General features: G+C 43.3%; 2 protein-coding genes and 2 long non-coding RNA genes across 13 annotated transcripts in view; 2 read left to right on the forward strand and 2 right to left on the reverse strand.

Annotated features, from left to right (window-relative positions):
* Positions 1-33,905: 33,905 nt before the first annotated feature.
* PLCL2 (phospholipase C like 2) lies at positions 33,906-218,509 on the forward strand. Its single transcript, XM_026496951.4, has 6 exons — positions 33,906-34,283; positions 146,385-148,871; positions 151,578-151,781; positions 178,710-178,785; positions 200,584-200,693; positions 217,653-218,509. The coding sequence occupies exons 1-6, from the start codon at positions 33,927-33,929 to the stop codon at positions 217,830-217,832; spliced, it is 3,414 nt and encodes a 1,137-aa protein (XP_026352736.3). The 5' UTR covers positions 33,906-33,926; the 3' UTR covers positions 217,833-218,509.
* On the reverse strand, positions 88,180-112,188 carry LOC130544376 (uncharacterized). 2 transcript variants are annotated; one of them, XR_008960609.1, is made up of 3 exons: positions 112,017-112,188; positions 108,129-108,238; positions 88,180-88,510 (listed from the first exon to the last, which is right to left on the reverse strand). It is a non-coding gene; the product is annotated as an uncharacterized LOC130544376 (long non-coding RNA). The 2 variants fall into 2 exon arrangements; XR_008960610.1 differs by lacking the exon at positions 88,180-88,510 and adding an exon at positions 95,136-101,517.
* A 32,467-nt stretch (positions 218,510-250,976) lies between the features above and the next one.
* Positions 250,977-255,766, forward strand: LOC125282031 (uncharacterized). The gene is made up of 3 exons (XR_007189124.2): positions 250,977-251,260; positions 252,061-252,392; positions 254,880-255,766. It is a non-coding gene; the product is annotated as an uncharacterized LOC125282031 (long non-coding RNA).
* Positions 255,767-271,036: 15,270 nt separating this feature from the next.
* TBC1D5 (TBC1 domain family member 5) overlaps positions 271,037-288,358 on the reverse strand; it is a 560,456-nt gene continuing 543,134 nt past the window's right edge. For all 9 annotated transcript variants that reach the window (XM_048215962.2, XM_048215961.2, XM_044383370.3 and 6 more), the window contains 3 exons: positions 281,352-281,431; positions 280,392-280,541; positions 271,037-275,032 (listed from right to left, as the gene is read on the reverse strand). In XM_048215962.2, the coding sequence (XP_048071919.1) occupies positions 274,730-275,032; positions 280,392-280,541; positions 281,352-281,431 (533 nt within the window). In that variant the 3' untranslated portion in view covers positions 271,037-274,729. The remainder of the gene's footprint in view (positions 275,033-280,391; positions 280,542-281,351; positions 281,432-288,358) is intronic.

Raw genomic sequence — 288,358 nt, forward strand, 5'->3', positions numbered from 1 at the left:
TAAATACAGGTATAGTTAAGCACTGGTATATTTAAGTATTGATATATTTTTGTATTTTTTTAACCTAAATTTATAGCAACATCAAAAACTACATCATGATCTGTTATTTTACTAGCCACAAGAAATTGAAGTGAAAACCTTGGAGGTGACTCATCTCCGATTTGACAGGCTGATCATGAATATTTGTGAGCTTTGTGCCTCTGTTAGGAAGACAATAGATATAACCCGTGACATTTGTATTGTTTTATTGAATTATTTTATATTATTAATTTATGTACTTACATATGAATTTTAAGGATTTTTATTGAATAATACCTTTTTAAATTGAATCAGAGTATGCATTTTTAAATTTCAGCTATTTTATTTTCCTTAAAATTTAAATTTAGCCAAGCTTTCAGAAAAATTGTAGACTGGGATTGTTTTGGTGTTTTGGCTTATGTCTTGAACGTATTCAGGCTTCAGTTGGTGACTGGAACGGACATAGAAAATAATCAAGTAGGGTGTATTGCAGCACATTTCATACTAAACCCCTCCTTCTGTGATACTCTTTACTGCTTCCACATAGAGATTCCACAACAGCACATATTCCCTGAGTCCAGCCTAAGAGTGGATCCTGAAATCACGTGGTTCTATTCCTTTTCCCCTCACCCAGTTCTGCCCCTCCTCCAAATCCTGAAGGCACTGAGGATCAAACCCATCATGCTTTGCCACAGAACCCACCATGCTGATGATAAAGGTCTGGAAGAAACCTTCCCGTTGGACCTGCAGACTTCCCCTTGAACCAGTGGCCCTTTTTGTGGAGCCAAAGGGGCCCAAAGAGTGTAGGAGAGTGTAGGGGAGCATCTGATCTCTGCTCTATAGCAAAACACCGTTGGTAAGGTTGTTTAAGTCATGGTTAAATGCTATTACTGTCCTCGTTTTTAAAATACCCACTGACTTCATTCTCAAGGAAGAAATGGTCCAAAGAAAGAAAGAACTCAGCAGTTGGAGGCAAAAGACTTGGGTTGGAGTACTAGTTCTTTCGCTAGACTCATTGTGTACCCATGAATAATAGGAATGATACCAAATGACACACAGGGTTGTTGTGAGTATCAAGTAGGAGCACTCTGCAAACTGTGGTATTTATATTTAAAGCATCTTTCCTTCAGTAGCTCCCAAAGTTGCTGATATTCAAATCTGAGTCATTACTCAAATAGGCTCTGTTGAAATCAAGTGCATAATGACTTCTAGTTGTTTGCTGGATTCACTCTCTTTAAAAGCTCATCAGCAAACATTTGCCTGCTGAATGATTCCCCTGCAACCTTGAAATACATTAGAGTTGTTTCTATAGAAGGATAGTTGCTAGGAGCCTAAGCCATAGTAAACTTGTCTTTTGTTAAGGATTAATACTTTTGCTGCAGAAGCATTGAAAATACTGGCAAAACCAAGGGCTGGTTATAGTGTATCTTTGTGGCATAAAAACAAAAACAAAACCTTCCCCAAAAGGCTACATAAATACCTTACTTCAAGTATTATGAAATAGGCAGTCCTAACATCTTTTCCCTGATATGAGCTAATTTCAATAAATACTTTATTGTTAACCATTTTTCCATAACTATAATAGCAGTACAAACTCATAATGGAAAACTTGGAAATTACAGATATGTATAAAATTGAAACTAAAAATCCCCTACAATTTATGCACCTGGAAATAACCATAAAACAGATTAATGAATATTTTCTAGTCATTTATACTCACGTATGTATGTGTTTTTAGAAAATTTATAAGCTATTCCTTTTTAAATTTTTAAAAATATTTTGTTTATTTATTTGAGAGATAAAGACAGAGTGGGAAAGAGCAGGATTGGGAAGGAGAGGGAGAAGCAGGCTCCGATGTGGGGCTCCATTCCAGGACCCCAGGATCATGACCTGAGCAGAAGGCAGCTGCTTAACTGACTGAGCCACCTAGGCGGCCCTAAACTATTCTTGATATAGTCTTGCATATTGCCTTTTTCCCCACTGAATAACATACAGAAATTCCAATGTCAAAGATTATTCTCAGAAAAAATCATTTTGAAGGCTGCCTGATACTTAATCTGAACTTAGAATACCTAAAATTATTTACATAAATTTTTCCCAAATTATTTTTATTAAGTTAAATTTATAAACATTAATTTTTACCTACTTAAATTTGTAAATGTTAAATTTGAGTTGTTGAAGGAATTACAAATGCTGTTTAAAGAAAATAAAATATGTATGCTTAAATACACACATGAGTTTTCAAAGTAGGCCACACATTCCCAGTGGGGGTAATATCCCTCCAAAGGGAGCAAATATTGGTTTGGGGGGATGAAAAAAGGGATCTACCCTTAAAATTAAAATTTCATGAAGGAGAGGGACAATTAGGAAAAAAGTCTAAAAAAGTTTCTTTTAGGGGGGTGATCATGAAAAATAGTTTCAGAAACACTGAGATAATCTGGTAGGGAATTGCAATCCTGCAGGGCAATTTACTTGCTTTAAACCTAAGCTCATATCACATAAATTTCCTTTCTAACATGTACAGCCTTCTAAAGTAATACTATAAGTTCCTCCTGATATTAGCTTGTTATTTCTTTCTGAGTACCCTATGCAGAGGAAAAAAAATCATGCAAATTAAATTAAGGTTCGATTTAAGTTTCCAAATGTTAAAATTATGTTAAGTAGTATCACTGTATTATAAAACTGCTCTATCAAAGGGAAAACCTAGAATAATACCTTAATGCATGGAACCCATAATTAATTATTTACTTCTACCTTAAAAACTCAGAATGAATTATTTACCTCCTAAAAGAAGATATCAGTGATTTTCTTTGTATTTTAATTTGACACACTTCAGCGATTTTCCTGAAGCATGAATTCTCATTTCATACACAAGTCTAAAAATTGAAAAGACACCATCACCACAAGAACAAAAATGGTAGCAAGATGCATTGACTTAGATTTAAAAAAAAAAAAAACAGCTTTGTTGAAATATAATTCACACACCATAAAATTTATGCTTTTAGAGAGTATATCCTTTTAAAGGTACAGCGGGTTCCAGTACATTTACAGAGTTGTTCAATCATCACCGCTATCTAATTTCAGAACTGATTCATCACCCCAAAAAGAAACCCCTTACCCATTGGCTGTCATTCCCCACTCCCCTTTCCCCACAGCCTCTGCAACCACTAATCCACTACCCATGTCTACAGATTTTCCTGTTCTGGTTGTTTCCTATAAATGGAATCATACAGGATACTGCCCTTTGTGAGTGACTTCTTCCATTCAGCATAATGTTTTCAAGGTTCATTTGCGTTGTAGCATGTGTCGGTACTTTATTCGTTTTTATGGCTGAATAATATTCCAGTTCATGGACATACCACTTTTGTTTATCTATTCATCAGTTGGATATTTGGATTAGTTCCATGTTTTGATTATTGTGAATAATGTTGCCATGAACATTTGTGTATAACTTTTCATGTAGACATATTTTCAGTTCCTTTGGGTACATACTTAAGAGTGGAATTGTTAGGTTATATGGTAACTCTGTGATTAACATTTTGAGGAACTATCAAACTGTTTTCAAAAATGACTGCACTGTTTAATAAATCCCATTAGCAGTGTGTGAGGGTTGTAATTTTTCCACATCCCCACAAATGCTTGTTATTGTCTGTCTTTTTTTTAGTCATCCTGTTGGGGATGAAATGGTATCGTATTGTGGTTTTGATTTGCATTTCACTAACGAATAATGATGTGGAGCATCTTTTCACGTGCTTATTGGCCTTTTATATGTCTTCTTTGGAGAAGTGTCTATTCAAATCCTTTTCCCATTTCTAAATTGGGTTATTTGCCCTTTGATTTTTGAGTTGTGAGAGTACTTTATATATTCTCGATACAAGTTCCTTATCAGATATACAGTTGGCAAATATTGTCTCCCATTCCCTGAATTGTCTTTTCTTGGCAGTGTCCTTTAAAGTAACAAACTTTTAAATTTTGACCAAATCCTATTTACCTGTTTTTTTTCCTTTTATCATTTGTGCTTTTAATGTCATATCTAAGAAAACAGTGCCAAATCCAGGGTCCAAAGATTTACTCCTGTGTTTCTAATAGTTTTATAGTTTTGCTCCTACATTAAGGTCTTTGATCTTTTTTTTTTAAAAACGATTTTATTTATTATTTATTTGAGAGAGAGAGAGTGAGTGAGCACAAGCGGGTAGACTGAGAGGGAGAAACAGGATCCTGGCTGAGCAGGGAGCCACATGCGGAGCTTGATTCCAGGGCCCTGTGAACATGACCTAAGCTGAAGGCAGACGCTTAATTGACTGAGCCACCCAGGCACACCGGTCTTTGATCCATTTTTGAGGGAATTTTTGTATACGGTGGAAGTTAAGGTCTGACTTTATTTTTTGCTTGTGGATATCCAGTTATCACGGCACCATTTGCTGAATGATGGGTTTTGAATAAAGATACAATAATGTATCCTATTCCTTAAGTAGGAATAAGATAGTCTGTGTTCTGGTGAGGGAGGATCTCTAAAAGGAGAGGTAGTTAGTAATCCTGTCAAGTGAAACAGAGAATGAGCTCCCATAAAGAGGCTCTAGATTCAGCAGTCAGGTTATTATTGGCAAGTTTTGAGGTAAATCTCAATAATTGTTCAATGTAATGGTTAGTTTTATGCATCAATTTGGCTAAGTTACGGTATCCAGTTATTCAATTAAACATGTATCTAAGTGTTGCTCTGAACATATTTTGTACTTATACACTCAGTTGATTTTAAGTAAAGGAGAATATCTTTGATAATCTGGGTGGTCCTCATATCAATCAGTTGAAAGACCTCAGGAAAAAACTAAGGTTTCCCTAAAGAAGAAATCCAGCCTGCCAGTTTACTCTATGTGTTTTGGACTCACCAGCCCTATAGCTACAGAAGTCAATGTCTTGAAATCTCTCTCTTTGTCTTCATATATACATATTATATAATATTTTATATCATATTTATATAACACCTGCCTCTGTATGTGTTGCATATTATGTATATTGTATTATTATATATCCTACTATATAATAAGATACATGTTATTTAATATAATTATACATTAATATAATATATTATGAATATATAATTCATATATTACTAATCCTATAATTTGTATATTAATATATATGTATTTAATTTGCATATATTAGCATATATTACATTATATATATTCTCTCTGTATGTATCACCTACTGGTTCTATTTCTCTGCTAGAACCCTAGACTGATATGGTAGGAGAGCCCAGGGGGAATTGAGTGAGGGAAATGAGGCTGATGTACAGAAACTCCATTAAGAAGTTTGCAAATAAAATAGAGGGGAGAACAGAGGACAGAAAATAAAGTATTTTTGAGAAAGATGAATATTTGAGAGAGAGAAGTGTTCTCAACCAGTTGAATCTATAATGTAATTCTTTTTTATATTTATTAAGGTTTTTTTTTTTTACCATAAATAGCTCTAACATTTTAATCTCTCTCTCTTCTTTTTGTAATATTGCACTCAACCAGTTTAACTGTATAATCTGATGGCATAATTTTTAAGGTTATCCCATTAAAAAGCTATTTATTTCATTGAATGCCAGCCACTGTAGTTGCATGCTTAATAACAAATAATTATTGGGGTGCCTGGGTAGCTCAGTCATAGGTATTCAGCTGTTAATCTCAGCAGGTCTTAATCTCAGGGTCATGAGTTCAGGCCCTGTGTTGGGCTCCATGCTGGCTGTGGAGCCTACAAAAACAAACAAATAGACAACAACAACAACAATGAAAACCCAAGTAATTATCAATCAGCTCTATAACATTTTCCTTATAAATTCCTTCTTTTTTCATGTTGGCTGACATCATAGAGCAAAATCATGAAACAGTCTTCATAGGGGAGAATTATGAAAACAAAAACTAAAAATTATAACTTGGTAGCCATGAAGTCATGGCTATCATGGAATCAATCATAGACATGATTATGAAGGTCACTGGAAAAAAGTGGAATGTATTTTTTATAAAATTTAAGAAAAAAACAATTGATCTTATTTGATAAATGCCAGAGATATAGAGATTTTAATGTCCTATCTAAATCAACAAAATGATATAGTCTTTTAACTTACACATTACAAGTATAAATTCACATTCTAAAATTCATTCTTTAAAGAAAAAAAATAAAAGACTTGGTTTACTTTGGTGCAGAGCTGGACATAGTATTTTACAAACAAGCTGGCATATGTTGACATCATTTGACTATATACCTTCTAGCTCCTATTACACTCCTACTGATTGCATCCTAGGACCACGCTGGCTTTGAAAAAAAAAACACTATTTTGATAAGTGTCAGGTTTACTGGGCTACTAGAAACATGTAGTTAATAAACCATGGAAACTGCTGAGTATTGTCATATAGTTTTGTTCCAGAAGAACTCCATGAAGTTAATATACGAGCATACAATCTTTGTTTTCTTGAGCCCAGTGACTTCCAACATTTTTGATAGCTTACATATTATTATGTCATGCTCAATTGTTAATATGATAACATTTGTCAGAGAACACTATTGTAACTGGTTACTTAGGGTATATCTAAAGTGTACTTTTCTTAATGATTTTCAGTAGTTATCCTTGGGGAGAATAGGAAAAACAGAGGTTACCTATGGAAGAAGCTTTTTAGAAGGGCTGACTTCCATTGTCATGGTTAGATTAAATGAATTTAGCAGACTTAAATCTTGTTACTGCTTGATATGTTTTAATTGTGACAATTTCTATGAAAATAACTAATACAAGCTAAGCCACAAAATTATATTGAAATATAATTTTTAAAATTTTTCAACAGAAAAGGTAGAGATTATGAAGTTCTTCATGGCAGGGACTCTAGTCTATGTATCTTTTTATTGCCACCAGTAGTATAGGAATTGGTACAGAGTAGGCATTCAAAAATGTTTGATGAATAGAATAACAAATAAATTAATTAGTTGAAATAATTGGCCAAAGAATATCCTTATGATCTAACAGTGGCTCTAATAAATAGTTTTTAATCAGGTGATAGGTTGATATGAAGTCTGGCTTTCAAGTATATAACTGAATGCTTGACTCAGAGGCTGGATTAAAATTAAATCTGATGGAAAATTAGAGACCTGTTCTGAAATAGTAACTCATTTGTGGAGGTATTTGAGAGTTGAGTGACTAAAGGAAAGAAAGCTCAATGGCTCCATCTAGTCATCTTCCTTACAGCAAAATATAGGGAGATTTAATAAATGTGTGTGCTGTTTTCTCATGAGAAAAATCGTATTTCTGTTGTTTGACAGACCGAACATTGTGGTCAACTCTTTCTGACTTTGCAGGGAGTAGATTTGTTATGGATATATTCTGGTTTCCTATAAAAACATCTTACTTTCATCAATCACCCTTTCTGCCACTATTACCTGTGTCTTCAATTCCAGCTCCAGAAATGGGTAGTCCACTGTAGGTTTTACTAGATTTTACAGAAGACATTAAAGACTTGGAGAGCTAATCTTGTCAGTGTTTCATTTGGCACCTTTATTTAAGCAAAGTATTGCATGCAGTTTTCTAATGGTTAGTCACAGCAGGTCTAACATTACAAAACCTTCTTGAGATGTGTTGTTCCCTTTCAATTGTCAGCCTCCATCAGTAATATCTGCACAATAATCATGATGCATTTCTAGTGCATCAAAACTAATCTGTAGTAAAACTGACTCCACTTCTAGAAAAAAATACTTTTTATTTGCTCATTTCACTCAAGATGTAGGAATAGCAAACATGCATGGGTGAATACAAAAGGAAATACAAAGTATAAGAAATTGTTCCTACCTCTTAAAAAATAAAGATTTATTTATTTATTTATTTATTTTAGAGGGAGGGAGAGAGAGGGAGAAAGCACGAGTGGAAGGGGCAGAGGGAGAGAGACTCTCACGCAGATTCTACACTGAGCAGAGCCCAATGCAGAACTTGATCTCACGACCCTGAGATCACGACTTGAACCAAAACCAAGAGTTGTATGCTTAACCAACTGTACCACCCAGGTGCCCCCAAATTGTTCCTGCCTTTAAGGAATTAAAAATTCAATAGGTTGTTTTCTCTTACCTGTAGAGAAATTAGGCTAACCTCTTTACTGAGTTTATTTTGAAAAAGACCATCAAAAGAAGTATAATTTAAATCTGAGACTATGATTATAAAAGAGAAGAATCAGGAATAATTTAAGGATATTTGTTATCATTGCTAATTTACACTGTTCCAGAGGCCTAAACCTATGTAATAAGATAAGAAAAAATATATAATAATACAATTTTTAAAAAATTATTAGAAATATAAATGTACCTGTATCTTTGAATGTGGATAGAAAATTATCTGAGAGGATACACTGTAAACTATTAAAGTGGTTGTTTTGAGAGGTGGGACTATGAAGTGGAGAGTAAATTGACTTTTACTTGTTTTTTTCTCTACATTTTAGTGTAGCCTGAATTTTATATTTTACAACAAATATGCATTATTTTATTGCATCTTTAAGTTAAGACAAATTAAGGAATTAAGGCAATCATGGAACAAGATCTCAACAAGTCAGAAAGAGAAACTAAATGGGTTATCAAGACAGAAGTTATGTCAGAAGCAAATTTTTAAGAGCTGGAGGATGGAGTTATAAGATTGGAGAGCTGGTGATGTGAGAGCATGAAATGATGAATAAAACAGACAAGTGGAAAGATTGGGGAACCATCTGTGACAGTAAGTTTTTATGTGTACCATGAAATGTGGTGTCTCCATGTATTAAACAGTCATTTTCATAAGACTGAAAACATGAAAGTGCATAAGTAACTTCTTTTTAGTGTCTAAACCAGAAAGTGGTATAGCCTAATTTACATTTTCCTCTTATATTTTTTGGTAAAAAATTCAAATCTATGGAATAAAACTTTTTTAAAAATGCACGATGAACATCTGTATATTCTTCATCTAATATCACCAGTTAACATTTTGTTCTTTCTTTGTATTTTTTTCTTTCCTTGAACCATTTGAAAGTAAGTTGCAAATATCATGACATGTCACTTCCAAATATTTCTGCAGGTACATGACACATCTAACTATCAAATCATAATAATAGCTGTTGGTTTTATACTTCTGCCTGGCCCTTTGCTAAATGCTTTACATACATTAGTTCATTAGTCCTTACAACAACCCTTTGTGTGAGATACGATTGCTCCATTTTATTGATGAAGACCAAGATGGGATTCAAGCCTATCTCTGACTGACTCCGAAATCCATGCTTATAAATATAAATATCCACTGATATTTATAATCTATTTTCCCTTTTTATTTTCAACAGTAAAATTAACTTGTAATTTTAAAAGTAAAAGTAAAATTAACTTGTAAAAGTGAAATTAACTGTATAAACATTTACTTCTCATCAACTTTTCCGTATGCATGACTGCAATGTCATACTTTCCAATAAAGGGTTTTTACAATATATATTATATGAAATTTATTTATTTTGGTGGCATTAAGTATTTTCATGGTGGTAAGTAATAGATTACTATAAAAGAAATTTCTGTGAGTAGCTGTTTGGAGAATTTTTAAATCATAAAACTGTCATAGCAGGTCTATTTCTAATGTATATAGAGATGTTATGTGTACAAATATATCATCAAGAATGCACAAGATCAAAAGTGTGAAACTAAATACAGTTCATAACTCAACAAAACAAGAGTGAAATTGTGCCAAAACAACTTTGATCTTCATATCTCCCATTGCAGTAACATTTAAGGGATTATTTCCGAAAATGTTCATGAGTCAGAAGTGGGGAATGAGTAATACTGTGCTTTGGACTTTATGAACGTTTTACTTACTGCCAAAGGGACATTATCTAGTTTTTTCAATAAGGCGACAAGTTGCTGCTTCATCCTCAGATTCCTAACTGGCTTATTTGGAAAAACTTGAATATAATTTGAACAACCAAGTTACTGGAGTCTTCTGAACTTAGCACTGAGTTTTCTTAAACTGTTCTAATTTGGTGAACAATATTTTAATCTCATTTGTACCTGGGTAGACATAACTACTGGTGGCTGAGGGTTACAATAACCTAGAATAGGTCAAGATTCTTTAGCAAATAGAAAAGCAAGGTTTGATTGATTCATTCAAAGTCAGAATATGCATGGAAGTATATTAAATAGTGAGTTGACATTTCAATTTTCTTTGTGGGTTTTTAAACTTTATCATGATGAAAAGGTCAATGAAAAATATTTATGAGGCCCATGATGAATTTTATGTCTTTTAATTTGTACATTCCACTGGAATTTGGAAATCTTTAAATTTTATTCCTCTGTGTATTTCTTATCCTCATTTTTAGATTTCTCCCATAGAGTATAACATTTTGACTCTCATTATGAATGAATCAAGAAATTTTTATGAAGGGACCAGGACTGAGTTGAGGTTCCATATCTTAAACCAGTTGAGTCATGCTATTTTAATTCCTCAATTAGCCACTTTTTACTGAGCATGAACTGTGGTTCCAACACTGGAGTTGGAAAAGTGAGCACAAATCATCTATTTTTTCCCTCTTTTCACTGTTAGATTTTGCAGATAAACCTTGTTTTCCCATTTGACACACCCAGACAGTGTGTGTCTTAGTGATCCTGACATACACTTAGCAATGGAGAGAATAATCAGGATCTTTTCAGAGGGACCACACTTTTAACCTGCTAAAGGGAACAAGGTTTTTCAAGTTATAGTAAAACACATCCCCTAAATTCCCTAAGGAGGAAAGATTTAATCTAAACCTAACTGTGCCATTTTGTTATAGGGAGGGTCTAAATAACACAAACACCTATTTTTTTTTAAAAGATTTTATTTATTTATTTGACAGAGACAGCCAGCAAGAGAGGGAATACAAGCAGGGGGAGTGGGAGAGGAAGAAGCAGGCTCCAAGTGGAGGAGCCTGATGGGGGGCTCGATCCCAGAACGCTGGGATCACGCCCTGAGCTGAAGGCAGACGCTTAACGACTGCGCCACCCAGGCGCCCCGACAAACATCTATTTTTAAAAATGTTTACAGCAAAATGTTTTCTCTCCAAATATGTAGCTTGTGAAAGCTAAAGTGGGACAGGGGCTGCATTCTGCCTTTAGGAAAGAATCAGTAATACATTAATGAATCATATTTTTTCTTTTCCTCATTAGTTCCAGATATGACTCATGTCACCTTTGTGGACTAAGCATGAGTGGGCTCAAGAATAAAAATAAGATTTTGGAAATATATTTTTCGAAAATCCAAGAAAATCATCACTAATTTATATCATTGATCACATTAGGACCTCTTCTTTAAAACAAATACAGACTTTTAATGATAGACTTACTGTTTTATCATGAAGAAGGAATGCATGGGTTGGCTAGTGTTTGATGATGCCAAGAGGAGGAGATGACTGGACTTACTATAGCAGCATCATAGGAATGTAGCTTGTTTTGGTATCTGAAAGGAGGCTGGCAGAGGAAAGTTATGAATTGTGGGCCCAATTCTGATCATCAATTTTGTCAGTAATTTATTTGAAGACACAAAATTATCCCTTTTTTGGTATGAAAGTGGTATCAACAGTATAAAATCAAAACAGGACCAGCTAACATAATAGGTAACAGAATTGAGATTGGACTTTATTATGACAGATAAAAAATCTATAGATAGAATTTTCTAGGGATAAATGCAAATTTCTGTTCTCAGGTTCAAAAACTTAATTGCACACTCAAAGAGTAGGGATGTCCTGGGTTGGTTAAGAGAAATATTAACAATTTAGTGGGGGATTATTATGCTGATGGAGGTTTTGAGAAATGTTTTATATTCATTCATTCATTCATTCATTCACTCATGTACTTAATTACAGTATGCCGAAAATAGCTCAGAATTCCTTGCTCTTAAAGGCTTACATTTTAATTGGGAAAGATAGACTCATAACTGATAATTGCTGAACAATGTGATAAATGGTAAAAAAGAGTGTTGAGTAGTTTTGCAGAAGCACAGAGAAGGGAACAACTTCTTTGGGGTTACCTTCAAAAAAGCGTTGACTTTTGAGCTGGAATTTGAGGATTAAGTAGGAGTTTGCTAGAAAGAGAAAAGAAAATGAAGGGAGGAGAACGTATGCAAAGAAAAGAGGGTGTTTTGATCATAGAGTGCACATTGGAGTTGGTGGGAGTTGAGGCCCAAATCATAGGCAGGAGCCATCTTGAAGGGCCTTCTGTGCTTGTGTTAGAGATTGAGATCTTGGATTCAAATATGTTGTAGTGTACGTGGGAGTGGGGAGTAACTAGCAGATTTATGTTTTAAAAAGATGACTCTGGTTTGTAATATAATGGACTCTGGGAGGACAGTTTAGAATCTTCTGGGATCAACCATGTAAGGTTAAGGCATGAACTCAGTCAAGCAGTGATAGGGAAAGGGACACAGGAAGAAAAAGTAGGAAGATACCTAAGAGGTAGAATTCACTGAGATACAGTCAGAGGACTCAGGTGTATTTAACCTGGAGTAGAGAAGATTAAGATGAATGGGTGTCTTCCAGTACCTGAAGCACTACTGATATTTGGTAGTATTCAAGACAGCAGAACTAGGATCAGTAGGTGGAGGTCATTAGTAACAATTGTAGTTACCTAACAATGGAATGGGCTTCCTCTCTGGGTAATGAGTTCTTTATCCTTGGAGGCTTGCAGGTAAAGCCGAATAACCATATTATTGAGCTGTAGAGATGCCGTAGAAAGGAAGTCTTCAGCTTCAGGACACAAGCTACACAAGATGATCTCTAATGCCTCTTCCAGGCTTTCTTTGATTTTTTGGTTCCAGTAAAAAGTCAAGCCATTCAAATGAGCCTTAAGAGATACAGACTAGTATCCTTTCTAAAATAACTCTTAAGATTCCACTCCAAAATGGGGAAAGGAAAACAAATTGATTTTGATGTCAAACAAAAGCAGACTGGCTTTTAGAGCTTTTTAAGGTTTTCAACTCGCCCTTATTACAGAATGAAGATTTCTTATTTTGGACATTGAAAAATCCTCAAGGAAGGGAATCATACATATCTTGTTCCTGGTTATGTCCCCAGCAATCCAAGCCTAACACCTGATATATAGTTTGTGCTCAAGAAATACCTGCCAAACAAATGTAGTGAATACTTCATACATCATCCACATCTATTTTCAGGACATAAGGACCCATTTCCCCAGCTGGTGGGAGTGCTGTCAGCAGATGGCCCTTAAACCTCTTCAAAATTACCCTTGACTGCAAAGAACTGTTTCACCCAAGGTCAGACAACTGTCTCTAGGGCAACTTGCATCTAATAACTGGTCACTGGAAAGGTATAAAGCTTGCCCCAACCTGGGACAACTGTGAAGGGTCATCCCAGCTCCAGAGCTCCCTATGGGGCTGGCTGAGGCTTCTGTTGTGACTACAGGACAACCCAATCTCTCCCTCAGCCAATCCTGCTTCTTTCCCTTCCTTTTTTGCAGAATTTGATCCTGACAATACTCCTAATAGACCTACTACACATTATCTCCATCTCAGAGTCAGTTTCACAGGGAATCAACCCCAGGGAATTAACCACATGAAGGAGAATCCATTCAATTTTTGATAGAATTTTATAGAACACAATTTTATAGAAATGAGGGGTTCTTGGCTATCAACAGTTTTGATAAATACTTCTGTACTCAACTGCTTCTCCATGGGCCTTTCCTTTTTATTTAAGTTATGTGAATGAAACCCTTTCATGAAGTGTTGCTGTGAAGCCCCCACCCCACCCCCCACCTCCGGTTTTCCTATGTTCTTCAAAACATTGACTGCTGTTTGATGTAAGATCCAAGGCTGAACTTTCAGAGTGTGTGTTCATTTGGGGCTTGATTTACTGCTCTTTGGCCTTGGTTTGTTTCCATTTGATTTCAAATGATCATTAATCTTCCTGGGAAAGCCTCCAGGGATTGATGGTGCCCTGGTCTGTTCACTGATACAAGCGAAATTATTCAGAAGTTCATGTATCATCCCCTTATCTGACAACCTTTGTCCTTCTGTTAAAGTCCCCAGATGTGCAGTATTTAGGTGGAGAAAAATAATATAGAGGGCAAAGATGGACTTGTTTGAGCTTTACGAAAGGGAAGTAACAGGGACTACGACTGGTTGGTGAAATGACAGAGAGTGTCAAGCTCTGGTTTATCAGCAGCTCATGACCTAGGGCTGAAGAAAGACACTTAACAGAAGGCTTTGGAATTGCTCATTGCTCAACATTGAGCAAATCCCTCACAACCTATGGGCCCACCAATCTATTGATATATGAACCCTAGAAACTCGTAGGTACCTCTGCCATCCCAAGGCTTCTCCCACCTAGACAGGACGTCAGATATAGAGTCACACTTGAAATCTGGAAGAGATTAGTGGGACCCCCACACACTGAATGGTGGCAAACAACATAACATAATGGTTAGGTGGACATACTCTGGAGCCAGGTTCAAATCCTGGCTCTGCCACTTGCTAGCTGTGATCTTGACAAATTACTTAACCTCTGTGTGCCTCAATTTCCTCATTTGTAAAATGAGAATGATAATAATAGTGTCCAATTCACAAGATTGCTGTGGGGATTAAATGAGTTCATATATGTCTGGTACTTAGAAAAGTACCTACAATGTATTAAGCACTGTATGTGCTTTAAAAATTAATAAAAGTCTGTAAGAGTCACAAAATAATGCATCAAGAGGAATATTTGACATGGAGATGGGGCCATAGGACTGGCTCTACTAACAAGTCTAGAAGTTTCCACTAACAAATTCTGACAACAGAATATACAGCCACAAAATAGAAGATGGACCTAAATACTCAGAACCTCCTCTTCTAGTTTTGTTTTGGTTTGTTGTTGTTTTTTTTTTTTTTTTTGGTAACAGAATATGAATCAAATAAATCTAGTGGAATGGTGGATGCATGGAACATACTAATATCCACAAATGGCCAAATTAATGTAGTATTAAAGCCAGACTTTAAGAACTAAGAAATATAGTGACAGCCAAAGGAAACACAAATTTTCACAGCCACCTGAAAGACAAATAAACAATGATTAATTTTAGTGTATCTGAAACTGGCTTATAGTGTGACTGTAATGGCGCAAACCACTTACCTATGAAGTAAATGAATTTCAGCTGACAAACATGATGTAGACAGTTGTAAGAATATATTTAATACAGATCTTCCTTGACTCAGGAACATTATATATTGTTTTATTTGGCTTTTGTTCACTTCCTGCAATTTTAGACTTTCATTTCTTGTGCATTGCCAGTATCTATAGACCTTGTTACACAGATCTTCCTCGACTCATGATGGGTTATATACCAATAAACTCATCGTAAGTTGAAAATATCTTATGTAAAAAATACACCTAACTTACTGAACATCGTGTGCTCAGAACACGTAGTAGCCCACAGTTGGGCAAAACCATCTAACACAAAGCCTACTTGATGATAGAGTGTTGAATAATTCATATAATTTATTGACTACTGTATTGAAACTGGAAAAGAGAATGGTGGTAGGGGTACAGAATGGTTCCAAGTGTATCGGTTGTTTACCCCTGGGATCGTGTGGCTGACTGGAAGCTATGGCTCAGGGCAGCTGCTCAGCACCACGAGAGGCTCTTCTTGCGGCATGTCAGTCGCATGGGAGAAGATCAAAATTTGAAACTGCAACATTTCTACTGAATGCGCATTGCCTTCGCACCATTGTAAAGTAAAATCGTTGAGTCGAGGACTGTCTGTATATGTAGCCCCATTGTGTTTTCAGACAAGGGAAGAACAGGAAGTACAATTTCCCCCCATATTAAGGCAGTATTTAAGCAGAAAACCAGAATACTCACAACGTTCAGGCTTATAATATGTAAATAAGGCAAGAAGTGTCAGACAATTTACGTTTCCAAAAATGGATCACAGAAAGAACGGATCTTTTGTGTTTCCCCTCTTGCTTAGTGAGAGACCTGCAGTTTACATTGTAAAAATAGCAGGTACAATAAATACTGCCACTAATTGTGTAATCATTGAAGGAATGTGGGTGCTGGCCACTGGTAGAATTAAAAATGTGCTCGGGATTGTTTTGATATCTGTATTTATAAACAAAAGATAGAGGGGAGTTGAATTTCTGTTAAAATCGGCTCTTGTGTTTACGTGTTCTAGATGGATTAAATATTTGTTTCCAGTCTTTCTTTACCATGCATTTAAGTGGTACTAACACAAAAGAAATAGGTGAATGAATATATGACTTCGATATATTTTTTCATTTTTATTTATTTTTTAAAGATTTTATTTATTTATTTATTTATTTATTTGAGAGAGAAAGAGAGAGAGAGCATGAGCAGGGGGAGGAGTAGGGGAATGGGGAGAAGCAGACTGCCCACTGAGCTGGCAGCCCTACCTGGGGCTCCATCCCAGAACCCTGAGATCATGACCTGAGCCGAAGGTAGACACTCAACTGACTGAGGCACCCAGGCGCCCCATGAGATTAAAGTTAGTATTAAAATGTAAATCAAATGAGGAAAGTGTCTTAAAGAGAATAACAACAAGCTGAAAGGCCTCTTAGGTTAAATCATGGGACCTCCAAATACCCTAGATCATAATGGTGGTGACCTCGTTCCTCATATCCCAGTAATGACAACCTTTTTCCTGTTGGAAGCTAAGAAGATTTTAACAATTTTACCATGAAAATTATCATCTGAAGCACAAAACACACATCTTCCAAGGATGGTACATAGCTAACACAATTTCAGGTGGAAGTGAATCTATTATATACTGCGAATGGCTGTTTTGGGACATTGGGGCTTAGTTCTCTCCTGGAACCCCAGGTGAGAAAGACAAAACATAATTTGGCAACATTTTAAATTACATCAAAGAGACATGTAAGTAAGTGTAGCTGAATGTCCCTAGGTCAAAGATATGGTGCAATTGTACTGTATAACCAAAATTTGGCAACTATTGTGGTCGTGTTGCAATATAACATCGCATTTCCTTTCCTTTCTTCATAAACAGAAGTATCTTCATAAGAAAAGAGACCTTACCTCCACTGAAACATAATGAATGTAAAATTGTTTTGAATATGGTCACACACTATGCTGTTACGATAATATTAGTATTGCATTCCTTCCAATTTTAGATATTTTCTTTGTCATTGCACAAAAATGCTTTTTAAGGGGCACCTGGGTGGCTCAGTCATTAAGCGTCTGCCTTCGGCTCAGGGCATGATCCCAGCGTTCTGGGATCAAGCCCCGCATCAGGCTCCTCCACTGGGAGCCTGCTTCTTCCTCTCCCACTCCCCCTGCTTGTGTTCCCTCTCTCGCTGGCTGTCTCTCTCTCTGTCAAATAAATAAATAAAATCTTAAAAAAAATGCTTTTTAATGTAGTTGTGAGGAACATTATATATTGTTTTATTTGGCTTTTGTTCACTTCCTGCAATTTTAGACTTTCATTTCTTGTGCATTGCCAGTATCTATAGACCTTGTTACACAGCATTTTATTTTGCTGATTAAACAATATTTTCTTAGCATGCCCATGAGGATGCCATGAGGATGTTTCCAGTGTGCTGATACAATAAATAATGCTATGGTGATAATATTTGTTACTGAGGTCTGAATGTTTGTGTCCCTCCAGAAGTCACATGTGGTAATCCTAAACCCACCATGACAGTGCCAGAAGACAGGGCCTTTGGGAAGTGATTAAGTTATGAAGGTGGAGCCTTCATGAATGGGATTAGTGCTCTTACAAAAGAGACCCCATGAGAGCTCCGTAGCCCCTTCCACCATGTGAGAGGACACAGTGAGAAGGCATTGGCTATGACCCAGGAAGAGTGTTCTCACCAGAAAGGCACTGTGCCGGCACCTTGATCTTGACTTCCCAGCCTCCAGAACTGGAAGAAATAAATTTCTGTTGCTTATAAGCCACCCAATCTGTAGTATTTTTGTTATAGCAGCCTGAAGAGACTAAGAAACTTGTATTCTACTTATTCTACTTTTCTTTAGACTACACACACACACACACACACACACACACACACACACGATTCGTCAAATAGTTTCATTATCCGTGTCGTCTAATAAGGTAGCCACTAATAGCATGAAATGTGAATAATATGGACTGATATGTGCTGCAGGTGTAAAATACAGACTGGATCTCAAAGATTAATATGAACAAAAGAATATAAAATATATCAATAATTTTTATATTGATTACATGTTGAAATGATGCTTTTGATGTATTGGATTAAATAACATTATTAAAGTTAATTTTACCCATCTCTTTGTATTTTTAAAAATATGGCTATTAGAAAACTTAAATTACATGTATGGTTCACATAATATATGGTTGACCCTTGAACAATGGGGGGTTAAGGGCGCCAATACCTGTACAGTAGAAGATCTACAAATAACTTTTTACCCCCCCCCAAATTTAACTACTAATAGCCTACTGTTGACCAGAAGCCTATGGTATCATAAATAGTCAATTAACAAATATTTTTATGTTTTGTGTATTATATACCATATTCTTAAAATAAAGTAAGCTAAAGAAAAGAAAATGTTAAGAAAATCATGAGAGGGGGCGCCTGGGTGGCACAGCGGTTGAGAGTCTGCCTTCGGCTCAGGGCGTGATCCCGGCGTTATGGGATCGAGCCCCACATCAGGCTCCTCCGCTGTGAGGCTGCTTCTTCCTCTCCCACTCCCCCTGCTTGTGTTCCCTCTCTCGCTGGCTGTCTCTATCTCTGTCAAATAAATAAATAAAATCTTTAAAAAAAAAAATCATGAGAGGGTGGTGCCTGGGTGGCTCAGTTGGTTAAGTATCTGCCTTTGGCTCAGATCATGATCTCAAGATCCTGGGATTGAGCCCCACATCAGCTCCCAGTTCAGTGGGAAGTCTGCTTCTCCCTCTCCCTCTACCCCTCCCCCCTGCTTGTGCACCCGAGTGTGCACTCTCTCTCTTTCTCAAATAAATAAATAAATAAATAAATAAATAAATAAATAAATAAAATCTTTTAAGAAAAAAGAAAATCGTAAGGAAGAGAAAATACATGTACAGTACTGTAGTGTATTTATAAAAAAAGAATCTCCATGTATATGGACCTGCACAATTGAAACCCCTGCTGTTCAAGGGTCAACTGTATTTCCTTTGGACGGCACTGACTTAATCTATTTCTGGATTTTCTATTTGATTAACTTTTTAAACTGTTTATACCGAATTTCTGTGGCTTTGACAATAGTTTTAATAATTTAAAATATACTTGAAATATAACATGAGGATGATCACATCTTTAAATTAGTATTTGGTATTATTGGTTTCTTACGTATTAGTTGACATGTATCATCAATTTTATAAAGTTAACGTATATTATATCATGGGATCCTTGACATTGTAGCGCATTAAACCTTTTTTTTTCTTTTTATTAAACCTTTTTTTAACCTAAAATATTGTCATCTTTTCTAATTTGAGGCTTCCAAAATGCTGATTTCTGCTTCATTTATTATATATATTCCTGTATTTTCCCATTTGGGTTTTACAATGGTTTTTTTATCAACTTATTTTAAGTTGACTTCATTATTTTTTCATTGTTTAATGGGAACTCTTTTTGTATTTTCTACTGGTGTGTCATCCCTATAATAAAGGAATGCCATTGAATTTTGTTACTCTCTTCTTAATTCCTCTGATCTTTTCCTAATGATCTTTAATACTTTTGCGGCTTATTTATTTCTAATTCCTAAATATAGCTGTATTAACTTATAAAAATAGGATTTTAAATATCATCCTTTCCTTGTATTTATATATCATGTTTTTTCTTCTTGAATACATTGTGCTGGCATTTATATTTGGATTTTACTATTAAAGTAACTATGCTTTATTATAATAAGGCAGTAATCCACTGTGCTTATTTGGCTTATTTTTTATGATTAATTTTATTAGATATTTTGCTGTAATACACCAACTTTACATTCTTGGAGCAAATCTTGTTTTTTTCCATATTGGGCAATTTTTTAAACTTAATATATATATAATATATATTTTTTAATTAATTAATTTATTTTTTTCCCCTGAGACTTGGTTAAGGTTGTGCATCTTTGTTTCATTAATGAGATTTCCTGGCCCTGACAAAGCTCAACAAATTCATTCAAGAAATATTGTTTCCGGGGCGCCTGGGTGGCACAGCAGTTAAGCGTCTGCCTTCGGCTCAGGGCGTGATCCCGGCGTTATGGGATCGAGCCCGACATCAGGCTCTTCCGCTATGAGCCTGCTTCTTCCTCTCCCACTCCCCCTGCTTGTGTTCCCTCTCTCGCTGGTTGTTTCTATCTCTGTCGAATAAATAATAAATAAAATCTTAAAAAAAAAAAAAAGAAATATTGTTTCCTAGGGAAATATACCATACTTTAAAAATACATAATGGGAGCAATTTAAATAATATAAAGGTTTATTTATTCTTTAAAACTTAGAAAATTCTCCAGTTAAGGTGTCAGGGTCATAATATCTAACTTTTCCTATTCATATGTCATGAATTAATAATGTTTTCTATTTCTTGTTGCATATGTTTTTATTACTTGTGTGTGAGAAATTACATAAACATAATTATTAAATCAGTAGCCATACCCTTATAGCTAAAAACAATGCTCTTTAAAACTTAACAAAATATATGCCATTTTAATTATATTTTCCCTTGATTACATTAATTTGTAATTTCTCCTCATTGGTCCAAAGCTTTATCAATTTTGTCCATTTTGTCAAAATGCAAACTACTGTTCTGTTGGTTTATTTCTATTATTCCTTCTTTATTTTTAAAATTTGTGTTGCATTTTTATTTTCTTACTTTGTTTTGGTTCATTACATTATTCCATTTTAAAGTTCTTTAGGCACAGAATTGATGATGTTTCTGTTCTCATTTATTGTTCATATACATTTAGAGAGATAAATTTTTGGGTGCCCGGGTGGCTCAATTGGTTAAGCATCTCATTCTTGATTTTGGCTCAGGTCGTGATCTCAGGGTTATGAGGTTGAGCTCTGCTCCACACTGGGCTCCATGCTGAGCAAAAAGCCTGCTTGGAATTCTCTTTCTCCCTCTGCTCCTCTCCCCCACTTGCACACTCTCTCTCTCAAAAATAAATAAATAAATAAACAAACAAACAAGACAAATTAGAAAAAAATAGATATAAATTTTCTTTGTACATTTCTGCCACATCTCATTAATTATGATTTCTTGTATTTACATGCTTGCTATTTTAAAAAATATTTTTGCTATAATAGCTTTCCTCTATGTAAGTTAATATGGTATTTCAGATTTTAATTTCCATGTCATTTGTTTCTGTAGAATTCTATTTGTCCTATTTAATTGTAATTGTATTGTTATGTTGTGGTGTGAGAATGGTTTCATAGATTTCATGCTATTGTTTTTTGCATTAGCTAAGTGCATTTTTCTGTCCCACTGTGTAATTAATTTGTAAAACTAGAAAGAATCTTTATAATCCTTTGCCCTAGGATCCAATATTTTCCATATGTCTGTTAGCTCTACTTTACTCCTTATATTTTTTAGCTATACTGTTTCTCTTCTATTTGTCCACAGACTCTGCCATACTCCTTTAGTCCTGAGATCTACAGTTACATTTCTGTAGATTTCTCCTTGCGTTTGGCCAGCTCTTCCTATATACGTCTTGATCAAGGACTGGCTTCAGGGGCATTTCAGCCCATGCAGTAGCACAGGGTCCTGCTTGCAGAGGGGCCCTGGACTTGGTCGAATGCTCTGCTGTCACAGCCTTGAATTCTTAACAATTTCTGAAAAAAAGGCCCTGAGTTTTCATTTTGCAATGGGATGCTGAAAATTATGTCGCTGCTCCTGCTTGTTCCTTATATTCTGCGACTTTGCTGAACTCATCTTTTTAATCACGAACTGATTGAGATGATTTGTTGGATTTTCTAGATAAGCCATTGCATCATCTAAATGAGATCCTCTTGTAGCCAGGCAGCTTCGGCAGCAAAGTCCCCTGCTTAGCTCTTCCCCACCCCCAGGGTGAAGTCGCTGCTCAGAGTTCGCTCCTCAAGTCTCCTTCACTTAATATCAAGGGTTCTTTTATTACTAACAGAGGAGCTTGTGGTCAGGTGTCCAACAGATGAGACTCAGCTTAGGCCCCATCAGGGGTTCGGGCTGCAGCAGCAGCGGGAGCGCAAGCACGCTGTGCTCCTAATCGCTCTCCCTCCCACACAACCCAAGAGTCCTCATCTTCCCCAGCCTCTTAACATAGGAAGGATGGGGCCTGCTCCCTTGCATTTGGGCTTTTAGGCCCGCCGTCTTTCCCTGCCATACTCCTCTCTGTCTTAACCACACACGCTCATCATCCTGGAGATGCAAAACTCACTTTCCTTCAAACACAGACCTTCTCTTGAGTGAAAGAAGTCACTGGACGCTTCCTGGGAAATAGAGCTGTCACATGGCAGAACAGGTTTAAAACCCACTGGAGCATCCTTGAAGCTTTGAACTTGAGGTTGGCTTCTCTCTCACCTGTGGTCTAGACTGAGACAAGTCCCTTCACCTTTCTGAGCCTTCTCAGTTCTACCATCTGTAAAATGGGGACGATAACTGTGGCTACGTATCAGAGTCTCTGTGAGGGCTATGTGAGATGAGGCAGGAGAAGGCCTTGAAGTAGTGCCGGCTGCATGACTAATGCTCACTGATTCTCCACTGAGCCTCGTGCTCAATCCTTGACTGGTTGAACACCCTGAGGTCTTCTTTGTCTCTTTGTATGGTCACATCAGGAAGGAATGCAGAGGGAATCCTCCAGGTCTATGTGCGCCTGGAAAAGGAATAGCCAACCAGGACGACTCATGGGTCTCCATCTGCTGAAAATAATAGAGATATAAATGTGTCCCCACAGCTACTCATTCCCCTTGGGCTGGACTTTCAAAGAGGGCATTTTGGCTCTTTTCCACCCCTCAAAATTGCATGAAGGTTAAGTTCATGGACTTTGGAACCATACTTGGCCCTGGGCATGTTACCTAACTTTGGATGTGTCTCTATACCTTCACCTGTAAAGTGGGAATAAATATGTCCAACCTGCCCCTCTTTCTGGTCTCACGATGACATTCCTCCTTCCCTCTTGCTCCCGGAAGGAGGTGATTGACTCAGAAGGAGATAAGCAGGCTTTCTATCGCCTGTGGACCCTGATTCCCTTTATCTCTCTCCTCTCATTCCTCAAATTGAGCTCCATTTTTCTCTTTTGGGGGGGTAGCTGCTGCTGCAGGCTGAAATTACACTCACAGAAATCTCACCTCTAGATTCTGGAGACAGAGTCTTGATGAAATAAATCCATAAAGCTTGAACCTTTAAGCAGGCCCACCCCAGGGCTCCTGTTTACTTACCCCTGAAGGGATGTGTTCAGGGCTAGACAGCAAGTGAGGCTACTTCTCAGACGTCCAGCTCATCCCAAGATGCCCGTATGCCCTGCCGCCAGGTCTGAAGTGATATGGACTTGCCCAAGGAAATTAACTGATAAGTACTTGGCTCCTGCCCCCTAATCCACTCATTCCAGAAACAAGTAGGGCTCTTCAGCCAGCTGCACAAGGAACACTAATTCGACTAATGCTTTCTTTCATTTTGATACATAGGAATCATTCCATTCCCAACCCATGAGCCCCATTACTCATCTACCCTTCTGGATTGATGAATGGTCTTCCCCATTACAGTGTCTCGTTGCTGGACTGGCCTCCCTCTTTCTTCTTGGTGAGATCACAATTTAGAAGGACACAATTTCTGTCCTCTTATTGTTTTATGTTTCTTTCTTTTCAGAATTATTAGCTTGTGAGATGCACTTCGAGAAACTAAAAAGTGTGTATAACACACTGTGTGCTGACGGGTGAGTTAGTGGGCAGACATACAATCCCCAAGTCGACATAATGTACAGGAATCAGTTGTCAATAACACTATAAAGGGAATGTAGTTGATTATGTTCCAACAAATACCCGTATTCTGTGAGTGAGCAGACATTATATTCAAAATAAAAATAAGGGAGCCCCTGACTGGGACTCTGGAATTTGGAGGCATGGAAATTTTTACTGTGAAAGATTTATTACACCCCAAACTCACCTTTATGGGGACCAGTGAGGAGGGAAGTACATTAAATATAAATGAGGCTGACACTTGCTGTGTGTGCCAGAGAAATCTTGTGGGTCTCATTGACCTTTTGGGGAAATTATTTGTGAGCTCAAATCACTACCTTTTCAATCGGCATTTAAAGCATTCTTCAGTGCTTGCATTTGCTGGTCTGCGGGTCAGGAGGCGGGTCAAACGGTAGGTCAGCGTGTTTATCCCCCTGTGACCTTGGAGGAAAATGAAATCCCCAAGGTTTAAAGGATTATCTTATGTCAAGTAGTGACCAAATGGCAAGGATTCTGATAGGAGCTCCTAACCAGAGCATCTCAGGTCTGGGGGCTGAGTCACAGCCAGGCAGCTTCCTAACATCCGAAATTAAACAGAAGGTTTGAATTTCCCTGCAAGTAAGAGAACAGTAGATTGTTGGGATGAAGTGTTTACACACCACTGTAGAGAAAAGGGCTTATGAAAGACTTAAGATTTAAGCTGTGTGTTTAAAAGGAAAAGAGAAGGCAGAGCAGCGATGGTTGTGATCATTTTTACAGCTGAAATGTCAGTGTCGACTAATGCAATCTTTGTAGGGAGACGGATGGATTGGAGAACATGAAATGGTTCAATGTGTGAAGCGTTTATGGAGGCAGTAGGCTGAATTTGACACTGGAAAATATGGTGATAAGAAATTTTATTTTGGATACAACATAGAGTCAAAACCAAAGTAACCCATTATCAAAACTGGAGATCGAGGGTGATTTAAAATTACTCGCATTGAAAATTAATACCATTAACATTGTACTCTACCAGACACTTTAATTGCCCCCAGCTGTTACAAATATAGCATGTCCTCAGCATCAAAGAAGTTAGTTACCACGTTAGGAAAAGGGCCATTTTCTAATTCACCAAATGAAGAATCTACCCAGAGGACAGTGTCCTGGGATCTTGGGTTCAGTGATAAAGAGAAATCAGGGAACCTAATTTAAAAGGTAGGAAAAATGGACCAATTATGTGAAACACTTAAACTCAGAGTATTGGAATATATGATTACAAAGGTATTTGATTTCAAGACAGCAAATGAGAGGCAATTGGACACTCCAGTGAGAAATACACGGGATTGGAAGAAAGCTGAAACATTTCATTACAGCACACCAAAGAGTAATTCCACTAAAATGAATACTGAGAACTGAAAACAAAAACAAAAGCCAACCAACCAACCAAACAAACAAAACCCCCAACATCTAATTTGACTTTAAAAAAGCTCTGTGGTTGTACACCCAGAATCAGCAGGTCAAAGGAGCCATTCATTATGACCTTTTGCCTTCAGGCTGGGGCAGCCCAGACCATCCTGGTGGATAATTGCCTACCCTATGCTTAAGGTTCTTGTGGAAAGGAAATTCCAAGCCCCCCTTGGTAATGCATACCAGGGCCCAAAGGCCTGCATAAGGAAGGTTTCCTCTCAATGGAGCCTAAAATCCCTGTGGCCACAGCTTATTCACTTCCTCGTGCTCCTGTGCTAGTCCCAGTTGAGCTCAGGATCCTCTATTTATATGATCATTTAAGGCTCGCTCCACATTGTGTCTTAACTACGGTTAAAGAATGCAAGAAGTATTTGCACAGGAACTGGTGAACAGCGGAGGAACTTGGATGTGTCTTGGTTTGTGCTGGCTGGCTTCCCCAGAAGGACCTTCTGACCCCACGCCGGCTCCCCACGCCGGCTCCGTCACTTCCTGCAAGGCCCAGGTTCACTCAAGTCTTGCTGCCTCGCAAGCCCTCTCTTAGGAGTTGCTTTGTACAGGGCAGGCACGGAGTCACATTATAAAGCTGCAGCACAGTACTCAGTCTCTCTTCACTTGCCCAAGCCCCCTGTCTATGATTTTTTGTTTGTTTTGTTTGTTTTGGTTTTTTGGTGGTGGGGGTGGGAGTGGCTAGTGTTCTCAGCCTTGTCCTCCACCTTCTGGGTAACAGGATTAACCTGTCTTTTCTCTCTCATGTGGCCTCCATATGTGTATGCTAGAAAGGACAAGGTGACATTTGGCTAATTTTTTGCTAATGTGCATAAGTGGGAGCTGTCTAGGGAAGCTTCCTTTTGCCAGGTAATTTGTACATCTTAACAACAGCCTTCTGGAGGTTTTGTCCTCTCTTGTGCTGTGTACTGTTAGCGGTGGGAATTTCTAACTAATTAAGAAAGGAGTTGGGCAGCGTGCCAAGCTGGAGGGGTAAAGTTTTTGATCTGGTCAGGTTTTGCTACACCCTACCTCTCAGAGCTAGGTCAGAATTTTTCCTGACCCATGACAGGCCTGGGACTGCTCCTTTAATATATTATTTTTAACTGCTTTTGAAACGGAGACTGTAATGCCCGCGCAAGGGAAAATCAAACTCCCTCCTACCCCAAACTCCTAGCCGCCTTCCCTGGTAGCATCAAATATAGCTCTTCACACAATGTACATATATGCTTAACAGACGCTAGCTACATGAATGGATTTATTGGTATCAGATAATTAGGAAAGATAGGGAGAAAAATTGGAAGGCAGAGACTAAAACACTCAGCATACCCAAAGAAAGAGGCCTTATGAAATAAAAAAGGATTTTATAGGTGTATGAGGGACAAAGATGGATTTTTATAAAAGGCTTATTGAAATCAAATTGACTGAGGATCTGTTCTATGTCAGGTCCTGGGCCGGCACAGAGTTGGAAGGTGAACTTCATGTACTGTCAAACTCTGATAAGCTCAGTTAGCGCGGAGAAATTCGTTCTAAGTTGTACTCTGTTGAGCTTAAACTCATGGGAAAAAGACTCATAAATAATTACAGTAGTATAATGAGGACTGTAGTAGAGGTATGTACTAAGTGCTTTAAGAGCCTAGAGGAGTAACTCCTTATGTCTTCTGGAGTCAGGAACATCTTCTCAATGGGAGAAACATTTGTGCTTTCTTAAAGGATGCCTTTAAATTCTCCCAGTGGAGAGAGGGAAACAGGAATTCTAAACCTAGCAAACATACAGAGGATGAGAATGTAGACAGTAATGCTAGAGAGGAATCAGGGGACCAGGTTATGATGGGCCATGTTTGTCGGCTAAGGAGAATGATGTTTGTCTTGAAATGGAACTGTTGGAGACTTTAGGTTGACAAGTGATCCCCTCAGGGCAATTTTGATGGTGGCTTGAGAAATAGATTGAAGCTGGGGTGGGGGTGGGGTGAGGGAGGGGGACTAGAGTCAGCCAGGGTTAGGAGGCTATTGCAATAGTCCAAGCCATGTGTGGGTACAGTACCACAAAAAGAAATATGGAGAACAGGAGAATAGAGGTTTGGAGTAAAGACTCAGTGAATTAAGCCTAAGGCATGTTGAGTTTGAGAATCCTGTGGCACAACCAGGCCAAAAATCTCAGCAGGGGAAGAGAGAGTTTCAACGATATAAGGAGAATTAGCAATATCAAATGTTCCACAAAGGTCAAAAAAGATAAAGATTAAAAAGTAACCATCGGGTTTGTTAATTAGGATGTCAACCATGACCTTTGGGAGGGCAGTTTCAGTAGAAGAGGAAGGAAACCAGTTACAATACGTTGGTAACTGAAAAATTACTAGGAAAGTAGATCTAGAATATATATATGTAGGAGGAAAGTAGTGAGATAGTACAGTGGAGAAGAGCTTTAATATCTAACCTCTCCTTAGTTACAACATGCAGGAATTTATACCACAAAGAGCAACTTGAAATTGGCCACACAATGTCCCTATGCTTAGAGTCCACAGGCCCAGCCTTGTGGGGTTTCTGATGAAGGCAGCCTCCTCCTGGCTCCTGGAGGCCTTATTCTCCTCCTTACTTCTCTGGAGGACCCATGAAGACTTGACACACCAGGTCCATGAGGAGAAGGTGGCCCAGGAGGAGGAAATTTCCTCTCTCTTTGATGTAAGGCTGCCTTTCAAACCCTTGATTCTCATCCTTGCATGATTGACTTTGAGATTGAAGACCCCACTCCCCCTTCACCCAAAGAAGGGTTATGAAACCCTTTGGTCCTAAAAGAAAAAGATAATCACATCAGAACAGAAGAATCCAATGATCAAAAAAGACAGTCATACATGGTTTCTGATTTGGGGTTAGCTTAAGATGCAGGGGTGATGGGTGAGGTAAGGATAAATAGCATGGAGGGGAAGTTAAAGCAACTTAATTTCTGATGCATTTTATCATGTGTGAGAGTAGAATTCTAGGACTGTTGCTGACATGGTGTGGGGGACAGTGGGCCAGCTGGGAGACTTTGGAGAATGGAAATTGGAGTCAATTAGGAAACGGTAAAATATTGCCTCAGAGCACCAAGGGCCCCACTGAACACAGAAATCATACGCTCATCCAGTCAGCATGGCTATAGGATTTTTTTATCTCTCCAGCAGAGTGGCAGTGTGGGGACATGTCTGGTTGGATGTATGAAAAGCTGTAGATTGGCAAGATGGGCACAATAGAAGGACAGTGATATGAAGGGCCTAGGGTGCTGATGGGAGTGTGGTTGAAAGTCTTGGTCTTGAGGTCCAGGGAAGGGAAGAAAAACATAGACAAGAGTGCGGATGGACCAAGAGTGTGGGAGGGGGTGGAGGAAGCCCATGTTTTTCTAAGGCTGGCAGGTGGGGAAGTAAAGGCAAGTGACCAATAGAAGGGCAGAGTTTTTGGCTAGACAATGGGTTTCTGAGTTTCGGAGTTCAGAGATGAAATAGTTCTGGGGTTGGGATGTGGGCATAGGTTGATGAAGAGAAGTAAGTTGGGAGCCATACATCATACATTGGGATGTGGAAAATGATATGGTCATCAGATTTCTTAAACTCATTAAAATCAGTTCTTGAATATCATTTTGACAAAACCCCAAAATAGGCAAAATATGGAAGGCATTGGCTACACTTTGCTCATCATGCCGTTAGCAGGTAGGGTAGGAAAAAATAGGCCACTCTGTAGACTTATAAAGAACAATACAGGAAGACCTCACTTCGTGTGTGTCCTTCTCTTAAGAGAATGAACTAACACAATAGCTAATTTTATATTCCAGATTTTTGGCTTCTCTGGAAAAGTAAGATGATCCCGGCAGCATTGGGCGAGGACCCCCTTGAGGCAGCAGTAAGACTGCTTACCAGGTTATCTGAGTCCCCATCACTCCATATTGCTGCCCCACACCTGGCTGAGTGTCAGTTGCTATTTATCATTATGTTCACACTATCTTTCTTAGAGTTAGGGGGAAAGAGAAATATCTCTTATATCCAAGGCTCTTTTAAGAGTAGAAAAACAAAGATGAATCAAGAAGAATATTCCTCTGTTTTCGATATGCAAACATGTCCCTGCTGAAAACCTATAAATTATGATGCTATTATGAAACAAATCCTTCCAGCTTTACTCATTACATTATCCACCTGGCTCCTTATGGGCATTTGAGTTTGCAGTGATTCCTGTAATAAAATAAGAGTAGAGATACATTCAAATACATGCAAGCTGACAAAAGGAGCATGAAAAGCAATGGCAATTTTTAGAGCAAATAATATTGTTACTTTTGTTGATGGGATAACCTTATCAAGTCCTCAGTAATTAATAGATTCCCTCAAAGTGCTACCTACCTCAATAGCCACTGAGGATGATTTAATGAATTGTTCCTCAGTGGTTCCTCCGTGGCTAGAAAGTGTTGATGTAATTCCCTGAGTGCCCCGCTTCTTGGCAGCCATATATACTTGTAGAAGATGGAGCCAAGGAAAATGGGTGAAGGATCGTTAGTGTCAGAGGAGAGAAAGAGTGTGAAAATGAAAGCTCTTGGCAGGTCTAACTTGCCTCTTTGGTGCTCAGAAAGAAAGGCAATTGCTACGTATCTCTTGTTAAGGATCATGATAAAATAAACAGAATCCAAGCCTTGGGAGCACACTAGATTAAAATCAACACCTTGGATGAACTCAGGAGGCAAATGGGTAGCCAGTGTGGACCAGTACATTGATATAATCTAGGATTTCCTTGAGGCATTTTGCTCTTCTACTTTTCTGCTCTACTTAAGCTCTCTCGGTAAGCATATGGGGAACAGTCGAATATGAAGGCTCAGAGGTTGAACTGTGTCTTTGGAGAAATACAGAAATAAATGAGATTGAGATTTGGGAAATGAAAATTGTTATAATACATGGAGGGGAAAAAATAATCTGAAGGCCAAGTGCTCAGTGAGTCAGAAAAATTTAGAGAGTCGTAATGTTAGAGCCTGCGAACTGGAAACTAGATATGAATTCATAACCTAGAAGGGTATAAATGACGGCAAGAAGTCAGTAAACAGCGTCAGTGTTATTTTGGGAGGCTGAAGGAAGGTTATTATGGACCAGGGAGCCTGAATAGCTTCTGTTCTAGGCATCGAATTAAAGAGACAAACAAATAGAAGACAGTTTGAGAAGGGTGATGACAATGATTAAAAGCTGAGATGGAGTGAAACATGAAGAAAACATAAAAATAAAGCAATGTATTGCACAAGAGGATAACGAGAGTTTAAAGGTATCTGTTGGCTTTAAATGTTACGGACAAATTACTTGTGAACATCTAACCAAGTGTATATTGATATAATAAATTGGCATGAGCACCAGGAAGTTATCCAGAATGAGCATTTTATTCATATCTTGCCTGTCTCTTATTGTCCCACTCTGAAAATTTGTCTGAAGGAATCATTAGGATTTGCTGAGGAATGACTATGATATTTTGGCTCTTATTTCTAACTCTAACTTCTATGAATGTTACAATGCCATGAAAACACTTCCCCAAGATTTTGGCAAAATATTTACAATTTCTTCAATAACACTGCTCATGGAATAGGAGAAATGGAAAGCAATCACTTAGTAACTGCAGAGAGACAAGCAGGAAGGAGGAGAAATGATTGCTTACTATGCTGTTTGTGATGAGAAAAAATCTGGGTTTAGCTATTAAAAAGCCTGTTGGGAGCCGAGAAGCGCACGTGTCAGAGGGACATGGTGCTTCCCATCACCATATAGAAGAAATGGTACCTTCAGCCTGGCTGTTGGCGTGAAGAAGTACAGCTATAACATCAGCAGGCGTGTGACCAGCAGCTTGTGGGAGACAAGCACTTAGGGGGATAAAAAGGAACCTGGCAGAGGCCTTGGGCTTCTGGCATCTCTAGTTACAGGTCTGCCAAGATGCTTTGGGAAGCGTTTTAATTTAAATGCCAAGTCTATTTCAACGAAGTCTCCCTGGTTTGACCTGCTGGGAGTCCAGAGTGAGATGGATAGGTGCTCATTTTGCAGAGCATTAGGTGAATTAGAGGGTGGTTTTATAAAAAACATCCTGGACGTTTAAATCTGTATTTGTCCCCCCACTCACCAGGGGAAACTCATGGTACAAGTTGCAAGATATGCGACTCTCAGAGCATGTTACTAGTGATTGGTAAGTGTAGGAAAGGGCAAAGACACCTTTAGGCAATTACTCAAAATATCAAATTTAGAGAATGTGAAGGATAAAGTCCCAGGATTTTTCCTTTCCTCCCCCTCAGCATATTCGTTCACTGGCTACTATGACTATAAATTCTATATAAAGCAGATGAAGAACCTGATTTGAATTATTTGAATAATATTTCCTTGCAAAACTATCATGACAGAAAAAAAAATTTTTTTTTGAACCAAAACTAGGAAAAAAAAAAGGACGGGACTGAATAAAATATTAAAACATTGTGGTCCATCGATGTGAAAATATTTCTGTTAGTGTGTAGGCCCAGATTGGCTAGAGATGAATAAAAGCTTTTCTGATGGGTTACAAAAACATGAATCCAGAAGATCAGAAGAATTAAAACGCCCCCAAGAATAACACGAAGGTATTTGAAGTTGCTTCAGAGGCAGGGGCGGGTATGTATATATACACGTAAAGCCCTGTTTCCTCAGAGGCTACTTGGCAGTTTGCTACAACATCTTGCTAATGAAAGCAAAGGCTTTAAGTTCACCCCCCCCCCAGGGGACTACCCTTTGCGCCCTTCGGGAAGTGCATTCTCGGAAAAGGAAACACACTAGTTGGACTAGAACTGGGGTCCACTGGAGAAGCTCTGGAGGCTGGAGCCAGGGAACCTGGGATGGGGAGATGGGAGGGGCCAGGCTGGGTGGGGCCTCGGGTACCACCCTGCGGAGTTGGAGCCCATCTGGCCGGGGCGAGATCCTGGGGAGATATTTATGCTGGGGAGCGGCAAGATCAGGGTTGATTTTTAGGCAGGTCACTCTACCAGAAACATAGGGGAGGGGAAGAAGGGGAAAGGACCACAGAGAAGAGGGACTGGCTGCTGTGATCCTGGTAGGATCCTGCCCCCAAAGATGAGCCTGACCTAAGGCGGGGACCCGCAGCGGGCTACAGGATCCCGCGTCCCTGGCGGCGGGATCAGGAAGGACACTGGGAAGGAGGCACGACGGTGATAAATCCCTGTAGGGCGACTCGGAGGGCACAGAACAGGTTCTGCTGAGGTCCGCTACTCTTCACCTCTCGCCCCCCACCCCGCCCCGCCCAGCCCTCACTCCAGCGTCGTTGCAACCAGTTGAGTGAATTCACAGTTCAGGAGCCCGGGGAAAGGAATTGGTTTCTGTATGTGAAATAGGTCTGACCCACTGGGGAAGCCCAGAGGGGAACGTCCGGAGGGCCTTTTCCCGAGCTGGGTGGTAGGCGAACGAGTCCCGCGCGCGGGCGGGGGGCAGCAGAAAGGCGCAGAGGCCGAGCCCCCGAGCCCCAGACCTTCGCTCCCGGCCCCGCGGCCTGCGCGGTCGTTGCCCCTTGGGCGCCGGGCGGGTGATTGGCAGTTGCCGCAGCTTTAGGGGAACCGGGGTATCCAGGACCCGCGGCCGCCGCCGGTTGTCGTCCGCTCGCTCGCAGCGAGGTTCCCGCGGCCCGGTGACCTGGCCTCGGCGGGAGCAGCCACGACGGCGGCGACCTCGGGTGGGAGCCCGGGCAGCTCGCGGTGGGTCGGGGGCGGTCCCCGCGGCCTACAGCCGGCAACGCCGAGCCCGGAGGAGACAGCCGCGGGCTGGGGCGGGGGTTCTGGGCTGCCCCCTTCAGGCGCTGCCCCGGCCCGCGCCGCCACTCTCACGGCCAGGCGGCCCCTGCCCGCTGTGCGCTTCCTCTCGGTGCCGCAGGCCTCAGCCGGGACCCGGGGGGGCGCGGCGGGGCTCGGCACGCGACGGCCTCTGGGGAGTTGGGGTACGGAGAGACCCGGCTTCACCTCCCGCCCGCCTAGGGCCGCGAGACCCTCGGGAGGCGCCTCCGCGAGGCCAGAGAGGGCGGGCGTCCGCCGCTTCCCTTCTTGAGCCCTAGGTGGGCAACCCAGCCCGGGGCTGGGCGCCGGGTTCCCGCGTGATGTGCGCTCCGATCCCGGGGCCGGGGGGCGGGGGTGCCCTAAGTCTCCGGGGAGAGCGCCCCGAGGCCCTGAGGCGGCCGCCGCGTTACCTCGGGGGGGTGCCCCGTGGCCTGGTGGGCGCCCGGCCCGCGCGGGTTATTTTTGGCGCCCGCGGCGGCGCGTGTGCCGGGGCGTGTTTTCCTTCCCCAGGTACTGGGAGCCCGGGCCCCGCCGCCGCCGCGGGAGCTGACTTGTGTCTCTCTCTCCTCTCCCCTGCAGGAATCTTCCGATAATTCTGCCGCCACGACTTGAACCGTGTGCGAGGAGAGCTCGAAACAAACATCACATCTAAATTAAAAAAAAAAAAAAAAAAAAAAAAAAAGCGGAAGAAGCGGCCGAGGAGGCGGCGGCGGGAGGAGGAGAGGAGGAGGGGCCGCGCGCGGCGGCCCGAGGCGGCGGCGGGGACGCGGGGACGCGGGGACGCGGCTTTGTGCTGGCGGGTCGTGGGGCGCCCATGGCGGAGTGCGGCCGGGGGGGCGCCGCCGGCGGGGCCCTGCCCACCTCCCCGGGCCCGACCCTCGGCTCCAAGGGCGTCCTGAAAGCTGGAGCCGGGGAAGGCGGCGGCGGCGGCGGCGGCAGCGGCGGCAGCGGCGGCGGGGGAGGTCGCCTCGGCCACGGGCGGGCGCGCTATGACAGCGGCGGGGTTTCCAACGGAGACTGCAGCCTCGGCGTGTCCGGGGACGAAGCCCGAGCCAGCCCCGCCAGGGGACCCCGCGGCGCTGCGCTCGCCCCGACCCCCAGCCCGGCCGCCTGCCCCCTCCCCCGGGAGAGCAAACCCAGCGGCCTGCCCCGCCGGAGCAGCATCATAAAGGTAGGTGGGAGAAGGGGGCTCATCGCCCACCCCCAGCCACCCCTGGGGTCAGTTCCCAAGAGGGGAGTGGTGGTGGAAGGAGGGGGCTGTAAGAGGAGTCCCCTGCTAACGGGAACCACTGGAGCACCGGTACTTGAGTTGCTGGAGCAGGCATTGGATGCAAATGGCATTTGGAAAGAATGGAGAGGTGATCCCTAATGTGCAGGGGGATCTGTGCTCAAACATTCCCCAGTTGAACTTGGGGCTGTCATCTCTCCCAGGACTAGCCTGGCATTACGGCCTGTACGTGGTTGGGCAGGACATGCTTTTCTGTGGTAGCCTTGGCTGGTAACAGACTCCCTGTAAGGTGTCTATTGTATGTTAAAGACACTGGTTTTGTGAAAACATTTTCTTAAAAATCCCAGATGGTGAACAGAGCTTATTTAATAGGCTTCTTCTGATCTGTATCTAGTTGCCTCTAGCAAATGGTTTTACTTGTAGGGTGCAGAAATCTCCGGTCACTCAGTCACACAGGGGAATGGAGTTTCTGAACATAAATGAAGATTTCCGCTTTCTTAGGCTCAAAAGCACTGAGACATTACAGTTCTGCACAATTTAATCTTTTCCTTGCTGCAGTAGGCAGGCCTCCAGTTCTGTGGAAGTACTTTTGAGCAGTTTGCTTGGTTTTGATATTTTTTGCATAGTGTTACTTAGCAGAAGAAAGCCAGCAATTGTTTTGTGCATTTTAAACTCAAAAAGTAATATTAGGAACTCCTCTGAGTTTGCGGTGGTTTCATTCTAATATTACATTTTGGTCTGCAATGTAAAAATATTTCTCGTGACATGAAGTGAAAAAAAATAGTTGATGAGCTAAGAAGAGCAGAGCCTGAGGCAAGAGTAGCTCATTCTGCTTACGTTCAGAGCAAATATGAAAACATTGCTCTCTGAAAATCAAGGGGTTACCAGGACAGTGAGCAGTAAAGCACATTGACAGGGCTGCACCCACCCTTCCTGTGGTTGATAACCCATGGGAGAGAGGGCAAAACACGCCACAGTAAAGAGAGTTGGCACTGGTGGTATTTGAAATTTAATTGGACCTTCAGAAGTCTTCTAAGTACTCTGTAGCGTCTCATGGTGTTATCAGCTTCTGCAGTAATCTGGTGAAATATACCACCTTCCTACTCTCTGTAACAGGCAGTTGTGAAACTGCTTTTCGCTTTGTCATCTGTTTGTACAGTTTATGTCTGGGCAAGGGCACAAGTGAAGGACTTAAAGATCAAGTGTATTAACTACCTGCAGTAGGCATTGAGAGTTTAAGGAAAGTAACCTATTTTTGCTGCATACCTGGCTTTTAAAAGGTGACTTTATATTTTCTTTTACTCTGTAGCTTATGTTTCCATGGAAGTTGCTTTCAACTATGCGTGATAATCAATCCTGTTAGCAGGGTTATGTGTCATGTCTGTTTTTATTGGCTATCAGATACTTGTAGTGATATCGCATTGTGGTGTTAATGACATTTGAGGTGAAAATTCCAGAGAAGATACCAGCCTACCTAATTTTAATTTTATCCCCCAATTTTATGGAGGGCCTTTTTTTTTTTAAATCAAGCTTTATTGGTGTCCATAGCGGGATCCACAGTGTAACTTATTTAATTAAAACAGCTGTTTTAGTTTTATGTTCAGAATGGGAAGAAGGATGATTTGCCAATATTTCTGATATGTGGAATTGAGACTTTGTTGGTAGATATCATTTCTTCATTGAAGATTCTAGAAGCACATAGGGAAATCATTAATTATTCAGCAATCACTGGTTTTTGAAGTTTGAAACTTTGAAAGATATCTTTGTCATTTTTCTTTTTTCTAATGAAGGCAGGTGGTTTCTTGTTCAGAGTTGTATCCCTGGATACACATTGCCAGGAACATAGTAGGGGCTCAATAGATTGCTTCCTGAATGAATGGAGGCATGATAAGGAAGTACATGTTTTCTCTAAGTTCTGTTAATTTCTAAAATTGGTGGTTTGGTACTTACCCCTAGTCTTATATCTTGTTCATTTTCTTATACCTCCCAAGATGACTTGATTTACGCCTTTTTCTTTCCTTTGTGTCAATGTGCATTTTCTTAAACACCCTTTGAAACTATGGAAATAGCTTTGAAAGTTGATCAAGCCTGGGTTATAGAAAGGGGTATGCTATATTTGAGTAGGTAACTAACTTGGTGTATTTCCCCTTGAATTGGTAGGATCAAGATTTAGAAACTCAGCGTGGTATTTTCTACAGACATAACAGTATGAAGACGATATTCTGATAGAATAAAGAAATCTTTAACGTCAAATTTCATAAAGCAATGAATAGGGCACAGACATTTTTGTCACATGAATGGCAGAAATTATTTCACTTTTGTTAAAAAACAACAACAAACTTAACAGAAGCTCAGGTAAAAAAGCACTAGTGACATCTTTCCCAGGTTTCCTTATGTTCTTTTTGAATATAAGGGATGAATTCAGTCAGGTGATGGAAAGATAGAGGTGGGAATAGATGGGTAAGCAAGGTGATAATTGGGGGGATGAGGGCATGGCAGGGAGTTGCAAGCCAGTATTGATGGGGTTGCTTTGGTTGAAATGTTGGGCTTATGAGCTATGCCTGTTTCCTAGCTTCCATTTTCATTACCATCTTGACATTCCTCTTAGGTGGGGATCCCCAAGTGAGAGGGAGAAATAACAGCCCATATGTGATGAGCAGTGGGCACAGAAAGGGGATTATTGCTGAGATGCAGGACATATGCAGAAATACACTGTGGGCTGACCAGAATTATATTTCTCATTTAAAATGATTTCTTTGGAACTCCATCTGTTTTGTAAATATGGTGTTGAGTAAGAAATTGTTGTAAAACTACATTTTCTGCCAAAATAGATGTACAGATCTGTACAAAAAAGAGCTCCTTGGTTATGGTAACAGTGTTGATGAAAAATTCAGAGTGAGCAGCCCTATAGAATCTTTTACAAATACATCGAGAACATAAATAAATCATGGAATTCATCACCAGCCTTCTCTGCTTTTCCTTAGCTTATTGGAAATCATGCTACACTTTTTAGATTATTTACAAAGGCCCACTACCAAATTTTGAGGGAAGCGGCCATTGTGTTTGTCATCTTAAGTAATCTAGTAAACGAAAACACCACTTTCATTTTCTCTTTCCATATTTCATTTCATCACACCATTTGGTATAATCCACGCTTTCTTTTGAAACAGTCAATTTGCTTAATTGTTCAGGCGACTTCCATTTTTTACAAATAGCTCAAGCCTTTAATTCAAAGACCTGGTCTAAAAATGTGAAGTAGCATTTTAGGCCTTAGATTTCCTTTTAATTTTAGAAATAAATGAAGTTAAAATGCCCATTAAAGTGGTTTATTTTCGGGGAGCCTGGGTGGCACAGTCGTTAAGCGTCTGCCTTCGGCTCAGGGCGTGATCCTGGCGTTCTGGGATCGAGCCCCACATCAGGCTCCTCTGCTAGGAGCCTGCTTCTTCCTCTCCCACTCCCCCTGCTTGTGTTCCCTCTCTCGCTGGCTGTCTTTGTCAACTAAATAAATAAAATCTTTAAAAAAAAAATAAAGTGGTTTATTTTAATTAAAACTGAGTATTATCAGTACTTTTAAAAAGGTGATATAATTTGCATAAAGTAAAATTTGCTCTTGTTGGTATCCAGTTCTATGAGACTTGACAAACACCCACATTCATGTAAACACCATTACAGTCAAAATATTAGAACAGTCTCATCACTCTCAAAAAATTCTCCCAGTCCCCCTGTGGCAATCATTGATCTTAGGTACTTTTTTGATAAGTAGGAACTACAGCCATTGCATTATTTTGGTAGTTAAGAGTAATAACAATAGGCCCTATTTATTAAACACTATGCGCAAAACACATGAAGAGTGCTTAACATAATTCTGTGACTTGGTCCTGCCACAGAGAGGTGAACCACTCTCTGAAGGGGCCAGAGCTGGCTTTTGTACCCCATTTTGGTATGGCGTCACTCCACTGCCCCCCAGATTACTCTGGCAGTTTTAAATTTTCTCTATCATTAAGGCAGCACTGGTGGTTTGGATTGCCAGATTTAATTTTTCCCTTTAAACTTAGGGGTTACTGGAGGGAACCAAAGACTCTGAGGCAGAAGTCGAGAGCTCTTAGAGCCAGGCAGCTGTGGTTACTTGTTTGGGCTGCTTGATCAGAGCCTCCAGCTTCATTGGGACAGTGGCTTGATCTTGCCCAAGGTAGCAGCCCTTACTTTCCTTAACACCATTATCGTTACTATCACAGTATCAGGGTGTGTAGGGGAAGCACTTTTACTGCCTTTACATCCGGGTATGTCCTTATGTCTCGATGCTGAGCGTCCCAAGGTGGGAAGAAGCAGATGTTTGCATCTATTATACATTTAAACAAAATTAAATTATATTTAAATAAAATAATAAAAAGTACATATGGATATTATATTGGCTTATGGTTTAAATAAATTAGACTCCTTGCGGGCAAAACCTGGGCTATATTTATCAGTTCTGCATGGATAACAGGCACTCAATAACCATTTCTTGAAATGGATCTTAATATAATATCTGCATTTGGCTTTAGATTTTTTTTTTTTCAAATGGCGGAGAAGGGGCGACAACCACATGCCCCGCAAACTTGTGGGCATATCACAAATATTAAACAAACAGTAACTGGTTCACAAAGTGAGTTTGTCCGGATAGCTAGGCAGTCTGGATCATTTAGGTCAGAAAACTCTAATGCCCAGTCGGTAACTCGCCACTTCACTTTGTCCTAATGCATTTTAGGCCACATAAGATAACTATTGGAAGGCCGGGGCATGGTTGCTTGTCTCAGCCTACTCAAAGAGCTTTTGTCACAATTCAGAGTTCAGTTTTCAGGAGTAATCAGGGGGTATTAATTTTCATACCCTAAAAATTACTTGCCCCCCTTCTTGTTTTCCAGCCTCTCCTCAAAACAGTTGTTTGATCTCTGTTGTTTTTTTCACCAAATCCAAATAGACAACTGACAGGAAATTGTTAATTTTTTTTAATTGATGATCTTGGTCACTCAAGTTATTTTCTTAGAATGCTCTCTCCCAGAATCTTTTCAGTTCCTTTTATAGTTCTGTGTGCTCTGCAAAGGGTGCTAAACTAGACTGTTCTTCTTTTTTCCTTTTTAAAAATACTTTAGTTACCCATTCCTCATTATTCAACAAAATAGGGCAGTGTTATTTACAGCCTAAAATGCAGACATAAATGAAGTATGAACATTCATATCTTCTCTCCAGACTTTATTCTATACATATATGTTCAAGAATAGATGCTTTAGGGGGCTTGGGTGGCTCAGTCGGTGAAGCATCCAGCTCTTGATCTCAGCTCAGGTCTTGATCTCAGGGTTGTGAGCAGATTGGGCTCCATGCCCAGCTACTTAAAAAAAAAAAAAAAAAAAAAAAAAAAGAATAGATGCTCTATTTCTTATTAATACTAAGTTTTGGCTGTCATTAGTCATCTACCAGGCCTCTAGATTAGTTTAGCTTTTTTAGTTTATATTTTTTATTTTATATTATATTATTTTTATTTTATATTAATGGGATTCTGTAGTGCAAGGGATATTCAAATTTTTTTTTTTTTTTTTTTTTTTTTTTTTACCAGTTTACCAGACACTGTGTTTGCAAGCTGTCTGACTGGCTTTTTTCTACTGGTAATAGTGGTAGATCAAGAGGGTTGTGCTTGGCGTAAGAGTATCAGTAGTGACTCAAGTCAGAACCACCGGGGAAGTTTCAGTAGTACCTATTTTCCTTGTGTCAGAATAATTGCATAGCTTTAGAGCACTCAAAGTATGTAATTAATCACACTGAGGTTTCATGACAATTATGTGAACGGTCCAGGCTGCTGGCAGGACACTTGATACCTGCCTAGTTCCAAGGTGTAGAGGAGGGCAGGTGGCTAGGCACTGCTGGCCACCAGTGCTTGGTCACTTGGCAGGGGTACTTGGGTAAAGCATGTTCTAGCTAATACTTTCAGCTGGGCTGGACTCCGGGGTCTTGGGGTGCACTCTGGGGTCTTGGGCTGCATTCAGGCCACATGTTGCATGTCTGGATTATTCAGGAGGCAGAATAGTGGTGAGAAAAATAGAGGGTGTGGAGTTAAGTGCTTGGATCAGATTCTAGCTCCCCCTCTTCCTTTCTGTGTGGCCTTGGGGAAGATATTTAAGTCTGTGTGTCTAGTTACATAGTCTCTAAAATGGAAAGAATAACACTCTCCCCCCCATATCATTGTGGTGAAGATTAAGTGAGATGATGTGTGCATGAAATACTCAGAGCAGTGCATGGTGTCTAAGAGGCACTCAATAAGCACTACCTAGTATGTTTGTTTTTCTGATTTTTAGTTTCTCTTAGAGTTTACCCTGAGAGGAGCAAACTCACTTAGCTCCATTTGAGTTGGAGATCTGCCATGCCCATTTTGGAAGTTTTGTCTTTTGAAATATGCAGAATGTACCCAGAGAGATTTCTCAGACATATTCTAAAGATGGTTTCAAAAAAGATTTGTTTTGGTGCCTTTCTAAATCTGATTCCTCAGTACAACAGTGCGCATGCGTCAGTCGCTCCCGCTAAGTGATCAGAGGGTCCTGAACATCGGTTTCATTGAGCCGAGCACCCGTATGTCTTGATCTGCCCAGGACAGTCCAGGTTTACACCTTTTGTCCTGAAAAAATTATTAGTAGTGCCTCCTTTCACTCTCAAAGGCATCCTGGTTTGGGTGATAAATAATGCGGTCACCGTGCCGATCTGCTATGCTGGAGCCCCGTGCACCTGCTCTCCCTGCCTTTACATTGACAACTCTCTTTTCTCAGCCTGGGTGCTTTCCTCCTCGGTGCTGTCTTCAAGGGCTTCTGCAGGTAATCACTTCTTAGAATGAATTGTTCTTTTCTCTGTCTTCCAGCCACCACCTTGTCTGTATCTCTATACAGCCGCGTTTCCTTCTGCCTCTTAGGTAACTTCATCTTACTCACCTTGAGTTTACAAAGACACCTAGTTTAATGTCTTGTGAAAAGCATGTTTTTAGGTATATACTTGTTGAATAAATGTGTGAATGGATGAATAAATAGGCATGGATGTTGTACCTTAGGGTTTCAAACAAGATATTATTTAAACTTCAACTATTTTTTTAAATTGAGGTAAAATTGATATAAACATTTTATTAGTGTCAGGTGTACATCATAGTAATTTGATGTTTGTATGTATTACAAAGTGATCTTCACAATAAGTCTAGTTGCCATCACCATATAGTGGGTCCCCTTCCCCATCGCATCCACCCCCAAGACTGTTCCCTTTTGATAACCAACAATCTGTTCTCCATATCTACAAGCTTTGTTTTATAATGTTTGTTCCTTTGCTTTTTGAATTCCACGTGAAATCATATGATAGGTTTTGCCTTTCTCTGTCTGATTTATTTCCCTTAGCATAATAACTAAACATAACTCAAGGTCCATCCATGTTGTCACAAATGGCAAGATTTCATTCTTTTTATGACTGCATAGTGTTCCATTGTATAACCCGTGTCTTCTTTATCCATTCATCCATCAGTGGACACTTAGGTTGTTTCCATGTCTTAGCTATTGTAAATAATGCTGCAATGAACATAGGGGTACCTATATATTTCAAGGTAGTATTTTTGTTTTCTTTGAATAAGTGCCCAGAAGTGGAATTGCTAGATCATATGGTAGTTGTGTTTTTAATTTTTTGAGGAGCCTCCATATTTTCCATAGTGGCTGCACCAATTTGTATTCCCACCAATGGTGTACAAGGGTTCCCTTTTCTCCACATCCTATATAAGACCTGTTATTTCTTATCTTTTTAATAATAACCATTCTAACAGGTATGAGGTGATATCTCATTGTGGTTTTGATTTGCATTTCCCTGATAATTATATTTACCATCCTTTCATGTGTCTGTTGGCTACCTGTATGTATGTCTCCTTTGGAAAAATTGTCTATTTATATCTTAGGCCTATTTTTTATTTGGATTTTTTTTTTTTACTATTGATTATATGAAGTTTTTTAAAAAAATGTATTTTAGATGTTAATCCCTTATCAGATCTATCATTTGGAAATACTTTCTACTATTTACTAGTTTGCCTTTTCATTTTGTTGGTAGTTTTCTTGGCTGTGTACAAGTGTTTGAGTTTGATATAGGCCCACTTATTTTTGTTTTTGTTGTCTTCGCTTTTAGAGTCAGATAAAAACAATTTAATGCCAAGACCAATGTCAAAGAGTTTATTGCCTATGTTTTCTTCTAGGAGTTTCATGGTTTTAGATCTTACATTCAAGTCTTCAGTCCCTTTTGGATTAATTTTTATGTATGGTCTAAGATAGTGGTCTAGTTTCATTCTTTTGCATGTGACTGTCCAGTTTTCCCAGCACTATTTATTGAAAAGACTGTACTTTCCCCATTATATGTTCTTGGCTCCTTTTTTATGTGTTAATTGACCATATATGTGTGGCTTTTCTTTGGGGCTCTCTATTCTGTTCCTTTGATCTGTGTGTCCGTTTTTGTGCCAATACCACCATACCGTTTTGATTATTATAGCTTTGTAGTATAGTTTGAAATCAGTATGATACCTCTGGCTTTGTTCTTTCTCAAGATTGCCTTGGCCATTTGGGGTCTTTTGTGGTTCCATACAAATTTTAGAATTATTTGTTCTAGTTCTGTGAAAAATGCCGTTGGAATTTTGATAGGGATAACACTGAATCTGTAGAATGCTTTGGGTACTATGGACATTTTAATAATATTAATTCTTCCAATCCATGAGCCTGGAATATTTTTCCATTTATTTGTGTCTTTTTCATTTCTTTCTTCAGGGCCTTATAGTTTTCAGTGTACAGAATTTCTACCACCTTGATTAAATTTATTTTTAGGTATTTTATTCTTTTTGTTGCAATTGTAAATGGGATCTAAAAAAACTCCTTCTGATAGTTCATTATTAGTGTATAGAAATGTAACAGATTTCTGTATATTGATTTTGTATCCTGCAACTTTACTGAATTAATTAACAGTTTTTCATTGAAGTCTTTAGGGTCATGTTATCTGCAAATGGTGACAGTTTTACTTCTTCCTTTTTAATTTGAATGCTCTTTATTTCTTTTTCTTGTCTAATTGCTCTGGCTAGAATTTTTAATACCGTGTTGAATAAAAGTGGCAAGACAAGGGCATCCTTGTCTTGTTCCTGATCTTAAGAGAAAAACTTTCAGCTTTTCACTGTTGAGTATGAGGTTAGCTGTGGGTTTGTCATATATGGCCTTTATTATGTTGAGGTACATGCCATCTATACCAACATTGTTGAGATTTTTTTTCATAAATGGATATTGAATTTTGTCAAATCCTTTTTCTGCATTTATTAAGATGACCACATAATTTTTCTCCTTCATTTTTTAAATGTGGAGTATCTTGTTGATTGATTTGTGGATATTGAATTATCCTTGCATCCCTAGAATAAATCCCATTTGATCATGGTGTATGATCCTTTTAATGTGTTCTCGAATTTGGTTTGCTAATATTTTGTTGAGCAGTTTTGCATCTATGTTCATCAGGGATATTGGCCTGTAATTTTCTTATGGTGTTCTTGTTAGGTTTTGGTATCAGGATAATGCTGGCCTCGTAAAATGAGTTTGGAAGCATTCCCTTCTCTTCAGTGTTTTGGAAGAGTTGAGAAGGATAGTTATTGAATCTTTTTTTTTTTTTTTAAGATTTTATTTATTTATTTGACTGAGATAGAGACAGCCAGCGAGAGAGGGAACACAAGCAGGGAGAGTGGGAGAGGAAGAAGCAGGTTCATAGCAGAGGAGCCTGATGTGGGGCTCGATCGCATAACGCCGGGATCACGCCCTGAGCCAAAGGCAGACGCTTAACCGCTGTGCCACCCAGGCGCCCCTAGTTATTGAATCTTAATTGAATATTTGGTAGAATTCATCAGTAAAGCCATCTGGTCCTGGACTTTTGTTTTTGAGTATTGATTCAGTCTCCTTACTGGTCATTGGTCTGTTCAGATTTTCTATTTTTTCATGATTCAGTCTTGAAAGATTGAATGTTTCTACAAATTTATCCATTTCTTCTAGGTCGTCAACAGTCAATGACTTTTTGGTGTGTAATTATTCATGGTAGTCTCTTATGATGCTTTGTATTTCTGTGGTATTCATTGTAACTTTCTCATTTCTGATTTATTTGTGTCTTCTTTTTTTTTCTTTGTGAGTCTAGTTAAAGGATTGTCAATTTTGCTTATCTTTTTAAAGAACCACCTCTTAGTTTCATTGATCATTTCTAATTTTTGTTCTATTTCATTTATTTTTGCTCTGGTCTTCATTATTTCCTTCTTTCTGCTAACTCTGGGCTTTGTTTTCTTCTTTTTCTAGTTCCTTTAGGTGTTAAGTTGGATTATTTATTTGAGATTTTTTGTATTTCTTGAGGTGGGCTTTTATCACTATGGACTTCCCTCTTAGAACTGTTTTTTTGTTGCATCCCATAGATTTTGGACTATTGTATTTCCATTTTCATTTGTTTTAAGGTATGTTTTGATTTCCCCTTTGATGTCTTCATTGACCCATTGGTTGTTCAATAGCATGTTGTTTAATCTCCACATGTTTGTGATTTTTCGTTTTTTTCTTGTAATTGATTTCTAGTTTCATACCATTGTGGTCAGAGCAGAAGCTTGATATGATTTCAGTCTTCTTAAATTTACTGTGATGTTTTGTGGCCTAACACATGATCTGTCCTGGAGAATGTAACATATAAATTTGAGAAGAATGTGTATCCTGCTGCTTTTGGATGGAATGTTTTATATATACCAATTAATATATCTCTATATCCATCTGGTCTATCCATGTCAATATATCTGTTGTCCATCTGGTCTAAAGTGTTATTTAAGGTCAGTATCTACTTATTGATTTTCTGTCTGGATGATCTATCCATTGATCTAAGTAGTTACTAAAGTCCCCTACTATTTTTGTATTGCTGTCAATTTCTCCTCTTAGGTCTGTTAATATTTGCTTTACATATTTAGGTGCTCCTATTTTGGTTGCATCAATATTTACAAATGTTACATTCTTTTTGTTGGATTGATACCTTTATCATTATGTACTGCCCTTTATTTTGTCTTCTATGATACTCTTTGTTTTAAAGTCTATTTTGTCTGATATAAGTATAGCTGCACCAGCTTTCTGTTTCCATTTGCATGGAATATCTTTTTCCATCTCTTTACTTTTAGTGTGTGTGTTTTTAGATCTGAAGTGAGTCTTTTGTAGGCAACATATGGCTGAATCTTCTTTTTTTAAAAAAATCCATTCAGCCACTCTGCCTTTTGATAGGAGAATTTGGTCCAGTTACATTTGAAATAATTATTGATAGGTATTTAATTATTGCCACTTTGATAATTGTTTTCCGGCTGTTTTCATAGATCCTTTCTGTTTCTTCTTTTTTTCTCTTCCTTTGTGATTTGATGCCTTTCCTTAGTTTTGTTTAGATTGTTTTCTCATTATCTTTTATATATCTGCTATAGGTTTTTGTTTTCTGATGACCGTGGGGTTCACTTATAATAACCTATAAAACAACCTATAAAGCAAGCAAGTTGATTGCAACTTAAATTTTAACACATTCTAAACTCTATATTTTTATTCCTACTTCCCACATTTTAAGTTTTTGATATCATATTTTACATTTTTAAATTTTGTGTATCCTTTAACTAATTATAGCTAATTTTTCTACTTTTGTCTTTTATCCTTCATACTAGTTTTATTAAATGGTTAATCCACTACTTTTACTGTATATTTATCTTTACCCCTGAGATTTTTACTTTTATGTTTTTGTGTTATTAGTTGTTGGCTTTTCCCTGCACGCTAAAGAAGTCTCTTTAACATTTCTTGTAAGGCCAGTTTAATGGTGATGGACTCCTTTAGTTTTTGCTTGTCTGGGAAACTCTTTATCATCCCTTTAATTCTGAATGATAATCTTGCTGGGTAAGGGTATTCCTGGTTGAAATTTTTTTCCTTTTAGCATTTTGAATATATAGTGTTACTTCCTTCTGGCCTGAAAAGTTTCTGTTGAAAACTCAGTGGATAGTCTTATGGAGATTACATTGTATGTAAAAGTTGTTTTTCTCTTGCTGCTTTTAAGCTTCTCTCTTTATCTTTCACTTTTGACATTTTAATTATGTTTCTTGGTATGGATGTCTTTGGGCTCATCTTTCTTGGAACTCTCTGTGCTTCCTGAACCTGGATGTCTGTTTCCTTTCCCAGGTTATGGAAGTTTCCAACCTTAATTTTTTCAAATAAGTTTCTGCAGCTTTTTCTCTCCCTTCTCCTGTGGCCCCTGTAATATGAATGTTGTTCTGCTTGATGCTGTTCCATGGATCCTTTAAGCTGTCTTCACTTTTTATTTATTTATTTTTAAGATTTTATTTATTTGTTTATTTATTTAGAGAGAGCGCACAAGTCAGGGGAGGGATAGAGGGAGAGAGATTCTCAAGTAGAATCCCTGTTGAGCACAGAGGCCCATGCAGGGCTTGATCTCACCATCCTGAGATCATGACCTGAGCTGAAATCAAAAGTCAGATGCTTAACCCACTGAACCACCCGGGTGCCCCTATCTTCACTTTTTAGAATTCTTTTCTTTTTCTTTTTTGCAGCTTTGTTTTGGTGAGTTCCATGGCCCTGTTTTCCAGGTTGCTGATCCGCTTCATCTAGTCTGCTGTTAAACCCATCTAGTATATTTTTCAGTTCCGTTATTGCATTCTTCAGCTCTGTGACTTCTGTTTGGTACTTTCATATATTTTCTGTTTCTTTGTGGTAGTTCTCACTGTGTTCATTCATTCTTCTCTTGAGTTTGGTGAGCATTTTTATGACCATTACTTTGAACTCTTTCACAGGTTGTGGGAGAGTGCTGAAGGTACAGCCTGTCTGTGGCGTTCGTGATGCTGGGGAAGAGCACTGGGGGCACAGCATGCCCATAGCTTTAGAGATACAGGAGAAGGGCATAGGGATGGGGCATACTGGCAGCTTTAGCCAGGCTGTATCCACGTGCACCCACCTGAGCTAGTGAGGTGGAGGGAGAGTGCAAAAATGATGCTCACCAGTGCCCCTGTCCCCAAAGAACCCCACCTGGTCCCTGTCCCTCTGGCAGTTTTATGAATAGCAAATCAATCTCCATTTATTATCCAGTCACCTTTCAAACTGCTGCCTTTGTGCTCGTCCTAGGATGAGCGAGTCCACACACATGTCTCTCAAGAGGAGTAGCTCAGATTCCCGTAGACCTCTAGGTCCCCTGGACATAAGCCTTGTTTATTTTCAGAGGCAGACATTTTGGGGGCCTCGTCTCTCCAGTGCAGGTCCCAGGGTTTGGTGTGCCTCATGTGGGGAACAATACTCTCACTCCTCAGGGAGAAGCTCTGGACCTGTGAAATCCCTCTCTATTGTGGGTTGCTGTGCTGGGGTGGAGTTTTTGGCAAGACCCTGTCTCTCTGCATCTTTTACCCATCTTGATGTGGCCCTTTTATCCCTTGTTGTGGAGGGGGTTGTTCAACTCGTTTTCAGTTCTTTTTCAGCAGTACTTACTCCGTATGTCGCTGTAGATTTGGTGTGGCTGTGGGAGGAGGTGAGTTCAGAATCTTCCTATGCTGCCATTTTGGACGTCCTCCAACTCCAGTTGGTTTTGATTGGAATATAAAACTCAGTGGGCTCTGTACTTCAAAGAAGAAATTTATTTCACATATATAATTTTAGAAACAATCAAATGGAAGGAAATACCTTCATTGAATTTAGATCCAGGAATTTGGTTGGTTTAAGAATTGTTCTGCAAGATGTTAATATAAATGACCTGTCCCTTTTATGCCCCTGAAATAAGAGCAGACATTTCAAAATTTCTTTTGATTTATGCTATCAAAGTTTAAAAAGCATGGCAAAAGATCTTACTGTTTGTTAAAGCATTTAATCTCTTTTCTGGTATTTGATTTCTTTAAGTGATACCTGTAGTTTCTGCTTACTTTTAGTTTATTTTTAAGAAATTTAATTCCTTTTTATTGTCATTATTATTGGATTGTCAAAAGATATTAATTGGGAATGCTACAGAATTAATAATAAAAAAGAAAATACAGGGGTGCCTGAGTGGTTAAGTGGACTGCCTTCGGCTCAGGTCGTGATTTCAGAGTCCTGGGATTGAGGATCATGTTGGGCTCTGTGCTCAGTAGGAAGTCTGCTTCTCCCTCTCCCTCTGCCTCTCCCCCTGCTTGTGCTCTCTCTGTCTCTCAAATAAATAAAGAAAATCTTAAAAAAAAAAAAAAGAAAATACATAAAAGAATATAGAGTACTAATAGAATTGAAGATGTAGGATCTCTAATCCCTCAGCATATTTTGTCATAGTGTTAGAAATTCTACCTTTCTGGCAACTCAAGGATTGGTGTAGAAGAGATACTAAGAAATGTTTTGTATGCATCATTTCATGCAAGTCTCCCCACAGCCCGCAAGGAGACCTTATCATTCCTTTTTAGCTGACAAGGAAACTCATTCTTCAAGGTTTGGGAATTTCCAGGCAAGGTCACAGAACTTGTAAGAGGCAAAGCCCACACGAGACCAGGTTTGATTGACTTGAAAGCCCACACTTTGAACTGCTCGTCACCCACTTTCTATTTCATCTTCTGAAATGTATCTTTGGCTCTTTCCTTTTTTCTCCTACTTACCTAAGGCATTCTGACTCCTTGATCATAGCAGTTTCTACCAGTCCTAAAATAGATGACTGAATTTTAGGAAATTTTGGCCTTCTGTGGCTGAATCTTGGGATGAAGCCAACATGTACCTAATTAACAAAAAGCCATAGCGATCGTCCTCTCCAGCATGCACAGGTTTCTGTCTGATCCACAAAACTAGGATTTTGTCCTTTTCCTCTCTGCTTTCCTTTGATGGATTTGAAAACTTCTTAGGAGGGAGGTCATTTTCCATTTTTGTTTCTTTTTTTAACAAAATGTTGATTTATAGTTACTCACTTTTTAGGTTACCAGTAGGTAAAGCAGATAGTAATGAGTAACAATTTGTTTTTAGGTGAGCTGCTGCTGATAGTATCTATCCCTGTTATTGTTTTGGAATTGTCAAATTGTTATGAAGTTATAGAACTTTTTAATACTTACAACACATTACTAGGTAATTGGTATTCAGGTATTTTCATGGAGCATGCTGAATATACTGATTTGCAGTTATTAATATCCCAGAAACCAAGCAGCTGGGTTTAAAAGTAATTAATAATGTAGATTCATGGGATTTTTAGAACAGAAAGAGATCATGTAAAATTCTTTTGTAGTTAGAGATACACAAGGCCATACTGATTAGTACATTTAGCTCCTGGCTATGGTTGAGTTCATTTATTTGCATATTAGCATAACAGAATTGGAAAAAATTTGTTATGTAATACTGCAGTATGTGAGTATTAATAGAACAAGATATGGTCTTCCAAACAGCTATTTTTGAGAAATTGTTTTTTGCTATATATAGCTGCACGTGTACACATGCTATCCTTGTGCATGGGTATACTCTGAGGACTATAAATAGTAACGATTAGGAGCAAATCAAATAATGTAGTGGTAGGTTGACACGAGTCCTGTCTTGTGAGAGACTGGTGGGTAGCAGGTGTCTGCTCTCTACGTTGAAAATGCCCAGGAAGGGGTAGGCTGTTTTTGTGAGCATTGCTGATGAAGCCTCTGTTGCCCTTGACCAATTCGTGTGGCCACAGAGGGATAAGTGACCTCATCTGCAGCTACCATTAGAATCACAAGCCATATGACTCTGTCCATATGGTTTCCTGCTACCTTTTACTTCTCATCTCCCATCTGAGTGCTGGTATCCTGTGGGCATAGTAGATGGAATTTTTCAAATAGTTAATATGGTTTAATGTTTATTATTGAAGGAAATACAGCGAATAACATAGATTTTTGTTTCTACCAATCCATGCTAATAGTCCATATTAAGTACCAAAAGAATTATTCGGATGTTTCATATCGGAACTAATAGAATTCCTGATGTAATGCCAGTTTTAAGGATGTGTTTCTCTCTGGGGTTTTTGATGGTTTGTTGAAAGAAATCTGTTCAGGGCTTTCTCTGGTTTGTATGTATTCCCATAAATGTTTTTTTATGTATTAAAAATAATATTAAAAGTAGAATTGCTATGACGGATATGTGCATGTTTAGCTTTAGTAGGTATTATCATGTGATTTTTCTAATTAGTTAAACCAGTTTGCACACCCACCAGGTTCTAGTTGCTCTAACTGCTTCCTAACACTTGGTATGGTTATGTAATGGTACCTTATTGTGGCTTTTAGGTTGCCTGATAACTAATGATATTGAACACCTTTTCATATGTTTTCTCAGCCATTTGGATGTTCTCCTTTGTTAAATGCCCATTTAAAAAATTGGGCTTTGGGGCACCTGGGTGGCTCAGTCAGTTAAGCATCTGACTCTTGATTTTGGCCTCAGGTCATGATCTCAGGGTTGTGAGATAGAGCCCTGCATAGGGCTCAGCGCTCAGCATGGAGTCTGCTTAGGATTCTCTCTTTGTCTCTCCCTCTTCTCCCCCTCCCCCCTGCTCGTGCTCTCTCTCCCTCTTAAAAAAATTGGGCTTTTATTTTTCAAAACACTGTAGGACTTCTTTATATTTTCTACATAAGTCTGTGTATGATACATACGTTGAAAATGTCTTCTAGTATGTGACTTGTATTTTCCCTGACTTAAAGGGTGTGTTTTATTGACTAGCAGTTCTTAATTTTAGTGATCCAGTTTATCAGTATTTCCCTTTATGGCTATTATTTTTGTGTCGTGTTTAAGAAACCTTTACTTAGCTTAAGACCATGAAGATATTAATTTATTTAACTTCTAGAACCTTTATTTTTCACAGTTACTTCTACAGTCTATCTGAAATTTATTTTTGTGTATGGTGTGAGATAGGGGTCAAGATTTTCTTTCCACATAAATATCAAATTAATTAATTCAGCACCCCTTAGTTGAAAAAATCATTTTTCCCCACTGCAGTGCATTGGCCTTTTGTCGTAAATCAAGTGACTGTGTATGTGTGGGTCTGTTTCTGGAGTCTGTTTTGTTATGTCAGTTTGTCTATCCTTCTGTTCATACCACACTGTCTTTCTTACTAGGTATATTGCAAAGTATATACCCAAATGTATAGATTGAAAGATACGTACAAAAATGCTCATAGTGACATTAACTGTAGCAGCCCCAAACTGGAAACAGCTCAGATGCCCATCTCGTAAAATAGTATATCATGCAATGGAATACTGTAAAGAAAAAAGACCCCCCCCCAAAAAAAGAACAAAATGAACAGATGACTGCTACTTGTAGCACAACAGTATCTCAAGCATAATGTTGAGGGAAGGAGACCAGACAGAAAACAATGCATATTGTATGATTCCGTTTATATAAAGTGCCAAAACAGGCAAACTAGGTTGTGGTGATAAAAGTCAGAATCGTGGTTACATTTGAAGCTAAATGAACATTTGAAGTGGAACCAAGGAGGCTTCTGAGTGCCATTAATTTTTGGTTCCTGGCTCTGGGGGTGGTTTTGAGAAGTAGGCGCTTTGTAAAAATCCATTGAGTTGTAGACACTCATGATTTTTCTGCAGTTATATCATACTTCAGTAAATAAGTTGGTTTAAACAATTCCATTGTGAAAATTAATCAAATGCAGGTGCTTATTGGCTACTTCACTCTGCAGGATGTGAAGGACAGGACCTTTTGCAGTTTGCTGCCGTTCGTGGATGGACACGTGAAACGTCTTGTAGCTGCCGCAGAGCACTTGGGCCGCGGGGGGACCTGGCAGCGTCCTGAGCCCAGTGACGGGGTGGAGGCAGGTGGGGAGAGAGGCAGCTGGCCGGAGCAGTGGGAAGACTGTGTCTTTCCTGGGCGGTATTGAGCGCACATAGGCAGCTGAGCCGGGGTGGGAAGTTGACCCAGTAGTGAAGGCTGTCTTGGTCATTGGAATCATTTTACACTGCTGTGGTTGCTGGGAGTTTTCATGACTTGTTTGGTGTCATGTTGAGCGTTTCAGTCGCTTCAGGTGTGCTCAGACGGTTTCATGTTCGAAAGCATGCTACTCATACAAAACTTCGAGAACCACTCATTTGTGGAGCACCTGTTCTCTGCATGACAGTTTTCTAGATTGCGCTTTTTCGTCTCAAAGCAGTTAACTAACAAACAGAAACCAGGTATCCAGGTCTTCAAGAAAAAGGCGAGAGTTGTTTGATCAGCACTGAGTGGTCAGCATAGAGGTTTAACTCTACTGACACCTACCTTGTCCCGTCTAAATATTTTTCCAGGTGGGGGAAACACCAGATCTCAGCTAGGTCATTTTAGGACACCAGAATTAAATCTGGGTTCTAAAACTGCTAAAGTGTAGATCCATTTGAGTCCAATTACATCAGAATTTCTGGGGCTTTCCTAAAGTGCCCTGGGAGATTTTAAGCTGTAGCTAGGGTTAAGAACAGCTGCGAAGCCTTTGTCATATGTTATGTCTTTGCCGCATTTAGCTCTGCGAGATAGGAGAGAGCGAGCAGCTCCAGGATTCCGCAGGCGACAGACAGTTGGCGATCCTGTGGCTGGTGGGGAACAGGGGATAGGACTCGACCTTCAGCTCCCTCATGGAGCTGCCCTTTTTCTGAGGGGAGAAAAATACTGAGTAAGGGGAACAATTCCATAGTCGAATCTGGACAGACAGATTTGAAATACGAAAATGGCGGTCTACACTGTGTACTCATCATTGGACTGTAAGAATGTAGTTTTGATCCAAATAAAGGAGTGTGTTGAGTCAGTTCCCAAAAAGGCCCGGGGTTGGTCGTCTGGAGCCTTCATCTACCTGGAGTAATTATTACTGCGCAGCACCGCTTCCTGGTCCATCTCTTGGCCCTTTTCTCTCCCTGAAAGAGAAAAGACATCTGTGTGCCTATGGCATTCTGGACATGGAGGAAGAACTGCCCCAGGGGAAGTATTTTTAGGAAGAACTAATTTGACTGAGGCATGAGCACTATTTCTAGAGATCAGTGATTGTACATTGCGAACTTCGCCGAAAGGAGTCTCCCCGTGTCCTTTAACCACCTCATCTTGTGTACAGGTGGCAATGCATGGTAAAAACCCTTTTTACTCAGAGAACATTCTAAAGCGACACTTGTCAGACAGGTATCTGTTTGCACGTGTAATTTATGCTGGGAGGAAGAGGACCATCTGGTGATGCTTCAGTGCACCCCATTGTGGTGGGCTGACAGTCTGGGCTGGTAAGTCATGACCTTTGGGTGAACGTCTACTTTCTGACTGCTGTGGCATTTTCTTCTCGCCACACAGCCCCTTGTGGTCAGGAGGAATGGCCGTTGAACTCCTAGAGTGTCTGTAAAATATATTTTATGGGCTGCAAAGCAGTAACATGAAAATACGCCGTGTTGCAAGGTCATGGTCTTAGTTACGTGATGTGTACTTCTTCTCCTCAGCTGCGTCGCTCTGTTAGCCCATCATCATGTGTCATGTTTATTCTTTTAGGTCAATTTTTTTCTCTTTCACATTAGTGTGGGTGGATCTTTCAGCAGAGAAGCTTATGTCCACTTATCCTGGGTAGGCCCTGAATGATCTGGTGGGAGGGCCGAGTCTTTGGGGACTCCCGTCTCTAGAGGCTGGAGGAGTACCCATAGCTTGGCAGAAGAGTGCCCTGGTGCCTTCCTGATCGTGAGTAGGGCCCGTTTATTAATACATACATCTTTAATAAGTAGTTTATTTCTTTATAAATGGGAAGAACAGTAGAAATGGACTTTAACATTCTTTGAGGGAGAGAGACCCTACAATCTTTTTGTGAAAATTCAGTACTCTGGGGTATTTACCAAGCAGAGAATCTGTGAGGAAAGAATTTTCTTTCCTCCAGCATAATTAGCCAGATCTTCTTCCCCATCTTCTTTGTTAGGGAAGAAAGTATTGTTGAAGAATATTTTTAAATAGTTAAATAGCCCTTTTGTCCCAAAGAATAGCTGCCACTGATGAATGCTACCCTGAGGGGCCTAGAAAATAAGAGAGTGAAATAGAGGGAGAGAAACAGGGTACATGGGCCTCTGCTGGGCTCTGTACTTAAAAGTAGATGAGAAGTGTCCTCTCTGGGGCAGAGCCCTGACCCACTGCATTTATCCTGCTGTCATTGTCATTACCAGACAGCGAGGTAAAAAACAAAGAAGATGTCACCATATAACAGGGTGTGAGAAAGCTCCGTCCCCAGAGAGGATTCAGCAGCTCCCAGGCCCACCCTTCCTAGGAACACCAGTGGCCACTGGATCCATCAATCATGCTCCAAAAGAGTGCTTTCAACCAGTTACATACCTGACTATAGATAGGAAGAGGTGTCATCGCACAGCAAGTTGTGAGAGATTGCTTGTGGCTAGGGGTGCCACCCAGCTATGCGAGGATAGGGACTGGGGGTGGGATAGGTTGGGTGCTGGAATCAATAGCTCCGCAGGCCTGCTTTCCACTGGTGGCACACTGTGGGGTGCCAGGGACACTCAGGCACATTCATCAGGAGGCTGTGCTTTAAAGGTGATGGAGAGGAGAAGAGAGGTCTAAGGAAAGGTACGGCCAGCTCTGGGGTGCTCAGGCTCTCACGCGGATGCCCTCCATAAACAGCTCCACGAGCTGATTCACTTGATGCTGGATTGAAGCTTGGCTCCATGGCATGCCATGGAGCTGTGGCCACTGTGCAAACAAGGGCAGCAGACAGGTGAGACTGGCTTGCGGACATGGCAGCCGAACAGGAGCGGAGCATCTCAAGAGTGAGAGCAACAGTCAAGCAACTACATTTATGGGAGGGCTCGTTTCATTCGTAGAGAGCCTCACGTAGGTAAAGAGGCTGGCGTCCCCTAGTTTCTCTCGGAGAGGCTCCAGCCTGAGCCATGGCCTTCAGCTCCGGTGGGCAGGGAGCTGGCCGTGGAGACTGGGAGCTGCAGGTCCAGAGTTAAGGGTTCTGATTTAGGGTCTGTGCCTCTGTGTGATTGAAAGGACTCTGGTTGTCTCCTCTTTTTTTGCTGTAAGAAATATGAGATTTCTTGTCTGCCAGATTTCTTACACATAGTTGGAGCACCTGGGTAAGTATTTGTTGCATGACTGATGTGGTAAGTAAAACCTGTAGAGATCTTGGGAGGATCTGTTGTCTGAATGATTCAGTTTCTGCCATTTTACTGTTGATTTGATACTTGTGTGAGAAAGTTCTGTGCTGTTCCTGTAAGTTTGCTCATAAATCCATTCAACTACTTGCTCTCTTCCCCCCCAAAACCCCAGCAAAACCTCTATCCTATTTTAAATGTCACATTTAATTTTTCCCCTTCTCTTAACATCCATAACTTAAAATGTTGTTTTCAATACACCCTGTTCCACCTTATTTGAATATCATGTTTTGGTTTCATATTTTTAATTTCGTTCACTCTGACTCTGGTTTGCTTACTGTTTTAAATGGAAACACTTAACCCCAGGCCTTCTGTATTGTCCCCAGTCCATCATTTTTATTATTTCTCAGCTCTTTGAGCTGGTGGGTTGGCATGATTATTTTAGTCATTACCAGGAGAGCAATGTTGAGGTCTTCATCTCAGAGTCTTGAAAGGGTCTGTTAGAAGGTAGCAGTGACTATGATACTAAAGAAAATCACCTTCTTCTTCTTCTTCTTTTTTTTTTTTTTTTTTTTGGATAGTGGTAAAAATTCAGAGAGAAGAATTCGGGAAGTCTCAAGGCAATAATGACTTAAATATGGTTATTTCTGTATTTTTCAGTGGACTTGAAATGAATACTTTTAGTTAACAAAATTACAAACTACACTTTATTTTTTTTCCACATAGAGAGTATCAAATTGAAGACAGAAGATCTGAACTTTATACCTAGCTTGTATTTTGACTTTTAAGAAAATCAGTTAAACTCTTTATATCTTTTTTAAAATTTTCTGTACATTGAAATAAAGCTGAATGTTGATCTGCTCATTTCCTCAGGATAATCTTCCTGATGATTTGAAAGACGTTTAAAACTCCTAAAGCAAGATGTTTTGAAAACATAAAATGGTGGTAAAAACAAACAAAAACACAAACTTCAAAGCCAAAAAAATCTGGGCAAATTCATTTGTGTGTTAATAACACTTCATATTTGCATAGTTCTTTGACCTCTAGTAGGCACTTCTAATATCAGTGGGGTTAGCAACTGTCTTGTGCTGTAGACATCATTGGTGGCCCCCATTTTATAGGCAAAAGTGTGGAGGCCCATGTGTGCAAAGTCACACACAGTCGCACAAAATGTCAGCAAGCCTGAGCTTTGGCTCCGGTTCCCCTGACCTGCTGTCCAGTCCTCCCCTCACTCTCCGTGCTACGCAAGGACCTTCACACACATCTTACGTAAACTGGGGAGGTGGCACTTGATTCCTCTCCCACTTAACTAACAAGACACAAAAATAGAAACCCAGTATCATCGACGAGTAATCTTGGGGCAGCACCTGTCTGAGGTGCTGAACCCTACTGCTGATGGAGAACCAGAGTTGTTTTTCTGTTGTGAAAGACCCTGAAGTTTAATGCCTCGCACATTTGTCTCTGGCCTACTCTTATTTAGAAAAATTAACTGCTTCACTGCTTCTTCTGATAAGGCAGAACATCTGTGCGTCCTTGAAGCTAAAAAAATCACGTTTTCTCACGAAATTTATTTAGCAAGTCGTACCTGTTTGTCATTCCAAGAGAGCAACAGGTTATCACGCCAGGCCCTTCTGGAGGCCACCTGTTGCTTTCAAGAGCTCCATGGAAGGTGCGGCTCCTGGGTGACTGGAGACCCTTCAGAACGTGAGGGCTGCGTCCTGCCAGATGTGCTGGGGCAGTCCTGTTCCCACGGTCATGTGACCCGGGTGGCACTGGTGCTGATGAGGGTCACAGACGAGCGTCTCTGAGGGCAAGGCTCCACTCTCTGGGCCAAGTCTGCATCCCTGACTCTCGGCCTACACAGCTGGTCGACTGTCAGTCTGTGGCTGTCCATCCTGTCACCTCCTCCCCACCATCTTTCGCATACGGTCTCATCTCTTGCTTGGGAGACAAATCCCTCAGCCTTTGCCTTGAGCCCTTCCGCAGCCCTCACTTGGTTACTGTGGGGGCTGCCTCCCTTCCCCGCTGCCCCGCACCCCCGCTCCTATCCTCTCCCGCCCGTGTCTTTAGCTTTGACTGTGCTCCTGTCTGCTCCATTAGCGTATAAACACGCTCAGGTTCTTAAGGAAGGTCGCAGTAACTTTCCCTCGTCCCTCGTCAGCTCTCTCTTCAGCGACGTCTTGACAGAGCGAGGGTCTGTGACCTTCTGCGCCGTTTCCTTCCCTTGCGTCTGCTCCTCCACCTTCCGCCACCAGTGAAGGTCATCGGGGCTCACTGTGCCATACCGTGAATAGCCTCCTTCCCTTACCCCAGGCCTCACCCTGGACGGCTTTTCCACACCCGTGGCTGCGGTTAACCGGGCGCTCACTGCTGAGCTGATGTCTCTAGCTCAGGTTTGCCCTCGGAGCCCCAGATACAGCTGTCTAGTCAGCGCACTCGGCGCATCTCACTGCCGCGTGTTCAAACCTAGACTTCCCTTTCTTGTCCTGCCCCCACCCTCCTCTCTGGGCCTTGTCCGGAGCTATTTAGTTTGGCAGATGGTACCACCGCCCATCTACCTTTCTTTGTGGTCAGAGAATTAGTATGGATGAAAGAGTATTTTTTTTAAAGGGGTTGGAAAGCTTAAGAAATTATATCAAGCTCTTCTTTCACAAGAAAAATGCTTGCATTTACCTTTTTTTTTTTTTTTAAAGAAATGATCAGTTCTGGTACATGTTGCTATTAAAATTTAAGTAAGTGCATGGTTTCTTTGGCAAGAACATGGGCTGAATTGAATTAAAATGATATAACTTGTAAGTATAATTTTCTAATTTTCATTCTAAAACGGTTTGGTAGAAATCACACAGCAATCTAGGTATTCATCTGCCTCTACCCTCAACCTCCATTAATTTGTGAGTCTCCTCCTCTTTGCCATGATTGGTTTACTTAAAGTCACAAAGGAGAATTTAAGCATCTGGCTCAGAACCATTTGTTTCTGATAGGAAAGGTGTTATAAGTTAGGAGTGTGCATCTTTGTGAGTCAGAGAGGGGCAGTTTTTAAGCATTCTGAAGCAAGGTATCCAGATGAAGAACTGATTTTCTTTTAAGGTTTCAGTTTGGAGTCTAATCATCTTTAGCCTGGGGAAGCATTTCTTATTCTGGGGTACATGATTTGTAATTTTCTCCCATTAATTTCCTTCCTGTTGCTTGCAGATTTGTTTCTGTGAAGAATTTGTGTGTGTGTGTGTGTGTGTGTGTGTGTGTGTGCATGTGTGTGCGCCAAAGATATTACCAAGTGTTTTTGCTGCAGGTGAGTATCAGTGGGATGGAATGATACTATGCATGGTCTGGAAGTCACCAATGCAGTGACCTTTATGTCACAGAACCAGTTTTGTTCCCCGTTGATAGGCACTAAAGCAGGCCTGTCCTGCCACATGACCATGGACATCTGTCTCTCCTTATACTGGAAAATGCTAAAGACAGCAAAGTACAGTGGCACTCCAGCACTTTAATTTTACTTTCATTGCTGAATTCGGTGAGACGCAAAACCCCTGTGTCAGTGGTACAGCAAAGGCCTTGTTCATGGAAGTGCAGCACCATGAACAGCTCTGGTGTGCCCAGCAGCAGGTGTGCAGCTGCAGGACACAGCTCCACAGGCTCAGCGAGGTTGTGTAGCATATGGCCAGGCCGGAGAAGCCACGGCCCAGTGGCAGGCTGGTGGGGAAGTTTTATTTCTGGGAAGTGGTCAGGTTGGTTTTGTGGCTGGGTATAGAAGAAAAGAACTAAAGCAGTGTCGTCAACATGGCACGAGACGCTCAAGGTGGCTGACGTTCCTTCTAATATTTGAAAGCAGATTTTGGCAGGACAAGTCCCTTCAGCCTGCAGCTGGGTGAGCCCATTGGCATTTTCATTACAAGCACCTGATGCTTTTCATTCCGTGTGTGTATGTAATTGCAAAGAACTCGTCTTTTGTGATCTCTTTTTGAAAAGTACAGTGGCCATGAATATCTTTGAAATGTAGAATTGTGATCGTAAACAAAAAACAGCTCTTGATCCCCTGAAAGATCAGGGGGGCAGTGAATTTGGCTTTGCTGCTTTGGTGAAAAGCCCCCTGTGTCATGTGCACCTGTAGCTTCTGTGTCCCTCCCCTGTTTGTCAGGCCTGCCAGCCAGTAATCCCCAAAAACCATTTGATGCACTGACGGCATGCAAAGGTGTCGGTTTGGCCAGGCCCAGGACCACGACTTTTACTCCTTTACCTTTTTAAGAGATCTTGACCAAAAAAAAAAAAAAAATGGAGCAGACTGTGGAAAGCATTCGGTTAGCACTGAGGACAAATGTGAGAGGAGTGTGTGTGAGAACACGTGTGTGCGTTTTCAGCAAGGGAACATCCTGTTTTCGTGGGGAGGAGCTTACCGCCGGGTTGGCTTAGTTGCTAGTCCGTCACCTGGCCCTTCGAGTGAGCGAGGTCCGTCTTTCAGTTCACGGCTTTGCTGTCCCCGTGACGGATGCTGCTGAGAAAGCAGCAGCGCCTTTGCCCGCTGGCCGTCCTGGACGCGCTGCCGGGCCCCGCTCGCCAAGGGCAGCGGGCGGCCGGCGGCCGTGATGCAGCCGTGGCAGCCTCTGTGCGCGCAGAAGCCGGTAGGCTCCAGGGAGACCTCAGAACACTTTGGAAGGTGTTTTTGGTTCTGACAGCCTTCTGTTGACATGTGTGCTGGATGTCTCCTTCACGACACAGCGTCGCTGGTGCTGTCCTTGCCACAGGAGGCCCAGGGTGTGTGGGCACAGGGAGTGATGTAGAGTGAATGGAACTAGAAGAGGTTTGGGGGATTTGCACACTCATCACTCACGCCTGTTCCAGTCTGCTGGCAGAGCGGGCTGTGATTCCACTTGGCACTACGTGCCTTTTATCATTAAAACAAACGCTAGCAGTTGAAGCTCATTGAGTGTTGAGGACCAGACCCAGTTTCAACTTCTGTATCAAGCTGGAGCCGCCCTCTCACTGCAGCTTTCTTGTAGTAGACAGTACACTTTCTGTTTTATCTGTACAATTTAGATTTCTTTCATTTTTTTTTTTTGCAGAAGCAGCCAGTTCTTTTTTTGCATTTAAAATGCGTATTAGTATTTTCAAAATGTTTAAATCTTCTGTGTGCAAGAAATGAATTGCCAAGGATGAAATTAATTGCGTACAAAATTTTGTGGCCATGTGCATATGTTTTTGAGAAGTTTTTGTCAGATTTCCAAAGGCATCTGAAATTTAAAAAACAACCAGACAATTGATTCAGAGCAAAACTGTGCTGTGCTAGCAGCCCCAGCTTACTGTTTGAGCCTCCTCAGAATATGGACAGTATACAGGGAGACTTTTGGTTCTGTGTCCCGTCTTTGGGGGCAACTGGAGGAAGAAGCTGATGGGAATGGGTTCCCACAAATGGAGGAGTAGTTGCTGACAGGTGCCCATCGCTCTCCAGGCCCAGCAAAGGCACCACTAACCATCCTGTGCTTTGATAAGCATCATCTGACCTCTAGAGAGAGGCTTCTGGGACAGGAAGGACTTACAGTTGACCCTTGAACAGGCAGGGGTTAGGGGTGCCGAGTCCAGTGCAGTCAAAAATCCATGTCTAACTTTTGACTCTCCCCAAAACTTAACTACTCATAGCCTATTGTTGATGAGAAGCCTTACTGATACCATAGTTGATTAACACATATTTTGTGTATTATATGTATTCTATACTTTAATCTTGTAATAAAGTAAGCTAGAGAAAAGAAAATGTTAAGAAAATCATAAGGAGGGGCGCCTGGGTGACTCAGTCGTTAAGCGTCTAACTTCGGCTCAGGTCATGATCCCAGTGTTCTGGGATGGAGCCCCGCATCGGGCTCCCTGCTCTGCGGGAAGCCTGCTTCTCCCTTTCCCAAGTCCCCCTGCTTGTGTTCCTTCTCTAGCTGCCTCTCTCTCTGTCAAATAAATAAGTAAAATCTTAAAAAAAAAAAAAAAAAAGAAAATCATAAGGAAGAGAAAATACATTTTCAGTACTGTACTGCATTTCTTGGGGGAAAAAAAAATCTTCTAAGGGACCCGTGCGGTTCAAACCCATGTTGCTCAAGGGTTAAGTGTATATGCAGCAGGCCAGATTGACTTTCATGGTCCTAGGCCCTTTGCTCTTTGTGGTCTCCTTACTCCATTAAAAAAAAAAAAAAAATTAAATTATTGCAACTATGCTGGCATCAAGACAAATTTATTAATATTATATAGTAAAATATTGAGTCTGATGGTTATTTTTTTCTTCTGATTTTAAAAGAAATTCAAACATTTTTGTGGGCCTTCAGCGTCGTGTCTATTGTCCAATGGATAACTCGGCTTTGCCTGATGTGTATAGATGATCCCCTGATTTTCTTTCTAAAATGTGTGAAGTAGAATATACAAATAGCTATGTTCTTTTCTATTTCCAATCTATTATTCTTGAGTAAAGTTGAATTTTTGAGCATATTGTGAATTTAAATTTTGGAGAGAATTTTGCATTGATTAATATGTAAATTGTCTCTTCAATTTCGATTTTATTGTATTGTCAATTTTTGCAAAGAAGTTCATTTTCAAAATTCTAACAAAATTTGAGTTTTAAAATGAAAAATTTACCCTCTTAACACCAATAATTTGTATTCTACGGTTGAGAAGATGTACTCTTCTGAGTATATACAATGGAAATATTTTAGGCATTCTTTCTAGTGTGTTTATGTGAATATGTCATAGTTTTTGCATAATAAATTATATTCTAAAATAAATTAGTTTTACATAGGAACTTATATAGTCATTTCCTGACCTGAGAAGTTTTTTTATGAATTCTTTGACTAAAAATCTACTTTAAGAGATAACAGGCAATAATTTGTGACTTGGAAATTTCAGAGCGGCCAGGGAGGCATGCTAAAAATAGAAACTGTGTTTGTTTACTCTCTGTTCCACCCAGGCAAAAACACAGCCATGTGGTTGCAGGCTTGGGGACTGCTGATGGTGACTTGAAGGGTGTTTTCTTATTTTTTTTCCCCTGTCACTGAGTTGAAGAAAGAGATCATCCTTTTAACTTCTGATTCCTGTTTCCTTTCTTTGGCAGCTCAGATAAATTATTTTCACATGCTGTTATCTGAAAATGAGTCTGGCCATGTTAGTTTAGTTTTTGGTTTCTTATCATCTTCCTTCTTATTTATATCTTTAAGCTCTGTTTCATGAAAGGAAATTTTGAAATTGTAGGTTTTAGTAATGATTATGCTTTAGAGATTTGTTAGTTTTAACGAAATTTTCCCATGTCTTTCATGCTAGTCTGAAAAAGAGCTACTTATTTGGTCATTTTATTTAAAAGGGCCTGGAGTATGAGTTTAGTTCTTGAGTTGATTTATCACCTAGGAAAGACACAACTTCATAGGACTGAGTAGTAACCCAGAGCCTGTTATTTGTGTGATGGATTATGAGAATCCTGGAGCAGTGCACGCTTAATGCAAAGCCATGAGTTTTAATGCTGCCGGAACGGCAGCCCAGTGATAGCGGCGGTGGATCAGCCACAGGTTTTATTAGTCAGGTGCTTGAAGCATATACTACTATTGCGATGTTTTGCCCAAATGATGTTGCTTTATTAATTCCACAGCAAGACCTTAGGGCACTGATGATGTCAGTCCTACAGAGCACTGCTTTGGAAGGATTAGTACGTTGCTTATGCTTCGGAGTCAGCTGGTTTGCTATGAATCTAGGATAGGATCACCTACTAGCATTAGTTTCCTCATCTCTAAAATAGGTGTAATAATGGGATCTACCTCACTGGTTTTTGTGAGAATTAATTGAGGCCATATATGTAAAACACAACCTTCGTAAGAATGAGTGACTGCTTTTGTACTGACCTAACAGAATAGCAGGAGTCTAAACTTAATATTTTGAGTCATGCCCTTCAGGTGGGTTTTGGCTGTTTTCTTTACCTACTTTCTGAATGACTGCATGAAAGAAAGATCGATTCACTTTATTTCAGTTCAGTTTATTTCAAAACACATTTAATGAATCTTCACTACATTTTTTATTCTAGTGCTTTCTATTCATTCCAGTATTTTATTCCAAATGATCTTTAAGCAAATAGAAGTGAAACTTAATTTTCTGGGTACTATCGTATTGTCATAGATATAATTTGTTTAATTTAGGGTCCAGATCAGGTCTCATATGTTGCAGTTCTTTCGATGTGTCTCTTAAGTTTAAATTTTCCCCGTGTCCATCAGTCATTGCCTGGGGACATAACACCGCATGGTTAGTGGGAGCTGTTAGCAACCATACTCAGAGCAATTGGGGGATTTGGGTAGGGCACCAATGGCATCCACTACTTGGTGGAGAACTTCCAGGCAAAGGAAACAGCATGAGCAACGACCCAAGAATGGCATAGCACAGCTTGTTGGTGGAGTGATCAACGTGGCTGTCTTGGAGGCAGACAGCCTTGGGGAGGAGATGGCGGGGACTGAGGCTGCATCCCAGTTGTGGTTTATTATTCATTTTTGAGCCTGGCTTTAAAATTCCTTGTTTTTTCAGATGAAGATGAAATTAATAAAAACGTGATGGTAGCAGAGGCTATTAGAAATATATAGTGTATCAGTTTATTATCTGATAATGCCTAAATTGGAAAATTATGGTAATGTGTGATAAGCGTTGTGGCATCTAAGTTAACTAGATAATTTGGAACAAAGTATGTGTCAGCCTTCTTTATACTTTTCCTTTTATCATAAAAGTAATGTTAGTAATTATATAAGTAATGTTAGTACATAAAATGACATCCCAGAGGGTAGACTGTCATTATCACTGGGTCCCAGGAGTAATCTAGAAGAGCTTGGGTTATCCACCTACTGAATTTGGGTAAAGGTAGAAATAGTTTACTAATTGAGATCTTTTCATATTTTTGTCTTAATAAATTTAAACAATTGTTATCCAGATTGACGCTCATGAGCTGAGTTCTTGAGGTGATAATTTACACAGAGATCAGTACGGACCTGGGTTTAAATTCTAGCTCAGCCGCTTACTGTTGGGTAAGTTACATAACTTCTCTCTGCTATAGCTTCCTCATCTATGAAAGGGAGTAATAGTAGTGCTTCCTTCAGAGGCCTCCTCTACTGATTTGTTGAGAATAGGTATATTACAGCATTTAGTGCAGGGTTTGGTCCACCAAAGCTCACAATAGTTCTATATGTCATTCTTCCTATTCTTACTGTTACTGTTTTATTCAATGTCTTTTGGGATCATTGAGCTAAGGTTCACTAAGCAGACAAGGACTAATGAAGAGGATTAAGAACAAGGATATTTTATGTGTCCTGGGGTTGAAATTTGCATGCCATAACTCTTCTTTATAACGCTTCTTTTCTATTCTGTAATTTCCTTTATATTCTATAACCTATTTAATATTGCTTTGGAGTCCCTACTCCTATTCATCAAAAGGCAGGAATGTATCAGAAATAACTGCCTTTTCTGGCTTAACACAGCCTACATTGGATTAGTAGCTGTTTCTTTAAGATAATTATGAAATTTAAAATTTAGGGTGAAAAAAATAAAATTTAGGGTGGTTTCTTCCTCTTTACGGGGTCTTCCCTTCCCACCCGTAAGAAACAATAGAATTGGTCTGAATGATTACCATTATTGCTATTTGGTCATGGCCCCCTACCTGTGCACCCATTTATCAGCACTGCTTCCACACATTCTGGTTTCCCTAGTGTTACCGAGGTGAACTAGTCTAGGTCCTCCCCAAACCAGTCTCCAGTTCACATGCCGGATCTCCACTGCCCCCAACCCTTACCCACGCAGCTCATTCATACAGCATTTTCCTCCTCTCTCCCGTAGTTTTTACTTTCTATTGGGTCATTCCCATCCGCAGACAACGTTCTGATATTTCTTCCATGTTCTCTTGATGCCACTTCCCTGCTGGCCCAACTTCTTTGTCTCCCTTTTCAGCAAAACAACTTGAAGAGTTGTCTGTGCTCGTGGTCTTCAATTCCTTGCTCTTATTTTTTCTTAAACCCACTCCATTCATGTTCTTCACCTCACTGTTGAAGAGAAGAGCTGCTCCTGTCAAGGTCCCCAAGTCCTTAAATCCATCAGTCAGTTCTCAGTTCTCCCTTCCCTGTCCCCATCAGCAGCATAGGGCATGGCTGATCGTCTCTCATCTTGACATACTTACACTTCACAGGTCTTCCTGGCTCCCTCCTCTCCCTCCTTCCTCCTATCTCACTCATCTGTCTTCTCTTTGACCTCAAAATATGGTAGTGATCTCTTTCCTTTTCTATCTGTTCTTTTCTAGCTGTTTATATTCCTTGGGTGATCTCATCCTGTCTCATGGCTTTACGTGCCCATCTATATGTCAGCCACTCCCAAATTTATATCTCCAGCCCGGTATTTCTTCTGCATTCTAGGCTCCTATATACACCTGCCTCCTGGGCCTCTCCACTTCCCATGTCTCAAATGCAATTCTCCTTTTCCCTCTCTATCTGAGGTCTTTCTTATCTCTGTTGGCTGGCAGCCTTCCTAGTTGTTCAGGCCTCACAGTCTCTTTGACTCTTCTCTTTCTCTCACACACCATCCAACCTATCAACAAGTCCTTCGGGTCTTGTCTTCAAAATATAGGTAGAACCTGAGAGTGTGTTGGAGATATTATCCCCGTTAGAGAGTTAGTAATTGGTGAAGCTCTGATTTGAATAGTTCTGTCGGTTCCAAAGTCTTCACTATTCTTTTGCATTAATACATTTTTAATTTCATATTTACATGTTTAAAAATAGCTTAATGGAAGAATAGGGAGACCATTCAAAACTGAGGAACAGAAAAAGAATATTCCAGGGTATCTTTAGAATTCATTTATTTTGTCTCCCTAGTTCCAAGAAATTAAAATCTAATTCACAAAGTAGACTATGTTCTCTTTTGAACAAACCCAGGTCTTGAGGAAACAGTTCAGAACCTTTTCCCCGACTAGCCAATAATATATAAGCTCCACTTTTGTTATTTATAGGTGCTGGGTTCTCGGAGTTCATGCACTCGCAGCCTGTATGGACAAGGGGAAGTTGGAACTATCTCCGTTGACTGTTAGGTGTTCCTTACAATCAACTTTCATGCAAAATGAAAATTATCATTTCTTTGTCTCTTCGTTTTCATGGGTAGTATCTGGATGCCTTGCCTCATAGACAACCTGCTAAGTGTTTTAGTGCAACTGTTATATTATTTTCTTTTAAATATTTGATTTGGATTTGAATTTATGGAAATACTTTGCTTGTCAATTTTTGAAAATAGTCATATGGTGCTTCAAAATTGTATCACAATTGTGATTGATCTTCAACCCTAGAAGCAAAAAACAGTTACAGAAGGATGATCACAGGTAGGTAAAGTGGTGAATTTTGGTATTAATGTGTTCAGACATCAGTGCTCTCATTAAAACACAACATGCAACCAGTTTGGTAAAATTGCAGGTCATCTGGCATCATTCAGAAAATGCTGCTTGCTGCTGGTGGTTTCACGTTTATGTAGCAGTTTTATTCCCAGGCATTTTGTTGCAGAGATTCGAGTTTGTCCCCCCCGCCACGCCCCCCACCAAGACTTCATGAGTTCTAACAGTTTGCTCTACCATTTTTCTTTGAAGGGAACTGAGACCTATTTGGTTGTATAAGGTGATGAGCAACATTACTCAAAAAGCCAAAAATAGATTTGTGGGCTCCTAACTGTGAAACCAGGTGCTCCCTGCTGAGTTATTCTGCTTTTTGCTTAACAAGTATTAACATACAATACTGAATAACTAATGACTGTGACATTAGATGCATAAAGATGTGCTTCTTCACCAAACCAAATCAACCATCCAAACAAACCAAAAACCCTTCTTGGGATATTGGTATTGAAGACGGCCTCCTCCTACCAGCTGACTGTTTTCTCATTGTTCCCCACATCTGTCCTGTTATGTCTGATGTTGGCACCAGTCTCTTGTCACCATACAATTGAGGGAACACTAATAATTAATCTCCTTTCCCCTGTCGTCTTCCTTTCCCTCCAATCTTTTTCAGATAGTTTTCAGATTAATACCCTTATAACAGTACTTTGAAAATTTTTTTCATTCAGCAGTTCTATGCTGCTCTTTGCTTTTAGGCTGGAGCCCTGACCTTCATCTTGGTTTTCAGACTATATCCCATCTCTCCTTGGTATCTCTCCAGAATCCTTTCCTGCTTCTCGTCAACCCCCTGTTCTAGCCAGCTTGGGCCTCTCAGACTGCAGTCACTTTACCATCCCTCTCCTCCCTGTGGTTTTTATGCTGTGTCCTAACCCAGAAATTCTCTTCCTCCCCTTTGCTTAGCATGCCCAGCCCTTCTCGGGGGTCACTTCTCACTCATTAATTAAAATTTTGATTGTAGGGGTATGCTATATACTTTAGCTTCTAAGATTATTCTGTGGGGTTACTAAATGTCTTCACTGAGCAAATAGGATGCCTGCCTAGTATGGGATGTGATGTAAAATTTTTCTTAATCATATTATCAGATTTGGGGTGCCTGGGTGGCAGCATACGGTTCTTGGTTTTGGCTCCGTTGTGATCTCAGTGTCGTGAGATAGAGCCCCATATTTAGCTCCATACCCAGCATGCAGTCTGCTTGAAATTCTCTCTCCCTCGCCTTCTGCCCCTCCTGCTCATGCTTTCTCTCTCTCTCTCTCTGAAATAAATAAATAGGGGTACCTGGGTGGCTCAGTCAGTTAAGCCTCCGACTCTTGATTTTGACTCAGGTCATGATCTCAGCGTCCTGGGATCAATCCTTCCATTGGGCTCCCTGCTCAGCACGGAGTCTGCTTGAGATTCTCTCTCTCCCTCTGTCCCTCACGCTGTGTGCTCTCTCTCTAAGATAAATAAATAATAAATCTTTAAGAAATCATATTATCAGATTATTGCTGAAATTCTGTTATGATTAGTAAACTAATTAATATTTTAATGGTTTATTGCTTTCTGCTATATTTAATATCATTTTGATTTGGTTGTAAGGAAAATAAATGTTTAAATTTAGTCAAAGGTTTTGAGAAATGTAAAGTGACTTTGCTTTGAGAACATGGAATTAAATCCAATTACTTACAGAATAGGAATATTATAAATATATTTGTACATATGTAATTAAGCTTTCATGAAGGCATTTTCATGATTACATTGCTAAAAAACAACAAAACTCATAATCATTTTGAATAGAATGCCTGAATTTTAATGTGGAATTTTTAAATTTATCTATCTATTCATTTATTTATTTTTAAAGTAAGCTCTACTAGAACCCAACATGGGACTTGAACTCATGACCCTGAGATCAAGAGTCAACATGCTCTACTGACTGAGCCAGCTAGGTGCCCCTTAATGTGGAACTTTTGGTGTACACATTATTTATGAAAAGTTTTTTGTTTTAGTTTTGAGTTTGGGAGAAAGTAGTTGGAGAGAAAATTAAGGTAACTATAACATAGATCTTAATATAGCCTATAAAGTTTTCATGAGGATAATAAAGTGCATTTTGTGTATGTGTCTGGAGAAATATATATAACAGTGAGGGGAGAGACTAGGGGAAGCATAGTAGTTCAATTAAATTTTCTTAAACACTAATATTATATAGGAGAAAGATGGGTTTTCAAAGGATATATTCCTTAAGTTCACCCATCATTAATTTTAGTATGTTGAATTTAATTGTGAGCCTATTAATTAGTGTATTAGTGTATTTCCAAGATAAATTAAATTAGATTTTTCAAGTTTTTTTCTCTTGGTGGTCCAAGTTTTACTGGTCTAGAATTTGTGGTATTAAAAATAAAATACTTTTTAAAAAATATAGGTTGGTAAATCTTAGTTTTTATAAAATTACATTGTAATAGAAGTGAATGATTAAAAATTTAAAATACATTTAAAGATAGATTCGTAAACTATCACTTAAAATTTTAAGCAATACTTTAAATTTAAAAAACAAAGATTTCATCTGTATACAAAGCTGTATTACTAGATGTTAGAATGAATCAATGAAAACATCTTTTATAATGTGGTAAAGGAAAATTGACATAAACGAAACAATGCATAATACTAGTGAAAATTCTTCTATGAGGTTAATGCTTTTGATTTAAGACCTAGAAGTTGCTTAAGACTTCATTGAAATCTTCATATTTATTCTTACCTTGCCTTTTTTAGTTTGAAGATGAGAGTTCTCAGTATTAACATCCACACATTTACTTTATGCTAATATTTAGCCAGAACCTAACATAGAGAAAGTCAGCATGTATTTGCTGTTAGCATCTCTGAAACTTTCAGTACATATTTCATTATTTTTAATTAATTAAATCAAAGCATGCTTAGTAAGGGGCTCTAATCTTGAAAAGTATTTGTGTTGTGATCTGACTGAAAGGGTTTTTGTTACTGTTGTGGTTGCTGCTTTGTGCTTTCATTCCATATTCCATGTCCTTCCTCAGATGTGTCTAGGCCCGCCATACTAGGGAATAGACAGATTGGAGGAAGGATGTGGAATATGGAAGGAAAGATTACTCAGCTTTTTAAAACAACAGCCAAATACTTTGCTTTTGAGCTCGTTGTTTCTCACTTATTTTGATTAAGAAAACATAATAGCCCTTGCTTTTATAGGTTTTGCTGAAGCTAATGGGTTCCATAGTGAACAAATTCATATATCCGCTGTAAAGATCTTTCCTAAAGCACTGAGGAAGGGAAACAAAATGGTTTGTGGGGTGGAGAAATGGTCAAGAGGGACAGAGTCTCTCCCGGCACTATTTCTGGTGGAAAAATATATTTGAAGCTTGGCATTCAAATTTGTTACTATTAAAACTCCAGGAATAATTTACCACCAAGAGTATCCGGTCTAAAAGAAGAAAATTAATACCATCTATATAAAGAGTCAGTGATATTATGGCATCAAATGAATGCGCTTCCTGTAACTCTATCGTCTTTGTAGTTAAAGTCCTAATTGTTAATGATGAATGTTGGAGCTATTTTGACGCCAAGTGCTTGAAGAGACTTAGAATATAAATATATTATCAAAAGTATTTTGAAGGATAAAAGGTAAAGATAGTTAACACACTTGATTTTCCGTCGTTGGTGTTCAGGTCTGTATGGTAAATCATATCTTAGGCTCTCGTCTGTCTTTTGTGGTCATACATTAGCCGTGTGTCATCCTGTACCTCAAAGGGTAAAGGAGCCACATGTGTGTTCTTTATCTCCCCTCTCCCCTTGCCCGTGTGCTTTGTCTTAGGAGCCCCTTGGAGACTCCTAGTTTCCTTAGCAGGTTGCCTGGCAGTGACTGGAGAATGAGATAGCTATGCTATAAAAGGCTCTTCCTTCCCTGCCTGAGCCTTTTCCTGGTACTTAGCCCTTTTCAGTCCTTCACAATCCGGATGTGCATAGGCTACAGTCCCATTTTGTTAAGGACATACATCCTCTGTGGGCAAGTACATTGATCTTCCTTTCTGTCTGAAGGGCCTTTTTAACCTTCTGGTTTATCTGGCTACCTAGTTAATAAATACAAGAATTAGTCCTAAAGTTACACTCAATGATATTGTAGATTTTTTCGTATTTTTGGTTTTGTTTTTGGCCCAAACATGCCCTTCTGGTCATCTGCAGCTGTATCTGTATCACAGACCGCCTTAAACTTAGCGTCGTGAACAATAACCATTTTATTGAGATCATGGATTCTTTGGGTCCGCACTTTGGACAAGACACATCCAGAGTGTCTGTCTTTGCTCTCCAGCGTCCGGGCCTCAGTCGGGAAGGCTTGAGTGACCGGGTGACTTAAACAGCCGGGGCTCCACTTGGGAGTTGGCTTACTCCCATATTGAGCATTTTGGTGTGGGTAATGGGAAGGTTGGGCTCAGCTGAGTGCCTGTGCGTGGCCCTCCCAATGTGATGGTCTCAGGTAGGTGAATGTTCCCCAGAGCAAGCTGCCTAAGAGAACCAGGTGGAACCTTCATGGTCTCTTGACCTAGCTCTGAGGCCACGCCAAATCACCTCTGCTGCATTGTTTTAGTGAGTCATGGGCCGGCCCAGATACAGGAGAGGGGAATGAGACCCCCGCTTTTTGACGGGGCAGTACAAGGCCACATGGAAAAAGACCATCCAGCAGGAGGGACATAGTAGCAGTCATCTTGAGAATTCATGCAGAGGAGGAAACTGCATCTTGATATTTTGATTCTACAGGGCCAAATTCCGATTTTCTTATGTGAATCATTTAAATGTCTCATGATTTGAAAATTTAGTACTATGTAGAAAAAGCTTTAGGATGATTGCCTGATTATGCTCCTTTTAACCTATTTGTGTTACTGACTTTTTATATAACTTTTGTGTAACTGCAGAATCAAAGAGCACTGTTCAACACAGTCTCCTACCCTTGATCCGAGAAGCTAAAGTAAGACTATAAGATTGTGCTAGGTTATTACGAGGAAGAGCAAATTGTCACCAGGAACTTTACAGTCAACAAGGCATTTAAACCAGGAAGATAAAAGGAGAAAAGTGTTAAAATAATGGAAATTATTTTGTGCAGAAAACAGTCTTTTAGATAACGTATGAAAACTCCCCGTAATGGTAATGACTGGGCTGATTCTGCCTGGTGCTCCACAGAGAGATGTGCGTGGGGCGGGGGAGGGGGGCAATAGCTTCCTATTACGTTACTAGTGAAGGTAATGGGGCAGAATTATGTTCCACTGAGTACAGAATTATCCATGACTTTCTGTGTTGGAGGAAAAAGACATAGTTAATATGACAACCTGGGCAAGTTACTTCGTTTCATTGGGTCTCAGTTTTCTATCTGTAAAGTAAGGGGTGAAATGCCTTCTAGCTCTGTAATGCTTTGACTTTATTGTTCTAGCACTTACCTAGGCCCGGATTAAGGCAGTTATATGGCAGCTCAAAGTTAATATTAAATATGGAAGTACAAGGGTCATTGAGCTGTTTTAGAAAGTTATCAAATTATAATCATTTACACTTGGCAACATCTAGAAACTTTTATTAATTAATCCCAAAAGTTAAACAGAGATACTGGAGGAAAACTCTGGATTAGGTAAATAACTTAAGAAGACGTAGACATCATTCTTAAATTCAGAACATTTACAAATCACAATACCTAGTATGAGATATTGTAGATAAAATTTTCAGTTTTATTTCTTTGAATCCCAAACCTGAATTTACTCATTTGGAGCCAGAATTTAAATTACTAAGTAACATTTTAATAAGACATTGTGCAGTAAAGGTGCTGGGGCTTTTCCCCCTAAGTTTTCAATTTTATTGAAATAATGTTCATCATATTCTCCCACCTTTTTGTAATCCACTGCATATGTAGTTATGTCCTTCTTTTCATTACTAGTATTTTTTATTTGTTCTTTCTTTTTTCTCAGGCTTGCCATGGTTTATCAGTTTCATAATCTTTTCGAAAAATATTTGCTGATCTCTGTTGCTGTTTTGTATCCCTTTTCTGTGAAATTAGTTTCTGCTTTTCTCTTTACTTCCTTTATCCTTATTATTTCTTTTTCTTTTCTTCTTTGAGTTTATTTATTTATTATTTATTTTTGCTATTTTTCTGACTTTTAAAGTTATATGCTTTAATATTTAGTCTTCCTTTAGAGTATTCATTCTGTGGCTTGCAGATTTGGATTATAAAAAATACATGCCTTTTTCTGACTAACCTGTTTTGGAGTTGGTTGAGTGGGCATCTTTTCCTGGAGAGGTTTCCCCCAGAGTGAGGAAGAGTTACCTCAGGTAGCAGTGCAGGAATAAATGTTCTTTCCTGGGAATCCTCAATCCAAAGATTCTGTGAATATGGACTTCAGAATGGTATTTTCTGGAAGTGTGGCATAAATATAGACAAAACAATTGGAAATTCATTCAGGCAAATTAGGAAATAAATAATACCACATGTGCCATGTATATGGTATCAGTCTAAAACTTTATCACCAGAACCCAGTTTATTTCCTTCACTGTCTCTGAGGGTGAAAAGTCAGTGAGACAAAGCGCCTGTGTGTTTTTAAACAAACTAAAATAATTTGTCCATAATGCTTTGTTAATGGTACTCTTTGTAGTTTATTACCTGAAAAAAACATCTTCCATACAATAGCATGTAAATGTGACAATGGATCTTTGAGTCACCTAATAATGGATTCCAGATTCTGGAAAGGCTTGTTATTTAGAAGGCCAATGAGGATGTTACTTCATGGCATTAGAATATTGTTTAACTTTTTAGGGGCGCCTGGGTGGCTCAGTTGTTAAGCTTCTGCCTTCGGCTCAGGGCATGATCCCGGTGTTCTGGGATCAAGCCCCACATCAGGCCCCTCTGCTGGAAGCCTGCTTCTTCCTCTCCCACTCCCCCTGCTTGTCTCTCTCTCACTGGCTGTCTCTCTCACTGGCTGTCTCTATGTCAAATAAATAAATAAAATCTTAAAAAAAAAAAGAATATTGTTTAACTTTTTAAAACTGCGTTTATTAGATATAATGTTAATGCTTGTATGTTCTTTTATCGATGAATAAGAGACAGCATTGTATTAACTCCTAGGGTATTCTACATAAATATAAGTTAATTTTATTTTTTAATATGATTATACAATAAACTTATGTTTATTGAGAAAATGAACAACTGGAAAGATCAACCAGAAGTTTAAGAAACAGATATGTAGATTAGAGAGTGCGCGCACGCAAGAGAGCAAGAGACATGTGCTGTGAGCTTTGTAAGTGGCTCTTGCCCACAGGCTTGGCCATTGGTGGGGTATAGAGGGCCAGCCTTATAGGGAGAATGTGTTCACAGAATGCAGGAGTGCTGATGCTTGTGTGGTGTTTTTATTTATAATTAAAATAGATTTACTTATTTAACTGGAGGCCACCCAGTTCCTCAACTACTGTGAATAAATAAGAGTTTACTGTATTGATAACCACTGTGTTATAATCACCACATGAGAATACAATAGAATGTTTTGAATATCAGTTCCTCAGCATCAGATTATAATCTATAAATATATTTTGTTATCCTGTTTGGAGTTTTCCTTTATCCTTGCCATGTGGAAGAAATTTAGTGTGGTAATTGTCATTAAAATTATATCTCACTTTCAATTAAAGTTTGAACTAGAAATTTCATTGAGAAGAACAAAATGGGTCAGAGCCATTAAAAAAAGAAGGTGCTTAACATTTTTACTTAAAAGCATTTTTAAGCATTACATGTTTTATTGTATTTGTGAATCTAGCCCATATGATGAGTTTTTCCAAGGGCAGGGGGCCAGGTCCTCTGCTTCTTATATCTGTGTATATAACAACAAATACTGGCTACCTTGTAGGTAGCTATTTTAATCATACACATATATTTGTTTGTTTGTTTGTTTATGTATTTTGTAGAGAGAGAGAGACATCACATACAAGTGGGGGGAGGGGCAGAGGGAGAGGAGAGAGAATCTCACACAGATTCCACACTAAGCTCGTGGGGCTGGATGCAGGGATCGATACCATGACCCCAAGATCAGGACCTGAGCTGAAATCAAGAGTTAGATGCTTAATTGACTGAGCCATATCATATCTTTAAAAATGGATAATTCCACAATGAATTTGCCTTGGTAGAGAATCTTTCTTGTGCTAAGTAGATTGTTTTATTTGTAATCATCTGTCTTTATCATATAAGAAAGCTTTAAATGTAGTGACCAAGGGGTCAAGGGACTGGTATATTGGAAATGTGATTTACCTGCTTACGGAGGACTGTAAGTTGGTGACTGTCATAGCCATTCTTGGCAAGCTGATGAAATATCTAGTAAATGGTAAAATCATTGAACACATGAGCTAAAAACAATCTTTTGAGGAAAACAGCATCCAATTTCCCTAAGAGGAGATCCTATTTCACCATGCTCTCAGAATTACTCAAAGGCTGGGTGAGGATGTGGATGAGGAAAATAGGCGGTGCACTGCTGCCTGTATTTTAGGAAAAAAATGTGAAATAGGAACATGACAATCTTTGAAAGAATAAAGTTCTAAATTCCCAGAATATCACTGTTCATTTTCATATGCAAGTGCAAAAATGTTCTCTAAAGACAGGTGCAGATCATTTTAGCATGATCTTTACACTGCCTCTATTAATTAGGCAGTCATCAAGAGAGATTTTTGATTATGAAGAGTCCAAATAGAACTATTTTCTATTTATGTAGGGACACAGGAAATACTAAGATAGCTGTGTGGAAGAATCTCATCCAGGAAACTGGTAGCTATGGGGGGAAAAAGTTGAAGTTGCTTTGATTTTAGTAGGTTGGTTAAGTTGTACATATTTTTAGCAGGACAAAAAAAGAGAGAGTTGCATGCAACTATTTGAAAAGAATGTGATACAACAAAAGCTATTTTTAATCTGTGGTGGGGAAGAGGAAAATTCATGCTTTTTAATGGTTATGAATGTATAAAATTAATTCCTGCAAAGCAGAATCTTTACTGCTAGAATAGAATTTGGCTGTGCAGTTTTTGTTATGTTAAAACTTAGGCAGAATTTTAGTATTCAGAATTCAACACTGCAGTTTTTGAGTTTGTAATAGAAATGCTAAATTGAAACCTATTTTAAGTGTATAACTCCCCTCAAAATTTTAAAAGAATTCTGAAATTTTGAAATGGTCTAAAAATGGTAACTTTAAAGATTTGAAATCTCTTCATGCTTCTCTAACCAGATAGAACTGTCTTAGATAATGCATTGTGTCTCAACTCTCATAAGAGATTCTTTCCTTGGTCAAAAGAAATCATTCTTAAGATTTTCTAATTCCACCAAAGATGGCTATGGAGGAGGCTGGTATTTGGGTAATCTTCCCATGTATGTATTTGTTAATGGTGTAATATGTGTAAGAGAGGGCTTAGAAACTTTGGTAATAGACGCTATTGAAATGTATCCTGACAGTATATTTCTGTCAATAGGAAAATCATAATTGGCAATGGGCAAATGAAACATTCTATCTATAAATGAGTGTAGATTCCTTTCTTAGCCCACGATAATTGAAATGAACATATTATGTTTTAGGGGAAAAAAAATCTTTGTAGAGACAGCTAAATATGCTACCTCAAAAGAAGTAATCAAATTTTGGGATTTAATTAAAGACCGTCTCTTTCATCCCTCCTCCATCAAAGCATCCATTAATACTTTGGACAAACAAAAAGCTTCTGGAGGTAAAATTTGCATATGGAGCCCTGATTTCCCTATTGATACCTGCTATAAAAGTAGAAAAGGGTTTATTGGAGGAAATAGTAACCCTATTATATTTAAAATATAACTGCCTCTAAGAATGGATTTAAAAGATTACTAAGTATAATAAAATGTTTTAGACACTTAAATTCAGCTCACCTCCTGCCCCTTGTCCAGCCGGTGATTGAAATGTGACTTGTGTGGGACGCCCCCACTGGCCAGGGCGGGTCAGACTCCCTGCAGCATGTAGAAGGGCATCTCAGCCCTTTGTCCCTTGCTGGAGGGATCAGCTGAACCTCGGCCCCCAACAGTGGCCGCTCACCACTCTGGTGATTTGGAAGTAGGTGTGGGGGCAGGGAGCTGGCCTGTGAGGGTGCGTGTGTGACATCAGGAAACCTGGTTGTGAGGAGCAGGGAGGACAAGGCGGCTCACGGCTGTGAAGGGAGCGGGAGCACTCCAGGACAGCAGAAGCCCAGAGGCCGGTGAGTGAGGGGGGCCGAGGGTGCGTGGATGGAGGCCTGGATTTCTCTGTGCTGCCTCCTATTATCCGAAGGATCTTCAGCATAGAGTGCTGTTAGACTCATCACAGCACTAACCTCTCATTGGACTTCTGTTCCCAAGTAATTCTGTTTTCTTAAATGCTCTCACTCTCCCTATGTCAGAAGTACCCAGTGGCATGGGGCTAGTTGAGTTGCCTCACGCAACCACTTATGTTAGTTTTGGCCTTAAGTAAACATCAGTTCTTATTTTTCATTGCATTTGAGGAGTTTTCAGCCATTATTTCTTAAAACCTTACTGCTCTTTCTTCTCTTTCCTGTCCTTCCAGGATTCCCATTATGTGTATGTTGGTGGGACTGGTGATAGCTAGGGGTTTCTTAGTGTCCATTTTTCTTCATTCTCTTTTCCTTTCTGCTCCTCAGACTGGGTGGTATCAACTGACCTATCTTTAGGCTTGCTGATTCTTTCTTCTGCTTGCTCAGTGAAAATTTCATTTAGTTATTGTGCTTTACAAACCCAGAATTTCTGCTTGGTTCCTTTAAAAAACATCATTCCTAGCTACTTACTGATAATCTCTATTGGGTGAGACATCATTTTTGTGATTTCCTTTAGTTCTTTGTACATGGTTCCCTTTAGCTCTTGGAGCATATTTAAAATAGTTGATTTAAAGTCTTCATCTAATAAGGCCAATGTGTGTGCTTCCTTAGGGACAGTTTCTGTTAGTGACTTTTCCCCTCCTTGTATATGAGCCATATTTTCTTATTTCTTTACATGCTGTGAAATCTTTTTGTGGAAAATGGGACATTTTTAATATACTAATGTGGCAAGTCTGAAAATCAGATTCTTCTTAGTCCCCAGGGTTTGTTGCTGCTTCTTGTAGCTGCTGTTGCTTGTTTTGTGACTTTTCTGTACTAATTTTGTTATGTCTGTATTCTTTGTCATGTGTGGCCGTCACTATCTCCGTTCTGTTAGCTTAGTGTTTAGCTGGTGTTTGGATTGACATTGACAGCTCTGCCTTAGCCTTCACCTCCTGTATGCACAGAAGGTGCCAGCCAGAGGCGAGTCAGCCAGAGGTGAGAGTTTGCAGTTATCTCAGGGCTTTCTTGAGCATGTACTTAGGCCCATGCATGCACATGACTGTCTAGATTCCCAGGAATCTGTCTGATCTTTTTGGTCAAGTGCTCTACCACTCAGCTATAATAACCCCTCTATGTCTGGTCTTTTTAAAGCATTTGTTGGACAAAGCATCTCATTCCCCAAATTTTCCTCCCAAGCTATTTGGCCAGTTTCTTGTTTACCTCAACAGTTGCTTATTGCCTCAGGCACCAGCTATTAATATATTTGCTTTCAAGTGCTTTTGACAACCCCCTGGGGCAGCCAGCTCAGTGTTGGTAGAGTTCCACGTTAGGAGAGATGTGGTTGGTGATGCCCTTCAAGCTAACGTCATGAGGCAGATCAAAACAAACAACCCAGTTCTTTCAGAACAAACTCCATTCTGCTTCTTCTGGTGATGGTGTCCATACAGGGAATATGGGCTTTTGTCTTCAAGGCCCTTCACTGAGCTGGGGAGCAAGGGACCGGGCCAGGGTAAGTTATAATACTGTGAGGTGGCTGGCTTTTCCTACTGAGATGTAGCTGTTTTTTTATTAAATGTTCCTCTGGTTGCTGCAATGTTTTGGTTGTTTCCACAATTCCAAAAAAGTTGATTTTGACGGCTGTGCCAGTTTATTTGGTGCTTTCATGGAGCAGTGAACTTTTGGAATTTCCTACTCTGCCATTTTCACTATGTCCCTGACAATCTCGCTTTGGTTTTATAGGCTGCTATCGACTTGAAACAGAAACTGCTTAATTTAAACTCTGTCTCGCACTGAACCTTTCTTGATGAATCTTTTTCACTGAAATTTATGAATGGATATACCCTTTATTGCTTATACATTTGCTATCGCAACATTTGGTTTTCTTACATGTTTTCCATGTTCCTCTAGAGTCTATAGGCGTATCTGGAGCAATTTTATTGATTTTCCAAGTTAATGTAATAAAAATAAAAATTAATGTAAAAAATTTTCCAAGTTAATGTAATAAAAATGTAATGTAAGATCTAGTGTCTTCTTTTAGTAAGATTCCCTTGCATGGCAATAAATAAGATAAAACTTAGCAAGTCCTAACCATTGCTGCAAGGTGCAACTTTTCTAGAACTTATCTAACTTCTAAATAGTGTTCATTGTACACTTTTATGTGTGTTATTACTTGATTGGTGACTGTCTTACCCACCAGTCTAAGAACGCTTTAATGCAAAGACAACTTCTGTTTTTATTCACCTTTGTACCCCTAGCACTAGGCATGGTGCCTGGCACACAGTAGGTGCTCAAGGAACAGTAGTATGAATGAATAAACATAGGGGCTGTTAGATGAAGACTATGGAGTGAAGACCTATATGACTTGAATTATCTAGACCTTTAAAATAGTGGAGTTACAGGAAAGCTTCCTGGGTCAAATAATGCATTTTCAAGTTTCATCCTTAGTTTTTGTGGCTTACTCAGAAAGGACTAGAAACCATATTCTGTGTACCCCTCTCTTTTAATCACTTTCTATTAGACCTTCAGGACAATCTTTTTCTTTGTATTCAAAAGAACACAAAAGGCTCTTAGGTCATAGAATATCTTTAACAAGAAGCGTGGGCTCTAAATCAGAAGTCTACGATTTTAGCATTCCAGGCATTGGAACCATCAGCTGTGTGAACAAGTTAACTTTTCCATAACCTTCAGTCACCCTCTGATTGTTGCCGGTTCAGGGGCTTTGGCACAAAGAGTGAAGGACGATAGATTTCCACCTCGGCTCTGTAATTACGGGCCATTGCTGTTTCCCGGTGGGATAGAAGGTGCTTTACCCGTGCTGTCAGTGTACGTCAGTGCTTCGCTGGAAGCAATGGTTCTTACTAGGTATTAGAAGATACCTAGTAAGGTATCCGAACTTCAGATTTTGTTCAGCTTTACTTCACGTATATGGAATTTAAATCTACAGAGTATAGATTTTTGTTCTTGTCTTTGTTATTTAGTTTGAGTGACCTAAGTCGTACAGTTGATCAGTATGTCTTGTTGGCACACCTGTTTATCTTAACCGATTCAAGTTATAAACATGAGCTGCATTGTTCATTTTGTTTCTTGCAGTTAGCCACTGTGCCTTTTTTGTTTTTTTATTGAGATGTAATTCCCCTACCAGAAAATGTACCCTTTTAAAGTGTACATTTCATGGGTTTTTAGTATATTCACAGTTGTACAACTGTCACCGGTATCTAGAACATTTTTATCTCGCTCAAAAGAAACACCCTGCCCATTAGCAGTCACTCCCAGCGCCTGGTGACCACAAATTTACTTTCTATCTCTTTAAATTGCCTATTTTGGACAGCTCATATAAATGGAATCAGAGGCTATGTGGTCTTTTGCAACCGGCACGTTTCACTTAACATACTGTTTTGCAGGTACTTGCATGCAGTAGCAGGTAGTATCAGCACTTCGTTCTTTATTATGGCTCAGTCCTTGTTCGTCCTATGGCTCTACCCCATTTTGTGTGTCTGTTTATCACCTGATGGCCGTGTGGGTTACTTCCACCTTTTGGCTATTATGAATAATGCCACTGTGAACATTTGTATATTTGTGTAGGCATGTGTTTTCATTTCTCTTTGGCCGTATACTTAGAAGTGGAATTAATGGGTCATATGTGGTAACTCTGTGTTTAATTTTTTGAGGAATCGACAAATGCTTTCTGAAGTGGCCCAGGTCATTGTTTTAGGTCCACAAAACAAACAAGTGACCTATTGGCTCACACTTCTATAAACTGAATGTTTCAAGTGCTGTAATAGTTTGCAGGAAGAGTATCTGGATGAAAACAGTTAAAATTATTTTCTTTTGATTACCCTCTCCAGGGCTTCTAAATCTTACTGCCATGCTTATCAGAATTAAGAAATGCTGGTGTTTCTACTTAGCTTGCTTCAGATTGCTCACAAATTTTGAAAAAACCCATTATTTATAGCATCAAATACTTTAGAATCAGACAGATGTGATTTCTGGCTCTGACGCTAGGTTCCTAGCAGTGTCACTTTGGGAGAATAACTTCCTTTCTCGAACCTCAGTTTCCTCCTCTGTAGAATACTTCTAGGTGTAATTTACTTACATCTGTAAGTATTAGAATGAGGTCATGTATGGAGAGCACTTCTCAGGCACTCAATAAATGTTAATCATTGTTAACCTTATTATTACTGCTATATTGTTACTTAACTGCAGAGATTTTTCTTTGGAAGAATAAATAATATTTTAAAGATACTCTCTGAAACTGCTTGGAGATGAAACTTGTTTTACTGTAATGATCAGATTTTCATGCTAGCAAAGAAAATAATGTATAATCAAAACTTTTAAGGTGAGGGGAGAATGGGAGAATAGTTGAAAAAAATCAATTCGAAACTGCATTTTGGTAGTTTTTATTCATTTTATCCTTGGTCTATTAAAAATTAAAGCAATTTGTTCTTTTTTTCCTTCTTTCCTGAAGTAAAAAAAATTGGACACAGAAATTTTTTAAAAAAATATTTATTATTTTAGAGAGAGAGAGTGCATGTGAGTGGGGGGAGAGCAGAGGGAAAGGGAGAGAGAGAGAGAGGGAGAGAGTATCTGAAGCAGACTCCACACTGAGCATGGAGCCTGCGGGGCTTGACCTCATGACCCTGATACCATGACCTGAGCCAAAACCAAGAGTCAGATGCTTAACGGTCTGTGCCAGGCAGGCACCCCCAGAGAAAGTTTTTTCTTTGAGTTGAGATGAAATGTTAAAGCCACCATCCCTTTTAGCACCACTTTAAAGGTACTCTGTAAGAAAGAATAGGGTTAACCCTTCACAGAATGTTTGCAAGACATTTGATTGTACAATAAGGTGTCTCCTGTCACGTTTCCCTTTAATTTTGCTTTGTGATAATAAGTAACCAAACAAAATGAATTCTTCCAGTAATTGTCCCATCATGTAATGCTGTCAACACATGCAAATAAAATATTATAAAATGCAAAACATATGAAATAAACAACTGAAATCAAGAATGAAAATGGGCAAGAACGGTTAGTGAACATTCTATCAAACCCTCTTTAGTTGTTGAAAAGGAATGCATCTTGGCTCAGCCTTTGTTCTTTTTTTTTTTTTTTATTTATTCATTTGACAGAGAGAGAGAGTAGAAGCAAGGGGAGCGGAAGGCAGAGGGAGAGGGAGAGGGAGAAGCAGGCTCTCCACTGAGCAGGGAGCCCAACGCGGGCCTCGATCCCAGGACCCCGGGATCACGACCCGAGCCAAAGGCAGATGCCCAACTGACTGAGCCACCCAGGTGCCCCGCAGCCTTTGTTCTAAATGGGATGTCCCATTCTCTACATCTGGAACATTTTACTAAGTCTTTGTGGCTTGGTAGCATCAGCAACTTTAGAGTTGGAGGGGACCTTGGGAGTAAAGATCAGTCTAGCTTAGGGTTTCTCAGCCTGGGCACTCTTGACATTTTAGGCTCGTAATTCTTTGTTGAGGGGGCTATCTTGTATATTGTAGGGTGTTGAATCCTGATCAACATCCCTGATCGGTTGCATTTCCCTTCCTTTTCCCTCACCTTCCTCACTTAGCTAAAAGTGTTTCCAGACTTTGCCATATGTCCTCTGGGAGAAAAATTGTTCCCTGTTGAGAATCACCAGTCTAGTGTTTGCCAAAGCATGCACCCCTTGGAGCACCACTCACTCTGGAGGGCCTGGGATACTCCAGGAAGAGGGAATTCTGTGCTCAGATAGGTTGGAGAGACCCTTATTAAACAACAGTAAAAGACTGACAGAGCTTTTAATATGCTATCTAATGTGAATTGCCAAGAAGAGAACATGCTGCATGTCTCCACTTATTTGACTACAGACCTTTTCTCAAAGGGAAGCTTACAGGATGTAACACACTTCCATTCCCTGATCCAAGTCTGTTTTCCAAGTGAAGAAACCGAGGTCTAGGGAGGCAGCCAAAGGCTCCACATTAATGAATTTCATAATTGCTGAGGGAGCACCTCCTACCCACTGGCCTCAGTGTTAGGGCCGGGGAGACAGTGACAGCACACAGGATAGGCAGATAGAGGCCTGGCGACTACAACACTGGGTGGGTGACGCGAGCACAGTGCATCGAACCTGAGGCACCTGCGGAGGTGACGGTAGACCAGTTGGAGAGACCAACCAATAGACTGGCTCTAGACAGATTTTGACTCTGCGTAATAATTGAAGCCGGGGACTGAATGAGAGCACCCTAGGGATGAGGAGGCAAGGCCAGACCCCTGGGGACATCAGTGTTTAAGGGCACACAAAGAGCAGCCCCAGTGGAGACCAAGGAGGAAGTGGGAGGAAGCGTGCGGCCAGGTGAAGGGCTGCGTTCTGGTGCGGCAGAGAAGCGGCAGGCTGGAGCGGCCGAGGGCTTAGTTAGACTCCGGGGCTGAGCCTAACTGCCTTGCTCGCAGGCTGTGGGACACTGGGTGCATGGTACTCTGCTTCTCAAAGGTTTGATTTATAGAAGGGGTGTGATCGTCAAACCCACTTCATCAGCTGGCAGTGAAGGCTAGAAGTCTGCACAGTTGGGAGCCTTGTACTTGGCCCCAAGAGGCGCTCAGTGAGCCCAGGACGATAGCATCATTAGTATTATCAAATAAGCCGAGGACTCAGACACTGCACTCGGCGCGACGGAGGTTGTGGGTGACCTTGACGAAAAGCCACTTGCATGGAGTGACAGTCTGAGGAGCGAGTAGGAGGTGGGAGAGTAGAGGCTGTGCCTGTAGACATTTTCCCAAGGTTAGCTGTGAATGGTTTGAGCGAGGGCTGCTGCTGGAGACAGTCGGCTTTGGGGGACAGGTTTGGAAGAAATAGATGGGAGGCTTTGGAGCGAGAGGCCGGGGGCCGGCTGTGGTGAAGCCCGGCAAGGGCTGGCGGGAACTGGGGACGGTGCCGGCGGCGGGGACCCCGAGCCAAACTGCCCTTCACCAGGACTTGCCTCGGAGGGTCCAGATCCCGCCGGCGGGTTCCTGAAGACCGGGGCTTAGTGCACCATTGTGGCGTTGTCTGCACGAAGAGTACGGATTTCACATCCCGAAAGGGCTTCTGACGAGCAGGCAAGAGTCGGAGCACCTCAGTACAGTTGTCACACACTCTGGGATGTGCCTTGGAATACAGACTCGCTCTGCAGTCGTTAACTTAAAAAAAAAAACAAGCCTCCCAAACCCCACTCTGAACTCAGCCGTCGGCGCTTGTCCTGATTTCCCTGCACGCAGATGCGTCTGCCAACATCCCTTCGTCCTCTGGTAGCCGCGGATGCGGTGTTTCTCTGACGAAGGAGAGCAGGCGGGGAGCAATTCCCACTGTCCCCCAGTCTTGGAGGATTGGGGGAACCTAGGCTTCCCGAAGCGTAAAGAGAGGGGAATGCTGTCTGTCTCCTGACACGGGAACTGGATGAGTCTCAGGGCTCCATGCTTGAATCCAGAGGGGCCAGTGGGTAACTGGTGCACGTCTTGACTGGCCTGTAGGGCCTGGCCTGTAACCCCAGTGCTGACTTTGTTTCCACACTTGTCTCTGGACTCCCCGAGGAAGGCCTGCAGGTTACCTCCCGTAGGGCCTCAGGGACTGTCAGGAAGGTGGAGGCCTCTCTCTGCAGATGGAGAAATACCGTGGGGGGGAACCAGCACAAGGACGCGGAAGGGTCCCATGACTGAATTTAGAGGTGGGCTCTTCCAGCCAGACTTTGCCTGGCGTGTGTTCTCCCTCAGGACCTGGAACGGGGCTCCTCGGTGGCACCTGCTCCTTGTTTATTCCCTTTTCTTTCTGCCTAAAAAACATTGGATGTGGTCAGAGGATGCTTTTGATTATTTGTCCAGTTAACTTGAGGAAGTAACCTCGTGGGTTCCTGTATTTATGTCCCTCAGTCTGAAGACAAGCAAGACTTCCTGAGTAGATGGAAGAACCCCCAAATTTGAGGGAGTGTTCCGGGCGCACGGATACTTGCGGTGGAGAGAAAGCAGTGGCCCTCCCTCGACGACTGCAGGGAAGAGCCAGTGCTGGGAACAGCTGTGTTGAGCTGTCTCCTAATTGTTATTTATTCTATCTGTAGATCTGCGGTCCAACAAATGTATGAATAGGACCTTTGCTGATCATATCTCCTTGTTTTGATCAGAACTGCTGTAAATAAGAGCGTTGTAATGTGCTGTTTGCTTAAACTCCTAGGGCTTTACCATAGTTCCGTGTTTTTTTCTTTTGATGCAGGCTTCGTCAGCCTCTGTTCATTTCTAAGAAGTTGAACCTAGAGTCGTAAACCTAGAGTTCTGGAAACTCCCCGAGCGACTGCTTCTCTGATCTGTGAACCCCGTCATCTCTCCTAACCTTGATTCACTTGTTTTCTTATGCCACGTGGAAGGCTCCTGAAACTCAGCATGTCCCATATGTGAAGACTGGCTCCTTAAGTCTCCTCCTCCCCCAGTAGTTCTGTGTCGTGAATGGCATTGTTTATGACCCAAGCAAGAAATCTCGGAGCCATCTTTATCTCCTTTTTCTCTCAGCTCCAGTGTGCATTTGATGATTCCATTTTCTGAGGTGTCCATTCTGGTCAAGGAAGCCTGCGCTCTTTCATGTCTGCAGAGGGTGGTGTAGGGCCTGTATCCCTACATTAATGCATCTGTGTGGAATTCTCTTCCTCTTGGCTAGTTCCCAGTCCCCCACCCAGTGTCACATCCTCAGCAGAGCCTTCCTCTCTGAGCCCCCTTCCCCGGGAGATGCACTCCCTTCTTCCTCCGGATTGCCATTTCTTTTTTCACTCTAACGTGCATGAAATTATTGGGTGATTTTGTATTTGTATTGGCTCTTCGGCTGGCGCGCGAGGTCTCTGAGGGTAGGAGTCTAGTTTGTACTTAGATCCATTCTAGCACCTATGTCAGTGCAGAAACAGGTGACTACACTTACCTGACTTAAAGTTAGAAAAAGATATGTACAATCAAAGACAAACAATTAAATGATGCTTATTATTTTTTGGTTGATCTCTTTTTAGTTCTTTTTTTGTCTTCCTTTACTCATTTGCTTCTCTCACTTAGAAAGAAGTACATGAAAGTTCTTTTTCTATAAAAACAATTTAAATACAGTCTTTCTGTGTCAACAGACAGAATAACCTGGTTGCATTCTCACTGTTCCACCAAAATGCAGTTTAATTAACATCTGCTGACGTTATAGAGGCAAGGCATGGTCTTAGAGGCTGAGTGTCCAGGTTCTAGGCCTGGTACTGCCACTTTTTCCCTGACTGACCCTAGCCAAGTCTCCAGTGTTTTCAGGCTCTGTGTTCTCCTTTGCAACAGGAGACTTATAATACCTACCTGATAAGGTTATTTTAAGGATTAGATGAGATCTGGATATGAAAGCATCTTGTATAGTGTAAGACCTAGAGTAAATTCTGATATAGAAAAACCTCTCATGGGGCGCCTGGGTGGCTCAGTCAGTTGAGTGTCTAGCTCTTGATTTCAGCTCAGGTCATGATCTCGAGGTCGTGAGATGGAGCCCTGCCTCTGCCTCCATGCTCAACAGCATGGAGTGTGCTTGAGGGTTTCTCTCTCCTTCTGCCACTCTCCCCACTTGTGTGTGCTCTCTCTTTCTCTTCAAATAAATAAATAAATAAATAAAATCTTAAAAAAAAAAAAAGAACAACGTTTCTTGTAATTTGTAAGTTGCATCTGAATGCATATATATTTGTTAGATCTGGATTTGACACTCATTCTACTAGTTGGTTTATGTAGGATCAGCTGTGAATATATGTGATGTCTTGAAGACTGCGTTTTCCAGATCTGTCTTCATTTCATGTTAGTAGCATCCTTTTGTGTTATTCACAACTTATGAATATTACTTCAGCTGATGGTTTTATAAGACAACTAGACTGAATTTTTCTCTTCTCACTTAAGAATTTTTGGAATTCTCATTATTTCTCTCCCATTTTTGGATAATATTAAATTAATGGTATCTTCTTAAAAAAACTTGGTAATTTAGCAATTTTATTTTTGAGGTATTTATTTTCATCTTTGCATGAAGACGAGAGTAAGGTGTTTCATGGTTATCATCACTTTGGAGTTTCTACTGAATTTTCTCTCTGTCCATTGCCGTTCTCCTTTGGAAAAGGGCCTTCTCTCCATAGGCATATGCTGGTTTAGTTGGGGTGAGCGTGATACTTGGTTGGCACCAGGATATATAGGAGATCTGGAGCATAGTATTTCCTTGCACATATCTTTAAGTTGTAGGAAAAACAACTCTGAGGCATGGACTTACAACTTAATAGTTGTAGACACAATCTATAACCTAGTACTGATTTCCAGGGGAAATCAGCCCACCCTGTTTGTCCTGCCATGTTGGCTGTGCCAAGTCAAAGGAAAAGCCCATTGGAATGAAGGGTTTTATTCCTCCCTCTTTGTTTCTTCCTTTCCTTGTTTTCCTTGGTCTGTCCATTTTTTTATGGTAATATGGGCTGCAAAAGCAGAATTTGTAGTTAGTGCTATTTGGCTGTACAAATTCATACTTCTGCTTTTCCTTTAAGGTTGATTTCAGCACTACTTTCTGGGAAGAAACCATACTAGTTTCATGTTGCCTCCAAGAAAATGGAATGTACTTAAGTATTGTTAGACAGGGGGAGTATTTAATAATGGCTGCTGCTCAGGACATTGTGGGATGAAGGACTGAGAAAGAGGAGCAGAACAGACCCAAGAGAGAAGGCCATAGCCCTCCTCTGAGACATACTTTAATTACCTGGCAGGGATGATGGTGCTTCTGCTGCCACTTGACAGCCTTGGTCCAGAGCACTGGAAATTGTCAGGATTCTTTGTATGTGGGAGGGGGGGTATGTTAAAATTAGCCTTTGTGCTTCTCATATGAGGAATTTTGACAAACATTCATACCTACTTCGTTAAATAGGACTCCATAGTAAGCCCTCACTGAAATATGTAGCATACTAACAAGGCTGAACGGTAAGGTTATCCAGGGCCAAGTCTCTCTCCACACAGCCCCTCAGTTTCCCTCCTCTCCAGTGTGTTCTCCCAGAGATAATTGATACCTATGCCTGCCTTTTTCAGACACAGAGCAGTGAATTATAATAGTGTTCATCACTTTGCTTTATTCACCTCACACTCCTTCCTGATAGTGTCCGAGTCAGTATAGGAAGAGATTCTCACGCTCATGGCCGCACAGTACTGCGCTGTGTTGATGTATAATTTATTTAACTCGCTTCCTCTTGAGGGACATTTAGGTCGCTTTTCATCTTTGATTATTACCAAAGGATCAGGAATGAAGCAACTGGTTTTTAAATTCTCTTCTTGGTTTGAGAAAGTGTCCTCATATGCTGCTGTGCTCTATTCATATGATGAAGAATTTATCCTAGAAAAAAGAATAAAAGAAACTACGTAAGAGCTCAGTTTCCCAAACAACTACCATCACATCTGATAATGCTTACAGGGGAACTAATAAGGGCCCAAGAACCACAAAAACGGTCTGAAACTGCAGCTTCAGTCCTTCTGTCTCAGGCAGCTGTGCCTAGGGGTACGTGTTGCAAAAGAGTTGAGCGGGTGTCAGAGAGATGTTGGTGTTGAGGTCCGCGAATACAGGAGGGAGCTGCTGCACATGCAGACCTTTGTGTCCTCAGAAAAGGCCAAGCGGTGATAAAGGTGCCCCGGGATATCAGTGAGCTAAGTGACCCAGTGTTCCAATATGGTGCGTTCAGGGCTGTCACTGGATCAGCACAGGGCGCTGCACAGCGTGTGCTTAGGGACTACACCCGACTCGAATGGGGGGGAGGCAGGGGAAGTTTGCCCTGGGGAGGGGCCTGCTAAGCTGAGCCCTGAAGAGTGTGCTTCAGGTATGTAAGTTAGCTATGGGGTGGGATAGTGTAGGGCCCTTGTTCTAGGGGAGGGCACAGCAGCAAGCCCAGAGACCATCTGGTCCACTGGAGGAACTTGAGCGTGTCTGAGGGAGATGGGGAGAGGAGGCCAGCAAGGTGATAGGGGCCAGGACATCCACAACTCTTTGCAAGCGGTAAGGACCTGGGACTTCGCAGTGGGAGGCCACTGGAGGCTTTTATGAGGGCTGTGAAGTAGCCTCATTTGTGTTTTTAAAGTCTCATTTTGACTGCTAGGTGGAGAATAACTGGAAAGTGATGGGATGCTCTTTAGGGAGCTGTTGCAGTAATCCAAGCGAGGGGTGATTGCTGGACCTAGGTGTGGAGGCAGTGACACGGCCCTCTGGGTGTTCAGTTAAAAAAGAACTGTAAACAATGCATTTAATACATACGTCTTTATGAACCTTGCGTATTGTTTCTTTTTCTTTTTTTAAGTTTTATTTATTTAAAACTTAATTGTAGGGCTCGAACTCACGACCCATTGTAGGGCTCGAACTCACGACCCCGACATCAAGAGTCGCTTGCTTTTCTGACCCAGCCAGCCAGGTGCCCCTGTGTTATTTCTTTTGAATAAACCCTGGAAATGGAATTGCTGAGTCAAAGGAAATGAGATTTTTGAATCTTTTAATAATGTAGTCAAATCGCTTCCCTAGAGGCTTTACCAATTTACAGGTCTGCTGGTAATTAGGATGCTGCCGGTTCCCCACGGCATCGCCTTCACTGGGTGTCACCGGCACCGCGAATGGACACCAATCTAGTAAGCAGACAATACCTATCTGTCCTCTGTTTTAATTTGTTTCTGTGAGTACCAGTGAGCTAGAAATTTTTTCATGTGTATGTGTGAATTATATTCCCACAAATTGCAATATTCATTTTTTTTGTTTATTTTTCTCTTCAACCGTTTGTCTCTTTGATTTCTAGGAGCTCCATAAATATTTAACCCTTTGTCTTTTATATATGTTGCCCTATTTGTTGTAATGTTCCTCTGATTTATTATTTTGCTTACTTTTGTTTATGTTGTTTCATGGAGCAGAAAGATTGTGTTTAAATGTCTTAAAATGTTTTGTTCATGCTTTCTGCCTTTAGTGTCCAGAAAGTCCTTCCTCAACCCTGGGTTATATAAATATTGGAATTTGTAGAAGTATTCACATTTGCTTTCATTTTCTACCTTTAAATACTCAATCAGGATTTTTGTGTTGTAAGACGTGTTATGGAAATCTACCTTTTTAGTTTCCGATGATTAAAGAAAAAAGTAAAAAAAAAAATTTTTTTTCTGAAAGCAAAAATCAGGATCCTGCCCCGCCCCCCCATGCAGCAAAGAATTTTTATGCAGCTTGTGCGGGGAGGCAGTCGCAGAGATTTGGTTTAGAAATATTGGAATCTCTGAGGATGTGGATATTATTATACATGGTTAAAAGCATCCAATGTATGGGAAAATTAAGGTCATAAGATAGTGCCTTTGGTTTATGTGGTTGCAGTTTGCATTTCATCAACTCAGAGTTATCCTTTCTTCTTTGAAACATTAATTCATGTTGAAATGATTTTTCAGGTGGAGGATGGCTCTAATCTTTGTATATTCATAGGTCCTTTCGATACAGAACGTCCAAGATAACCCATTTTCTTGACTACGGTAGAGGAAATCAGAACAAGACCAAAGATAATGGAGTGTTGACCCACAGTACTAAAGCAAAGCCTCAGAATGACTCAAGAAATCTTAGACAATAAAGTGCTGCATCCCTGACATTCATCATTTTGGCAGCAAGATAAACATTTCTAAACTTTTAGAAGTAATTTAGGTGCTCAATGGAAGTGTGTGTGTGTGTGTGTGTGTGTGTGTGTGTGTGTATGTATATATGAAACACTCTGGAAGTATATATATATATACACAAGTATATATATATATAAAACACTCTGCAGCTTGATTTGTTTTGCCTGAGAAAAAGCGCTGCCCGGTCCTGCCTGTTTAGGAGAAAATCAGAGAGGCGTCGGTAGCGGGACTGTCTGTACGCGCGCGGCCCAGAAGGGCTGTGTTGTCCCCATTAGTGTGTGTCACTGGCTCTCCGGTGAAGCCATGTTTCCCAAGAAATGCTGTTTGCAGGAGTCTGAGGTGCAGTTTGGTGGCTTTCAGGCCACCCAGAATGCCATGTGTATCTGTTTGATAAATTCTGTGGTTTGTCTGTTCTGTGTTTTTGTCAACTTGTTGGAAAAAAAAAAAAAAAACAAGCAAACAATGATATGTTAAATGTTTATAATTTTACATGAATTTACGGAGAATCTAAGTGTAATTGCATTCCTGAAAGAACAAAAAGTTTTCCTGGGGAGTTTTTTTGAGGTGATTTGAGGGTTTGTTTTTTGTTTTTTGTTTTTTAAGTAGGCTCCATGCCCAGCGTGGAGCTCAGTGCGGGGCTTGAACTCAAAACCGTGAGCTCAAGACCTGAGCTGAGACCAAGAACTGGACATTCAACTGACTGAGCCACCCAGGAGCTCAACTGATGAGCCATCCTTTTTTTTTTTTAAGGATATAAATATTAACTATGAAAATGAACATAAGACTCTGTAAATGTATTTTTTTTCAGCAGGGTAAGCAATCGTTTTTCAAAAAGCAAGGCTATATATACTTGGCTATTCTGCATATCAGAGATGAATACAAGAAGGAGTATTGGAAGTCACCTTTTTATAATTCTGGCACAGATTTTCTGATATTGTCCACATATAGGTATTAACTCTTAAATCTTTATAGTTCAGGCTTTCCAGCTTCAGCTGGATTTAGGGCTGGATAGGTCTTTGTTGCAGAGGGCTGGCCTTCCTGCAGCTGGGTGTTCAGCCACATTCCTGGTTTCTACTCCCTAGATGAAAGTAGTACTCCCCCCTACAACCATGACAACCAAAAAATGTCCCCGTAAGCATTGTAAAATATCCCCGTGGGGGCATATAATGCCTGATGGAGAACCGCTGGTGTCATCAATGCAGAGAAGGTAAGATTGGTCAGGTCAGGATTTATGTTTGACTCTTCTGTGGTCTACTTTCAAGTCAGGTAGTTGTCTTCAGGGCAATAATAGGCTACGGGAAGAAACCCTTTACCTGGACTGCAGTGGAAATACAATTTAATTTCACAGCACTGAAAGTCACTAACTAAATTTGTTAGATTGAAAATAAGATCAGTGAACTGAAATCTGAGGATAGGCTTGAAAATTTGGGAGGTTATTTTCTAGAAAGACTGATCTAGAAGACTGTTGTAGGTCTCAGTTGATTCCAGGCAAAGGGCAGGAATCATATGGTACTTCTATGGTAAATCAGTTATGCTCGTTAAATTTAGTTATTTGCTGCGCTAATGGCATAAATCAAAGAACAGGATGCTTCTTTCCTAAAATAGCCTCCTGCCCTTCTAGGCTGTGCTGGCTGTGCAAGATTTGCTGGCCTTCTGCGGACAGTTGACCTATTCAGATGAAACACCCACCTGCTGTGGAAAATCTGGAAAATCAACCAAAGCCTGTAACAAAACCCTTACCTGACTACATATTTTAATGACTACAAGTTATACACTTGACTAGAAATTAGTGGTGTGTATTTTCCTCTCATAGGGTTGAATTTTCACTGTTGCTGATTTTTAAAGTTGTGTCCTTTTTATTAACACTGGCAGCACAGGTCCAACAAAAGACAGACAGCCACAGACTAAGTCTCTAGCAGAGAATGTCATAGTTGCATTAATTTGGGGTAATGGGTTACAGTTTTATTTCGGATTATTTTTTTTAAGATTTTATTTATTTATTCGACAGAGATAGAGACAGCCAGCGAGAGAGGGAACACAAGCAGGGGGAGTGGGAGAGGAAGAAGCAGGCTCATAGCAGAGGAGCCTGATGTGGGGCTCGATCCCATAACGCCGGGATCACGCCCTGAGCTGAAGGCAGACACTTAACCGCTGTGCCACCCAGGCGCCCCTATTTTGGATTTTTTTATAGTGCAATAGAAATTACTTTATGAAAAATAGGTCTGAAAGGTGGCAATTGATGTATAATTTGAAGTTCCATATTAAAATTTAGTTGTCTTACATAATTTTTAGTACTGCTTTCAACCATAACTCCCTATATAAAGCACTTGTATTAATTCATTGTTAAATATATATTTTACTAATTACTTAACTGCAGTGAATTATAAATCCCCTGCCAAAAACATTGCTTTGCTTATATTGGACAAGTAATTAGTCGTATTTGGATCTGTTTTTTAAAGAAGATTGTGATGATTTTAAAAAGCTTTCAGATAATTAGATTAGGATGAACCGTTTTGACACTGTATAAAATGCCCTGTAATGCATTTTTAAAGGACTATAAAATAATAATTAGAACTTAGAATTATAATCAACTTTCAGTGATCATTGCTAATAGAGGAAAGAAGAGGTATTATAGAAAACAAACAAACAAACAAACAAACAAACAAAAAAGGCATTTGGAAAGAAATACAAGAAGCCTAGCCATCCCCAGTCTCTCTCTGTCCAGCCTGCACGGTTCATCTACAGTAGAAGTTGGCCAGTGGTGGGGGGAAGCCATGACTCAGAAGACTATCCACTTGTGGAAGACGGTGCATTCGTGGGTTGGTTGGTTTGTTTCTAGCAGATTTTCATTGGCCCTTGTCCTAATACATTTCCATATGAAAGTAGGAAATAGGAACCCATTTTTTTATTGTGTATATAGTACAAAGGTAGTAATTTGATGAAACTAATGTCAGAATCTGTCATAACTGGATGCTTCCTGGCAACAACCGGGGACAGATGTCATCAGAGCCTCTCTTCCCTGTACCTCTTCTCCTTTTGTTAATGCCCCACCCAGGCATGAATGCTTTATATCAAGGATTTACATCCTGTTTCCTGCTTCCATATTTGTGCGTGAAAAAAGAGAGAGACGGCTAATGCTGTCTAAAACTCAGAGCACAAGAATTCAGCAGTATGAAGAAGATTGACACAAGTGTTTCAGGGAGGATAGTAGTCCTGTCTCTAACTTTCATTCAACTTAAAAAGCTTATTAATAGCTAGCTATAGAGTTTGCTCAAATCTTCTGACCTCGTCTCTGTCTAAATATAGACATTTCTAGGAACACTGCAGATCCATGCTTTATGTTCTGGCTTCCTGCAAATCAGCTAAGGCACATACGTGCTTGTGCAAATGTTGGCCATCTAATTCTCACTGTGAATAGCACCGACGGTGAACGGGTAATCACATGCTCTTTCTCGTCATGTTTTCTTTCAGGGCCATAGTCTCGGAGCTGTTGGAATTTGGATAGTTCCAAACTACTAGTGTTTAGTCTTCTAGAGCTTCTAGGTCCATTGATTTAGAAACAAATATAAATCTTTAGTCTGTGGATTTTTCTTTTTAAATGCTTATTTTAGAAAAGTCTGTTGGTTACATTTATTGGGATGTGGTAATAATGAGGCCGAAGTCATGGGACTAATCTCTGCTTGTAGCACTTAGCTTGTCAGATTCTGTTACTATATGATACTGCCTGTGAAGAGGTGGTCTTCAGGGGCCGGGGCCAAAGAGAGCATCCCTGCATTCCACAGATGTTTGTGAATGTCTGTGGTGCTGGGCACATACCAGCAAACAAGACGACCACAAACACATAAATGGGAAAACTATCAGATAAGTGCATGCCGATTATTAAAATTAGGTGAGGTAATCAAAAGGTGGTTGTTTCTGGAATAAAATCGATAAGGATGGATTAGTCCTCAGTGGAACAAAAATGATTGATAGGAGTTATAGAGCCTCTGAATACAGAAGTCCAGGGTCTTGTATTTACGTTGCACAGAATATTGGGGACAGCTTTCATTGGGGTGATACTTTGTTATTTTCACTCCATCTGTTTCTCTGCAAAGTAACATATTTTAGAAAACCTCAGAAAAATGTTTGCTTCCAGACACTGTAGAAGGAGAAGAAACCGAGAGACTGTTTGCCTTGTGTAGGGCAGTCGGGGAGCACAGAGAATACCCAAGCATGTGGGTGGTGGGTGTTACCTGGGGCCTTCAGATCTACAAGCAAAAATAATTCATACTGTAAAAACAAAGCTCTGTAACTGAAACAGTGGTGCTCAAAACCCTGTTCGAAATGAGAGGGCTTTGAGGGAAACCATGGAGAGTAAGAAAAAGACTCCTTAAATGGTAGTTTAGTGCAGAGCGTCTTGGCAGCAGCTCCCTTCCTCCCTGGCCCCCTCCAGCCTCCAGCGTGACATGTCTCTCGGGCCCCTTGCCTCACCTCCAGATGCTTTCTCTAGACCAGCTTTCCTCCCTCATGTCCCGAGGGCCACAACTAAGTTCTGTGTTATAAAATTTAGTCCTTTTGAAACACGCCTTGGTGTCAGGTAGATGGGGGTTTGGAGCTTGGCTCTGCTACAAACTAATCACGTGACATTAGATGGGTTCCTTAAGCTCCCTGAGCCTTGCATCATAGGGATGCTAACAGCTGCTTTTGTTATGAAGACTGAATACGAGGAGGTATAAATGTGCGTCGTAAGCATCTCCTGAAGCGTGCGGCGCATGGTGCCAGCCCACAGGAAATGCCTCCCGAGGGCTGGTGCTGCTCCTGCGTCTGCACAGAGCCGGGGCCCTAACCACTGCTGCCGTCCGAGGCCCGCGGTCCTCCTGCCGCCCCCGCCTCCAGCCTGCCACGCTTGCGCTCTAGGTTTGCTTCTGACCCTGCCTGCACCTGGTACTCTCGCTGCTCAGAGGAGGCTGCCAGGGTCAGCCCTCGGCCCCCTGCTCTTCTCCCCACGTGGCTCCCCGCGTGTGCTCATTGTTCGCGAGCTCATCTCTGTCGCCTGTCGACGTTGTCACTGGGATGCTCTACGTCTCTCCCCTCAGAGCGCATGAAAAACTCCATCAATTCTCAGTTCTGCTATCGCATTAGCCTCCTGTTCTTTCTTCTGTATTTGCTTTCCCTAAATGCAGTTGTCACATAAGCAGAGTGATTTCTGGAAGGTAAATCCATTATTCCCTGTTAAAAACCCTTCAGCCGAGGCCCTGGCCCAGCAGCGTGAGCCATAACACCTCACATGACACTCAAGACCCGTCTTCTCCTGGTGCCTGCCTCCTGGGCACCCCGGCCGCATCACTCCCCGAGTCACGGCAGTGCTCTGATAATATCCAGCGCCGGCAGGGCCGCTCACGCATCGCACATGCTTTGCCTCAAGCTTTGCGATGTTCGCTCGGCCTGGCATGCCTTTCCTCCTTTCTTTGCTTAGCCCACTTTGCTTAACCTCAGCACAGACTTTGTTCTGCACAAGGCCCTCTGAGTTGTGGGCCGAGGCCTCGCCTTGTCCCCCACAGCACCCCGCCTACTGCTCAGGCTGTCGTTGTGACCCATTTTTAAATGATTCAATAAAACTGGACAGAATGGACCAGAAGACGAAATGCTATTTCGCATGTTGCTGTGTAAATGTACGTAGGGTTGCTGTGTAGGGGCACAACAAAAAAGTTTGAAAAGCACAGATTTGCCACCCTCCACTGAAATTATGTTTGTCTTTCTCCGTGGGTAGTAAACCCCTCAAGAGTAAGGACTGTTCTTACCCCCTTAGCCCTAATTTTTAACGAAGTATGCAGTCGAATAAAAAGCTTGTTAAGTGGAATCAGCTACTTCTCAAAGAAGCAAGGGTGAGGGGAGATAGTGGAGCACGTGAATTCCCAGGAAGATGTACGTGACCGTGTGACAGGCGGCTTCCCTGAGACCACGTGCGTCACTCACTCTGGGCCCCCACACTGAAGCTCCGTGTCCCGTGGACCAGTTGAGTCCTGTCTTGGACAGCTCAGGGGAGGATCTGCGGAGGGGAATAGCTGCGCTCCTGGGCAAGCGTGTGTGAGAGATTCTGCGATTGTCAGTGGGGGCAGGCAGCTCTCTATCGCTTTCGGGGCCCTGAGCCCCACCACGTGAGACTGTGAAATGGCTTTGATGCAGCCAGGATAGCAGAGGAAGAGAAGGGCGCTCAGCTGAAATGTTCCATATAGACTCTCCTGTGCATTTTCCCCAGCAGGCCGGAAAACACCCCCCTCGGGGCAGAGGTGTGCGTCCTTCCCTCTCAGGGGCCACTGATGCCATTCTCAGAAGTAGCCGCAGGGCTGGAGCCTCGGGGTGCTCACGCCGGGCACCCCCACACTTCCCCCCTAGTCTTCCCTTGCTGCCCTGCTCGTGGACAACTCAGTAACACGTGCCACTTTTCCCTTCTTCTGGGTTGTTCTGTCCTCTTTCCAGGCTCCTTGTCTTTCCAGCTCAGCATTTGTCCTCTCATTTGTGCCGCTGTCTTCTCACTCCTATTCCATCCCTCCCCTCCACTGCCTCTGAAGCAAAGAATAAACAAAGCTTGTTGTCAGAGGGCGTCCACTTCTTTGGGCACCCCCACTTCATAAAGGGAAAGGAATCTGTTATTGTGTTATAGACCACATATTAAAAAACGATCATGGCCTTCAGGGGCCATGCCTTGCTGTCCTTTATCTTTGTAGGGCGTAGCATGGTGCCATGCATAGAGTAGTGAACTCAGTAGTAGCTTGCCGTCCAGCGAGGGTGAATTACTAAGTAGTAAGTATGGCGCTGCGATGGCTTTTTGGCGGGCTTGCCCCTAGCATCTCCCCACTCTCTCTTCCGTGCCCTGATCTGCCTCCTTCTTTTAAATGTTATTATCGGTACTTCATTTTATAATCCTGACATAAATGACTTTGACGCCAATGACAATCTTGACAGATTTGATATTATTAAAAATACCAGCTGAATAATACACTTGCACTTCTTAGGTCAGACACTTCATTTGTGAAAAGTTGATTCTCTGAGTCTAAATGAGTGATTAACTGGGAGTACAGTTATGCTCTGTACCAGCTCTGAAATGCTTCCACTGACAGATCACCTCCCGAGGGCTGCTTCGCGTGGAGTCTGAGCCACCAGAGAGAAGTAACTCCTGGAAGGCTTGAATGCCAGCCTGTCCGGAGAGCCCCGAAGCTCGAGGGGAGCTTGGGCGGCGAAGTATAAAGGAAATAGCTTTAAGAATATCTTTCTGAATTGGCATTACTGTTTTTCTACTTTTACGAATAATGCATATTTACTATAGAAAAAAATCAGACATAGAAAGGTTTTAAAAAGAAAGTGAAAATGGCCCACTTTCTTATTGTCTCCTTTTTATGGTTATATTCATCTGGGCTTTTGCAAATACCTATGATGTATGGAATATTTTTTAAGGGTTATTCTGAAATGTGATTGTATCACCTGCTTTTTTTAAAAAAGCTTCATATAACACAGATATCTATTCCCGTAATCAGTGTAGCTCGACAGCATTGTTTTAATTCAAGGTTTTTATTACAGGGTTTTATTACAGGGTGTTTTATTACAGGGTTATTCTGTAATTTTCAAACCAACTACATTTAAGTTGTTTCCATTTTTTTAGTATTATAAAATAAAGGATATTCTAATTAAAGCCTGTTCTAGAAGCTTGAGTTGAACAAATAATTTGATCACCTTTTTAATCCATGCCTATTCCCATAAACCATGGCGTTGAGCTCGATGATCTCTTACGTATCGTATTTCAGGTTAGTTTTGGTTTGGTCTACGGTTTCGTGCCTTCAGCTCACAGCTTTTGGTGGCAGAGGCAGTGCCGATAGTGGTTAAAGGCATGCCTGCTGCAATCTGAGGGCTTAGATCCAAATCCCTTTTATTCCACTTACTGCCTGTGTGACTTTGGGCAAGTTGTGTAACTGTGTTAAGCCTCGGCTTCCTGATTTGTAAATGGAGATGATAATCCCAACATTCTAGTGTTGTTGTAAGGATTAAATGGGAGGAATGCCCCTGAAGTGCTGGGTGTGGTGTCTTACATGTAATAAACCCTCCATACATGTTCATTGATTGTTCAACAGTGAGCTCAGATGGCTTTCTACCTTTCCCCTTGGTTGTGCTAAAAACTTTGGAGTTGTCCTTGACCTGTTAAGGGATGAATTGTGTCTCCCCAGAATTCGTACGTGGAGGTCTTAACCCCCTCAGTGCCTCAGAATGTGACTGTATTCGGAGAAAGTGTTTTTAAAGAGGTCATTAAGGTTCAGTGAGGCCGTTGGGATGGGCCCTAATCCAACAGAACTGGTGTCCTTATAAGAAGAGGACACAGAGATACGCAGCTTGCAGAGGAGACCCTGTGAAGACAAAGGCAGAAGATGGCCATCTACAAGACCAGGAGAGAAGCCTGAGAAGAAACAGCCCTGTCCACACCTCCATCTCAGCTATTCCGGTTTCCAGGGCTGTGAGAAAAGGAATTCCTGTTGATAAGCCATCTAGTTAGCAGAATGTTTGATATTTGTTATATTTGCAGGCTAATACAACACATCTTTTCCTCTTGTACCTTACCTTGAATCTGTTAGGAAATCCTCTCAGCTCTCCCTTGGGAGTATATCCAGCATCAGATTATTTCTTAGTAATTTCTTCCACTGCTATCACTTTGGTCCAAGCCAACATCATCTTTAGGCTGGATGATTACAGCACCCAGATGGTGTGGCATAAGTCTTGTCATGTTACTCTTTTTCCTAAAACCCAGCTCCTGTAGAATCAAGGCTTATATCCATCCTGCGGACCACGAGTCAGCATGTGATCTGGCCACTTGTCACCTTTAACCTTTTCTCCCACTATCTCTTGCACCGCTGCCTCCTTGCTCCTCCTGTACCGGGCACACTGCTGTGCTCGTCCCTTCCTTCCACCTGGAACACTGTTCCTGCGGGTGTCTGTAGTGCGCAGGCTCACGTCCTTCAGGTCTGTACTCAGATGTCTTCTCAGTGAGCTCCCTCTCATGGTCTCTGTCTCTCTCAAACAGGACCCTCATCTTCCCTTTGTTTGGCTCTATTTATTTTTCTTCGTGATACTCATCATCTTACATGTGATATACTGTGCTTGTATTTTTAAGTAGTATGTTTTTGTTGTTTTTATTAAACCATGATGGGGGCGCCTGCGTGGCTTAGTCATTAAGCGTCTGCCTTCAGCTCAGGGCGTGATCCCGGTGTTCTGGGATCGATCCCCGCATTAGGCTCCTCCTCTGGGAGCCTGCTTCTTCCTCTTGCACTCCCCCTGCTTGTGTTCCCTCTCTCGCTGGCTGTCTCTCTCTCTGTCAAATAAATAAATAAAATATTTAAAAAATAAAAAAATAAAATAAACCTTGAGGGCTGAAGTTTTTGTCCATTTTATTTGCAGTATATCCACAGCACTTAGAACATTGTCTGGTATGTATTAGGTATTCCATAAATATTTTTTTAATGAATAAATTTTTTTTTTTTGGTTCTTTTCCAGTCTCCTACTTTTCCTCTGTGCTCCTATAGCTCTGTATTTCTTGTGGTCCTTAATATATTCTAGATTTACTATAGTTTGTGTGCTGTCTCTCCCCTCGTAGACTCTAAACTCCTTGAGCAGAGAAAATGCCTCAATTATGGATTAGAGTATCTGGTGGTACTCTGTATATATTAGGTGCTCAATAAACAGTGAATGACGATGCATGGCTACTAACAGCAGCAGCGTTCCCATTCTCTCCCCGCTTGTCCCAGAGCAAACTAGCAGACCTGAGCTCATGCTCCATTTAATAAATGGTGTGGGGGCCTTGGCTAATAGCTGGCCCGTCGCTGTTTACCCAACACTGCCCTCCATCCCTTGCCGGCTAATGATACACACCCTTTCTACCTTTCCCTCCTTTCTCCTTCTCTTCTCTCAGCAGCATTTCATTCCTTGTCTTTCTCCGCCGCTCACTTCAGATCCCTTGTTGGCCAACAGATAACCGGCCCTGACTAATGAGAATAGGGGCAAGAGCAGGGCTGGCGTGGAGATGTTAATTGCAGGAGGAACAGCAGAAACGTGCGGAAGCAGCAGCCTTCTAGTCTAGGTCAAGCTCCTTCTCAGGCCTTTGTGGACATAGATTTAAACTGAAGATTGCAAGTTGGCAGAGTCTGGATAGAAGAGCAGAAAGAGAAGGGTGGTTGAAGCAGAGAGCCCCCTGTCCGCCAGCTCTCCCAGCTCCCCAGCGAGCCTGGAGGATCCTTCCGCAGTCCCGCCGGGGAGTGTGTCTAGTCTTCATCCAGTTCACACACTTTCCTTCATGTGCTAGGTTGAATAGGGGCATCAAAAGAAAGGTTTAAACATTTTTTTTTGAATTTAAATTATTTTCTGTTTGGTTTAATTACTAGTATTCCAACAGTAGTTTCCTATTTTTAAATGTTGTCCACGCTCATCATCTCAGCTACATCATGGATTAAATAGGCTCTCCTGGGTTGCTCTGAGATGATAAGCACTATTTACATTGCAGTTTTTGTGGAAGAATGAATTTAGAGTTGCAAACAAGTGACTTACATAGAAATGTTTGGAATACAACGTAATGGTGGACTGATTTGTTATAACCGACTTTATTTTTTATTTTGCTTTAGATTTGGTTTCACATTTTGGTTTTTTGGTCTGTAAGTGGGATCCGCTGTGGCCTTTTCCCTTTGATTCTGTAGTTACTCCATGCAGCTAATCAAAAAGTAAAAACGGGTTATAAGTCCTATCATAAATAATTTTATTTCAAATTTCTTATTATAATATCTTAAAAATGATTGGTAGTTCTTTTTCCTCTGCCTTTAATCAGATAATAATCACGTAGAGCCTTTCTTTTATATTCATTTTCCCCCTTAAGATGGATAAGTGAATAAATATAAGATTAAATGAATATAACATTATGAATCATTATTTTGTACAGGAGTTCAAAATTGTTGAAAGAACAGTAAGTAAAGATTTTCTTTAACTCTCATCTTTGTGGGATTGGACCACTTACAGGGTGAGCTCCTCAGGAGAAGGGACCATGCCTTTGTCCCTGGAACCACACTCCATAAATGGGGCTGAGGAATAACAATTTATTTTGAGACAGTCAGAAAGCAGGGGCCGTCTGCGGAGTCTTAGGGTGGATACATCTTATCTGTCTGGTACTTTGGCACTTTTGAAGGGCAGTTCATTACATCCACAGGAAAGAAGTGGTTTAAAAACAGAGTATCCTTCTTTTCAATAACTTTGTCTCCAGTTATTTTATTATTCCAAATAATTATAAAGATTCACTCTGAGTCAGAGTGCAAAGTATCTTTGCCACCAAAGTATTCAGTTGCCTCAGAGATTGGCAAGATTTAACCATCCTCCCTGCTCCCACCGCTTTCCAGAAAGCCCTTTGATTTCTTTCTCTTTATAAAATTCTAATCAGTAAAATAATTGCTGGTCAAGGGTATTTCTCCAGTTACAAACACTAATTTCTTAAAACTTAGCATTTAAAATAAGGTTAATTTGCAAGTTAATTATGGTTAGTATGATATCAATACTTGCAAGTTAATTATGGTTAGTATGATATCAATACTGTTCATTATTTTTATAAAATGGTTCATTCGATTCATTAAGGGTTTCTTATTAGGATGAATAAAGAAAAACATGTATTATAATTGTCCTACTTTCTAAATCTTCCAGGATACCTTTACATAGAATTGGTCAGCTTTAAAAAAAAAAAAATTGAGGGGTGCCTGGGTGGCTCAGGTTAAGGGTCTGCCTTCGGCTCAGGTCATGATCCCAGCGTCCTGGGAGCTCCCTGCTCAGCAGGGAGTCTGCTTCTTCCTCTCCCTCTGCGCCCCCCACTCATGCTCTCTCTCTCTCTCAAATAAAAAAAATTCAACTTATACATGAATGTTCATAGCAGCATTATTCATAATACCCAAAAAATAGAAACAACCCAAATATCCATTAACTGATGAATGGATAAATAAAATATGATACGTCCATACCATGGAGTATTGTTTGGCAATAAAAGAAATGAAATTCTGATACATGCTGCAACATGGATGAACCTTGAAAGCATTATGCTAAAGTGAGAGAAGCCAGTCACAAAAGGCCACATATTTATTATTCCATTCATAGGAAATGTCCAGAGGGGCAAATGTGTGGTAACAGAAGGTAGATGAGTGGTTGCCTAGGGCTGGGCTGGGGGGTTGGAGGGCAAGGGGGGTGACTGTCAGTGGGTACAGGATTTCTTTTCAGGGCGATGAAAATGTTCTAAAATTGATTGTGGTAATGGTTGCACACCTCTCTGAATATCCTAAAAGTTACTGAAATTGTACATTTTACATAGATGAATCATATGGCATATAAATTATATCTCAATAAAGCTGTTATTAAAGATTTTGTTAGTGATTCGTCCACTGATTTAATATAATCAGGGAAAGACTTCAGAGGTATACAGAGTGGTCAGTTAGATAAGTATCATGTATAGTGAGCACATGAATTTACTGAGGAAAATCCTCAACATCTCTTTGAGACACTGTTCAGTGAGGATGAATAAAGAACAAATTTCTTCTTCCATAAATTTGAAAATATTATTGTACTTGTGTACTGGGGAGCAGACCTCAGAGTTTACATGTACTTAGATTTTTATTTACGGTCTGGAAGACTGTTAGAAATAATCTTCTACGTTTCATGCAGGAACTTAGACAGTTGGTGCTGTTTGCTTTAGAGATGGCCTTGGTCTGCGCTCTCTCCAGGCCAATCGTAATATTGTGGTTTGCATGAACTGTAAGAGGCAGTTCAGGTAATGTAGTTGTTGTGTGGATTTGGGAAATTAAAGTCACTTAATAATTAATTCTGCTCGTATGAAGGGGCAGTGAGACATCATCGTGCTGCAAAGAGGTCTCAAGAAAATATTTGGGGGAAAAATATTTGGGCTTCCTTTCTTCCTCTCTGAGATGGAAGACATTTTTTTTTGGCATGGGAGATTCGAAACTGTTTAGTGCTGCCCGGTTGAAGTATATAAGAATAAAATCCATCTTCAAATAGGTAATATTTATTCTGACACATTTTAAAAGTTCTTTTTAATTCTTAAATAATTTGTGAGTATGTCTCATTTGAAAATAAAAAAACAAACGTCACAGATTTTGCTAAAATTCTTTTGACCACCATCCAATCCCATTTCTTTCCGGAGAGTAAACTACTGTTACTGATTTGGTAGGTATTGTCCATGGGCTTTTAGGTCTTTTTCTCTGTATTTCATATGTACACAGACGATCCTCTAGAAATATATAATTTCGATATGTGGTTTCTTTTGAAAAATTCAGCAACATAATAGTAGCATCCTGTGTTTATTTTTTTGCAACTCAGTTTTTTTCCTTTAAAAATAGGTCTTGGAGTGCCTTTTATGCCTGTATAAGGTTCTATACTTTTCCTTTTAATTGTTGCAGAATACTTATTATATGCGTGTATGATAAATAACAGGACTATAGCATAATTTATTTAACCATTCCCATCCCCTATTGATGGTCATTTAAGTTTTTTTCCTAATTTTTACTATTAGGATCTGTTCAGCAGTGAAGTCCCCATATAGGACTCCTTGTGAGCGTGCACGTGGGAAGCTTTTCTCTAGGATAGGAAGCAAGAGGCAGAATGGCTAGGTAGAAGAAATGCCTGTTTACTATTCTGTAACTGCCCAGCTGCCCCTCGAAGGTGCCAGCATACTCTCCCACCAGCAGTTTCCCTGCACACTTGCCCACACTTGACATCATCAGACTTTATCTGTGGTTAAAAAAAAAAAAAAAATCTCCTTGTTTTAATTTGTGTTCGCATTTGCAGAAGTATTCTTGAGGTTGAACAGACTTTCATGTTTAATGTCACTTTAATTTACACTTTTGCAAATTATTCTTACACTCTTGTATATCCTTTATCCATTTAAAAAAGTATTGGATTGCTTATCTTTTCTTTATCGATTGACAGACATCCTTTATATATTCAGATATTAATCTTCCGTCTTATATCTGTTGTAAACGTTTTCTTCTTCTGTGGCTTGTCTTTACACTTTGCTGATTGGTCTCTGTCGTCAGGCGGAAATTTTGAATGTAGATGTAGTCCAGTGTGACCTTCCTTGTGGCCAGGAGCCCTCCCATCTCCTTCCCCACTTTATTTAATTCTCTGCTGTTGCCACCTGGAATGTCTCGCCTTTTATTTTGCACTCAGCCCCACAAATTATTTCGTTGGTCCTGCTTATATGTTATTTTAGGTTTTCGGTCTTTAATTACGCTGGGATATATTTGTGTGTGACTTGTGTGAAGAAGAGATTTTATTGCTTTTAATTTTGTGCTTTTTGCAAACAGCCAGCTAGTTATTTCAACATTACTTGTTGAGTAGTTAATCCTCTTCCTGTGATTTGGAATGCTATTTTTACATTTTGAATTTCCTTGCGTTCATTGGGCTGTCTCTGGTGTGTGTTCGGTGAATCTGGTCATCTATGCATGCACTAGAATCATGCTGTTTTAATTACTGTATCTTCACAGTGTTTTGTTGACATCTGGTAGGGCAAGACCTTTGTTCTTTTTAAGATTTCCTCAACTCTCTTGTATGTTTATTCATTTACTTCAATTTTTTTGTGTCAGCGTGTCAGATTTCTTGCAAAATCCATTTGGTATCCTGTTAGAGATTACATTAAATTTATACATTGATTTGTGGAAAAATTAAATCTTTTTAATACTGAGATTTCCTGTCTAGGGACAAGATATATCTCTTCTTTACTTTATGGTTTTCAGCAAAGTTTTATATATTTTTTCTTAACGGTCTTGTATGTCAGGCCTTTTCGAATCGTTATTTTGAATGGGATTTATTTCTAAGTTTTTCTAATTCATCATTGCTAATGTATATAAAAGCTAATAGTTTTTCTGTTTTTGATCTTGTATTTGACCTCCTTGCTGATATCCTCATATATCTAATAGTTTGCCAGTTGGTTCTCTTGGCTCTTCACGCAATTTAAAAATCTACAAATAATGACATTTTTGTGTCTTTCTTACTAATGTATATGTCTTATATTGTTTTTTTCTTGAGATACTGACTGGGCTAGTACAAGTCTTATTCCTCAATTGGGATGATTCTAGCATTTAATCATTAAATAAAAAGCTTACTATTGGTTTCTCATAGGTTCCCTTTTTCAGATTAAGGACAATTCTATTTTTGGTCTATTAAGAGTCTTATCAGGAATGTGTTTTTCATTTTATCAAATAATTTTCTCTGCAATAATAAATGCAATCATATGATTTTTCTCTTTTAATTTAATGTAGTAACTGCCTTCATAGAATTTTTTCTTATAAAAACCACCATTGTATTTCTGGAATAAACTCTGCCTGTTCTTGATAAATTGATTAGCAGGTATTTTTATTAAGGGCTTTTTAAAAAAAATTTTTTTATTTTAATGTTTTTTTATTATATTATGTTAGTCACCATACAGTACATCCCCGGTTTCCGATGTAAAGTTCGATGATTCATTAGTTGTGTATAACACCAGTGCACCATGCAATACGTGCCCTCCTTACTACCCATCACCAGTTATTAAGGGCTTTTGAATCTTTGTTCATAAGTGTGAATGATCTGTGTTTTTTCTTTTATGATGTTGTCATTTTCTGGTTTGAGTATCAGGTTTATGCTAAACCATATAGTCTACGAGACCACTTTCGCCCATCCCCTAAATTAATGATTCCGTCCAGATTGTCAAGAGTGCTGAATTTGAGAAACTTTATGCTAGACTCTAACATAAGCTGATTAGCTTTCTATTTTTTTTTCTCTAAGTTCCTGAATAGTTTATATAACATAGCATTGACCGACTCTTTGAAAGTTTGGTATAATTTACCTAAAATGATCTGAGCCTGTTTAAAGGGCTTTTGCTTTGACTACCTTTTCAGTTTTTTTCTAGAATATAGATCGCAGTAGTTTTCTCCTTCTTGAGCTAATTTTGATAATTATATTTTCCTGGGGAATTGTCCATTTTGTTTATTTTTTTCTAATTTATTCATATTAAATTGATTATATATATTATCTAAATTTTAAAAGTAATAATTTTATTCTTTTTCTTTTTATAATTCATTTTGCCAGAGATTTATCCGTTTTATTTGTCCTTGAAAATTAACAGATTTTGGTTTTATTGATCAACTCTACCATTTTCACGGTTTCTTTTGTTTCTTGGTTTTTTTCATTAATCAGTCTCTTCTTATATCTTTATAAACTGCTCTGTTCCGTATGTTTATTTTTCTCTTTTTCTAGCTTTCCAAATCAAAAGTTTAGCTACTTAGTTTTTATTGTTCTTATTTTCTAAACAGGCACTTAGGGTTGTAAGTTTACCTCAGTGCTACTTTTCCAGCCGCACAAAGGCTGTGGCATACAGCGCTCCTATATGATTTATTTATTTTTTTTACAATTGGTGATTTCCATTTTGTTTTCCCTTTAACCTACAAGTTTTTTTTTGAAATGTGTTTAAAATTTCTACATGTATAGGGTACTTTTGATCATGCAAATCTGTCAGATTATTTCACCTGTATGTTTCCTGTTTGGGGAGTGTTTTTGAGTGCTCTTTTGTGGCCTAAAGTAAGATTACTTTTTGTGAATATACTAAAGACTAATGATTATTTAATTTTTGTTCAGACGCTCTCCTCTCTAGTTTTCTGTCCTTGATTTGATCATTCTGAGAAAAGTATGATAAAAGTGTCTCCATGATTACTGCTTTGTCAGTCAAATATGCTGACATTCAAAGTCATGAGCAATTTTACAAAAAAAAAAGAAAGGACACATTTCTGGTTTATTTATAAAGTTCAGTTCAGCCATGGTACCTGTCATATCCTAAGGAAGTAAGGAGTCACCTATTTGGATGGGGCTGTAAAAACCTAAGGACTTGCTATTGTAAAGATATTGCTTATTATTTTAAAATACAAAGTGAGTCATGGGAATAAAAGGTACAGCACAGAGAATATAGTCAGTGGTACTGTAATAGCATGGTATGGTGAGCGATGGTAGCTACGCTTGTGGTGAGCATAAAGGATAGAGTTGTCCAACACTATGTTGTGTACCTGAAACTAGTGTAACATTGTGGGTCAGCTGTACTCACATAAAAAAACTTTAAAAATAAATAAAATACAGAACCTGCTCCAAGTGCTTTTAAGAATCTCTCTAACGTAACGGAATACTCAGAGACGCAAAGATGCTTTTCTACATTATTTGTAATAATAAAAAATCAGAGGTAAATGTCTAGTAGTAACAGTTAAATGAAGAGATATTTTGTGATCTTTAAAAATCATGTATTATAGGGGCACCTGGTTGGCTCAGTTGGTCAGGCGTCCGACTCTTTATCTCAGCTCAGGTTTTGATCTCAGGGTCGCGAGTTCAAGCCCTGCGTTGGGTTCCATGCTGGGCGTGGGGCCTACTTAAAAAAGAAAAAAAAGGTATTTAAAAATCATGTTTTTTAAAAAAATATTTAATATTAAGGCGGGGAATTATTGTTGATGTCTATTTAGCAAAGCAGGATATCGAATAGGATATAGTATGATTGCAATAATCATGATTGAGGAAAACAGTATATGTACATTAAATATATGCATAGGATAAAAGGTTTTTTTAACAGTTAGCTCTTGAATTATGGTATAGGTAATTTCATTTTGTTCTTTATATTTGGCTATGTTCTCAAAATTTTTACAGTGATGATTTATTTAATAATGAAATATGTTTTTAGAGACATCTTTTATGAAATAATTTCTTTTTTTTAGGATGTATGTGTTCTAAAATCAGGGGCGCACTGACATTTAATATCGGAATATCTAACTATATAAAGGTAGAAGTGCTTTAACTGATTATGACAGATTCAATGTAGAATATGTTCAGTGATGTTTAAAGTAAAATAGTACCACAGGGACAAAGAGTAAAAAGATGATACGTTTTGTGTTGGAGAGTGCAAAGGGAAATTGGTGTTCGTATCTGCTGTTGGTAGTAGTGCTAGGCAGCATGTGATGGGCAGGTTGTCAATAGCTGTTAAAATTTTGAATATTTATATCTTTTGACCCAGAAAGTTCTCTGCTAGGAATTAACCTACAGTATTTCTTATAAAAGTACAAAGGATTTCACTTGTGAATTTTTATTCTCAAAAAATTCTAATATCCATCAGTAGGGAACTGGTCAAATATCTAAACAAGGGAATATTATACAACTTTAAAAAGAAAGGGGAGTTTAATGGATAATCACATGAAAAAATGTCCAAGATGCATTGTTGAGTGAAACAAGTCATGTACAGTAGGATTCCATTTTTGTAAAATAGGATTATGTGTACACATTCACACATAACTATGTACATGCATTCAAAATATTTCGGAGAAATGTGTTTAAAATAGTTAACAGTACTTACCGGAGAGCAAAGGGCAGAACCATAGCGACCTAGTCACTATATTTTTGAATTCACTATAATTTTGAATTTTTACAATAAACGAGAATTACTTTAAACAAATTTTGATAAAATAAATTTTTAGGTAAAAAAGGGTAAAAAATAGCATTGCAGTCGGATACTATTATGTATGTCCGTCCTATGTGTGGTAGTATCCTAGTGGTGTAATAAGCATGTAAAATAGAATCACTGCTCCTGAGAAGCTTGCCCTCTGAAGTTCTTTTTTTCACAGGTATACAACATTCATGTAATTATTTTTAAGTGGTAGTAACATGATAATTAATTTGCTAGAAGTCAAACAATTACAATTGAGTAATTCCTTTTATAATTAAAAAACTGAGGTTTAATTGACATATAATGTTATGTTAGTTTCAGGTGTACAAGGTGATGACTTGGTATCTTGTAGACATTGCAAAATGATCTCACGATAGCAGGTCTCGTTAACATTTCTCAACATAAGAACAATTTAGTAATTTCTCCCTCAGTGAACTAGGGCTAATTTAGTGGATGTTTATCCTGTGCAGGTCAGATAATCCCAAGATGGATATGTAACTTGTCTGAGAAAGGAATTAAATGGGTAGAATTCGTAACATGAGTGCAAACTTTTAAAAAGTTCCTATGAAACAATAAAACTTGTAATGTTTGCACCTCTGTGTCTTTAATGGTAGATATAGAGGTAAGGCTTAGGAGAATTTATTATTTACCATGGGTCATAAGTATCATATAGAGTTAAAAAGATGCATGCAAATATTTAAGTTTTGAGTTGATTTCTCATTTTCATGTAATGCACCTGATGAACTTTAAAATACCTGTTAATTCATACAGTATTAAGCTATAATTTCCACTCAGTGGCATTTATATTTCTTGAGCAGTTCTGTTATCCCTTCTTTGAATGCCTAGCTACCATAAACCCTTAACTGAAAGCCAAGCTTAGAAAAGGATGAGCAATAAACCATTAATTGTAGGTAATTAGGAAGCTAGATTTTTAAACAGTGTTTATAGAAATGTCACATCACTACAGCTCACATACTCCGTGTTTTCATTCTTCTGTGTTTTATTTCTGGTGTCTGAAAATGTACTTTGTGTACTGTAAATGTGAGTGCAGTGGTCAAATAAAAGTGTAATAAAGCAAATTAAAAGTGCCAGCAACAGAAGCAAAAATAATTCCATGCGCAGTTTATTCCCTGACACCTTGTAGATAGGTGAGGCCATTTTTTTCCTTAGAATCATTGGCAGATACTTGAAATGAGTGGTGTCTTGAACGACTGAGCTAAACTCCTGGTAAGAAGATTACAAAGTGGGAAAATGAAAGCATTGGCCGAAAATAGCGATGTCAAATTCTTTTGTATGAAAAGTAAAGTCACTGTGGGTAACTGCAAGACTTCCACTTTGAAGCACTTTGTAAAACTCCTTCGTTTATTTTCACCTTCCTCTATTCTGTACCTCTAAGCTCTAACCAAGCTGACAATTTATTTTCAGTAAGTATTTGTTTAAAACACTGTTTGAATGCCCACCGGTCTCGGGAGCAATGCTGAAAGCTACATCTCTGGAACCGCCAGAGGAAGGTTCTGGTTCCCTTCAGCTTTGCTCCCCGTTGGCTGGATACCGTGACTCCTTAGTAGGCCTTGCCCCTAATGCCTGTACTCCTTTATTGGGATCAGATCTCTTTGCATTCCCTTCTCCACGACCAGAATTTAACTTCTACAGTTAGCCTTGTCAGCACCTTAGACCATCTGCAGCTTTACATATATCTTTTCAGCTTCCCATCCAAATGCAGAGGGAGGGGGTCCCAGCTTTGCTCCTGTGCTAGCCGCTGAGCCTGTCCCTGATGGGGTATCCCTTTCCCAGCTCAGCGCTTTCTTCCACGTTCATCCTCACTCTCTCCAGTGTCTTCTGCCTTTCGCTCTGAATTCAACCCCACACTTAAGCCTCGCTATCATAATACTATGTGCCTTTGCACTCCTGTTCTCTTTTGCTCTTTTTTACCACGAAACACTTTGAAGAAGTGGTTCATGGCCACCATCTCCCGGCTTCTCCAAATGGACTTTCATTTCCACCAGTCTGCAGAACAACTTCTTTCTTCAGTGCTGCCCTTGATCTTTCTGTTGCAAAACCCAAAGTCTCTTGTTCACTATTTCTCACTTTCGCCTTTCCACTACCCTAATGTTGCTGACTATGCCTTCTGTGAGAATTTTTTCTTCTTCTGGTTTTTCTCATATTATTCATCGTGATTCTTCTCCTACTTGTGTAGTAGTTCTTCCCAGCTTCCTTTGCTGGTTACTTACCCTCCTGCTGTCTGACAGTAGGCATCCATCATGGCTCTGCCTGTGGTCCACACTCTCCTCGATCAATAAGTATTTTCTCCCTTGGAGAGCTCTCACAAGCAGCAGATAGCACCCCTACACTGACAGCTTCTTCAGCTGTTACCTCGAAGACTTACCTGGCTCTCCATACTGTATCCCACCCACATTCAGCACTTTTTCGATCAGTTGTCCAACTATACGGTCCTTTCCAACCTGAAAACTTGTGATTCTTTGGGAGAAAAGAAAGTCATTTTCTCTTTAAAACTAGCTAATGCATAGAAATTATTTGTTTCAACAAAGCACCATCATTATTCTGATCTCTGCAAGTGGCGCCACCTTTTCTAGTGATTTAGCTGAGAAATCTAGAAGTCTCTCTTAAGTCAACCCACCCTGTTTCCTCTGTGGCGTCATGTGCTGATTTAGGTCAGTTCACCCCCGCTCAGCGCCACCACCCCGGTCCTGCTCACCTTGCCTCGCCTCTGACTTCTGGACCATCGCTGCCTAAGACTGCTCTGTGCACAGCACTGTAGCAAGCCACCAGTCTTCCAGCCGTTCCTTACTTGTTTTGACATTGGTTTTAGCTTCTGGACCTGACTCTCAGGACCCTCGGGAGTTTGCCTTTCCGTCTGTGTCTCGCTTCCTTCCTCCCGCCCACATGCCACTGAGTCAGTACATTCCCCCGGCTGTGCCTTCAGTCACGTGTCTCCTCGTGGGGATTGCCTGCTTCACTCCGTTCCAGGTCCCGCCTAGCTTTCAAGGACCGCCGACATGTCTCCGAATCGACATCTCAAGTTAGTACCTTCAACTGAAATACTGCTCCTTCCTGTCTTGTTTGTGGATAAGTAAGCGTTCCCCTGGACAGAAACCTCACCTTCCCTCAGAAGCCCTTCTTGAATCCCTTCCATTTTCTATCATTTCTTCAAACATATTTTGGTCTTACTTTCCTGACTGTACCTGAGGCTTCTTAAGGGTGGCAGTATATTTCATCTCCTTCTTTGTCCCCTCTGGTGACCGTTGTTACACAGAGGATAATTTCAGTAACTACTTACTTATTGATTAAATGCTGGGCACTACAGTGTGAATACTTAACAGGTTAAGGAAACTTAAAAAAGATTTCCGGGGCGCCTGGTGGCTCAGTCGTTTAGCGTCTGCCTTCGGCTCAGGGCGTGATCCCAGCGTTGTGGGATCGAGCCCCACATCAGGCTCCTCCGCTATGAGCCTGCTTCTTCCTCTCCCACTCCCCCTGCTTGTGTTCCCTCTCTCGCTGGCTGTCTCTCTCTCTGTCAAATAAGTAAATAAAATCTTAAAAAAAAATTTTTCAAATAATGCAAGTGTCTGTGTTCCACAAAATACCAGAAGTTCCTGTAAGTAACATGCCGGGGCCTAACATTCTTGGAAGTAAAAAAACAAAAATGTTTCGTAGCTGAAATACTTGCAATTAAAGTGTGTCTTCTTGTTTCAGTGGAGATGGAGAGTCTGCCGCTTTGCTTAGGATAGCCTTCTAACCTGCAGAACATAAAGCCCCCTCATGCTGGAGTCACAGAAGTCAGTGCTAGGATGGCCTTTCAGATAGTCTTGGCAGAACTTTCTCTTTGCACAGCTGAAGCCAACTGAAATTGGGGACCGGATTTATACCACTGCAGATGTTGAGGCTGCGACATCAAATCCATAGACCTTTCCACTGCACACTTGCATATATTTTATTCACACATTTTTTTCATTCAGCACACACTTAGTGAGCACCTATTGTGTGTCAGGCCATGCTCGGCAATGATATATAATAAAAAATAAGATACAGTCCCCACTCTCAACGAGCATAATCTATTAGAGGAGACAGACAAGTCCATGTAAAGTGGAAACACAGTGGAACGAGAGGTGAAGAAAATTTTTTGGTTTATGTTGTTTTGGTATGGAAAGGATTTGAGGAAGTCTAATGCTGAGGGAAAGTGCCAGTAGCAGGGAAAAGGCTGAAGGTTTGGCTGAAGGTTAACTGATGCAGTGATAACCCTTTGAAGGCTGTGTAAAGGAAATAGGGTCCAGAGCACAGGTAGGGGAATTAGCTTCAGATCAGAGAGAGAGAGAGAGAGTGTCTTTAACCAGAATGGAGTTGAAAAAGTGGACCTGGAAGCTGAGGAAGCATTCCCATCTAATGCCGTCTATTTTCTGGAGGAAGGAGGACCCAAGGTCACCCTCCTGTAGGAAATGCAAGAGTCTTGACCTTCCGAGCAATGTAGGCTGCAAAGTCCTCTGTCACCCATGAAGGATAAAGATGGCGAAGAGAAAAGGCCCGAGGCAGCCTTCATAAATACCCAAAAGAGACCACCACTGACACCACTGGGTGACTAAGGGATTTGCATGGCAGGAGTCAAGCCCTCTGATGTTTGTGGTGGTGCAGAGTGCCCGGGGTCTCAGCTCCTATTGGGAGGAAGCTGGGACTGATGAGGAAAGTGAATAGCAGTTATGCGGGAGGGATCCGAGATCCGAGTGGGTTACAGACAAGCTCAGGGAGCGTGGAAGCCTGGGCCTAGACAGGATGGCACTGATTACAGAGACAGTAGACATTTTCCTTAGGTGGCAGTCGATGTGTAAGGAATAGAAAGTTGGTTGAAGGAATGAAGGTGAAAGGATATTAGAGAAGAGATTATTTTAAAATAGGTTTATTTTGAAAGATTATGGTCTGTTGAATTGTCTTGAAATAAAAGGCTAAGCTAGCAGAGACATACTGATAAGGTCTTCAGAATGAGGCCTCTCTGTCCTTGAATCACAGCAGACTGTAGCTGCTAGCATGTTTGGTTTTCTGGATTCTCACTCCGTCAGGAGGAGCCTCCCCTAGGATCTTTTTCTCCCCCTAGGACCTTTCATGTTTGATTCTTATGCTATTATAGTTCTTCAGTATTAATAATTCAGAGTCAATCGTTTTTAATAACCTAGGTATAAATAATTAGTGAAAAGAATGAAAGTAATGGGGGTACTCATTGGTATTTTCATAATCCTTACTCTGCCCTGTGGCATTGCCTACTACTGATAAAACTTGATATTGTAAAAATTTTGTGCACTGTAGTTCAAATGTAAAGAGAGCAAAAACAATTAAAGCTGCTTTGAAAATAAAACCAAGAACAACTGATAGGGAAAGGAATGAAAAGGACCTTTCCAAACTGAAAACATTTGGCGAATAAGAGATCTGAGGGATGCCGCAGATCTTCGAAGCGTCTGCCTTCAGCTCAGGTCATGATCCCAGGGTCCTAGGATCGAGTCCTGCATCGGCTTCTTGCTCAAGAGAAGCCTGCTTCTCCCTCTCCCTGCTGCTCCCCTTGCTTGTGCTCTCTCTCTCTCTCTCTAATAAATAAATAAATAAATAAATAAATAAAATCTTTAAAAGAGAGAGATTTGGGGAAAAAAAAAAAAACTGCCTCCCAAGTATTAAAACCTCCCTCTTCTCGATTCCTAAAGATAATAGGATCTAGTAGTACCAGTAAAGTTTATGTACATACATACATGTATATACATACATATGTAACATTTTGAGGCAATGTATCTTGTCAGACTCTGAAAACAGTAACAAGCCATCGTAGTCATAAAGATGAAAAAAAGAGTTTATCTTGAGAGAAGAGTAAGTTGAACATTAGTAATTACAAATAGAGTAATTCATGAATTAATTCACAAGTGGATAATAAAATTGTATGTTCTGAGCCTGTGCCAGAACCTATACATACCTGAGTATAGCATTTATGACTCTGTGTTCAAGTTATTTGTTTACTAATCATTTCCTTTTGATGGTGAATTCTTCGACATTAGAGTTCAGTCTCATTTAACTTGCATTTCTAGCAGGTACTCATAAAGTAGTGAAAAGCTGCTCTGACAATAATGCTTACACACAGAATGTCAAGTCTCAGAATAACCTATGACTTAGTAGTATTATCCCCATTCTGCAAGTGAGTTAGCTAAAGCCTGACAAGTTTAAGCAATTTTTTTTTTTAAATATGACATTGCTCCTTAGACTGGATAGGAATTTGAACCTAGGTGCTGGGGCTCCAAAGCCCACAATATATATAGGGCAGGAAATGTATTACTCATTTTTATATTCCTAATACCCAGCACTGTGCTCAAACATTGTAATTTAGTCAATGAGAGTATTTGAAATAAAGAGCAAAAAAGTTATAGTATTTAAAGTTACCCAGATTTAGTGAATGAATTTTTTAACTATGTAAATTATCATAAATCTTATATTCCTTAAGTATTTTAAAATTATGCTTAAGATAGTGAAAGGAAAAAGATGAGTTTTTAAAAAGTATTGTTTTTGGAAACCTGGGAACCCCACAGTGTGATCAGGAGGGGTGGCATGGGGGTGAGAAGAGCCTCAACTCAGCTACCGCTCTTGTCACTCTTCTATTCTGACCTTGGGCCTGTACGTTTCATATACTCATTCATTTAGCAAATTATTTAGGGTCTGCCAAGTTTCTGAGCCTGTGCTAGACACCAGGGAGTAGAAACAGTCATGGTTTTGCTCTCAAGGAGCTTCGAGTCTAATGTCTAATGTGAGAAACAAGTGTCCATCATGTAATGAGAGAAATCAATATAAAATTACAACAATGTCAGGTGTTGGACAGGAGAGGTACATGGAACGGAGAGAACACATGGTGGGAGAATTAGACATGATTACGAAATCTGGGAAATGACCACCGTTCTGAAATCTGAAGACTGAGTAAGGGTTAGCTGAGCAAGAGGGCAGAGGAAGGGAAGAGCAAATGGAGCAGCACAGGCAGGGGCCAAGTGGATGATGGGGTTTGGGAAGGCATCAGAAGAATGGTGGGGAGAGGGAGACAGGACATGAGCTGGGACTTGAGAGGGAGGGGCCAGTCTTGCCAAGCCCTGTGGGCCACCTGAAGGTGCGTTATTTCTATCCAGATAGGGAAGGGAAAACATTGGAGAGTTTTGAGCAGATGGACATCAAGACCATATGCCGTGGCTGCAGTGGACAGTGGGTTAGGGGGCGGGACTGAATGACAGTAGCAGGCTAGGCGGCCTTTGTAGGAACCCAGAGACATAACGATGGTGGTAGAGAAGAAAGAAGTGGATGGGTTTGGGCTGGATTTCTGAGGTGCTATCCACAGAAAGGACAGAAGAGAGGGTGGATTGGTCAAAGATGCTCCTAGGCTTCTGGCTGATGGATGGCGAAACCCTCGCTAAGGTGGGAGCATCTCCAGGGGACCAGCTCGCTGCAGTTTGCCATATGCTGAAATGGAAGTGCCCCTGAGACCACCAAGAAGAAATGTCTGGGAAAAGTTGGGCATACAGGTTGGGTGCTCTTGAGAACACCAGACTGTTGTCACCCAGATGGACAGGATCCTTCCTGTCCCTGAGTTCCTGCAGAACTTTGGTCTTCTCCTGCTGCTGACATTAAGAGTTCCCATTTGGGATCATGGTTATCTTCCTCTCCCTTATATTCTGTCCTAAGTGAAATTTAAGCCCCGAAGTCTCTGCCCAATAGCACAAAGATTTAATAACTTTTGAAAATATGGTTATGTCTTAACTTGGTATGATATGTACTTATTAAATAGTCTTGAAAATTGTCCTGACGAGACTCTACGTGTATGGGAAGAGAAAGGGCTAAAGTCTATGGCCGAGGCACTTGGAATTCCTCCAGAGGCTCCTGTTTCCATCTGGTTCCATGGAGGTTCTTCCAGGTGGCTGGGGTAGGGGTGAGGTGAGAAGATGTGCCCTACACTGAAGACTGGTTGGGCAGAAGTCCAGGGTAACAAATTGGGAAAAGAAAGCTTTTGAACTGAGGTGCTCTGAGTGATGGGGGCAAAGTTCAGCCGGGTGCCATGCCCTAGCCTTGGGGCAGCCAGCCTCTTTCAGATCCTTCTTGCCAGCAGGAAAGCCACTGCCAGTCTTAACAGGACTCCCACTCTCCTTGGCTCGGGTCTGGTGTGGCTGAGCTGCTGCTGGTTGACTGAGCAGATGGTATGGGACAGGGCCTCAGTCCCATTTTAGAATGAACTCATAGGAGAAGGAAACATGGATCTTGCTCATCTGGGATTCTCTCTGGGAAAGAAATGGGCAAAGGAACAAAACAGACCTCTCAAACAGCTATTGAGAAAAGGAATGGTTATCAAAGAGGCCTCAGTCCAGATCACAGTCATATTAGGAGTCTCTGGAGAAATAGAATCAGTAGGGTGTGTGTGTATGTGCACACACATATGTATGTATGTGTATATACGTGCATGTGTATACGAGAGAGAGAATGAGAGATTGATTTTAAGGAATTGGCTCAAGTGGTTGTCAGGGCTGGCATGTTTCAAACCCATAGAATAAGCCAGCAGCAGCCTGGAGATTCAGGTAGGAGCCCATGTTGCAGTCTTGAGTCTGAAGACTGGAAACTCAGGCAGATTTTCTGTGCTGCCTTCTGAAGGCAAAATTCTTTCCTCCAGGGAAAACCTCAGTCTTTACTCTTAAGGCTTTGAACTGATTGGATGGGGCCCACTCACATTATGGAGGTTAATCTGCTTTACTTGAAGTAAACTGATTGTTACTATTAATCGCATATTAAAAAAATACCTCTATAGCCACATCTAGACTAGTGTTTGACCACACAGCAGCACGCCATAGTCCATCCAAGCTGGTACATAAAATTAAACATTAGCACAATGCTCATGGAACACTGTCATCTCATAAAGGAGGGAAGGTCATCAGGTAAGCATTTCCCCTCAAGAGATGGTGGGAAGAATGGGAAAGAGGAGCATGTTGTCCTTGCTTGTGGGACTTAATTATTTTAGTTTTTAGCTACTCCTTGAACTTTGAGTCTTCTGTTGGCACACTCTACCATGGCATTTTGGGGGCTGGCTTACTGTAGATCATTGTCTCCTAAACAGATTACCCTTATTGGTACCAGCCAGAGTCCCAGACTCCTGGTCTTCTGTTGGAGCCCATATATATAGGTGGAAGCACCTTAAGGGTAGAATCTGTATTTGTTCATTTTGGTAGCCCCCTGGTGTCTAGTATCTTAGTACTGAGCCTCACGCATCATGGACATTACTCATTTGAAAAGTGTTGAAGTCTTCCAAGTTCAAGGTATTGAACTAGGTATTGGAATAGCCATTGAGTATGTATTTACTGAGCGAATTATTTCATATCACTTCACATTCTGATTTGTATTTCCTTTCCCTCCCCTCCCCCGGTTAGAGGGGAATTTCAATCTAGTATATCCTAGAACAGAGTCCTGTAAGTGCTTCCTCCTTGGCTGGCACTCATGGTTCCCGTGATTGCCTCAGCTTGCCTTTCCAGCCTCAGCTCTCACTGTTCCCTTCCCATAGCCTGCACTGAGGCCACACCGAACTAGCCTCCTTTCACAGTCACCCCGGCAGCATTTCCACATTTCGATATTCCTTCCCCCTGAAATATCATATCTTGCCAATTCCTTCCATTTTTACCCATTCAGATCCCCTCTTCAGGAGACGAGGAGCTCAGGTGCTTCCCCAGGACCCCATGCTCACTGTCTGCAAAGCAGCACAATCCTTTCATGACTTCTTGTAGGATACTGCGTGTGTTCTCTGTCCCTGTGGCGAAAGCTTCTGGAGGACAGGGTCTGTGTCTCCCTCTATATTGCATGCCTGCTGAGTACCTTGCACTTTGCAGGTGTTAATGAAGTAGGGTTCCAGCATGTTTGATCTATACGTTAGGAATCTCTTCAGCCACTGCATTCTTATTTTCAGGTGATTATCTGGTTTCCGGACAATCTCAAACTTTTCTTTTTGTATTTGGAACGTAGTCAGAGGACAGAAGAAGAAATGGTGATCCTTCCTGCCTGTTTTATTGTGTTGATAAGAGGGTAGTTAACCAAAAAAACCACAGTCATTTGAAGGTTTAAAATGAATGGCTACAAGACAGATTAAAAATATCCGCGACTTATTTATCAGTGGGCCTCATTTTCGGCAGTGCTCACAAACTGGTTACTCATGCTCCGTCCGGGGACCAGTGACAACAGTCTGGAATCTCATTTTTCTTATCATTGCAGCTAGCTCCTGGTGAGGAGCCTTTAGTCCAGTGGCATGAGAGAAGGAGAGAGAAGGGGAAAAGGTATGTGAGGTGTACAAAGAGGGTGGGCAGGAACCTGCTGGCTTCTTTGCAGTTCAGTGAATTTGGGTCCAGCCAGCATATCACCACTTCCCGGGAGAAGAACATTCTAACTGGAGAAGTCCTGGCGGCCACGGTGTTCTTGGGGATGTAATGATGTAAGGACACTCTTACAGGCTCATTAGCTTTCTTGCCGTGGAAGCATTGGCAAGCTCGGATGCCAGACGACGTTATGTCAGTGCAACAAGCCCAGAATCCTAGCAACGATTTTAAATGTCGGAAACTGATTGAAAATGACTCTTTTCACATTAGGAAGTTTTGTTGGCAGAGAGGAAGCCAGGTCTTGCCCTATGCCAAAGTGTAGGAAAACCCGTGTATGGCCTTGGCTGTTCTATTAGAACTGTTAGCTGATACTTGCCCAGAGAGAAGGATTGTCAAGAAAAGACGATTGTAATGATCGTAAGGAATGATGAAGTCTTGCCTTTGGAATATTTACCCTTTGACAGCATCAGTGATTTGTTTTTGTTGTTGCCTTATTTACTTTTTGGAGAGTATGCTTCTGATCCACTGTGAACCCAAACTGGAATCTTGGAATTTGACTCGTATTTCAAAATCACCTGATGATGTGACTTATACATTATAGGGACTCAAGCCACATTTATTTTGTGATTAAAAGCCTCTGTTAAGCATAAGGCATGAACTAGTTTTTTGAGTTCTTATGGATATGTTCTCCAACCCCCAGGGTGTTCGGCATATATAAATTCTATTTGTGATGTGGTTTAATTTGAACTACCACTTTGAAAAAGTACAGTTTATCAAATTACGCTTAACGACAATTGTCATAATTTGTATTTGCTGAAAATATGTTTATTTTAATATTATAATGTTGGTAAAAGACTGATTAGGCAGCAAAGATGCAAAAAGCACATTCCCCCCGGTTTACTTTCCATTTTAATGCAAACAAATTTTTCATCACCTAGATTTTCAAAAATAATAACATATGTTAAAGTTTTATTTTGAAGGTTTGGAAAAAGAGCGTCAGCAGTAACCTCATGACTAAAATTGTGACTCTGTCTGCTTTTTCACTGTCTGTGAGAAAGAGTGGTTTCAGTATTATCGGGGCATCAAATGGAGTTTAAAATGACAATGCAGGTGTCTGTGATTTTGGTTATTTGGTTCAAATATAGGTACATCTTCTGAAAGACTGATATTTTGTTTGTATCATGTCCAGAGACTGTACCGAAGGTTAATGTAATTGTCAATTTTCACTTCTTTGGGTCTCTCTCTCCTAGATAGAAGAGCACTTGCCACCTGCTTGCTTCCATAGTGCTCTTTATATAAGAACCACGTGATAAGCTGCATCTTGAATTTAGTTTCCAGAAGGATCTCAGCAAGCACTTTTGCTTGCTTAATTTTGTTGGACAGGCAAAGATGTGTAATCCTGTGTCTTGCCATTTGTGACTTTTCTGTCACAATAATCTCATATCTAACTATAGCTATTTGTTCACCTCAGGTGTGTGGTGACATCTTAAAGCTTTTTTTAGATGTTCTATTTTCTTCACCCCAAATTATCCTCTTTTATATTATGCTATAACCATATGCCACTTCAGATTCTTTATAAGTAGGCAGGATACACATTTCTAAAAATATGTTTTCTGGTTAATACTTTCATCCCTATGGAAGCGGTGGAAGGAGGGAACATCTGAGGCAGACAATGCATTTATTTCATGTCCGAAAACCCAGAGTATGTTAGAAAAGTCCATGGCACCTGGGAGGCACTCCATAAAACTCAGATGAACTGGTGTGGCTACACCACAGAAGTTTTATTCCAAACTGTAAAATTAAAACCTGTTCCCCACTGTGCCCTTTTTCTTCATCCACACTCTGTCCTCTTTATCATTGTACCAGTTTACTTAGGCTTTTGCAAGTTTTGGGGAGCTATTGTTTGTCTGCCTGAGAATTCCGTGAGAGCTTCTGAGCCATAGCATTTGCACGACTTGCCATTGCTGTTTTCTTTTCCCGTCCTGGGGTATGTGCATTTTGGGGTGGAGGAGTTGGTGTTTATCATCATTAGTGCAGCAGTCGGCACCTACTCCATTTATCAAAACCCCAGGAACGTGGCCCAAAGCCAAGACAGACACACACCCTTCTGGGCCAAGGGTTTTCCAGCCATTTTGAATTGGAAAGCAAGCGTGAGAGGTTGTATGGACCTGCCTGGTTTAATTCAGTGTTTAGTGTCTAGCAGTTGTGTCCTTGTTTTCCCCTTGACGTGTGAGCTCCCTAGTGCAGGGGGAAGTGACTTCCTCTGTTCACAGCATTGACCACTCTTGCTGCATTGCCTAGCTTTCTTCTCCTTCCTTTCCTGAAAGGAGAGAAGCTGTCCAATGGCTGCATGTTTTCTTACCAGAACATAAAAACAGGGATAATAACAAAAAGAAGAAAGCCACAGTGAGGGTTTCCAGAAATGCAATCTGTTCTTCCCTATTTAGTGACACAAAATTTCTTTATCCATAAGTATATTTTTATTTTTATATAACTATGACCTCACCCATATCTGCATTTCTGTATTTGATGCAAACACTAATCTGTTAATCTGCCCTTAGTGGGCCTTCGCTTCGAGTTGTTTTTCCATGGCAGTGGCATTTTTTTATGTCTGTAAAGTTCTTGTATTAACTTAAAGAAATGATCTAAAGTATATATTTAAGAACATTTGGGGGGGAAAAATCCCTCCAGGTCTCACCCCTCCCACACAGCTATTTTTGCTAGTGCATTCTGCCTGCTAGTCGTCCACACATCTAGCACAGCTGTTGTTAAAGGGTGCTCGTTGTTCAGGGTTGGACCTCTCCCGATCCAACCACAGTCTCTAATCCAACTCTCCTTGGATTTATAAAATGCCCAACCAAGTTCAAAAGTCTGTGGTCTGTGGCCATGGTTCAAAGCAGAGCTGAGTGACTTCTATGGGACTAAAATGGCCCACATGGGAGAAGGGCTTCAGCGTCTGTAGAGCGATGCTCTAACCAAACGAAGTGGCCGGAATTGTCCACCACAGACTAATGCATTTTATATTGCTAGCAATGACTAATTTAAACCAAGATTTTAATAGGGACAGAGACATTCTCATTGTACAGACTTTTTGTACTTTATTGAGAAAAGTAAGATACCATTTGAGCAAATTCTTATTCCTTCTTTGATGTGGAATATGGCCAAGGCATCCATTGCATTTTGGAGCCATGTTTTCAAATGTAATGATTTTGTACCTCATTGTAGGTCAGCAGCAAACTACATTTTTCTGTACATTGTGAAAACAGTCAAAATATGAAAGCTATTTATTTTCAGCCATTTAGGTAAATTGTTGTTTACAACCAAGATAGGAAATGGGATAATTCTACAGTTTCTGCCTAAAGCCATGTTATGTCTTCACACTTAAATGTGTGGAGGGTGTTTCTTTTCTGATATTCAGAGCTTAAATAATAAGGCCCCATTGACAGGTGTTAATACTTGTTTTTAGAAGAAATTACAGAAGTGCCTGGGTGGCTCAGTCGGTTAAGCGTCTGCCTCCAGCCCAGGTCATTTTCCCAGTGTCCTAGGATTGAACTCCATGTCAGGCTCTCTGCTCAGTGGGGAGCCTGTTTCTCCCTCTCCCTCTGCTACTCCCCCTGCTTGTGCTCTCGCTTTCTATCTCTCAAATAAATAAATGAAACTGTAAAAAAATTATACAAACAGAACTAATTGTTTTAAGATCATGATTTTTTATTTATTTGTTTTTAAAGATTTATTTATGAGAGAGAGAGGGATTGATTGAGAGCTCGAGCAGGGGGAGGGACAGAGGGGGAGGGAGGGAGAATCCTCAGGCAGACTTCCCACTGAGTGCAGAGCCTGAAGTAGAACTTGATCTCATGATCCTGAGATCGTGACCTGAGCCGAAACCAAGAGTCAGCCACTCAACTGACTGAGCCACCCAGGTGCCCCAAGATCATGATTTTTTAAAGAAGAAATAAATATCTAATAATTCTAAGAGTAAAACTAAACTACCACTAGTTATTTTCACTGACTCTTCCTTTCTACTTCACTTAGCTGATTTTGCTCATGAGATTTATAATTGGTTGTGAAGGTCCAGAATGTTGGGAAAAATGTTTTATTTTTTATTTTTATTTTTTTTTAAAGATTTTATTTATTTATTTGACAGGGACAGCCAGCGAGAGAGGGAACACAAGCATGGGGAGTGGGAGAGGAAGAAGCAGGCTCATAGCGGAGGAACCTGATGCGGGGCTCGATCCCATAACGCTGGGATCACGCCCTGAGCCGAAGGCAAACGCTTAACCGCTGTGCCACACAGGCTCCCCGGGAAAAATGTTTTAATAAAGTATAAATCATCTCCCTGTTTCTTTGATTATAAGGCATTCTGTGTGGGCAAGAATGTTAGAGTTTGTTGTTTTTATATGAATTTTTTCAGGGTTCCCTCTTTGGGTAATCTACTTAGCTTCTAGTCTCCATAAATTAGAAATGAGAGTAATGATCATTTCATAATTGACATGGAAAGTTAGAAATAAGAGCATGTCACCACTAGGGGCAAAGAAGAGTTATGATTTAAGGGTTATGACCTAAGAATCAGACCATGCCTAGCAATTTCAGGCGTAAGTAGATTACTTAAAAGAAGCTAAGATTGATTGCTTTCATGACGTACAAGTGCAGGGAGGTTCATTTCTGATTTTTGGATGTAGGATTGTATCATTTGCAAAGAGATAATTTCATGGAATTCCTTCAGTTACTTCTTTTCTTTAGTAAAGGATATAGTAACTTGACCTCTGTGTGTTTTAGTTATTTTAAGGCTTCAGAGTCCCAAGGAAGCTTCTCTGAGCCTTTCGGCTGGGAATGGAGGCTCCACTCTAGGAGCCCGTAACTCCCTGGGCCTGCTTCCCTATCACGTCCTTTTGAAATTGTTCTTTCTGCCATCTCCATACTTTAAGCTTTCTTAGTACTTCCACGGTACCTGGCTCATGGTGCTTTTAATTGTTTACTGAATTGAAACTAAACTAAAAGCCAAAATAGAAAGCATATTGGGCTGTCTTATGCCTGAAGTTAGTAATATACTTGATGAGTCTGGTATTCCATTAATTATGCACATTGAAACATTGGCGGGTGGAGGTGAGGGAGACGGTGGCTTATTATTCTAATCCAGTGTCACTCTTAGCTTATTTCCTCAGGGGACTGAGAGTCATATAACTTTGTGCTTAATTTGGGTATGCCATGTGCTTTCGCCTCCACAAGGGAATATATGAACAGGATTGTGGGTTGTCGCCTCTCTGTTCCAGTGCTCGGGCACTGCCAAGAGGAGCGATAACAACTATTCTGGCACGTCCTGGACGGCCTCCTTTATCTTTATAGTCACTCTGAGTTCGGAGGCATAGATGGGCTACTTCCACCCTTAGTAAGAGCAGATGGGAGTTAAGCATGAAAGAGTGTTTTCTTGTTTCCACTGGCAATTTCTGAGAGCTTTGGGAAAGGGACTAAGCTGGTCATCAGCACTGAAGGACAGTTCTCAATATTCCCGGCAGCCCCTTGGAGAGACCCAGGGGAGGAGAACAAAAAACCCGAGATGGTCCATGGAACCACCATGTCATGAGCTGTCCATGAGTCTGAGCGACCTTGGAGATGTTGGCAGGAGCGGTTAGCGGAACCAATGCATAGGGAATTCTCATGCATAGGAGGGAGATCTTGTCTAGCCAGCAGAACAGACAGAGGGGCTGTAGGGAGCATCCAGCCGGGCATGTGCCAAACTGAGGAGTTTAATGGCCCTGCAAGTCAAAAGAGAAGTCATGAGAAATGATGTTGGGCTACTTGTATCTTCATCACTGTGGACTTTCCTAGCCTCCCTGAGTATTGGGTTTCTTCATAGAAGGTGGAAGATAATAGGGTCTGCGTCTTGTGGGGTTTAAATGAGGTAACGCATACGATTCACCTAGCACTAGGCCCAGCATGCTGCAGGTGCTTATTACCATGTGAGTTCCCTCCTGACTCCACGGTTCTTCTGGCATGAGTCACCCCACTGATGGAAGGCCCTTCGGGGTTCTTTAGCTCCCGTTGTGGGCATGGTAGAAGTGATTTTAAAGCTCTAATGGAGGAAGAGCAAATGATAACCTAACAATTGACTAAAAATAGGTCAGTTGTCAGAGAAACTCAGGATGGGGGCAGTCAGCCTTCCTCCCTGATTTCATTTGACTCTCGCAACAGCCCCGTAGAATAAGTTATTATCCTTGCGTACTGTGAAGAAACTGAGGCCGACAGAGGACAAATCTAGGAGCCTGTGGCCGTCAGCTCCTGGCAGGCAGAGCCAGAATTCGGAGCCGCGTCCGTCAGGTGTTACTGCCCGTGCCCTTTCTCCCCTCACGTTTGCTGAGGCGCGGGAAGGCCGCCCGGCAGGCGAGGTTTTGCAGCCGGGCACCGCAGCCCCTCTGCACGCGCCCGGAAGGCCGCGGCTGCCTTCTGCTTGGTAAACAGGGCCCGGCAACATCTGGCACATGGCAGGCTCTCAGTAAATATTTACTCAGCGAATGAAAGTCACAAGTTAAGGTAGAAAACTAATTATTTCAGCAAGTGGCAGGTTGTCAGCAATATGAAATTTGTCATCAACATTATTGAGTTACTGAAAAATATGTGACATTTATTAACACAGGCTCCACTCAAGCGGCTATACAGCAATTTAAAGATCTGTGTTTAAAATTGGACAATATGTGAAAAACTGACACGAGATAAAATTCAAAAGATGTCAACAATTTCTTAAGTGACTGAAGAGGCGCAGGCTGCTTCTCGAGAAAAGTAAACTGATAGGCCTAAAAATATCTTTTAAAAAATCATGACATAAATTTTGATTCATGTATTCTCCACTTCTTTTCCTCTAAAGTGTAAATGTTGAAAAGTTCCCATGATGGAGATTTTTTAAAGCACTATATATTTTCATGTAAAGACCGCACAATTTTCGATCAGATTGACAATTAAAAGTAAATGTAATAATTGAAGAAGTGAATATACTGGGCCAACTCTTGACCAAATAAATGCTATCTACAGCTATTAGCTGGAGCTTTATGAGAATTTTGATGATAGGAACGTAAAAGGCTAGCAGAACGCTGGTATTTATTAGTAACCACAGAACCATAAATCTGTCAAGCCTGTGATCTGACGGAAATTCTATGAGGTTGAACAAGTCAAGTTTCAGTTAAAGGAAGACTTTTCTCTACAGGTAAAAAGCAACCGCTATGGCCATGGAGCTTCTCACCAGCACGGTTGGTTGGTTGACTCACCTCAGATCCCCCTTTCCTAGCAGACAGGAGGAGCCTTAACAGAGAGCCAGGCACACTGAGATGTCTTTTTTTAAAAAATCCTTTTGGTCAAAGTGTATTTAGAAGTAGCAAAAACCCGTCCTGTCATGGTAAAGGAGAGGCTTTTTTCTGTCCCCGGAGAAACCACCCTTTCAAGTAAATGAAATGCCTTTAGTGCTAGTTGACTTTTCCTTAGAAGTTCATTTCACAATCTAAGCGAAGATACACCAAGTATTTTGCAGTTTCATACAACTTTTGGTGAGGCTCACCATTTCCCTTTCTCGAGGGGAATGGACGCCTGTTGAGTTTTGCGGAGAAGCTCTCACTCACCAGTGGCTGCAGTCAGTGTTTCTGTGGACCGCAGCCCTGGGCAAAAGGGACTTGACATATGTGATTTCTGTACCACAGGCCAGAAGGAGCTACCTTCTTAACCTTGGCTGTGTCTGTATTATAGTTCTATAAATGGTATGATTTTGTGGACTTCGGGAAATGCAAGTTTTTTTTTAAGTGCTTAATCCTGACTGGGCGAGTTGATTTGCTTGTATCAACGAGGTAAAAGCTAACTGTAATTTGCATTTATTGACCCTAAAAACTTTCAAGTCAAATATACTTTTAGTAACACTTAAAAAAATGGTATTCATCATTTCCATAAATTACCTGGTTCGAATATTAGTTTTAATGCTTTTTCAAGTTGTGTCTGTATCCAAGCATATATTACAGGGTCTTACATAATACCATACATATGAAGTCATTTAAACAATATCTGATGATTCATTAAGATCTTTTGTTATGGAGATCTGATTGGGGCCATTTTTGATTTTACTCTCTCCCCCTCACTTTTGTTTTGTTTTTGTTTTTTGTTTTCCTCCTTTTTTCGAGGACAGTTAACCTTGCTTTCTGTTTATATATAATGTGGCTTTTGGGGTGATATTAGGGTAAGTGAACATTGTGGGACTTTTTGGCAATGCTTTTCCTTTTTCATGTTTTAAAGTGTGTAAGACCCATGAAATGTTATTTCTTCCAAGAAATTTATATTGGCTTTGCTTATATTTATGAGTGACAGCCCTTCTTTCCAGCCATTCATTCTTGAGATCAGTGATGAAATTTGTTGACTGCTTGCTTTGGGCAAAGCACCACACTAGAAATGTCAGGGGGAATTTGGAATTAAAATATGACAAGTGCCTACCCTTAAGGAGCTTGTCACTTGACCTGCGCTGTCCGATGCATTAGCCCGGGATCCCTGTAGTTTTTGAGTGCTGCGCCGTGGTCAGTCAGAATTGAGGTGTGCTGTGGATGTATGCTGTACTGGGTTTCAGGGACTCTGTGAAAAAAGAGGGCAGTGTCTTCATAATTTTTATATTGACTACGTGTTGAAATGACAGTGTTTGGGGTTAAATAAAATACGAAAGTGTATTTCATCTGTTTCTTTTTATATTCTTTAAGGCGGTTACTAGAAAATTTTAAATTACCTATGTGACTCATACTTTTTTGGACACTACTGATCTAGATAGTCTCTGCTTTCTTCTAGTGCTATCACCAAGGGAAAGTATCCGTCTCCCAGAAATAATTCAATGTTTTCTCCATCAGTGCTCATGTTTATAACCACAACAAACAATAGCAATCAAAGACAAACAGGATAGGAAATCAGAGTATTATGGTTCTTTATTAGCCCTTTAACCCATTATTATATAAACACATGGCTAGATAATACAGTTTGTTTCTGTCCCAGTATGATACAAAAAAAGAAGAAAAAAGAAAAAAGTGAAACCAAATTTCCCAGGTGCTTAGAATAGAAATAAAAGAAAAGGAAGAGGTCAGGGTGGGAAGGAGAGCCATCCTTCCCATGTGTAATGATGACTGCTTGATGTGGGTAACAATGTCCAGGAAAGCATATCCGAGGCTGCCACTTATCTGGGAATGATACGGGCAGAAGAGAAAGCTCTAATGAAACCCTTATAAAATGCTCATCCTAGGAAAGAATGATGATAATGCTAATAAGAATAGTAGTGATAAGATCAACCACGTTGACTACATTTGACATTGACTGAGGGTGTCAACAGCATCAGTAGGCATTTCTACATTGTTTCTACGGAGCAGCAATCCTAGGAAGCAGGCACAGTTATCTAGTCCATGTTCCAGAAGCAGCAGGCCAGGGTTAGTTACCCGGGAAGCAGTGGTGCAGACACCAGCCCTAGGCCATGGTGGCCAGACGATACCCGTGGAAGCCATAGACCCCATGGCCAGCCCACTTCACGTTCTCTATGAGGACAAAGTGCTTGTCAGCTCCCAGTGAGCTCTTAGAAGGCAGCTCTTTGTAATTTTTAACCATTTAGATCCGTGAGATTAATTTAGGGGTGGATTTCAAGTAAACTCCATTTTCTCTGTCCAGCAATCCCAGTAGATGGGACTTGAGGACTTGTAAGACTTGGGTAAGTCGGCCTATGTAGTGCTTTCACATTTGGTATCTCACCCGTGCCTTACCAAGCCCTGTAATTAAGGGTGAGTAATTACTGTCCTCATTTTATGAAATCAGTGACTGAGGTTTCGAGAGGTTTACTGACCTTCCAAGGTGTGCAGTCACTGGGGATCTGAGAGATCTGGCTGGCAAAGTGGGCCAACCAGGGCAGTGGGAGGGACCTGGCTTTGCGCTTAGCAGCTATACCTTCGAGCACTGAATCACTTAGGGTCCAACCAGAAACAAAACAAAACCGAACAAAAAAACAGCATTTTCTGTGAGAATTTAATCCAGGGAATTGTTACAGGGGCTGGAGGAACCACAAGGCCAAATGGGAGATTGGTGAAGCTACCCAGAGATTAGCAACAGCAGAAAACCCTCCCTCTGGGTAGAGTGGAGAGATGGTGCAGATTGGTCCCTGAGCCCAGGAGCCATGGGGACCTCAGAGGGGATGCAGCCTCTGCTATCCTCTTCCCTGCAGAGAGAGGAAGATGGAAACCCACCCAGCTTCACCCCTCCTCCTGGCCAGGGTCTAGTTCTCTGCCAGACGTCCTGGAAGGAATCCAGCGGTCATCCAGCTGACATGGGATCAGGAAATCTGCCTCAAGGGCTGGCTCTCTGGCCATGCAGAGTAGAACAGGTTGGACAAGGAGCCCATCTGCCTGGCAAACCGTTTAACCTCTGAAATGGGGGTGATAAGTCCTGCCTCAGAGTTGAGGATTCAAAGAGATAATGTTTTATAAAGTACCTGTGCATGACAGTAGCTCAGCAAATGTTGGCCCAGGTCCCCTGGCCGTGGGAATAACTGCAATCAGGGTGGACAGTAGTTACTATGTGACCTAAAAAGTGTAGGTGTGTGGCAGGTGAGAAGGAGTGAGATCCTGGAAGGTCTCTCTGAGCACTGCAAGCAGTCATGGATCATTCTAGTCACCCTCCATACTTCATTCTCTTCATTCTTCTTGGAATTTTATTTCTCAATTAATTCATAAAGAAAATTCAGTATATTAATTACATCAATGACACTTCTCATTTTGTCTGGGGCTAGTGGGCCACAAGGGAAGTAGGACTGCTCAGAGGGAGGTCATACAGGCCATGTAGAGGGTTGATTTCCCCATTTTTCTAGTCCCATCTTATTCTGAAAAGCCCTCAGTCTCAAGTTTTAGTCTTATTAAATTAAAAACTGCTCTATAGTAATGCTTTTAGATACACAACTAAATTACTTGAAAAACAAATTTATAATTGGAATGAACGTGGTTCAACTAAAATTCCTCCTTCCAGAGGAGAAAATGTGATTTCTGTATTGCCATTATAATTTCCGGTAAACCCAAGTGAATTTTGCATCGTATTTGGCTTGGGGGGGGAGGAGGGGAGATGCATCAAATCAGATTAAAAGGTAAACTTTTTGCTAATCCAATTTTCAGATGCATTTGTTAAATGCCATGAGCCACAGACTCAACCGAGGAACCTTACAAGGAATTTCTGAACTTGGAGCGTTGAATTGTGAGATGGCTGGGACAGAGTCCTAGATTGTCAGTGGTGACACATATGATGGTGCTGATGTTATCTGTGTGTAGTACATTCATGTTTTGATTTGAAATGAGAGCTGCACTACACATGCATATTTTGGAGGGCAGGGTGGCATGATTCAATCCCCAGAAGAACTCATCTGTGGTCAACTGCTGCCCAGCCATCAGTTCCTTCACCCTGCCTCACACCTCACTTCTCTGCTCCAGCTCCAAGAACTCAGGCCCCGCCTCCAGCATCTCCTTCTAACAATAGTATCCCCTTTCTGAAGGGCTCCCTCCCTTTGCTTATTCTCTGCCCTTTGCTTACTCTCCACGATGCTTACCCACACCTCTGTTAATCCCCTCCAGAAGATCATAACATCCATTTGTGTATCACTCCCCCTTTTGTGGGCTGCCCAGGCAATGCTGTGCAATTTGCAGGGAGGTCAGACTGTGGGAGAGTCAGGAGTTGAGAATTTCAAGGGAATTTAAATCGCAATAGCTAAGGTTGTGGGGGGAGCCCCAGCCAGTGCCTGCAGGGCTGTGCCTCATGGGAGTCATGGGAGAACAGGACCCTGTGCAGCTAAGCAGGTAGTCTCATTGTGCTCCCAGCAAGGTGCATGCAGAGCAAAGGGGAGCTCCAGCTGGGAGCTGGGCAGGGACTCAGTTGTAGCGAGGCAGGCTGTGGATTGGGCTACGAAGGGGCAGAGGGTAGGGAGAACTGTAGCAGGCTCAGGAAGTAAGTAGGAAGCAGCTCTAAGGACTGGGTCACCGTGCCCAAAGGTACACATGGCTATCTGTCCACTGGTTCAAGGCAGCAAGACTAAGCCACACCTCACAAAGACCTAGAGCTGGGATCCTGGCCTGGGTAGGGTGGGCTCTCACACTGGACGGGGTGAGGCGTGTAAGTTGGAAGCGTCCAGGCAGACCAGACTGCCAGCCTGCATGCCTGCCAGTCAGCATGGGGACATCTCTGTAGGTGAGATTAGACTTTGGTTAGACCTGACTCTGCAGTGCCTGGCACTTGGCGAGGATTTCGCACACGCTTAATAAAGTCACGTTCAAGTCGCGTGACCATGTATTTCAGTTTGCCCACAACCGTCCCTGTTTTGTGACATAGTTATTAATAATTCCCACTTTCATTCCCAGAAGTGTCCCAGTTTAGGTGTCACTCGACCTTGGGGGAACAGACTCCACCAGCTGCTGCTGGTCTGTGGGTGCTGGGGGCCTGTGTCTTCCCCCTCTTGTCAGAGGCTTCTTTTGGGGCACTGCTGCTTTCCCCAGTGCTCTGTCCCTGAAAGTCGTCTTCCCTGTGAGAGGCTTGGGCCTCAGCGAGTCAGTGCAGAGTTGCATAATGGGTTGAAGGGTCAGCTTCGACACTCTCAGAAATTAAAGCACCATTTAGACGTGGTGGTGGGTAGAGCAGCCTGGTTCCTGGAATAAGGACGGCATCCTGCTTAGTAAGGGCTTTTGGTGATTGGTTTGCAAGTAGACTCGGAATTAGTCCTTGTTTTCTACTCCTGGATAACTTTAATGAACTAAAATGCAATATAACTAAATGTGGTATTTTAAGTTTACGTCATATAGTTGATACTCTGGTTTCTCTTCACATCACATAAATCTTTTGCCTTTTATGTTATACAGCTGACCCCTGAACAACACAGGGATAGGTCCACTGATCCCTCCCCCGCTGCACTGCGCAGTCAAAAATCCACATGTAACTCTTGACTACCCTAAAATTTCACTAATAGCCTACTCTTGACCTTACCAGTAACATAAACTAGTCGATTAACACATATTTTGTATGTTACATGTATTATATATTATATTCTTACAATAAAGTAAGCCGGAGAAAAGGAAATGTTACTAAGAAATCATAAGGAGGAGGAATACATTTACAGTACTGTGCTGTAGGAAGATCCATGTATAAGTAGACCTCCACAGTTCAAACCCGTGTTGTTCAAAGGTCAGCTGTCAGACCTTTGTAGAAAATCTAAGCGTGCCTTGGAAATGCCTGTGTCTCGTCTTCACACCAGCATCCTGAAATGTATGCATGGAGAGCCTTTCCAGCTCCAGCTCTCAGAACTGTAGTTACGGGATGCACTTTTGTAGGACCGCCTGAGCTTCTGGATTTTATGTTCTACACAAAGTGGGGCAGAGACTCCTATTCGCAGCGTGTTCTGTGTTGCAGTACCTAGAACCCAAGCCAGGTGCGGGGAGCTGTCTGTAGAGTGAGCCTTGTACCAGCCGCGTGGAATTACCGTGCACTGGGGACCTGTTTTCTCTCCGTTGCCAAGTCTCACAGCACCGAGCGCTGGAAGTGGTGACACAGGATCGCAGAGAAGCAGTTCAAGTGCTTTGGTCACTGGCCGCATAGACCATCTGAGATGCATTAATGATGAGATTTTACTGGTTTTTGAAACTGCTTTTCATTTGAGTTTGAAGAGCTAATTAATCTGGAAGGGACTTGTGGTCTTAAAAGGATATACGACGATTAAGGAAAATGGCAGAACCAGACCTTCTACAATCCAAATTGGCACCGTTCTATTTTGCAAATGCTCTAGGCTAATCACGCACGTCTTATGGATTCCTGCCACGTCGGCATTGGCATTTTTATTGATTGCTTGACCCAAACGTGGCTTTTAATAAAAAAAAAAAGAAGAAGAAGTCTTACTGTGGGCATGACATAAAGCCTATGGATGTTGTTGCTGTAAATCCAGTAGGTAAGAAGATTGTGAAGGTCTCTCTGTGCCGCTTCAGCAGGTGTTTGCATGAGCAAATCTTTTATTTGCATACACCTCTCTAAGGAAAGCAGTGGGTTTGGAATTGACTTTAATTTTAAGAATGTTCAGTAATTAAAAAAAACATTGGACTGTAGCAATGTGTACTATAACATTTTGAGATAATCGTAACTGTTTAAAAGTTATTTTAGAAGTTTGCAGGTTTCTATTCGGTGTTTGAAATAGTAATCTTTGAGTTCATTCATTCAGGGGGTTGATAAACTGTGTAACATTTAAGCCTTATCTGTCCTTTATTCAGTTTTATTAGACTGTTAAGGCAGAAGCAAAATAAATACCTACATAAATGGGTTGGTGATTCTTAAAGTTGTAAAACAAATGAGGCTTTTTTCCTTTGTTGACCTTTTAAAGCAGGTGGTGGGTTGTACTTGCACACATAGGAGAAATGCGCATGATTATCAGTTTTGTACATATTTGTATTTTTTCTGTCTGTGGCACGGAGTATGCATTCTCAAGACTGGGAGGCCTTCTCAGAGGAGGTGCTGGCTCACAGCCAGCGTCCTCTGGCCTGCCTCCCCTTCTCCTGCTCCCAGGCCCCACGGGAGGCTTGGGACCTTGTAGGCTCTTTCCTGTCTCAGGTCTGTGCATTTGCTCTCCCCTCTGATTTCCCTTCCTCTTCCTCTTGCATCGGGATCCAGCTCAAAAGCCACCGTTTGGGGGAAGCGAATGACAGTCTCGTCTCTTGCTTTCCCAAAGGACTCTGCTCCTTCAGAGACATGTTCCCTTTGTCCTGCACCATTAATTTCCCTTCTTTACTGGGGTGAATCCCTTCAGCCTAGAACACTGCTGGACCGTCTCCAGTCTGACTAAACACTCTCTCTCCCTTCCTCTAACTCCCTTCTTCGTGGAGTAACCACACTCACTGTCTCTGTTCCTCACTTTCCTGTCAGTCCCCAGCCCCCCACACTAGCCCTCAGTCTTCCCATCTAATTAGACATCACGTCATCACGCACCATTTCATCGAGCCAGGAACTTGGCAGCTGCCTCAGTCTCCTCCATTTCTCTCGTGTGCTGCCCCCAGTCCATCAGCTGGTGTCCTCAGCTCTGTCACTGACACTGTCGTGAAGCCATCCACTTGTCTCCGTATCTGTGGTCACCCGCCATGGCTCCAGGTACGACGGTCCCACGTGTGGGATGCTGTAGTTGTCTCTCTGCCATCTGCGTGCCTCGGATCTTACCCCATCCTCACCCATTCTCCACTTGGCCCCGTTTTAGAGGGGCAAATCAGACCACGGCACTCTCCTTCAAGGAGTTGCCCTTAGAATTAGATCGAGTCCCTTCCCGGGAGATTCTGTCGGATCTAGCCTCTGCCTCTCTGTGGTTTCATCTCCTTCCAGTCTTGCCCAGCTAACTGCATGTCCGCCACATTGGTTTCTTTTGTGTGCTGGAGTACTCCACATCGCTTGGGCCTCAGCATCTCTGCACTTGTCATTCCTTCTTCCTAGAAAGCAGAGTAGAACAAGTGGTAGAGGGCAGATTCACCAGGGTTAGGGTGTTTGAGGGATCCATCCAGAGGCGCTCTGGATGAAGAGCAAGAAGAAAGGGAAGCCATGAAGCACACACGTCCGCTAGGCCCAGCCCTGGTAGGTCAAGCCTCGGGATCCACAGAGAAGGCCTGCAGGGTTTTTATGGCACAGGCTGCAAGGCAGGGGACGGGTTTCCAAAGCCTGCTGAGCCGTAGCACTGAGTCTGGGGCTTGGTCTAGAGCAGCAGTTGCCAAGTTGAGTACGTCTGCGAGAAAACATTAGAACTTCCATTTAATTTTGTGGATGTTTTCTAGCACACACAATCTGTTAGTAGCTAGCTCATGTATTTGACAAATAAACAAACGCATCTTAGAGGCATGCCCAGTAATAAGAGCATGTGACCAGTATACAAAAAGCACTTCATTAAAAAAATAAGTTTTAAATTTGTTGTGAAACCTCCCAACATAGAAAAGCCCAAAAGCAGGTGGTTTCACTGGTGAACTCTACCAAACATTTGAGGAAGAGTTAGCATAACTCTTCCCTTGTATTTCTGTGGTATCAGTTGTAATGTCTCCTCTTCCATTTCTGGCTTTATGTATTTGAGTCCTCTCTCTCTTTTTCATGGTAGTGTCTAGCTGCAGGTCTATTTTGTTTATCTTTTCAAACAACAACTACTTGTTTCATTGACCTCGCCCATTGTCTAATTAGTCCCTATTTCATTTATTCCCTGTTTGGGCTCTGTTATTTCCTTCCTTCGAATAGCTTTTGGCTTAGTTCGGTCTTTTTCTAGTTCTTTGAGGTGTAAACTTAGGTTATTTAAGATTTTTCTTGTTTCTTAATGTAGGCATTTATTGCTATGACTTCCTTCTTAAACAGCTCTTGTTGCGTCCATAAGTTTTGGTATGTTGTATTTCCATTTTCATTTGTCTCGAGGTACTTTCATTTCTTCTTTGACCTACTGGTGGTTCAGGAGCATTTTATTTTATCTCCACGGACTTGTGAATTTCCCAGTTTCTTCATGTGATTGATTTCCAGTTTCATACCATGGTGGTCAGAAAAGATGCTTGATTTGATTTCAGTCTTCTTAAATTTATTAAGACTTATTTTGTGACCTAACATATGATCTACCCTGGAGAATGTTCCATCTGCGCTTGAGAAGAATGTATATCCTATTGCCGTTGGGTGGAATGTTCTGTATATATCTGCTAAATTCCTCTGGTCTAACGTGTCATTTAAGGCCATTGCCTCCTTACTGATTTTCTGTCTGGATGATCTATCCATTGATGAAAGTTGGGTATTAAAGTCCCCTACTATTATTGTATTGCTGACTATTTCTCCGTTCAGGTTTGTTTTAATATTTGTTTTTTATATATTTAGGTGCTCCTATGTCAGGTGCATAAATACTTAGAAGTGTTACATCCTTTTGTTGAGCTGTCCCCTTTATCATTGAGATTACCAGTTCATGGAAAGGGGCTACTGTTCTGACTACCAGCATTGGTCCTGCCAGGGCCCATGGACTATAAAACATAGCCCATTCCCTCAAAAAGTTCACTTTCTGCTTGAGAGATAAGGCTAACCCACATAAAACAATTAGAGAACTGAGTAAGACTATAATTAAGTGTTAAATTAGAGGGTAGAGACTTTAACTTCTGTATGAATTTGGTGAAGAGACGGCATTGAGGGCTGGACTAGCACAGCCTTGTGAATGGTGTGGAACTTAAAAGAATATTTTGTAGAAAGTGAACTTTCCCTTTTATGTGATTCATTATTTTCTTTTTTTTTTCTGATCTAATTGTTCACACATACTAATTTCACATGCAAATAAACCATTGGATTTAAAAAGGCCCCAGGAAGAAGATTCTTTTGCCTATAAGACAAGATAGAAAATAATAAGATAATTGCAGAGTAAAATGTCTGTGAGGCAATTTTCCTTTTAAAATTTAGTTTTAAAATGATTGTAGAAATATTAAAATTTCTGACTCAAAGAGCTACTGACTCTTCCTTCTGTGTGGTGGGTGTGGCCCCAGGCAGCAGGTCTGCAGGTCGGCCTGCCTACAGGTCTCTGTGAGGCTTTCCTATTTTGTTTTTTAAAGATTTTATTTTGAAGTAATCCCTACATCCAACGTGAGGCTTGAACTCAAAACCCCGAGATCAAGAGTTGCATGCTGTACCAATTGAACCAGCCAGGGGCCCCTGAAACTTCCCTTCTGACTCCTGACTACCCTTGGAGAGCCATCATTTCCCCTCAATGCCAGCAACGATGAATTTAAGGATAAAAAGTGAGGAAAATAAATCCCTCCTCCTGTGCTATCCCGAAATAGTGAAGAACCAGCACCATTTAGGTGGAAAAATTGTGATTGAGAAGTTGCTCTTAGAATTGATCATATTGGTGGCTAAGATTACATATTATGTGATTCAACTTGCATGGCTTTTAAAATTCAGTATGATTTACCAAACAGTTATTAACAATTAAAGTTATGTAACCGCATCTTGAAATAGCTCCGTAGTGTAGGAGGCCGGCAGGCTTTATAATGTGCTGAATAAGGAATTACCATATACACAGTTGGGAAACACTGACAATTTTCACACCAAAGTGGGCTACTTAAGTACCATTATTATAGACCATAAATTAAAATTCATTAGCATCAATATTTTCACTGGAATGTAAAGTAGCACTTGTATAGTTTATAGGAGCTCAGCGCTCACCACTAAGTTTTTCATTACTGGAGAAAACCGATGACTTTTATGGCAGTTTACATTGGACACACATGTACAGTATGGTTTTGTAAATTTACTTTGAATAAATATTTCAGTGGTAGCGAAAGTGTTTGACCAAAAGAGTATTGTCATAAAAGTATTGTATTCCATTATGGTCCTCTGATTTCATAATTAAAACCCCGATTTTTTTTTTTCAAGGCAGGTGTAACCATTACATCGAATGAGTTGGAAGCTTTAACCTGACCTTGAAAACTTCATTTTACGGGAATTGGAAATGTGTTTCCTTTGCATGCAGTTATTTTGAAAACTGTAGGAAATAATATGGGCGTATGAAGTAGAAGGAATCATCTGAATAATTCTGATCAGAAAGTGCTTTTAGTGAAGTCATTTCATTGTGTTTCCTTTGCATGCAGTTATTTTGAAAACTGTAGGAAATAATATGGGCGTATGAAGTAGAAGGAATCATCTGAATAATTCTGATCAGAAAGTGCTTTTAGTGAAGTCATTTCATTATTTTTTTAGACAAAAACATTATGGGGATCATTGCTTCAAATTTTTCTTTTTACATATGAATACTTATATGTGAGTTACATTATAATTCTAACTAAACTGATGGGATTTAAAATTCACAAAAGAAAAATAAATAAAATTTAAAAAGACGTTGAGAACTGGTTTATTTATTTGTGCCCTGTGAATGTGGGGTACAACCTGCTGAAGAGGGCGTCTGGCTGCTTTTGACAGGTTCCCAGTACATTCTGGGCATCACAGCCACCTGGTTGTGCTCAAAAGTCCTAGTAGCATTAACTAGTTAGCCTCAGTTAAACGAGACCCAGAGGGGGACTGTGTTCGTTCTGTTCCTTCTGGAATGGGACTTTCAGCAAATCCTAAGTGATTGGAGTATTGCAACTGCACATTTATAATTGTGTTCTTTTTATTATTCTTTCATAAAGAAATAATTTCAGCCTGAAAGGTATTTATTGAACAGCATCTCACGTAGGGAGTACAGAACTTCAGGCGGCATTTAGATCACTTTCCAGCTGTGAACTCATTTATTGTTATAACAAGCTTATGAATGGGGCGCTTGGGCGGCTCAGTTGCTTAAGCGTCTGCCTTCCACTCGGGTCATGATCCCAAGGTGCTGGGATTGAGCCCGACATCCATCAGGCTCCCTGCTCAGTGGGGAGCCTGTTTCTCTCTCCCCCTCTGCCTGCTGCTCCCCCTGTTTGTGCTCTCTCTCTGTCAAATAAGTAAATAAAATCTTTTTTTTTTTTAAACCCCTATGAGGGGGTGCCTGGGTGGCTCAGTTGTTAAGCGTCTGCCTTCGGCTCAGGGCGTGATCCCGGCGTTCTGGGATCGAGTCCCACATCAGGCTCCTCCGCTGGGAGCCTGCTTCTTCCTCTCCCACTCCCCCTGCTTGTGTTCCCTCTCTTGCTGGCTGTCTCTGTCTCTGTCAAATAAATAAAAATCTTAAAAAAAAAAAAAAAACCCTATGAAATAGATACTATAAATAACACATGGGGGCACAGGTATTTTTTAAGTCTCTGTTTTACAGGTGGAAAGATGGAGGCGTGGAGAACATGCAATGCTAGCTCACCTCTCGTGGCTCATAGTAGCTCTGTGGGTGATTCCTAAACTAGAAAGTTTATAAACTATTGGATTATTTTGTTCTACCTTGGAATTAAGAAAACCTATGTCACAGCTGTAAGTAAGAACTCTTCCTATGATTGATTTTGCTCTTATTAGTGAAATTCTGTTACTTACATCCATAAATTGTGCGGTTTCCTCTCATTTTCCTCTCTCTCAGTTTGTCATTTCTCTTTTGGATAACCTTAAAATTTCCTTGACAACCCTGAAAAACACATATCCTTTGCCTCTAACATTTAAGGTTGACATTCTTTTTAGGAAATGTAAATCTTTTTCTTTGCCTTCTGAAGTTTATGTTAATAAGGGCCATGATTCTAAAGCTCTTAGAGAAAGAGGGATGGGTTTGCATATCACTTTCAGAATCCAGTCACAGTCACAGTCTTTTGAGGCCTCTGAAACCCACCTGTGAGCCTTCAGAGACCAACATCTAGGTTAGGGACACCTTTGTGGAAGCATAGGAAAATTTAGGGACTCTAGTCCTTTAAAAAGGAAAAAGTTTTAGAAAGAATTCAGTACATTTGCAAGCTGGGTCAAGTAGCTGCCCTGTGGTTAGATGTAAGTGGATCACCTGTAATCCATCTGAGTTGTAATTTTTTTAGATTTATTTATTTATTTTGAGAGAGAGAGAACGAGCAGGGGGAGGGGCAGAGGGAGAGAATCTTTCAAGCAGATTCCACACTGAGCAAGGAACCAGACGCTGGGCTGGATCCCACAACCCATGACATCATCACCTGAGCTGAAACCAAGAGTCAGGCACTGAACCAGCTGAGCCATCTAGGTGTCCCTGAATTGTAATTCTTATTTGTGTTCCTCTGTATATAACTTCAAAGTTTTTCTTTTTGTATTTGTTTATCAGCAGTTTGACTGTGACATGTCTAGGGGGTGTGTTGTGTGTGTGTGTGTCCTTTAATTTGGATCGAATGCTAGGCACCATGTTTAATAAAGACTGAAGTAAATAATACTTATGCTCAGAAATGAACATGCCTCTTCATCTTCTAGGTCATTAGTATTGGGGAAGTTGAGCCAGTATAGTCAATATATATATATATATATATATATATATATATATATATATATATATCTATATATATATATATATATATATATATCTTTATTTGACAGAGAGAGACACAGTGAGAGAGCACAAGCAGGGGGAGTGGGAGAGGGAGAAGCAGGCTTCCCGCCGAGCAGGGAGCCTGATGCAGGGCCCGATCCCAGGACCTGAGCCAAAGGCAGACGCTTAATGACTGAGCCACCCAGGCGCCCCCAGTGTAGTCGATAATTGAGCGGGTTTTGTATTTTGAGTCGCCATTGCTCCCTTTATTGTACCGCTGACTTTAAATTCCTCCACCGGTGGGCCACCATAGCCTTGTGTTTAGGTGGGGCTAGGGTCGCAGAGGGTTTACTCATTGTTCCTGTTCTGCCCTCCGCTTTCATGGGCAAACGCCTGTATGAGAAAGGGGTCTCTCTCCATGCTCTTGCCCCTCGTCCATGGTACACTGCTGGCTCCTTGGTGCTAGGCTTCTGGGGAAGTCAGGGGAGTTCTTTGTCCTCCTGGTCTAGTTTCTGTATCAGGCAGCCATATGCTCGTGTGCATCAGGGATGGGACCTTGTGGGGATTCCGGCCCTGCTCCCCTGAGCAGCCACACTCTGCCAGTCTCTGTGCTGAGTCTGGGCAGGAGACAGTTTTCTGCTCTCCCGGCGGTAGAAGAGTTCTGCTTTTATTGGTGCAGGCTCCTGAGTCCAAGAGGGTCTTTTCTACTCCTTGGGGCAGTAGGTCTTTGCCTGGCTGTAGAGAGAGATGGATTTTGCTTCTACCCTTACCCCAGTGGTCCTGGGAGCAAGAGGCCTTGCTGCCCTTCCCTCAGTGGTTTAAGGCTTTTGCTTCAATATAGGAGGGTAGTTGGGGAAAGAGGCAGAGTTTCAATCTGCCCCCCATGCCTGTGCTCTGGAGAGGGGCTCTCTCACCTGTTCTGCTCCCCGTTTTTCGCAGGAGCACTCATGCAGACCTACAAATACGTGCAAACTCTGCCTGTGTCTGGGGCTCCTCGTTACTCTACATTGATATACCAGCCCACACCTGCCCTGTACGAATTCCTTAAAATCTTAGCTGACTTCTTCTTACGTGCTTCCCACGCTCTGTCAAACATGAAGCAGTTTCTAGGTCTTCTCTGTCCTTGGAAGGGCCTGTCACTCTTTGGAATTCAGCTCCCTTGGTTGCTTTGTGACCACAGTTCTCTGATGACTAGAAGAAAACTTACGATTTTATAGATAATTTGGCTTTTGCCCGTCACAGTGGGAGTGGCGTTCTCTCTTGGCTTTCCACACTCTAAGCTGTCCTCTTAGCGGTACTTGCTCACATGCATGACTTTCAAGTCCCCTGTGGGTCCCCAAGCCGTTTGCTGATCTGAGTGCTCATAGGCTCCCTGCCAAAGTTGGGCCAGGGTGAGCTCTTGGAATGCAGTAGAGGGCAGCATGGAAGAGGGGGCCCGTGAGGCGAGGAGTCCCGGGGGGCCACGAAGCTCTCTGTTATTTGTAGTAAGGGGACTTCCACGTGAGTGGGGAGCAACATTTGGCCAGACCTAGCTTTTCTTCAAGTTAATTTTTTCTTTTCAGTTCATCTGACTGTACAAAATGACCTTCAAAGTGACCGATTTTCCTCCAGATCCATCTTCTTTTTTTCCCTCTTTGCTCATCTTGGAGAGCACATCAAAGTTTTAACGATGAATGAAAAGCCTTGCAAGGTAGCTCTGATGTGCCCAGCATGACTTATTCCTTCAATTCAGGGTTCTTGTTACAAGCTTAAGAAAGGCCAGGCCTTGCTGTGCTCCTTTAAGGGGCCTCAAGTCGCTTCTGGGGGCGTTTTGTTTTCTTTTGTTAAGGATAGAAATTTCTTTAACCCAATGTTTCTTAACTCTCTTTATTCCTAGGCCCCCTTCAGGCAACATAAAAATCTCAGGTCTTTCTTTAATGTTATTTCTAAATCAAATTAAATGACTCGACTCAAACAAACCAGAAGGACAAATGGCTGCTTTGTTTTCATACTCCATCCCCTTCCTCCTTCTGTTACGCTCGCCCCCACCCCCACACTGGAATCCCGGCCTGGATCTAGGATTCAGCATTTCAGGGTTGATGTGGAGGTGGGGTTTTTGAAAGCTGAGTTTCCTCCAGACTGAGCATTTGTTTTGTGTTTCTTCTCCTGGTGTTAGTAAGTGCTGATAGACTAGGAGAGCTGCACCAGTGGACCAAGTTTACAGTCTCTTGTTTTTACTGCTCAGAAGCTCTATATCGGGAGTGCTTAAAATGTTAAGAACCAGCTCCAAAACATCATTTAGACTGTTTTTGAAAGTATTTTGAGGTACCTTTATCTCAGCAGAAACTTACATCTTTTCCTCTGGTTTTAGGTGATTAGTTCATGTAAATTGCTCAGTTTGTTTTCTTTAGATAAAAAGACTGTATGTGTAGCACTTTACACTGTTAAAGTTGAACTAACTAACATTAAGAGATAGCATAGGAAATAGACTCCAGCCCTGCTGCTGACCACCTGCTTAGTTGATGTAAGTACGGCTGACCCTTGAACAGCGTGGATCTGAACTTGTGGGTCAACTTACACATGGACTTTTTTTCAATAAATACAGTGCAGTACTGTAAATGCATTTTCTGTTCCTGACAATTTGCTTAATAACATTTTCTCTAGCTTACTTTATTGTAAGAATACACCATATAATACATATAGCATGCCAAATATATGTTAATCAACTACGTGTTACCAGTAAGGCTACGGAGCAGTAGTAGGCTATGAGTGGTTAAGTTTTTGGAGAATCGGAAGTGATCTGCAGATTTTCAGCTATGCAGGGGATGGGCACCCCTAACCCTTGAGTTATTCAAGGGTGAACTGTACTTGATCTCGGCTGGGCTGAAAAGTGAAAACCAAGTAGGTGTGGGTTAAAGATTCTGGGAGTCAGGCCAGCTGGGGGCCTGGATCTCCTGCTATTGAACCTCAGTTTCCCCTCCCTCCCACACAAGGGCTTCTGGCCCTTTCTTCCCTTCCTCTGGGCCCTGGGGGGCCAGCCTTCACATCCACCTGTAGCTTCCAGCCAGGATTCTGGTCCATCCAGTGCTGAGGGCAAGCTCGCATATCCTTTCTCCTGTTTGGTCTCTAAGCAAGCACATGACTGTTGGTGTTTGCTAATAGCTTCATCTTTTGGGGAGGAAGGCGGCCGCGGTGTGCTCTGGAGAGGACAGGATGGTTCTGGGCCACCACAGACAGAGAGGGAAGAGACAGGAAAGTGGTAAGGGAAATCCCTGCTCTCATTATATCAGCCTGTGTTGGGGTGACCGTCATGTTCCTGTATCTGCAGTGAATGATCAGAACTCACCAATCAAAACCTGGCTGGCTTGTGAAAAGCAAGGCGATGTTTTGAAAGTCTCAAGTGTGGTGTTTAAGCTCCTGCCTGTCCCACAGATGAGGGTGTGTGAGCACTTAAGTATGTTATCAGTGTGCTTTGCGATTTGGCTTTTTCTTTTTAATAGCAAAGAGACCTATGAATCTGAAATGTACCAATTGTAACAAATTAGAAAGAAGCCATTGAGTATTAGTCAATATGTTAAGACTGACAGAATAAAAGATTACAGTGTTGAGGAAATGCTATATATATTTTTCATGGATAAATAGATAAGTACCTCCATTTATCTTTGTGACTTCTTTTTACTAGTGGCACCTTAGAGATATAATTTATAACGATTATAAAATTCCCTTACTTAATTAGTATGTTGTCTTTACTAAAGGTACATGTGTATTTGTAAAGGTAAAGACAACCTTCGTTCTGAAAAATAGGAAATTTATACATTTATTTCAGGCGTTATGCATGGCTGGTAACAAATGTAATTTCATGCCAACTTGCTGAAATAGATAGAACACAGTCTATGCTTTAGGGATTTGGAAGAGCTGTGATGCAATTCATCTTATGGATACAATCGCCACAGTTTTTATGTCTTTTGCAGTTTATTGTTCTGAGGATTCGTTTGCCAAGAAATACTCTGCCTTGTGGCTTTTATGTTGTATCTTGGCATTTAGATCACAAAAGTCTCTACGGTTCATTTTGAAACTTTGAGGGAAATGATACCCATATGATTTAAAGTTTAAGTTTAATTACCGCCTGTAAATTGCTTTTGGAAGTATAGGTAGTCAAAAAGTAAGAGTGGTTTTAAATTTCAGATGCAGAGAATAGCGTAATCACTTTCTAAAATGTAGAGATTTTACTCAAAATAGATTCTCTGGAGAGAATCAGAAAGTTAGAATTGCCTGTGTATAATATCCTTCATGCTCTTCTCTTCATTGCCACGCAAGTTATATAATCTCAACCTCCATGTCTACTCCCTGTGTATGAATATAATGACTTACTGAAGATTTGTCAAAATTCTCATATACTTCCTGAAAGGCAATGTCATGTTTTAGGTGAAAATTGTGAAAGACACTTTGAGGTCATTTGAGCATTAAAATAATAATAATAATAAAGGTGTCTGTACAGGGAAGGAACTTCAGTACACACATAGCTGTGGCATCAGCATCTTAAGGTGAGCTCCTGTGACACCCTGTAGGGAAGTGGAGGGCCGTGTCGTTGGTGACGCAGACTTCTTTAGAAATAGATGCTGCCGAGAGTGTTTCCCTTGATAGTGTAGATAACCTAAGGATATTGGAAGTACTCAGGTGACATTGTACTAAGCACTAGCCTGTGCACGGCAATAGGCTTTAATAAATCCAGCTCTAGGATTTTAGAAGTTCCCTCAGCTAGCCTCCCACCCAGACTCGGTACAACTGCAGCCGTAAAACCATATCTGTCCCAAGTCTTGAGAACCGTGACTAATCTGAGACTCTGAAAAACCTGGAATTCCTGCTGGAATTTCAGTGTCTACTCACACCGTTTAGTGGTCTGTACTTAGCTGTTTCAGGTCTTTTGGCATTTCCAGAAATAACCCAGACATCTTAGTGAGTCCAAGCGGTTTTCAAATGTCAGTGTGCATCCCCATCACCTAGAGTGTTGCCTACAGCGCGCATTCCTGGGCACTGCCCCCTAGAGATCTGATCCTATGAGCCTAGGAATCTGCATGTTAATCAGGTAAGCCAGCTGGTTCTGAGGCAAGTGGTGTGGTGACAGGTTTGAGGAACACTGGTGTGGGAGATGTATTCAACATGCAGAGCCTGCTTTATGGGTGTGTGACCTGTGCGGTTGTGCAGGCCCCACACTCAGAAGGGCCCTGCACTTGACTTAATACTCTTCCATCACCTTAAAATTCTTACCATTTTTTTTTTTTTTTTTGAGAGAGAGAGAGAGAGAGAGACTTTTGAGAAGTGGGGAGAGACACAGGGAGAAGGTGAGAGAATCTTAAGCAGGCTCCACAGACTTAGTGTGGAGCGTGATGGGGGCTTACTCTCATGGCCCTTGAGATCATAACCTGAGCTGAAATCAAGAGTCGACACTTAACTGAGCCACCCAGGCACCGCTAAAATTTTAACAATTTTTGAACAAGGAATCCTGTATTTCTTTTTTCCCTGAGCCCTGCGAACTAAGTAGTCCTTTCTCTGTACAGGATTTTATTGTGTATAACTGAAATTGTGTTTCTTGATACCCATGGATTGCAATTATTCAATAATGATTTTTTACTTGTTTGTATTAGGCTGCAAACTCCAGGGCCACTTCTAAGCTCTAGAAGTGATGGAGTATCATTTGTCATAGAACATTCAATAGGAGATCCTAACAGTATGATTTTTTTGAAAAAATTAAATTTTTATTCCTGGTCTTGAACGTAGAAACCCATGTTTATGTTATTCTTGTACACTGTTTTTTTTTTCCTCCCAGGATGGTACAAAACAGAAAAGAGAGCGGAAGAAGACCGTCTCGTTCAGTAGCATGCCCACAGAGAAGAAGATCAGCAGTGCAAGTGATTGTATCAATTCGATGGTCGAGGGTTCAGAACTCAAAAAGGTTCGCTCCAACTCCAGGATTTACCATAGGTATTTTTTACTGGATGCTGACATGCAGAGCCTGAGGTGGGAACCATCTAAGAAAGATTCTGAGAAAGCCAAGATTGATATTAAATCCATCAAGGAAGTGAGAACAGGAAAAAATACAGACATATTCCGCAGCAATGGCATTTCTGACCAGATATCTGAAGATTGTGCGTTTTCAGTCATATACGGAGAGAATTATGAGTCACTTGATTTGGTTGCCAACTCTGCAGATGTTGCGAACATCTGGGTTACGGGACTGCGGTACCTAATTTCTTACGGAAAACATACACTTGATATGTTAGAAAGTAGCCAAGACAACATGAGGACTTCTTGGGTTTCACAAATGTTTAGTGAAATTGATGTAGATAACCTTGGACATATAACTCTGTGTAATGCTGTGCAGTGTATCAGAGACCTCAATCCTGGTTTAAAAACTAGCAAAATTGAGCTTAAGTTCAAAGAATTGCACAAATCCAAGGACAAAGCTGGTACTGAAGTCACAAAGGAAGAATTTGTTGAGGTTTTCCATGAGCTTTGTACCAGACCTGAAATTTATTTCCTTTTAGTTCAGTTTTCAAGCAATAAAGAATTTCTTGATACCAAGGACCTTATGATGTTTCTTGAGGCAGAGCAGGGTGTGGCACATATAAATGAGGAAATAAGCCTTGAAATTATTAATAAATATGAGCCATCCAAAGAAGGTCAGGAAAAGGGCTGGCTTTCCATAGATGGGTTTACTAAGTACCTTATGTCCCCCGACTGTTATATATTTGATCCAGAACATAAGAAGGTCTGTCAAGATATGAAGCAACCTTTGTCTCATTACTTTATAAACTCATCTCATAATACATACTTAATAGAGGATCAGTTCCGAGGTCCCTCTGACATCACGGGATACATCCGAGCTCTTAAAATGGGTTGCCGGAGTGTTGAGTTAGATGTATGGGATGGGCCAGATAATGAACCTGTAATTTACACGGGCCACACCATGACCTCTCAGATAGTCTTCCGCAGCGTCATTGATATTATTAACAAGTATGCGTTCTTTGCTTCGGAGTATCCTCTTATCTTGTGTTTAGAAAATCATTGTTCTATTAAACAGCAGAAGGTAATGGTTCAGCACATGAAGAAAATTTTAGGGGACAAGCTCTATACAACATCGCCCAACATGGAGGAATCTTACCTCCCATCCCCAGATGTCCTAAAAGGGAGGATACTCATTAAAGCCAAGAAGCTGTCCTCAAGTTGCTCTGGCGTAGAAGGGGATGTTACCGACGAAGACGAAGGGGCAGAAATGTCTCAGAGGATGGGCAAAGAGAACGTGGAACAGCCCAACAACGTGCCTGTGAAGCGATTTCAGCTCTGTAAAGAACTGTCTGAACTCGTGAGCATCTGTAAGTCTGTTCAGTTCAAAGAATTTCAGGTATCATTTCAGGCTCAGAAGTACTGGGAAGTCTGTTCGTTTAATGAAGTGCTGGCCAGCAAATACGCCAATGAAAATCCAGGGGACTTTGTAAATTACAACAAACGTTTTCTCGCCAGGGTCTTCCCCAGCCCAATGAGAATTGACTCCAGTAACATGAACCCTCAAGATTTTTGGAAGTGTGGTTGTCAGATCGTAGCCATGAACTTTCAGACCCCAGGCCTGATGATGGACCTGAATATTGGCTGGTTTAGGCAGAACGGAAACTGCGGCTACGTCCTTCGGCCGGCCATCATGAGGGAGGAAGTGTCTTTCTTCAGCGCCAACACGAAAGACTCTGTCCCGGGAGTCTCACCGCAGCTTCTTCACATTAAAATCATCAGTGGGCAGAACTTTCCCAAACCCAAAGGATCAGGTGCCAAAGGAGATGTGGTGGATCCTTACGTCTATGTGGAGATTCACGGAATCCCTGCCGACTGTGCAGAACAAAGGACAAAAACCGTGCACCAGAATGGAGATGCCCCCATTTTTGATGAAAGCTTCGAATTTCAAATCAACCTACCTGAACTGGCCATGGTGCGCTTTGTAGTCCTAGATGATGACTACATTGGGGATGAATTCATTGGCCAGTACACAATTCCCTTTGAATGTTTACAGACAGGCTACCGCCACGTTCCCCTGCAGTCATTGACTGGAGAGGTCCTGGCGCACGCTTCTTTGTTTGTCCACGTGGCTATTACTAACCGAAGAGGAGGAGGGAAACCTCATAAAAGGGGCCTTTCCGTGAGAAAAGGGAAGAAATCCAGGGAATATGCATCTTTAAGAACACTGTGGATTAAAACTGTGGATGAGGTGTTCAAGAATGCCCAGCCGCCTATCCGGGATGCCACAGACCTGAGAGAGAACATGCAGGTGGGTACTCGTGTTGAAGTATTTCCTCAGCGGCGTTCCTTCACGGTGCACCCTGCGCACCATCTGCGAATACCGTGGAGGGCTTTGGGTCTTCCAACAGTATATTTGATTTTCAATAATTTGTAAATTCCAATTTGTCATTAGAACATTTACCTCTAGGCTCATTGTTTTTAATCATTTACATTTCCAGAACTGAAGTTGGTGTCGAAAATATTGATAATGCGTTAGAATAAACCAGTTTTGTTGCTGTCTCACATAATCGTCCTTGTCTGCTTCACAGATCCCCATTGTTTTCTAGGAGTGTACATGGGAATCTCTGATTTTCTGGAATATTCTTTAGCTGGAACACACTTTGATGACCTTTCAAAATAAAAGGCACATGTTCCAACCCTTTCTTCTGGAGCCGTAGTGCTAGGAAAATAGCAAGCACTTCAATGAGCCGATGTGTTTGTGTTTTGAGCCGCTGCTTGATGTCGGAGGACGGCTATTCAAGTGTTTCAGTAGAAGACATGTGGTGTCTGTATTTATTAGAAGTCTAAGATAGTAATTACCTCTCAACTGTATAATGGCTAAAAGCAATCAGTTAGGAACGAATGTATGTAATTAAGGATCGTCCACATGTCCAGCAGGGTACCGGGGCCCGCCTCACAGAGCTCCCGGCCCTCCCCCGGCCCAGCGTGTGAGAGCGCCTGCCATGTCTGGGGTAGCTGCTCGGTGTGTGTTTATTAAAATATGTATATTAAATATATTAGCTGGGTATATATCTATAGATACCTATTATGAGAAGAATGGCACCAGCAAGTAAAATCTGACTCAGAATATTCAGCAGATTTCAACCCCATACAGATTTTATAGATGAACTCATTCATAAAAAGACCTTGCTACAAGAGAGGAGTTTTATTCTCTTTCTCTCCAAGTCAAAGCGTAACAGGGAGCTGCAGGGCTTTTCCCTGTTTCTGAGGGCGAGAATGGTTTGGGAAACCCTGAGCTCCGAGCAAGGCACAGTGGCCTGCCCCAGGCCCAGGTCGTGTGTGCGCCGCAGCGTTCCCGCGGGGATCCTCCGGAGCTCGGGGATCCTGCGTCCAGAGCTGCGTGTCTGCGCTGCACCCGGCAGAGCAGCGGTGGCGGGGCTTAACGAGCGCCCGGCCCGCACAGGCAGTCTGGGCCGTGAGGACGCAGCCCTGAACAAGCAGTGCCTTCAGCGGGGAGTGGGCGGTGGGGAGGGAAACAGACCGCAAGCAGGTGAACGAGCAAATAGGACAGTTGCAGACACAAGCAAGAGCTGTGAAGAAACTAAAATAGGGAGGTGTGACGGAGTGATTGGGAGACCCTGTCGTAGACCTCACAGTCATGGTTTGTTGTCACAAGCAGTCAACGTCCAAGTGATTTTGAGCAAAATGACACAGAGTTTGATGTCCACATTTAAAGAGATATTAATAAAAAGAAAATGTTTAAGAAAACCAAAGCGCCGCTCATTTCTTAGACTGGGGCATGTGAGAGCAGCAGACACGGGACTTGCAAGGCCTGGATTCCTCCCTTCTGGCCGCCGTGCTCAGCCCAGATCAGGACCCAAGTGCACCTGGAGTAACTCCCATTTTGCTTAGAATTTACCGGTTGTTATAGCATGGTAATTAAAAAGCATAGGCCTCAGCATCAACAGATTTCAGGTAAAATCTTGACTCCTTCGCTCACCAGCTGTGTGACCTTAGAGAAATAACAGAGAGAGGTTAGAGCAGAGCCGAGACTTATTTCCTTACCCACAGCGTGGCTGGTTGAGAGGATTAAGTGAGGTAATGGGTACTAGGTAGGCCTACTAGCTTAGCACTTGGTAAGTGCTCCAAGAATGCCAACCGTGACATTTGGCAGTATCAAGGGATTTTCTTTACCAGATATTTTAATGGCATAGCTCTGGTGATGAGAAAAGGGGTGGGGTGGGGGAACAAACGTTGCAATCAGTGGACACACTGATAGGGGAGGGTCTCCTACTGGGCAGTAAATTGCTTTGTCCTCAAAATTCCTTTAGATTTTCTGGTGGTTTTCTGGCAATCTTTGGTATCCCTTGGCTGCTAGATCGTTGCCTTCACTGGACTTCCAAAGCTAGGAAAGAGAGAGAAAGAGCAGTCCCTCTCTCATGACCCCAGAAGAGCAAACCATATCAAAACCTTGGTCTTGGACTTCTAGCCTCCACAACTGAGACAATAAATTTAACCCCTCCTCCAAAAATATTCTTTTCAATTTGGAACCAGTGTAAACAGGTGAGAGACATTTAAGTTTCTCCCTCGAAAATACTCCCTTTCTTTTTAGATGGCTGGCATTTGATACTTACTTTAAACCTGTTTTGATTTTTTTTCCTCTCCCGTGTTTGAGTGCAGAAGCCATTCTTCTTGTTTGCTCACGATTGCCTATCAGCCTTAGCGCCACTGTGAACTTTGATCTGAAAAGAGGCTTTACCCTTCAGATGAATTTTACTTACTCGCATTTTCTGTACTTTTGGTAAATTGGTACTGAAAATGTCTGTAACTGTATTTACTTTGGAAAATAGCCATTTTTCCCGGCATGAAATAATCATTAGTTAATTGTCATGACTTTGCTAATAACAGTTGTACCAGGCAGTTCAAGTATAATCAAGTACATCAAGTAGAACAGCCTCGAGAACTTAAAACCTCTGGTTAATTACAGAGCGCCTCCTTTCTTTCCACGTAACAGAATGCCGTGGTATCATTCAAGGAGCTGTGTGGCCTCTCCTCCGTGGCCAATCTCATGCAGTGCATGTTGGCGGTGTCTCCCCGCTTCCTGGGATCTGATAACACGCCCCTGGTGGTCCTGAATCTGAGCGAGCAGTATCCCACGATGGAGTTGCAGGGAATCGTGCCCGAGGTTCTGAAGAAGATTGTAACAACTTACGACATGGTGAGTTGTTCTCTGTGCTTTAATGGAGCCTGGGTGAGAGAGAGATCGTGAGACAATACACCAGACATACTCAGGAGCTCTTGCTAAGGTGTGCTTTCCTATTTCATGCTTCATTTACCTATGTCGGAAAAATCGTTCCTCTGACCTTGCCGTATTTGAAAGAGCTCAGTGGTTTACTGTTGTTGTTTTAGAAAGCAGGACTCAGAAACCGTTGCCTCAATCGGATTAAATAGTAGTTAGCTTTTCAAGAATGTATCCGAATTGATTTCTCAAGCATATGCTATTTTCTACACATACATGGCAAAGAATTTTTTTTAAATCTTTCTCTGCAATCAGCCCTTGATTTGCTCATTTTTATTTTGTTTTCATTCTTCAGACTGGTAAAAGTGAGAAATTTAATTTTTTCTAAAATAAATTTTAAGCACAATTAGGGGCAATTTCTTCTATCACGTGATTATAATGTATAATGCTTTCCTTCCTTACAGCAGCTGCTCTGAGATACCTATAATTTGTAATCAACTTAACGTTAATGAGGTATCCTCAGGATACCTAGAATATTACATTTTTGAGCTTACATATTTCTTGCATTTTCGTTAATCATATCCTGGTCTTATTGTGCTTTTTGACTTATCGTAGCTCTAAGGGAGAATTAGTGAGTGAACAACACTGTTTCGAGCCCATGATGTCGTGGAGGCTCTCCAGCCTGTGAGGTTTAAGGGTGGTGTTGGACACTGCTCCCCCAGATGGGCCAGGCTGTCAGCCTTTGCTCCTCAGGATCCTCAGAGTTAAGAGGCTACGTCTACCCCCTCCTCTACGCAAAATGCATGGGCTACGACCACAAAACACTAGGCTTCATCTGACGTAGCCGCTGAGGTTAAAGACAAAGTGGGATTGGCATCATAAGCCTTAACAGAAATATTTTTGACTATTCTGTAAGTTGATCTGAAAGCTTTAATTCAGAGGGGCTTATATAATTCAAAGGAAGACAAAAACCAGATTAGGCCAGCATTTCCCACAGTGTGTTCAGAGGAACCTTGGTTTCTTAGAATATTGGTAAATGTCACATGGGAGAAAGGGCTCCATGGTAAAGCAGTTTGGGGAAATACTGGTTTGAACAAAATTAATCATATGTCTTTACTGCAGGACATCTTAGGGCCTTTTCTTTGCTGACATACTGAGTTCCCAGGAGGGTGATACATAGAGAATGCCCTGTTTCACAAATGGACTTGACCAAGGGGTACTGTTCCCAAAAACAAAAGTTCTAAATACCTTTTGTTCTTGATCTTCACTTCTTGATCTTATTCGCTCAAGTCTTTAGACAAATAAGATCTGGAAGTACAAGTCAGTAGAATGCAGTATTTTAAACAGCTTATCAGTTCATTACCTACCTTTTTCCTGGATTCCTGTGCAATAGCCACACATTTTAGCCGATACGTATCAGTCCCTACTATTTCTAGCTTAGAATTCGTGGTGGCGTGAGCGATCTAAAAGACCAAACAGTGGGCTCTGCGGGCAAACTACAGAGAGTGGCAGTCAGCCTGAAGAAAGAGGGAAGGCCAGGGGCAAGTGCGTGTCCACACTGGGGAGAGAGCTGTGCTGGGTGCTGCAGGGGCCACAAGAATGCCCTTGAATTGCCCCATCCTCAGGGAGCCATCCAGTCCACTGGAAGGTAATGGAGGCAGCTGGGAAGCAAAGCACTGGACGCTTATGCTCTGCTCCTTTGCAGTGAAAAGTGGAAAGATAGGAAAAGAGGTAAAAACAGGAAAGTTTGAAGAGCTCCTTCACGCTGTGACCGAGGCCACCTAGTTAGTTCCCACCTCCTCCTGTTTTATGAGAAGAAGCCAGAAGACGTAGCTGATATGTATAAATGTTTCTTAAGCTTAAGCCACACGTAAAATTGTTAGACATTTTGTAGACTTATTTCGTTCACCAAAATCTAACATGACTCAGTCCCTGGGCGCTTCACTGATTTCCATGGCGGTCCCACAGTGACATTTCTTCTCCGTAACCTTTTTTTTTTTTTTTTTAAGAATTTATTTATTTATTTGACAGAGAGAGACAGCCAGCGAGAGAGGGAACACAAGCAGGGGGAGTGGGAGAGGAAGAAGCAGGCTCATAGTGGAGGAGCCTGATGTGGGGCTCGATCCCAGAACGCCGGGATCACGCCCTGAGCCGAAGGCAGACGCTTAACGACTGCACCACCCAGGCGCCCCCTCTCCGTAACCTTTTTAACAGGAACTTCCTGAGAGTGGGGTGGCGGCACCCCACCTGGGTGATAACCATGGGGGCTAGAGAAGGCTGAGGACCCAGGACCTAGTCCAGCGGCTGAGTGCCGACCCCGAGCAGGAGGTTCTCAGGGTTCATGACCAAGAGGCTTCTGGGCGCCAGCAGCCTCCCAGCACCCATCACAGTATTTGGCACAGGAATCACGCAGTGCTCCTTGGTTCCCTGTCCCTTCCTCTCCCTGGGTTGCTAAATGATCACTCTTACTATGCAACTCTGTTTGCACATAACTGGATAGTTGCATCGTTGCAGAAGTGATCAGACAGAATGTTTTAGCTCGTTCATATTTTTTAAATTGTGAGACTTACATAATGTTAATTGCCATAGCTGTGCTGCATTACACCCCTAGGTCTATTGATTTGTCCTGTCTTAACTCCGTCTGAAAAACTAAGCCATAAAATATTTAAAATTAAATTCAAATTATTATAATTTGAATTTTTAAAACTAATATTGCTACAGCAATAACTCTTGTAATATTTATATTTTATATTCCTTTTTTTTAGTAACTTAATGGTTTCTTACCTTGTAACAATTAATTTATTAAAACTAGCTAAAGGAGCATTGATGGGAAGTATACTAAGGTCCTGGACAGTCTGTAACCTTAAATTTATTTATTTATTTTTGTGATTTATGTTGAGCTTTACCCAAAGTTAACCTTGGAAATAAGATCTTATTTCATTTTGTTTATTTCCCATTTATAATATGAAGGCTCCAAATGAGAAGTAAGAGTAGTGTGAGAAATCCGCTCCAGAACTCCTGTTTCATTGCCGGTCTACACTGCTGAAGGTGGCCCTGGGGGGGCCAGGGCCACACGTGGCCTCTCCTGCGTGTGCAGATATGTATTTATGCTGTTACGATTGTGATTACTTTTCAGTGTCTAAACTCTTATTAATAAGCCAGTATATTTGAAATATGCCAGTTTCCTTGGGAAAAAGGAGAATGCAGAGAAGGAATTGATCATGGAAACGCGAACAACTTGTAAACCATTCTGGAGGCTAGAAAAGAATGCCCATGTCCAGGGTGGCCACATATCCTGGTCTTCCTGCTGATATACCTTTTGCCCCGGATGAATTATTCATAGCTCTCCCTTTAACTCTTAGAAGCGTCCCTGTTTAGGGGTGCTGGGGTGGCTTAGTCCGTTAAGTGTCTGCCTTCGGCTTAGGTCATGATCCTGGAGTCCTGGGATCAAGCCCTGCATTGGGCTCCCTGCTTAGCGGGGTGTCTGCTTCTCCCTCTTCCTTTGCCTACCACTCCCCCTCCTTGTGCTCACTTGCTCTCTCTCAAATAAATAATCTTTTTTTTAAAAAAAAGAAGTGTCCCTGTTTAGATAATTAGTTGTATGGTCACCCTATGCATGGCCCCTAGACTGTCCTAATGGCTCTTGTGATTACCACCAACAAATGGATCTTCTAAATTGTCCAAATCGTGGTTTTTACCCTATGTGTGGTTCCTCCTTGGGTCCTGGAAGTGTGAGATTCAACCCTGGGTCAAAGCCATGCAGGTGTCAAAGCCATTCCGGAGTAGAGGAAGAAGAGAAGTACAGACACCTTCTTAGACTAGGCAGATTGGTGGGGGATGTTGATAACAGGGACTGGACCGGTGTGGAGAGTGGGAATGGCGATGTATTGTCAGACAAATAAGCCTTTTCTCCCCTTGAGGTGTTTACAGTTTAGTAGAAGAGATAAAGTGTATCTGTAGATAGTAAGATGATACATGACAGATACTTTAAAATATGTAAGCAAACCATTTGGATGTTTATGGACAAGAACGGTCAGTTTCCGGGTTAGGGATTAGGAAGACTTCGGGGAAATATTGGTCTTTGAGCTAGACCTTTAAGAATGAGTCACATTTCAGTAGGCAGAGGTGATAAGAAGGAGGCTATTCAAAGTTGAGTTTACGGAGTGAAGCGTGCTCGGAAATGTGGACGCACGTATTCTGGGCGAGTCCCCTGAGGGCCGTGGGGGTTCCTGCTCAGATCGGAGCGCTGCGGGGCCAGCTCAGGCGGTACCCGCTGTAGGAGGCGGAGCGGGAAAGAGAGCTCGGAGAGCACATGGTGAGTGCTTTTATTTCGCTGCCGATCAGGTGGAAACAACGGAAACCCTGTGGCACATCAAATTAGTGGCAGAGCTAGGTTTAGCAGTCTCCTTGTCCTGTGTTCTTTCTGTGATCCAGGTCAGGGAAATTAGCCACGTGTGGTGTATAGATGAGTGATCAACATGCAGCTAAAGCCCAGATATCTTCAATAATAATAATAATCTAAAGTTGTTCATGTGCGGTTCTCCAAGTAAGAGGTAACTCGTTTCGGATTCCTGTTCCTCATGATGATGGAAAAGAATTCATTTTACATACTTTGGCATAGATTAAAAGACAGGTTCGATGAGCTTAAACTAAGGAAGACTATTTCAATAGTCAGGTCAGATTCCAGTCAAAGAAATCTGGTCATAAGTAGCTGAACGTGTCTTTTATATTATTACTTCAGAAAACAACAGATTTAAATATTTCACTTAAAATTTATGGAAATGTACTTGAATTCATTTGCCGTTCACAATCGGGTATCAAAATTGAGCTTGAATGTTCTCTCGTGTAATTTAAAGCTGGTGGGAGAAAATAAGGATTACGTAACCTGAGTTTAAGACATTCTTTACAATACACAGTGCTTTTTTTTTTTTTTTTAAGATTTTATTTATTTATTTTTTGGGAGAGAGAGAGAGAGCACGCGCGCGCACGAGCGGGTGAGGGAGGGGCAGAGGGAGAAGCAGACTCCCCGCTGAGCAGGGAGCCCAACGCGGGGCTCCATCCCAGGACCCTGGATCATGACCTGAGCTGAAGGCAGCTGCTTAACTGACTGAGCCACCCAGGTGCCCACAATACACAGTGCTCTTAAGAACACATGTGCACTGGCATTTCAGTGTAAACCTTCCCCTCCCAGCAATATCAGTGATCTAATTCATCATCTTTTTAAATGAAAGTGATTTTTACCATCCTTTTAGTATTATCAGTAATAATTCATCTCTCTAGCTATCTTTGTTTATTAGTTTCCTATTTCAGACTTAAATTTCTAAATTTTTGTGAGATCCATACTAAAATATAGAGACCAAGGAGTCAACATTCTTCCTCTTTAGAGAGAGAACATTGGAAATGTTGGATACAAAGAAAGTTCTCTTTATAAATATTTTTCATTGGACTTTGAGGACAGTATTCGAAGTGAAATAAGCCAGACATGGAAAGATCAGTACTACATGATTCCTCTTATGTGAGGTATCTAAAATAACCAAATTCATACAATCTGAGACTGGAATGGTAGTTACCACAGGCTGGAGGAAGGCGGAACGGAGTTACTAATCAACAGGCCTAGTTTCGGTTAAGTATGGCGAATAAGCTTCAGAGCCCCACTGGCCAGCATCAGGCCAGTAAGCAGACATGTATCGTACACCTAGAATTTGTTAAGAGGGTGGCTCTCCCGTGAAGGGGTTCTTAATACAACTCTTTAAGAAAAAAAGTTTTTCGTTGGTTTTGCTATGATTTCTGTAATATGGAATTTGCTTCAGTCAGTGAGCTTGAAGGTGGAGTTGTGGGGAATGAAAGGGGAGAAGAAACAGTAAAGAAAATGATGCTCGATTCTGTTCCAGGCAGTAGCACTGTTCCGTGCACGCCGGTGGACCCTCGGGCAGCCCCCCTCTGCTCAGAGATTGTACAGGACCTCATTCTTAGCACTGCAGGGCCTTTGTATCTACTTTCTATTTAAAATTAGTTTGTTTTCATCTTTCACAGCTTCACAAAAATCTTGATTTTAATTGCCTTCACATTTAATTAAGAAAGCATACTCTGGGGAATCCATTTATCCAGTGGAGAACAGTATTTTTTCAGTGTAAAAGGGAGGAACCTGATGCTTTGTCCAGGAGGATATTATTTGCTCTCTGAGTGTTTTTACATAAATTACTGAACAGTCCCTTCTAACTCATTACTTTAAATATTTCTTTAAAAAAACTAGTTCTTCAAATAAAATATGGGAAATGAAGGGTGTCTTTCATATACAGACATGTTGGCAATTGGCACGCAACATCAGGAACACTCTGCTTTATCTTATGGGTGTGATTTCACATATTTTGTCTTGCCGCTGCTTAATGCGGTGAAGAGATAAATCACACTTCATAATTAATGGAGTCAGCCCATCTGGACCAAGCCAGACATGATCTGTAATAAGGCTGCTATTGATCCCCGTCTCCTTTGTGGCTCCTTTTATCACTTTACTGCCTCAGAACTTGACATTAAAAGCTTCTTTTAATTGAAGGTGTCAACCTTCCCAACTTTTGTAATTATAGAAAAAAAGACCAGATAGATTATTATGCTCTAGAATAAGACTGAGCTTAGATATGTGTGTGTGTGTGTGTGTGTGTGTGTGTGTGTGTGTGTGTGTGTACAAAGGTGGATATATCCTGCAGAGGGAAGATCAGAAACCCAAAGGCTATAGTCTAATTCAGTGACAGGGGAGGTCCAGCCAGTGATGTGTCCAAAAGCAGTTTCCCTGGCGTCATCAAAACCATACAGCTGAGCCACTCCAAATTGGTTCAAGCTGCCAAGCCGATGGGAGGGGGAAGAAATGTTAAAGATACAGTGTGATGACAGCATCACATGTGTGATTAGATCAGATGCAGCGGCTGCCACTCAGTAATCAGATGCAGGGAGATTCGGACACTTCTGGAAGATAGTGTGCAGGGTGTGAAACGGTGATGATTGTGGATTTTATTGCTCATCAGTTTTCTAGTTTTACATGTCTCCACAGAAACCGAGGAGCACATATTCAGAAGTATTCTTACACACACACACACACACACACACACACACCCCAGATACCTAAGCAGTGAGCAGTTGGGAAAAGAGTAGCATTTTAAGGGCTGACATCCCCTTGAAAGAGAGACTTCATCATATAGCAGTTTTTATCAACTAAATTTGATACCTAGCTCCAAACTCTGGGAGGACAGACATGAAAACCGTAATGGAGTTCAACATGTTGTCAGATGGTGTCTTCAGGGAAGAAATGATAAATGGTATTAAGCCAGCTACCATGTATCATCTGACATACCAGCAGTCTGACTTAAAATTTCTAAGTAAGCTAGGAAACAGTGATATGGTTGGTGCTGTCCAACCATATTGGTAAATGAGAAATGGGAGCCTGCTCTTGGCATCATTTCAGTTCTCGGGTAGATTTCATTTGAACCAAGGCCACCTGGGGAACCATTACACTGCAGTGGTTTGGGGCCATGTATTTTGATGGGGTCTCTACTGTTTTACTTTTCTGTTTAGAGTCTTTCTTTTGCTTTTTAAAGGGGCAGAGCGAGATTGCTTATTTTTCAAACTGAATTTTTTTTATTATTTTAATATTTTTATTTCACTGGCTCTGGTAGAAACTATGTATAAAACATATCTGAAACCTAAAAAGTTAGGGAACTTCTTTCTACACCTGTGCTTTATGCAGAAGAACACTACTACATTTTTGATAGTACTAAGATCATTGAAGCACTGTGATTTTTTTTCTTTCTTTCTTTTTTTTTTTTTTTTTTTTTTTTTTTTTGCCTATGCAAGAACAGGGGAATTACTTTTTCCCATCAAATCCTACATTGCATTTTGGATTTTGCTCTTACATTCCTTCAAAGTTTATTTTTGATATAGTCTCTTCTTGCCTGGAAGTATTTTATGTTTCTGCATTGGGTAAAGGTAAGTTGTTTGCTAAGTTCTTCTTTCTGTCAAGGACCTTTCCAGGAAATTAGAGGAAAGAAAGAGAGAGAGAGAGAGAGGGAGGGAGGCAGGGAGGAAGGTGGGGGGAGGGAGGAAGGAAGGAAGAAAGAAAGGGAAAGGGATCTGTATACATATTTAAAATGCTGTCCCTGCTCTGTAAGTAATACACACAGTTCTTTTGGTTAGTCATGATGTGCACTGGCGGCTTTTCAAAGCTGTGAGGAAGTGTTTAGCGTCCTTATCCTAGTTTATTCCGTGAACTTTTTGTCTCCGTTTGACTTTGAGTAAGTAAAAGTTCATTGAGCAGAGGAAGCCGTGCTGCTGTGGCCAGTACTCAGGCTCAGCCCCTCTATGATCTGTGCCTCTGGGGCAGAGTCTGAGTGCAAAACCCACACTCAACTCAGACGGCAAAGAAAAATGCAGCTTTCCTCTCTCGGGAGGGAGGTGGGTATTCCCCAATTTCTGTTCACTTTGGTGAACTTGATCCATTGCATTGATTTATTTTATCCACTTTGGACTATAAATACTCGTCTCTTGAGGTAAAATGCTCAGTCTCTCAGACTTTCTCTCTTTCCCTCTGCTTCCCTACAAAGTGGCCACTGGTTGCCTGGAGGGGAATGGTTGCAGAAGGCTTCTTCCTGTGTCCTTATAAAGAACATCACTCTAAAGCTTGCCATCCTCCCCGTCACCCCCATTCACCTCGAGACTGGGCCATGCAGGGAAGGGATTCCCTAGCTCCATTTACAGTCACTCAGGACTGCAAGAGATGGACTTCCAACTTCCCCACTGCCCCTTCCCTCCTCCCGCCTGAGCGTGGCTGACCTTCGGCCCAGCCTTGAGAGATGGAAGGCCAGTCCCCTCTACCCTAGGGCATGAAGCTCTGGGATCTCTGGGTTGATTCTTCACATGTTAAAATAATTTAGAAAATTATTTCTCCTCGACAAATCCTGGCTTTCAAGCCTGTCGTTTTGGTGGGAACCCAAATAAAAATCTAATTTGACCTTTAAAACTGAGAAGTGTCTGTTTTTATAAGTGAGCTGCTCTTCACCCAGGGCTCTGAAACTAGCTGTTTGAATCGGTGGAAAGCCCCTGGGGCAAAATGGTTTCTAAAGTATGGCAATGCCTGTGGGAAAAAAGTCGTTTTACACTCTTCCCATAGCACCTGTGTTTCTGCTGCAGCCCCCTGGATGTCAGCTTTCCTTTCCCAGTGCAGCACATCTTCTGGATTGCCAGAAATACCAGCTAGAGAATGCCCTGGGTGTTTCAGAAAGGAGCCAGAGGGTAGAGTTAGAAGTATGATGGGACAACTTTCAGAACCCCACAAGCTAAAGGGATTCTGTTACGATCCTCGATCCTCGAGAGAAATAGAGCCAGATTGTTCTCTGATCTTCACTATTGTTAGGCGAGTAGCATCCTTCTTAGAGCATCTTGGAACCGTGACATCTGTTTGGTGTGTTTGGATTGATGAAGAAGTTATGTTAAGCCTAATAATTGCCGAGCAAGAAAAAGGGGAGGGGCGCCTGGGTGGCACAGCGGTTAAGCGTCTGCCTTCGGCTCAGGGCGTGATCCCGGCGTTATGGGATCGAGCCCCACATCAGGCTCCTCTGCTATGAGCCTGCTTCTTCCTCTCCCACTCCCCCTGCTTGTGTTCCCTCTCTCGCTGGCTGTCTCTATCTCTGTCAAATAAATAAATAAAATCTTAAAAAAAAAAAAAAAAGAAAAAGGGGAGAAAAATAACTTTAAGGACAAGAACTTCATGCCTATATTCCTCTAGCAATTGGAGTTTTCCAGATTCAAAATTTTTGATTTGCTACTATTAATACTGTACAGTTCTTTTAAAAAAAAAAAGTTTTTTCAACATCCAGAATCCGTTTGACATCTTAAAGTTTGGAATTATTTCTGTCATGTCCACAGAACAGTATCATCTCTACATCTAGTTTTGTAGGCGTGAGCGTCCTCTTTGTGGAAATCCTTTTCAAACAGAAAAGTGATGATCAAAGAAACGAAGAGCCTAATTGACTTTCGGTGCCTGGCGCTTGATTTGTGTGTCTTTATGCAGCTTGTGAGCTCCAGATCCTTTTCGATTCACAGAAATGAAGATTAGCTGACCTAGAACAAGCACTTCACAGCTCACTGATCCGTTCAGCCTGCTTCTCCCCTTGTGGTTGGGAGCCCTCTGGTCCTCTCACCTTGGACCCAGAAGAGCGTGTCTCTTCTTGACCCTCTAGCCTTTGCTGTTGGCCCAGAGGTGGCTTTGCCAGCTACTTTGGAAGAGAAGTCAGTGTGTTCATCTCCATCTCTGTCAGGTTGCAGAGACCTGAGCTGGAAACCCTGGAGCTCCCCAAGTGTGGGCTCCACTTTGAAACCCCAGGTACTACCTGGGCCACTGGAGGACCAGGGAAATGCATTTTCACGATTTAGCTTAATTAGTTTTCCTAACAGAGGCAATTTCTGACCAGGTAGGGAGTTGGGGATGTGAAGCCTGTGGTGGGTCTTCATTCCACCTGGAGAAGTGGCTGCCTTTGCCATCTGAGCCTGCAGTTCGCCCTCGTGTCTGGCTCCATTTGGGGTTCAGAATGTTCTCCAGCCGGTTAAGTGGAAATCGTTTGCCTGAGTGATTCTTTTACCAGTGCTAGCCTCAGAGTGCTGGATACAATTCACAAGTAATTATCACATGTGTGAATTTCTTTTCAGAAGTATTTTTTTTGTCAAAGATTCATCAAAAGGATGAACTACTTAATATTTCATCGTGTCCCATTTTTGTCCATAGTCAGGTTAGAGTTTAGAAAACGTGTAAGTTACCTTGATAATACAATTATATTGTTTAGAATTTTGATGTTTTTAAATATCACCCTGACTTTCTAAATGTGAGATCCATTCACAGATTAACTTGGTTTATGACCGCCCATTTTTGTGTAGTTTAGGACAGAACATGCTTTTCCATTTAGGAATTCAGCACTGTTGCAAGTGTAATTTGGAGTTGAGTTAAAAAAGATTGAAATTCCATCAGATACTTGTATAAAATTGTTAGCGATGATACGTAGATTGGTTTGTAAATGCAATGATGAGCACCTCTGTTCTTGTGGACATAGGCCCTTTGGATGTGCAATCACAGTTTAGAAGACAACTCTCTAAGAAATGGGATAATTTGAATAGAACCAACTCCATGAAAATGAAGCTATTGAGATAACCAGCTTATATGAAAAATCATATATTTCAGAATCAGTTTTGAGAAAATGTGATTGTAGACGCTTAACTCAAACCACCTTCTGGCATCTTTCCTTGGGCAGTAGGGTATACTCATTTCTGACCTTTTTTTTTCTTTTAATCTGTTATATCCCTAGTTATGAACTGGAAACAAATTTTTAAAGGTGCTTTTAACCACAGCCTTTTGAATAATGAGGTGGTGATTTTTCTCCACAGCTAGATGTGTTCCTGTGAGTAACATTTGGCACTACACAAGCTTTGAAGCCTACATCTTGTTGATATGTTACATTTGACCTCATCCTCATGAGAGGAATAAATTTCAGCCCTGCCTGTGGATCCATTCCTTCCTGATTTGGCCTGGGTGGGAGTGCTCACTCACCCTCTCAGCCTCCCCAAACCGCTCCAGTCTGCAGGGGTGGGGCGGGGCGGGGCGGGGCCTGCCCTCGCAAGCCTCACACCGCAGACTTCTCTCTCAGTGGGGACTGCAGGAACTGTCACTCCTTACTTTAACAGCTCCTGTTTTCCATTCTGTTCACTTCTATTCCCCCAGATTGCTGTGAAATAATTGACGCCACTCACCCCACAGAAATAACCACCTTTAATACCAGAAATCGGATCTTACTGCCACATGAATTTATCAGGAATAAAAATAGCACTTAATAATGGCTTTAAAGGCTTTTCTAACTTAATTAGGGTATTTTAAATTCTGAACCATAAGAAAACGACTCTCACAGTAAACTCAGTGGGTGGACAATATGATGTGTTCAGAGTTAAGTTTAACTCTACAAGCTTAATTACCAATTAACTTAAAAATAACATGTTAGGTAGTTTAAAATATTTATTTCCCCACTACATTTCATGTTAGTCACATCTTTAGGGCTAAACGTTTTAGATTTTTATATGGAAATTTTATATAGGAGATCTTTTATCAATTTCCAAAAATCTTTAATTGCGGTATTTTCTTTGAAACGAGCGTTGATCGTTCTGGCTTTCTTAATACTCCTCACACTCCTACGCTGGAGGGTGGTCGTGTGGAGTCACTCCTTCATTTATGTCATCGTACGGGCACAGAATAACTTCAGGGTGTTTTTGAAGATTTTATTTATTTATTTGAGAGCGAGAGAGAGAGAGAGAGAGAGAGAGAGTGCATGAGCAGGGTGAGGGGCAGAGGGAGAAGCAGGCCCCCTGCTTGATGCGATGTGGGGCTCTTTCCCCAGGACTCCGGGAGCCGAAAGCAGATGCTGAACCAACTGAGCCACCTGGGCACCCCAATAATTTTAGTTTTTAAATCACTTATCTGGTGCCAAAAGCAAGCAAGCAAACAAACCCCCCCCCCAAACCCTATCTTTGTAAATAGAAATGGCCAAGTATTTAGCTAAATGCAAGTGGGATGGTACTTAACTAATTCCTGTTTGTGGTGAGTCTGTGCAAGTCTTTGACCAATGTTAGGACTCTCCATAACCAAATCTTTCTTTTGCCTACATATATCATAATATATGTTTACCCTTTGGAAATGCTAGCTGCGCTTGATTTTTCATGGTCTTTTATAAAATGTGCATGTAGCATCTCAAGCTATGTTCTCTTGAATTCATTGAGTCCCGTATCACCAAATGATGCATCTTGTACTACGTTAGGGCAGGAGTTGTACTATGTTAGGGAAACCGGCCTATGGGCCAATCTGGCACCACCTGTTGTTGTATGGTCTGCAAGCTAAGAATGGTTCTTACATGCTAAATGATTGAAAAAGAAAAATAATATTGTATGACTTGCAAAAACCATGTGAAATTCACATCTCAGCGTCCATAAACAAAGTTGTGTGAGAGCACAGCTACATCCATCCCATGCTCTGTTTTCCTAGCAACAGCAGCACTGAGTTGTCGAGACAGAAACTAAGCCTAAGCCTAAAAGCCTAAAATACCTACTGTCTGCTCCTTTGCAGAAAGAATTGGCCAACCCCTGACAAAGAGGATCGGGAGAAAAAGTCCCTAGGGTATTTTAATGCCCTGGTTCCCATATTCACTTTCACCAGTTTAAATTATAATTTCATTTTTTTTTCCAAAAAATAATTTAGTGCATTTTGAATTTTGATCCTTAAGAACAGCATTCTACTTGTTAACTTCGTAGGAGGAGCGTGCTGCCAGAGCTCGAGGGCTCCTGTCCTGGAAAAGCCGTGAGCCCCTAAAGCAGTAATACTGACTTAACATTGTGATGGTCAAGAACCTGCAGGCACTAGAGACGACACGGGAAGAGGAAAGCCACCGAACGCCTTTGCTCTGGTTGCTTACAGTGCTGTCAGGGCAAGTTGGCTGCTTCGGTGGAAATGGTGACAATCACCCAGAGTTTTGTTACAGTCCAATAAAATGTGTAACTAGCTTGACTTCACAGTGAACATATAGTCCTGCTTGTGCTGCTTAGTAAGGAGGCATTAAAAATGAGCCAAAGAATGGAGTTTAAGTGGTGCTCCTTGTATCAGTCAGATCAAGCTTTTCTTGTTGGGGGGGTGGTTCAGGAGGTGCAGAGAAGTGGGAATTGGGTGGAGTTCCCAGGCAGGCTTCTCTGAAAACCCCTGGTTTCCTCTCCTAGCGGGGAGCAGGGCTTTCTCTCAAATGATAAAATCCAGGCTGTGCTAACCACATTCTATTTAAAGCTGTCTCATCAGGGAAGGGATTAATTATAAAGGGTGCTGGAGGCGGAGACCAAACCTGTGAAACCCTCTCCCACCAGGGGAAATGGGAAGGCTGCTCTGAGGGCCCTCTGCAGCTTCCTACACCCTGCTTCTTCATGCTGTTCATTTCCTTCTCACACCCGTTGCAGCTTGTAATTATACATTTGTTGGTTTGGTTTCTTTTTTTAAGGTACCTCTCTCCTCCGCCGCTGCATCGGAGCCCCAGGATGGCAGGGACAGCGTGTGCCCTGCTCACCATGATGTCTCTGCCACAGAGCAGGTGCACAAAGTAGATGTAAAAATGAGTGACTAAAAGTGACCTTGATCTCCAGGACACAGATCAGGTGTTCTTCCTACCCTGTCTCTCTGCCCCCAAGTGGCTACATTTTCCTGAACACGGCTGATTTATATCATCACTGGTAATCTTCCCTGGGAGGGTTAGGTTTCGGGACTGGCCAGGGGACGGAGGGGGCTGCCAGTCTTCCAGGTTAAGTACTAGATGGCAGCACCCGTGTCCTAAGGCAGTAAGTGGAGCCTTTGTAGTAGGTCCCAGAAGAAGGGGACGCCTGACATACCTGGCGGAGGGGTGGGCCGGAGGCCAGAGGCTCGGGACTAGAACAGGTGGATAGGGGAATGCAGGCATGAGGGTCCCCTCCCCAGATCATTTACCTCTTGTTCATACCTTCAAATCTCCCCTACCTTTTGCCAGGGGACTTTGCTGTGTCTGAAATTCCCTACTTAAAGGTTCATATGTCCTAAGAGGAAAATACAGTGGGGTTGAGGAATAGAAGGGAGAGTCCTAGTTGTTCACCCAGCCAGCCAGAGCAGCTGAATTCAGTGAAGCCACCCCGGGATGGGAATGTTGCTCATGTGTAGTGTAGTGTTCTAGGATTTCCCAAAGCGTGTTCATAGGATTGTCATGTGAGCTAACAGGTGGGCATGGGCTCCTGGTGGCCAAGCAGAGAAATACTTGAATGTCAAGACAACCGTCTTCTCTCAGTTGTCCCACTTGCTTCGTTGCTGACACTCAGTGTCGCTGCTAAGTGAGCTGTATCACACTGCTATGCTCCTGGGGGAAGAAACCTCCCTGACTCTCCCGGACACACGCACACGCACACGCACACCATGCACCAGCTCTGACCCCACCGTGGGAAAGTCTTTGTCCTTATCTCACCTGCCATCATGAGCTGAGTCAGGGTAACAGGCGTCCAGCAGAAAACCACGCCCCGTGTGTTTTGCCAGTAAGTACAGTTGTAGATTCATGCAGACCATCTGGGCAGGTGGGCATGCAGTGTGGGTACCTACATGTGAAACTGCTCGCCTATAAAGACACCATGGCTAGACATCGGGGATGAAGGAGGAAGTATACACCCCAGACCCTAGGAAGTATATGAGTGGGTTTTGGGGGCTGGGTTTGTGCTGCAAAGAATATGAGCCCTGATGCTGAGATAGGGCCTGCCTCGTGCTTACTGTGTGACTGAAGGCGAGTCTACTTCTCTGTAAAATGGGCATAGTTTCACCACCTCAAAGGGTACAAAATTACATGTAAATAGCCCAGACCATAATAAATTCTTAATAAACGGTAGTCATCATTATGGTATTATTAGTTTCCAAATGCTAGACCTGCAGCTCGTGAAGCTTTGAGACCTTTGTGTGTGTGTTTTTAGCATCAGTCCAGACTTCAGAGCTGCAGCTTCGCTGTATAGAGAGCCTGGCTACTCCCGTTCAGAAAGGCTGGTTTAAAATTACAAAGTGAAAAGCAGAAGATAAGGTTTCCCACCACCTTAATAGGTGAGTTGTCTCTCTTCTCTGAAAGGGGAAGACAGGGGAACACGTGGGTTATGTGGTCAACACCAGGAAAAAATCCTGGGTTTAGACAGTAAATATACTAGTAGCTGGTTGGTTGCGTTCTTGTCTTCCTTCTTGCTGTCATTCCTGGAAGACTGTGGACACCTCACTGTGCTTAAAAAAAATTCTGCTTTTCATTACAGAGAAACCTTCAGTTGTTTTTTTCTCTCAACTAACATCTATACTTAGTTACACAGACGTGAGAGAAACTAATGATACCTTACAGTAAGACTGTGATTGAATTACCTTCTGTTAATTAGGAGTTTCTAAATCACCTTGATCCCCTTGGAGAAAAGGCTTGATATAAGCAGACAGTAATAAAAGTGGTACTATGTTTAATTCTAATTGTATCTTTTGAAATTTAATTAATGTAGTAATAATTGTTTTAAACAAGCATGTCAGAACTCAAAATGGTCCTTGGTGACTTGAAAGAGATAACATAGCATCCAGAAGTTCCTTAATCCCTCTCCGGAAGTAGCCGAATAATTGGGTTTAACGAGCTCAAGTTCCCCTTTCTTCCTGCAGGAATGGTTCTGGCCAAGTTTTAAGCCATTCTTATCAGTTCCTTGGAGACACTCCCCTCCATCCAAGGGGCAGCCTCTGAACTCCCTATCCCGAAAACTTCCGAGACTGGAAAGTTCCAGTGGTGCATTGCCCTTCTTTCCTTCCGGCTTTCCAGGCATTTACTGGAGGCAGAGGGAGTGGCCAGCTGTAGACTGTGTCCCCACTGGACTGTGCCTGGCTGCCCCTCAGGCCCAGGTGAAAGTCCCTTTGCAAGTTCCCGAGTCCCTCTGTGCTCCTGTCCCTCCCTTCTCTCCTGACCACAGAGGATGCCTGAGCACAGGCACACTTAGGTTTTGTGTTCCCCGAGGTGATCTGAGGGTGTCATGCAAGCACATTGTTATTATTATAGTTTGGGAAAGCGGGAGATGTATTTTACAGCATTAAGAGGCTGACATGACATGACCAAAGGCCTGGAGAGGATGAGGTCTGTGTGTGTGTCTCCTTGAGGCAGTCACGGTGTCCCGTGACTCATCACGCACCGTAGAGTAGCCCGTTGAGTGTGAGAATTTTAAGTTTTCCCACTGTAATCATTTAAACACCAAGTAATTCTGCGTAGCGCACCAAGTTATTCCCTGACGAGTAGAAGGCTGGCCATAAAATGGAGAGATAAGAGCATTATTACAGTTTAAGTGCATTTGAACTTTATGATACATGTGTTCACACAGAAAAGTCCAGCACGGTGTATTATCATATGGTAGGAATTATATGCTTTTTCTGGATAGTTGTATAATTTCGGTGGAGTTCCCCTTTAGGATAGCTTAGGTTCTGTTTTGTTGCTTAATTTTCAACAATTTTTGTTTCCTCAGAATATCATATTGTACAGGACCAACAACAGCCCAAGATCAAAACCAAAATTCTTTGCAACTTTCTGAAATTCTGTGTATTTCCTGAAGCTAAAACTATTCAGAAGTTTTAAAACTTTGCCAACAGTTTATAGTAGGATAAACATTTAAAATCTGTATACTGGCTTTATAACTAATCTCTTGATCTGTTAGATCCCTGGTATTTCCAGAGCCCTTCTCTATATCCCCCAAGCTATTTTGCACAATGGAGCTTCTCCAGCTCCTGGTCTATTTAAACATGTTTGGGAACATATGGAGACCTGCAGTAGTGCTAAACCCCAATTAATCTAGAAATAGGAGTGAATTTCTTTTAAATCAAAGTTTGGTTGTGTCTTTATAGTTTATTCAGTTGTCGGCATAAAATAAAATTTTCTTATTTGGTTTAAAGTATGATTTTTGATAAGATAAATCACCCTGGGGCATTTATTGTTTTAATTCCTCGGAGCTCTGCCTCTGTGATTTTGTCTTTTTTTAAATTTTATTTTAATTTAATTTTTTTTAAAATCTTTTATTCCTCTATGTAGCGCTCCCCCCAAACCCTTTTCTCTTTGCGGTGTTTTCTCTCATCTTTGCTCCTTTCTCCTCTCCTCCAGCCCAGCAAATGTGTATAACTAAGGACTTCTAGTGGCTGACACTGGAAGTGCCACTCAGAAATACCCGCACGGGTAAACACTTGGGCCCTCTGTGTACTGGGTACCAAGCAACTGGCAGAAAGCAAGAACCCAGGGCAATAAATTGGTTGTTTTGACTACATGATGCTCTTTATTTTCATGAATTTTATACTGAATCCAAGTGTTTCTTTTTATTTAAGTAGAGGAGAAATCTGTATTAGTCTGTGTATAATAAGCATAATGTCTTTGTCTTGTATTTACATGGTGATTCACTTGAGAATCCACAGTTTAATTAAAACTTGAGGTTTAATCTGTGAAACGCAGCCCTTTCTAAGTGCTGTGAATGTGATTATATATTAACTGAAAGTGAGAAGTGGTAGATGTGGTAGAGGAGGCTTTGTGTCATGTGAAAATTCAACTAGATACTTACGCACGAGATACAATGTAAAATATTACAGGCTTTGATCTGAAGTTTAGTGCATAAGGGATTCATATTATACCAATGCTCAGATCAAAGTTATATAACAGGAGAGCCATGTTCATTGCTTACGTACATACCACTCTAGCTCTGAAGGGAACTTTATGAAAAATCAGAGCATATTGAAAAGCTGGAGAATTCTTGGCTTCCTGAATGTGGACCCTGGGTCACTCATAACTCATAATTCGTTCCAGATTTATCTAGCACTACTCTCTGGCAAAAAAAAAAAAAAAAAAAAAAAAAAAAAAAAAAAAAAAAAAAAGATTGTTAAAATAGTTGAGTACAGTGTTGAGGCAGGCTTATACAATGCCAAAACCATGCTTCAGTTGAATGTCATAGAAACTGAGAGTTTAACTGTACTTCACAATAAAAGTGCATGGGAGATTTTGAAAAAACAAAATTCAGAAAGGTTTTCAAGTACTCTCCCTTTTATAGTCAGTTCAGCTATAACACTTTTGAAAATGCAAATTTATTTGAATGTGACGGATACATTAAGGAACAGTTCTAACCTAACTCACATTTTGTGTTTGGGTGTGCACAGTTTTGACCACAAGAAGCACTAGCGAACACAGAAAACGTCACCTGGTTGAACTGCACACACACACGCACCTCAAACAACACCCAGCCCCCCCAGTTTATGAGCGTGTCTGGAGCTGTGCCCATCCACAACTCCTATTACCGCTTTCATCAGATCGCACATCACCTCCTCCACTTCGGGTAACTCGCAAGCTGCGACCCTCAGAACACCCACTTCCCAAGCCGACCTCAGGTCTTTTTCAAGGTCAGTCGCCACATGCGTTGCAGTAGTTTTGCATTCCCTAACTATTTAACATAGGCAGAGCTGTGCTATCACTTTTATTCAGTTCCTGTCTTTTTTTAATGTGTCACTGCAAAATTTTTGAATGCTGTGCCCCTCACCCCATTTTCCCTACAAACCTTGTGATTTTTATTGCATGGTGCAAATGCAAAGATTTTTTTGCGTAGTACAGTGTTTTTTGGGAACCTGTACATCCCATTATAGCAGAACTATGGGTACAATCACCAAATGCCCGAACCCAGAGCTCCCAGTGCTCAGACCCACCCTCCTTCCAGAAACGCTCCTCGCACATCTGGAAACATTTACTTTCCTTGTTCTGTGCCTGCCCCTCTGAGCGCTCCTGCTGTGGCTCTTACACTCGGTCTCTCCGCTTCATTTCAGTGATTTTGGAGCATCACTGTGATGTTTTCATCTCCTTTATCTTTCAAATTCCTCCCTCGGAGATGTATACCTGTTTTCATCTCAGCCGCTACCTTGGTGCAGAAAAGCCCCAATTTTCCAGCACCAGAAACAAGCCTGGCTCTGATTGCTTCAGACTGCCCCGTTGTAGCCACGGCTCTGCTCCACCAAGGAGGAACTCCACACCCTAGATGAGTGAACACATTCAAGACACTTTGTAACCTGTGAAATCCTTTATGGGGGAGGGGGAGTTAAGTTTTTCTTATCTGTCGCTTCCCCTCTAAGAGGAAAGAGTCTTTGGCTCTCCCTCTGTGCCACAGCAAACCAGCCTCTGAGCCCTGCTCTGTTCCCTACACAGTCTCCCACTATCATCCTTTCTTTCCCAGTCCCGCTGCCACCTCCTGCGTCCCTAGTCCCTCCCGTCCCTCCCAGTGCTGTGGCTCCCTGCCTGCTTCCTGTCCCCACCTTCACGCTCCCCGCCCTGCCTTTCTGCCTGCACCTTGGTCTCTGCTCAGAGTTGTAATTCCGGTACCCCATCCAAGCTGACCCTTCACTCCTTTTCTTTTTTTTTTTTTTTTTTAAGATTTTATTTATTTATTTGACAGCGAGAGACAGTGAGAGAGGGAACACAAGCAGGGGGGAGTTGGAGAGGGAGAAGCAGGCTCCTTGCCGAGCGGGGAGCCGGATGCGGGGCTCGATCCCAGGATGCTGGGATCATGAGCTGAGCCGAAGGCAGACCTTAAGGACTGAGCCACCCAGGCGCCCCCTCACTCCTTTTCTAACCACGTTTCCCTGCTTTCTGTAACCTGATGGAAATGCCGGGAGAGGGTAATGAGATTTTACGTTGATTCATCTCCTGCCCCCTCGCCACCGTGCCTGCAGTGGGGCCCAGATGCCGTAGCGGCTGCCTGTGCGCCTCTCTGTATTCCGGTTAGCAATTCAGTGGTGGTTTGCATCTGGCAGAGCCTTAGGTTCTTCCTACAATTTTTCTCTCATATAGGGTTTTTTCTGTACTTTCCTCTGAGTTGTGTAGTGGAAAATGTGGAAGTGGAAGTGAGCTTTCCAGAGGCAACCAGGACAAATTACTCTGGAAACCGTTTGCTATGTGGAAAGTGTTTCTATAGTGACCTTGCTGGAAGGGATGATGATCGCAGCTGTTAATGCCGTGGCACACTCGGCCGCTGGATGGTGACCAGTTCTCGGCAAAATGTGGCTGCAGCCTTCCCCCCGTGTGAGCCGCAGAGCGGGCTGGGTTTAACTGTAGCAGGCAGCTGGGCAAAGACCCCCACAGTGATAGAACTTTGACGCCCCCATTCAAGTATGTGACTTTCAGATTACTTTCAAGTATTAAAAGTGATCTTGTATTTTCCATTGTTTCCACCCTGGGACGTTTTGCTGTACTTGGACACCTTACTCAAAGAAAATTGTTACCTCTGAGTTTCAGTTTTGAAGTCCTGGATCCCAGTGTTCTTGTATTTGATTCTAAAATTCTTCAAAATTCCAAAAACTTCTTTTTAAAATATTAAAAAGAAAGGTAGTGTTATTAACTCGGGGAGATACTACTTTTTCAAGAGCACAGAAAGAAACACCAAAGCTTACAGATTCCTGAGAGAATTTCCTTCTTCTCTGTCCCATTCTCAGCATTAGCGAACTGACTCAGTTTGTAGGGCTGCGTAGGACAGGGTGATAGTTCTCCGGTGACACTGAGCTTTAGAGACATCCATACAGATAATTCTGATTGAGGGGAGGACACTGCTTTCGATTGAATTGGGTGGTCTTCTGAAGACCTTGATCCTTGATTCATGTTTGCTGTTTTGCTACTCATTCCTGGAGTCCTGAGCGGCAAGTCCTGCTTTGGTCCAGGGTGGTACCTGAAGCCACACCTGCCACCGGGCATTCACTGGCCACCGAGGCCGTCCGTGGATCTCCACGACAGGAACCCAGGGGGCGTTCAGAGGTGGAGGCAAGTGTATCGTTTCTCTTAAGTCCGTTGGCAGGTTTGAGAATGAGGCTCAATTACTTGAGTCTGTTATATGTCACACGGTCACAGAATGTGTGTAAAGAAACAAACCTTCTTTGTTACCTATATATTCCCTTTGTAACTTCATGAGAGATAGCCACGGCCAAAGCAGCAGCAGCAGCCCTGTGTGAAGGTGGGGACGGGCAAAGCCAAGTCTTAAGAGGGAGGCATTTTCTGTCTGCAGCTGAGGTCAAAGCAAGATAAAGGGAAAGATCTAGGACTCAGAAGATGTTTTGATTAAACTTCTTTCACCCAAGGACTTGAAATTATTGGCAAATTGTTTTGGTAATTATCAAAATCTGTGTTCTGGGATGAAAGGAGATTCGGCGTATTGTCCAAAACCAGACGTAAGATCCTTACATAAAACTGTAAACTTGCTTATCCTGAAAACAGAATTTTCCTACTTGATGTGCAGATTTCAAAACAAAAAATTAAGCAGTCTGTAGAAATCTAGTGATATAAAATATATCACTATAGTAACAGTTCTCATAACCATATCTGTAAACAGAGAAGTTTGCCTTATACTAATATAGGGAGTTACTTTCAAAACGGAACATTCTTATGAAAGGCATTTCTGGTTCTGTCCAACTTAATAAAATACGAATTTTTACTGGCCTTTAGTTGAAACTTCCTGCTTTTCATCTGCTTGATTCCTGTATTAAAACCCTATATTAGGGTTGATCAAATTTATGAAATGGGTTCCTGGGCTATGTTAAATCCATAGATTGTCCTAATGCTTTAGTTCCAGAAATTTAGGGAGTTGCTGGTACCTGGACACTAATAGAAGATTTATTAGCAACAACTACACAAAAGCATCTTGTGCTTCATAAATAATAGGAGCTGTCCGTGTGGTAAGTTACTAGGGTTAGCAGCAGGATGATCTGATTGTTGAGCCAAGACCCATACCTCTGTGTTTAAAGGGATCAATGGAAATGTATTTGCATTAATGCAAAGAATGCTTCTAAAGCCAACCACTCTGCTGGGCCTTGCATTACACTGACATAGGCACGTAATATATACAGAGAAAATAATTTAAAGCAGTCTCTCCCTTTGACTCATCTCTTGATGTCACTCTCCACGTATTTGCTTTTGTCTACTCTGAAATGCTTTTTCTAGTAGTTTCACATTAAACGTAAATGATTTCTGTCTTATAATGATGAATTGTTAAGTGGAGCCAAGCAAAATGTTTACTGTTGTCATTTTAAAAGAAATGTTTTCCCTAAGCGCTTTACAGAAATGTTATTTTAAAAGACAATTCTTGGGGTTCCTGGGTGGCTCAGTGGGTTAAGCGTCTGCCTTCGGCTCAGGTCATGATCCCAGGGTCCTGGGATCGAGCCCCCCATTGGGCTCCCTGCTCAGCAGGGAGCCTGCTTCTCCCTCTGCCTCTGCCTGCCTCTCTGCCTACTTGTGCCCTCTGTCTCTCTGTCAAATAAATAAATAACATCTTAAAAACTTTTTAAAAAAATCTTTAAAAAAAAGACAATCTTAGGTGGAAGTCAGCAGTGGAAATATCCCACCTACTGTGTGTAGCACCTGTCAGTCGTGACTAAATTCCTTTCTGCTTTTGTATGTCTTTCCGGCGGGGATGCCCTTTGCTCAGCTTTCCTTGTGCAGTTGGTACTCCTGCGGCAAGATGCGTCACGGTGCTGTGGGAAAGCAGGGGCTTTGAGGTCAGACACAATGCATTGTCTCTCAGTTGCAGTCCGTTTGCCCATCTTACCAGAGGACCTTGGGGAAGCAGCTTCACTCTCAGGTCCTCAGTGTTCACACCTGTAAAGCCAATGCCATAAATACCCACCTCACATGGGTTTTGTGAGCCTTAAATGAAATAGAAAGCACCAAGTACACACCTGATGCCGAGGAGGCGTTCGATGACTTTCATTTTGATTCATTCAACCAACACTTGTACTATTTATAATCACAGCTTGTTACAAAGCAGCAGACCCAGGCGGAGATGGGCCCCCACTAGATGGAATGGCCTCCTCGTGCTGGCCCTGCTGTATCCTCCCTGCGTGCCATGTGCCTTGCGTCGTTCACAGCTGTGAGCTGGACGAAGCAAGACATCAGCCAGCTGGGTGGGCAGGCAGGAAGGTCCACTGCCTGGCCCCACCCCCTCGGCCCCCTGGACCCTGGTAGTGCACTTAGAGGAGCTCACAGCCCAGAGAGCTTGCTGGGAAATACCTAGCGGGGCTTCTTCACTCAAGGACAATTTACGCAAATAGTGCAGGAGTTGAGGATTAATGAACTCACTCCGTGGACGAGAACTATAAACTGTTTACTATACATTAATGTCAGTACCCACCCTAACTGTAAATATGTACCCTAAAACTATAAAAAGATATAAACTGGCAGTTCCTCCTCCCCAAGGAAGTGGTGGAAACATTTAGTAACAGGTGCGGCAAGATGAATCATCTCTGCTAAGGTTTGGATATGTTTTCTTCCTGCCTTCTCTAAGTTCTACTGATTGTTTACTGTTGTGCCTAACCTTCTCTGAGGCTGGTTCCCTCCAGAACGTCCCCCTAATAGGGTCTGCAAATACCTGCCGCGTTTGCTTCCAAACCTAGAGGAGCGGCTTTTCGCTGTGTTTGCATTCTCCACCCTGCCGGAGTAGCCAGCTTCCTACTTTACATACTGCTTGTAAATAAGGGGTGGGGTGTGTATTCAAATCCAGTCCACAGACAGAGCATCAGCAAGACCCGGGACACCGCCAGTCACACCCCCACTAACTACGTGGCTTAGGGGTAATTAACTTTGTCACACCCAGTAGCGCATGGGCTGCAATGGCAGTGCCACATCTTGTTGTTGATTATTTGCTCACAGTCCTGGGTCAGCAGCTAGTCTTTATTCACACACTCAGAGGGCCTCAGTGACTGTCCCAAGAGTAAAGGATTGATCCTTCAGGTATTATAGAGCATTGGAGGCAGCTTCTCTCCAGACCCTTGAAACGGATGTGCTATCCTTGAACCTTGCATGTATTTTACGCGAAAGGTGCTTAACTATTTAGCCTCTGGTGATACTTTAAACTGGAAGGTGCTTCTAAGAATAACGTGATTTGTTGTTTCTCTGAGCTTCATCACGCCAGGCTGTTCAAGTAAAACTAAAATTGGTAATGGATGTTTGAAACACTGCCAGTGAACATATGAAGGGAAGGCGTACTCATTCAGCTAATCTTGGGCTACCAGAAAATGTTCTGCCAGGGAGTCCATTGTCATATCTGTCTGCAAGTGTCTTCGTTGTGCATCCTTTCATTTAATCCTCACAGCATTATGCAGGTAGTGCCTTTTATTAAACTCATTGTATAGGTAGGAAATTATGGCTCCATGATGTCTAATACCCTGGCCTAGATGGCAGAGGTAATGAACAGCAGAACGAGGATTGGAGCCCATATAAATCTGAGCTTTTTCCGCCCCCACAGCACCCCCAGTAAGAGTGTGTTTTGACCACCTTTCCCCCACAGGTCATCTGTATGCATGAGCCTGTTCTTAATGCTGCTGTCTTGTTCTCCTACATTCCTTCTGTTATTGCTCCTGTCCTGCTCATCTGCTTCAGGACCAGCTTCATTCCATTGCTGGTATTTTTTTTCCCCTCCTTTTTCCTATTTGAGTGATGGAGGCACAGTTGGCCAGTTCTTTGATACTGAGTTGTGACAACCACCATCCTTGCTTAAAGAAGTCCTTGCTTCTTCATATCTCTCATTTTGGCTTGACTTCAAAGCTGAAAAAGGTTACTGATGACGGTATGAACCTTTTCAGTATGCAAATGATGTCATGGGACGAATGACTTTATATCAGTGTATTTGAGCTCTTAACTATTCATTTTTATCATTGCCTGTTCAATATGTCAAGCTGTAAAATAGAATATTTCAATTTACAGGCATGACTCAGATGTTGAAGAATGAATGTGAAAATACTGAATTCCAAAGTGCAAGCTCTTCCACTGGGATACGGGCTTCTTGAAGATTGAGTTATATCCTGTATGTCCCTGTGTCCCAGTTCCTGCTCTGGGCCATGGGTAATGAATGAAGGCATAAATGAACACCGGTGTTGGCCTTAAACCTTTTGGTGTTCACTATAATTTTCTTAGAACAGTGGACAAGTTGATAAATGCTGTGTGACTCATTTTAAGAGTCTGGTGTATTTCTTAAGAGGCATGTTGATTATGCTTTGGTTTAAATAAGTTTAACTAGTCAAAATAGGGTGTTCCTTCTTTGAATTATACAAATAATCCAACCTACATGTATTTGGTTTCTATAAAATAATAGCTGTGGCAGTTAGTGATAAATACTATAAAGAAAAACAAGACAGAATTTAAAGAAATAGAGAATGATGGATTGGTGTTTGTTATTTAAAATAAAATGGTCATTTAAAATAGATGAGTAATATTATAATATAAGATATTTGGACATTTAAATACAAAAAGTTGAAATCTATAATTAAGGCAAGCATCATAATTGTACCCATTTGAACTATGAGAGCTGAATCTGGCTATCCCATTTTCATAGTGATTTTAGAGCCAAAAGATTACTTCAGACAGATCTTTTCTTTACATTTTGGTAAATAAAATAATTGATCAGCTATGCCCTGATCCTTTTTTTTTTTGTTTTTTTGTAATTCAAGCTTGGCTGCTAAAACAAACACATGTAGTTTGGAATAAGACCTCAAAATTGGACTTTTTATTTTTATTTATTTTTCAAAATTAGATCTTTTAAAATCATTGATAGGAACATTAAAAATACTAGTTTGAGTGATATCATTAGTGATGTGTTACATAAACACCATTTTAAGGGTGCCTGGGTGGCTCAATCAGTTAAGTGTCTGGCTCTTGATTTTGGCTCAGGTCATGATCTCAGGGTTGTGAGATTGAGCCTTGCCTTGGGCTCTGCGCTCAGTGGGGAGTCTGCTTGAGAATCTCTCTCTCTCCCTCTGCTCCTCCACCCCGCACTCTCTCTCTCTAAAAAGAAATAAATAAATCTTAAAAAACAATAAATGCTGTTTTTTGATCCTCATGGTAAGTTTTAAACTAATTTTCAGATGAAAGCGTTTTAGCTGAAATGAGTAAGGTGTGTAGGTGGCAGAGCTTTCTGTAAGATGAAGTTGAAGATTTTGTTAAAATGAATGACCGAAAATGTAATTTAAAACACAGATCAGATGTGTGCACATATTTATTTGTAGCTTTTCACACTGAAACAGACTCCATTCGGTATTGACTCAAGGTTCAAGTTCAGTGTTGTACAAGCCTAACTATGAAACACGATACTCCCCAGTCTGTTGGAACCATTACATGGAAGGCAGGATTTTTCATTTTGTACGTACACATTTGGGCTGAGTTGTGGGAAGTCAGATAAGAGAGGGTTTTGCCCCAGCGCCTCGGCCTGTGTATAGAGGAGAGCCCCCTGCACGTGTGTAGACCAGCGTTCGGTCGTCAGGTGTAACCCCGTGTCTGGGTGTTCCCTTTGCAGATGATCCAGTCCCTCAAGGCTGTCATCGAAAACGCAGATGCGGTGTATGAAAAGATTGTACATTGTCAGAGGGCAGGTGAGTAAACGTTTGTTTCTTCTCTTTAAAATAAAATTAGTAGCATCATATATGTAGCCCCTTAAACTGTTTTATCTTTTAGACACTATATCCAGGAAATCAGATATAAGAATTATTTTTCCATGGCTAAAGAAAATACCGATTCACTGCTTCTCGAGCCCAGATAACAAACTCACCTGGGGGAAGCTTTTCAAATATACTGACATCGCTCTGGGGTGTGGTTGAAAGATTCATAGCTGTTAAAATCTCCCAGGCGTTTCTAGCGAACAGCCAAGATGGAGAGCCACTGCGCTGACCTCCCCTCCTCAGCGTACCCTGTGCTGCTGACCCCCCTCCAGTGCCCCCATGACCTTCCAGCAGACGGTGGGAAGGGTGAGTGAGGCTTGAGCAGAGAGAGAATAAATTCTCAGAAAGGAAAGTGGGCACCGGTTACAACCTCTCAACCTCTTGACACTTTTTAATGCACTGGCATGTTCAAATGCTGATGGATTCATCAATTTAATATCAAGATGTTATACCAGATCATAAAATGCTGACATCTAATTAATTTTAGCTGAGATAAAACCAAAAATCAAGTGTTCTGCATTGTACTTAAGAATAGACAAAATGGAATTCTTTCAATTTTCACATTTTGTTAGAGTGTCATTTTGGAAGATGTTAATACGGAGAATATTTGTAATACATAAATAACAGTATCTGTCCTCAAGCTTAAGATTTCTGGTTGCTATTCTTTTTTTTTTTTTTTTTTTTACCTTTTTTAAAAAGTTTATTTCTTTATTTTTTGTAGTCTCTACACCAAACGTGAGGCTCCAACTCACAACCCTAAGATCAAAAGTCTCATGTTCTAACTGAGTGAGCCTGGTGGCTATTCTTTAAAATCAAGAAAATAAGTACCACTTAGCCTGAAAAGAAATCATCTCTTATCTCAGAAATGAACTCGTTAAAAATAGATCAAAGATACATGAGACCATTTTCTTTTTTGGTGTTTATTGAAGGAATATTCACATTAGTGACTAATCAACAGACAAAAATCCTCATCTTGTTTTACTCATCTTGTTAGCAAAATATTATTAGCTAAGCACTCTTTCTACTTCCAGTCCTTTCTGGGCTAATACTCTCTACAACCGCAACTAAAATGAGACTTCAGACACCATTTTTTTTTTTTTTTTTAAGATTTTCATTTATTTATTTGACAGAGAGAGAGACAGCCAGAGAGAGAGAGGGAACACAAGCAGGGGGAGCGGGAGAGGAAGAAGCAGGCTCCCAGCAGAGGAGCCTGATGTGGGGCTCGATCCCATAACGCCAGGATCACGCCCTGAGCCAAAGGCAGACGCTAAACGACTGAGCCACCCAGGCACCCCCAGACACCATTTTTATGCTGTCACTGTTGTACGCAGAAATCATCCAGTAGCTGACTAGGGTCTGTTGTATCAAATCTAAACTTCTAACTTCCCAACTGGCCAGCCCGTTTTGCCAATACTATATAAAATTTGTTAGTTAAATCATCTATTCATCTAATAAATAGGTTTTAAACTTCTGCCATACCAAAGGTACTTGTAGGAGCTATCACATACCAAAATATTAAAAAATAAGCAAGATTGGTATTTGCCTTCTAGAACCTTCCAATCAAGCAGGAGGTAGGCAAGTAATCACACATACTCAAATGTATTGAATACTTATGCTGTGTTACTCAGGAGTCTGAATTTGGTTTGTGGGGCAGTGGGGAGCCATCGATTTTTGAGCAGAATCGGAAAGAACTTGAGCTTTAAGGTGATGACCACAATAGCTGTGTGCAGAGAATTTTCATGGGCGGAACCCAACTGGGAGGCTGTTGGGAACAGTGAGAAGGAAAGGAAGTGATGGTGTGCATCCAGCCTGGCCTTTGGGCTGCCCTTCCCCCTTCCCGGTGTGTTTCTCCTTAGTCAGATTTTCACAAGCCTCTCCTCTGGTAAGACTTCTCTCCTCCTCCTCTCTGCGCATCTGTACGTTTCTTCCTTTTGTCTCAACAGTCTTCCAGGAGACCTTTTATGATTGTCGGAGTTACGTTACCTAGCCATTGTTTTCAGCCCTGCAGAATGTGTTTGGTCCCGCTCACAGAGGTTCAGTTACTGTCTGTTTTATTAATGTATTCCGCGTCCTCTAAACAGGCTAGTAACCTGCTATGCTGGGGGGGTTGCTAGAATTACTCTGTACTTTATCCACGGCACCTGTTCTAACATTCTGCACAGAGTAGTCACGCGAATGCTAACTGACTCAATGTGATTTGGCTTGTATTAAGGATTCAGTTCTACTCAATGCATGTATTGTCATGAGAATTGTGGACTGTTAGAATCTGAAGGTGCATTTATCGGACAAAAAGAACTATTTATTAACAATATGAGTTATGGTCAGTTCTTTGCAACTTCATTGGTTTATGAAATTTGACCATTTCTAGCATAATGCAGCTTTCTGTTGTTCTGTTTAATTTCAGTGAGGGATAGATTTGCTTGTATTTGAAAAGCTGAAGGATCTTGCCTGTTAAGAATTTTGCTTGGAGGGCAAAAAAGAATAACCACTGTGTAATGGTTCACATTGCTCTGGGTTTGAAGATCTTGAGAAGCACATAGCGATTATCTTTTGGTTTCACAGTTACTGCTGACCGCCCACACAGCCCTTCTGTTATTCCAAGTGCTTATTTTAGAGTCCTTGATCTTTTGTTTCTCGTGTTTACAGTTATCGGAAGGACATATAGTCATTAGTCATATGAAGAATTGCTAATTTGTATTGGGCTCAAAAACATTTGCATGAGATTTTACTTCTGATAAATAATTGCTATTCTGCATACAGAACTTGAATCTGGCCGTGACAAAATGAAGATACAGGTACCAAAGTGCCCTAAGTGAGGATTCTTTTAGAAGCATTTCAAACTTCTAAACACAAGTTTATATTCTTATAGATAAACCTTCATCCAAACAGCTACATGAAATATGGAGTCACGCCACTGCCTCCAGTCCTGTGTTCGAAAGCATGCCTGGTTTGGACAGGTTCAGCCTCCTGGCTATGTTGTTCTTTTTTTTTTTTTTTTTTTTTCTTTTCTTTTTTTGAGATAGAAATGGGTTTTTGCTGATGGTGTTCTTGGGGAGAGGGGTTAAGGCAGGAGAGGAATGCTGAGAAGTGAAGACCCCCAGCCAAGGTGGGCTGGGATCCTGCAGGCCCCGGCAGGCAGGCACATGGCCCGAAGGGACTCTGGGGAGGACAGGGGAACCAACCAGGAGATGGGCAGTTCGGGCAGCCTGCGGAGTCTACTCTTTTAAGAGGAGAGTATTGCAGCACAGAGGGCTGAAGGGGACGAAGGGACATCTTCATAAGCAAGCCATATCCCTAAAAATAGGAAAGATCCACTGAAGAGGTGAAGAGGAAGACATCTCAAAAGATGAGACAGGGAGTAAGGAGGGAAGAAGTGAGGAGGGCAGAAATCCAGGACAGTTGTGAAACACTTGACCTTTGAAAAGGGGATGAGCCCCTCTTCTTCCCAGACACTCCGGAAAGCTGTGACATCGAGAGAAGTTCTGAGGAGGAGAGGACTGTTTTCCACTGGGCACGTGGGTGCGCACATAGTGGCGTTGGAGGGCACCAGCTTTGGGGGTGAGGGTGTGGAAGGGGGGGCCTCCGGACTGGGGCAGAGTCCAGCGGCCTAGCGCCAGCAGGGGTACCGGTGACACGGAGGAGGGCGCAGGAGTGATGCGGGGCAAGGGGGTCTGGGCCGACGGGTGAGTGAGAGAGAGGGGTCAGTGAGAAACGGCGTGGCTGTACAAGCACCATTGTGCGTAGATCCAGGAGCACAGGTGAACACACACACTCTCTCTCTCTCCTAAATGTAACGCATGCGTATTCTTCCAAGAAACAGCAAAGGAGGAGATGGCCGAGGAGCACGTGCGGGGAGCTGAGCGGGGATCCGTGGAGGGGGAAGCTTCCTCAGAGTTCTTCTTTAAAAAGTTTAAAAAAGGTGATGAAAGGGTAGCCAGACTCTTTCTGGGGAAAAGTCTTTTCCACTGTGTCCTCTCTCTCTCTCTCTCTTTCGCTGGCCCCCAAAATGGCAGCCTGTCTTTGAATTTTAATTTCCTCTTTGGTCACTGCATCGATCTGCTTCGTAAAGGATGGGAAGATGATGTAGAAGGAATCCCAAACTGCTTTTCTTCAGTGCGTTGGGTGTTTTTATCTGGTGAATTTAAATGGAAACTAATTTGCTCCCTGGAAAGGAAAAAGAAATCAAAGACATACTTCTTGTTAAAATGGTGAATTAACACATGCATTTCATTTCCCCTCCCTTCAGAACCTCATTAAAATGACAGTAAGGGCTTGTTGGTTTTTGCTTTTTTTTAAGGCATAAGCCCCTAAGGACAAAATGGGAGGAACAAAATTTTCGAAACTGAAAACTACTAGCTGAACAAGCGCTGATTGACTTAGCGGTGCCGGCGAGCTGAGTCTGAGGCCACCATGGGCACGGTGGGCACAGTGGGCACGGGCGTGCAGTCTCGTGCTGCAGGCCACCCCCCGCCTGCGCAGAACCGGGCTGCACCAGGGGCCTCTGCGAGTTGGGTGAAGGTAGGGATGAAATGGAACTTTACATCAAAAACTAGGGATGTACTGTATGGTGACTAACATAATATAATATAAAAAAAAATAATAAAAAATATTATTTAAAAAAAAAAAAGAGAGAAAGAACTGTCTGAAGGGTGGATTAAGGAGGAGTTAGGCTGCGGTTGGCTGGGAGGCTGCATGTGTCCTGACAGCAGAGATGTGAAAATAACAAAATTTTCCTCTTTCATTTGGGGAGTTAAATAGGTAATGCTCGGGGGAAAAAAAAATCTAAACATTATACACATGTTACTTAGAAATATGGACATAAACACTAAAACAGGAAACAAACAAAAAACCTCAGCTAAAGGGGTTGAATATAACTGCTTCTGGAAAAGGGGAGTGGGTAACAACAATTTGGCTCTTTATTTATTTATTTTTAAAGATTTTATTTATTTATTTGACAGAGAGAGAGAGAGACATCCAGAGAGAGAGGGAACACAAGCAGGGGGAGTGGGAGAGGAAGAAGCAGGCTCCCAGTGGAGGAGCCTGATGTGGGGCTTGATCCCATAACGCCGGGATCACGCCCTGAGCTGAAGGCAGACAATTAACGACTGAGCCACTGGGGCGCCCCACAATTTGGCTCTTTAAACTATGTGCATAATTTTGGTAAAAATCAAATTACTGATAAATTTAAATTTAATTTAAATGATTAAATTAAAAAAATAAAGAAAAAGGAAAGAAGGAATCAAGGACCAGAAGCTGTTACAAGGATCCCTGACTGAGGATATTCCAAGAGAAGGCATGGGCCACACTCCCAAGGCACGGGGACGGCATTGGGTGATGAGGTGGGGTTTCTGCCGAGGACCCCAGCCGGCACCTCTGGCATCATGGGCAGGCCCAGCGCACAGGTGACGTCTGGGTGCCTGGATGGGCGAGAGCCTCGTTCCTCTTCTGGCAGGAGAATTGGTTCTACCCTCTTTCTGAATGACAGGGGAAGTTCAAGCTCTAGATGAAAGAACCCCCAGCCCACCCCAGGGTTATTTAAATGGAAGCTCCTTCTCTAAAAGCTCTAAGGGATTCTCATGCATGGCAGGATCGCATCATTACCCAGTAAAGTGGGCTATAAGCTAACCTTCCAAATAATGAAAGCTTTTGTTACCCTTCGTTTTAATCCTTTTAATGGAACACTTCCCGTAATAGATTCTGTACGTCCCCGCTTCCTTAAACTTGGTTTGCTGAACATAATTTGAACTTTGATGACTGAGGGTCACTTTGAGAGGCATCCGTTATTATCTTGCGGTGTAACGGCGAGTCCCCCGGGAGCTTGTACATCCCAGAGGACCCCTAACCTGCTCTGCCCGCTCAGATCCTGTTCCAGGGTTAATGGTTTATTTGTTACTTCCATTCAATTTTCACTTCCTACTGCTAATTTGTACTGTATCCGACGGCCTATTAGTACAGCGACTCTTTTTTCCTTTCTAATTTGCTGCTTCTAGTCTGCCGAGCAGTTGGCATCTCCCCCGTGGCCAGGCTTGATAGATTTGTCTCAGGTGAAGCAGGTGAGAGCCCGACGCACTCCCACACGGAGAGCCCAAGCAGAGCAGCGGGCCAGGTCTGCATGTCCTGCATTTGATTGCTCCTTTTTTTATTTTGCAAAGTCCTTGGATCTCAGTGTGTTCCTAGGAGCTGGGGTTACCAGATAAGCAACCTGTCACCGTCCACCACTTGCTTTGCTCACATCAGTGTTTCTTACCCAACACAGTAAACATAAAAGCAGCCATAAGATTTATCCTGAAAGCACCTCGCAAGTGTTCGGTTTGGAAAAGTTTGCAAAAGGAGACCTGGGAGCCTGTAACTTCTGTTTTCATTTATGTCAGGATGTTTCTCAGCTGTGTCTGACAGAAGTAAGAGGTTCTTCCCTGGGGATCCAAAGACCTGTGTTCTTGTGTCTTGCTGGGTGACATTAGGTTAGTCGCTACCCCTCTCTGTCTCATTTTTCTCCTTCTGAGTGGCATTGGAGTATATGATTCCCTCCTGGCCCCATGGGTTCTGAAATGCAGTGACCTAAGATCAGTTGCCTAATTAGCAATTTTAGAATGGCTTGATTACAATTACTTAAAAAGATTACAAGATTAAACAAGCAATCCCATCCAGTGGCATGGGGATACTAAAATTACAGCCCATCAGCATGAGTTTCAAGGGGGAAAGTTAACGCCTAACATCAAAGGTGAAGAGTGACCTCTCTGAAGGTGAGACACAGACCTGAAGTGAGACCTGGTGTTGAATTGCCAGATCCTCCCCCCCGGCACTTCAGTTAACTCACAGTCAGTGGAGGCCTGGGAAGCCAAGAAGTTGCAAGTCTGCCCCACCTGCCCTTTTGTTCTCCCAAAGGGAACTTGCTGATCAGGGAGAGTAGAGAGAATGATCACAAAGGGGACATATAGGCCAATTCAGGGCAAAAAAATGTCAAAATAAGGGTTCTCTAGAACCCTCTGCCTCACCACACCCCTCCATCTCCTGTACCCATCATCCCGTCCCATTTTAAGATTCCCACATCAACCACCACACCAACAGTAGTTCTCCTAAGTGTGGTCGGAATCTCCTGGATGCTTATTTAAGATGCCGTTCCTTTACCTCACCCCCGATATCAAATCAGGAATTTGTCTTTGAATGAGGACATTCAGGTTTTGAGAACCTCTCAAAAAACCCCTTTGGGGTTCGTGCTCCACTCTGCCCCTCAGAGGAGCAAGAACTGTTCAGACGCAGATGTGCACTTGCTCGTGGGGTTGATTGGCAGCCAAGCTGTCTTTCTCGGGGGCATATTTCTTCTTCCTAACATACCTTTCATTGGTGAAACCTCTCCACAAATGAAAGGGAGGGAATGTGGGGGGATGCTTGACCTCGCTGGGATACCTGTCCTGTGAAAAAATCCCAGAGCTATGCTTTCTTGTCACTTCTTCCTCCCTCCTTCTTCATAAACCCACAGAGTCGAAAAGCATCACTAGGATGCAATAGGAACTGTCAGGGTCACCTCAGCAGGTGCTCTGCTGGAGAGGGGTCAGGCTGCTCTCAACTCTGGCACTCCCATAAAAATTTTTTGATACTATTCTATTACACTTATTAAAGCTGAGAAGAACCACAATTCAAATAAAGTCCACAGATAAATTAAATCATCTTTCTCAAATACCAGAAGGATAGATAGATAGATAGATAGATAGATAGATAGATAGATAGATACCGAATAGATATCCTTGGGTCTAAAATAAATAGTCGAGGTGATCTCTAAGGCTTTTCCAGCTCTCAAACTTGACGGTCTACAAGTCCCATAATATAATATAAATACGGGATTGTAGTGGTTAAAAGTGAACAAATGCATTCTAAGAATGTGTAAACAATAATAGAGATAAGTCTTCTTATAGAAATAAGGAGTTTAACGCAACTTTAATTAACTTGTATTTTTTCATTACTGGTCAGTCAGTGCCATGTCAAAAACATGTCATTATTCATGTTAACATATAACAGGAAAAACACAGTTATGCATTTGCGGAATGTGTTCAGTGACAAGATATACTAATTACTTATTAAAGATGCAAAAACAATAATGGAAGGTCTCTGCTATCATTGAAAGTTATAAACCACGACCAAGCACATGGTGTAAATAATAGGTACAGTTGAAGTTTGAAGAAAGGAATAAGCCCAGAAGGTTCTGTTGGTAGGGAAGGAGGTGGGCTTGAATCTAGGGACTTGAGGGAATGCAGGATCCATGGAGGCAGAGCAGAAGGAACAGGGCTTATGAGGTGGGCACAGTGTAGAAGGCCTCACTGTCGAGATGTACTTTCTGTGCACATGAAATATATCGTCCTGGCTAAAGGGAGATATTTGCTTCTGGAAGCAGCAGAAATTCGGATTGGAAAATAGAGCTTGCTTTGAATGATGGAAACCTTTTAATTCAAGGATCAAGTATTTGGGGTTGCATTTCTTGACCAGCATTTCTCAAAGCTTGTTTCAAGGACCACTAGTCATAGGAGGAGCTCATCATCAAGTTTCCGTAACAAAATGTAGTCCGCCTTGGAGATTCTCAGTACACATTAGCGTGCTAAATATCATCCAGTTTAACTCAGCATGTCCTGAACTTACATGGTTATAAAGCCCTTGTTTCAAGTTCTGTCACTGTCTTGAATACTTTAGGAAACTGCTGTGGGTGGTAGGGGTGTGAAATAGTTTGGAACAGGCCTGGGGACTCACTGACTGACTCATCTCTGCCCTTTGCCCTTCATGTTCACATGCTCCTCCCAGCAATGGAATGTGGGTGCTCGCACTGTGGGAATAGGACAGAGTTGATTGTGAAGGTCCGTTTCAGGTTTGGTGAACGAGATCACAGTAGGATGGCACTGCTATAACAGACACCACAGACTGGACAGTTTATAAACCACAGAAATTTATTTCTCCCAGGTCTAGAGACTGGGAAGTTTAAGATGATGGTGCCAGTAGATGTGATATGGTGGCGGGTGAAGGTCCACTTCCTGGTTCATAGATAGCAACTTGTTGCTGTGTCCTCACGTGGTGGGAGTGTCTAGGGAACTCTCTGGGATCCCTTTTATAAGGACACTAATCCCATTCGTGAAGGCTCCACTCTTATGACCTAAGCACCTCCTCAAAGCCCCACTTCCTAGTACCATGGCATTAAGCATTAGAATTACAAAATATAATTTGGAGGGGGACACAAACATTCAGACTTTAGCACAAGGTCCAGTGGAAAAAACTAGTCCGTTGTTGAAGCAGCTATAATGAAGCTTGGGATGGAGTCAGGCTTACAGATAGAATTGGTGTCATCCATATGGAAGAGTTACTTGCTTGGATGTGTTCTCTAAGGAAGAAAGGGTTGGGAGGAAATACTGAAAATCCAGGGAGATGATTATGAATCTTTAATTCAGAACTGGTTGTTTTATGTAACCTCAAGTCATAAAAGCATTCCCAGCACACTTGATACCATATAGTCGGCTTACTGTGTTTTCTTGCAGCTCGGATATAAACTCCTTGGGGGCAGAGTTTATTCATCACATATCCCAAACTCCAACAACAGTGCCTGGCATCCAGCAGGTATATGTTGAGTTGAATTGAATGTTGAATGCTGCACTTGTTAGTTCATTCTTTTAGTCACCAGACACTCCCTACTCCCAGTGTGACAGAAGCTGGGGACTTTGCTCCCTGTCCCCAGCAGGCTCCAGGTTGAGTGTCCAGAGACAGGTGTGTGAAGAGAACCCCACCGCACAACGAACGCCATGTGGGCTCCACAGCAGGGCCTGTGGTGAGCTCCGTCGGGCATGATCAGGGAACCAGATCTCAGAACAGGAGCTGAGTCCCGCCACTGCTGTGTCTGGGAGCAAGGCAGGTCGGGACAGAAATTCCAGGCAGGGAGAAGAGCCCATGCAGGACTGCCCACGCCCGCAGTGGCCGTGACAAAGGGGGGAGCAGCAAATGAGGCTGGAAGCGCGGGCAAGAAATGACACAAACCCAGAAGCTTAAATGTAACATTGAACAACAAGAAAAAAACTTGATATATTAGACTGCATGAAAAGAATTCTCTATAGCAAAAACTGTCAGGATCAAAGTTGCAACAAAAAGTACAAACAGAAAAAATGTCAGCAATACAGATCACAAAGGGCTAATACCCCTACTCTGTAAAGAACCCTTAAAATCAGTTAAGAAAAAGGCCAACAACCCTATATTCTTTGCAAAAAAATTGAACATAGTGCATGATAACAGAATTCAGAAGACTAAAAACAAAGTGAAAAGATGTTCAGCCTCATTTGTCAAAGATTCGGACCTGTTCCAAGTACAGGGAATACAGTTATGAACAAAAAGTCTGAATCCCTGCCTTCGTGAAGCCAGAATCTAGAAGATAGAAAGAAGATAGAAAAGAAACAAAAAGCAAATAGATAAAACATTTAGGTGTCAGGCAGTGGTGAGTGTTTTGGAAACAGTAAGGCAGAGAAGGGGAGAGAACGTGGGCCCGGAGTGTGGGCAGGGTGGCTCTTTTAAATAAAGTCCTCATTGAAGCCCTCAGTGACTTGATGGAAATATGATTGGAGGTGGGGAGCAAGCTTTCCAAACATCCGGAAAAGGGATGATCCCAGTAAGAGGGGCTATGGAGGCAGAGGCCTTGAGGTGAGAGCATTCCATGTATCAGTGGAAGAATTAGTAGGCCAGTGTGGCTGCCGTGGCTGCAGGACAGGGAGGGGTGGGCGAGGGCTAGGAGCCAGCGTGAACAATGAGCTGGAGTTACCAGGAGGCCAGACACACGGGCTGGCTTTGTTCTCGCTGAGATGAGAGGTCTTTTCCTGAGTCTGGGCAGATGAGTTGAGGATAGGGCATGGGGGCCAGAGCAGTGGCCAGACCATTCAGGAAGCTCTTGCAACAATTCAGCACAGTGTGTGGTGATGGTTTGACGGGTGGTAGTTGGGGTGGAGTGATACGAAATGTTTACATGCTGGATATTCAGCTATAGTCTAGATATGCAGATTGGTTGTGGGGTAGGAGGAAAGAAAGAGGGAAGTCAGTATGACTGCGAGATTTGGGGCTGGAAAGGGGATACTGCTATTTACTGAGGTGGGGGCGACTGAGGAGGAGAGGCTCGAGAGGGAAGGGCAGGGATTTTGTTTAGACAAGTTAAGTTATGCCTAGTTGAATTCCACGAGTAAGGTTTGGGTGGGAGGTCCAGACTGGAGGTGTAATGAGTTTGGAATCCATAAGCACAAAGGTGGTCTTTCGAGTCTGGAGACTGAAGTCATCTAAGAAGTGACTGTGGATGGAGAAGATGGAGCTCTGGCCCTGCAACATTCAGGTGTCAAGGAGGACATGTGGGAGAGCAAGCAAGGAGGTTAGAACACAGCCAGGCAGGAGAACACCGTGATATTCTAGAAGTTGAGTAAATGAGGTATTTCAAGGAAACGCCACTTTTCATGCATCAGATCCAAATGTTTGTACCCAAGCCTGCAAAGTCACATCACATATGGGTCATGATGGATTGGTGAGGATATAGGGGAAACTGATACCTGTCATATTGTTGGGGGGTCCACACCTAGGGAGGGCCATATTGCAGTAAATGTCAGATTTACAAGTTATGTACACTTTGAACCAACAGTTCCATTCTTTCAGCGTTTACAGATATGATCACATACTTGGGGAAGGACAATATGTACAGAATTTTCTTTGCAATACTGAGAACAAGCTAAATGTTACACCCTAAATATTCAATAGGAAGGCCTTCGTTAAATACATTCTGATAGATCCACATAATAGAACACTCTGCTACCATAAAAAAGAATAAAATATAAACCTGTATATATACATTTACCTGTACCCACACATGCTGTGTATTACGCGTACAAAAAGAAGGTCTTATATATACATACAGGTTAAATAAATATTTCATATATATATATGTATATATATATAAAATATATTGTTTTCAAAGTCAAACAGTGTGTGCTATTTGCTAATATTTGTTTTAAAAGGTGGGGTAGGAGAATAGGGCCCTGTGTGCTTGTGAGGGCGTGAGTCTGTCTGGGAGAATACGTAAGGGGGAGTAACAGCGGTTGCCTGATGGGAAGGGAGCAAGAGGACTGGGGGATGGGGAAAGGAAAGCTAACTCTCTGTATACCAGTTTATACTTTTTAAATTGCTGGGTCAAGGCACAATAATGTCTGATCAAAAATTCATACGAGAAGAGGTACAAAAAGCAAGGGAGGCACAGACAGGGTAAGGTGACGAGGCCGGTGTGTCGCGGTGATCGTGCCGAACTGTGGTAGAGAGCAAGGATCCGATTTAAGAGTGGCGATCCAAACAAAGGTGTCCTAGATTTAAAAAACTAATGTTTGAGTATAATTGGGGTGAAGAAGGCCCTTTTACGGCTCAGCAAAATGAAATGGGGAGGGTCCTGCTACCCACATCATCGCTCCTGGGACCCCACCCCATGTGCATCCCGTGGCTGCGTGTTGTGGATGGTGGCCTGGCACTTGGATTCCACAAAGGCCTGGAAGTTACACAACTTCCTCTCACCTAGATTTACCCAGATGGAGCAGGCTGGCGGAGGAAGGAAAACCTCCCTCGTGCGATTCATTCACAAAGTGTACCGCTGTGGATGTGGCATTCCGGGGATCTTGTCATCCATCTGGGTTTCAGGCATATATTTAAGAGACCTGGTTTGTCTATCCCACCTCATGTGGAACGGGATTTAACAGCTCAGAAATCCATCTTAAAATAATTTGGCTTTTGTTAATGCCAAGATTGGAAAAAAGGCCAAGAAAAAGAGACTACCAACTGGAACTGTATGAAAAATAATTAGGCATTTCCATGTCTCCGTGGGGGTTATGGTGTAAATGCCCACGTGTCAGCAGCACACACAAACTTCAGACCCCTGGACTTTAGGGGCAGAACGTACAGTTTACAAAGACTGTATATTTTAACGGGTGCTGTGTGTAAATTAGTTGGAAAAATAATCAGATAACCTCTTTTGTTTTCAAGATACTTTGATGTGCCACAAAACAACATGCAGACCGTACTTATTAAGGTACTTTTAATACTGTTGATAAATCATCCTCTTGAATGAGGTCCCAAATAGATCTGTGTTATATGGAACTCCATCTTCCGGGAAATATCTCGTTACACCTAATTTGGGATATTTGAAATAAAATATAAATATATATTTCTTTTGTCACCGTTTGAAAGATTTTGCCCTTTGCTTGTGGTTTCTATTTTCAACACATAAAAAAAAATACTTTCGCACTGAATGTGTTTGTGATAAAAGAGCTTTTTAGGGCAGCAAAGTAAATTTTCAGTTGAAGAACTAATCTTTTAGTATATAAGTTTAAGATCAATATGTCTCTCTTTTGAATATTTTTTAAAATTATATTTGTTTCTAAAAATATTTAGCCTTGCACTACATGGTGTATTTTAGATTCATATCTTTTAGATTGGTAGAGAAAATCCCAACCAGAATGTTTGAAAGGTCATCTGCTTTATGTTTGGCAAGAAGAAATGGCATTCGTTTCAGTCAAAGAGGAAATGATGCCTTGTTTCTGAGTCTCCCTTCCCTTCCAAGCAAAAGCCTCTTTTTTATATCTTAGTTATTTATTGTATGTATCATGTATTTTTAAATTTTTATTTTATTTTTATGGCTGTTTGGTTTTCATCTAAGTTTATCTGTGATGGAAAGCAGGAACCTTAATAGAAGCTCCATTACATCCCGTTCTTTACAGTTATAGTCACATGCTTAGTTAATTTAATTATATCATCCTGCCTGGAAAATTTACACTCAGTTATTAATTTTTACAAAACATGATACTTAATCTGCCAGCTTTATATTTTAGTTTTGGACAAGCTTTAAGCCCCTATTTAAAATATATAGGTTATAAAGTATTTTGAAATAATAATTGGAAAATTATGTGAAACCAGTACCTACCAGTATAAAAAAGCTTAGCTGTTTAGATTTTCAAGAGATGACATGGAAAGAAACAACTTTTCAAAATGTAGTTCTTAACGTAAAAAAACAAATCATATACTTTTGAGTGGCCAGACCAATTTTTAAAATTTAGTATTATAGCTCTAAATGGAAAGATTAAATGATTTATGCAGTCCCCACCATGGACGCATGGCCCTGTTCTTTGTTCACATGGCCTATGACTTCCATTTCCTTAGACCAGAACGGAACTAAATTCTCATAGAAACCACGTGACTATGGGTTTTCCATTTGTCTTTTCTTTGCTGCTAGATCACCAGCTATTCATTTCCTTAATTCTCAAGTTCATTATCACCAAGGAATTCGAGCAGATTTTCTTCTTGGTTAACATTCCTGAAGAAAAATAATTTACATCTTTTCCCTGGAAACAGAAACTTGGGGTCATGGAGTCAGAGGAACCTAACCGTAGGTTCTTTGGCACAGAGAAGAAGCCAGGGCTCAAAGACAGTCCTTTTAGCCAAAGAGCGGTCACAGCGGGCCCAGCCAGGTCTGCGCATGAGACATGACCATTCGCTGCTTTCTGGCTCATTTCCCCCAGGCTTTGGTCCATGTTCCCATGCACTTCATTGGATTTGCATAATATATGTTCACAGCCTTCAAACTTTAATGCCTTTATACACACCATGTATTTTGACTGTTAAATAATATAGCCCATTGCAATTGTATAGCGTGTCACCCTTTTCAAAGGACAGTTCACCTAGTTAGTATTGGTTTTCAAGTGAAGTTTCCTAAAACTTACAAAGATTTCCATTTCTTTGGCCAGAATTAACGGTTACCTCTTGTCTTAACTTGGGTGGCAATGTCCTGGTAGAATCAAGGAATCCTGTTTCCTTCCCCTCCCTTCACAGTTGCCCCCAAATGTTATAAATGTTAGCCAGGCTGTGCTTTCTTTGAGGCTCTTATAATGCCATTTAGTGTAAATCAGACAAGGAAATGGGACGTTGCTTATAGAAAAAATACAAGCTACTGTGAACAGCTACACATGGGTCTAAAGTACACAGATTTATGAATAAAATGTGTTGGTACAGCATTGGGAAGGTACTGGAAACTTACCGGGAAATACAGCTTGTTCCTGAAAGAAAAAAACAATCCCACTTCTTTTTCCCTCGTTATGATTGGCCTGGCTTCTATTTTCGCACCCGAAGATTGTTTTCACAGTGGGAGTTCTTGTCACTAAGCAGCGGGCAGCGGTGCATGCAAAAGCACGTGACCCTCACTTCTCTCCAGCGCCTGTCTGGGAGTGCTCTGGAAGTCCACCCGCGATGCTCAGGCCCCAGAAGCTAAGAGCCATGTTTTGTAAGAACATTAGAACTCTTTTGTCTTAAATCTGCAATTTCGGAACCTCTAAATAATGATTTTACAGATGGTCACAAAAGAAATTTTCTCAGGATCAACAAAATTCTAATTATTTTCAGAAGCATATAGGTTTGTCTTTTTTTTTTTTTAACCTATAATTCATCAATGAGAAGTACTTGTGTTTTAGAGCTAAAAAGCCCCCCCCTTTCAGCCCCCAATTGCCCCAGGTGAGTAAAGAATTTGCGCAGAAAGCCGTCTTGGTGTACATCTTCCCATGCAGCTGGCAGGGCTTGGGGGGAGGGGGCAGCCCTCCGTGGTGTCCACTGACCGGACCACAGCCTCAGTGTTCTGTTCTTTTTACTTTCTCAGGAGAAGCTGGTTTGGGTGGTTCTGCATCTTCTTAGCCTTTTAAGAATCCTGAAGGCTTCACTTGAGCCAAAAGCCCGCTGCGAGGGCTGCTTCTGAACACTGCCCGTATGTGAATGAACAGTCCCCTCCCCAGAGCGGAGGGGCTCTCACTCTAACACACCGGTAAATAGGCAGATAAAGACACTAATTGCTGAAGGAGGAACGTGCAAATATATCGGGTATTTACTTTGTGTAATCGCATGTCAGTTTGGTTAACAGTGAGGTAGAGCTAACCTGCGTAGGCTAACGCCAAGAACAGCTACCAGCAGTGGCCACGTCCTGTTTCTAAACGAAGGATTAGGAGGCACAGGTGTCCTGAGGCCCGGCCTGCGCTTGCCGGCTGCTTGCGGGCCCTGCTTCCCCGGCTCTGTCCGCTACAGGCCTGCCGGGGAGAGGAGTTAAGCCGAGAGCCTCTCTTGATTCAGAGTCCGGGGTTCTTATTGCTTCATTTAGACACTAACACTAGCAGAGATCAAGGGCAGGAAATGATCAAGGGCTCCCTGTCCACCTTGTTATGTATCTTTCCTATAGAATTGCTTTGAACTTTACAGTAGGTTCAAGGGTCATCAATGCTTAGGTCCGTTGGACGTATTTGTTATCTGCTCATTTTCTATCCAGTCACTTAAGTGAAAACACAGAATGGACTTATTCAGGTTTTCAGAAATCTAAATTTGTCTGATTTTTTATTTTCCATTCCTTTGTAAGATAAAACAATCCAGTCTTAAATTATTAGTTGTAATTTATTCTGTAAAAGTTTACATTATAAAATATAGGCCTTCTGCGCCTCCTAGATCTCCCATGCGTAGTGTCTGTTTCCTAGTACGGAAATCCTACTGCGGTGGTGTTCCTACAGAGTTTATTTTGGCAGTGATTTAAAAAGCAGCAGTTGTTATGTATTCTTACATCATTTTAATGCTATTGCCCTCTTTGCTATACTGATGTCTCTAAACTCCACCATTGTATTCCAGAACAAAACTGTAAATATTTCTTTACGAAAGAGTTGCCAGTGAGTTGATAATATAAGCACTAGTTCCCTTACCCTTACCTCAGTTTGTTCCCCATACTTGTAGAAATCTAGCTTTTTTGTTTACAGAATGGTCAGTAATGGGTTTAAGTAATGGGCTTACAGATTGAAGCAGTGGGTTTTAATAGAGCTCCATGCTGCACGTCGAATGACCTACACATGGTGGGTAATCAATAAATGTTACTCCCTGACTGGTTGCCCACCCAGGGCTCTTCCCAGTGCTCCCCCCCCCCCATAAATTCTAATTAAAGAAAAGGAGTTTTGAAACAAAAACAACTTGGCTTCCTTGTGGGGGTTGGGCGGGGGTGAGGGAAGTGCTAACCTAATCTGAAAAGTTTTGCTTATTGGATTTTCACCAGCTACTTTAAATCTCACTCTGCTCTTTAGACAGAATGGTATAATTTACGGACGGAAAAGAGGTAGTGCTTTCACATTTCTTAGTAAGTTAAAGACGCTTTCACTGGGCTAATATGTTTCTTTGCTGAAAATAATTAGGAAAATAGGGAGAAATTTACTTAACATCTAACCCAGACAGGTTCTTTATACTCAATGTTGATGTAAAGAACCAAAAAAGACCTCCCGTGACATGTTAGAGTAGATTTCCTGATAATTTAATATCAAGGGGATAATGTAATTTGCATCTAATATAATTAGATTTCCCTGTTATGTATGGGCTGACCCAGTTCAAATGCATAATCTCATTTGCTGTCCCTCCGTATTCTCTTAGAACTGGGTCAGTGCCTGAGCATTGGCCCTTACACTGCCCTACCTCACGGCATAATTATTGGATACACATAACCATCGCATGAGCTCCTATTAAGGGTAGAGAGGCTCTTGTTTAGAAATATGGCATGGCAGTTGGAAAACCGTGGGACATTGGGCTCAGACAAACCAGTATTCAAATCCTTCTTTCCCATTTCCTTGGGAAAGTGCTGTAGTCTCTTTCCAAGTTTCCTGTATAATATATGTAAAGCACCTGGCCAGTTGCCTTTTGCTTCCCTCAGTTGTGCACCCTTAGTCCTTGCTCTGGGCTTTGCACATCACAGGGGAGCAGTGAAAGGTACAGTCCTGTTATATGGGCCAAGGTCAGACTCCTTTGAGTTCCTTAAATAAAATCAATATGTGCTTTGAATCAGTGGATTAGCAGGTGTTTGCAAAGTTCCGTCTATATTAATACAAAAAACTGGTTAAAGAAACCATTGTGTTACACAGCACATAATGAAGTATATAACAGTGGGACTGATAGTCTTGGTTGTTTTTTGAAGTTTTGGGTTTTATGTATATTTTTTCCTTTTTGTCAGATTTTATATTTTTAATATAATTTTTCCAGTTTTCCACTTCTGACCTTTGTTGCATTTTTAAAGGAATTTCACTAATGATACATTTTGTACTTCCCTATGGACTTTTATTGGACTACTGATATTTCAAGAGGGGAGACAGAAGAGGGAGTTGTGTCGTCTCACTTTTTAATGAACACGTAAAATATGAGCTTTGTAGACTCAGCCACGTATCCAGCTACCCTTATTTCTTTAAATGTTTCCCTGTTTCTTCTTTATCGGTATCATTTTTTATCATTTTAACTGTGTTTCTTCTTCCTTGAATCCTCAGTCCTTCCCAGGGCAGCCTATTTTACTGCCTCTGGCCCTGGGTTCGTCTTTCCTGCAGAAAGCTGCTTACAATGTAGGGTAGATGTTCGTCTAAGCTCAGCACTCGCTCAGAGACCACGCAGTTGTTTACCTTCTTGTTTACAGAGAACTTCTCCCCCAGCACTTCTCTTGTGTCTCTTCTCTCTCCTGAATTCCAGTCATGAACTCCATCTGCCACCCCTCAGTGATGCTTTTAAGGCTAGAGTGCCCCCTGATGAACGGAATAGAAGCATTATGAGTCTTCATGACCTATCCTGAAATCCAGATCTTGCCAAAGTCTGGTATTAAGTCTTTACAGAAAAGCCAGCACATCAAGGTCTCAGCACTCAGGTTTCACCTAGCCACGTTCTATGAAGGGGGTCTGGGTCATCACAGCACGCTCCAAGAGGTCTCCCAGATGTGGCCGAGGAAAAAGTGTGTGTGTGTGTGTGTGTGTGTGAGCGCACACACACGCATGTGCATTGCATACAGTTAAATGCTCTCGCAAGAAACCTGGGTTTTAGAACAAGAGTGCTACCTACTCATGGTTATTTTGGTTTTAGGGTGTTTCTTTGTCTGTTTCTTAGTTCTGCAGTATGCTGAGCCAAGCACGTTCAGTAGAGTCAGAACTAGGCCTGGATGCAGCCCGCTGTCTGAGTCAGGTGGCCAGCACTGCGGTGGAGGGGGCTTAGCTAACCAGGTTGGGCTGCTCTTGAGTACCATCACTGGCAGAAGAGAAGTTGGAGAAAAGGGGAGTGGTTAGTGTGGTAGTTTTCTAAATGATGTAATGAATTTTACTGTTCTTTCTTGAAACCAGTGATGTTGTTAAGCCTTTAGTAAGAAATTAGAACCATCGTTCCTATTCAGTGAGGGGGAAAAAAAGAAGAAAAAAGACTAAATTGGCAGCTTTTACTGTATTTATCATATGTGTCAGCTTTTGCTTACTGTTTAAAGACACTAAGAAATAAAGTTGCTGTCAATCACAGTATAAAGAGTTACTTTGAAATGGTGTTGCATAGAAAGGGAGTAGGGAATTGGAATGCCCAACTGAACAGTCAGTGTGCACAGAGGAACCCAGGAAATGTAAAGATTACGACTGCTCCACATTATTTGTAACAGCAGATGCTTTTGAAACAACCCAGGTCCATCAGCAGGGGACTGGTTAAATAAATGCTGGTTCATCCACTCAAGGAGTCCATGTAGCTGTTAAAAAAGAAAAAAAAGAAGAGTGAGGATGAGCTCTCCATGCCGACATGGAGTGATCTCTGTCCTCTATGTACCAAGGTACAGAACGGCTTACTTCTGAACAGTGTACAGAAGACAAAACCCAAGTACAGAAATTTCATGTGCAAGAAAGGGAGGGTCATGGATATATGTACACAGTTGCTTATATTTTTTTTTAAAGAATTTGTTTATTTGTCAGAGAGAGAGAGAGCACAAGCAGGGGAAGTGACAGGCAGAGGGAGAAGCAGGCTCCCCGCTGAGTAGGGAGCCTGATGTGGGACTTGATCCCAGGACCCCGGGATCATGACCTGAGCCGAAGGGAGATGCTTAACCGACTGAGCCACCACGCGTTCCCCACCATTGCTTATATTTTCGAGGAGAAACAGTACAGGAGAAAGTAAATTAAAAACTACAAAAACTGTGTAGGGGGAGGGAGGGATCAGGGTGCGAGTCACCAGGAGGAAGCAGGACTTAACCTGAGCACACATTGGTATGAGGTTTGGCTTTGGAATCATGTAAAGCTTTGACATAATCATAAAACAGATTACATCCAAAAAAAAAAAAAAACCCACAGCCCTACCATACACACAGAGAGAATGAAAACAAAACAAAAGCTAAATGAACCTAATTGGACTTCGTTAGTGACATAGCGATGTAGAGAAAAAAATTATTCTGACTGATCTTGACAATATTCTTACTGTACATTCTTAATAAGATGTTCTCTAAGGGCCCTCCCCCCAAACGCAGATTTTAAGTCGGATTCAGCAGTCTTACTATTAATAGTTAGGTTGATGTGGTTAGGAAGTAAGATTTTCCACCTAAGAGATACAAAATAAACATTAAATTTAAAAACTGTGCAAAAATCTCATACACTTACATTTGAATTAGGAGTATTAGCAGGGCACCTGGGTGCTGCTGCGGGTTGAGCAGCAGACTCTTGGTTTCAGCTCAGGTGATCTCAGTGTCCTGGGATCCAGCCCTGGGTTGGGCTTCATGCTCAGCACCGAATCTGCTTAAAGGATTCTCTCTCCCTCCCTCTGTCCCTCCTCCCTGCACTCATGCTCACGCATGTGGCACTCTCCCTCTCTCTCACATAAATAAATAAATAAATAAATAAATAAATAAATAAATAAATAAATATAAAAAAAAAAAAAGCTGTATTAGCAAGATCTTATTCTTCCTTAAAAAAAAAAGTGCCTGATATCTGTCCAATGAAAAGGCCTAAAAAACAATGACAACTCAGCAAAAATGGGCATCTCTAACACCCAGGTTGTGGTCTTTAAATATCATTCCCCACTAAAAAAATCCAGAGGTCCTTGGAGAAATGTGTGGCTCCAGGCCCAGGGAAAGTGTCCTTGGTAAGTCTAGAACATCTTGTGCCAGGAGGCCGATTAGTCATTTCAAAAGGACATAGGAACCAGTCCGAAGGGTTCCCATTGGCCAGAGGTGGGATCACTGACTGCAGTTCAATATATAAAATTCCACGAGTTGTCATGGTATTAAAAGAGCCGAAGAACCATCATACTACTCCTGCATTATTGCATTGTTGTTGCAGAGGGAGCTTCTTTAAGACTATTTTGAATGGCAGTCGAGAATATTCATTTGATTGTGTAAACTATGTTAAAGAGTCATAATGGAAACGCAGAGTTAGAGCTCAGGGGCTTTGCCCCCATCTGCTCTCCTTCACCATAGGCTTGGCATCTGTGACAGGAAGTATGTTCCTTTGCCCTCATTTCATCTGCAGTTGCCAGCACGGTGTCAGCAGAGCTGAAATCTGCCTTCTGAGGTTCCAGAGACCTGGGTTCTAGTCGCAGGTCTTCCTCTTGCTCCCTCCACAGCCGTCCGTCTCTCACGCTTGCCGAGCCTCAGATTCCTCATCTCTAAACTAAGAATGAGAATGGTTGTATGTGCCCTGGTCACCCTTCAAGGCCATGAGCAGTGATTGCTGCCCTCTCAGATGCCTTCCGCCTTGCTGAGACCAGGAGTTGTCGGTGTTTCCCCTCAATTATTACATTCTTCCAGAGGACATTTATGAAATTCCACTGGAGACTGGAATTCTTTGCGCTATACGTAGAAAAGTAAGTGTCGCCAGTTCATTAGCACAGGTTGGACGTGGAAGTAAAATGCTCTGTTTCTTTCAGCCATGGAATTCCACGAGCACTTACACAGCATCGGCACCAAGGAGGGCTTGAAGGAACGAAAACTACAAAAGGCAGTGGAGAGCTTTACCTGGAATATCACCATCCTAAAGGTACGTGGCCAAGCTGTTTCTGATGCCGGAGACGCTGCAGTCTTTCTCAGCGCGTTTCCTCCTCTTCGTGGAACAGGTCTTGCCTTGTGCGTGTTCTCAGCCACTGAGGCGATAGCACGGCCACGGCGATCCAAAGGGAACTTGGCCCTCAGGAGAGCCCGCGGCACCGTCGCTGGGCAGTGCGGCTTGGACAGAGCATCGGTCCCATGGTTGGCACGTTGTGGATTCTGATAGGAAGGGAGGGGACCCTGGCTTCTATCCTTGAAGCACCGTCAAGTTCATAAATGCCCGTTGCTGTCTGTGAGATAGACAGTGCGGTTATAGAGGAATGATTGGGAATTTAGATTCTAATTACTCAGATGTCATTTAACACTTTCAAGTATAATCGCAGCCTTAATATTAATATGATCCCAGGACAAAAATAGGAAAGTCTTGTGTGGGGCATAATTAAAACAAATATGTAAAGGAATTGCCATTTGAAAGAAATTTTCCTTCAAGGGAGAAGCCATCTGTTTGTCTTCCTTCCTCCCTCCCTTCCTCTCTTCCTTCCTTTCTTCCTCAGCATGACCATTTTTTAAATGTTTATTATTTTTTATTATAAAAGTAATGCCTTATTGTTGAAACTGTCAAAATAGAAATAAGATGAACATGGTCCCACTGTTCAGAGGCAATTACCATCGGCCTTTTGCTATACATTCTCCCTGTCTTTATGCTGTGTATCATGTGACATGATTTTTTTAAAATAATGCTATGTATGTACCTTGAAACCTTTAAGTTTTGTCTCAGTGGTCTTTACTTTTCTTCTTCTCCATGTTTGAGAACTTGAATAATCATAACACAGAAACATTATTTCACTCCGGATCTTGGACAGCTAAATCTAAAATTACTCTCTGGTATTCACCCTGCAAACTTTCTGCTCCCTTGAAGTCAAAACTGTAAAGACGTTATCACAGCTGCCTCTTTTAATTTCCTTGTTCCTCCTCAAGTTAAAAGATCCATCCCTGCAGCAGACAAGGGTTTTTTGATTTGATTTAATAAAAGTCACCCTTCCAAAGCTAGCCAACTTGCATTTTCTCATGTTAAACCTCTACTCATTTTTATAATTAAAATCATTTTCTTGACTTCCTGAAACACTTCCCTTCCTTCACATGTACTTTCTTTTGTAATCTTTCAATCTTCTGCTTAGAAGTTAACTTTGATAGGTTGCAATTCAGTAAACAGCAGACAGAAGAATTTACAAGGAAAGGAATTTGGCTCTATAACTTGCTGACTCACTCCCCCCCAGAGGTGGGGTATACAACAAATCTCCCGCAAATCTCAGGGGAAAAGTAGCGCAGTGGTTTAAGCCCTGTGTGAACAAATGCTCATTTTGCTTTTATTTTATTATAGGTAAAACCAGACTTACCAGACTTACAAACCAAACTTTCACCTGTCAGCTATCCTTGTTACTCGTTTGTGGTCTAGGAACCGGAAGCCTGGGCATCACCTGGGAGCTTGTTCAAAGTGCAGACTCCCAAGCCCCACCCCAGAGCTACTGAATCAGAATCTGCATTTTTACAAGATCCCAGGGGATTCTCGTGCCCATTCAAGTCTGAGACGCACTTGGCTAAGAGCCACTGAAAATGGGAGCCTGGCGCACACATTAATGAAAAACAGCTGACATAAAGTAATATACCAGATTTTAGAAATAAGTAAGTGAACCAAATAGCTACCCTGAGAAAACCTATTTTCTTTTGAATTATGTCCAGGAGAGAGAATTAACACCTCAGACTCACGCTCATGTGAAAACTAATGTAAGGACAGGGTAATGGATCTTTTTAGAGTTTGCAGCATATTTGCTCTAGGTGGTCTTTGAGTATGGTAGAAGCCGAGCATGGAATGGGAAAGAGCCAAACACATCTGTGTGTCACTTCCGTGTAATGGAGGGGCTTTTTCCACTCCTGGGTGTTTCACAAGTTTTAACTTCGTTTGGGAGAATCCGTGACCCATTGGACGTGAATTTGGGTCTGAGTTGAGCTACCAGCCTTTTCCTGGCAGGAGGGAATCAGGTCCTCTGGATTCCTCTGACCACTTGTTCTTTGTGGTGAGCTTGGAGAGGTGGCAGCCCCCCAGGGCTGCGGGGGGTGGGCAATAGGCGGCCGTGCCCTCGTGGCGGACACAGAGGCCGGGGAAGGTTTCGGATGACACTGGGTACGGAGAAAAAAGAAGGAGGACACGGGAGCACATGTCCAGGGAGCCCTGGAACTGTGAGGCCAGACAGGAATTTCCTGCGGTGCTTAGAAATGCAGTCTCCTGAGCCCCACCTCAGAATCTGGATCAGAATCTCTAGGGGTAGAACATAGGAATCTGCTTGTTTAACGAGTTCCTTGGGGGATTCTGAGGTGCCCTAAAAAATGGAGTACCTCTGCCCTAGAATGAAATCAAAAGTATCTTGCTCCACTCATTTGGACAATAAGGGAGGCAGGGTGACCAGTCATCCTGGGACGTAGGACTTCCCATGTGAAAATCAGGATAGTCCTGGGCAAACCAGCAGATGATCGGTCACCCGACGTGGAGGCCTCCTGCCATAAATTCCTCTCATCTAAGGACATGCCTCCCAGTTTCTATGAAGTTTTGCTTGCTTTGCTTTGTTTTGCAATTTTAAGAATTGCTTTACAAGACGGAAATGAACAAAGAAAAACGTCAGCCGTGATCACCACACCCAGAGTTATCTACTATTGACACGTTGGCATATTTACTTCCAGACATTTTCTATTTTGAATAAAAATCATTCGTTTTTGTAAATGCATCTTCATTATACGGAGCCTGTTTTAATGTAGAAAAGATATAAGTTTTGAAATGACTTCAAACCCTCCGAGAAATAACTATTATTAAATGTAGGTGACCTTATTTGAGGAACCAGTTTAGATGCATAGGGCTGGATGGATGGATGGAGATACATTTTATTGATTCTGAATCATACTTCTGCCCTCTATTTTTGACATCTAGGAATCGGCCTGTATCTCAGAGGCCTTGGCATCTGTGTACTGTATACTCGTTCGTTGGCAGGGATCTTCTTTCTTAATGGGACCCCCGACAAGCGCTAGTGTCTCAGATATTATGAAATAAGGTACGCTAGCAGACGGAATCCTACTAGAATTGCTCTTTTTAAGTTTTTTAAAAAGTACCAAGTGTTACTTAATTTAACAGAAGAAAAGTAAACCATAAAGAGGCGAAATAAATTTCTGGTTATAGGAAATAAACATCTCTCACAGTAAGGATTGTTCAGCCATTCATTTCGCTTCCCTCATTTAGCATAATGCTTCGGATAGTCACGCAGGTGGAGGGTGTTTCCTCAGTCCGTTCCTGGCTATTGATGATCAGCGTTCCGTGTGCTGGCTGCACGACCCTGTCCGCACACTCACGAGCTGATGGGCGTCTGGCGTGTTTCCAGTTTCTGGCTATTGTGAATAAAGCTACAGCGAGCATTCCCATGCAGGCGTTTGTGCGGACATGTGCTTATTTTCTTGAATGAATACCTATGAGTGCAGTTGCTGGGTCATATGGTTCAGGGTATATCCGACTTTATAAGAAATTGCCAAACGGCTTTCCAAACTGGCCGGTGTAGTGTCCCCCCAGCAGTGTTGGGAGCATTCTAAGTGTCCCACATCCATGCCAACATTTGCTGTTGTCGGTTTAGCCAGCCTAGGAAGCGTGTCAGAGGTGGCGCATCTTTTTGTTTGTTTGTTTTCAGCTTTTTAAAAGAATTATGATGGGCTTTCGTCTGGTTTTCTTCATATTTCTTCTGCTTAGGATTTGTTGAGATTCTTCTACATGTGGGTTTATAGTTGCCATCAAATTTGGAAATTTTTTGCCTGTTTTTCTTTAAATCTTTTTTTCTGTCTTACCGTTTCTCTCCGCCTTCTGTAACTGCATTTATACGTATATACTGCTTGGTATCTTCCCAGAAGTGACAGATCCGCTATTCATTTCTTTTTAGGTCTTTTTTTCTTTCTTCCTTTTGTAATAGTTTCTGTTAGTTCTGCATCTTCAAGCAATAGTGCTGTATCTTCCACAGCGTCCCCTCAGCCATCAATCCTGCCCAGCCTCCCGCTTCTCTCTCCTTTGTGCCACCATATCCTCCATCTTCTCGGACGTAGATATTCACAATGATTGTTTAAGATCCCCTCCCTGAACTCCAGACTCTGTTTCCTTGGCTCGGTGGGGCCGCTGGGCTCTGCTTGGGCTCTGCTTGGGCTCTGCCTTCCCGCACCGCAGCCTGGAACCCCTAGATAGGGGCCGGACCCCCGTTTGTGTCTCTTCCCTCAGGGCTCGCTGTGTCACATTGTCTGAACACCATTGTTTAATTTTCATGTCCAGCTTTCTCCTTGTGCATCAGCCCTGTTCCTCACTTGTCTCGTGTCACCTCTTTCATCCCACCCTCTGTCCCGTCGTCTCTTCTGCTCCATCAAAGAGAAGTGAAAGAGAAGGACAATCATTTTGTGTCTTTCCAATTTGACTGGCTCTTAGAATTCTCAGGATTTTTATGAATTGCCACTGTGAATTCTGTGAGTTTTAGAAGTTGATTAATTGCGTCATACCCTTTTGTTTGTTTGCTGCTTGTGGTGTGTGTGTGTGTGTGTGTGTGTGTGTGTGTGTATCTGCCAATTTTACTTTTTGTTCATCAAGAATGTGGGAAGGAAATTCTGTTAATACATCCTTCCACCCACCAGCTTAATCAAGATGTTCCTCCCTTTATTTTCCATTTGCTAAAATATTCACTGAACTGGTGATCATTTTCATTGTTTCTATTTATTACCATTCCCAAAATGGTAGAATCTCATGGTAGAAGAGCCCTGTTTTAGTGGGTCTCTTGGTGACAAGAAGCCGAACTCCTGAAGCCAGCTCACAGAGGAGAGGTGAGTGATGCTGGCTCACAGAAGGGATCGTGAGAGGACAGGGAGCCCTGAGACCAGAAGCAGTGGTCCAGCCTCACAGGAGTGAAGGGCCGTCGGAAGCCCGGCAGCACCCGGGGCAGCTCTTCTCTGGGGGCCCGTGGTCATCCGCTCTGTCCTCCTCCCGCTGCCAGCAGCTCTTCTGCTCACTCGTGGTTTCTGCCACTCTGTGATTTGGTCTTGTCTTGCTTTGGGCCTGACTATACCTTATAGGTTTTTATTCCAAGTCCTCAATCTACTTGTATTTCCTAGTTCAAATTCCAAAGAAAGGAAATCTGATCGGCTCAGCCTATCCTTTCATATCACACCCAGACCAGCCAACCTTAAGTTATAAGCCTCCTCTTGTATTAAGTTCTCCTTGGATCAGGTTCTCTACCTGCTTCAGCCCACTGTGCTCAGAAAGGCACTGTCCCAAAGCACAAAATACGGCCGCCTTGACTGGCTATCTCAGGTTTTCTGTCCCCGTGTAACACACCAGGCCAAAACTCGCAGCTTAAAACAACGCCATCTTATTTCGCATGACTCTGTGGACTCGCTGAGCTCAGCTGGGTGGTTTTTCTGCTCCCTCTGGTGTTGACTAGGACCACCTGTGAGGCCTGGTTCAGCAGGGAGATCAGCTGGGCCTGGAATATCCACGAAGGCTCCACTCCCATGGCTGGCATCTCCCCAGGGATGGCCGGAATGGCTACGTGTCTCTCTTCTCTCTCCCTCTCTCCACATGGTCTGTCATCATTCAGTAGTCCAGCCCCAGCTTCCTTATATGGCTGTGAGATTCCAAGAAAACAAAAGGGGAAGCTGCCAGGCTTCGTCCCACCACTTCCTCCATGTTTAATTGACCAAAGCAAATCAAGGCCGGCCCAGATTCAAGGAAGGGGGAAGTGGACTCCACCTCCTAGTCGATGGAGGGGCATGCCTGGACAGGGATGGAAGCAATGACAGGCAGCTGTCGTTTCAGATAGTGTCCTACAGTGGCAGAACCTGCGAATGACGCATTTTCCCTTAGAAGGGTGGAGGCTTGGCCACACAACACCGTGGGGTCCTCAAATCCACCTTCCTGCTGCTTCCACTAGATTGCCAGCCTCCTCCACCGTCATGCAATTTTAGTTATGTTCCACCAAACAATAGATAGAATTTTATCTCCCTGTAGCTTCACTTCTTCCCACTGGTTACAGTGATACACTCACTCAAAGCAGCACAGAATTATTCTAGTCCCTCTTCCTCAACATCCCTTTATACCTTTGAGAACTCTCATTAGCTGCTCTTAGACCTCCCCGATTCAGTTCAGACACGCTCAGCCTGTGCAGCTTCCAGGATGAGGTGGCATCTGGTCCCCTCCTCCCTGGGTTCCTTGGCTTTCTGGTGGCTCTGGTTTGTCAGCGTCCTTCATAAGACGGGGTGGCCAGAACTATCCTCCTACTTGGGGCGCACAGGGCACTCACCACCCTGGGGCGGAATGCGTCAGGACGATTGTGTTCATAGTCTGAAAACCATCTTACTGTGAATACAGGCCAAAATGATGCTGGATTTTCTAGCCCCTGTGTCATAGCCTAAACTCAAATGAAGCTTATTACAATCCAAGATGTTTTCCAGATGGATTGCTGCCAAGCCAGCTCTCCCTGCTCTGTGCCGCTCCACCCTCAGAAGTAAGACTAAAAACTAAACCCTGAAAGCAATTAGAGATTTGTTCTCTTTAGGAACGTAAGACTTCTGCCAAAAATAAATAATTAAACCAGACGGTCTTTGCACCTGGTGAGACGTTAATCTTGATTTCGTTTTTACCTGAGGCGCAGGGCTTACCTTGAAGACCTGAAGACTAACATTTGTTTCTTTTCCGAAAATTACTGTGCTGGTCTTTGTACAACTCCTTTTCTTTACTGGTGGTAATATCCTTGAGTTATTTTATGTATTACAGGAGATGCTGCCTGTTTTCCTGAAAATCTATAATTGGCTGAAAGCCATTCCTCTGTTTAGCGTGTGGAGACATCAGCACAGCTCAGAAAACCAGACTGCAGCAGTGTTTGTCCTTAGGCAGGCTGTACTTCCTGGTCCATTGAAAACACAGTAAAACCTCAGACATCGGATCCCACTAATGAGGGATTTGTGATCTCTCAGCTAATGTTTAATTACGCAAAAGTTGTGCTTAAAAGAGTAATGGCGCGAAGGAAGTGCTTGTGCGTGCCGTTCTTACTAGTGTTTCAGCAGCTTTCATGCTCATGTCCTGGCCCCGCTCATCCCTCAACGCCCCCTCGCTCTGTCTGCACAGCAGGTGCACCACCCTCCCCTCTGGTCCTGGTCCTGCGGCCTGGAACACTCTCTTGACCTCCTGTCTCTGTGCTTCAGTCCTGGCTCACTTCCACCATCTGGAGCCTCCCGTGGCAGCTCCTGAAACCCTCACCCCACCTCTGCCGCCCGAGGTACCGGCTCTGTGTCAGGCGAGGTCCTCTCCCCGGGCAGGGGGCCGGCGCTCACCACCAGTGTGAAGTTTAGCCCTTCCCGTGGCCATCCCCATCATCAGAGGGAGGAGTCACCACGGTTGGAGCTCAGAAAGCTTGGTAGTGTAGAAATCATGCTACTAAGCCATGGTTAGGCCCCAAAGGCATCATTTGTTGGAGTCATGGAGTCACGCGTGGACGGCAGCATCCTCCACAACCTTGGGCTGCTGAAATCCTTTCCTGCCCGTCAGTCGGGCCCAACCCAGACACCACTCCTCCTCCACGGTGCTGCCTCGGAGCTCCTGGGAGCCCCGCACCCACCATTTTTGTTGAGTGAAATGTAAACTTGTTTCTGAGGTGAGAGATACCTGTTCTGAATTTAATCTGTATCTTATATTTAAAAATTTAAATTAAACTTTGTAGAAACCTTTGAGCACCACCATTGTGAAATTGAGGAACAGCTGGCAATGTGATGACACAGCCAAAATATTGGCAAGGGCGAGGGGATCGAGGGGAAAGGAGAGTCTCAGGATCCACCCACCGTGCCTGTGTGAGCCAGACACTGCATCATACAACTGGAACGTCTCTTTGGATTAAGGGAAAGACCAAGGGTTAGGAGCCATGTTTCCAGAACTATCCTCACACTCTCAGAGCCCCTCACCCACCCGGGTAGCACCCAGGAGCCCTTTGGGGGCTCCTCAGCAGAGTCTTCCTGCTGCAGAGAGATGAGGTTACATACAGTTCACATTCCACTCCCTTCAAACATGTGAATGAACGTAGTGGAAGCCAAAAGGACAGAAAAAATCCGGAAACATTTAAAATGAATTTAATGTCCTACAGAGAAGCACATGCCACTGTGCTCTGTTGCTCTAACTTTAGGTGACTGGTGGTCAGGGGATCTGTTTTCAAGTGCCAGGCTTATTGAGACTTCAGGGGGAGGAAGGCCTTCTGTACCTCGGATGAACGTGCTGCACACAGGTCTCTCACGGGAGCTGTCACGGTGTAATGAGGTGGCTTAGAACCAGGAGCCACGATCCCCACAGCCCCACCGTGGTGGTGCCCACTCCCTCTCATTCAGCAAATACGGAAGGAAAGCTGTATTTATGTGCCTGTGTTTAAGCCCAGGAAGAGTGAGTTGTCTGCACCATTGGTGACGTACTGAGGACGTGAGAGACAGTGGTGGACGCTCCACGTGGCTTGCCTGAAAGTGTCACATGCCACATGTGGGACTCAGCTCTATCGTTTGGGCCCAGTGGTTTAGTTAACCCCAAAAAGAAAACAGAACACACGGAGAAGAAGTTGCGTGTGTTTAAGTGTCATTTGCTGTGTAGGTGCTGCAAAGCCCTTAATCTTGCTAAACTCCGTTTCCTCATGTGTGAAAGTGGGGTAGGAAGAGTCCCTCTGGCGGAATTGAGAGACACATATGAGATAATCTTGGAGGGCTTAATACAATGCCTGGCACACAGCAGTCACTCTGTTCCCCATAAATGTTTCCTGGTCATGAGACTGTGTTAGGGTTTTGCAATTCCGATTCTCTGGTTTGGGTTGCAGAAGATGCCACGGTGAGAGGCAGCAGAAGAGCCCTAGACCCCCGTGCCGTCTTCTCAGAGCGATGCTGACGGAGGGGACGGGAGGCCTCTTGAAAACTTACAGGGTGACCGGAAAAATAAGGACAAGTGCATAGGAAATTGCTGAGTAAGGGCCCAGCTTGCGGGTTGGTGCTAGGCTCACGCGGGGTGGCAGCCTGTCTTCCCTCTGGGCCTTGGTGCTCTCTAGGTGTCTGCCCCCGTCTCTTTGTCCCAGAGTTAGCTTTGTCTCTTGGGGGAGCAGAAGGTATCAGTGAGGTTACCTAGAAGCTGCTGTGTTCCTCTGTGTTCCTGAGCGGATAAGGAAGAGGGAGGAGGCAGCCTAGTCCATTACCATCCAGGCGAACCTTCTCAGGTTGGGGATTTTAGCCCCAGAACAACCCAAAAGTCAGTGTGGGCCCCAGACATGCTGAGGTCAAACCAGACACTGATAACTTACGTTCTTATCTGCATTAAATTAAAAAATATTCGACTACCTTTATGCCTCCTTCAGACTCCCAAAATGGTATGAGTGTCCTCTTTTTTCTCTTCCCTCCCACTGCTTGTAATTTGAAAGAAACGTGTCTGCTAACTTACAGGGAGAGGCAGGTGGCCATCTTTGCCCGCTCCAGCTCTCAGCCACGTGGCCGTTGCATGGTTTGGTGGCAGAGGTTGGGGGAGTCTTTGTGGCCATTCTGGTTCACTCACCTCAGTAGGAAGGCAACTCTGTTCTTCTCTAATAGATAGTTGGATAGAAAAAGCTTTGAAAAAAAAATGACTGAAGTATAGAATCTCTATTGTTTTAGCTCTAGGTCTAAATATAAGCAGTGAATTGTGATTGTTAATTTTAGATTCAAAAACTATGCAGCACTAACAGATGTGCCTGGAAGTATTTTTAACATACATGAAAAGCTAGGACATGTTTTGTGGTCAGACAGAAAGTTTGGTGATTGGCCGAGTGTTGAGTATGGCTGAGATGCTGGCTCTGGTGTCTGTCCGGTATCTGCCATCGTCATTCCTTCCCTGGCTGCTCCAAGCCTCTGACCCCATCTCCGGCCAGGCCAGAAGGAACAGAGTTAGGACAGACTCTCAGCAAGAGCCGCTGGGATCCAACCCTCCCCTTAGCTCAGTCTTTTAAAGATTACGTTCTGAGTCTAAATAGGAACCTTAAATATTTTGACCTAAGGTTGTTATAACTCTTTCATGATGAAAACCGAATAGAATAAGTTATGAAATTCAAAACAGAATGTGTGAAACCAAATAGGGTTTGAGTTTCTCAACTGGAAACCTTGTGAAGCCAGTTTCGTAGGAGTCTTCAAACCCAGATACCCTGTGTCAGTGGGCGGCCGCGTTTTAAATAGCCTTTGCTCTTTTGCAGTCTTTCGAAGCAATAAGATGTGAACACTGCTACAGCAAACACCATCATCACCTCTTTCAGAATTGTTCTTTACTCCCGCTGGATGCCGCAATCCCGAGACACATCAGGCACGCAGTTTTAGATGCACAGAACAAAGTACAAGTAATATGGATAAAGCTCAGAAGCTCCCCAGCCCGGGCTTATGGCCTGTAGGGGTCCTTTGTGTCTCCCCAGGCTAGCGGCCAAACCCCTTGTCTGTCCAAGATACGGTAATGACCTGCCTGAACTGGGGGAACCGAAGACTCAACCAGATAAAGAATTCTGTTATTACCCATTAATTATCCTGTACCCTCTAGGAATTCTTGTATTTAAGAGCTCCGTCGTCCTGTGGCAGATCCATACAGGCTGACATGGAAAGATTGCCCAGACGTGATTTTTGGTGAACAAAAGGAAATGGAAGAATTTGATAGTTTGCTTGATTCCACTTCTGTAAAAGTAAAGTAAAATACTATTCATAATATATATAAATGCAGAGGAAAGGGTGCAGCACATCTTTGGGGAGGCAGCTGTGAAGATGAAAGAGGAGACTTTCACGTTTTATTCTCATTATATTCACTTAGTCTCTGCCCATGTTGTATGCCCGGTGCTGTTCTAGGCCTAAAGGGGGGAGGGCTCAACAGTGGTCTGAAGACATTAAAAAACCCTGTTCTCGTGGAGCTCACATTTAATGGAGAGACAGACAGTAAACAGCAACAGAGAACGTCAGCTGGTGGTGTGTATTATGGAGAAAGGAAGGCCAGGAAGGGGCAAGGAGAGCTGTGAGCAGGAGATGGCAGTTTTCATTTTGGAAAGGTGGTCAGGGAGTCAAGGCCTGAAGGAGGTGAGAGAGTCAACTGTGTGCCTTTTTGGGCAAGAGCCTGCCCTGCACAGGGAATGCTGACTGAAGCACCTTGAGGCCGGGCCAGAGACAATCTGCTATGTCTGAGGAGCACGTCAGGGCCCAGTATCACAGTGGCTGAGTGAACATGGTGGGGCAATCAGGGGGGGTGAGGACAGCTCAGGGGCAGGACATAGAGGGCTGTGGGAAAGGACTCTGGAGGGGAGATGTATTCTGACTGCATGTAATTGTATCTCTCTGGTTGTCATGTTGAGAAAAGAGAAGCAGGATGGCCAGTCGGAAGGGCATTGTCGTAAACTCAGGGAAAGGTGATGATGGCTCAGGCTGCGGTGGTGGCAATGAGGGTGGAAAGAAGTGCTGAGAACCTGTATATGTGTATATGTGTGTTGATGATAGTGGCAATGGAGGCTGCTGACAAGTGGGGTGAGGGATGCAGGAAAAGGAGAGAACTCAGAAGTTGGTACTGGGGCCTTTGGTCTAAGTCACTGAGAGAACTGAGGTGTCTTAACCTAAGAGGAGCTGGTTAGAGAAATTGGTAGAGTATCAGGAACTGAGTTTCGGACAGTGAAGTCTAAGAGGACATGCCAAATAAGCATTTTGAATGTAGACCCACTAATTTTTATTAATGAAAATATGAGAGCAGAAATCAATGAAATTGAACTCAGGAAATTGATAGAGAAAATCAACAAGACTAAAAACTGGCTCTTTAAAAAGATCATTAAAATCAGTGAGTCTCTAGCCAGGCTAACTAGGAAGGAAAAACAAAAAGAGGACACATATTACTAATATCAGAAATGAAAGAAGGGATGTCACTACAGATCCCATGGGTATTAAAAGGACAACAAAGTAATATGATGAACAGCTCTATTCCCACAAATTTGATAACTTAGATGAAATGGACCAACTTCTTGAAAGGCACAATCTACCAAAACTCACACAAAAAGAAATAGACAATTTGAATAGACCTATCTCTATTAAAGAAGTTGAATGAACAATTATAACCTTTTAAAACAGAAAGCACCAGCTCACATGGGTTGACTGGTGAATTCTATCAAACATTTAAGGATGAAATTATACCAGTTTTTTTTACAATCTCTTCCAGAAAATAGAGGCAGAGGGAATACTTTCTGATACCTTCTATGTGGCCAACATTACCCTAATACCAAAACCAGACAAAGACATTACAAGAAAAGAAAACTACAGATCAGTATCTCTTATAAACATAGATGCAGAAATTCTCAAGAAAATATTAAAAAGTTGAATCCAGCAATGTATAAAAAGAATTATACACTATGTCCAAGTGAGATGTATACCAGGTATGCAGGGTTGGTATAACAATTGAAAATAAATTAATGTAATCCATGACATCAGCAGGCTAAAGAAGAAAAATCATATGATCATCTCAGTAGATGTGAAAAAAGGCATTTGACAAAATCCAATGCCCATTCATGATTTAAAAAAAACCCCACCTCTCAGCAAACTAGAAGTAGAGAAGAACTTCCTCAAGTTGATAAAGAACATCTAAAAAGACCTATAACTAGCATCATACTTAATGAGACCTCAAGCCACTAAGATCTGGAACAAGGCAAGAATATCCCCTGACTCCACTGTTTTTCAACAGTGTACCAGAAGTCCTAGCAAATGCAATAAGATAAGAAAGAGAAATAAAAGGTGTACGTTGGGAAGGAAGAAGTAAAACTGTCTTTGTTCACAGATGACATGATTATCTATGTAGAAATTCCAAAAGAATTGACAAAAAAAAAACCTTTTGGAGCTAAGAAACAATTATAGCAAGGTTGCAAGATACAAATTAATGCGTAGAAGTTCATCACTTTCCTAGATAATAACAATGAACAAAGGTAATTTGACATTAAAAACATAATGCCGGTTATATTAGCACCTCCAAAAATGAAGTACTTAGGTATAAATCTAACAAAATATGTGCAAGGTCTATATTAGGAAAACTACAAGACTCTGAAGAAATATATCAATGGATAAATGAACAAATGCAGAGACATCTCCTGTTCATGGTTATGAAGCCTCGGTATTTTCAAGGTGTTGTTTCTTTCAAACTTGAGCTATAGATTCAACACAATCCCAATCAAAATTCTATCAGATTATTTTGTGGCTATGGACACACTGATTCTAAAGTTTATATGGAGATGCAGAAGACCCAGAATAACCAACACAGTATTAAAGGAGAGCAAAGTCTGAGGACTGACACTGCTTTGGGATTTACTATAAGGCTCCAGTAGTCGAGACAGTGTCATATTGCTGGAAGAGTAGACAATCAGATCAGTGGAACAGAAGAGAGCTCAGAAATAGACCCACATAAATACAGTCAACTGATTTTTGACTGAGGGGCAAAGGCAATACAATGGAGCAAAGATACTCTTTTAAACAATGGTGCTGAAACCACTGAACATCCACATGCAAAAAAAGAAAAAAATATATATAGAGAGAGAGAGAGACATAGACTTACACCCTGCACAAAAATTAACTTAAAGTAGATTATGGACTTAAATGTAAAATGGAAACTATAAAACTCCTGGAAGATAACATAGGAGAAAACTTAGATGACCTTGGGTACAGTGGTGACTTTTTAGATATAACACCAACAGCACAATGCATAAAAGAAAGACTTTGTAAGACCAGACTTTATTAAAATTAAAAATCTCTGCTCTGCAAAAAACAAGAGAACAAGAAGAAAAGCCATGTACTGGGAGAAAATATTTGTAAAAAACACAACTGATGAAGAACTGTTGCCCAGAATATACAGAGAACTCTTAGAATTCAACAATAAGAAAATGAACAATCTGATTTAAAAATGGGCAAAAGACCTGAGCAGACACTTTACAAAGGCAGATATGCAGATGGCAAGTGGGCATGTGAAAAGTCGTTCAAAGTTAGAGAATTGTGAATTAAAACAAAAATGAGACATCAGTGTTTACCTATTAGAATGACCAAAATCTAAAGCATTAACAGTATCAAATGCTGGCGAGGTCGTGGAGCCACAGGAACTCTCATTCATTGCTGGTGGGATGCAGAACAGCCCGGCCATTGTGGAAGACAGTATGGCAGTTTCCTACAAAGCGAAACATACTCTTCCTGTATGATGTGTCAATCATGCTCCTTTCGGTACCTACCAAAATGAATTGAAAACTTACGCCACACAAAATTCTGCTCGTGGATGCTTATAGCAGCTGTATTCATAATTGCCAAAACTTGGTTGTAACTGGGGTGTCCCTCAGTAGGTGAATGAATAAAGAAACTGTGGTCCATCCAGCATTAAAAACAAATGAGCTATCAAGCCGTAAAAGACATGGAGGAAAGTTAAGTGCATATTACTAAGGGAAAGAAGCCCATCTGAAAAGGCTACATACTGTATGACATTCTGGAAAAGGCAAAACTATTGAGTTAATAAAAAGATCAGCGGTTGCCAGGGATTAGGCGGAAGGGAGGAATGAATCGGTGGGGCACAGAGGATTTCTAGGGCAGTGAAACTTACCCTGTGTGTACTGTAATGGTGGATACATGTCACTATATGTTTGTCCAAACCCATAGGCTGTACACCATCAAGAGTGAGCCCTGATGTAAACTATGGACTTGGAGTGATAACGACGTGCAGCGTAGGCTCATCGGTTATAACAAATGGACGTACCACGTGGGGCAGGATGTCAGTGGTGTGGAGGTGGTCGTGCCTGTTGTGTGGTTGGGGGCATATGGGAAATCTCTGTACTTACTGCTCAGTTTTGCTGTGAACCTGAAACTGCTCTAAAAAATAAAGTTATTAATTTTAAAAAATAATGTTTGGAATTTTAAAGCACAAATGGAATATCTAGTTACAATTTATTAACCATAAATGTATGTAGCAATCCCACATGTGAGGGCAAATAAACTCTTTAACAAGAAATTATATTTTTGGTGCAATATGCTATATTTATATACAAAGACCTTACCACTTGTAAAATTTCAGTATATGAATCCAGTGACTAGTAAGAATGAATAAGAAATGAAGCCCCTTCAATTAAACTAAGCAGTGGAACATCTATATAATTTATAGTGACTAATTAAAGGTCTTTGTAAAGCAGGAAAATCATGAACAGTAAGTGGTAAACAGCAAACCATTCTGTGGATTCTGGCCTCCGAGTGGCTTAAAATTACATTGCAATTTGGTCTCACCAGAGACTTGAGATTTGATTATAGTCCAGTTGCCTGCCAAGCTAAGTCCTTACCTGTTACCCTGGGCAGCTGGCCCCCAGCTCTTGTTGTGCAGGAGTACTTTCGTGGAGATGCACATTGGGAGGCAGTTGAAAAAAAAAAAAAAACAGAAAGGGAGGAAGAAGGGATAGTATCAAGACTGTAAGTATGACAAAGAAAAAGCCAAACTATGGAGGGATGATAAAGAGAATGACAGAATAAATTTAGAGCCTGGGGGAGGGGTAAAAATAGCAAACAAGAAACAAGAAAAATAAGGGAAGTTACGTAATAGAATAAGTAGAAAGACTATTAATGGAAGGCAATTAAAGATAGGAAGGAAAAATAGAACAAAAGACCAAAACAGGAACGTTGGAACTTACCGTGGAACACCACATCACCTCTCCTAACCGGTAATCTTCGTGATTGGCTGATATATGGGCAGTTTCAGCCCCCAGGGATATTTGACCACATCTGCAGACATCGCGGCTGTCTGCTGAGGGTGTGCTTCTGGTCTCTAGTGGATAAAAGCCAGGGCGCTGCCAACCGGCCTAAGATGCACAAGACCGCTGCCCGCTCACCCACCCAGCCAGCAAAAGAATGCTCTGGTCAAAATGTCAAGAGTGATGAGGCTGGCAGAGTCTGCATTGACCCATCATCAGCTCAAATTCCAGACTCCCAGTGACTGTGCTTCGGTCTGTCCCATTGTGTTTGGACCTATATGTGGTCAGACGCATATATGTCAAATTGATGGCCACGCCCTATAAAAGAAATTAAAATTTGGCCAAGAAAGTGTATCCAAAGTAAAGAATCCCTTCCTTCCTTCTTTAGCAAGTAGTCAGTGAAAACCTGCCGTGTGCTTGTCTGCCAAAGCTTGCTTCCAAAGCCCATCTTTATAAATGGAGAACACACTCAGGGTTGTCAAGGGGCTGCAGGGAGGGGGGGTGCGGGTGGGGGTGACTGTAGCGTCATGGTGCCAGGGAGATCTTTGTGGTGGCAGATTAGTTCTGCGTGTTGGTCGCAGTGGTGGCTGCACGAATCTCCCCACAGGACGAAGCGACCCAGAGCTATACACGTGCCTCGTGCCTGTGTCAGCTGCCTGGTTTGTGGATATTGGACTATAGTTATGGAAGATGTAACCACTGGGAGAAATTCGGGAAAAAGTATCTAAGACCTCTCTGTACTATATTTGCGTCCTTCTGTGAATTTATACTTATTTCAGAATGCAAAGCAAAAATAAAGCAATTCTTAAAAGGGAAAAACCAAGATGGGCCAAACAAGCAAAAGTGATAATTCCAGCCAGGGTAGACAGCAGGGGTCCACACACATAGAATTCTATTCAGACTGATAAATAGAAAAGCCGGAAGAGGCAGCACACTCTTGGAGTTTGGTGTGGAAAACTGGGGAAGCAAACTGGTTTTTTATTGAAATTGACATATTCGGATGCAGAGCCAGTATCAAATAATATGCCCTCTTGCAGCCTCAAAATATCTCTGTTTCAGTGGAAGACCTATATTGTCAAACTGCAGCAAGAAGTCATGTCACACCTAACATTTAATTGCATGTCTTGTTACAGGGACAAGCGGATCTTTTGAAATACGCTAAGAACGAGACTTTGGAGAACCTGAAACAAATCCATTATGCTGCTCTTTCATGTGGGCTGAATAAACCAGGCACAGAAAATGCTGACGTTCAGAAGCCGCGCCGGAGCTTGGAAGTCATACCTGAAAAAGCAAATGATGAAACTGGAGATTGAAGGAATTTTCTGGAAACCATTATGGAGTTTATAACTCTAGGACCAATTGTAGTCAGATGGGACATTTGCTTTGCACTCACTAATGAAAATAATATTTGGGATTTTAAAGCACAACTGGAATAGCTAATTACAGTCTATTAAAACTGTGAATGTATGTAGCAATTCTGCGTGTGAAGGCAAATAAACTCTTTAACAAGAAGTTATATTCCTGGCCAAAATATGCTATATTTGTATACAAAGACATCATTCAGTTCCAGTGTGAACAACAAGACTATTCGCTCTAGTTCCATTGAGAAAAAAATGTTTTCCCTGACCGAAAACAGTTTCTTGAGACGGAAATGGATTGTATTGTTCAAGTAGTATTTATTGGAGAGAAACCTAACCTACGCATTTTGCTTATAGATGCTTGCCAGAGTCTCTGGGTTCTAGATGATTCCGGTGGCGTGCCTGCTGAGCCATAATCACTAGGGAGAATGTAAGTGGACAGATGCCCCGAGTCCCCGGGGGCCTCGGCGAGCCATCGAGTACAAGGAGAACGTGCAGTCGGACTGAAGCTCCCCGCTGAGGACGCTCGCTGGGTCGCCGTGCCATGTAACGGCAACCAGTCTGGAAGCAACACACTGTAAATAGTTTTTCATTGTATGAAGTAGTGTTCACATTAAAAAGATGTTTTATGATATTTCTCCAATATCAGTACCTGCATTTCATGGAAGTTTAACTTTCAAAATTTCTGGTTAATGATATTCTCCTCTTCAGCGTAGCCGGTAGTTGAACAGCTTTGGCAGAAGTGAGTTGCTTGTCTGCGGTAACAGGTTTGTCTCGAGGAAGGTGTCCCCGACTTTGCCCAAGGGCAGCTGACTGCTGGTTCCTCAAACCCCGACGCCTTTCTCGGCTTTGGGTCCACACTGTCGTGGTAGCAGTGCTGCCAACTGCGGAGCGGGCGACGGAGGCAGGGAGAGGGGCTGGGGTGCTCGTAGCTGTCCTCGACCAGCTGCGATGTTAAGCCAAGCCTTTATTTTCTAAATCAGTGACACTTCGTGCTATATTTGAAAAGATACCGGACACTGCAGCCTAATTACCGCTTCTCCCAAACCCAACTTGCTTTCAGATTTCGGAAGAGTAAGAGCTAGGTCTTCAGCAACCCTTCTTGATCTGTCCATTTTCTTCTCTGTGGCTCAGGCTTGGGAGCAGATTAAGTATGAGGAATCTGCTACGTAACGTCCTCACAGGAAGATGCTCAGGCTGATACATTTCATTTATTTCTGCCCAGACTCCTGAATACCCTCTCTAAAAACACTTTCCCTGCTCCGCTCTTGTCATTTGCATTCTAATAGTATGCCCAAGTTAAGGTGTGCATCTGCGCTGGCTCTCGGCTAAATGTAATTCCAGTTAGGAAGTTAAACCTGTTACTTGACTAACGGCACAGTTCCCTGCACACCCCAGCACACAGCCGGCCGGTAGCTCTGGCTCTGAGCTCAGGTGGGAACTCTACACAGAAAAAAGAGAAGGGAAAATAGCGAAGAATTAAAAGTAGTTTCATAGAATGAGAAAATAATGTCTAATTCAGACTAATGTTAGCAATCCTCGAACTTAGCTGGCAAATATATAGCAATATTCAGCTTAAAACCAGAAATAATAAAAAATGACTTTTTAAATGTAATGAAATTGGAACCAGTGCCACGCTTCCAGTCCTGGCAGGCGTTGTCGAAGATGTGGCTTGAACGAGCGAGAGCGAGGCACCTGAGATTTGCTGCAGCTGTTACAGGTGCAGCACCAGCAACCTGAGAGCAGGAGTCTGAGACGACTGCGTCTGACGGTGGCCCAGAGGCAGGAGCTGCAGGCGAGAAGGGCAGAACGCGCTGCCCCGTGTCACAAAGTCTGGTAGCGCAGTGTCACCACTGCACGCAGCCCCGAATTTGCCCCACCTTCCCTCAATAAAAAAAGATCAGCCTTCTTTTGACCCATCTTTTCAAAGGAATTAGCCGCGTGATGGGGAGAAGGAGGCACACTTGAGGAGTTGCCCCAAAGCCGCCCTGTTCCGTGTGTGCCTCGCCCCCCAGGCAGGCCCCACCCCCCGGTCAAGACGACGGCTCCAACCGGAGCGCGTTCACGGCGCAGAGCGACTTACTCTCTTCTGTTCGCACTCACGCTGAAATGGAACCAGTCGTCACGTGGCCTAGGGCCAAGGTTAGGATTTACGACCTTTGTAAGCAGTTTTCTTCATAAGGGACGAGCTGGTCCGCTCTGAATTGAACCTGTGGGGGCCTTAGTCTAACGCCACCGGTCGAACGAAAGTGAGTCATGCTCCCGAGTTCATAAATTGTGGCGATAGCGGGGTGACACACCGGCTCGCTCCATCATCCACATTCCTTCAATGGGGGGACCCCCACATGAGTCTCCTACTGTGAATACCAGTAATGCCCTTTAGTTTGACTAACGCGCCCGTGACTCGCGCTGTGCACACGGGCAGTGCGCCGGCCCCCGATGCACAGACTATGGCGAACGCCCGTCAGTGCAGTGGGGACAGACGTCCCACAGGCAGCAGGCCAGCAGAGCGGCGTGCCAGGTTGCCAGCGGTCGTGTGGAGGACCTGTCCATGGGGTAGATCCCGAGGCATCTGCTTGTCCGGTGGATCCTGTCTGTTACCTGAGCCGTTGCAAGCGTTGGTCTCTGCTTGCAGCAGCTACAGCTTCTGAACAGTGGGAAAGAAAGCCTCTAAGCCCCAAATGCTCACCCCCTCCGTCTCAGGGTACGTGTGGCCGGGGAGTCTGGGCCTGGGTCGAGTCCCTCCCCTGCTGGGTGGCCTGCATCCTAGGGACCAGCTCTCCACCTGCGTGGAGGTGGGGCTGTCGAGCCTGGATGGGGAGAGGCGTCCTGCTTGGGGTGTGCATCACGTGGCCTCATTTGGTGTATTGAATACTTTGCATTGAATCTTTAATCAAGGGTTGAAACAATAGAATGCAAATTTGAACGTAGTCAACAGCATCGCTCCCCTGAGCCTCACCCACTGAGTGAGAAAGCCCAGGCTCAGTTTCTCGACCCGTATTCAGTAGGTGCTCATGTCTGAGCCAGGGTTTGATCTGAGCTGACCTAATATCTACCACGAGTTGGAAGAGTTTTCTATTTGTTATGTTGACAGTGGGGCCGTTTGCTGGCGTGGTGTGCCAATGGCTTGTTTAGGGGCTTTGCATGTGTCATTTCATCCTCTCAACAACCGGCCAGGTATTTATCCAGCCTTATAGATGAAGAAATGATGACTTTAGCCAAGGTCACAGACTACTCAAGTCAGGATTTTGCACCCAGATCTGCCTGCTCGAAGTCTGTGTCCCCAAGAACTATATCTGTACTCAGAATCGCCTCTAAACTACAAAGTGGGTACTGCGTCGTAAGAATAATGAGGGAATTGGCATTTTATTCCTCTTTCACACTGAACATGAGCTCCCTAGAAGCCACTGAGATTCACTCACTGATTTTATTGAGCACTTTTGGACACTAGGGATCACCTGAACAAAAGCAGACATGGTCCCAACCCCTGTGGAGCTCACGATTTGGTTTTGAGGAGCAGGAGATATTAATCCAAATAATTACAAAGATAAGATATAATTAGAACCCTGTTGAGGGCAATGAAAGGGCTCCCTGGGCTCACATCCGAGCTGAGTTCTGAGGGGCAGTGTTCTCAACCTCCCTTGCTTCTGTAACTCAAGGATCGAAAAACAAAATTCTGCTTTCCTGCACAGGATTCTTGTGAGGACTGAATAAGATGGTGTTTATAAGGTGCCTGGCTCAGAGTGGGCTTGTATTATTACCATTAGTTATTCTTGAAAGGTGGGTCCATGAGAGTATAATAAGCAGGGTCCTCGCCCTCTTGAGAAGATGGACTGAATATCTATTGCTCTGAAACACAACCCTCAGAACCTAAAACAGTCATTATATCTTTCGTGGTTCTGTGGGTTGGCTGGGCTCACTTGCGTGGTTCTTGCTTGGGGTCTATCGTGCAGTTGCTGGCAGACGTCAGCTGGGGCCGCGGTCATCAGCTGGCTACACATGCAAGATGGCTCCCTCACAGGGCTCTTGGCAGGGCGCTGTCAACCAGAGCGTCTGCATGCGGTCTCTCCATGTGACTTGGACTTCCTATAACAGGGCACTGGGTTCCAAGAGTGAGTGTTCCAGAAGACCCATATATATGGAAGCTGCAGGTCTTTTTGAGACTTTTTGAGCCTATCCTGAAGATACCGCATTCTGCTGTATTCTCTTGTTCAAGTATGTCACTAAGTCTGCCCAGGCTCAAGGGGGCAGAGAAATCAACTCCCTCTCTTGAGAAGGGAGTGGTAAGGTCACATTGCAGAAGAGGATATGGGATAGGAGATATTAGGGCCACTTTTGGAAGATACAAGCTGCCACAGAAGATTCCCTGAAAAAGTAGTATTTCGCTGAGACCTGAAGGCAAAAATGGTCGGGGGAGGGTGAAGCACTTCAGGCAATTTAGGCAGGGAACCCAGCATGTTGCAAAAGCCGGTGATGGGAGGGAGAGTGGCATGCTTGGGGATCAAAGAAGCAGAGTGAGACCGGTGTGCAGACAATGAGAGGGGAATGAGTGGTGAGGGTGCTGGTTAGAGCCCATCATGAAGGGCTCTGTAGGCCTTGTCAGGGATTTTGGTCTTGTTTTCCTACAAAGCTGGTGCCAAACATTTAGTTTTATATTTAATCCACCTTTTATTGGTTTTATTTAATTACAAAAGGAATATAGCCTCCTTGTTAAGGAGGTCAAATGCTAAAGAATGTAAATTCAAAAGTGCCCATGCCCCTCACACTGCCCACCTCCTGCTCCCCATGGGAAATGGTTCGGCCAGCTCCTCCTCACACGGAGATGTTCAGATGCCACCAAGAAATGCCGTTCTTCTCTCTCTCCTAAGTTCCTGCTTTTACTGTCGAGAAAAGATAGAACTTTCCTTAAGGATCACAGAAATCAAAGAATCGAGTATTTAAGAAGTAAAGCTCCGGCCTGCGGAGTGACGAATAGTAATTCAATTTTATGAACTACGACAATTTCGCATTTTATCAAAGCCACAGATGTGAGGTAGAAAAGAGAAATTAACAACTTAGGTGAAATAGGACTATTAGAATTTCTAAGAACAAATGTCTTCCCTCTAAAAAGATTTTTTAGGGACGCCTGGGTGACCCAGTCAGTTAAGTGTCTGCCTTTAGCTCAGGTCATGATTCCAGGCTCCTGGGATCGAGTCTCGCATCGGGCTCCTTGTTCAGTGGGGAGCCTGCTTCTCCCTCTGCCTGCTGCTCCCCCTGCTTGTGCTCTCCCTCTCTCTCTCTCTGACAAATAAATGAATAAAATCTTTAAAATACAATTAAAAAAAAAATAAAAGGATTTTTTACTCCAAACCAAAAATCACAAAAATTCTTCAGGAATGGATTGTTGTGGCCATTGAGATTGATTATAGGTTGAGATGAGCATTCTGGACACATAGTAAGATATGATATAGGTAATGAGGAGTCAAAGCATTAGGTAGGTGTGATATGGAGAGGAAAACCTCCCTGCATTTCCCCCAGCGTCAGTGCCAAGCACTTGTCATGCATAATCACTTCTTAATCATTTTGATTCTTCTGATAATTGTCTCCCAAACTCTAGACCAGTCCTGTCCAAAGAACTTTCTATGATGACGGAAACATCTGTATCTGTGCTATCTAATGAAATAGCCGCTAGCCACATGTGGCTACAAATTTAAATTTTAATTAGTAAAAACTCAATGAAATAAAAAATAATTTGGTTCCTCCATCACCTTAGCCACATTTCGGTCATTCCTTTGCCACATGTAGCCAGCGGCTACCATAATGGACAGTTGGAGCTATAGAGGACATACTCATCCCTCTCCTTCTGCTTTATCAACTTGAAAAGATCTGTGACGTCACACGAAGGAAAATGAAAAATACAGCTCACTTCACGGCTTCTTTGCTTTGCCCTCCCTTCATTCCCAAGCCCTGCTAGGAGCATTTTAGTTTTAGTGCTGTTGGTTTATCGTGATAGCTTTTAGTAGTATGTGTTACACTGTTTCTCGATACATCTGTTGCTGACTGTCATGCTTTGACTCACCACCATGGTAGGTCAGGATATTAGAGTTCTCCCCTGTTGCCCCCCATGGCACCTGCACTCACAGCTGCCAACCAGCACACCACTACTTGTCCCATTGGTAAGGTCTCTGGATAGCATGACATTCTATCCTGGAACCGTCAACTTCCCATGCTCTCTTTCAGATTGGTTCTAAAATTAAATAACCAGCCTTTATAACATTATAATTTCAGAAGAATTCATTTGTTATGGAAATAGTGTGACTCAGCCTTCCTAGAAGGAGACTGTTGGGATCCCAGGCCACCAAACCTGCACCATTCAAGGTGAACGGAACTAACTTCCACTGCCCGCCAAGACAAAGTCATGGGGAACGGATTTGCCTTCCTGCATAAAACAACCAGAACCCAGAAAACAATGGTTTTCAAGACACTGGACCTCAAGTCTGGACGTTTTTTCCCCTGCTGTTTACGTAATTATAACCTCTGCATTCTGCCTGTCCTTTCTTTCCAGAATTTCTATTAGGTGGATGTCAAGTTCCTTGGATCAATGCTCATTTCGTTATTTTCCTCCATTTTATTCATCTCTTTGCACTTTTGTTCCGTGTCTTTCTTGACCCTTTTGTCTGGTGTCATCTTGATCCAGGTGATGTTGGCTTTAATATTTTGTATTTCCAAGACCTCTTTGTTGTTTTCCACTGGTTGTTTCTTCTTTCTGGCAATCTGTTCTTGGTTTGTGACCGGAATTGGAGCCCTATTTAGATCTTCCATAGGTGCATTTCTTTTTCCTGTGTTATTTCCTAGGTGGTCAGCTGTTCTGTTTGTCTTCGGCCTTCTCTTCTGTACTGTGTTTTACATTGATCGTCAGGAGGGCTGTGGTGCTCTGTTCCTGATTATGAATGAAAAGCTACTAGCATGGTCAACATGGCGGGGAGGGTTTCCATGCCTGTGTGTGTTCTCCTCGTCCTTCCCTGAGTGGGGACTCCCCGAGAGGATGGAGTGTGTCTGTTAGGGGCTTCCCTGCAGCACATAAGCAGGAATTGCCCATCAAGCTGATATCTCAGATGCTTGTAAATTGACAGGAGCGTGGACTCTTTGGACAGATTGCATTATAATCTAGAAAAGAAGTGGTGAACAGATGTTACCCCTCCCTGAAAACACAGGCAAATATTACCAGTTAATCAAACCTCTTTCTGAGCCATTGATCGATTGCTGACGCCTGCCCTGCGTGGGGGAGGAGGGGCTCTGCTGTGTGCTTCCCGCTTCAGACCACACCACTGTCAGAGGGTCATAGCTCTGGAGACTGTAGTTCACACTCAGCCTGGAGGAGATGCTCAGGAATTGGTCTGAGGGCCTTTACCACCATCACTGCATTCAGTGGTGACTCACGGTTAAATGCATGTAGACTTACTTTGGTCTCTGTTGCCAGAATGCAAAAGGAGGGCTTGAGAGGAAATCAGGTTGTCCATGAGGTAGCTGCGTGCATCCGTCCTAAAATGTGTGTGCCTGATTAGGTAAGAGATTGTGTCCCAAGCTAGATGCAAGTTAGTTTTGGAATATACATACCTCGGTTAATTCCACAGACATGGTTCACCAGAGTGCACTGCGTTTGATGGTGTTTTAATGGCTGTTGTGACAGACAAGTATTTATCAGCCCTACTAAGGAAGACAAACTGGATGTTGTCATTAACAACTTGGGAAGACAGATTTGAATGGCTTAAGAAGGACGCCTGAGTAAAAGTATCATCGGATGTTGTATCCACAAGGAAGACTTCAGAGGAATGACGACAGGGAGGACAGAGTTCAAATCCAAGGTGGGCTAGATCTGCTGCATGCGGGGTTAACAGGGCACCCACTGGGAAGGTTTACAGTGAGTCAGTCCCAGCTTCGTGAGTCAGTGAGGCTAAATGTTAATCAGAAATATGAAAGAGAAGCGTGATGGTGGGATAAATGACGATCAGGAGAGGGAACTGGGCCAGTAAGCATAAGTGCTTCCAGAAGCCAGAAGCCAGGCTGGTGGTGTAAATGGGTGAAATAGCTGGGAGGGCAGTAGGGAGTAGTGAAGCCTGCAGCTAAGTGGAGAGTTAATATCACGTCTGCAGACACTCTAGTTCAGATTCACCAGCACCAACGACATACAGGCATACAGAAATTTCTGAGAACCCATAGCCTACTGTATTTGTGGCATCACGGGCAGTCGGCCGCCCCTGTCCCCAGAACTGTTGCATCATTCATGGTCAGGGCAGTCGGCCACCCCTGAGGTGCTTGTGAGTTGTGATAGTGTGCCCAGTTGGCCAGCCATTGCTGTTTTGCAGTCCTTTCGATTTACTTCGAAGTTACCTTCAGTGTAGAGAGCATTATCACCAGAATCTCCTTTTAATTTGCAGACACATAGAGGCGAAGGAAAAGAATTGCCCTGATTGGGGTGGGGTTGGGGTGGAGAATCTTCTTGCAGCTTTCCACCCACATCTGCTGTTGGCTCATGGCATTCACTATGAACCTGAATATTCATGTGAATATAATATGAATGCTGATTAAATGAAAAAGGCAAATTGAGGTCATGTTCATAAGATTTGGGGGAGCTCATGACACTCGAGCCTTGGAATTTTGTAATCTCTGTAGGAACATATCAGGGATGAAAATGTGTCTCCCGTGGGCTTCGGTAAAGGAATTGGATGGCACAATAGTATTTCAGATCTGGCCATGGCTCCTGGGTTCATCAAATCCAATATATTTTTCAAAATGCAGAAACTGAGGCCAGAGATGTTAAGAGATTATCCAAGGCCACAGAACTAACCAGGGTCAGATGTAAGACCAGACCCTGGGAACTCTGGTTCCAAATGCAATTCCCTTCCAATTCTGTTCTTATAATTTTGTTTAATTTTGGGATGATGCCTATTAGGGTTGTATCTTCTCTGGAAATGACTCCTGGGTCCATGTACTTTGGCAGCTTGGAACGTATCAGCCAAAGTGATGTCACGTGTCAGATATACACGTAGATGTTTTCCATCCTGGTTGCTCTGAACCCAGCACCTAAGCGGTAGTGGTAGAAATGGTGTGGGCCGTGCCAAACTTCAGTTCTCGAATTTTGCACCCATCTTCATTTAGGAATTTTAACACCATATTTTTATTAGTAATAAAATTTCTGAAATTGATGTAATGCTGTCTGCTACCTCACTTAAACAGGAAGTAGAAATTTTGGTCTAAAAAATAAAAATCCATATTTCCTTAGTAAATATACTTAATCTTCCTACCGCGTAAATTATATCTACTATTAAAATAACTCTAGGAAGCACGAGATTTATCTTAGATACAGAATAATTAAGATCAGCTCTTGAAGGTAGCAGAAAAAGGCTGATGATGTTGACCAGTAAAATATAGCTAGAAAAAACACTCATAAAAATACACCTTAATAGAACAAACATATAGATTGATTTTTATTGGCACGTCTATACCAACAGCACAAAACAGTTTCCTATCTGTAACATGTCACGTTTTCTCTAAAAAAGAACCTGACCTGGATTTGAGTACAGAGCATTAGTGATGACAGTAAGAGAGAGAGAGAAGTATTTGGGGGAAAATACCCTCAAAAACCAAAATGTCAATATAGGTCTGAGGCCTGGGATTCTGCATTTATAACAAATTGCCAGGTCATGCCTGCACTGTGTGTTCAAAGATCACATTTGAATAGCAAGAGTCTAGAGATTATCCTGATTATCTGTGCAAAGACAGTTACATGAATGAATTCTGCCAATAACATATACAAGGCATTTAGATCTGCCCAGTGATTTTCACTGGAAAAATTGGACGTTTGGGGAAAATTGAGTGGATTTATAAGTGAGAGTATATGACATGTTCGTAATCACTACTTAAATTTATCATAAATTTCTATGATATACCGTATATATTCACCATAATTTGTAATAAATCATCAGTAAATGTTCATTTCTATCCTGGATATTTCCTAAGTTCAGAAAATCTTAGTGTTGGCTCACGTGAGCAAGAGAAAGCTTCTCCCGTTGTCCCCGTGCCTGTGGCCCAGAGAGGGGAGCACCGGGGACCGTCAGGCAGACCGACAACACAGAAGGGTTGGCTGGAGCCACCAGCTGTGGGAGGCTTTGCGTTCCACAGAGGTGACTCGGGGGCTGCCGTGGGGGAGACGCAAATGTACATTATAGCTTGGTTTTTTAAAATTGTGAATATTTAAAAAGGGAAGTTTGGAAACCAAGCCTTCTAGATGAGGAAATTGTGGCCCCGAGAGGCGACTTCCCCAGCGAGACCAAGCCCCAGGCCTGCCAGTGCTCCTGTCAGCTCTGTTCTCACAGCGCCGCTCTTCCCTAAATGACCCCCCACTCTTTTTGTCATCCTTGGTCTTTTCTTTCTGAAAAACAGGTACTGTCTCAGACACATGACCAGATTTGGGATTCAAATGGATTCCTCCTTGTGGTGGATCCCACCCCCTGCCCCCAATGCCCAGTGTGAACTTGGACAAGTGTTCTAGAAATAAGAGTGCCTGGCCGCTGGGGCTAGCCAAGAGAGGTTCTTGCTCCCCAGTGTCGGGTCATTTGGCTGAGCTAAATTAGGTAATCGAGCAGCGCTGAGCTGTAATCACACAACAGACCTTAACAAGTGCGCTCGGTGTGCCACGCACACCACAGCTTCCCCCAGGATCTCTGACTCAGAGTTCTTTGTCTTCTTCACCTAAGTATTTTTTGGACCTATTTCTCTCTTTTGATACTTCTTTGACCTAAATGGAACACATCTTGTGTAAGAAATTTATCAGCAAGAAAATTCTCACAAAGTATGCTTCATCAGTGTATGCTGGTGACAGGATCCGTGTTCTTCCTAATCAGAAAACGAAGGCCTTACGTGGTCTGCATTCATTCTGCTCTTACTGTTGAGCTCCTGTGTGTGCCAGGCACTGTTCGAGGTGCTGCGGAAAGAGAACACTGGCTGCCTCTCTACAGGGGTCGGGCAACAAGCAAACTGGCCTCTGAGTAAATGGCGAGCTGTAATGGGGGTTTTATGGAAGCAAGTCAAGAGTTATGTCAAAAAATTGGCAGGAGGGATTCTACTTCGGGTCTAAGTGCCAAGGAAGGCAAGGCCTTCTGACTTTGAAAAGACTGGATTTACCCAAACAAAGAGTGGTAGAGCTGGCATTCCGGGCAGAGAGAAGAACACATGTGCAGGCTCTGAGGTGGGGAAGCTCGGTATGTTGAGGGACAAGAGGTGACATGCCAAGGGAAGAGTGACCGAGATGAGTCTGGGAAGATAGGCCGGGACTGGACAACGTGGAGCTTTGTAGGCCAAAGGTGTGAGAGGAGTGAGTTTTATTCTAAATATGACGGGACAGCTGCTGAAGGGTTTTAAGGGTATGAGTCCATTTTTGCTGCAAGATCCTGCTTTGTTGCTTGATGGAGGAAGCAGTGGAGGGTTGCAAGAGTTGCAGTGGAGGGACCAGAGTGCAGACGCAGTAGCGTATTGGCCGGGGGTGGGGGCCTCCGTTACAAACGCTGCAATAGAGGAGAGAGGAGGGTGCGTCCAGGATGTGTGTCGCACTCTCTGTGCAATGGTTCGGTTGGGTGAATAGAAGGAGGGATGAAGGATAGCTTCTAGGATTCTAACTTAAGAAACAGTACCTGAAAGAACAGGGAAAAAGCACATTTTGGGGAGATCAAGACTTCCTTTTTGGACATGTTGAGGTTGAGATCCCATTAAACGTCTAAGTGGAGATGTCCAGTAGGCAGGTGGATATATGAATTTGGAACGTGGAGGGGCAGTCAAGGATGGGAAGACACATTTGGGGGTCATTAGCATGGCCTGTATTGCTGAGGGGGTTGATGGGAACATCTGGGAGAGGGTGTTGGTAAAGTGGAGGATTCAGGGCCGAGCCGTGAGGAGCCCAACATGTAGAGCTGACAAGCGGCTTGTTGTTTGGAATTCTCACCATTGACGTCATTGTTTCTTCTTACGGTATTGGGTGACATTGCTTTGAGTCATGTTTCCCACATACTTTGAAACAGCACAAGAGATACTTTATATGAAGAACCAAATGTATCATTTTGGAGACGGTGTAGGAGGCCGGAAGCAGCGGAGGTGCTCACCGTCAGTGGATCATCACTGGCGCCATTTGTATTTTTTAACCATTTACGTCACCGACGTTGTTGTATGAGAGGAAATGATGCAGGGCAAGATTTCTGTGTGTCGTGGAAAGCAAACAACACTATGACATGGTGTGTAGTTTGTGTCTCCTTCAGAATAAAGTCCAAACGCCTTCATGGGCAATGCCCTCCATGAGAAGCCAGTCCCCTTGCCCATCCTCCCACCACCCTCCCTGGAGCACCTTTTTTTTCCTGCCACACAGGTGAGATACTGATCCCCCTCCTGGCATGTATGTCTCCCTGCCCCGTTTCCTACCACTCAGACCCCTGGCCACCTTCTTCTTATCCTTTATCCACCCTTTCTGCATACCCTGCTTGGGGAATACATTCTTCCCATCCCTTTCCAGACCCAAACACTGGCCCAGGGGTTCTCTCTGCCCCACCATGTAACTCTGGGCACCTTGTATTAGATGGGATGATGAATGTGAGATCCCAACCTGGAATTTTTATTCTCGTACTGCTCTCACCTCCTTCCTGCCCTTTCTTAGGCTCTGCCTTACGGATTTTGGACTTTCCAGCAGCCTCCACAATCACTTTAGCCATTTCGTTGCAATAAATTTCTTGGTATATATCTCCTACTAATTCTGGACTCTGACTGCTATAGACAGGTTTCCAGGTAGCCATGGCTGCATTAACAAACCTCCATAAAGCTATGTGGTTAAACCAACCACCGGTTTATTCTCTTCATGGTGTCTATGAGTCAAGAAGTTGGAAAGGGCGCAGCAGGCATTTCTCTCTCCTCCATCGATGGCTGGGGCCTCCACTGGGATGACTTCAATGGCTGTGGGAAGGGGGGTGGGATTCAGTTGACTGGGGGAATCAAACTACCAGCGCTGGGGGACCCAAGGCCAAGGTGACTTCCTCATACCTACTCCTGGCTCTGGGGCTAGGCTAGAGGGAGGCTGGGCTCCGCCAGACTGCCAACCAGAGTGTCTCCGTGTGACTGTCCTGATGGCAGTGTCAGGGAGGTTCAGCTTCTCAGGGCCCCAGTAGGGAACGTTCCTTGGTGACAAGGCAGAGAGCTGCGTGGCCTTTTACAGTCTCACCTTAGGAGTCACATAGCAGTACTCCTGCCATAATCCTTTCCTTGAAGTAGTCACAGACCCAGCCAGGTCAAGGGGAAATGACATAGCCCCAACCTCTTCATGGGAGCAATGTCAAGAATTAACTGCCGTATTTCAAAACTACCAACAGCAATCAGCCAGGGCCCAAGTCTCAGCAAGATGGGCTCAAATTAGGGTTAATCCCCCATTGGATCCCTGGTGTGGACAAGTCCCCAGTGCATCCATAAACCCAAGAGACATTGGGTGAGACTCTGGCCTCATGGCGGGATGGAGGTGGGGTGGAGATCCCACTTAGAACCTGGATATCTGCCCAGAGCCGACAGGGAAAGACATCTCCACTTCCTTTGCTCCTGGCTGACTCCCACTCCCACTGAGAACAAAAGTATCACCTGGGTCTGGCAAAGTCTCATATTTCAAACCATCTTCCTAAGTGCCATTGAATGAATGAATGAATGCGTGCATGAATAAGTGAGTAAGAGAACTGTAAGTAAAGACAAGCAGTTAAGGCAGGGTGTTTATTCCACCCCTGCTCAGGTTCTAGGCTCTATCACCTTTGCATACCGTTTCCACTGTCCAGGAATGACAGGGAAGCAAATGCATAAGGAAGATAAATGCATGCACTTATTTCTCTTATCTTTTGCTTTCTAGGCATTGGAGTCAGATTGCCTGGGTTTGAATCCCAGCTTGGCCATTGCCTGACCGTGTGGTCCTGAGCAATTCAATGGACCTTAGTTTCTGTATCTGCAAATAGAAATCATTGCAGCACCTACCCCAGAATGATGTTGTGAGGAATGTATGAGCTCATACATGTAACATGCTTAGAACCATGCCTGGGATGTTGTAGGAGCTGAGTAAATGTTGGCTGCGATGGTCCTGCTCAGGGTTTCCATTGAGAGTATTACTACTCTGGTTCTTTGTAGCTCTCTCATCAAGGATGAAATTTAGTCATCAAAGCAATTCTCACTCCAGCTGAGGCAGGAAATCGGTCTGGGGAGGCAGATGTGATATTCCGAAGGCTTCACAACTGCCACCACACGCAGGTACAATCTTTCCAACGTGGGTCTGTTCACCTTCAGCGAGGTGGGGACAAATGGGCCGAACACTGAAAGCCCTGCCCCCATCACTACAGCCTCCTGCAGACACTTTCCCGGTCACAGATCTGGGTGGTGGATGTTCAGTTATCTGAAATCGGTTAGCTCAGGTTCAAAGAATGGGGCTTGGGCCAGGGCTTGTGGGGAACTCACACTCATGGCTGCTCTCCGTGTCTGGTAGGACCTGCAGAACTCAAGGGGGCCTCCAGGGACCCCGGAGCCAGCCTGATGCGACCCGGGGCCTGGCTGTGGGCCCACCTCTGGGTGCTGACACCAGAATCAAACCTTTGAGGGCTCCTGGCTGCCCAAATATTTCTTGCTGTGGCAACAGGAAATGTGTAAATAAATTGTGATATGTTCACACAGTGGAATACCTTAGAGCAGTGGTAAACAAAATACCACAACTCACCACATTAGGTGTTCATGGGTGTGACGGTGAGAGAAGGAAGCCAGACCCAAAGCCATTCTTACTCAATACAAGGAAGGTGCATTTTTGTGTGTGTTCTTCTTCCTCTTCCTTTCCCTCCCTCCCCCACATCGTCTTCTTGTTCTCCCGCTCCTCTTCCTCCTCTGCCTCTCTTCTTTTAATTCTCCTCACTGGTTGGCTTTGAATGCTCCTGGGGATTCTGTGAGAGCACCTGGGGGCCCTGCTATAATTCAGCATGTTATTGGTGTGACCCCCCAATGGAAGTCATAAACACAGGTCAGACCACGGCGTCCTCCTGCTCGATGCCTTCTAATGGCCACGCATTTTACCTGGAAACTTCAAACTCATTACCATGATTTAAACCAAGGACTGGCCAACTGTAGTCTGTGGATCAAATCCCACTTGCTGTCTGTTTTCTTGGTGTGGATTTTTAAAAATTTTGAATTCAACTTAGTTAATATATAGTGTATTATTAGTTTCAGGGGTAGAATTTAGTGATTCGTCAGTTGCATATAATACCCAGTGCTCATTACACCATGTGCCCTCCTTCATGCCCATCACCCAGTTACCCTATCCCCGCACTCCCCTCCCCTACAGTGACCCTCAGTTTGTTTCCTATAGTTAAGAGTCTCCCATGGCCTCCCTCTCTGTTTTCATCTTATTTTATGTTTCCTTCCCTTCCCCTCTGTTCATCTGTTTTGTTTCTTAAATTCCGCATATGAGTGAAATCATACAGTATTTGTCTTTCTCTGACTGACTTATTTTGCTTAGCATAATACCCTCTAGTTCCATCCACGTCATTGCAAATGGCAAGATTTCATCCTTTTTGATGGCTGAGTAATATTCCATTGTATGTATGTATATATATATATATATATATATATATATATATATATACACATACCACATCTTCTTTATCCATTCATTCATCGATAGACATCTGGGTTCTTTCCATATCATATTTTGGCTATTGGGGACATTACTGCAAAAAACATTGGGGTGTAGGTGCCCCTTTGAATCACTGTTTTTTTATCCTTTGGATAAACACCTAGTAGTGGCATCTGTTTTTATCAACAAAGTTTTATTGGAACACAGCCATGCCCAATCTTTACATATTGCCTATGGCTGTTTTCGGGTACAGGAGAATTGACTAGTTGTGACAGAGCCCACATGATCTACAAAGCTTTCAACATGTATTACCTGGCCTCCTGACAGAAAAAATTTGCCAACGTCTAATGAGAAGGTCCCACATAATGTGGCCCCTGCCCAGCCCCAGCCTCATGTCCAGGTTCTACAGGTCCTGTCTCCCTCCCGATCTCCAGCCACACCCCATGCTCACCGCCCCCCCAGGGGCTGGGTACCCACTCCTCCCAGCACTTCCCAAGACTGGTCCTTTCTCATCATTCTGGTCTCAGTACTAATGTTTCCAGGGCCTTCCTTGGCCACCAGATCTCACTCCTCACTCTAGCTTATCAACCTTATTGATTCTTTTCAAGATTTGTTGTTGTTGTTTACTTGTATACTGACTCTCTCCCTCAGTGAGAATGGATTTGGTCCATCTTGTTCACGGGTGTATCCCCAGCACCCAGCACCACAGCCCATCATAGGGGCTCAGTAAATATTAGTTGAACAAATGAACGAAGGGATGAACCTTTTCTAAAAGACAACACTACACAGTGAAGACCTGGCGTTAATAGGGCATGTCGTTTATAAAGCTCTTACCACCCAATGATCACGTACTCTGCAATTTAATTCCCTTTAACAGCCTGTGCAGTAGGGAGTATCATGTCCATTTTATAGATGAGGAAACAGAAGCTCAGAGTGGTGACTCTACTTGCCCGCAGTCACACAGTTAGCAAGTGACAGAATGAGATCAGACCCATCTGAATTCAGTGCTCAGACTTTCCCCAGTTGCCCTGCTCTCGAACCCAGCCCAGTGGGCTTTGGCTCCTGCTAAAACTTGACAGGCACCATCCTCCCAGAAGCTTCCCTCTGTGGACGTAGCTTCAGAAGGCCACAGAACCCAGCTGGCAGACAACATCTTAGAATTTGAGTCCAGGCTGTACATATGCTATTGATCTGCTACCCTCATTCATTTTTTTAAATCCCAATAAAAATGAAGCCCAGCAGTCAATCTGAATTAATTAGCTTCTCTGGCAGCTGCCATCTGAGAATTAGGGATTATCCTGAGCCAGTAAATCCTAACTGATTCTTTTTTGCAGTGTCAGATTGGATTAAAGGAAACGTTGTGGGTAAAATTAAATGCTACGCCTTTCTTATTGCTTTAGTTGCCTGAAGATAAATGCTTTTCATGATGATAAATATACCATAAATTCTCGTAACAATAACTGAAATTCAAATAAATAGGCTGTGTAACTCCATGCAACTGTAATTTTCCTTTTATAGTCTGCTTGTTTACTGTTTATTGAAGAAAATGCCTGGTCCTTGCCTTTGAGGGATTTTAAATCAAGGGTTTGCCTGGACCTCTTAAAGAAAGTGCCAAGCCAAGCACCTGTCTATATCTTTGATTATGTTCTCTTGATTAAGAGATCACAAGGTCACAAGGTCCTTGACCCAGACAGTTGGAATGGGCACAGGGGTGTAAAGGAGAGGGGTAGCAAGAAACAAGGATCTGGGCAGAAGGCAGGAGCCTTGGGCTCTGGCCCTGTAATTTGACCTTGGCCCACTTGCTTCATCTCTTTATGGCCCAGTTTTCTCATCTATTAAATGAGGATATTAATAACTGCCCTGCATACATTGTAAAGTGTTTCACCCATACCTGAGCTATTGGGCATGAAAAAGGATACAACTTGTTTCTTAGGGTGATTCTTGGCATCAGAGTGAGTGAGTAGCTTCACCTGGTGTCCAAAGGCCACTCTAGACACCTGAATCACAAACTACAATGACAGTAACGAGGCAGAAATCACCAGGCACAGGCATTTATAAGTTAAATGTTAGCTGCAATAAGCAAAAGGTAAAGTGAAACCAACAGACACATTTCTAGCAATGCAACAGCATGTTAAGTTGGGAGTTTTGACTAAGGCACCATAACATAATAACCGTGAAATCCCAAAGATTCAGCCTACAGATTCAGTGCAATCCCTATCAAAGTTCAAAGGCATTTTTATAGAAATAGAAAAAAAAAATACTGAAATTCATAAGGAACCACAAAAGATCCTGAAGAGCTAAAGCAATCTTGAGAAAGAAGAACAAAGCTGGAGGCATCATACTTCCTATTTAAAAATATATGACAAAGCTACAATAATCAAAATAGTATGGCATGACATTAAAAACAGACACGTAGGTCAATGGAACAGAATGGAGAGCCTGGAAATCAATCCACAAATGTACCGTCAACGATCTTTGACAAGGGTACCATGAACACAACATGGGGAAAGGACAGTCTCTTCAGTAAATGGTGTTGGGAAAACTGGGTAGTCACCTGCAGAAGAAATTGGATCCCCATCTCATCCCATGTACAAAAATCAACATAAAATGGATTAAAGACTTAAACGTCAGACCTGAAACTATAAACTCCCAGAAGAAAACACAGGGAAAGTTCTTCTTGACAGTGGTCTGAGCAGTGATTTCTTAGATATGATCCCAAAAGCACAGGCAACAAAACTAAAAATAGACGTGTGGGAGTGCAACAAGCCGAAAGCTTCTGCACAGCAAAGGAAACAGTCAACAGGGTGGAGAGACAACCTATGGAACGGGAAGAATATTTGTAAGCCCCATATCTGATACGAGATTAATATCCAAAATATATAAGGAACTCCAACAACTCAACAGCAAAGCAACAACAATAAAACTATGTTAAAAAATGGGCAAAGGACCTGAACAGACATTTTCCCAAAGCAGACATCCAGATGGCCAACAGACACGTGAACAGAAGCTCAGCATCACTCGGCATCAGGGAAATGCAGATCAAAACCACGATTTTCTTGGGTCTTGAACTCATGACCCCCGGTTCCCCTGGAGCCAGGCTAGCTGGGGGAGGGGAAGATTTAACTCTAAATCAAGTTGGAAATTTTGATTATTGTGATTCTGGGAAATTTAATTAGTAAATTGAGCCTGTGTTTGTAAGTGACTGTAAGACTAATAATCTAAGAATGAGCAGAAAAGTAACACAAGAGTTTTCATCCCAGGCAGGCTGGAAACTTCCCCACTGAATACATTTTAAAGAGGCAGGATTGTGTTTTTGTTGTAACCTACATGTCACTGTGTTCACTGTATCAGTTACAGTTTTTAATATTTTATGCTTCTTTACAGTGACAGAAATTACTAGATCCTACTTTGTAGGATTATACAGCGATATGCAGTAATACACATATTTCCCTATGATGAATATTTTTGTGTTTTAAGTTTAAATTTCCATATATTACACAATGCTCTTTGAGAATAGTGATTTTCATATTTCTATAGAATAATAAAACATTAGAAAAAATATATTTGACATCACTAGTAATCAGGGAGACATAAGCTAAACAAGACACTATTTTCCATCTACGACATTGGCAAAGATAAAAAAACAATAATGTTCAGACCAGACTTGGAACAAGTGCCGTGAGGAGGGCAGTCTAATATCCCCCTGAAAGGAACGCGAGCTGCCACTGTATTTTGGAAAAACAATCTATTCTACAGTATGTATCAAGAACTTTAAAAATGTCCATAATTCTTTGACCCAGCCACCTCGCTTGTAAAAAACATGCCAGGAAATAATCAGAGAGCTACAGACAGATGTATATAAAGCAGAAACCTGGAAATGATGTCAGTGGCTGTTAATGAGAGGTTGATTAAATACTTATTTCATGTACTGGACTTTATACAGCTGTTAAAATCATGTCATAGCAAATTATTGAATGCTCTGCAAAAATGCTTCTAATTGAGGTTAATTGCCATATAAGCTTCTAATGCTTTTTAAACGAGACTATACTACATTTTTTCTATGATATATACATATACATAAGGAGTTTTAAAAAATCAGTCAAAATGTTAACAATAGTTATCTCTGGGAGTTGGAAATAGTGACAGCTTTTTTTCTTTTTCATTTAATTTTGTGAACTTTCTACAAAGTGCACAGACTGCCTTTCTTAGTATCTGTCATGTTTGCCGGGCTCATCCACACTGGTGGGCATTGACCCGGAATTGGAGTTGCTGTGTGTGTGTGTGTGTGTGTGTGTGTGTGTGTGCATGTGTTTAGCTTCAACAGATGCTGCTGGTCTCCAAACAAATAAACAGACAATATGACGTCCTTCAGTAACACTTCTGCCTTCAAGGTTCAGGACGGGGGCACCTGGGTGGCTCAGTGGGTAAAGCATCGGACTCTTGTTCTCAGCTCAGTTCTCGATCTCGGGATCATGAGTTCAAGCCCCAAGCTGGGCTCCATGCTGCTGGGTGTGGAGCCGACTTAGAAAAAAAGAAACAAGAGAACCTTCGCAGCAAACATCCTCTCCGGTCTGCAGTGTACGTGAACGGCGGTTGCTCCCGTCCCTGTCGGCACTTGGCATTATCAGTGTTGTTCACCTGAACCACTCTGGTGGGTGTGTGGTGGTCGCATCGCAGCACTAACTTGCAGCCTGGGCCAGAGGGGCCCTGCTCTGTGGCCTGGACTTCAGAGAGCCCACGTTTCTTCCTAACCCTGCCAAGGCCTCGGAGAACCATTTCTGCGGATTTCTTGCCCTCCGTCCTCAACCAAATGTAACCATGTCCAAATCTGGTGAAGGTGTGTGGGTTGTTCCACAGCCAGCGTCAGGGACCTTGGGAGGCGGGTGGGTTGAAATGGAGGAAGCCCTTAGCGAGAAGAAACACAATTCATTAACTTGTCACATCTGCCCTGTCCCGTAGCAGGGATGCAGGAGATCCCCGCATAATGGGGCTCCGCAGTCTGTGGTTCTAGGGGTGCTCGTGAACTCCTGCAGCGTCACACCCCCCGCATCGCAGCAGAGCAGCGTTTGCTGCAGGAACCACCCGTAACCCTCCCGCGTTTGCAGTTACGTAAGTCTAGACCAGGGCTTTTCCGTCTCGGCGCTATCGACGTTTGGGGCCAGATCATTCTTTCCGTGGGTGTCTGTATATAGAATGTTTAGCGGCATCCCCGGCTTCCTCCTGCCAGACGCCAGGAGCACCAGCATCTCCGTTATGACAATCAAAACTGTATCCAGACATTTCTATCCAAATGGGTCCAGAACTGCCCCCGGTTGAGAATGACTGGTCTAGCCACAACCACCATGATGGGGGACACTAGTCCTTTAGGCGAGCAGTAGGTGGGTATCGAATGCTGTAACGATGGCGATTTGATTTATAAAAAAATACTAAGATTCAATTAAAATTAAAATTTTTAAAATTTTGAAAACATTTAAAATAATTTTTATTTTTACACTTCAATTTAAATTTTTAATAAAAATTAATAAAATTATATATACATTGAATATATTTTTAATCCTTTAGATTATTACTGTTAATTGAATAAAAATTATATGGAAATGTTATGGCTTTGCTGAAATTAGCAATTTTGCTGAAATGAAGGCAAGAAGAATAACTTCTGTGAAAATAACATATATAAACATTTATGAATTATTATGTCTTTATTTTACTCCCCATCCAAACATCACTGGCCCAGTAACAGAAGATAGAGGCAAAATATCAATTAAATTAAGTCATTTTTAATATTTCTTGACTGAATCGTATAAAAACTATAGTTTTATTCATATTTGCAATGTTGTCTTTAAGAACGTGTATTTGTTTTTTTTTGATTTTGGGTTTTTTTGTTTGTTTTTGAGGGAGAGAGAGAGAGAGCACGTGTGCATGCATGAGGGAGCCAGGGAGAGGCAGAGGGAGAGAGAGAGAATCTTGAGCAGGTTTCATGCTCCGCGTGGAGCCCTATGCGGGGCTCGATCTCATGACCTCAAGATCATGACCTGAGCCGAAATCAAGTCAGTAGCTCAACGGACTGAGCCACCCAGGCCCCCAAGGTATATGTGAAAGTATATTTGTTGTATGAAGATATATTATGACGATTATAACTGAAAGGATAAAACATATTTTTTATAATAATATTTTTTTATTATATTATGTTAGTCACCATACAGTACATCCCCAGTTTTTGATGTAAAGTTCCATGATTCAGTACTTGCGTATAACACCCAGTGCACCATGCAATATGTATTTTTTAACAGTTTTCCCAGTTTAATGGAAAACTTTAAAATATTTAGATAAATGCACATGGGCCTTCAATTCTTGCTTTCCCCCTAAATCACATAGTGGTGGGGACAGGCTCTTCTCCTTTGGTCTTTGTTTGTATTTTTCTGATTACTAGTGGAGTTTGAGCCACTTTCCTAAGTTTATTGGCCCCCTTTTGTGACTGTGATTGAGACCTTTGCACGTTTTCCTATGGGCTCTCTGCCTTTTTCGTACTGGGTTCTAGGCTTCTCTGTGCATTCTGAATTACCAGCCCTTTCTGGACTGGGTGTCTTGCGCTCCCACTCTGCTGCTTGGATTGTTCCTTCCACAGGGCCTCTCCATTGCTGTACAGACTTTGTTCCCAAGGAAGCCTCAGCGTGGGCCACCTTAGCCACCCAGGCTGTTCCCCTGCCCTGGCTGTCCTCTCCATGATTCCTCTCCCACCCGCCCTGCTTGCTTCTCTATTCCCTTTAAACTCTCCAGTTGTGAGGGAGTAATTCTGGCCAAGAGGAGTGCTGGTCACCACACCTCTTTGGAAGAGTCTTGAATATTCTTAGGGGTCAAGGAGGGCCTGGGAGCAAGGAAGCAGTCCGTGGTGAGTGTTAGATCAGATCATGGATGGAAAGGTTTAGTATGCAGCCCAGCCCCAGGCCTTGTTGGGACCTTTGTCAACACTTTCTCCACAAAAATGTGTGAAAGACAATCATTGATAATTGTGTTGCGATAAAGATAGCTTTACTAATTTATATATTGAAACATGTTCCTTGACCTTGAAGTTCAGTTTTTTCCTTCTGATGTCAAAAGAGATTAAAACATTTTTGTGGGCCCCTAAACATATCGTGAGCCCTGGCCCTGTGCCTGCCGTGCTGACCGCGGAAGGCGGCCCTGCCTGGCACAGTCTGTGGCGGGGGTCAGGGGCAGGCTGCCTATAGAAAGGGTGGGCTAGTCTAGTTCCTGTGTTTGAGCTGGGAGCCCACAGCTCTCACACCATGATGAGGGGGCCAGAACCCCGCCTGCAGTCAGACCGTGAGGTAGCCGTGCTCCCCACAGCTCCCCCTGGACACAGCTTCATCTCCTAGCTCGGCCGTGTCACCGCACCTGGGCAGCACAGGTCAATGTTATCAAGGGTGGCTGTGTGTCCTGCCTGGGGTCCATCGTCACCCCAGCATTCTCTCTCTGGGGAGAGATTACTAATAAATATCCACTCCCAGGAAAAGGTACGCTTTTGTTGTGGTGTTAATGATGGTTAATGGTTGTTAACCTTGACCTGAAAGGCTCTGTGAACTCTTTCCCTCTTTGCTTTGGCTGTCAGGAAGCTCACAGCTGGCATCTCTCTGGGACCTGCACGGCAGGCATTTCTGTGGAGGACACTTACACCCAACTTTGTTCTATTTACTACCTTGTTTCTTCATTTCTCTCAGCTATGTTTTTGTGACTCCAGAAACGTATTATAAGAACATACATAATAGATTACAACTATTTTATTTTTTTTATTTTTATTTTTTTTGTAATAATATTTTTATTATATTATGTTATTCACCATACAGTACATCCCTGGCTTTTGATGTAAAATTCGATGATTCATTAGTTGCATATAACACCCAGTGCACCATGCAATACGTGCCCTCCTTACTACCCATCACCAGCCTATCCCACTCCCCCACCCTCCACCCCTCTGAAGCCCTCAGTTTGTTTCTCAGAGTTCGTAGTCTCTCATGTTTCATTCCCCCTTCTGATTACCCCCCTTTCTTTATCCCTTTCTTCCCCTACTGATCTTCCTAGTTCTTATGTTCCATAGATGAGAGAAACCATATGATAATTGTCTTTCTCTGCTTGCCTTATTTCACTTAGCATTATCTAAGTGCCGTCCATGTTGCAGTGCCGTCCATGTTGCAGCAAATGTTGAGAAATCGTTCCTTCTGATGGCTGAGTAATATTCCATTGTATATATGGACCACAACTTCTTAATCCAGTCATCTGTTGAAGGGCATCTTGGTTCCTTCCACAATTTAGCTATTGTGGACATTGCTGCTATGAACATTGGGGTGCAGATGGCCCTTCTCTTCACTACGTCTGTATCTTTGGGGTAAATACCCAGTAGTGCAATGGCTGGGTCATAGGGTAGCTCAATTTTTAACTTTTTAAGGGACCTCCACACTTTTCCAGAGTGGCTGTACCAACTATTTTAGCAAATACTTTTTAATTTTTAAAAGTAACGTATTCTAAATTACAGAAGACTTTGAAAACAAAGGACAAAGGCAAAACCCAGAACCCTGCAGACCAAATAGCTGAGAGTGTTTTCATATAGTTCCTTCTAGAGTTTTTTCTAGGTACATTATTGCAGTCATACCATGTAAAAACACTTGGAATTTTTCCAGTTCAATCGCCCACATCGTTGTATGTTTTAAACTGAATGTAAGCATTTTAGTGTACCAATGTGTTGTGCTCTGCCTGTGCCCCTGTCATTTTTCTCACCCCGATTCTTCTCCACCATGGACCACTCTGTGAGGGATATGGACACACCCCTGTGGGTACGTCGCTTCTATGTGAGTCCATGACCCAATAGGTAGGAGAGTTTGGGAGGAATTTCCTTCTGGTATTTACTTGATTTTCTGATGGAGGGACCTGGGGAGCTGCCTCAGCTCCCTTGCTAGGCGAGGCATGGCGCGAGTGAAGAGATGAGTGGATAAAATAAACTACCGAACAAATAAATAATGTCCCACCTCCAGGCCAGGACCTTCGGAGTCCTTGGCTTCTCCCATTCCGGCAGTAAGTCATCGCTCAAATACCACTTCTGCCATCTCTCCTCACGTGGTGAAGAATGCCACAGTGTTGCAGGTCTGTTTCTAGCTTCCGGGTCTTTGCCCTTGCCCTGTCTTCTACCTGTGCGTCTTCCTCTCCCTGGGCCCCCTGACATCCGCTCTCCATCCTTTAAACCCCTGCTCTGGCGTCACTAACCTCCATGGGCCTTTCCCCGGGGAGGAACGTGAACCCCCCACGGGCTTCGGCAGTCCTCAGCTGCAGGCTTCTCCTGGGCTGTCAGGCTGTGGGTTTCCAGGCCTCCCTGTAGGAGACGATGGAGAAGAGTGGTCAAGAGTCTGACTAACTGGACTCGAACCTTGGCTCTGCTTCCTCATGTGGAAAACCAGTTAACTGGACCTTCTCTATGTGATGTGGAGACAGGGCATTAACACTTCAAGGGCTTAGCACAGTCCCTGGCCCCGGTACACCCTCGACCACAGTTAGCTTAAAAATGGAACTGTCTGGAAAACCAGAGTACAAATTTGATGATAATTTGATTTTTAGTTTGGCTTTCTTTTTCCTCTAAATATTCTTTAAAAAAATTATTTATTTATTTGACAGAGAGAGCAAGCCCAGGCAGGGGGAGTGGCAGAGGGAGAGGGAGAAGCAGGCTCCCCTCTGAGCAAGGAGCCCAATCGGGACTCCATTCCAGGACCTTGGGATCATGACCTGAGCCAAAGGCAGACACTTAACCGACTGAGCCATCCAGGCGCCCCCTAAATATTCTTAACATGAACATAAAATTGATTTCTTACGACTCAGTGAATTCCTTATGAGTCGATTCCTGAGGAGGAAGCCCACAGTGCGTGGTTCTGGCCAGACCCAGCTGGATGCAGGAGATGTGGGAGGGCTGAGGCCTGGAAAGAGCGGAGTGCGTTCTGCCTCCGGGGAGGGGGCCTTTAAAAATTCCCTGATCAGACTCCTCCATCTCTGGCACCTCTAACACTCCAGAGAAACCAGTGAGAACCTCCCAGCAGCAGCATTTGGGGGGAATGTAGCTGTGAGCGCTGCTGCCATGTTCCCAAGGGGCCAAAGGTGGGGGGATCATGAAGCAACATGTACGCCTGGAGTCAGAGAGGACAAGTTCAAACCCCATCTCTGTCCTTCCATCCTGTGTGACCATTGGCAAGTTGCTTTACCTCTCTGAGCTTCAGTGTCTTCATCTGCAATCTCGGTTCCTCCCTCACAGGGGCTCCGTGATGGGGACAAGCCAGTTAGAAAAGTGTCCAGCATTATAAATGTTACTTCCCTTCCCAGCAAGCTTGAGAAGAAAGTGTAAGTATTGTTTTTTGTTGTTGTTCTTCTATTTTAAACAATAATAACAGCAATGATAATATGCATTTCCCATTGTATACGGCATCTATTCTGGTTTTGGCACCTCCTCCTGCAAGAAGTCTTCCCTGATGCTACCGGACAGACAAGGCACCCCTGTGCATCTGTGGTAGGCAGTTGTGCCATTCATCCAACTTTCCAGCTCTTCTTCCAGGCACGTGGTAGGTCTCCAGCACCCCACCTCCCTGAGGTTGGGCATGCCACGTGATTCCCTTTGGTCGACTGGCCGATGTACATGGAAGTGATGTGTGTCCTGTCTGGATGGAAGTTTTAAGAACCAGCCCGTGATTTGCTCTTCTCTCCTTCCAGGCAACGGGCAATGGGGGAGGCTCTGTCAGCCTGGTTCCCAAGTGGGGGGCATGAGGGACAGAGCTCCGCTGTTTAACGCCTCACAGAGTTTTGTTGCTGCAGCGTAACCCTGCCCCACCTGACTGAACCAGCGGCTCTGTAAATAACATGTCCCATAGGCCCGAGCAGCTCATTCACTTCGACCCCCAGCACCTGGCCCAGTCCTGGCCATCCTGGGCACTCAGGGAAAAAAGCCCATTTCGCTCATTCCTGTTTCCTTTGGTCTGCAACTCAGTGGCTTGGACCTGGAAGTGCAGAGGGCGCAGGGGGGTCATCCTTCCCCTCCTTCACCTGCCCCACTCCATTTCAGTCAACCCATTTCAATGATCATAGTAACCTGTGACCTTCTGGTTCCTCCTCCAGATGTTTCTTCTGACAGGTGGTTGAGTCTATCTCTCTGGCTTCTCCATGCACATGACCTTATTGCTTATTTTATTTTTTAACACGACAGACTTGTGGATAAAAACATCAGCTAATGATCAATATGTGCTTATATAGTAACTCATTAATCCTCAAATTGCTTAAGCTCTTTGTCTTTCAATTTTCTCATCAGTAAAATGGGGGAGAGAATAGCTGTTCCTATATTCATTCTTCATTTCTTCCTTTCCAATAGACCAACCACCACCACCACCACCACCACCACCAAGTTTAAAGGCACACATGCCTTCCTGGGATAATGAGTACATTTTCCAGGATTCTTTGAGGCATGTGACTTAAGTTCTGGACAATGGGATACAAGCAGAAATGTCATATGTAATTTCTGGGAGTGCCCCAAGAGAGCCAGTATGCCCTTCTTCAGCTATTCCTTTTCCCTGCTGGCTGAACTATGGATGTGATGGCTGGTTCTTGGGCAGTCATCTTGTGCTAGGAGGAAGACCCTAGATATTGAGGATGGCAGAGCAAAGGAATACCATCAAGACATGTATGAGCCTAGGGCTGCTTCTCTTTGAACATCACTTACCTGGCAGAGAAGTTAATCCCTATCTCATTGAAGCCTCCGATGCTTGATCAGCAGCACTGGTACCACCTGTCAGTTTGTTAGAAATGCAGAATCTCGCTCCCCACCCCAGACCTGCTGAATCAAAGACTGCATTTTAACAAGATCCCCAGGTGATTTGTGTGCAAAATAAAGTGAGAAGCACTCACGTTCGAGCTATGGTTATTTGAGATGGGCCTGTGACTTGTAGCTGAACTCAGTCCCAGCTAGAGCAGCCCCCACTGCACTGCTGGGAAGGTTAAGCAAGTTCGTGAAGGAAAGGCACCTAGTACAGGGCTCTGCCCAGCGTGGGAGCTAGAGTTATGGAGTTGAGTTGCCTTGGGGTGTGGGTTCTGTGATACAGCTTAGGCTATGGCACCCTTGCCATCTGCCCCTACAAGCCCAAGGACAACCCCAGATTCTGTGAAATCTTGGACACAGAGCAGAGAGAGCCCAGTATTTGTTGAGTAACAACTTATTTTGCATAACCCATTGATTTGGGACCAGGGGAAAGGAGGGGTCCTGCCTCACAGCCTGACCCCAAATAATGCAGGCCTAGGGGGCTGAAGGGAGAGGAGGTTTCAGAATGTTGTTGCCAAAGCCCTTGGGGGGGGTAGCATTAGGGGGCACAAGGGACCCCTTCATACTGTGCTCTTGCATGAGAACAGCCGTGTCCTGCCCTTTCAAGCCAGCACCCTGGCTGCAGAGGGAAAAGCCTTCTGGATGGTGACTGGTTCTGCGGCTGTACTTATCCTCAATTTTCCAGCCGGTCAAGCTTCATTCTGTCCTGTTACGTGACTGACGGAGCTCTCCGCAGTGCCCCTCATTATGGTCTGAAGGACACAGTGGCCTAGTTTTCGTGGGGATGCAGGGCGCCTGCTAATGCAGGACTGCAGCCTGCCGTGGGGTGTTGCTGGGGAGGGATGGAGTCTCTCTGGCTCAGGACCTGATGGGGGTGGTCCTGAGGCAAGGGGCCCTGAAGACATCCTTGGGCTCAGCCGATGCACAGAGAGCCCTGGAACGGAAGAGGGTGTGTCTGGCTGGGCCTGTGTTTCTCCAGCCTGTTGTCCCCCTTCTCCTCTGCCGGCAGGACCTTCCCAGACCGAGCAGCCTTGAGTGGGTTTAGGTGGGCATGGCTGCCGGGAGGTCCATCCCGTCCCCCATTCCTGCACACAGAATCCCATAGCAATGAAGAGGCCTTTGGAGCTAGATCACCTGGGACATTCAAAACACCACCACCCCCAAACCCTGCCCGTACCATTTACCAGCTGAAAAATGGGGATCCTGGGGGTGTTGTGAGATTCAAATGAGGCGCAGTCCTCACTCTGAGCCGTCCATCGGTCCTAGTTGCTGGTATTGACATTCTTGAGCCTGTCGGGTCACCGCTCCCCTCGGCCGGCCCCGCACTGTCCACCAGGAGGACAGACACGTCCTCGGGCCCCGGGAGTGGGAGGCTCGGCGCAGGTAGCGTGCAAAGCAGGAGCGTTCTGTCCTGCTCAGAGTAAGTCATCAGGAACCCCTTCTCCCGTGAAATCCCCTAATTCCTTACACTTACAAACAAAAGGGGATTCTGTTCCCCAAGAGCCACTGATCCCTTAATTAGTTCTCCTTGTTTCTTATTAAGGTGACTTGGGACTGAATCGCACTCTCAAGTGACAGCGCAGCATCAGGGAAGTGATTGGCAGAGTCCAGGTCCCTAGAGCCTGCCGCCAGACCTTCTTGCACCAGCGCTCGGCTCTAATCTCTTTTTTATTATTATTTTCTGCTTAAATCCATTGTTGCCGCCTGGGTGCCTCTGACATTTAGCAGCTAAATGTCTTGCTGGAAGGCACCATCCTGTCTTTGAAAGACGGAATTCTTTTGGCGGGATTTTGCCCAGAGATAGAGAGGGAGAGGCCTGGGTGGCGGGGTGGGAGTCACCAGACCCTGGGGTGAAGCCCATTCCCCTGGGCAGAGGGGCCCTGTGGCGCCCCTGGGGACAGGGGTAGGAAGCTCGGGGTGGCCCGTCAGAACCATTCTCCCCTCTGAGCCGGGTCCTGGCTCCTCTGGGGCCCTGCGTGGTTTGGGTTACCCAGAAGCTGACTCTAAGACAAGGATTCAAGCGCAAGCGGTTCATTTAGGGTGATCCCGGGAAGCAGCGCGGAGATGGACCCGGGGGGACGGGAAGGGGCAGTGCCCCGCGCGGTGCTGGCGCGCCACCAGGCTGGGGTGCTGACCGCTCTGCTCTCCAGCAAGGGCCCCGGCTGCTTAGGGGACGGAATTCCCCAGCTTGTCAGCTTGCCCCGTGCATTCCTGCAGGACAGAAGCCCTCAGACAGAACATTTGGGGTGGGGGAGGGGAGTGGAGGGTTGCAATGTGCAGTCTTCTGCCGGTAGAGGTGGATGTCCCTGAGCTCGGAGCCGAATCCGATCGGGGAGCGTGTCCAACACCCCCCCCCCCCCCCGCCAAACCCCTGCAGCTTGATGGGCTCGACTGGGCACGCGACCCCAGTTAGGCAGCAGTGAGGCCCAGGATTTGGCAGGTTTGGGGGTGGGGGAACAGTCCATTGGTGTGTGGGCGGACTTGATGAGCTGGAGGGGGCGGCCTGGCCATTTTGTCACTGGGTGGGAAGAGATGGCTTTCCAGTGAAGCCAACACGAGGAACGCAGAGCTGAGAAATCCTGATGGCATTGCTTGAACCCCTCATTTTAAAAAAGATTTATAATAAAAAAACTAAAACATATATAGCATTACATTTGCCATTTCAACCATTTTTAAGTGCACCGTGCTGTGGCCTTAAGTATGTTCACACTGTTGTGAGTCTTTTTTTTTTTTAAAAAAAAAGGTTTTTGAATGTTTATTCTTAGTAAGGGCCCAACAACTATAATCTATTTTGGGGGGCAGTTGGTGCATGTGTCTGCACGGTTGGTCAGCAGACAGGAAGAGTGCCCTTTGGGGAGGGGTTGGAATAGGCACGGGCCCACAGGACTGCTGGACCGTGTGGTGGCAGCGGGGCGCCCGGCTGCCCTGCCAGCAGCCAGTGTGGCCGCGTTGGCCTGCATCCGTGACTTGGAGAAACACTTAATCCCAGGCTTGAGGGAAGTGCTCTGTGCTGCTGGTGGAAAGTCTCTTTCATCAGGGGCCAGCATGTGTTCTAACCCTGAAATAGCTCCCTGGTCTGAACCCACGTGGCTCCGGGTTTATTTATACCCGTCACGTTGAGGAACATCCCTTTCCCCAGGCTTCCTCGGGGGAGCAGCTGTGGACAGACAGACACACAGGACAAGTCAGGCCACGGTTGAGACGGTGATCCCAAGTCATCTCTCTCTCTGTCTTCTCTGCCTTTACTGGGCCGTACCGCAGGGACAGCTGGCGTGCTGAGAGGCGGCAGGACCCAGCTCCAGGGTCTCAGCGTTTCTCCTGCCTCCTCGGAGTGGGGGTGGTTTCTGAGTTGTGCCCTTGGAGACCCAGCCTGTGGCCACTGTGAGCAGCTGGTAGCTGTCCCTCCACGTGGCCTCGGCCATGTCACAGCGGAGACAGGCTGGAGACTGGGGGGGGGGGGGGCTCATTCTCCATTGCAGTGGGGGAGGGGTGCGTTCCCAGCCAAGATTATTCGTGAAGCCCTTTCTGAGAAAGCATTCTGGGCTAGGATCTGGGTTTGGGTGAGAAGGTTATTAGACTCTTGAAGAGCCATCCACGTGTGATCTTTCAGGCAGGTGGGGGCTTGATGAAGGGCTGGAGGGGACCCCATGATTGGTGCTTTGCGTAGCCCCCCGAGGAGTTTTCTGCTTGTCTCCCGCAGATTTTAAGTCTTTCCCTCTTTTGTGCTGTTTCTTCTTCTCTCCATCCCTGCGTCTGCTTCTGTGTCTCGGTACGCTTCTCTGTGTGTCTCTGAGTCTGTGTCTCTGAGTGCCTCAGTATCTTGCTGACATTCTGGGTGTGTGTGTCTGTGTGCGAATGTGAGTGTGTGTGGCCCTCTGTCACTCTTTCTCCCACTCTGTGTCTCTCTCACTAGTATTTTCTCTTTCTTGGTCTGGCTCTCTCGATCTGTATATTCTGTTTATCTCTTTCTCTCTCTGTCTCTGTCTCTGTTTCTCACTCTCTCTCTGGTCTAATCCAGAAACCTTTGCATGGGGACATGGGTGAGTCAGGACTGGCTGTGACTGGAAACCACAGGGAAACCAGCCAGGGCTGGTCTATCTGAAGGGGGAATGATCCGTTTACCTCCTGGAGAAGCCTGGGCATACATTCTGTGTAGCCCCTTCTGCCTTGCCTACCCCAAGGACCCTCAAGAGAACTTCGGTCCCAGTTGTCCCCACCATGCCGCCCCCTATCCCCATCATGGGGCTGTTCTTGGGCTGTGCAAAGCAGCTCTAAATTCAGACTTGGTCAGACCTAACAGGGAAGAAAAGGAGCACAAGACAATCCAGTCTCAAGAAATGCTTATGATTTATGTGCAACCAATTAGTAAATAAAATACACAGAACTTTTGAGTAGTTTCACTCGATCCCTAAATGTCTAGATGGTCACAAACGATCCGGAAGATCTTACTGGGAAAACGTCATATTTGGGGGTCACTTATACTTGAGCAAAGGTGGCCTTCACCTTTACCTGCGCATTTAGGGGATGTGGGGAATGGCATGTCCACTGGGGAGCAGCCCCTGTCCTCAAAGCCAAGGTTGCCGAGGACCAAGATCTGTCTCTACCACACCTGATTCACACTGCCCACCACTGCCACCCCCTGTTAGGCTAGACACGCAGACCTCTCCTGGCAGCCCAAAACTGCAGGGTCTGGCCTTGACACACCTGACTGAGTCTCCTTTCCTCTCCAGCCCTGCTCCTAGGTGGTCACAAAAATAATGACAGCAGGGAGAGGGCTGGGACAGGTGACAGTGTGTCTGCAGGGCGAGATCTTGGGTAGAGGGTCGGGGCTGCTGGCATTTGGCAATGGCTTCATCCTGGAGGGGGCGACTGACCCGGCTTTAGGCTTAGATAAAGCAGGAGGGCCCTCCAGGCTAAAGCCCCAAAGCCCTGCAGTGGGAACAGGTGTGGAGTGTGTGCAGGAGGGAGCTGGGGGGAGCAGCCGCCTGAGGCCTGTGGAGATCAGATTGGGGGCATGGAAGGTGCTGGAGCAGCAGGTGACGTGAGCAAAACAGTATCTTACGTAGAAAGAGAAATCTGGCAGCTTCGGGATCGACGGGCAGAGTGGGAGGCAAGACAGGCAGCTAGAAAACAGACTGTGATGTGACGCCTTCATGAGGGGGAGCTGATCTAAGGGGATTCTGCCCATCCCCACTGATGATACTGGCTTGGCCGTGTGTGTGCACGTGTACATGCCTCCATGCGTGCCAGCGTGCATGTGCGTGCAGGCCTCTCTGTGCCTGTGCGCATGCGTGTGTCTGTGCTTGTGCGTGCAGGCCGCTGTGTGTGCCTGTGCGCATGCGTGTATGTCTGCCCATACGCATGCGTGTGTGTGTGTGTGTGCGTGTGATGTAGCACTCTTTCACTAAATTCCCATCTGTGGCTGGTCCCCTCCCCGCTCTGTCCCTCCTCCCAAACCCTTCACTCTGTGAGCCACAGAAAGGGTGGGCGAACAAGACAGGGAGAGATTTTCTACGTGGGGGAGGGGAGGGGGATCAGGAAGCCTGGGCCTGATCTGCATTCTCTCCTCCCCCATGAAGGTGAAGGGTTTAGAGATTCCAGCAAATTCCCTGATGCCTGTTCACGCATCAGCGTTCTTCCCACCAGCCCATCAGTGACTCGGTTGTCCACCAGCAGGAGGATGGCTCCGCCGGATGTGATACGGCCCCATAGTGGAATAAAAAGGAAGCCCTGGGGAGACCTGCGGCGATGGGCCAGTCTGACAGATGGTATGTGGAGCGACAGAGGATGCGCCCCGAAAAGTACCCCTGTGGGATCCATCGCTCTGACGGCCCAGAACGGGCGAAGGCTTTCCCGCCGACGGAAGGCACGTCGTGGGCCGTCAGCGAGGTGAGGCGCCTGGGAGGGCGGGAGAGCTTTCCGGGGACAGGCAAGTACTCTGTATCTCGCTGGGGCCGTTGTTACACGGTGCAAACACCTGTCAGAACTCACTGAGCTGAATCTTTAAGATCCACTGAACTATATTGAATTCGAATTCAGTTAAGAAAAAAATAGGCTGCCAAATATTTAAAAAGGAAAGCAAAGGGTAAGGAGGGGAGCAGAAAGAGTAGGATGTGGCTCGGTTTCTCAAGGGTCCACTCAGGGTAAATGGAGGCATCCCCCAAACCTAAAAGCGGGCCTGACAAACACGATGCCCCGTCACCGCTGTGGCTGTCTGGAGGGGGCGGGGGGGGGGGGGGGACCAGGGAGCCGGGCTCCTCAGATTGTGCACCTCGGGTGTCTCCCTGGCTCCCTAGCCCGGCGTGGTGTGGCCTGTGGGCAGAGCCTCGCAGGCTTCAGGAGAAGCCGTCCTGCTTTTGGGTTGGATCTCCCCGTTTTGAGCGGGTACTAGCAGCCCACTGTTGACCACAAGCCTTACTGCTAACGTCATCACCGAAGACAGATTCTCTGTGCGGGGCACCTGGGTGGCTTCGTCGGTTGGGCATCTGACTCTGATTTCATCTGGGCTCATGCTCGCAGGGTCGTGGCGTGGAACCTGGCATTGGGCTCCCTCTGAGATTCTCCCTCCCTCTGCGCCTCCCCCTGCTCACGTGCTCTCTCTCTCTCCAAAGACAGATTCTGTATGTGTGTTATGTACCGTATTCCTATACTAATATCTCACTTCTTCTTAAAATTTTTTCTGTTTCTAGCCTATATGGTTTGTCTGTGAGTTTTTTCAAATTGTTGCCAATCTCCGAAGCGTTTTCCCCGCACGTTCACTGAACAAAGCGCATCGCGGTGGCCCGGCCTCAGCTGCACATCATTCAGGGGCCTCCCAAACACCTCAGCTGCTGCCCGCTAACCACCTCGTCTTAAAAGGTTCGTCCTGGGAGCGCTTCCGTAGACAACGGGGCTGCTGGGAGCTCCCGTGCCTTTGGGGCGCACACACCGCAGACTCCTGACGCTCCCCGGGTCACGCACGCGGCCGAGCAGCTGCGGCAGAGTCAGGAAGAGGCCATCATGGGCCAAGACGCGAGGAGTGGTAAGTGCTCCTAGAGGGAAAGGTCGGGCGGGAAAGACTTCTAAGGGAGAACACGCTGAGATCAAACGTGTGTTTCCTCTGCTGTGGATCGGGGGAAGGGCCAAGGTTCGGGTTTGGCTGGAGGTCAGCCCCCCAGGACGCCCCTGTAGGAGCGCCTCACGGGAGGCCCCCCTGGAAAACAACAGCCCTGCCCCCTATCAGGGATACCCCAATGTTATGCCACAGCCAGGACCCTGAGCCCCCACCCACCCCAGGGCTGGGAGCTACTGGGCCCCCCTCCCTCTCTTCTCAGGCCCCCGGGTTCCCATGCTGGCTCCAGGAAGACGCCACGGTGGTGGCTCCCTCCCCACCCCTCAAGCTCCTTGCCTGTAAAATGGGTATCCCAGCAGCTGGGGGGCCTAAGTGAGGCCCTGTCTGCGAAAGCAGCAATGTGTGCTCGCAGCAGAGGGAGTCTTCTGGCAGCGCGGAACCAGAGCTGGGGCTGCTCACCCCACCGAGTGGGGTGGGGGCATGAAGAGGGCCTTTCCCCGCGGCCCACTGAGCCCCCCCCCCCGGCAGTCTTTCAGGGCTGCCCCCGTCCCAGGCCGGCCCAAAGGGAGAGCCCATGTGCTAGAGGGAGCCAGTGTCATATCCTCTCGATGCCTCTTACTTACTGTGAGACTCTGGGCAAGTTATTTAACCTTTCTGTGCTCAGTTTTTTCTTCTCTAAAATGGGGTAAGAACACCACCTACCTCACAGGGAAGTTACATGGTTGTTATATGTAAAGCACTCCCAGTCCTAGCCCATAAAATCTTGCTAAGTAGGCCTTTCCCTGCTGGGAAAACAACTGAAGGCCAATCACAGAAGGATATTAATAAAGGACTCGTTCCTACAAGTAAAAAAAAAAATTGAGTATTCATTCTTGAGTCAGTGCAGGTTAATAATGTAGAGATTTCACCCTCAAAGAGAATGTGGGTGCAAATCTCAGCTCAACCATATTCCACCTGTGGCCAACTGGAGTATTGTTCTAGCCTTCCCTCCCCCGTCCCTCCCTCATCCCACTGGGGGCCACTTCCCCTCCCCCTGGGTCAGGTGACTTGTTTCGGCCAATGGCACAAGCCGGGGTCTGAGCTGTATGTGCACAGTGGGGCTTACTCTCTTGCAGGGCTGCCCTCGCCATGGGAAAAATGTGTCCTCACCTGCTTGTCTAGGGACAGTGACCTTCTAGAGAACCTTACAGAAATTATCTCCTTTAATTCCTACCACTATCCTAGGAGAGGGTCTTGTGATCCCATTTTGCAGATGAGGAAACTGAGGTCTCACTTGGGTCCCAGGATTTTTACTCCAATCACATCCCTGGTTGGTGGCACCAGACTTCACCCCTCTGGACTCAGGGCAGAGCTTGGGATTTGAGCTTCCTCTGAGCAAGCGTTTCTCCAGGATCAGACTCTCCGTTGAAAAACCCCGTCCCCTCCGGTAGGCATGAGTAGGTCCCAGAGCGGCAAAGAGGGTGGCTGCATTTTCCTGCTCAGGCAGACAGGGGCATTGAACAGGTTCTTGCCGAAAGAAAACCTTTGCCCCAGTGAATCTAATTAAGTGGGCGGCGTCTAGACGGATGAGCCTCTTCTGACTGTCACTGGGAGGTTTAGACGTTGACAGGTATTGGAAGATAATTTCTTGAGAAGAGGCCGAAGCTTTTAGATGCTGCCTCCAGGAGACCTCAGGTCTCCAGAGATGAGAGACCGTGCTTGTCTGCTGGTGGGGATGGAGAGAGGGGGTGTGGACAGGAATCCTGGGGTCGGGGAGTATCCAGGGGCCCTGAGTCAGATTCCTCACCAGCCAGCTTGTCCACGAGGGTCCCAGAGTCCAGTGAAACAGCCTTTGATGTTGGCAATGAGGACAGAGGGAGGAGTTGGATAGGGGAGGGACAGAGGGGACACTGAGACGGGAAGTGGCTGAGGAGAGCGATTTCACTGCCATGACCAATTGGCCCCATTCACACCCACACCCAGGAGGGTTGGAAGTTGAAACTGCTTCAAGGGAAGGTTCACACATGAAAGTTGTTCCTTCCCAAGACCCTGACGTGCTACAGATCTTCATCCCATCCCTTTGTCGTTACGACCCCTGCAGGTATGACTGCCATTCCCATTCACTGATGGAGAAACCGAGGCTCAGTGAGATTAAGTGACTTGACCAAGGTCACTGACTATCACATCCGGGTGTGTGTGTGACTTCAGAGCCATGCTCTTTGGGAAAAGTTGGCTTCAGTTCCTATCTCTGCCCTGCTTGTGGGCATAAAGCATATGTGGGACTCCTGGCCTGGCTTCTGTTGGGATGTGTTCACTAAAATTAAAACCTGATACCTTATTTATTTGGCATTAGAGGATGTGGTATGCAAGTCTGTTTGCTAGAGCTCACTCGTTGAAGCGTTTCAATTTCTGTAATTGTCAATGAGTTGAGGTGAAAATCGCTCTCAAATGCATGCCATCTGTTGTTGTCTTGTTGAGGTGCACACGAAGCAGAGTTCAGCCTTTTCCAGAGGATTCTGGTAACTGTTATGAAGGGCGCTCAGCTGCAGTGATACAGATGCCCTCTGGCTTGCTAACAGGACTTGGATTATTCATCCTGCCCCGAACGGCCGCATTTTCAGCCTTATGGGTGGCTTTTCCAGTCTCACCCCCACTGTCACACTGTCCGCTGCAATTCCAGCTGCTGTCAGAAGCCGTCTCCGTGCCTTCCACACCGCTGTGGCCAGGAGACAACATGGCCAAGCCTTTAGGTGGGTGTAAAATATGCATTAAAAATGTGAGGCAATGGCTGACGGCCTTCTACCGGGACTTTGTGACATTTACAAATTCCTGTCGCTCCTCCGTGTCTTGTCTGCATTCTTCCCAGCTCTCAGTTCTGTTATCGTCTGTGTCGCTACATACATGACGTCCAGATGAGTGAAGATTTGCACGTGACAGTGGAGTAATATTAACGAACATCTATGGCTGGAGGTGAGCAGGGAAAGTACAGTCCACGTGTCAAAGGCCTTTTAAGAGCCTGTACACCAATGTAATTAGCAACTTTATTGTAACAGCGCAAACTACCCCCTGCCCGAACGTCCTTCGGTGGATGAGTGCGTAAGCAAACCGTGGTACGTCCACACTGAGGAATTCTTACGCAGCAACAAAGGGGGCGAACGATTGGTACACCTAGCATGGCTCACAAGAGCGTTAGGGCTGAGGGGACAAGCCAGTCGCTGAGAGGGCTCACGTACCGGTTCACTGTATAGAACACTCTCAAATGACAAGATGATTGCAATGGAGCACAGGCCACCAGGGGTTCGGGTGACAGGGAGGCCACAGCTGTAGAGGGAGTGCTGACTGCGGCGGAGGCTCTGCGAGTCTGTTCGTGGGGCAGCATTTCACAGAAACACGTGTGTGCGCGCGCATGCGCACACACACACACACGAGTGCATGTGAAAACGGGTGAAGTCTGAGTAAGATCTGCAGTGTACTTGATAGTAACATACCAACGTCAATTTCCTGGTCACGAGGACTGTTCTGAGTTGGAAGATGCTCTTGGCAGAGGAAGCCGGGTGAGGGGGAATGGGAACTCTCCGCACACTATTCTGGGTTTTTTTTTTTTTTTTTTTAAAGATTTTATTTATTTTATTTCACAGAGACAGACAGCGAGAGAGGGAACACAAGGGGAGTGTGAGAGGGAGAAGCAGGCTTCCTGCTGATCAGGGAGCCCAATGCGGGGCTCAGTCCCAAGACCCTGGGATCATGACCTGAGCCGAAGGCACACACTTAATGTCTGAGTCACCCAGGCGCCCCTGGAATTTTTTTTTTTTTTTATTAGAGCGCAAGAGAGCACACAAGCACGGGGAGCAGCAGGCAGAGGGAGAAGCAGGTAGCATGGTGTGGGACTCGATTCCAGAACCCTGGGATTATGACCTGAGATCAAGGCAGACGCTTAAGACTGAGCCACCTAGGCGTCCCTATTTTGGCAATTTCTATGTGAGTCTAATATTATTTCAAAATAAAGAGGAAAATCATTTTCTTTTCTTTTTTCTTTCTTTCTTTCTTTTTTTTTTTTTAATACCCTGTGTAAGAGGGGCACCTGGGTGGCTCAGTGAGTTAAGCATCTGTCTCTTGATTTTGGCTCAGGTCATGACCTCAGGGTCATGATATTGAGCCCTGCATCAGGCCTTGCGCTGAGTGTGGAGCCTGCTTAAGATGTTCCCTCTCCCCCGCCCCCCCCCCCAAAGCCTATACAAGAGAGCCAGTAGAAACCTTGAGTTACCAATTCTCTCTCCCATCTTTCCACCCAACTATGACCTTTCCATTTGCCTGTAATGTTGAAATATGAAGTCACTTTTTTAATTGTTAGTCACCATACAGTACATCATTAGTTTTTGATGTAGTGTTCCATGATTCATTATTTGCATATAACACCCAGTGCTCATTACAACACGTGCCCTCCTTACTACCCATCATTGGGCAAACCCATCCCCCCAACCCCCTCCCCTCTGAAACCCTCAGATTGTTTCCCGGAGTCCATAGTCTCTCATGGTTCGTCTCCCCCTCTGATGTCCCCTCCCCCGTTTTCCCTTCCTTCCCCTAATGTCCTCCGTGCTATTGCTTATGTTCCACATATGAGTGAAACCATATGATAATTGTCTTTCTCTGCTTGGCTTTTTTCGCTTAGCATAATCCCCTCCAGTTCTATCCATGTCGATGCAAATAGTGGGTTATTCATCCTTTCTGATGGCTGAGTAATATTCCATTGTATATATGGACCACATCTTCTTTATCCATTTGTCTGTTGAAAGGCATCTCGGCTCCTTCCACTGTTTGGCTATTGTGGACATTGTTGCTATGAACATTGGGGTGCGTGTGCCCCTTCTTTTCACTGTATTTGTATCTTTGGGGTAAATACCCAGTAGTGCAATTGCTGGATCATAGGGTAGCTCTATTTTTAACTTTCTGAGGAAACTCCACACTGTTTTCCAAAGTGGCTGTACCAACTTGGATTCCCACCAACAGTGTAAGAGGGTTCCCCTTTCTCCACATCCTCTCCAACATTTGTTTCCTGCCTTGTTAATTTTTGCCATTCTAACTGGTGTAAGGTGGTATCTCAATGTGGTTTTGATTTGAATTTCCCTGATGGCTAATGATGTTGAACGTTTTTTTTCATGTGTTTGTTAGCCATTCATATGTCTTCATTGGAAAAGTGTCTGTTCATATCTTCTGCCCATTTTTTGACTTGATTATTTGTTTTTTGGGTGTTGAGTTTGAGAAGTTTTTTTTATAGATCTTGGATACCAGCCCTTTATCTGTAGGGTGATTTGCAAATATCTTCTCCCATTCCGTGGGTTGCCTCTTAGTTTTGTTGACTGTTTCCTTGGCTGTGCAGAAGCGTTTTATCTTAATGAAGTCCCAAAAGTTCATTTTTATTTTTGTTTCCCTTGTCTTTGGAAGGGACATGTCATGAAAGAATGTGGTGGCTGATGTCGAAAGGTTACTGCCTATGTTGTCTTCTAGGATTTTGATGGATTCCTGTCTCACACTGAGGTCTTTCATCCATTTAGAGTTTACCTTTGTGTACAGTGTAAGAGAATGGTCAAGTTTCATTCTTCTGTATATAGCTGTCCAGTTTTCCCAGCACCATTTATTGAAGAGACTGTCTTTTCTTCCACTGGATATTTTTTCCTGATTTGTTGAAGATTAGTCAACCATAGAATTGAGAGTCCATTTCTGGAGTCTGTATTCTGTTCCATTGGTCTATGTGTCTGTTTTCATGCCAGTACCATGTTGTCTTGGTGATCACAGCTTTGTAATATAGCATGAAATCAGGCAACATAATGCCTCCAGCTTTGTTTTTCTTTTTCAACATTTCCTTGGTGATTCAGGGTCTTTTCTGGTTCCATACAAATTTTAGGATTGTTTCTTCCAGCTCTTTGAAAAAATGTCATTGGTATTTTGATAGGGATGGCTTTGAAAGTATAGATTGCTCTGGGCAGCATAGACATTTTAACAATGTTTATTCTTCCAACCCTTGAGCATGGAATGTTTTTTCATCTTTTTATGTCGTCTTCAATTTCTTTCATAAGTGTTCTGTAATTTCTAGAGTATAGCTCCTTTACCTCTTTGGTTAGGTTTATTCCTAGGTATCTTATGGTTTTTGGTGCTATTGTAAATGGAATCAATTCCCTAATTTCTCTTTCTACAGTTACATTGTTAGTGTATAGGAAAGCAACTGATTTCTGTGCATTGATTTTTGTATCCTGCCACATTACTGAATTGCTTTGAGTTCTAGTAATTTGGGGGTGGAGTCTTTTGGATTTTCCACATAAAGTATCACCTCATCTACAAAGAGAGAGAGTTTGACTTCTTCTTTGCCAATTTGAATACCTTTTATTTCTTTTTGTTGTCTGATTGCTGATGCTAGGACTTCTAGTACTATGTTTAACAATAGTGGTGAGAGTGGGCATCCTTGTCATGTTCCTGATCTTAAGGGAAAAGCTCTCAGCTTTTCCCCATTGAGAATGATATTCGCTCTGGGCTTTTCATAGATGGTTTTTATTGAGGAATGTTCCCTCTATCCCTACACTCTGAAGAGTGTAATCAGGAAAGGATGCTGTATTTTGTCAAATGCTTTTTCTGCATCAATTGAGAGGATCGCATGGTTCTTGTCTCTTCTTTTATTAATGTGTTGTATCACAGTGATTGATTTGCAAATGTTGAACCATCCTTGCATCTCAGGAATAAATCCCACCTGGTTGTGATGGATAATCTTGTTGAGAATTTTGGCATCCATATTCATCAGGGATATTGGTCTGTAATTCTCCTTTTTGATGGGGTCTTTGCCTGGTTTTGGGATCAAGATAGTGCCTCATAGAACGAGTTTGGAAGTTTTTCTTCTATTTTTTGAAACAGCTTCAGGAGAATAGGTGTTATTTCTTCTTTAAATGTTTGGTAGAATTCTCCTGGGAATCCATCAGGCCCTGGACTCTTGTTTTTTGGGGGAGGTTTTTGATTACTGCTTCAATTTTGTTACTGGTTACAATTCAGATTGTCAATTTCTTCCTGTTTCAGTCTTGGTAGTTTATAGGTTTCCAGGAAGGCATCCATTTCTTTTAGGTTGCTTAATTTATTGACATATAGTTGCTGATAATAATTTCTAATAATTGTTTCTATTTCCTTGGTGTTAGTCGTGATCTCTCCCCTTTCATAGTTTTATTAATTTGGGTCCTTTCTCTTTTCTTTCTGAAAAGTCTGGCCAGAGGTTTATTGATCTTATTAATTCTTTCAAAGAACCAGCTTCTACTTTCGTTGATCTACTCTACTGTTTTTCTGGTTTCTATTTCATTGATCTCTGCTCTAATCTTTATTATTTCTCTTCTGCTGGGTTTAGGTTTCACTTGATCTTCTTTCTCCAGTTCCTTTAGGTGTAAGGTTAGCTTATGCATTCAGGATTTTTCTACTTTTTTGAGTGAGGCTTGGATTGCTATGTATTTCCCACTTAGGACCACCTTTGCTGTATCACATAGGTTTTGGACTGATGTGTTTTCATTCTCATTGGTTTCCATGAATTGTTTAAGTTCTTCTTTAATTTCCTGGTTGACCCAAACATTCTTAAGCAGGATGTTCTTTAGCTTCCAAGTGATGAATTCCATCTAGATTTTTTCTTGTGATTGAATTCCAGTTCCAAAGCATTCTGGTCTGAGAATATGCAGGGAATTATCTCAATCTTTTGGTATTGGTTGAGACCTGATTTGTGACCCAGTATGTGGTCTATTCTGTGTGCGTTCGAGAAGAATGAGTATTCTGTTGTTTTTATGGTGGAATGTTCTATATATATCTATGAAGTCCATCTGGTCCAATGTGTCATTCAAAGCTGTTGTTTCTTTGTTGATCTTCTGCTTAGATGATGTGTCTATTGCTTGCGTGGAGTGTTGAGGTCTCCTACTATTAAAGTATTATCATCAGTATGTCTTTTTATTTTGGTTAACAGTTGGCTGCTCCCATATTGGGGACATAGATCTTTACAACTGCTAGCTCTTGTTGGATAGACCCTTTAAGAATGATGTAGTGTCCCTCTGTATCTCTTACTACAGTCTTTAGCTTAAAATCTAATTTGTCTGATATGAGAATTGCTACCCCAGTTTTCTTTTGAGGTCTGTTGGCATGAAAAATGGTTTTCCATCCCTCGGTTCCTCACTTTCAGTCTGGATGTATCTTTAGGTTCAAAATGAATCTCTTGTAGACAGCATATGGATGGGTCATGTCTTTTTATCCAATCTGCAACTCTGTGCCATTTCATGGGAGCATTTAGGCTATTCATGTTGAGAATGATTATTGAAAGATATGATTTTAGTGCCATCATGTTGCCTGTGAAGTCCTTGTTTCTATAGATCATCTCCGTAAATTTCTGGTCTCTATTACTCTTGGGGTCTTTTTACTTTTATAGAACCCCCCACCCCCTTAATATTTCTTGCAGGGCTGGCTTGGTGGTCACATATTCATTCAGTTTCTGCTGGTCCTGGAAGCTCCTTGTCTCTCCATCCATTCTAAATGACAGCCTTGCTGGATACAGTATCCTTGCCTGCATGTTCTTCTCATTTAATACCCTGAATATGTCTTGCCAGCTCTTTCTGGCTTGCCAGGTCTCTGGACAGGTCTGACGTTATTCTGGTGTTCCTCCCTCTGTATGTAAGAAATCTCTTCCTCCTAGCTGCTCTCAGGATTGCTTCCTTGGTTCTAAGATGTTCATGTTTTACTATTATATGCCAGGGTATTGGTCTGTTCTCATTGATCTTGGGAGGGGTCCTCTCTGCCTCTTGGATACAAATGCTTGTTTCCTTCCCCAGATTAGGGAAATTCTCAGCTATGATTTGCTCAACTATATCTTCTAGACCGATCTCTCTCTCTCCCTCCCTCCTCTCAGGGATTCCAATAATTCTGACATTGGAATGTTTCATAGTGATCTCTTGGGCTTTAAGCTGTTTTTCCCAGGCCTCCTTGGTTTCCTTCTTTTCTATCTTCTAGCTCACTAATTCGTTCTTCTGCCTCATTTACTCTGGCAGTCAGAGTATCCAGTTTAGATTGCATTTCATTCAAAGCATTTTTAAGTTCGGCCTGATTAGATTTCATTTTTGCCCTTAGAGATTCTAATTGTCACTAATATTTTTCTCAAGCCTAGATATTGACTTCATAATTGTTACTCTGAAGTCTGACATCTTGCTTATGTCCAAAGCTATTAGGTCTGTGGCACAGGCCCTAGTCTCTGATTCTTTTCTTTGTTGGGGGTTCTTCCTCCTAGTCATTCTGCTGGGGGGTGGTTGAGGGAATGTACAGATTCCAAAGTATTAACCATGACCCAAGCAAGATGTACCTGTTTTATAGGGACCCTAAGGTTGTCATCTGCTTGTTCTTCCAGTCTGTCTTCTGGGGGAGGGGCCTGCTGCGGTGTTACTCAGGCAACCCTGCTTGGGCAGCATTGCCCTGCCCCCTGTGTGTGGGGGTGGGCTCAGTGAAAGCCAATTTTGGGGGGGGGCTTTTGTTCTTTGGTGGCTTTCCCTGGTGACTTTCTTCATCTCTTCTGAGAGAGCAGAAGTGACCGCACCCAAACCTCTGTCCCAGGGCAGAGAAATCACAGTATGCTCTTCACTGAGCTCTCCAGGACACACAGTCTCTGTTTCGGTCTGCGCTGCTAAAAACTACAGCCTCCCCATTTGTGCACCTCGTAGCAACTCTCCCGGAGGTTGATCCCAGGGCCGTGCACATCTCTGCCCTTTATGCTTTTAAAACTGTGAGCCACTCCTGGTTCATGTGTGCACAGCCACAGCTCCTGGATCCTGTCTGGGGGCTGCCCTAAAGTCCTTTCCCTGCTGCTACCAGTCTGCAAGTCTGTGTCCTGTCCCCAGCATGGGACGCTTTTGCACTCTGGTGTTATATCACCTTCCCAGTGCCAGCTTATGGAGGTTCCCTCCCCCTTCTGTTTATCTTTCAATATCTGTCAGCAGAATTATAGCTCTGCCCTTCATACCTTGAGACCACTGGAGATTTTCTGCTTGTAGAGATCCAGATATATAGTCTTACGTCCCAGGGTGATTTCATGGGTGTTCAGAATGGTTTGGTAGATATTCAGCTAAATTCAGGGGACCGGTTGAAATAGGGTCCTTTTTCCTCTGCCATCTTCCCTCCTCTCTAAAATCACTTTTTCTAAGTTATTTTTTCTGGTTTATTATTATTATAATTATAACCATAATTATTATTCATAATGACTTTTTCTGAGCTCTTTCATTTACCCAAACTAATGACCCAGATTTGTTGTAACATCTCTGAGACCAGAGGAGGCTGGGGTAGAGAGGGGGCTGGCAAGAATGGTGACATTAGACTGTCACCTCCAGAAGGACATATCTGTTTTTCCCCCCATTACTGCTTCCCTAGTGCCTAGAATAGTGTTTGAAATGCTCAATAAATATTTGTTGAATACATGTATGCAGGTCCAGAGGTGTGTGTCCGTATGACTGTAGGATATGGATGTGTCCTTTTCTTGGGTACTCACAACTATATTCGACTATTTGGAGATGGAATACAGCTTTATTGAGAGCGAAGAGGGAAATGGAGGGAGGGGGGACAAGGCAGGGGGAGGGGGGAGGAGGGTATTTACTGAACATAGTGCAGAACGTTCTCTCAGGTCTCTTCCCAGGCAACTCACTGACTGGCTGTAACCGTTCTCTGATGTCTGTCACTGTAGACTCATTTTTGTCTTTTCTTGAGCTTTATCGGAACGGAACCCAAGTAGGTACTCCTCCTGGTTTGGTTTTGGTAGCTCGCCCTTCTGTCTGAGACTCATCCATGTTGCGTGTAGCACAAGCTCATTCCTTTGTACTGCTGAGCAGCTTCCCGTCGTATGGCTGTTCATCTGCTTGTCCGTTCACCTGCCGCCGGATGGGAGTCGTTTCTGGTTTGGGGCTATAATGAACAAGGCTGCTGTGAGTGTGCATGTGTGAGCCTTTTTGTGAGACGCGTGTTTCATTTTGCTGGAGTATGATTGTTAGTAGGTATGTTTGATGGTATTAGAAGCTGCTGAACTATTTTTCAAAGTCATCGCACCATTCTATACTCCCATTAGAAATTCAGAGTTCTAGTTCCTCCACGTCTTTGCCCTCCTGATCAGAAACAGCCTGTCATTGCAGAAAGATTGTAGACTCCGCCAGTGATGGGCTGATTCCCTCCACCCCTTCCTTCTCCCGTCTGCAGCCGTTTGTGCAATGCCCAGATCCCATGCCCTGGACGGATAGTGAGCAGCGCCCACACCCTGAGCTCTGGGAGTCCCCACTCTAGACCCTACAGGTGATTTCTGTCCAGTACTGCCTCTCATTTCATCAATAAGGAGACAAGACTGGCCCAAGGTCATCCAGTAAGAAGCAGGGTCAGGGCAGAAACTCTGATTCTTATTTCCAGCTCATGCTCCTTCCTGACACCAGAAAGGTCTCTCTAGAGATCTTTCCTTTCCTTCTTTTATCCCAGCCTCTCTGCCTTTGCTTGTGCTGTTCTCCTGCTGCACTGCCAATCTCCCTAGGTTCCCATCTGACACAGCCTGGCTGTTCTGAGGTGATTCCTTAAATCTGAGCTTTAAACCTCAGCTTTGAACCACAGACCTTCTAGAAGCCTTCACCTCCAATAAACAACCCCAGGGTGAAAAGGTCCCAGAGAGGCCTCGGAGTCCTCAGACCTTGCTGGGGTGGGGGTGGGGCCCTCGCTGAGGGCCTGCCCCAACGAGGAACTTCCCCCACTCCCTCCCTGCTCAGCACCTCACCTCCGCACATGCTGCTGCTCCCGCTGTCTGGAACACCTCCCCCTAAAACTGCCTGGTCACCTCCCAAGTTCCAGCACAACACTTCACTTCCTTGGGCAAGGCCACCTGCTACCCCTTCTTCCTGGTTTAGGGCACATCCCTCCTCTACTCCTGAGTCTGCCTTTTCCAGAGTCACAAGTTGTCATACTTGGACTTGTGAGGAGATATACATGGGGGTGGCAAGTTCCCCGAGGTCAGTCCCTTGGCTGGGCTGGGTATGTGGCCCTGAGGATACACCACAGTCCACCACAGATGGGTTCCTAGCAAAGGGCTCATGTGGCCTGTCACGTCCACGTAGAAGGGCAGTGAAGTTTACACCTTAGAAAATAAATGTGGTTTTATGGCCGGTCCTCATGAACAGGGGTTGGGGGTGGACAGGCCAGTGTCTGCTGGGCATTCACCATGAGTCCTGCCCTTTCCTAACTTTAACTAACCTGCTCCGCACACATGTTCTGAGAGGCAGGCAATGTACCCCACTCCCGGGTAAGAAAATGGAGGTCCAAGGTTGTGCAAGTTGCTCTAGGGCTCACAGCTTACGTGGGGCGGAGGCCCTTCTCGAACCCAGATCCGTTGTCTGCACAGTCCCATATTCCTGCCCTCACACACCTTTTCTATGGAGAGGCTCCTTGCTTTGGGTTCACAATGGGACAGTTGCACAAGGTATGGTGCATGGACCAAAATTAGTTGGAAATTTTGCAACCAGATCTATACAGGAAAATCTAGGTCACTCATTGAAGGCAGATTTGTCTCTTCAAAGAAAAGGGTCAGTGTCTCCAGTGTGACTTTGGGTCATAGATGTCATGAGCTGAGTCACAGTTATGGGGCTCTTTCCCAGGGGTTTCTGAGAAAAGACGTCTAGGTACAGAAGCCCCATCAGAGCTCAAGGAACATCGGCAAAGAGATAGGGCAGACTAGACCTTTCCTGGGTTTGGGGGAAAGGTAAGAAAGAGGTGGTCTCTGGGGATACCAGGATATTTCATGGCAGGTGCTAAGATGCCTGCTCCTTCTCCAATGTTCTAGTGATTCACCATTGCCACCTAGCTGGAATTTTGTCCAAAGGGCATTCTGGGAAAAGAACTTGCAAAATCCCTCTCAGAAGGAGGCTTGGAGCCAGCAGGTCCCTCCCCCAACCCAGTCTGTAACCACCCTCCTGGGCCTCCAGGTGCGCCTTCTGCTCCTGGACCTCACTTCCTGACCAGACCTCACTTCTTTGGCTAGGAGTTCATCTGAACCTATTGTGGGTTAAAAGCCACTTTTTCTCATTGCATCTTCCCCTGAATGACAGCTGTGGCTTTGAGCAGCTCTATTCTTGGATGAATTAAGTCCTTCAAGACATGTGGCCACTCAACTCTGTACATTCTACAGAGTTGGATAATATTATGGCCATTTCTTGGAGGAATCCTCCAAATTTTATAAATATAGACCCAGTAGTGGGTCATGGGATTAACATAGTGGGTCACGTGAAGCACTAATAAAATAAGGTAGAAGGTATCGGAATCAGAAAGCATCACGTGCAGCATGAGCAAGTTGGTTTCGTGAACCTTCTATTTCAGTTGCATGTGTGAGCGTGAGTGTGGGAGTGCAGGGTGTGGCAGAGACAGCTGACTGGCAGCCAGATCTGTGCTCCCCTCCCACAGAGTATGTGTGTCCCTCGGGAGGGGGGTGCCCTGCTGGGAGTGACTATTCCCAGACTCTCACCTCTAGGTGGGGCCCCTGGCTGACTTGCTCTCACCGATGGAACGTGATCGAAAATGACATGCTATTTCTGGGTCAAGGTGGCTGGGTTCCTGGATCACTGTGTGGAGGAGAGCCACCCACAAACCCGGAAACCTTGCATTGGCAGTTATGTGAGAAATGAACTTTTCTTTTGTGAAGACACTGACATCCTGGGACCTGAGTTATAGCCCTTAATGTTATCCTGTGTGTCATATGCTGTAAAACGTTTTTCTGAATGTGGGTTAGGGTCAAAAAGCTTGAAAAACGTACCTGATCTAATCTAAATCCCTTGATTTTTTTTTTTTTTTCCACATGGAGAAACCAAGTGTCAGAAATGGTGAGGGGCTCCCCAAGTGCTCTGAGCTGGGCCAAACCCTGCCTAAGCAGGAGGGTAAACGCTTGGCCTGGGTGCGCTTTGTGTATTGCTTGATGGAGCAGAGCTGACTGCCGGGGCTGCGGACTCCCGGGACCGTGCTCCTCCCACACCCACACACGCCTGGGGTCCTGGGTCTGCCTTCTGTGCTCTGCTACAGGGGACCTCCACCCGCAGCTGGGACAGGAAGGGTGAACTCTGCCTGGCCTGCTGAACTAACTCTCACCTGGCTTCGGCTCGGGCGCTGTGGTTAACATCTCTGTGGCACGCCAACAGACTTTCTCTGAAAGTCTGAGTTTCTCTGAATCTCTGAGGCGCCGGATTCTGAGAAACCCAGCAGCAGCCTGGCCACCACCACCGGAGTGCTAGGTGAGTCACCCACACGCCCAGGGATGACATCTTCGTATTTCACCACACATTGAGTTTTGGGCCTTGTTGCTGATGTGGACACGGGCAGGTGGGAACACACAGAGGCCCCTGTGCTCATGCACCCCACAGACCCACAGAGCCTGGCCACGCCGGGTGCTTGAGGCCACCTCAGACCTGTGGGGGAGGAGCAAGCCTTGTGCCTTCCCCATTGCCTATCCCCGTGGGGTTATTGTAAGAGTTAATAATGCAAGTGGCACTGGACATAGTACCTGGCACTTAACAGACTGGATTCTACTTGCAGCACCCCTGAGAGGCGGCCTCGCTTGGCCTTCTCCCCAGCGTGGTACAGACGACGAAATGGAGGCTTGAAGAGCTCCCTTGTCATATCAAAGAACCCTCTTAATTGGCTGAGAGTGGGTTGGAGCCCTGGCATCCTGAGAGTTAAGACAGGTGGGGCTCAGGGCACTGGAGTCCGATGGTACTAAACTCTTCTCTGAAAGAATGGGAGTTGTCAGTAGTGACACTGGCCTCCATCTGCCTCCAGTCTGTCACAGCTGGCTCTGGCTCTTTCCCTGGGGGTAATGTTTGTGGGAATGAAAGCAAAGGATGACAAAGTGGCTTAGAAAAAACCTAGGACAGGCTAGGTCTCAATCTGGGGAGAAAAGAGTTTCCCAGCCTCCCACCTCCTGCACTCTCGGGCTGCTAGGGTCATCTACTCAGCTCCTACCCGTCCACATACCGCTCCTGGGTCATCATCCACATCCAGTGGTCCACACTCAGTCACTGCAGGGGAAGTGTGGTCCGGCTGTGTCCTTGCCCGGGGGGTAAAGGAACTGGACTTTCTGAAGAGTTTCTGCTACATCATCTGAAATTATGTCCTTCATTCATTCATAAAGGCAATGCATTGAGTAAGGCATTGCCTATCTCCCCCACTGGACCTCAAGCTCCCTGAAGGCAGGGATCTTATCTATCTTGTTCACTGCACTTCTTCAGTCCCTAGAACACAGTAAATGCTCAATAAATATGGATGAATGAATTTCTAAAGCTCAGGCCCTCTTTTCAAGGAGGGAAATGCAAGTTCTGGGCCCGAAGGGCTGGGAAAGATGGATGGTCCCCAGATGGAAGAGTTTAGAGGAGATGAGTCCTGCTAGTCAGGGTTATCAGGGAAAGTTACCCATTGCTGCATCACTACCCACCCCAAAACTTAGTGGCTTAAAACAACAATCATTTTGTTTGCTCACAATTCTGTAATTTGGGAAGGATTCAGCTGCTATGCCTTATCTCTACTCCATAGTGTCAACTGGGACCAAAAGATCCACTTCCAAGATGGCTCACTCTAAGTTGGCCACTGGTAGTTGGTTTCATATAGGCCTCTCTGCAGCGCTGTTTGGGCTTTCTCGCACATGGTGACTGGGTTCTATGAGTGAGTATACCAAGAGACAGGAGGTAGAAGCTGCCTGTGGTGTTAAGGTGTTGAAACTGGCATGGCATGATGTTCTCCATATTTTACTAGTTAGGAAGTCACAGAGCCAAGATTCAAGGGGCTCTGGATGGAAAGAGTGTCAAAAAGTATTGGGGCCATGCCTTGAAACCATCACAGAAGGCTTCCTGGAGGAGGGGAGTCAGAAGCTACAAACACTAAAGGCTTGAATGGCACCTGAAAGCTCTTCAGTATGGCTGGAGCAGCCTTGATTGTCTGCAGCACGGCTGAGGCCTTGTTCCTGCTACCCTGAGGAAGCCTCCAGTCAGTGGGCATGAGAGGCTGGCCATAGCACTTCCTGTCTCACTTATGCTTCTAGAATGTTGCCTATTTCATCAACAACTGGAATATACTTCCCCTCTCCTTGAAACTGGATGGGCTTATGACTACCTCAATGACCAGAATGTGGCAGAAGTGATGCTGGGTGACTGCTGAGTCTAAGTCCTATAAGGTGAGGTAACTTCCACTTAGTGCTCCCTCTGTCTCTTCCTTTCTCTCTCTGTAGGCACTCGCTCTTGAAACTGAGGGACCCTGCTGCCAGGAAGCCCAGGCCACATGAAGAGGCCACCTACAGCTGTTCCAGCTGACGGCCCAAGAAAAGGTCTTAGCATCAACTATCAGGCATCCGAGTGAGCCAAACAGCAGAGGATTCCAGAACCCAGCTGAGGCCCCAGACATCAGAGATACCAGTGACCAACCACCCTCTCCGTGTTCTGTCTGCATTCCTGACCCACCCAACCCATGAGCATTGTAAGTGGTGACTTCATGCCAACTTCTGGGCGACTGGTTATATAGCCATAGTAACTGGCACAGTGGGCAAAGTGAGATAGAACAGTGGGACTTCCAGAAAGCAGTTCCACGGGCAGGAAGAGGCTAGTGGAACGCACCAGAGCAGTCTGGCTATTGAAGCTGGCTTCCACCAGGTATACAGTGGCAAGCAAGGGGAGGTGCTTCGGACAGATAAAATAGCTTGTGTGAGGCTTTGAGCTGGGAAAGGGCCTAGCAGGTAGAAGGCCAGTGGGCTAGAGCACGGCCCTAGGGGACGGGGCCACCTTTCACCTTGAGCACTTGGAGGTCCCTGGGTCAGGGCTGCTTCCAGGTGAGGAGGGGAGATGGGGAGGCAAAGGAATGAGGCCACTGGTCAGGCCCAGCGAGTAAGGATGAGGCCTCTGCTGTGGTAGGGCATGGGCAAGAGGGCCTGACCGAGCCATGGGGTGGGTGGGGACTAGAGGCTGCGTAGGAACCAGGCCTTCCTGCCTAGATAGACGTGGGACTAGGACCAGAAGCTGAGGCGGCAGGAGGTGGGGATACCCACGATGAGGGCTATGGGTGCCAGTGGGAGGGCAGTATACAATACGCTCCTTGTTGCGGCACGGCCTTTGCTAGCTGTTCTTCCTCTGGGAAGATCCCCTAGGGAGGGGACATCTGCTGCAGTCCCTTTCTCTCTTCACTTACACCCTGTGACAGATCTCTTTACTCCTCTGAGGCTGAGAGACACAGGAGAGCTCCCGCTGCTGGCTGCTTCCTCGACTGTGGCTGCGACGATGTCAGGCCCTCGGGGCCGGCCAGCCTTCCCCCAGCCGGTACGCTCTCTGGCCGGAACTGGACGAGGGGACAGCATCGAGCCCACAGTACACAGCGCGCCCGGGTTAAGGCAGCCAGCTTGGTGGCTGTAAGTACACCCTCCGCTCTGCTCCGAGCGCGTACTGACAGGGAGGGGGAGGCCTCTCGCTCACAGCAGGAGGATGGCTGCACCTGGACTAGCTCTTTGGTCTCACCTGCAGCCTTCCGGAGCCTCTCCGGCTGGAGGACTTACCCTGGGCTCCTGTGGTCCTGAAACGGTCTCTGGCTTCCTAGTACAGACACGCCCCCCCCCCCCCCCCCGGCAATCTAGGGGCACCCGTGTGTCCCAGCATCTGCGCAGCCTCACGCTCCGAAGGCGTTGGGTGAGTCTGCTGAAGGAACGGCGGGCCGATGCTGGACGGATTCTCTGGGTCAGTGCCTCGACGACCCGTGCCTCCACGGTCAGTCATGTTCTGTGAGAACGGTCCTTTCTCACAACAGATGTGCCTCTCAGGGTGCAGAAATTTCTGGTGACACATATACATCCTTAGGAAGCAAAGAATGCTGTCTGTGACCACCAGCACCTGGACTTAGGCCTGCAGGGAAGCTGCCCCCCGCCCCGCACTCACCTCTTCTCAGCCAGTGATGCAGGCAGGGCAGGAGGAGGGTCCGGCAGCCTGGCAGTCCTCTCCCCAAGGGACACAGGTGAGGCACCAGCCACACCTGCTACAGTCTCTGTTTCTGGCGGCCAGCGAGGGATGCCGGTGTGTGTGGTCATCACTGGTTGGGGAAGCAGGTCACCATCAGCAGCATGAGCCCTCCGAGAAGTACACCACACCCTCTGACCTTTCCATGGCAGAACAGGTGGATAATAAAGTCCCTTGGGGGATATGGGTTGTGACCCATGGGAGGGAAAGCCCCTTGTTGGCTGAGCCTGGGACAGAGGCCTAGGCTAGGGATGGGTCCCACTGGCAGTGCCCTGGATGGGTCTCCTCTACGGCCCTTCATCAAATCCCATGTTAGCTGGGTGTAAGCGAGGCTACCAGGGCAAACCTGGTATGGAAGGGAGACAGTGCAGAGAAGGTGGCAAGCCACTGGGGCCTTGCCCCCAAATGGCTTCTTGGACCAGTAGGCGGAATAGGGCCCAAACTGGGGGCAAGGTTAGGCGTGAGCCCTGGGTCACTGCCTCATGCAGTGACATGGGTAAGGCCTGCTGGCTGTGCCCTGGACGGGTCTCCTCTGGGTTAGGCCTGTTCAGCACCTTGCCCTGATCCCCCGCCTGGAACAAGTCAAGCTACAGTCTCAGTTTCACATTAGTCTTTTATTATAACCGTACTTTGCCAAAAGGAGAAGTCATTTCTTAAATCAGTATGAGTTACAGCGTAAAGATGGAGAACAAAGCAATAGGATATAAATGGCACAACAGGGTATTCCATAAATCAAATGAATTGTGCCATCGTGAGACAAATTACTATGACAACTTTTACATCAAAGTGGTCTCAAGCCTGTTTACAGGAACTTTTTATTTCTTTTTAACACTATAAAAAGAGAGCTTTTGAAAGTAACACAGGGGAAGCAGTAATGGCCTGTGAGAAGGAAGCCCACCTTGCCAGGTGTTGTCTTTAATTCATCCCGGCCTCCTCTCCCTGCCCCAAGGACCCCCAGTGCCCCTGCTTGACACACGGGAGCCGGGCCAGGTGTGCACCTGCAGGGGAGGGGAGGGGAGGGGGGAGTGAATGGCCCGGCCTCCATGGGAGAGCCACCCAGAGGGCCTGTGCCCCCCCCCCCCGGTTCTGTAACGACCCCAGGGGGCAGCTTCTTAATAAAATACAAAGTAAATCTGAGCAGACTCCGGCAGGTTATCTATCATTAGCAGACAACATAACTGCCGCTGAGCTTTATATTTGCTCGTCTCTGACGAAGTGCAGGAGTGTTACTGGTGGGCGGTCAGACCCGAACGACCGATGCACGGACTGAACTCAGCTGCCGAGAAGGCAACGCACAGGGAGGCCTTGGTTTATTTTTAATCACACTCATTCTGCAGTGACATTATTTCTTACCAGATTGCAGTTAGCAGTGGGCATTAGCAGGAGGTCAGCTCTGGAAGAATAATCCAGTATAATTAAATGTTTAAAGTGTTTTATGACCCGTTGGCAAATACAAAAGGTAAGGCAAAGTCATAATGATTTTCCTTCTCTAATCTGTAGCTCTCGTATATAACGTAGAGGTAAATTTTAGCTCGAATTCCCAAACTGATCAGAGAGGAATGCATGAAACACAGGTACATGTATTAAAAAAGTGGATGACAACGAAAATTCATCTAAGCTTTATATAAAACGTATTTAACTGCTAATAATCAAAACACGAGAGGGCTCCACTGATTATACTTGTTAAAGAAAAACAAAAAGGTTTCATATATTCAGGATTTAAAAAAATGTGCACTTGAACATAGGTATTTGATAAAATAATAAAAAAGGAACACATTCTTTAATAGCACTGTAACTAATAAAAATGCAAATTATGCTCAACTATGAAGAATAAAAACCAGTCACTTAAAAAGATTAAGAGAGTAATACAATTCTCAAACCCCACGGACCTGTGGGAATTGGAGGGTGGCACTGCCCACATCCCACTCCCCCTCATGTTTCTTTCCTTCGAGGAGGGAGCGGCTCGTTGGGGACCACAGAAGCGACGCCTCTGAGAGACCCCCTTGGTTCTCACGTGGCACCAACATGGAAGCACAGAATGGAGGACCCGCCCCTCGTGCGCTGGAGGGCTGGGAGTTTTCAGGGACCGCTAACCACCCAGCCAACTGCAGGTAAGTAGCCGAGAGCCTTGTCGGGGTGGTGGGTGCCCAGTGACAGTGGAGTAGCAGGCCTCTAGCGCTCGGGGCAAAGGAACTGCTGAAAGTGAGCAGATGACTGGGACCCACTGCCGGGGGACAGCCATCTCCACGGCCCTTTCCACTTTGTCTTGGAGCCCTACTGAGGGCAGCTCCACACTTCTTACCTTAGAACTGAAAACACTGACCACGCCCCGACCCAGGTCCTCTGAGGGAAAATAATGGCCACCGTGCACAGCTGCAAGGCCATTCACTGTATTGGGACCTTGGGAGCGTACGAAGTATGGTCAAGGCGACACACACTGGGCAGTAAGTGACTCTGTGAGTCACCCCCAGGGGTGCTGAGCAGGCCACTCCATCGGGGAGCCAGACAGCTCATCAGCTTGTCTTTGAGTAATCATGGAAGGCCAGGCTACCCTGTCACCTGAGCAAAACCAGACTTTGTATTCATCCCCCATGCTCATGTGTTCAGAGATTCTCCTGCTAGAGCCTGAGGACAAACTGTAGAGCTAAATGGAGCCCTCTCTGCAGTAGCTGACTCCGAGTCCTCACTGCTTTCTCGGAGAGCACGTGGGAAAGCAGGTCATTGTCACACTGTCTGTCTGTAGAGAAATACATGGTTAGCAGTGGGAAGGGATGTAAACGGTGTCTAGTCTTTCAAACTTCGCTTTTCACTGGTCTGCGTGAAAGCTTCCACCGCCCAGAGGCCTTGCCATCATCCTCCGAGAAGCCCTGAGCACCCGTCACCACAGGGCGGGGGCTGCTCCCCCTGACGGAGGTGAAATGGGCACCGTGGCTATCTTGTTAGATATTCCTATTTGCACAAAGGACAGGGAAAGTGTCCTTTTCGGGACCTTTCCTCTTAAGTAGAGAAATAGCTCATGTGACGGTTTCTGCCCAGCAAGATTCCATAAGCTTCCAGCTGAAAAGGGGAAATCTCTAGTGTGTGCTGAAGCCCAGGAAAGCACCAGGTGGGTCAGAGCTGGTCCTGCCCTGGCAGTGGTGCCTGGGACATGGTGCACAACTGAGCCCGGGCCCTGCGGCTCCTATGCCTGGCTCCCGGCAAGCGAAGGGCTGTGCAGAAACCCTGCATCTTCCTGATGTCTGGAGTGTTCTGTGGGAAGCCCTGCTCCCCTAGAAGGGACTCCAGGTTTAATTCCCTGTTACTGCTACTTTAAGGCCAGTGGGAGGTCGTGACTCAGGATGGGAATGAGCTTCGGTTTTTCCCTTTACTTCTCACTTGACAGGTGACAGGTGTATTCTAGCGCCAAAACTACAGAAACTACACCAGAAAACTATCTGAGGGATATCTGTCCCATAGTCAGGGTCACATTTTCCAATTCAAGGGAGTAATATTCTTACGACTTTTGAAATCAGTGCAGCAAAGACTGGCTTAATGTGACCTTGTTTTCTGGTTGTGAAAGATTCTAAAGAGGGAAATACAATCGTCTGAGGAGGGACAGTGATGGCCAGAGTCGATCTGGCCTGAGGTTTGGAAACATACTCTTTAACAAATGAAAAAATCTAACCCCCATCACACCTAAATAGGATTCCTAAGTTTAGACCCTGTTTCTAAAGATGACTCTTTCTGAGAGGTCAGTGATGGGTTTTGTCCAGCCCTGGAATCCACCAGTTTTAGTCCATTGTTGTATTTGGCTCTGCTGTATGGCTTCCCAAAGGAGGAATGAAATAGGCTGAGATAGAGATTTCCAGAGAGAAAGCCTTCTTGATATCAGTCAGTTTTCCTATGCCTGATGCTCCGAGGGATGGAAGATTTGAAACCAACTCTTCTTCCTTCTTTTAGTTATAATTAATGGAGTTGCCATACTTCTTAGTTGGGGAGAAGGGAACAGAGGAAAAATGATTCTAATTGTGGTCTTTGACAGTGAGCACGATACTGGACACTTGTCTGCCTCAGACAAAGGCAGGCGGAGACAGGCCCTGAAAGCCCTGTCCGCATTTTGGTGAACATCCACCTGTGTGCTCTATGGCCGTCTGCCCCTCTAGAGGGTTCTGATGGGTTGCACTAAGGCCACAGACATGCTGGGAAAGAAGTGTTGGTTTCAGAGGGGTCTCCACTGGGGGAGCCTCAGGTGGGCCCTGGGGCTGCTGAGGGGGGTGGCCAGTCCCCATGAAGGAGGCCGGGGCACTGCGGTCAGATGTCCAGGGGGCTCACAATGGTGAAGCCAGAGTCCTTGCTGTTGCTGCTGCTGTCCTCGTCAGGGCTGGAGCTGGGGTTGCTGGACGAAGCCGAGGCAGGGCCCATCAGAGGGTCGGAGAACACCAGAGGAGAGCGGGCCAGGGGCTCGCTTCTCCCAGGGGTGCTTCGGATGGTGCGAAGAGGCTGGGCCTGGCCTGAGAAGGACCCCTTGGCGCTACCCCCATCGTCATCTTTGGAGACCAGGATGAAGTCATCTGCGTTCCCTCTGTCCACGCGCCCTGCTGTTTCTGAAGAGGCCTGTGAAGTACAGTCAGAAGTACAGGTGGATGAGAGAAGAAGCCAGTGAAACGAGAGAACTAAGCAGCAGCCCTGTGTGTGCTTCCTGGAAGTTTAGGCCCTACGCTTCTCCTTGGAAAGATGTGTCTGGTCCTGCTTCCCCGAAGCCCTGCTACTTCCTGGTGGCGCAGGGTCAGTTCCTCTGAAGCTGGATGCTGGGTTCCCAGGGCAATAAAGTAAGCCTCCTGCTTGGTTAGTTAGGAGAAGCCAGCTCAGGAGGCAGGCGGCAGACAGAATCCCCACCAGCCTCCCGCGGCACCCTGCCATGCACATCAGTCATCTTCCTTGGGCTGTCATGTTTTCACCTGTGAAATGGGGACAAGGACCGACTGACCCAGCGTGTGGTCACCACACACGGAGAAGATGTGTGTGGACGTGCATCGCACAGGGCTGGCTCCCTAATGGAAGCCCACACCTGGAGTGATTTTACTATCTGCTTAACAAAGAGCTTCAGGAAGGCCTAGTGTATGTGTCTCCTAACCAGCTCAGCCCGGGTCTGCACTAGGCGCCCCCGGGGCAACGGTAGTAAACGTGAAAACCAGGAATAGCAAACCCATAAAGACAGACTTTACAATTATTTTCCTTTCTTTGTAAGCAATTAGGAGTCGCGTTTATTTTTTAACTAAAAAAAGCTGACATCCGTGAACACCAGTAAAGGTTTTGGGTTAAACCCAGAGAACCTCCTGCCTACCCTGGGACAGGCGTAAAGCTAGTCCGACCACATGTTTCAAAGTCAGCCTGACAGAAAACGTGCTGACATAAGCGGACGTCACGTCCACGCCTGCTCAACCAACCCCCTGCCTGCTCTCCCACAGGGTGGATGGGGACTGGTGCCCGAGTCTGAAGTCGACGAGATGTACAGAGCCCCTTGGCTAGAAGTGTCCCCGGGTCCTCTGGCCCCCAGACTGGTATGGCCTAGGCCACCTATGGGCTGTGGGCAGAGCCTGGACAGGTCACTGGCAACACTTCCAAGGGAAATTGGGGCTTGACTGACCGTGAACTACATGTTCTTGGTGACACGGGGAGGGAGGGGGGGGATGAGTGGCTAAAAAATGGCTCAGGTGCCTCCAGCCTCTGACCATTTATCCACCTTTAAGATCTTCAACTGGGAGAAGAGAAACAGAATTAGCCTTAAGACCACAGTGCTGAAACAGGCTTTGAAGTTCTTCACCTCAAGTTTTAAAGCTGTTTACATTCTAGTAACACATTAATTCTTACAAACCTGAGGAGGTATGCGGAACATGGCCCTCTGGTGGAAGAGGAGGCCATAACTGGCCCCAGGACAGGTTGGTAGAGCAAGACCGTCCCACCATAAGGTGCACCCAGTCAGGGCTACCACCTCGCAGAGCCTGCAAGGGACACCTGCGTGCGGCTTGTCTTCCCCTGCATTTGCCCATGGGATGCACGTAAGGCTGGTGGGACCTCGACTTCAACCTCCTACCTCCAAGGTGTGGACGCTGTTCCTATGACCATTGTCCTGAACTGTAAACCGAAACCCTTGACTTCTCACCGCACACGGGGTCTGCGGTTGGAGTGCTGCTTGGCAGAGCTCATCTGAGGTTGAAAATGAAAAGCGCACGTACAGCAGGCCCTATTTTCAGAGTGGCGTCTCTGCTACAGAAACACTGTGACGACCTAGTTGTCTTTAGCTTACAGTGAACACATTACAAGACGCTGAAGATGAGAAATAGGTTATAAACCCTGTGCCTGGAAGGAAAGGTGGTTCCTACCATCGCTAATTATCTGGCACATTCCTGGACAGCAGGGACAGCAAGTTATAAATGATGGGTAATCCTTCCGCTCCCCATTCCCAGATAAAATCATGGACCGACTCAGACAAGCCTGGTACAGCCGCAGGGCCTGAGTAACCCCCTTCTTTTAGCACCCCTCCTCACCTTTTTATTGCAGATCACACATCGACACCCAGATCAGAGACCTGGTGGCTTGGCCAATGTCACAAAGCAAATGAAAGATCTCTCTCTTCCGGACTCCTACCTAGAACCTTTTTCTAGACACAAAGACACCACCTTTCTGGATTTCCATACAACCTTAGCTGCTACCAGGTTCTGTTTATGGCATTTACAAAAATTTTGGGAATTCCTAAGTCAATCCTCTCTTCACCAAACACAGGCATGTACTATACAATTAAAGAAGTTTTTCAACCTGTCAGTCCTGCCTAAAACTGGTCAGGACCACCACCCTATACAGCACCCCCCCCCCCCCCCCCCGCCATTCACCCTGCCTCACTTCTTACCTTTCGTTTAGGATCATGAGTTTAGGATCATGGAAGGTGGAAGCAGGTGAACCCAACTACAGACCAGCTGTTTGGCAGACATGTTCCAGAGTGACAGAAGTATTCTCTTTCCATGCTAACACAGCACCCAGCCACACGTGCTTATGGAGCACTTGAAAGGTAGCTAGTATGATGCAGGAACTGCATTTTTAACTTACATTGAATCTTAACGAGTTTGTTTCATTTTAAATAGATATGTGGCTAGTGGCTACTATATTTAGACAATGCAGCTATAGACCATTCAGGTAAAACTAGGGCCCCAAGCACCAGTGAGGAGCTGGCTGACTAATAAATCCGGGGTCCTATAAGGTCCTGCCTCCCACTGATAGAGATTTGGGTCAGTTCACCAAAAACCTCCCAGAGGAGTATGTGAGGACAGACTCAGGCAGGGAGGGACAGAATGTGGTTCCCTTTACAGAATACAACTTTGCACCTGCCATTCTCAGAGTTGGAGATAAGATTTGTGAATCAAATGGAAAGAACAATATTAGCCACATCCCCACCAACATGCCAGCGGGGAGCAGGGCATGTGTGTGTCCACAAAGGAAGAGCCCTGTTGAAGTTCCTGCTGGGGAAGGGCACCGGCAGGGGGACCCTGCGCCACCTGCTCCCAAGGCATTATCCTTCACCCGTACTTCAGTGCTAAACCAAGAAAGCAAAGACATTCCTAAGTTAGGGATGAGCTGTGGCACAACCTACCACAGACCCCCACGTGTTGTGATTACATTTCCGGAAAATGTCACAAAGGCCTGCCTAGCACTGCTTCCCCCCCCCACCCCGCCATCTCCGGCCCTCTGTTTAACTAGAAGCTCATGAGCGGGGCTACATCCTATAACCCTGAATACCCAGTGCCTGGCAGAGCAGGCCCTCAGCTCGCATTTGAGAGGCAGGAGGGGAAAAGCCTTCAGAATTGCCACTTGGCACACATGCTCCTGTCCAGAGCCAGCCCGCAGCCCCATCCCTGTCCCCATAAGCAGTGACAAAGTGAGTCAGCTGGCTCCCTGACTGCCGCCCTCGGGACAGGTTCCTAAGGAAAGATGGTGGGTCAGGAGTTTCTGCTGGGGGGCTCCTGTAGGAGTCTAGTCCCGATACCCGGGTGCTGCAGCCCAGAGCCTCAAACACTTGGCTTTCTGTGGGACTCACTGCTTCATCTGGGACTTCACTTGCCTTTCCTCCCCTGAAGACGAGACGAGAGCACTGCTCCCCTATTTTTCCCTTCCTCAGGTAAAGCCTCTTTCAGGAGGATGGGTTTTTTATAAACTGCTAACACCCTTGGGGAAGAAGCCATGGCAGGAATAAGAAAAGAAGAAAAGCCCTATGATTTGCCCTTTTCCTACTTTCCTCCTTTTCCACTTAACCCTACAGAGGAACAGGGGCACAGAGGCAGAGGTGGGGTGCCCGGGCGCAGAATGGGTTGACGGTGTTTTAGAAGCACATGCAGAGGCAAAAGGCCGCCTGGACGCTGCACAGGAGTGCGGCTCTGTCAGCACCAGAGCATGTCCTAGTTCGTGTCACCTGCATGTCACAGCTAGCTCACCCTGAGTTTGCATACGGGGTCTGCAGGGGCAGTGATGGCGACAGGCAGTTCTTACAAATATGAGAACCAGGAAAAACAATGGCAAAGTATAATTAAGAAGCTTTAAATGTAGCAAATTCATTAGTATTTTTAAAAGGTCATTTTCAATATTACTTTATACATTCAACTACAAAGAAAAAACATGCTAAATTTAGAATTGTCAATTTAAAAATGGTTGTGGGGTGAGCCTAAGCTAAACGGTATTTGAATAAAGAAATGATTATTGAAAAATTAAACATCTGTTCAGGGAAGGAGAATCTGGAGGAACTAATCAAATTAAACTTGCAACGTTAATGCTGTATCCATGTGGCCAAAGATGCAGACTAATGGCTCTATGAAAACTTTCTTTTAAAGCTGGATAAAAATAACCACATAAGGTTCTCTCTTCTTGAAAAGTACTCGTGTGTGTGTGTGTGTGTGGGGGGAGTACCCTTAAAACTAAAACAATTCTCCTTCTAAAATATATTTTTTTAAATCATAAAAAATAATTTACAAGCATCTGGATGCTAGTTTTTGAGAAAGAGCCTTCGATGAGATTTTGCTAATGTTCATTTTTCAAGATGAGACTTTGTAAGCCCTTAAAAAATATATTAGGGACTTTTAGTCCTATCAGATAAAGTATAGCGAGGAAGCCTGGTGGAGCGGGAAGCTTGCTGGGCTGGGACAGGAGCTCTGAAAACACGATACCTGGTGAGCCTGTGCACCTCCCGGGCCTTCACTGTCTCACGGCTACGATCTGTGTTTTTATGTTAGAATAAATTACACACAATGTCAACACCTTAAGAGCAGGGGGCAGCACACTATGGCCCATAAACCAAAGCGGGTCTGTGGCCTCTTTCCATATGGCTCGCAAGCTAAGAATGGCTTATACATTTCTAAAGGCTGTAAAAACACACACACCAAATACAGAAACAAATATGAGACACAGACCACATGTGGCCCACGAACCCTAAAATATTTACTATCTGATCCTTTATGGAGAAAAGGAATCCTCATTCCCTCAGAGGATGGACACCGAGAGCCCTTCTCCATGAAGGCAGAAAGGTTGTAGCCGAGAGAAGTCCACTCAGGAGAGCATCAGGAGAGCAGGACAGCACTCCCTGTGCTAACAGGGACCGGGGGCATCAGCTGGAGAAACCTGACGGCTAGCCGAGGCAGAGGTGGGACTTGCGAAGGCCACACGACAGCACTGGCAGGAGGCCCCGGCTAAAGCTGCTGCATACGGGGATGTAGGCGGTACACTGCCGACTCTAGGAGACAGTGGTCTCCCGTGGGGCTCTGGAGTCTGCAGCTTGTCTGGTTCAGGCCACTTGTGGTATTTTATAGCTGAACTTTGCACATGGTAATGTGAAATGACTTTCGTAAAGTTTCTGTCATTCATAACTTTAAAGACCGTACGTGAATGTGCCCCCATCAAGTTACTGTGACATTGCTCGTCAGAGCTCTCATACCTGCTTGGTGGCTCCAGGCATTTGGTCACCCTGGCCCTGGCCTTGGCCACTGGAGCAGTAGTGGTCATCTGAGATGGTGATCTGCTCATTCTCCTCAGCTTCCAGCTGACTCTGGTTGAAACGCAGGGAACCTTTCAGAATGTCTTTGATCTAGTTTTCAAGAAAGAAGAAAATAAATGAAAGAAATGAATGAGTTTGTTTTGTAATACTAGATAAACCTTTAACATTTAAACGACTTATCACTAACCATTTTTTAAATAGTACAGATATGAATATATTATCATAAGAAAGGAATAACAGAAAAAAAATCCAACTCTATCAAAGCCATGAACTTACTAATGACCAAGGCAAATTTCAAAGGCTTAATGGCCAGGTTCTCGCAGGGTCAGCCCTGGGTGTCACATCCCGGGGAGTTATCTTCAAGCAGGAAGTACAATTTGCCTACCTACCCAGCCCCACAGAACAGCTCTTAGCTACCAGAGCGGCTGCACCCCAGCTGGGCTGTTACTAACACAGGCAGACATTGAGAGCAGTGCGCTCTTTTCATGAACACGTATGTTCCACGCAGCCCTCCAAGGGTTGGGGAGACGTAGTCCTCGCGGGTCTGAGGTCCGTCCTGGGTAGTGGTTCTTACTTGTGCTTTGGAGCATGGGTTTATGGATGAACACCTGAACATGCTGCTGGACCGCACTATCCCAGCTCTGGGTGAGGAATAAACGGAATGGCTTTGGTAAGAGGAAGAAGCAAGGGTGGGGACGGGAAGCTAGCTTGGGCCACAAGCTAGTCAGACATAATCACCAGTAGGAGCAACAGGTGTAAGGAGGTGGGGAGTCAGGAGGGGCTCTGCCTGGGAGGAAACGAGGGGCTGGCACTAATACCACGGTATGCCATGCCATAGCGTGCCACCCCAACAGGCACTAGAAGGATGGCCAGTGGGACACAAAGATCAGATGGACATACCTGTTTTAATCCTGCCAGAGAAACCAGAATTTGATCCTCTTTTTCCAAATTTTCTTGTAATATCACATCTTGAATATTTACTGAAAACAGAAGAATGACATTTTATAATTAATGCTCTGAGTATAACTTATCTGCTAGCCACACCATAACTTGCTTGAAAAATTTTCTGTCTAATTTCATAGCAAGTATTTCTACCAAGGATGCTCTGCCCAGCTGCAGATGAGGGGGGTGTGGGGGAGAGCAGAGCCCAGTATGCACAGCCTTCCCACCAACGTGACACAAGTATGTTCTTGCAACGACAGATGGGTCTTCACTTCCACAGAGAGACCCGGGCACTTCCTGCTAACTGACGTGAACAGCCTAGAGCATTCCATCCAGCCTCTGGGAGGAAGCGTTTCAGCCTGGGCTTCGCACACTGCCTCATGGTTCAATGATGTTAACTCTCTCTCTGAAGGTCAGGCCCTCCCACGTGACTAAAGCTAATACGGACACCGTCTTCAAAGATTTAAGCAGTAGGGCGTGTTGTCAGTTCAACAAAATGGTAAAATAAGAATAACAGGACAAACTCATGGCACTACACGTGCCATCAGACGCCTACGGAGTCAGCCTGACGTCACCCGGGGTCTTCACGGGAGCTACTTCTCTCCATCCTCTAGGAGGCTCACCCTCCACGGGAGAAGTCCTTCATCCAGGCCTGGTCTGCGGGATCCAGCATGTCAGCTGTGGCTGCCAGGCTCAGCACTGTGGCTGCCCAGCAGGAGGTGCCACACGCAGTGGTCCCCAGCGCTCCCCCACCGTGCGCCCAAGGGAGGTACACAGCCCTCTGGGGGGGGGGCTACTGAGCCCGGGTTCTCAGGGGAGCTCAGGGGCAGGAGGCAGAGTCCTCTTCCCACCCGGGGCTAGGCAGGAGAATGCACTGGTGGGTGAGGTGACTAAAACACACTTTAAAAAAGATACCTCTACGTACACCAACTGGAAAATCACTACAATAAGTAGGTTTATCCTCCATTAACGTCTGCTTTCTGATTTCGTGGCCTTAAAGCACACCGACTTATAAGGTCTTACCTGCCCCATGCTTAGTCATTCACTCAGCAGAGACGTCCCAGTGTCAACTGGGGACTCATCAGTTCCATGCCCGACCCCCTTCAGCCACCAGAGCGATGTAGCACTCCCTGCTTGCTTACCCCTGCCCTGCTGGTGGCAGGGGCAGAGCCGGCCCACTGTTCTCTTGGCCCGCAGGCTCTGGGCCCACATCCCTGCGGACCGGCTGCTCCTCATTGTTCCACACTGGTCCCACGCTGCCCCCTCAGAGAGCCCTCCTGCCCATCCAAACTAAGGGAGGCCAGGTCACCCTGTGGTCGTGGCCACGGCGTCTCCTTTCCTATGCTCTCACGCGGCGCTCGTCACCAGCTGGCATTACCACATGGTTTGTGCGTGTGTGGTGTCCATCTCCCCCAGCAGGATATAAGCTCCGAGACGGTCTTGTTCAGGGCTCTACTCTCAGCCCTTAGAATGAGGCTTGGTGCATTTTAGGTACACAGTTAAGTACCGACCGAGCAAATGTGGCAAAACATTCTTGGAACTTGCATTTCAAAACACCGCTATGCTAAATATTTCCAAAAATACTTCCAGTAAAGGAAAAGGCAAAGACTGATACCATCAACACGAGCCTGGCCGGACAGTTTGTCAGAATCTTCAACAATAAGTCTCTAAACCACGCGGACAAGTCCTCTCACACACCACAGCAGAAAAACAGCAGCTTTGATTTACTCAGAAAACGTGACTGTAGTTTCTGGCTAATAATAAAGGCCTGCTTCAAAACAAGAAAGCAAGATGAATGGGAATGGAATAATAGATATAATTAGAGAGGGAATGTTTTTGGTTTCCTTAAAAGCCTGTAACAATTTGTTCTCTCTCAACAAAAAAACAACACAGAACCCACTCAACAAGACATAAACGACAGCCAACTGCAGGGTATTGACAAGGAGCAGTTACGTAGGTCTTTTAGAGGATTGAAAAGGTTGCTTTTGTTTTTATGACTGCCAGGGTTTTTAAGGCAGAGGTCTGAGGGTCTCAGGGCTGCCTGGGGTGGCACGACACATAGTAGCTGGGTAGTTTGGTGGGGCAGTGAGTTCCCCCCACACACACTGAGCTGCAAGGTGGGGCAGATTTCCCAGCTTCTGCTGTGTAAGCGGGGGCAGCAGGGGAAGAACTCCTGGGCCCTGAAAGGAAGCTCAGCTAATGGACACAGGAACACCCGGATGTCTGGAAGAAGCATGGGGGGCTTCTTGGGTCCAAGGAGCTAATGGAGAGGAAGCCACTGGAGGCCATATGCAACAAATCAGGGGGCCAGGCTCTGTCTGCAGCTCCCGCCTGCTCCTTTCGGATGGTCTGCTGTGCAACATATCCCAGAGCCAAAGGTTTGGCCAACTTGCCTGGCTCCTGCCTCCAGTGTAACGTGGGGCCCACGGTCAACAGCAACAAGGACTGAAGGCCTTTAGGGTCATAGGCTACAGGCTAACAGCGCAATCAGTCAGTGGCTCCAGTGACGACAGAAGCCCGTAACTATGCAGGAACACAGCTCTCCTTAGAGGCCAACAAAGACCCAGAGGGCACTCAGAGGCCTTTCCTCAAACACCAGAGACATATGTGCCATCTTAGTACCCTGACACCATCCTGGCAGGGAGAAGACACAAAGTAGAGAAACTAACCGTGGGCATTTGTTCAGATGAGATGGTTAACCAGGTTGCCTTTAATTGTTAGGTTTAAGCCTTGGACTGCCATTGGTGGGAATGAAACTTCAGAGTGAGATTTCTGTGTACCTGAGTTTAAATATATGATTCATTATCCCACTACGGAAGTATCAGTGTCTACCTGAGATCTTAGAAAATCATATTGGCCACGTTGCCTGAAAATCCCAGAAAGCAAGTCACCCCGGTGTCCTCTCCTGGATGCCACAAACCCATACTTGAGTAGTGGCAGAGATGAAGGTGGAAGATACGGATGTATTGGAAAGCCGGAACAAGAGAAGCCCCTTGTCTTTCACGACAGGCCTAAATGGGAGTAATGCCCCATGATCTAAAGCCACTCTCCCTGCTCTGTTCTCACTTGATAAGAGCATGAACAGCAAACAAGCCTAGATGGTCACTGCTGTACTGTCGCCTGGGGAGCCACCCCAGCTCCTCCTTCCATATCAACGTGTCCCGGATCTCATTCAGAGCAACACCGTGCACACCTTCCTTCACAGCCAAGGTTGGTCATGTGACACAGCTCTGGCCAATGAGGTGTAAGAAAAGTCCTTGGACGGAGCTTCTGGAAAACTCCTTGCTGGGTCTGACTCAGTCTGTGCCTTTCAGACCTTTACACTTCCCGCTTTGCTCCCTGAAATGCTGGCAGGCGCTCCGCAAGTCCTCTTGCAAGCACGTGGATGCAGATCACAGCTTAAGGGCTGTGGGCAGTAAACCGGGGAGCCTGGGGCACTGGGCACATCATGGAGCTGCTATACTTGCTTGGACTGCCCACCTCCAGGCTTCTTTCAGTTATTAAACAACAAACAAACACAAAACTTCCTGATTTGTTTATTCTCCTGCTTTTTGGCTTTATGTTTGTGTCCAAATTTCCCTCTTTTAATAAGGATACCAGTCACTGGATTAACCAAGTGTGACCTTGTCCCAACTTGATTATATCTGTAAAGACCCTATTTGCAAATAAGGTCACATTCACAAGTTCCAGGTGGACAAAAAATGGCATAGTGGGGGTGGGGGGTGGGACCCAGTACAGCAGCCAAACTGCTTCACTGTTACACAGGATACAAACCATCCAGTTCCTCTAACGAGAGCGGACTGAGACGGCGCCACCAATCCTCTCCTGCATGCAGAGTATGAGCCCAAGTTCAGCCTGGCCCCGGCCTGCTGTGCAATGTGGCTGGCCACGGGTACAGAGCCCAGAGCCTTAGTATCCTCAGTGGTACACCCTCACCCAGAATTCTCCAGCCTTATTTTTAAGACAAGATCAAAGATCACCTTTTACAATCTGCTGGAAATCAGGACCTTCTGCCCTGAAAACCCACATATCTATATAATGTTCATTTAATCTTAAGGACAAATCTCTGTTATAATCAACTAAGCTGACAAGTCTCTTAAGAAATCCAGCATAAAGAAATCCAAATTAAAACAAAAGGACACCTCTGGAGGCTGTTGAATGCTTTGAATATAAGAATTCTGACTACCAATAAAGTACTGGCTATGTAAATCCTAATCCCATGTGAGGCCTAATCAGTTCAACTGTATATTGATTTAAGGTAGCATTTATGAATATTCTACTAATATGTAACTTCTTTGTAACAAATCTACCACTTTAAGTTGCACCTGTGTGTACAAACAAAAAAACATACTGATGTTTTTTCAGGCCTTAAAATATTAAACGCAGAAATGTAAAGGGTTTAAATTTCCAATGCGATGCACATTTTCCTTATAGCAGGAGGCAGAATAAATTATGAGATAAAGGCTCTTTCTTTTTGTTTCTGCATAGAAAGATTACGTTCTTTATAATCTTCTATTTAAGTTTTATATATTATAGACGTTACAGCAGTGAAACTAAAGGGGGAAAATACTTCTGTGGAAATTACACAAAAATCTCATCAATATAACAGTTCCATGGTGACTCCACTGTTTCTAAAGAGGTGTCAACGCCATAAAAATAGATCTCTGACTCTAAAAGTAATGGAAATGGCACACAAACTACTTTTTACGATTTCTTAAAAACCTCTTTTCTTCAATGCTAGAATGAAAGTGTTTTATTTGAATGGCTGGTACAAAAGGTAACATGAGCCCATACTCATGCAGAAGGGAGGCAGAAGGAGATAAAGGCAGAGCTAGCGTCTATCTATAGCGGAGGTGGAATTTAGCTTCCTTGTGCCTGAGAGTAATACCGAACCTTCCTCAAAGATGAAGGTAAAGAAACGGTAAGTAAACAGGTAAATACATGACGAAGAGTAAATAAATTAGCACAGTACCTCACCCACTATAGAAGCTCAGGACTTGGTACCTTTCATTTCGACATGGCGACATTGCCTCATCTGACTGTCCCAATGACCATTCTCGATGAGGACTATCGTCCTATTACAGAAAAGGGAGCCAAGCTCAGCAATCCCCGGTCTGTCATCTGAGGTCTCATGACGGGAAAGTGGTAGAGCTAGGACTAGATTCTAGATCATCTGGACTCCTGAGCTCCCCAACACTCACATACACAGCACTGATGGAGGGGCCAGAGAGAGATATGAGGAGGCACAGGACGGGGTCCTGCCACTGACCTGACTGCTTTCTGATGCCAGTGCCCTTTCTTTGGGGGTGGAAATGACCTAAGTGAGGTCAGCCGGCACAACGGGAGGTCACCTACATGCAAGCAGACTGCTCTATCATTTCTACCAGAACTTTCCAGAATACTGGCACTAGCATCAAACAGCTTGAACTTTAATAACCTTGGGCATTGATGTGTGAATCACTAAACCCATCAGTAACGGGAGGTAATCCTATCTTTGAGGGCTGCTGGAGAGATCAGATGGGACAATCAAAGTGGTCCACTTCTAGCACACTCTAGCACACTGCCCGCTATTACTATTATTTATTAGTATGTTTTTGTTTTGTTTTTTTCCTTTTCCAGTACCTCAAATACCCAGATAAATGGATTGTGCTCTTTGAGGTTATCTCATGTCTGGCAGACATTTAGTTACCTTGACCTCAGACAATCTCATGTAAGGACTAACCCAGACTCTAAAGAGGAAATATGTAGGCTATTACAAAATGGAGGGGTCACATGGAGCGTTGACCTAGGGTCACAGGTGTGACCAGAATGGTAGTGGCTGAAGAGGTGGCCATGAGTCAAGGAGGGGGGGCAGACCAGTAATTTGTCACTATTGGCTTTGACAAGTGAATTTCTGCTCACAGATGTGTGCCATGGTTGGCCAGATCTTGGGAGAAGGCAGGTTTAGTAGAGACTGTAGGTGTCAAATTCATTCTTTAATAGATCACGTGCATTTGTGTGTCTCTGCAAATGCCATTCCCCTTTTAGAAGACCCTCCTAGCTTCCTTACAACACCACACCCTTCTTTTCTTCAAAGTCTACCTAAAAACTGTGTTTAAGCATCGGCTTCCTATTAAAGGTCTTCTCTCTGAAAGCATCCAGTTGTTTGACTCTCTTCCTCCATCCTTTACTCTTGGAACTGTATTCACACATGAGGTTCAAAAATTAAAGGCTCCTGACTCTCTCTCTTTAAAATAAATAAAATCTTTAATAAAAGGAGGGGGGACGCCTGGGTGGCTCAGTCAGTTAAGCATTGGACTCTTGGTTTTGGCTCAGGTCATGATCTCTTGGGTCACAGGATCGAGCCCCATGTCTGGCTCCATGCTGAGCTTAAGACTCTTTCCCTGTCCCCTGACCCTCCCTACCCCCCTGCACTCTGTCTCAGATAAATAAAATCTTAAAAAACAAAAAATTAAAAGTCTCTCGAAACTTCACAGTTCTATGTGGCAAACTGTGACTCAAATCAAAGTCTTTTGGTTCCAAATGTGGCACTCTGTTCATTATATCCATATTACTCTAGAACCCTACTGGTCCCTGCCAACGTTTCTGAGATCACTCTGGGAGGACCATGGTTTCATGTGACACTATGTGTCCTTTTAGGTATTTCTAAAGAGGTATATTCTCCTTGGCGCTTGTACACACACACACACACACACACACACACACTCTCTCTCTCTCTCTCTCTCTCTCTCCCCCTACTTTGAAGTTTTACTCACATCTTCCATATGCACTGAGCTCAATTTTAGAAGACCACCCCTCCACTTCACCCTACCTTCAACCTGCTTCTCCTAGAACCTATATTTATATCAGAGAGCAGGTACTTAGTAAATACTGGCTGAATGAACAACGCAGGGCTTTCCCATCAGCAATACGGCAGATTTTTATGTCCTGAGGAGTAGATGTAAGTGAGGTATTTCTCAGGTGAA

Source organism: Ursus arctos, unplaced genomic scaffold (genome assembly GCF_023065955.2).
Source record: "Ursus arctos isolate Adak ecotype North America unplaced genomic scaffold, UrsArc2.0 scaffold_20, whole genome shotgun sequence".
NCBI lineage: Eukaryota > Metazoa > Chordata > Mammalia > Carnivora > Ursidae > Ursus > Ursus arctos.

Excerpts from the sequence above, each read along its gene's own strand:
- PLCL2 (XM_026496951.4), top strand. The coding sequence starts at position 33,927 with ATGGCGGAGTGCGGCCGGGGGGGCGCCGCCGGCGGGGCCCTGCCCACC. Across the intron at positions 148,872-151,577 it reads ACCTGAGAGAGAACATGCAG|AATGCCGTGGTATCATTCAA; the intron begins GTGGGTACTCGT and ends TCCACGTAACAG. Across the intron at positions 151,782-178,709 it reads TTGTAACAACTTACGACATG|ATGATCCAGTCCCTCAAGGC; the intron begins GTGAGTTGTTCT and ends TTCCCTTTGCAG.